This window comes from Danio rerio, chromosome 21, assembly GCF_049306965.1.
Source record: "Danio rerio strain Tuebingen ecotype United States chromosome 21, GRCz12tu, whole genome shotgun sequence".
Classification (NCBI taxonomy): Eukaryota; Metazoa; Chordata; class Actinopteri; order Cypriniformes; family Danionidae; genus Danio; species Danio rerio.
In genome coordinates this window covers 26,793,344-27,026,571 of record NC_133196.1, presented here as the reverse complement: position 1 = coordinate 27,026,571, position 233,228 = coordinate 26,793,344, and the positions used below count along the sequence as shown (strand labels likewise).

General features: G+C 35.1%; 10 protein-coding genes and 1 long non-coding RNA gene across 19 annotated transcripts; 6 read left to right on the top strand and 5 right to left on the bottom strand.

Moving 5' to 3' along the window:
• Positions 1-14,163: 14,163 nt before the first annotated feature.
• LOC141379875 (uncharacterized) lies at positions 14,164-18,334 on the bottom strand. Its single transcript, XR_012396807.1, has 7 exons — positions 17,643-18,334; positions 17,292-17,347; positions 16,837-16,896; positions 16,612-16,733; positions 16,116-16,230; positions 15,349-15,460; positions 14,164-14,403 (listed from the first exon to the last, which is right to left on the bottom strand). It is a non-coding gene; the product is annotated as an uncharacterized lncRNA (long non-coding RNA).
• Positions 18,335-19,607: 1,273 nt separating this feature from the next.
• On the top strand, positions 19,608-24,103 carry npas4b (neuronal PAS domain protein 4b). Its single transcript, NM_001423854.1, is given in 8 exon segments — positions 19,608-20,233; positions 20,811-20,965; positions 21,044-21,146; positions 21,350-21,641; positions 21,727-21,836; positions 21,967-22,102; positions 22,289-23,643; positions 23,741-24,103. Coding segments are annotated over 8 exon segments (2,535 nt in total). The 5' UTR covers positions 19,608-19,875; the 3' UTR covers positions 23,767-24,103.
• A 3,469-nt stretch (positions 24,104-27,572) lies between these two features.
• On the top strand, positions 27,573-31,193 carry mrps12 (mitochondrial ribosomal protein S12). Its single transcript, NM_001386273.1, is given in 3 exon segments — positions 27,573-27,759; positions 27,874-27,933; positions 30,671-31,193. Coding segments are annotated over 2 exon segments (432 nt in total). The 5' UTR covers positions 27,573-27,759; positions 27,874-27,884; the 3' UTR covers positions 31,054-31,193.
• Positions 31,194-34,131: 2,938 nt separating this feature from the next.
• On the top strand, positions 34,132-48,640 carry si:dkey-17e16.9. Of its 5 annotated transcripts, XM_073935400.1 has the most exons (16): positions 34,132-34,283; positions 37,105-37,258; positions 37,374-37,578; positions 38,758-38,839; positions 38,933-39,055; positions 40,227-40,330; positions 40,434-40,606; positions 40,690-40,833; positions 42,161-42,358; positions 42,448-42,534; positions 42,598-42,767; positions 44,497-44,618; positions 44,714-44,814; positions 47,215-47,385; positions 47,481-47,703; positions 48,229-48,634. In XM_073935400.1, the coding sequence occupies exons 2-15, from the start codon at positions 37,109-37,111 to the stop codon at positions 47,658-47,660; spliced, it is 2,010 nt and encodes a 669-aa protein (XP_073791501.1). In that variant the 5' UTR covers positions 34,132-34,283; positions 37,105-37,108; the 3' UTR covers positions 47,661-47,703; positions 48,229-48,634. The 5 variants fall into 5 exon arrangements, 3 of the variants coding, with proteins under 3 accessions (XP_073791501.1, XP_073791500.1, XP_017208558.3); XM_073935399.1 differs by having other exon boundaries at positions 47,481-48,640; XR_012396805.1 differs by lacking the exon at positions 34,132-34,283 and having other exon boundaries at positions 35,895-37,258; positions 42,686-42,767; positions 47,481-48,634.
• Positions 48,641-50,090: 1,450 nt separating this feature from the next.
• Positions 50,091-59,592, bottom strand: nlrc3l1 (NLR family, CARD domain containing 3-like 1). The gene is made up of 7 exons (XM_009295431.4): positions 59,332-59,592; positions 58,492-58,681; positions 57,038-57,139; positions 56,357-56,452; positions 54,268-54,397; positions 53,925-54,165; positions 50,091-51,910 (listed from the first exon to the last, which is right to left on the bottom strand). The coding sequence occupies exons 2-7, from the start codon at positions 58,635-58,637 to the stop codon at positions 50,340-50,342; spliced, it is 2,286 nt and encodes a 761-aa protein (XP_009293706.1). The 5' UTR covers positions 58,638-58,681; positions 59,332-59,592; the 3' UTR covers positions 50,091-50,339.
• On the top strand, positions 58,587-161,533 carry cnksr2b (connector enhancer of kinase suppressor of Ras 2b). 5 transcript variants are annotated; one of them, XM_073935397.1, is made up of 22 exons: positions 58,587-59,027; positions 96,919-97,082; positions 106,617-106,819; positions 114,222-114,309; positions 120,669-120,710; positions 124,691-124,810; positions 127,271-127,330; positions 127,513-127,581; positions 129,555-129,701; positions 131,036-131,169; positions 131,360-131,550; positions 134,494-134,583; positions 137,672-137,871; positions 137,954-138,005; positions 139,187-139,362; positions 139,438-139,511; positions 140,681-140,752; positions 143,096-143,163; positions 145,207-145,310; positions 149,899-150,421; positions 157,561-157,760; positions 160,614-161,533. In XM_073935397.1, exons 4-22 carry the CDS (start codon positions 114,253-114,255, stop codon positions 160,662-160,664), a joined length of 2,430 nt encoding a protein of 809 aa, XP_073791498.1. In that variant the 5' UTR covers positions 58,587-59,027; positions 96,919-97,082; positions 106,617-106,819; positions 114,222-114,252; the 3' UTR covers positions 160,665-161,533. The 5 variants fall into 5 exon arrangements, 4 of the variants coding, with proteins under 4 accessions (XP_073791498.1, XP_073791499.1, XP_687193.3 ...); XM_073935398.1 differs by having other exon boundaries at positions 114,204-114,309; XM_682101.9 differs by lacking the exon at positions 58,587-59,027 and adding an exon at positions 66,216-66,709.
• Positions 161,534-170,488: 8,955 nt separating this feature from the next.
• sms (spermine synthase) lies at positions 170,489-187,868 on the top strand. Its single transcript, NM_131756.1, is given in 11 exon segments — positions 170,489-170,639; positions 174,969-175,089; positions 175,686-175,773; positions 178,486-178,550; positions 179,348-179,523; positions 179,611-179,765; positions 179,852-179,941; positions 183,178-183,292; positions 183,635-183,714; positions 183,797-183,912; positions 187,056-187,868. Coding segments are annotated over 11 exon segments (1,083 nt in total). The 5' UTR covers positions 170,489-170,593; the 3' UTR covers positions 187,087-187,868.
• Positions 187,869-191,820: 3,952 nt separating this feature from the next.
• On the top strand, positions 191,821-205,156 carry ppme1 (protein phosphatase methylesterase 1). Its single transcript, NM_199937.1, is given in 14 exon segments — positions 191,821-192,019; positions 195,395-195,494; positions 195,599-195,691; positions 198,160-198,217; positions 198,379-198,430; positions 198,512-198,666; positions 198,782-198,872; positions 201,237-201,302; positions 201,411-201,537; positions 201,794-201,923; positions 202,000-202,044; positions 202,135-202,199; positions 202,295-202,362; positions 204,752-205,156. Coding segments are annotated over 14 exon segments (1,134 nt in total). The 5' UTR covers positions 191,821-191,936; the 3' UTR covers positions 204,753-205,156.
• Positions 205,157-209,476: 4,320 nt separating this feature from the next.
• On the bottom strand, positions 209,477-210,741 carry or92a7 (odorant receptor, family 92, subfamily A, member 7). Its single transcript, NM_001386277.1, is given in 2 exon segments — positions 209,477-210,536; positions 210,663-210,741. A coding segment is annotated over 1 exon segment (969 nt). The 5' UTR covers positions 210,534-210,536; positions 210,663-210,741; the 3' UTR covers positions 209,477-209,564.
• A 2,344-nt stretch (positions 210,742-213,085) lies between these two features.
• or92a3 (odorant receptor, family 92, subfamily A, member 3) lies at positions 213,086-217,615 on the bottom strand. The gene has a single exon (XM_073935396.1). It carries the CDS (start codon positions 215,981-215,983, stop codon positions 215,015-215,017), a length of 969 nt encoding a protein of 322 aa, XP_073791497.1. The 5' UTR covers positions 215,984-217,615; the 3' UTR covers positions 213,086-215,014.
• Positions 217,616-225,177: 7,562 nt separating this feature from the next.
• Positions 225,178-226,146, bottom strand: or92a2 (odorant receptor, family 92, subfamily A, member 2). Its single transcript, NM_001128393.1, is given in 1 exon segment — positions 225,178-226,146. A coding segment is annotated over 1 exon segment (969 nt).
• Between the last annotated feature and the right edge of the window lie 7,082 nt (positions 226,147-233,228).

Sequence of the window (233,228 nt, the reverse complement as noted above, 5' to 3'; positions counted from 1 at the left end):
TCCTGCATTCTCTCATTGTGTACGGTATTCAATGATCTATGATCATTTTAATACAGCAATTAAATTTTTAAAAAGTGTATTCACTAAACTAGGTGATGTGGTGGCACAGTAGGCAGTGCCGTCGCCTCACAGCAAAAAGGTCGCTGGTTCGAGCCTCTGCTAGATCAGTTGGCATTTCTGTGTAGAGTTTGCATGTTCTTCCCGTGTTCTTGTGGGTTTCCTCCGGGTGCTCCGGTTTCCCCCACAAGTACAAAGACATGCAGTACAGGTGAATTGGGTAAGCTAAAATGGTCCGTAGTGAGAGTATATGGATGTTTCCCAGTGATAGGTTGCAGCTGGAAGGGCATCCGCTGTGTAAAACATAGGCTGGATAAGTTGGTGGTTCATTCCGCTGTGGGGACCCTTAATTAAATTGAATACAATTAAAAAAGACTGAGCTGAAAAGAAAATGAATGAATGAATGAATTAACTAAAATAAAAAGTAACCTGCAAAACATTTTTTTTAAAAGTAACTCGGATAATGTAAGGTTTATTTAGAAAAGTAATGCGTTACTTTCATTTTTACTTAAAGTATTATTACGTGACTCGTGTTACTTGTAATACATTACCCCAACACTGTTCATTGCTGGTAGACAACTCACTCAAGTGTTAAATAACTATCCCAGGCTTAATATTTCTGCAATGTCTTGCCTTAATATATACTATGTATTCAAAAACATAACAAATTTAAAAGATAAATAGCTTTAAATGCTAATTGAAGCGTAATAAAACAGAAGTGTTTTTGCAGGCAGTTGATTGTGGCAATCTCATCAATGGACTGGTCATTTCGCACTTGTTTTGTAACAATGGTGAAGAGAGTAGGAAGTTTAGTTTGACTCAGCGTCTGATCTGTGTGTGAAAGGATCTGCATGTTAATAATAACGGCATGTAGTGTATTATGAGCTGAGAAGTGTGAAGTGAAATGATGAGCTCATTGATGGTCAGTGTTGGCACAGAGGGCTGGTGGGCAGTGCAGCAGATGGATGTAGGTGTGATAGGAGTTGCTGAACTCACTGATGGTCAGATGAGATGCTGATGCTGTAATATCTTGTTACATAGCATGCACAACCTTAAAGAGTATACTTCACAGCCTTTTAGTTTATACTCTATTTTATGGTGTGCACTTGACGTATGTGCACTAGATTCCTTCCTGGAGTCTGTGCTTCGAGTTTGTAGAGATAAAAATGTCTTAGTGTTTAAGTTGATCAGTTCTAATCATTCATTGCCCTTATAGTCTATTATTTTTTGCCTTTCTCAGTAGTTTTCTATAGTTATAGTTCTTGTCATCTATTAGTTTTTGCCTTTTTCAGTAGTTTGTTATTGTTATAGTTCTTGTTTTTTTTTTGTTGTTGTTTTTTTTTTACTATTTTTGGCTTCTTCATTTTTTTGCCATTGTTATAGTCCTTGTCATCTATTAGTGTTTGCCTTTTTCAGTAGTTTGTTATTGTTATAGTTCTTGTTTTTTTTTTTTTTTTTTTTTTACTGTTTTTGGCTTCTTTAGTAGTTTGCTATTGTTATAGTTCTTGTCGTCTATTATTTTTTACCTTCTTCAGTAGTTTGTTATTGTTAGTTCTTGTTGTCTATTATTTTTGGATGTGGGAATTACAAATACTGTACATTGTGTATGTGTGTATGGAATGCCAAAAAGGTCAAAATAATTGCATTCAATGGATCACACTTAGATCCAGTCCACTGTATTTGATGAAACTAAGGCTGTCTTAAATGCCAACCTGACTCCAAAATCTGTAAATACCAGGCTTTTTTGTGCAACTAAACCTGTTTTTTGTCAACTGGCAAGCCAGGGGAACCAAATGAAAGCTGACTCAAATGCTGTAAATAACATTTTTTTAATTTATTTATTTATTAATAATTTTATCTGCATTAGAATGATCTCAAAGTAAAAACATGTGCTTTCAATTAAATTATTATCTTAATGGACCCTTGTCACGTTTCTGGGTTTGCAGAGGAAGTCATCTTAGTTAAGTAAACTTAGAGCGCAGTAAAAGGAAATATTTAAAATATTTTTATTTGTTCAAATAATATAAGAAAAACTCAGCAATAGTGTAATCATGACTTTTATAAAATGGAAAAAAGATTTGTGTGGTATTGATGTCTGAAAATGATTAACATGTGACATTTCTAAATAGTTCTGAAACCTACTCCTGTTAACATCAAGAGGTGTAGTGAATTTGAGTTAATTGTTGATGGGTCTGTCTTGTCATCATCTCCGCAGGTGCGTAATCTTGGTGTTCTCTTGGGCTTCCAGCCTAGTCTGAAGCCTCATTTTAAACATGTAACTAAAACAGCCTTTTATCATCTTCGAAATATAGCCCGCTTGCATTCTTTCCTCTCGAGGCTTGACGCTGAAAGACTTGTCCATGCTTTTATCACGTCTCGCTTATATTTTTGCAATTCTCTGTTTGGAGGGTTACCAGCTAATACTCTCAAGATTTTGCAATACATTCAAAATTCTGCAGCTTCACTGGCTGCTCGTCAAGTCTCGTATAGATTCTGCTTCTGGTTACATTTGTGACCTAATATCCATTTCCTCTACCTCTCGCTGTCTACGCTCTGCCTTTGGTCCTACGCTGTTTCAGCCTCGCTGCAAACTCAGCACCATGGGAAGTAGGGTGTTCGCTTTCGGTGCACCCAAACTGTGGAATGCTCTTCCCACTAACATTAGGAATGCGGGTTCATTGGACGGTTTTTTATAGCTACTTAAAACTAACTTTTTAGGACTGTTTTTAACTTGTGATACCTTTTATTCTTACTGTGTTCTTTACTGTATTTGTTTATTGTTTTACTGTGCTTTGTTGTTTTTACTTTCTTGTAAGCGCTTTGGGATTTAGAAAAGCGTGTTATAAATAAAATATATTATTATTATTATTTGTAGGAAAAGTTATTAAAATATATTCAGTTACATTAATAAAGTGATTAAAATAATTACACAACTGCTAATTACATTAGGGTAACTTGTAATTTGTAACTGAGCAAAATTGCCATGTTCACATAAGCCTAAACGATGATGCGCTGTTCAGTAGAGAAGCGCTCTCGCTCAGCACAGTGGAGATTTCTTTAGTTATATTGTTTAAGTCATTTGATATGCAGTGACATGCAGTAAAAAAGTTTGATGAAAAGATCAGCCACTTTTGACGCTATTGAAAAACAATCATAAAGTCCATGTGCTGCAGGAATTAGCAGGTTTGCTGAGGGTGCAGCTATCATGCAGTGAGGAGTTTGCGTCTTTAATAAACTATGACAGTTTGCGTTCATTGAACAGTAAGGATGACTTATAAATCCATATGAAGCTTGAAAAAATGCAGTGTTCCACACAATTCCTTCATGTTGTTCCAACACAAACCAATTACTTGTTTTTACAAATTTAAGTAAATTGAAACATAAAACAATCAAGTAGTCAATCAAGTAGTCCCCTTAAAAAAATTAAGATTTTGTATTGTGTTTGAACAAGCAGCAAAATATATATAATTTTTAAAACATATAGCATAGTTTTGAACCTCTTTGCATTCAATATGTTTGGTAAGAAAGAAATATGTTTCAAAATTAGCTTCACTTTCACCTTACCAAATACCATACTTTGGGCTTTACATAATATGAGCAGAATTATATTAATATATTCTGTTTTGCTGCTATGGTCCCCTTATATGGAAATCACGGTAATGGTATGTTAACTTCTAAATTTGAAATCAAAATGAAAATCGTTCATATGTATATAAATAGCTGAGTTTTGTCTCTAAATATAAACAAGGGTAGTTATTTTCCTCTGCAGGGAGAAAAATATGGCCTTTGCTGCTATTTTTGTTGCTTAGAATTGTAATGGTACATGGGTTATGAGGAGAGTAATTTTCCTGTCCACCCCCTCAAATCAAACGTCACAATCAGCCCATTAAAACATATTATTTCCTGATAGCTATGAATGACTAAAACAATAGATGTACACTCATTGTGTAATTTCAAATGTTGCCTTTTGCCTTTTTTTCCATCCCACTCAAATCAGCTCTACAACTACAAGATTAAATTTTACCTTTTAAATTATTTGATATGTCTGGCACCAACAACCATGTCACATTCAAAGTCACCTAAATCACCTTTCTTTGCCATTCTAATGGTCATTTTGAACTTCTTAACCTCGTCTAGATGGCAGGTGCATTGAGTTACTGCTGTGTGATTTAGATATTTGCATTATCATATACACTCATTGGCCACTTTATTAGGTACACCTGTCCAACTTCACGTTAACACAAATTTCTAATTAGCCAATGGGAATGGGGAAGAGAGGGGATTTTAGTGACTTTGAACGTGGCATGGTTGTTGGTGCCAGACAGGCTGTTTTGAGTATTTCAGAAACTGCTGATCTGATTCTCCTATAATTTTCATGCATAACCATCACTAGGGTTTACAGAGAATGGTCCGAAAAAGAGAAAATATCCAGTGAGCGGCAATTCTATGGGTGCAATCCATAGTCCTTGTTGATGCCAGAGGTCAGAAGACAATGGCCAAACTGGTTCCAACTGATAGAAAGGCAAAAGTCACTCAAATAACCACTCGTTACAACCGAGGTATGCAAAAGAGCATCTCTGAATGCACAATTAGTCCAACCTTGAGGCAGATGGCCTACAGCAGCAGAAGACCACACCGGGTGCCACTCCTGTCAGCTAAGAACCGGAAACTTTGGCTAAAATTCACACAGGCTCACCAAAATTGGACAATGCAAGATGGATAAACGTTGCCTGGTCTGACGAGTCTCGATTTCTGCTGCGACATTCAGATGGTAGGGTCAGAAATTGGCATAAACAACATGAAAGCTTGAATCCATCCTGCCTTGTATCAAAGGTTAAGGATGGTGGTGATGGTGTAATGATGTGGGGGGTATTTTCTTTGGACCCATTACTACCAATTGAGCATCGTGTCAATGTCACAGCTTACCCGAGTATTGTTGCTGACCTTGTCCATCCCTTTATGACCACAGTGTTATCCATCTTCTGATGGCTACTTTCAGCAGGATAACGAGCCATGTCATAAAGCACAAATCATCTCAGACTGGTTTCTTGAACATGACAATGAGTTCACTGTACTCAAATGGCCTTCACAGTCACCAGATCTCAATTCAATAGAGCACCTTTGGGATATGGTGGAATGGAAGATTCACATCGTGGATGTGTAGCTGAAAAATCTGCAGCTTATGCGTGATGCTAACATGTCAATATGAACCAAAATCTCTGAGGAAGATTTCCAGTACCTTGTTTAATCTATGCCACAAGGGATTGAGGGGGTCAAATTCGGTACTAGTAAGATGTACTTAATAAAGTGGACGGTGAGTTTGTATAGACAAAAAAGGACTCAAATTTTAAATCAGCGAGAAACAGTGTACACAAAATGCATATAGACTTACAGAATAACCATTTGTCACATGTGCATCATGTTAAAATCACGAATGTGAAACAAGTGAAGCACACATGAAACACAAAAGTCACTCATGAAACACAAGTGGAACACATAAAATGCATGAAACAAATGTGAAATACACAGTACACCTGAAATGCACAATACATACATTGAACTTGAAACATGGAACACGAGTAAAATTCATATTAAAATGTTTTAAAATCCCATTTTTGCATAATTTAAAAAATGTATTTATTGAATTATATTACATCTGCAGCCATATTAGATGTGTGGTCTTTCAGTAAGAGCATAAATATACTTTCAATCTCACAATAAAAAACCTTTGTAAGATTATATTCTAATGCTTAGCTTTAGGGTTATCACTTTTTGGAATCTAACAATCTTTTTCTAACCAAAAACCCTTAATTATCGCAGATATTCTTACATTTAATTCATGTCCAGAAGTTTTAGTTAAAAAAATAAATTATTAATCCGATACTGTTTATAACAGATTTTAAGCAAAATTTGGATCATGGTGAAACTTTAGAAATGCAAATATTTGAGCAGGCTTTATAGATGTTCTATTTCAGATCAATGAGACTTCACTGGGATGGGTTGAAGACTATGATATCTTTCTGTTGAACTTAAATTGATGTGCTTGAGAAGAACCATCAGTCGCATCTCTTGTAATGCGCAAATTTTGTTACTAAGATACTGCAGCTCTGTTGCCATGGGTGCAGAGATACAGAGATGGTCAAGTAACAGCTTATAGTATAAACCCTCAAACCAAAAAAGAAGAATAGTCAAGAAAATGAGACAAAGTCAAGGATATCTGCGAGAGAGCTGCATCAAGCATTTCATTACTGCAGTGACACTTCCATCGCAACAATAAGAATAAAGAAATGCAGATTTTATTTATTTATTTATTTTTTTGTGAGCCATGAGAAGCCAACAGAAGTCAATAATAACAGGTGGGCATCTGATCTGAATCAGGAAATTTCCTGGAAATGTAAAAGTAAGACAATTATCCAACTGTTCATCGGATTCTTCGAAAAATGACCAGAGTTCAATGCATATTAAAAAGACATGTGAACAGATTATGAGCATTACACATTTTCTCCAAGAAATCCCAGCCCCCATCTTTGTGATTTGAGCAGATGGCCGTGCCACCCACGTAATAAACAAAAGTGTCCAGTGGGAGCTCAGAGGTTACGGTGGCATCTCCATCTCTCTCCCAAGGGCCGATGTGCATCATCCAGCAAAACTTTTCATTAATATTGATAGCATATGTTCTGAGCGACGTCAAAAGCTGCGCCCCTCCAATTATGGCCATTACGGTTCAAAGGCTCGGAGATTTAGCTATTTGATCCGTAATAGCAATAATTGCAATGGTCATGAAAAAGATGCACGTAAAGGATGTAAGGTATTATAATCAGGATGTGTGAGTCAGGCTTATTTACTCTATGACATGGGAAGCGGTTGGATGGATGGATGGATGGATGGATACCAGATATGCTGAAGAAAAACACTAAAGGTGGCCTATTAATCTGAACACATGCACAAGTCGCCAAAGTACATAAAACACTTGCGAGTCTGTCCTTGAGATGTATATTTATAACCTTATAGAGAACTGAAATAATTGAGCACTGTTGCTGGGGGTTAAAAATAGCCTGAGCGACTAAGGAAAGAGAAAAGCAAGTGCAGTTACAAGGTTGCAGATTGAACAGGCTTCATCAGCAGGAGGAGGGGGATGTGTGTGTGTGGGCGAGAACTTTAGCTCTTGTACATTTGCTGGTCCAGGTTTGAAACTTCTGTTTACATGCAGAATGCATATGTGAACGTTTCTGCACTCTCATTGGGGTCATGACATGTTTTCTTTTATTATTTTTATATATAATTGTCCTCAAAGCTCGCTTTTAATATTTGCATTTAACCCTTAGGCAGAAGCTTTTAACCCAGACAAAATAAAGGCAATAGAAGCAATCAAAGGACATCCATATATACATTATTTGACAATTCCAAGTGTGAAAGAAATAATCATTTTTAACAAACATTGATGCCTATGAAATATTATATATAAAATATATGTACTCTGTTAAAATAGTTGGGTTAAAAATACCCCAACATACAACCCAACTATTGGGTATTATAGCACCTTCCCAACTTTGTTATTTTAATCCAGTCCATTGGGTTATATAATTTATCCCAATGCATTTGGTTATTTTGATCAAATGTTATTTTTTTTCCATTCTGGTATTACTATTACTAGTACTACTATTAATTTTATAATTATGGCTGTGTAAATAAATAAAAGTCCCCGCTAGGTCCTAAAGGTGAGAATGACGGCTGTATATCCCAAATATGTGTATCATTTCCTCCAAAAAAAAAAAAACTGTAGCGATGAACACGGGAGGCGTTCTATCCATTTATTATAGATCGACTATGAAGTGTGCGTTTGTGCCATCAATAATTTGTAAACGGATATTCAAACACGACACAGAGAGGTCATTTAATGAATAAAATTTCAACAATATTTTTGCATTAAAGCTTAAATAAACTTCATAACACAAAAATAAAATTACGCACGCATATTAATACAGCTTTTCTGTGTCCATTAAATCAGTTGACTGTTGAAATTCAAAATTTTACCCCAACTGGTTGAGTTATTATATAAATAACCATATAAAGGTTAAAAATAACCCAACAACGCACCAAATATGTTTAACTCAACCACTGAGTTAAATAAATAACTTAACGCTTTTTAGAGTGTAAAGAGGTGGAGAACATTCAAACTCCACACAGTAATGCCAACAGCCCCTACCGGGACTCAAACCAGTGACCTTCTTGCTGTGAGGCGATCTTGCTAACAATGTATTTGATATCTGATATATTTTGTTAATTTTTTTTGTCCTGTGTGGAAAAGTATAGCGGGTAATGTAACCTTGAAAAACTGATATAAGCAGGAGAAAGCCCTCCCTTCTTTGTCATACTCTGCAGCGGCCGGTGTTTCTGTATGACTGTCCAACCCTCTTGCAAGAGATAAAATCATCTTTAAAGGAGCAATAGGTGATCTGCCAAAATGCTAACCGGTTAGCAGAATATCTTTAAAACACAGGCCCTCCCCTACTGTCCAAAGCCACACCCCTAAAATCATGAACGCACACATTAAAGATTACAGAAGACAACTCACTAGATCATGTTATTCACCAGGTAGAAAACTTTATAGTACTTTATAAGACTACAATTCCGAATGAAAAACTGCATTATATCTAGCATGTTTACAGTTGTGTAGACAGCAAGTAAAACTTTAACTCATAATGTGCAGTATTTCATGCACGCAAGGATCACTGGTGACTAGTTGCTTTAGGACAGAGCGCATGAGAGAGTGAGACCAGTCTGGTCTCACTCTCTTATGCGCTTTGTCCTAAAGCAACTATTGTATGCTTAGTGGTTGGTCGGCAGGGTGCAGGAATTTGACTTATTACTGTCATACTTACATGGTATTTCAGATCGAACATTCAAAGTAGCATGGTGAACAATATAGGGAGCGTATCACAGGTTGTCATTGTTCAAAAATGAACCAATGTGGTAATAAAACCAACTTCAACTCAGTAAAGGAGGCAAGGTGGAATAGTGCTATTAACTGATGTTCAAAATCTTCATTATCAGTGCTGTAAAAGGTCCCTGATGAAATTAAAAATAGTCACATCAATCTATTGCCGGAAGATTTCAGTGGCTGAACAACACTTCTTTGCGCCCATTAGTAAAACAACACAATCTTTGCGTGACTAAAATAGTTTTAAAACATAACATTACTTGTCTAAGAGAAATACTTTAGCCATGGCAAAAAGCTTAAAATGACCAAGAGGCGACACTCAACAGGACTTTCCATTGCAACAGCGGCGCCAAGCAACAGTCCTGGATTCCGCTATTTTGGAGTGAAATTGATCGGCCGTCCATTGGATCTTATTGCTGTCACGATGGCAAGCAGCTGCTTTGTTTTTTATTTTTTATTAAAAGAGCGCATTAAAGTGGAGATCCCACCTGAAAGATGACAATACAACACTTACAATCACAATCATCAGCCCTTTTAATAGATTATTTTACAGACTTATAATATGCTGTTCTTTCCCAGAGATGGGTTGCAGCTGGAAGGGCACTCGACTCATTTACAATTATTCAGTACTCGTTACTACCAGAAAACATTTATTAAACCATCACACCTCCACCGTGACTTCTAAAGTCACTTTGTGTTTAGTCTCTTCCCAATTTGAGCTGATGTTTCCTATGATTTTGCTTTGAGCATTGTATTGAACTTTGGAGCAGTTCTCTGTCCACACAACATGCTTCTCAGCAAAGGTTAGTCTGGCCTTTTGATTCTTTCTTCTGATGAAGGTTTGGTCTCTGAGGAATGAGTTTTCAGTCTTAATTCTCTTAAATATTAAAAACACATACTGTATGTTAAGATACAGATCCTAATACCAGTTCATCACTGAACTGGTGATCAATTTAACCCCGACTCATTCTGAAATCGTAGTCCAGCGGACGTTTCTGGAGACAGAGAAATATGTCCCGGGGGTACATAAATTCGTGAGAGCCCACTGAGCACTTTTTCGCATCTCAAATGCCTCTCGTGAGTGCCATTCGTGCTTGACCCACCCTCCTCCTTATCTAATCCCAACCAATTTTACCGATTGACCCACCCGACCGCTTACTTCTCTAAACACAGCCGACGGAACATTACAAAAGCCAAAGAAAACGCCTCGTCTGATTTTTACCACATTTTCAGATTCGTTCTGATTTGTTCGTTTTATTTTTTGGATTTTGTTTTTGTCTTACTTGATTTCTGGAACTGCTCTTTCTCGGACTTGAACACAGTCTTCGTCGTGGTCAACTCCTCTTTGTGTCTCAAGTCCGCCAACGTACACCACCAGCTAACTGGACAAACTGGTTGCGGCAGGAAAGCCCTCCACACAGAGGTAAGCGATAAGCCGGTAATCCCTGCATACCGCCCCGTAGCGTTCGCTTAAAAAAAAAGAAATGAAGCCATACATACCTCCGGCTACATAATTCGCGGCCTCCAGAAACATCCGCGGTACAACGTTTTTAGAACGACCCTGTGTTGGATCAATTAAAGCTCTCATTTCCCAATAGATGTGACGAAATGTTAGCTCAAGCTCTAAAAAAGTTTCATGGATGATAAAAGATTTTACATGCTTTTAAAGAACTTTTATTTTTACGAGTTTATAATATGAATAAGCCTTCATTACAGCCAAATGCAAAAGACAATCAGTGTAATTGCATCTTGAATGAGTGAGAAGGGTCATGATGACACAGCTTGAATGATCAAAGCACATGCAGATGAAAATAGCAAGGACAATTTCACCACAGAGAGCTCTGAAGATCCAGTATATTGTTTTCAAGTGGTGTGAATCATGAGAAGGCACATGTACATGAGCAGACTCTCGTACATATGACTTTGGATAAACAAAGTTTGAGTTTGAACATCAGCTGATCATTGCTGTCCTCAGTCATGTCCTGATCAGAGCGTTGCCAGGCAACAGACGATCTTTTTCTTTAAAGTGAAAGAGCGGGGACCTTGATTCTTTTGGTTTTAAAATAAACATGAAGAGAAAGAAGTAGAAACTATTAAACCAGACAAGTGTCCATCAAACTGTTCATTCACTGATTACTTCGCTCTCACAACACATACACACACACACACACACACACACAATCAATCAGTGAATAAGAAACTATTTTCATGTTTTATTCACATCAAATTTGCTAAGATAGATAAATCATTTAGGAGTTTTAAAACTAAAATGTTATAATCTATTAATAATCAGTAAAATTAATCTGATTTCTTTGAATGTTAAGGCATATAGATACCTTTTTTTTTTTTACTTTATGAAGGTTTATTCAACACCCCACTGTGGTTCCTTTTATGAGAAAAAAGAAAACCCTTTAAAGCACATTATTCCCTCAATCTTTACCTGTTGATTGAATTTTTCCTTGTATTTAAATATAGTTTTTATTTTGTTGGATAAATTGTTAATACACATAATTTTGTGACAGTTCTGTTATTCATTCGTTCATTTTCTTTTTGGCTCAGTCCCTTTATTAATCTGGGATCACCACAGCGGAATGAACCACCAACCTATCCAGCACCTTTTAAGCAGCGGATGCCCTTCCAGCTGCAACCCATCATTGGAAAACACCCATACACTCTTGCATTTACATTCACATACACTATTAATTTAGCTTACCCAATTCACCTATATTACATGTCTTTGGACTGGTGGGGGAAACCGGAGCTAACCGGAGGTAACCCATGCCAACACAGGGAGAACATGCAAACTCCACACAAGTGCCTACTCAGCTTAATTTTTTGGTTAACATTTTAATTGCCTAACACTGTAATCCCTGCAGTTGTCATTACTAAAGATTTTAAGTCAATATAACTTGACAATAATTAAAATACCAAGTTTTGAAATCAAAACTTAAGCAGGCGTGTTTAACTTGTTCATTAGGCAGCAAAAAACTTTTAATTAATATTTGTATTTAATTAATATTTTTAATTTAGTATTCTCTGAACTTAAGATTTTAATTTCTTTAAATGATTTAAGATGTCTCTGTTAAAAATGATTGGTACCGCTTGGAATACTGCCTTGACTACCGCGCTGATTGGGTGATAAATGTTATATGACACAAGTTGGTCATTTTGCTTGTGATGCTGAATTTAGCTGAAGAGCAGCAGGACAGAGGCACTACCTCAACCCATTTGATGAAAGAGAAAAGTTAAATTAGTAAGTAGATATTTTATTGCTTTTATACATTTTCTTAATTGGTACACGCAGGGGCGACACAGTGGTGCAGTGGATATCGCTGTCGCCTCACAACAAGAAGGTCGCTGGTTCAAGACCCAACTGGGTCAGTTGGCATGTCTGTGTGGAGTTTGCATGTTCACCCCATGTAGCGTGGGTTCCCTCCGGGCGCTCCGGTTTCCCCCTCAAGTCCAAACACATGCACTATACAGTAGGTACTAACTAAACTGTCTGTAGTCTGTGTGTATCTCCTGGTCCTCCTGGTTGGGGGTTGAGCATTGAGCAAACGATCCCCCTTATAAAAATTAGATGTTTTGAAACACCATCATAGTGCGGCTAAAAATAAGTAAGATAAATTTGCAAGTTTAGTATCAGCCATTTTAAGTTATCTGTAATTAAACATTTAAGTTAATTGAATGAAGTGACCACATTTGGTCAACTCAATTTATTGAGTTGTCAATTTTCCATTACGCAAACAATCTGAGGGAATCACTTTCCTCAAATCATTTGAGTAGTCTCAGCTTGTTAGGGTTTACAGTATATAAATAAAAAAATAAGTCACCATAAAAGCAAGTTGTAATTTGCAGTCACATGTTTTTTATTTCAACTGCAATAAATGTAATTATATTATTGCTTATTTTTTATCAAGTTATTGTAAAAGTAAAAAAAAAGCACTGTATATATGTCAGAAGGGTCAAATGTCAACCATGTTATCATGATTTTCTGGAGATTATGAACTTATTGTGTAACTAACTACATTAATACATAACAATTTATTAATTCATTTTCTTTCCGGTTTAGTCCCTTTATTAATCTGGGGTCGTCACATCGGAATGAACCACCAACTTGTCCAGCTTATATTTGTTTTACGCAGTGGATGCCCTTCCAGCTGCAACCCATCACTGGGAAACATCCATATATACTCATCCACTATGGCCTCAATTCACCTATACCTCATGTCTTTGGACTGTAGGGGAAACCGGAGCACCAGAAGGAAACCTACGTGAATACGGAGAGAACATGCAAACTCCACACAGAAACGGCAATTGACCCAACCTATGGCTTTAACCAGCGACCTTCTTGCTGTGAGGCAAATGTGCTACCAACTGCACCACCGTGTAGCCCCATGATGATACATTTAAACCTAAAATGATATGAAAAAAATATGTATTTATATTTTGTTTTATGTGCCTTTCCAGAGACTTTGTGACTCATTGGTCACCAATATTAATACTAATAGATTGTATGTTTCCCTTTTTTTTCCTTACCTCCATCTATCTATTGACTTATTTACTTATATTGTTATTTTTAAGGATAACTATCATTTCTACAACCTATTGCACGTTTTTTGTAAAACTTGCCTTTGATTATGTCTGTAAAAGCACATTGTACATTTATTTTGATATCCTTAAATAAACGAAAAGAAAAATATATTAATAAAAGATGTAATGATGAATAAAGCAATATATATATATATACACTGTAAACGATTTCTTGTTAAATTAACAGTAAGTTACTGGCAACAATTATCCAGTAGCTGCTGTATTTCATAAAACAGTAACATTACTGTAATACTAATTACATTAGTATTACATTTACTGTAAAATGTAATACATCATTTTACTGTTTTCTTTTTATACTGTAACACCAATTACAGTAGTAATACACATACTGCAAAACTGAAAACAGTATTTTAATGTACATTTTTACCATGCAGAACTACGGTATTTTAACGTTACTTTCATTATTACTGTATAGTATTTTACAGTTATTAAATGTTATTTTATTGTATTTAACAGTGCTACTTTATAATGAGCAAAAAAGTTCAAAAATTGCACAAATGTTATTTTAACTGTTCAAGAAATACAAGAAAAATAAAGAAACTGAAACTTTAACTTCACAATAAAAGTTTATTGTGTAAACCCTACTGAAACAGTAGCAATTATTCAATATAACACAGCAACAGAACACTAATGAAAAATTGATCAGTAAAACCAGTCAACAATTAATGCATCAAAAAGTATTACAATTTTAAAAACAGATGAAAATACTGCTACAAGACACAAAATGATGAAGGCCAAATTATGTTGTGGAAAAGGGACAGTGAAAAAGGGCAGGAGCACTTCTGATGATCCTGCAAAAACGACAAGCAAAATCAATCACTGGAGTAAAAACTAATCATGCCTCAAATTATTTCATTCATTCAGAAAACAAACACCGCACTGCTGTTTTATATATATAAAACACTGTTTTTTATCGTTTTTGTTGGCAAAATACAGATTGTTGTCTATTTACAATTACACTAACGTTAATGGGGAAAAGATCAGTCAAGTCAACACTAGTCAAGTGTCCACACAGGTATGTAAAAAATAAAGTCTCATCTTAACTTAATGTCTGACTCTGTATAGCTTGAATATCTGATTCCATGACCAAACTAGCGCTTCCATGAATTTAAGAGGGGTGAACACAGTTAATTCTGACCTTAAGAGGCTACATATTAAAAATAAATAAATAAATAAAATAATCTAATTTAACGTGACTAATGTTAATCAAGTACTTTTAGGCTTTTAACATGTGAAAATCTACTTCTAACTTACAGACAAGATTACATTAGAGAACATGAAAGCCGTGGGTGATTTAAAAAAAAATAATGCTAATGATAAGTTACTGACATTTGGTTCGCATAAAACAAAGTAATCACTAAGCATTCATTTTTGGCAAAATCTGCCGAAAGGCACAGCAACACGATCAAATGTGTTAAAGTTGAGCAAAGAAATGAAGAGTAGTCAAGCAGTCTACTTCATGAAATGTTTGTGATAATATTTTGCGGTCAATTAGTATTACTGTATTTCAATATGCAGTGATGGCATGTCAGTGAGACAAATAAATATTATTACACCTCTCCAGTGACATTTCCTCAAATTAAATCATCATAACGTTACTGTGCACAGCATCAGTAAAACGTTAAGAATAATTTAAATACCAAATTTTAAAACAGTCACTGCTAATTACAAACTAAAATTAAAGATAGGCTTACAGAAATCCTGAATGCATGATAATATGAAGATTTATTACTCACTGATGTCGAAGCACTTCCAGGTTGTCAGAGATGTAGACAGGACAGAATATGTGCCATCAAATGAGCTCTTGTGCAGTCTTTGTTGGACATCAAGGTAGTATGTTCACCCACACTGTAAACAAAAAAAAAAATCTGTTATTTTACATGTTTTTTTCCCAGAAGCTAGGGTAATAGAGTCATTTAGTTAAGTGGTTTAAAATAATTTTATTTATTAAATACTTGCTTACCCATATATAGATGTAAAAGTAACCAAAATAAATAATTCATTAAAATGTGTGGGATACTAAGCATGTTTGGTCTACAGAGAGAAGTAAACATTTACTTTAAGCATTGATCCTAATGAATTTATTTCTGAACTACATCCAACCTCGCCTCTGAAACAGCATTTTTGAGCATTTAGATCAGGGGTGCTCAACCCTGTTCCTGGAGATCTACCTTTCCGCAGAGCTTACCTGCAACCTTGATCAAGAACACCTGTCTTTATTTACCAAGTGCTCCTTCAGATACTATTTAGTTTGTTTAGTTGCGTTTGATCAGGGTTGGAGCTAAACTCTGCAGAAAGGTCGATCTCCAGGAACAGGGTTGAGCACCCCTGTTTAAGACAATAAAAAATAAGACATCTAGATGATATTTTATATTCAATCATTTGTGAAATTTAAATGACTTATATTCAGTATATACATAACATAAAATTAGAATAAGAATAAAAAAATAATACTCTATGCCAAATAAAATACTTCAGATCTAAATAAAGCAGGTGTTTTTACCTAAAGGTTCCTTTCCTCCAGTTAGTTTAGTTGCAGATCCTTCCACATCTGTGCTTTATTTGGTTCTTGACTTAAGAGTAACTGGTGTCACATTCCAGGTCCATCACAATCTGAGCTAGAAAGACAATATGGCAAAAGACAAGACACATATAAATAAGTCTCAGAATAAAATATTTAAAATGATAGTTTACTTTTCTGCCACCATTACTCCATGTGTTTTAAATCCATTTAAATTTCTGTTGAACAATAAAGCAAATATTTTGAAGAATGTTAGAAACCAGTAACTATTGACATCCATATTTGAACCAAATTTCTTTAAAAAAAAATATGAGTTTGTGTTCAATGGAACAAAAAAATAATCTAACTATTTTGAAACAAGTGGAGGATGCCAAAGATGCCATTATTTTCATTTTTGGGTGAACTGTCCCTTCAATTCAAGTGTCACGCATTACTCATAAAAACTGATGTATCGCTTGAGGAAAACTAAATCAAGTACCTCCTGTGAGCAAGCAGAATCATTATGCCATTGTATTCAGCCAACTGACCCAGCCAAGGCTCGAACCAGCAACCTTCTTGCTGTGAGGTGACAGCACTACCTACTGTGCCACTGCGTCGCTTCTGGAAGAAGCAAAAGAGGTTGTACATGAAACTCCTCACAACAAATCTGTGAACAACTTGACATTTCAAAATCTAATCAAAATGAGGAAGACATCAACATTACCTTGAATAATCAAGTGAGGAGTGATTGGTAGCATCAGTTTTTCAGCATCAATTGCTGTAGCTGCAAAAAAGATAAATATAATAAAAGTAAAATAAGACTTAACATTTAATAATCTAAATCTATGGTACAACCATACAAATCTGTATGGGGTTCAAATAAATTTGTATACAAATCATTCCCTACACCTGAACACCAAAAATAAAATGTACAATTAATGACACAATAACGTTATACAATAAGCTCATTAACCAGTGAGAAATAGACAATTAATATGTATTATGTTAATATTAACGTTAGCTTAAAAGACATCAACTGAATTTTATTATCAGCTCAATTTAATAAAACAGTTTAGACTTGTTTCATTGTGAGTTTAGTGTGAATAACTAACTTACAGTTTACAAATCTAACCATAATGATAACTTGGTCATAATGACCACATGAAGACCAGAGCTTACCTTAACGTTAAACGTTTAACTTTTCATGGTGACTTTGCCTTCATCTCAGTGTTGTGCTGAAATAGAGAATTCATTAATGCAGTTAACCCCAAGTAAAAGTTACGTTTTTTTTCAGGTAACTTAACGTTACTATGGTCAAAAACTCACTCAAGATAAACTCACTGTAATTACCTTATCTAATACCTCGCAAACACTACAAACACGGTCTGGCGTCGAATAACGTGACATAAGTACCTAACTTACAGTACAACTAAAGTAACTTGGTTAATTATTTTAAATTACACACATACTACACGGAAATATACACAAAACAATCCTTTAACGAACAGAATTTGACTTTTAAACACTTACCGAGGATGAATTCACTGGAAGAAAAGGCGACAGGTGGATTTCAAATTAGAAGAGCCGTTGCTTGCCTGATGAAGGTCGAATCGAGTCGGCTCGGCTTTATGAATCGGCTCCTTAGAACAGTAAAGAGTCGAGTCCGCCTAAAACCGATTCCTTTTTGTATATTATTGTAAGACACAACCATGAATCATTACTATTTCGTTATACTGCCACACACATTTATACACATATTGCTGAATGTGCTTGTGAACACGTGTGATAAAATAATTCCCGAGCAAACGGTTCAATCCGATTCGGTGTCGTTTGTGTGCTGAACCGAACCAGTGCAAACGTGGTATTGATTAAATAGTAATATTGTTTTTTTCTTCTCACTTTACCAGCGAAAATATTACATATATCTGACTTTAACAATAAGAATAAGATTCGCTTGAAGTGTTTTGAGAATTAATATTTTTTTCTCCCAGGGTTCATTTCACACCAACAAGCAAATAATGGCGGATGAGAAAAGCCAGATCATATCATAAATATTGCGTTTAATATGTCACGAAATGAAGTTTTAACAGTTTTTCATGCGAGAATGTAGTTCTTCCAAACTCAAATCTGTGGTTTGTTTTTAGATATCATGTCTAATTCTAAGTGTGCTTTGCCGATAGGGGAGATTCTGACCTCCAGGGGTTGACGGCGCTCCATCACTCATGGATCCGGCAAACCTCATGCTTTAATCGGCTTAGACATTATTGAGACATGCCCTGTCTTCGATGACTAGATAATAAATGTGTTATGAAATAAAGTTTTAACCGTTTTTCATGCGAGAATGTAGTTGTTTTAAACTCAATTCTGTGGTTTATTTATTAAGATAGTGCGTATTTTAAAATGTTGTTTTGAAAATGCGGAGATATGTGACCTCTACGGTGGCCAATATGGGCGCCCAATATTCTTGAATCCGTCTAAAGCAGGTTGGTCACTCTGACATTTAAGCTGACTTTGAAATCATTTTGTGTGTTTAACAGTCTTTGGTTACGTGAATCAATTTATTTTTGTTCCAATTTACGTTTTGGTTTAGCACAAAGTTATGTTTATTAAATATTATTTAATATTTCCATGTTGCCTTATAAAGTGCACCCAAAAATGGAAAACCAGGGGACAGTTTAATGCACTGAACAGTCTGAAGAAACTGGTTAGGTTATTTACTTCACAAAATAATTTGTCTAAAAATAAATAAACATAATAATCATAATATATAGTGTGTGTGGAGTTGTTCTTGGTCATTTGCAGTACTGTATTTAGATGCACAGTAACGGATTTTTCCCCAAAATTCATTATAAAATCTACAGTAACATACTGTTAACCATGTTTACAGTATAGAAAAGTTGAAAATACATTATTATACTGTGAAAACAACAATATATACAGTAACACTGTGCACATCTTATACAGTAAAAAACTGTTGAGAAATGCAGTATAATACTGTGAAAACAACAGAAATCGTTTACAGTGTATATATATATATATATATATATATATATATATATATATATATATATATATATATATATATATATATATACATATATATATATATATATATATATATATATATATTTTTTTTTTTTTTTCCCTCATAAAATAGTACTTTATATAATACTTCTCAAACTTTTAAATACCAAACTGGGTCATTTCGGAATGGCTGTATATTGTCGTGATTCGTCAATTGCTTTAACTGTAAAATGCATTCGATTGAGCATGTCTAGTGCGGAGGAGGGGGTCTGTCGTGGGAAAAAAAACACTTATTTTTAAAATCGTGGTTATTGTTTGTTTTCTATTTTCATTGCATGGGTGGCATGATGTAACTGTTTGTGATTTAGCTGCCTCCAACTAATTGCGCTGATTAAGGAGCGCAACCACTGGTTCAATTAACATATCTCAAAAAATGTTAAATATAACTTCTTACTTCCAAAGCCGTCCTGTGTTTCCCTGAAGCCCAGCAGCGAGATTCAGTCATACATGCACCTGCTCCGAGCGCGCAACAGGGCGGAGAGTTTGGACCGCTGCCTACCTTTAGATTTGTCCAAATCTGGCTCTGCGCGCTGAAAGGGATCCCGTATTTATTCTACGTCACCATCACAGCAGCAAAACGAGAAATACTTGGAGATCTGATTCAAGTCCATCTTTTTGCGCGCGCCCCCTCCCATCAGTTCCTAAGGCGCGCGCTCTCTATATAAACGATCTGGAGGCAATGTTTTCATCAGAAAGCAGACCAACAGTAAAACTACCGGATAAATGGGCAAAGAAACGATGTTTTTTCCAATTGCTGAGTAGTTTATCCAAAACTTTAAAGAAGTTATGTTCGAGTAGCTCCCATTGTAGCGGTTTTCACTTGATTATTCGTCCGTTTCAACGATTCTTCGGACTCGAGAAAATGTACCGGTCCACTAAAGGAGCCTCGAAAGCTCGGAGGGATCAAATCAACGCGGAAATCCGCAGCTTGAAGGAACTTCTGCCCATCTCTGATGCTGACAAAGCTCGTCTTTCCTACCTTCACATCATGTCACTGGCCTGCATTTACACAAGGAAGTCCGTCTTTTTCTCTCAAGGTAAGGTTGAACTGACAACTTGTGGTTTTGTGTTGGTGGTAAATACTTTACAGTTGTGTTTTTAGATCTATGTCTTGATTTTTAGATTCTTTAAAGAATAATTTAGGACGTAAGAAACTACTTTCCTAAACTTATTTTACTTTTTAAAACGTATAAGATAAACTCCTAACATATTGTGTTGAAAATGTGGTCCTTATTTAAATAAAATATGTTCAATCCCTTATTAAAATCAACTTTAAAACCAAATGTTGTTTTTTTTTTAATTTTGACCTTAATTTGAGTTGAAAGAACCCTGTATTTGCCTAAATATAGTATGTTATACCTGTAGTGCAACAGCAACAATACTAAAAACATCAATATAAAGAATAATAAAATGTCTTTTTTCATTTTTTTACCATTTTAAATGTATATAAAAAAACAGTGTTCAGATGTTTGTCAAATAAAATAAGTTTTTCTTTCTGCATTGTGAGCAATCTCTGTCCAGAGTTCTGAAAGTTGCTCTGTCTATGGTGCTGAAATTGACCTGTCTGTATGGATGTTGCTTTAACATTATTCCTTTTCTTTCTATCCTCATCAGCTGCAGCAGGTCACGGTATGAGCGGAAGCCTCTTGTCTTTGCCAGAGCTCTCGGATCTCTTACACACACTCCCAGGATTTCTCCTAGTGCTGACAAGTGAAGGAAAACTTCTGTATCTGTCGGACAATGTCGCAGAGCACCTGGGTCATTCCATGGTGAGGAGCATCAGTGCATATTTAACATTAATTTTATTTATTAATTGTATGTGAAACTAAATATGTATGTTTCTTCAGGTGGATCTAGTGGCTCAGAGTGACAGCGTGTATGATATTATAGACCCGGCTGATCACTTCATCATGAGGGGCAACCTTGTGCCAATCACCACACCTGACACAGGTACTTTCAAATAGAACCACTAAGGATTATTGCATTCTTAAAATAGGTAGTGATCAGCAAGTAAAATTTACCTATGAAGAGTACTTGATTATTGTTTTGAAATGACCAAAACATTATATTGAATTATGCTACAAAGTAATGTCTAAAGTCATAACAATTCAGCATTTGATGTAAAAACACTTTTATTATTTGTTTTTGTCCAGACCGCCTCTTTCGCTGCCGGTTCAGCACTTCAAAGTTTGTAAGAAGGCAGGGATCTGGCAACAAACAGGCGATTGTTCGGGCTCGCTGTCTGCCACCTCCATACCATGCATCTCCCTACTGGACATCCAACCCAGTGTGGGTGTGTTTCTGCTCCCCATTGGAAGCTAGCATGCCTCAGCTATCAACATCCAGGAACCCTCTTCCGACTCCACCAGCGGAGCAGTCTTTCCTGCTGTCCTGTTTCCAGTCTCAGCACAGCCGAGACATGAGGATCCACACAGTTCAGGACAGGTACAGTATAGTCCCATCAAGCTGTTTGATGATAAGTGTGTGTGTTTGAGTGTGAAGAAATAATTGGTGTCTCTCTCTCTTACAGTGTAAGTGTTTATCTTGGCTATGACATCGAGACTCTGCGTTCCCGCTCGTGGTACAGTCTGATTCATCCTCGCGATCTCTCGCACGCCTCTGCACAACACTTCACCCTGTGTGAGTTTTTATTTATTTGTCTGTTTTAATTTTTACAGTGTTAGTTGAGAGTGTAAGATTTATACTGTGTATCAAAGGTCTGACTGTGGTGAATTTGGGTTATTGATTGGTCATTGATTTTGTTATTCAGTGCATAATGGAGGCGAGAGGCAGGTGGAGATGGTGGTCCAGGTGGAGGCAGCAGATCACTCTTGGATTTGGCTCTACATTGTTCTTCAGCTGGAGACTGGAGAATATCCCATCAACAGCCACAACTATGTCATAAGGTATAAATAAGGCCAATCTTTAAGCTTTATGATGTGAAATAAAAGCAGTTCCGTTTACTTTTGTAGTTAATTTTGATGTAATAATAATAATATTGAATACATGTTCAGATTTTAAACGATTATTATGTTTATTATTAATTATCTATTGAATGATCTTAACAATATGTTATTATTTTCCTTCCTCAGTGAGTCTGAAGCCTGGTCGGTACGTCAGCAGTTGCACTCAGAGCAGAACCAACTGGCTCTCCTGTACCAGGAGTCACGCCAGAGCTCTGACCCTCTGTCCAGCCCAGATCAGGTCTTCACGCCCAGCAGCAGTGGCCTGTCCTCCCAGTCCTTCGACTTCAGCTTCACCACTTCTGGACGAAGCTCCTCTGAAGAGCTCCCTGGTACCTCTGCCCCATCCAGCATGACATTCGACCCATTTGAGGGCGAAGAGATCCACCCACAGTCACACGGTGGTGGTCACCAGATGTGGCGATCAGCCATGACCATTGCCCCCGAACATCTAAGTAACATCAACCTTTCTACTGTTTCCCAATCCCAAGTTGCCCCTCCACCCCTTCCTCCATTCAAAGCTCCTCCAAAGCGCCAAAGATCAGAGGAGTTTATCTGCACCCCTCCTTACACCCCAAGACTCAGTGGGGGGAGTTTCATATTTGGTGATGAAACCTTAAGACCATCAGATCATAGCAAATCAGCTAAAATGAGGCAGTCTATAACCTCAGCCACCAACATTGGCCCTGCTCAACCCTGCCGCAAGCGTCTTTATGAAACTTTGCCTCCTACACCGGACAGCCCAGGCAGTGACGAATGCATTCTCATGGCGCTGCCGGAAATCAGAGGCCCTCTCTACGTAGATGTCCCCCATTTACCATTTCACGCTCCCCCAGAAGGCCTTCTAACCCCTGAGGCCTCACCCACCAAGAAGCCCTGTTTGAGTTTCTTCCCTCGGGAAGACGAAACTGAAAGAGAGCGAATGGAAATCTCGCTCCTGGCTCAGTACATCAGCACTTTAGCTGAAGGTTTCTGTCACAACCACCCACAAGGCGCATCAGCTCCCCCTCATCACGCCAACTCCTCTCTGGCTCACATTGATGTCTTAATGTTTGAGGAGAAAGCAGTGGATGACATCCCTTTGCCAAATCTGCCATCCACCTCTCCAGTGCCTCCCTCGCCTTACTCATCAGTGCCATCCTACTCCCAGTGCCGAAGCTCCCCTGTCCAGGAGGAGGCGGCGGTGACTCTGATTGGTGTTAACCACCTCTGTAGCGTCCAGTTGACGCACTGTAATCGCATGACCGAGGGTGGGCTGCAGGATGGCAAGAGACCCGACGAGGACATGGAGATGATGTCCTCCCAAAGGTCCAGTGAAGCTCCTGCCCTTACCCCTGCTCTGCCTTGTGCCCAGTCCCTCTTAGAGGAGCTGGTCACCATGGAACCTGTGTTTGGGGCAGCTGTCCCGATGACTCCTGCCGACAGGCAGCAAGATGAGTTGTATCAACTCCCTCATCAAGGCGGACCACAGATGTTCTACCAAGGTGAGTGAAGATCACCTTTTTGCGATTGATGTTCCAATAAGTCAAAGTTTTCATATCTAATCTCTGTGTTTGTCTTTTTTTGTCTCTTTTCCTCTAGATGGAACCGGTGATCACATGTTTTAACATAAGTCTGTGACTTAATCGATGAAGTATGGCATATTGTCATCTTTTACAAATCTATTTTTTTGGAATAATGTGTTAGAGCTGTATCAAAAGTGTATAAAGATTTATTTATGTTTAAATCTCAATATCATGAAGTCACATGAACATGCATCCTATTCATATTGGACTGTCACTTTGGGGGAAAGTACTTAAAGTAACATAAAGGCAATTGCCACTTTGTATTCACTTATAGTGAAGATTGTGCTGGAAGAATATGTTTATGAATAACAATTGTATCTTCGTAGAGTTCTACGGTCAAGTAGAGGATTGATTCCTACAGTACTTTTCATTGTGCCTGTGCATGAAAATCTTCATAATAAACTATATTGTTTATGATGTTTTGTCTTTTATGAGTTGTTTGGAGATCCAGAAGACAGGACTTCCTTAAACAGTTTACAATAAAGGTTATATTGTGCATTATGAACAAAGCTAGCCAAAAGGTAGCACTTCTGAAGTGAAACAGACATGATTTTGTCTGGCTAGTATGTTTTACTTTGTCTTTACGGTTTGGAAACACATTGATAGTCTAAAGCAAATTTCACCAAACCTATTCCTTGAGGTCCAGTGTGCTGCAGGGTTTAGCTCCAACTTGCCTCAACACACCTGCCTGGAAGCTTCAGGCATGCCTAGTAAGACCTTGATTAGATTGTTCAGGTGTGTTTATTTAGGGTTGGTGCTAAAATCTGCTGGACCCTCTAGGACCAAGTGTAGTTACCTCAGCTTAAAAAATTGCAGAAGTTCTTAAAAAGGAAAAGGGGATATTAATATTTTGCACGCTCATTGTTTGAGAAATCTGAAATGGTTCTTCTATGACATTTAAACACCCCCTCCGCCTTTACTTTTAATAGTGCATTAGCTGTACCACATTTCTACTCTCCATAAAGAATATCCTTGAATTCTATGCTCTCCTGTTTTCCAAATATGCATATGAGTGTCAATTAAATGCATCAAAGCAAGGTTCATCGTTGTTCGATCATTGTTGCTGCCCCCTCTATTGTTTCCTCCTCTCTCACACTTTCATTCACTGCTTTTTTAGAGTGTCACCATGGTTTCCTAGGACCGACTGACGCAGATGATGAGGTGCTATCTGTTTTTTTCTGACGTAGGCTCTTGACTCAGAGGCACAGTGGAGACAATCAGCCTCCTACACGCATATATGTCCGCTGAACACATGCTGTACAGTGAATAGTCAGCCCACACTTTCCCATTATACCTGCAAGCTCACGATAATACCCTATATGGCCTTTCCTCTCAATATCTGCTTCCATTTTTTCCTCTTGTTGCTGGGGGAAGCGAGATCTTCCTTTCGTAATCTCAACCTCTGGTGCCCCTAAACCATTGTTTGCTTGTCATTTACCCAGTTGTGCACCTTTTCAATGAGTCCAACGTCCGGTGCTGCACTGCTGACCCTCCCACATGTGACCATGGGCCAGACTTACCCCCCAGCGTCCAGAAATACACTCCATCCTATGAGTTTTATCTGAATAAAACCTCTCTCTCATGTCTTCTCTTCCTGTCCTTGTGCGAATGATGCTCTTTCAGCAAATGAAGAGGAATAAAAATAGACCGGATTGAAAGGAGGAGGAAAAAGAGGGAATGGGGAGCGCTTGGAAGGTGCACAAGGACTTTTAGGTACTTATTCATCCTGCTTTCCTCCCACTCCTCCAATCAGTTAGCTGAGTTTCTTTTCATCCTCCCTCTTTCACACATCTGTGCTTTCTCATTCATATGGTCCCATTCATTAGGACCCTCTCTCCTTATGACTCACCCTTACCTCTTTAACATCTCTCCCTTCTCTCGCTCTCCATCGTCCTCCAGATACGTCCATACAAACAGCCAGTGTCCACTTAAATGATAATGGAAATGCAAAAATTAAGATGCTCTCATCTTGTTTTCTGGAAAATATGATGAAAACAACCACCTACATTGTCTGTACTATTAAAAGATGTACAAAACATGTGCTTGTACTCGAATGGCATGGAGCGACATCAAAAGAACACTTAAATTATATTGGTAGAAATGAAGCAAAGTAAACAAAACAAAACAAAAGATTGAGAATAAGAATTTGGGCCTTATTAGACGGTGTTCTCAGCTCTCGTCTCTCACCATGGCCTGCATTGCACCAACTTTAATGGTTTGATTTAATATCTTCTTTCTGATTAGTCATCTAAGACTGCTCAATGCTGACGTTCAGTGGTCATTAATGAGAATTGTAGACAATGTAAAGATACATTGATGATAAAAACAAATACATTTATATTTATATTAATGATCTTTTACTATACAAAAAGTATATGATGTTATTATTACAGCCCATCTAAAAGACTAGTAAAAGTACGTAGAAGATGGCTCCATACTCCATTTATGTTGAAAAGATGAAGTATTTAATTAACTCATTACCTTCAACACGGAGTTTAAAACTGAAGTAGAATTAACTTTCATTAAATTTTAAGTTAACTACACTAATTTGATTTCATTTAATAAAGTTGACTGTTGGGTTTTACAGTGTGTCTACAAAATAATTTTTACAGTGCCTATAGAAAATCATCATATACCCCTTTGAAATAATTGCTTTTTCATACAACCTGAAATCAAATCACATTCTAAATAACTTTCCAGCCTTGGAAATGATTTCATAGCCTTCTGTCTTTCAACAACTTTATCCCAAAGATCAGGGTGTAATTTGAGTAAAAGTTATTACATTACCCATGCAATCCGAGTATCACCACATGCAAGCAACTTACCAAATCTTGATATAAGTGCAAACCCTTTGTGCAGTTTTAAAAGTTATGTTGTATATATGAGCTGACAAAGATATTTGTAGAATTTTATTTAAATTTTTTTAAAGAAACAGCAAATAAGCAATTCTATTTTTAATGCGTAAGGCTTTTCATCCCTGCAAAAACTCCAGATAGAATCCCTCATATAATTTGTAATGGTTGTAATGAAAACTGTAATGGTCTCTGTAGGTCACTAATTGTTACTTTCTATTGGTGCCATCTTAGAATCACTGAAAACTCATGAAATATGTCCCAAAATTGACTGAATTTAAAGATGAGGGGTTGTTGCTTTCAATGGAAGTAAAACAACCTATAACTATAACTATAACTTTTGTGATATAGTTTCCAGTTAATGCTTTTTTTCATCATGGCTTTCCATTTCTTTAATCTTTGTCTTCACAACTACAGGCCACTCCTAAGATGTAAAGTATACTCTCATAATCACAGTAAAATAATTATCAAAAATGTATATATAAGATCTAAATAGATCTTTTGAATATATTTTAATAGGTTTTTTTTTTGTCAGAGTGGTTCAAAAAGTGGTGAAAAGAGTGTTTTAGTGTTGTAAATCAGCCATTTTGGAGGAACAAAACATAAACAATGGCACACTAAACCAAACGAAACTCACATATTTAGCTGAATATTGCTGCTGAAAATGATCAGTTACTGTCATATTTTGCTCTTTATTAATTGGTCAAACCAGGAAAAAAACAATCACTGTAAAATTACTACCAAAAATGTTGGCTATATATAAGATCTAGATACACATATATTTTTTTTTATATATATATAATTTTTGTGACTTTTTCAGCAAGCAACTAAATGTTTTTTTTACAATTTAGAATAGTAGTCCCTCGCATGAGGAAGATCATGTGTTCATGAGGAGCTTATGTATTGTAAAAAATATTTATTTATAACCCCCTATAACTCGAATATGAACTCCATCCGCGAGATGGCAGTGTGATGCGGTTCAGGCTACAGCTCTTCAATTGTCAGGAATCCTCGAGGAAACATACTCCTCTTTCAGGGTCGCTGTGTTTTCAACATGGCGATGTTCATGTCACTAACATGACCGTCAGGGTGAACAAAATGTTCTGTTTTCTTATTAGCTAAAAAATAAAAAAGAATATTTAGCAAACGTGGGATTATTTATTTTACCGCACCATACATGCAGGTAGGTTAAAAAGAGCTCGGATAATTTAGCACTAGTCCAGTGTTTACTTCTACTTCTTATAAGTGAATGACAGGACACATGTTTTATGATTTGATTTTGCAATTGTTTCCGCAGATGTATTAATAATGGCTTTTCTTGGAAGTCTGAAACCAATGCTCTCATCAGCTCTGCAGGGTGAGTCTCAGTCATATACTTTTACATCGTGTTTTTGTAGTTAAACCACAGTTAGCACAAAGTGTCCATAGTTTAATCAATGTATTCATGATAATTCAAATGGTAATCAATGTGCCAGAAAACGATGCTTACTACTCCTTTTCTGTAAAAAGCTTTTTGTAAGGAATATCATGCAATAGAAGAAAATAACAAGACAGGACTAGATAGACAAAATATAAAAATATATTTAAGAAAGAAAAAACTAGGTAACATGCATTAATACAAAATGAGGTAAATGTCAACATATTGTAAAATGCTAAAAAAGCAAGGGTTTTAAATGTTAGTCATAATAAAATATTATAACAAAATAATTTAAAACCAAAACCAACAATAATAAATTGTAAGTTCAATATAAAAGTGGACATTTCCATCTAATCTGTTGGTGTATTTTCTGTATCAAGGATAAGCTGCCAAACTGTATAAAAAAGACAAAAAATATTACTTCACAAACTGTATTGTAAATAAGTCATATAAACAGCTTTATCTAAACACTGAATAAACATAAATTTACACTCATTTACAGAAGTAAGTGAATAGCCTCAGTGATGGGCTAAAAATCTGCAGAATTCTGTACGCGGAGATTCTGTGTGGGCTTAGCGATAATTAACAAAAGTTTAGTACGTTTTATCTCATTGCATTTTCAAGATTTTTGAAAATTACATACAAAGGAAATTCTCTATAGCAGTTGAATAAAATAAAACAACATGCCAGAACATGTAAACTAAAGCATGGGACCATGTAGAGTGTAAAAAGTTTTCCTAATACCACCAAAATAATAATAATAATTTATATATATATATATATATATATATATATATATATATATATATATATATATATATATATATATATATATATATGTGTATATATATATATATATATATATATATATTTTTTTTTTCTCCCTTGATGCTTTTGTCTTGTTTCAGTATTAAAACAAGAAGTATTTTCTGAGCAAGAAAATAATGTTTTCAGAAATAAGTGAGTGAGTTACATTAAAGCAAGCTGAATTATTCTCCAAGTAATCTTTATTCAAACCAAAAACAAGATTATTTTACTTCCCTGTTTATTTTGACTTATTATTTCTGAAAACAAGACAATTTTTTTTACTTGTCTTGAAAATGCATCTTGTTTTATGAATTTTCAGATATTTGGTATAGAGTGGAGGAACTATGACGTTAATTTGTATGCAAAAACCCGGAAGCAAGTTCCCTCGTCCCAAAGTCAATTGGTTTTTTCAATGGTATTTAGATTCAATCGCTTAAATAAGGTTGGTGGTTAACACAAACTCAAGATACTTTCACATTTTATTCTGCGAAATAAAACACATCAGTTGTATCTCACTCTTGATTTTTTAAATCGGTTGCTTCTTTAAAACGATGATTTATATCAAGTTGCTAAATGGGACTACAGGCGATGTCGGGCACAGTATGCGTCATCGAGCTGAAATGGTCTGGAACGCAGCCTGCTTGCGTTGAACATTTGGATTTGTCTGTTATTTAAGTATTTTCATAAATAGGACTTTATAATTTTAGTATTTTTCTAATTGGCAATTCATATTGAGTGTAGATAATGCCTTCATTTGTAGAGACCATCATGACAGATTAATTTGTTGATCATTTATTTTAATAAAAACATTTTATGACGATACAGCTGCAGCCTGTCCTTCCTGTCTTTCCTGCCCTCAGTAATGCAAATGTGTTGATAAATATGTAAAACGAGATAAATATTAACTGTCTTTTTATTGTGATCAATTGAATTTTTATCCTTTTTTTCTTAATCTGAACACACTTAACTCTATCATAACTGCAGTATTTACACTCCTCCTTAAAATGTAGCATGTGTGACTGTATGGGCTGCTTTTCGCTGTACTTCGTGACAAAAAATATTGTCCAAAAAGTCTATCCATGATGGGACCTGCCGGCATTTTATTGACTTGTCCCTCACTCCTCATTACTTTGGTAAGCGGGCTGTGTGCATGCACACGATACACATATTTAAATATGTCTTATGATAATACTATGTAGGCACATTTATAAAACATATAGTACGTGTTTTTAAATTTTTACAACAACTGTGAAGAAAACAAATGTATTTCCCACATAATAACTTACAAGGCATGTCAGTCTTTATACAAATGTGTTTTGGAGTATTTGTTTATAATATGTAGCAAGGATTATAATATAATAAATCGAGAGAGTATATCGTTGTCATGCACCATATTACTAAAACTAAGCTTGAAGAGTTGACTGTAGCAGGGTGGTGCTGACGTCACAGGCGAGCGCCTCGAAGGTACTGTAGACCGTCTATAGCCTATGTTAGCTTTTCAGTCCTTGTGTTTGCATTTAAGACCCAAAGGTGATAAAAGGTATATTATCGTGTGAGGATTATCCGGTTGGACAAAATGTGCAAGTGTATTGAATTATGTTTGAACACAGAGCTTATTATTTGCAATCTTCAAAAAGCCTATGGGAAAGTCCTCTAGGGATTTTATCAAGGGAAACAGTTTTATGCTAGCAGCAGATTGGCCTACATGGTGACATCATAGTTCCTCCTCTCTATAGAAACAGGGCAAAACCAAGTGGGAAAATAATTTTTCTAGTGCATGTTTGAAGCATCAGTCACCTCATTTTGATCATTTAAAAAATGAAAATACTGGAAATGAATGATGCCACTTTCCACTAAATCATTTCCGCAGCATCGCGCTCTGTATCTCTGTGGTCTGCACCGCTCTTCAGTAGAACTATGGCCACCCTCAATCAGATGCACCGCAAGGGCAAACCACCACCTCCTCGCCGAAAGATCAGTGCCACTTTTGGGCATCCTCAACTCAAAGCTGTAGTTCTGAAGACCATGATCAGAAAACCCAAGAAACCCAACTCTGCCAACCGCAAGTGTGCACAAGTGCGTCTCTCCAACGGTCAAGAAGCCGTCGTCTACATACCCGGTGAAGGACACAACCTGCAGGAGCACAACGTGGTGCTGGTGCAGGGAGGACGAACCCAGGACTTACCAGGGGTCAAACTTGCCGTGATCAGGGGCAAATATGACTGTGCACATGTTGTAAAGAAGAAGCAGTAATTATTGTGTCTAATCGTGTTGTTCTGTAAAAAGTTGGATGTCAGTAATAAATGAACTTGGTCGTGATGATCTGATTCTGTGGTCATAAAAATCTTGATCTTGCTTTTCCACAATTAAAAGCTTTTTATTTGAATGTAAAAGTTAAAATTCTATTGTAAGTCATTACATTGAATGCATTTCTTTTACAGTGTTGTGTTGTTGTTTTCAAATGCAAATGCTTAAACACCCGTAAAAGACAGTTCACACAAAAGAATTAAAATTACCTCAAACTTCACCCACACTCAAGTGCTTTTAGCTTTTATGAATTTCTTTGTTTTTCTGGTGAACACAAAATAGGATATTTTAAGGAATATTGGAAAAATATAATTTTAGGTTCGTAGTAAGAACAAAAAAAATTGTCAATAAGTTCATGGCATGTTTTTAGATGCAATATGCTTAAAACTATAACAAATATCTGTCATTAGGGTATGAAAATGTTTTTTTTTTTTTTTTTTTTTGCTAAATAGATTGAGTTAATTTAGTAGATAATTGTTCTTTTAATTTGTATACACCCTTTACATTTTCCTTTTAATCCCCAAAATATTAGATAATTTAAAAATGCTTTTCAAGTAAATATATGCTAATTTAAAAACCTTTGGCTATTTAAACTGAATATAATAAATATCATTTACTTATCTTTATGACTTTTCTATTTTAAGGACACAAAAGAAGATATTTTGAGGACCTGCTTGACCTCCAAGCTATGTTTTATGATGCATGAAATGTTTTTTTATATATATAAAGGTCAATGTCTACCAGTTTTCAAAAAAAAAAATATCCAGTAACACTTTACAAAAATAGCACATGAAAAATTATGTGTTAATATGTAAACTAAGCATTACTTTTTTAAAAATTAATGATGAGTTAAGGTTTGTGCTAATGTTGGAATATCAATCTTATTTCATGCGTGTTCAATAAGAAAAGGTCTGGAGAGGGTTTTTTTCAATGCCAAAAATATTAGTAAATTATTAGAGAAAAATGAATAATTCGATGACAGAGCTCTGGGTTACCTTATCCCAATGCAATACAAGAATTACATTCAAGAGGTTCGCAACTAAAATACATTTCCCGACTCCAGCATATACACAACTGATAATAACAGGTGGAGTTTTGCTGTATTGTCACTTATCAGTCATTCTGCAGTATTTTGGCTCTTGAACCCCAGATATATTTTCTGCAACCCATCTCTGCATACCAGAACTGAACAATTACGTGCATTTTCATCATATTTTTAACCACTTCTACAAGCATCATGCTCCTTGTGACATGTCTAGACTTTGTATTAAACAACAGTACGGAACAAGGGTCCCCACACTAAATGTATTCTTATTCTGTTATTTCTTTCTGGTCAGCAGTTCCTTATAAAAAGTATGCAGCACGGTAAAAAAACGAAGTGTGTCTGGTCAGGATGTGGTATCATACAAAAAAAAGATTGATTAATCTGTTGTTAGTCTAAACATTTTTCTAATAAAAAATAAAGACACAAAAGTAATACAAATAAATTCCTTTTGTCCACACTAATTATGAACTAACATTAACTACAACATAAGTCACAAGTGATCATCTGTGAGTAATGGCTATTATTACTTGTTAGTACATGTTGTTAATTAATGTATTAATTTACATTTTAGTTCAAGCTAAATGTTACCAACATTAAATCAGGAGCTGTTAATGTAGTTATGTTGTGACTATAGTAATAGGGGCATATTACTATTAACTCATTCTTAATTACTCATGAACTCCTGTGTTTAAACTGTTGATGTTACCAGAATTCCTATTGTTATTCAGTGTAAATGCACTGGACGGACGAGCATAAGGAGTTCATGAGTAATTGGCAATAAGTTTAAGATGACGTGCCCCTCCAAGTGAAGTCATGATATAATTATATTTTATCATATGATGAATTCATGATGGTTGAATTAAGCATAAACTAATGTGGTAATTAATACATTAATTAACAAACAATCATGTACTAACATGTACTAAAAGTGATTAACACACATCTCGTGTTGTAGTTAAAATTAGTTCATGATTAGCGTATGCATTAATTAATCATTAGTTTATACGAAATTAATGCTTTGCTTACATATTAACACATCATTATTTATGTACAAGTGTTACCAGATATCCAAAAATATATTTTGTGTTAAAAGAAAAAAATTAATAGTTTATATATTTTTTGAATCTTTTGAGAGCAAATAAATGGTGAGGCAGACATTCCAAGTCTCTCAGAAGTCTCTTGCATAGAGACTCCCTGATGCCACAAATTAGATATAATAATAATAATAATAATAATAATAGTAATAATAAATAGTAATAATAGTAATAATAATAATAGTCCATAGTAGTCTTGAACACCTTGATTATTTGGATCAGCTTAGTTTGATTGTGGTTGGAGCAAAACTGTGCAGAGCTGTGGCCCTCCATGAATCGAGTTAGAGACCTATGCCTTACACAGATATTATCTGATCTGATCCTACACTCTCAGAAATAACGGTACAGAAGCTGTCACTGGGGCAATACCTTTTCAAAAGAGATATATTTGTAGCCTAAGAGCCCACAGTGGTACCTCAAAGGTGCATATTAGTGCCCTTATACCAAAAAGTACCTTTGAGGTACCATTATGGACTCTTCAGCTACAGATATGTACCTTTTGAAAAGGTACTGTCCTAGTGACAGCTCCTGTACCTTTTATTTCTGAGTGTACACATCCAGCTTGCGGAAGTGGTATTTTGGTTGTGCTTCTTGTTTTGCATATAGATCATCACAATGACAATTTTTTAATTAAGTTTTTGTTACTACTACTTGAAGTGTTTCCTGGAGACATCTTAACAATGCCATCATTAACAAACTACAACAATCTGGTATAACATGCTATGTAAACAGAGCCAAAATGAATTCCAAGAACAGAAATGCCACAAGAGAGTGATCTGTCTTCATGCAAATAAATCAGTTCCTGCTGTTAAGATTTTGTAGCATTTTCAACCTTTGCTGCGCCTTGGTAACACCTACATTTAAATATCTTTTTAAATTTGTGATAAGTAGTGATTTTGTTGATTAAAAACACGCTTGCGTAATGGTCTGATCTTTTCACTATAGGAGTAGTCCAGTTAGACAGCGTCCTGCTGTTTCAGGTTTTCCTAATTTGATTTTCAACAATCTCTCGGACTGTGCTTGAACATCTACCTCAGGTATGTTTGTATTTTTTGCTGTACTTTCACACCAAACACGAGATTTATGCTGATAAAACACCTTTATGCCACTTATGTTCCGTTTGCGAGGTGCAACCAGTTTGGCAGAGTAAAGGTATGGCAAAGCCTTTGTAATAGGTGACATACTTGTGTCTCTTTCTATGCTGCTAATACTTATTTTTTAGTTACAGGCATCCTTTTCAGATGCGATTTGTTCATTAGCTACATTCAGTGGTGGAAAGAGTACTGAAAAAACATACTTAAGTAAAAGTAACATTACTTGCCTAATAATGTAGTGCAAGTTAAGTTAAAATATCTGTTTTAAATATTACTTAAAGTATGAGTAAAAAGTAGCCCTTTTAAAAGTACTCAAGAGTATTGTGTATTACGCTGTGAAAAGCTGATGCGTTTACATGTAATTTGTGCATGTGTGTGTAACATCCTGTTGTGCATCTAGTTATTACCCCATAGGCACATGTCATAAGACGTTAATATTAGGTTAGATTTAGGTTGTGATATCAGGTGACCAAAATTCAATGTCTAGCCAGTGTAAGGACGTTAATTTGATGTCCAATAACGACGTCAAATGATGTTGATATTTGGTTGATTTTAGGTTGGACATTGACATCGGCCTGAGGTTGAATTGTGATGTCAACCTGATTTTCATTTGCAAACAAAATGCAAAGGCCCCATGATGTTGGGGTAAAATGTCAATCTGATGTCATGTTGAGGTCTTGTGCCTGCTGGGTGTTTAAGGCCATTTTGGTCATCATACAGTAAACATCCGTCATCTTCTCATTAGTGACATGCATCTAAACAGTCTCTGGGTCAATGCGTGTAAAGATTTTGGACGTCTTCTTGGACACTTTTAATGCTTTCAAACAGTTTGCTGCAATTATAAAGCGCCCATATCTTGAGGTAGTTCATTATGATGTGATTTACCTTTGATTGGACCGGAATCACATAACTGATTTGTCTAATCCCCATAGACAAGAAAATACAGTAGTTACGGCAGGTTAAAAGAAAGTAGTTGAGTAAAAGTACCGATGTTGCACTAAACATGTACTCGAGAAAGTTAAAGTACACGTTTATAAAACTACTTAATAAATTACAATTCCTGAGAAAAACTACTCAATTACAGTAATTTGAGTATTTGTAATTAGTTCCTTTACACCACTGGCTACACTGTATTGTTTTGATAGCACTACCATTTGAATAAATACTATTACTTATTCATCACATACTACCTTACTGTAAAGCTAGAAGTACCATTAAAACATTACAAACCAGCACAAATTGACTATTATAATATTAGGATTAGTTGGTTATGTTAGATATAATTGGTTTTAAAATGCTACCAACAGAAGTTGCATACTGATCCAGTATCTATTAAAACCAATATACATGTACACTACCTGACAAAAGGCTCGTCTCCTATCCAAGTTTTAGGAACAACAAATAATAACTTGAATCTAGTTGATCATTTAATATCAGAAGTGGCTTATATGAAAGGCAAAGGCCTCTAGATTATGCTTATTTTACCAAAATAATATTGTTTTATGTCTTGATTATTAATTATTTAATTAGGAATGACAGGTTAGACTTTGCCATGACAAAACTCTTGTCATATCTTTAAAGGATTCACCCAATCACAAATGAGAGCATCACCTGTGAAAAATACAGCAATTATCACATTCCCAGGTGTATAAAAGAAGAACCCCAGCACACCCAACCTTCATTTGTTTCCTGACTTGCCACATGCCAAAGACTCAACCACAGACCAAAGTGCTGATCATCAAGAGCCTGAAGACCACGTTTCCTGCTGAGGTGGCAGACAACTTTAATGTATCTAAACGTTATGCGAAGAGGATAAAAACAGATTTGAAGAAACTGGTGAATTTCATGACAGGCCCAGGTCAGGCTGACCCAGTAAAACAACAGTTTGAGAGGACCGCTTGTTGGTTAGACAGTCCAAGGCCAACTCTTTTTCAACTGAAGCAAAGTTACACAGCAGTAGTCTACAGAAACCCCTATATCTACAAGATTTGTTGAATTGTCTCACGGAGTGGTCTCAATGGTCGAATAGAACACTCCATTACTCTTCCAAAACATCTCCAACAACCTCTCTATAGGCATGACTGTGGTCAAATGGCTAATGTTAAAAAACTGGAAATCTCCTTTACCTCCTTTCTTTTGAATCTGGTTAATGGATATGGCCTCTGTTATCCACTTGGAAAGGCTCAGATTTATAAGGTCCAATTCTAACTGAATATGCTTTGCTAGCTGGGAACCCTTTCTCGGATACTTAGACCTGAAATGTGCTCAATCCAAATCCAGCACCCCTAAAATTGATTGGCACACTACTGTACCTTATAAGGACTACATCCTGTAAAACTACTTTTTGTGTTTCTCCAGCAGCAGAACCCATATGTATGGCAGTTCATATTATATTTACCTGCAAAGCAGTATATTCTGATATTCTAAGACAATGTTGTTTGTTTGTTCTTTTGTACTTAAACCTTAAAATAAAATTATAAAATTATTAGAGCTATAGTTGTTTTAATAGATACGTGTAGGTTTTATGTTAAATTGTGAACTGTTAAATTAGGTTTGCATAAGAGAACTTAAGATAACCAATGAAACATTACAGTATACTATTATTATATGAGCATTTTTATTTTAAATTAAACAATCCCTTCCATGATTGTGAAATATTTTATAAAACTATTTATAAACATTACAGTTTTAAAATTCACCTGACTGACAATTGGCCATAAAAAAAATCAATGCTAAATAACAGAATCTCTATTTTAATTTTCAGAGCTATGGATGCTGTATATGAGGTAGAGGTGACCACAGGCTCTATGGCCCACGCGGGCACTTTTGACAATATTTTTATAACTCTGATTGGCACAGAAGGAGAGAGCGAGCGGAACAAGCTTGACACCTATGGAAGAGATTTTAATATAGGAATGGTGAGTATTTTTTTTTTTTTTTATTGTCAAAAATTCAAATGAACTCAGGAAATCTCTAACTGAAATGAGCCAGAAGCTTATTTTACTTAAGATTTTGTATGATTTTTATTTCCAGAAAGTGACGTACAAAGTGACGACCAGGTTGTCTCTTGGCACCTTGCTGCTGGTCAGGCTTGAGAAAGACAATTTCCTGTTCTTGCCAGAAAATGACTGGTTTTGCTCTTTGGTAAACATAAAAACTCCTGAAAAACATGTGATCAGTTTTCCATGTTATCGATGGATGACAAAGAGAGAAGTGATTGAGCTGAGAGAGGCCAAAGGTTTGCATATGTGAATCTATTATTGCATTATTATGTGAAAGTGTTAATCATTGCTGTAAGGAATCTAGACCAGGGTTATCTAAAGTTGTTCCTATAAAGGGCCGAAAAACAAACTGGATTGAGGGCTGTGGGCCAAATATTTACAAAACTGTATTACAGTAAATTTGCCCAGGAGAATTTTCTAAAAATGTTGCTTTAAATATTATTACCTAACACAGTATCATTTTTAACATTTTATAAGGAACTTATTAGGCTACAGTAAAAACGTAAACAATCTCATGTATAACATTTAAAAGGTTAACAACATTTAATTGTGTCATTTATTATCAGGTGGCTTTTTTGTGTAGCTTATTAATAAAACAAACAAACAAAAGGATACTTTAAGTTCTAAATGACGATCTCTGTCAAAGGCATTTTCCCCAACCACCTCCAAATCATTCTCCCTCTCTATTGATATGGGATGGCGGGGCAAATCAAAGGTTACCATGGGCCAACTTTGGCTCGTGGGCCCTACTTTGGGCATCTCTGATCTAGACGTTTTTAGTTAGATGTACAATCCCATTCAAATGTTTTTTCAATCAGTATCAGTATCATTAACGCGTTTTTAACATTTATAATTAAATAATAATAGTCATTTGTAATTATGAATTCTAATACAATTTATTGCAATGATGTTATCAAAATAATACAATTATAAATTGCCTTAAACAGTAATTAAATTATTAATTTTATTAATAAGTGTCAGTAAAGACATTTGTAATACTAAAAATAGTTTTATTTAAAACAAAAGGGGTTCTTGTGAACAGAAAATAAACTATGAAAATGTAAAAAAATGTAGTCTAATATTAAGCAGTTTTTTTTCTTTTTTCAAAATTGATTTAAAGAAAGGATTCTTAATTACCACATCAGTATGATTCCTGAAGAATGATGTGATATGAAAGACTGATGATGCTGAAAATTCAACATTACCATCACAAAAATAAATGAGGTTTTAAAATATATTCAAATAAAGACAAGCTACAGTATATTAAATTGTAATATTTTACAATATTAATGTAAAGTCTTAACGTTTAGACTTTAATCTTACCCACCCTAACATTTCAAACCACAGCGTACATCTATTTTATTTGGGGTGTTTCTGCTTAACATTGCTTCTGTCACTTTTATGTATTTTGACAGCTACAAAAATCTATGAAGAACAATATCCACAACTGAAAGAGCACAGACAAAACGAGCTAAAGCTGAACAAAGAAGTATACCGGTAAGTTTGCATCACTAAAAACTCAAGTGCAATCATTTCCATGTCTTCTTTATTGGTTTACTTTGTGTTTCTGTATCTTTTCTCTTCTTCAAGATGGACTGTGTTTAAAGCAGGTCTCCCACAACAGGCTGTTTTTCAAGATCCCTTGTCTGTTCCCTCAGTGGTTCGCTTCTCGTTCACTAAAGACATAGATTCAGCTTTCAGTCGCTCCACTGCGTAAGTAAAGCACACATTCTTATACACTGACCTGATGCTTTAGTGGATACACCTTCGTTATCTGCTTGCGGATGCAAACCTGTAACTTAGTGTATTTAGGCATGTAGATAATAGTCAATATGAACTGTCAAACTAAACCTCAGAAAGGGGAACATTCATTCATTCATTTTCTTTTCGGCTTAGTCCCTTTATTAATCCGGGGTCACCACAGCGGAATGAACTGCCAACTTATCCAGCACATGTTTTATGCAGCGGATGCCCTTCCAGCTGCAACCCATCACTGGGAAACATCCATACTCACCCATTCACACACATACACTGCAAACAATTTAGCCTACCCAATTCACCTATCTTTGGACTGTGGGGGAAAGCGGAGCACCCGGAGGAAACCCATGCCAAAACGGGGAGAACATAAAAACTCCACACAGAAACACCAACTGACCCAGCCGAGGCTTGAACCAGCGACCTTCTTGCTGTGAGGCAAACATTCTACCCACTGCGCCACCATGCAGCCGAAAGGAGACCAATTTGTCTTTAAAAAATACTATGGTTGTTGGTGCCAGACATGCTGGTCTGAGCATTTCAGAAACTGCTGATCTACTGGGACTTTAACACACAACTATCTCTAGGGTACACACACACACACACACACACACACACACACAAATCTAAATAAAAGAGAAAACATCAGTGCGCTGCAGTTCTGTGAGTAAAAATGCTGTGTTGATGCAGTAGGACAGAAGAGATTAACCAGACTTTATTGTCTACCGATTCCTCATGGTGTTTGGTGACCTAACATAAATAAAAAAAACACTTTGTTTAAATGCAGAAAAAATATTGGTCATGTTACTGGAATATGACTTTTGCTTTAAAAAATGTCATCATAATGGAAGACAATAGGGGCCACAAACATAATGAAAGGATAGCCATTTTGCCCTCAGTGTAAAATTTTTAAACATTTTCAAAGATTAATATGTGTCAAAATAAGATTTGTCACTAAATATCATTCCACTTGCTTAAACACAGAGAAAGTTGTGTCCAAATTAGGACTCAAAGTTCCCCCAGAGTGGATGAAAACAAGGGAATTCTGAAAGAGAAGCACAGTAAAGTCTACTTAATAAGTAAAAATTGAGCGTATGCTTGTTACACTAATGCTGAGTTTATCCTCCAGGCTTCGTGAGATCAAAATGAAGAAACTGGCGAAGAAAGCAGATCAGTGGCCTGCCATCAAACACATGAAGAGAGCATTTTGGCCATCCAAAACCACAATCTCAAGTAAAATAGCTGCTAAAGTGGAAATATATTGACGTCAGATGATATGCTTGATGTTAAACGCAGTAAATCAGTCATTAATCTTGTTGCAATCGTTTTATACCAGAATATGTGTATCTGCACTGGAAGGATGATGATTTTTTGGGGTATCAACTGTTAAACGGTCCCAATCCACTGATGCTCCACAGATGTTCAGAACTTCCTCTTAATTTTGCTGTTTCTGATGACATGCTTCTGCCTTTTTTGGAGAGCGGAACTTCTTTAAATGTGGAAATGAAGGTAGAGTTATGACAGATTTGCTTCTTCAAACTGAATATGGCTTTCAAGTAATGCCTCTAAAGTGTTTGGCTTGAACTCAACAGCAAGGAAACATCTTCTTATGTGACTACAAGCGACTGGCAGATTTACCGACTCAGGTCATCAATGGGAAGCAGCAGTTTGTCACGGCTCCTCTGTGTTTGTTGTATAAGAATCAAGAGGGAAAACTTCTGCCCATTGCTATTCAGGTACCTGTGCTGGATTTGACTGATATCAATACTGAAATGATGCTCTGGACCAAGTCTTAAAATGTAAAATATGAACATTCATCTTGGAGTTGTACATTGTGCAGTTTAATATTAGTAAAGTAAATTAGTTTTAAAATGACTATAGGTTATTAAGACTTGTTTTAGGGAGCAAATAAATAAACACAACAACTGAGCATTATTAAGCATAAATCTGTTTTATGCTTAACATATGCTAAACATATGAAGAATAACTAAGGAAAAATGTAATATTGATAAAACGATCAATTCATTTCATGTTTTACTTGACTTTATTTTAATAAAATATTTGCACAAGTAAAGGTAATCATATCTATTTTTGTATGTTTTTCTTAATATGATTAAAGTATTTTCCTCACAATAACCATTTTCTATCTAAAATATACATTTAACACGTCAAAATTACGACATTGGGTAAATAAACTAATATCAGATTTAATTAAATTTTTTTTATTAGTATTACTTTAGCCTAGGTTTTTAAAATTAAAATATAATTACAAAATTTTAATATTGTGCCAGAGAAATCGTTTTATGAAAAAAAATATTTCTTACTATTTAATCTCTTAATCTCGTAAGATATCTTACTAATATTTCTTACTAATTTAATCATTAAATAAATTAAACATAAAATGCATCACATTTTTAATTTAATTTAATTAGCAAAATATAAATATCATTACAAAATGTAAATATTTCCCATAGAAATCTTTTTATGAAAAAAATCTACATTTCTCACTAAATCATGAAATAAGTTAAATAAAATGTATCAAATTTTGTTGTATTTAATTTAATGTTGTTTATTTTAATTTCCAAAATATTTAATATGATCACAAAAATATATATATTACTTAAATATTGTATTTTTGAAAAAAACAATTTTCACAAAATCATGAAAAAAAAATTCATAAAAAATGTATTACCTTTGGTATTTACTTTAATTCATTTCCAAAACATTAATATGATTACAAAATTTAAATATTGCCTCATAGAAATTGTTTTATGAAGAAAAATTTCACTAAATCCTAAAATAAATTAAAAAAAAAAAGTATCCCATATAATTTAGTTCAATTTAAAACATTACCATGATTATTTTTATGCAAAAATAAGCAAATAAACAAATAATAAGTAAAATGTACAGGTAAACTACTTTTCAAATACTTAAAATAAAACCTTAAGAAAAAATGTAAAAAAGATGTTTATACTATGTTCATTATACTGTACACAGCTGATTTGCATGCAGTTATAGTGATGGTGTGTGTGTGTGTGTGTGTGTGTGTGTTTGCTGTATCAGCTGCAGCAGGAGGCATCAGAGCACAGTCCAGTCTTCCTGCCGAGCGACTCTGAGCTGGACTGGCTGACGGCTAAACTCTACGTGAGGAATGCAGACTGTCTGGAGCATCAGGCAGCTCTTCATTTGCGTTCACTGCTGGCAGAGACTTTCACACTGTCATTGCTGAGGAACCTGCCCACAGTTCACCCAATACACAAGGTACATCACCTGAGGAAACACACTGATATGAACACAGTGTTCAAAAAAACCCATATTCACTGTTTGTTTATTTTTAAATTGTCTTGCAGTTGTTAGTGCCACACATTCGTTATACCCTTCAGATGAACAGTCTGGTTCGGCACAGGCTGATTGGGCCTGATGGTGTCTTGTCTCAGGTATTAAGTGTGGGAATGTGTTTTGATTGGTTAAGGATTTTATGTGATGGATTTTTTGTTTAGTGTACTAGTATTGGGCATGAAGGGATGATGGCTTTGATGAGGAAAGCTCTGTCAGATCTGACCTACAGCTCTCTCTGTCTGCCTGAAGACATCAGTGGTCGCCAACTGGACTCTCTGCCAAACTTTTTCTACAGAGATGATGGACTGCGAGTCTGGGCCTTCATAAATGAGTAATGGGTTTTTATTTGTATTTGTGTGTGTGTGTGTGTGTGTGTGTGTGTGTGTGTGTGTGTGTGTGTGTGTGTGTGTGTGTGTGTGTGTGTGTGTGTGTGTGTGTTCGGTTTGATTAAATTTGTACTTTGTTTTGTGTTTAGATTTTTTAAAATTATTTTTTGTTTAATATAGTTTAATATTTTTTGATTAATTAAAAAAATCATTACTTTTTTTTACATTTTCATTCTAATTTCATCTAATTTTGTAATATTTTATTTTATTTTTCTATTTTTATTTTTAATAATAAAATAAATAATTATTACAAATATTATTTGACTTTATTTATTTAGTAGTATTATTTAGCTTTAATTTTGATTAAATTTTACTTTACTTTATAAAATTATAAATAAATGATTTTTTTTGGTTTAACTTATTAATTAAATTAACTTTTACTTAATTACATTTTATTGATATTAATTTAATAAATATTATTAAATTAATTGGTCATCAATTTTGGATCATTTGAATTTACTGCTTAATTAAATTGATTATTTCATTTTTTTTCACTATTTATTAAATTGTATTTAATTTTAATATTTTGCTTTATTTTGTTTATATTCTTTTAATATTTTTATTTATTATTGATTCATTTAATTATTTATTTTATTGTTTTATTTAATTTATTTATATTTTATATATTTTTTATTTGATATTTTTAATTTTAAAACAACATTTTAAATTTTGTATAATTAAAATTTCTTAGATTATATTTTTTATTTATTTATTAACAGTTTAGTTTAAATTAATTTGACATTTTTTTATTAATTTATTTCAGTTCACTTTTTTAAATTTTACTAAATTGTATTTGATTTTATCTTTTTTTTTCATTTTTATAAATGTAATATTATTTATTTATATTTTATCATATATTTTATATATACAGTTGAAGTCAGAATTATCAAACCCCCTGAATTATTATAATTTAAAATTATAATAATGATTTAAAATTATTATAATTTATAATTAAAAAATTTAAAACTGCTTTTATTTTAGTCTAAATAAAACAAGTGAGACTTTCTTTAGAAGAAAAAATATTATCAGACATACAAATTTCCTTGCTCTGTTAAACATCATTTGGGAGATATTTAAAAAAAAAATTTTTTAAAGAGGGTTTAATAATTCTGATTGCAACTCTCTCTCTCTCTATTTATTTTTATTATGTTATAAGCATATTATTTTTTATATTGTTATAATATTTTATACATTTTATTATATTTGTTATATTAAATAAAAAATATATTCATTTATGTGTATTATTAATAAATTTGATTAATTATTAATTTTATTGTATAATTTCATTTATTTGTTTTAAGTATTATTATTATTAAATTCATATTTTTTACTTTAAAAACTGCATTTTTCAAATTTAGTATAATTGTAATTTATTTGATATTTTTATTTAATTTTAATTGGTTTATTTTTTATTTTTTATTAATTTATTTTAAATAACTAATTTGAATTTCTCAAAATTTTTTTTCTTAATATTTCATTATTTATCTTTTTTATTTTTATATCTGTTGTATTCAATTTGATTTATCTTCAATTATTTCTTTAGTTTACCTTATGCTTTAACAATTATTCATTTACATTATTTCAATCCTGTTGCATTTTTTTCAAGCCATCTAATAACTTTTTATTTCAAAACAAATCAGATGAGTTTGTGAAGTTTTTGTTGTCTGTCTGTAGTTTTGTTCGGAGTGTAGTGGAATTTTTCTACCAGAATGACAGTGATGTGCAGAAGGACACTGAACTCCAGGACTGGATCAATGACATTTTCATTCATGGCTTTCTGGAGCAGAGCAGCTCTGGTGAGTTTAATTATGTGGTTTTGGTTCTGATATCAGTCTTTATTCTGATATAAGTCTTTATTTTTTATCATTATTTTTCATTTCTGCTGATTTAGGAATTCCTCAGAGTTTCAGCACAGTGGAGGAGCTCATTAAATTCCTAACCATGATGATCTTTACAGTTTCAGCTCAACATGCTGCTCTTAGAGCAGGACAGGCAAGTTTAAGCTACCAGAAACTTATTTAATATATGCATTAAATAAATACTCTAGAGCAGGGGTGGGCAAACTCAGTCCTGGAGGGCCGGTGTCCTGCACAGTTTAGCTCCAACCCTAATCAAACACACCTGCTTATAGATTTCTTGTGATCTTAAAGACACTAATTAGTGTTGGAACGAAACTCTGCAGGGACCCGGCCCTTGAGGATCAAGTTTGCCAATCCCTGCTCTAGAGGTCAAAGGTGTGAAATTATTAAGATTTGTAATTTGTCTCATTTTTGACCAAAGCTACTGTACACTGTAAAGAGATACTATTAAACATTTTCGGTACAATATTATTACAGTTTAAAATAGCTGTTCATTCTTAATATAATTTATAATGTCATTTTTATTTGCTGGCAATGCTGCATTTTCAGTATCATTATTCCAGCCTTTGGTGATCATTCTAATATGCTGATTTGGTGCTTAAAGAGATAGTTCACTCAAAAATGAAAATGTACTCCCTTTGTAATTACCATCAATTATTTTGAAAGCATTACGAGTTTCTTTCTTCTGCTGAAACATAAAGAAAGATATTTTGAAGAATGTTAACAGTAAACAATGACTTCCATAGAAGGAAAAACAAATACTGTGGAAGTCAATGGTTGCAGGTTTTCAGCATTTTTCTAATTATCTTTTTTTCATGTTCAACAAAAGAAAAAAAACTGGTTTGTGGAAATGAGGATAGAATTGCATTAGGGAATTTTACCCCTTAGTGAACTATCCCAACATTTTTTTTTGAGCTCACATTTGCATCTCAAAATATCAAACATTTAGAAATAGTTTTATTATAAAAACATGCTTTTACGTACCTCACAATGAAGAGCATAACTCCAGACCATTAACTCCAGATATTAATAACAGTATGCTCCTAAACATCAGCAAATGAACTTTAAAATACAAAACAGCAGGGAGTAACCCTTACACAAATTTGTCTTAGAGCTAAAAAACTTAAAAATAAATAAAGCTCCAAAAATGCAACTCTTTCACAGTTTTTCCCAAGCTCCTACTTTTTCCACTTTTAAAAGTTTCTGTGTGGGACTAGAGTAATAATACAAACCACTTTGATGCCAGACTTTGGCTGAGGGATTTTAGAATGACCAAAACAACATTTCAGATGTTTTATGATGTGTTCGATCTGCAGGTTGTCACATTGGCTGTGTCCGAAACCGCATAATTCCTTCCATATTATATAGTATGCTAAAAACAGTATGCGAGCAGAGTAGTATAATTCAGAGAATTCGAAAATCAGTATGCGATTGGATAAAAGATTTATCCTACTCTCGCACAAGTATTCTGTGCATCTTGATGTTTTCGTTAATAGTTTTGTCTGCAATTTTCCAAAATGTGCATGAAAATAGGTGGATGGAAACAGCTACTGATAATAAGAACCATTGTCAAATATAACCATATTATGTAACCGTATGAGACATTCTACTGAAAATTCATTCTTTCAAAAACATTAACTCATAACAAAAGGCTTAAAAAAACTTTCATTTTTTTTGGTCATTTTTGCCTTTTCAATATGTTTTGTACCCTCTGTGTTTGGCTGTTTCTTTCTTTGTTTTTAGTTACATTTTTTTCATTGTCAAAGATAACTATTTTGCCTATTTGTTGTTGTATGTATAATTATATTGTATACACTGTTTATGGGCTTACAAATTTAAGGAGTTTAAAACAGGGTTTCTGCAGGTTCACCAAATTAAATTTAAGACTTTTAAAGACAATTTTAAGACCATTATGAATGTTATTTTAGACTTGTACAGGGCTAAATGCTAAGGATTTTTTATATCCCAGTTGAAAAGGTTTTTCACTACCACTATCAAAAATTATTAAAAGTGATTAATTTTTTATATAAAAATAATGACAATAATGATATTATTATTATTATTATTATTTTCAAATATATCCATTCACAAACCCTATGACCCTTACCAAGAATAAAACAAAACATAGCTGTCACAGACTTCAGTCTACAATCAAATGATTTAATAACAGAAAATAGAGGTCTGGTAAGTTCCCTTAGCAGTAAACAAACTGAGAACTTTTAAGCAAATGTTACTGTAAGGAAAGAAATGAAACGCCATTTTTTAAACAATAAGTTAAAAGTTTCATTGAGATGCATTATTGGTTATTGTGTGGGTGTTAATGGCTAGATTGGTTGGCTATACACGAACAAATGAAAATTAAGACCTGTTAAGAAAGATTTAAGACCTACAACACAATATTTCAGTAGATTTGAGACTTTTTAAGGCCTAAAATTTAGCTTTGATATTCAATACATTTTAAGACCCCACAGATACCCTGTGAAAATAAGATTTAAATAAAGGGATTCTAATCTATTTGATCCTTTCTGCTTAGTTTGACTATGGCAGCTGGTTTCCCAACACTCCTGGCTCTCTGAAAAGCCCTCCTCCTGCATGTAAAGGAAGCTCAGATAAGAATACTGTTCTGCAGGCTCTGCCCGACATCAACACCTCTGCAAATCTAGCGTCTGTTTTTTGGCTCCTCAGCAAACCCTCAGCAGATTTAGTGAGTGTTTCATGCTCTGCTGATTACAGCATAGCATTTTTTGTTTGGTTTGTTTTTTCTAAATGCCCACAATTTCTTTCTAATGTTTCACACAGGTTCCGCTGGGTCAGTACCCTGAGGATTATTTCTGCCAGACTGCTGTGCAGAAGATGATGAGAGATTTTCAGGCAGAGCTTGCCTTCTTCAGTGAGTATGTTGAAGACAGAAACGCAGACCTGCTCGTGCCCTACAAATACATGACCCCTGAAAACATCTGCAACAGCGTCAGTGTTTGACATGCAGTATTATAGTGTTTGACACGCAGTATTATTTTTTAACATCGATTTACAGTTGAAATCAGAATTATTAAACTCCCTTCTTTTTTAAATATTTTCCAAATGATGTTTAACAGAGCAAAGAAATGTTCACAGTATTTCTGATAATATATTTTCTTCTGGAGAAAGTCTTATTTGTTTTATTTCAGCTAGAATAAAAGCAGTTTTTAATTTCTTTAAAAAACATTTTTAGGTCAAAATTATTAGCCCCTTTAAGCTATAATTTTTTCGATAGTCTACAGAACAAACCATCGTTATACAATAACTTTAATTACCCTAACCAGCCTAGTGAACCTAATTAAGCTTTTAAATGTCACTTTAAGCTGTATAGAAGTGTCTTGAAAAAGATCTAGTCAAATATTTACTGTCATCATGGCAAAGATAAAATAAATCAGTTATTAGAGATGAGTTATTAAAACTATTATGTTTAGAAATGTGTTGAAAAAAATCTTCTCTCAGTTAAACAAAAATTGGGGGAAAATAAACAAGGGGCGAATAATTCAGAAGGGCTAATAATTCTGATTTTAACTGTACATTTATAAATTAATTTAGAAACCTTTATAAAATGATGATGCAGATTTTCTTGCTATGAAATATACATAAATACATATTTATAATAGATTTATTCTCATTTTCAATACTTTTCATTTGATTAATGCATTGTGTTGAAATATGTAACATTTAAATTTGAAGACACTACAGTCTAAAACAGATTAGCTTTTATTTATTCACCATACGTCCACAATTGATTGATTACATTAGGAATTGCAAACAATTTTTTTTTTTGTATTTTATGTTTTATAAAATGTTATGTTGAAATATGCAAACGAGTTCTTATTTCCTTAAACACCTCAAAAGTGAAATAAAAAACAGTGTTTTTGTCTGCAGTCTCACCTTCCAAAGCCATATAAAAGTGACCATAATAAAGAAAAATCAAATATATCATGCATGTTTAGGCTTTCATATGGAATAATAAATTTAACAGCATTTAATACTGTCCACATTTAAAAAAAAGTTTGCAGTAACATTCTCCAAATGCAAGCACGCAGCAGTCCCAAATAAACAGGTAAAATATTCTTAGTGTTTAAACCAAAATTCTCTCTTTAAATCCACCAAAATGCCACTATAGTCATACAGCGAAGAGCTATAAAATGTTTATATACACAGAATTGATCGTACAGTGTGCGTGTACGTTAAATCCACATTATCTTTCAGAATTGGAAAATATTAATCCCATGCTTAGTTCTGAACATAAGAACACACTTTTCCTTGTGGCAAAGAATTCGTCATTTTACTAAGCAATCCTTGGCACTCACTATTCTCAAGAGTAAAGACTTTGGACATGACTGATGCTCTTTCATATGATTAACAGATTTATTGGTGGCATTGTTTAGGGCTGAAACCTGACACCATTCTGTACACTATTTCAAGATCATTTGCAAAAATTTCACATCTGAAGCATGTGTATTTTGTGCATGCATTCATTTCTCTGAATCACTTATAAGCACTATTGTGAAGTGGCTATATATTACATAAAGAATAGTTTCAAGGCAACGTTTTATAAATGAGGCCCCTGGGCTTTAATGAAGCATTATGAAGTCATTGGCAAGTCTTTTCAGACTTCAATTGTTCATTCTAGATGATGTTAAACCCAGCTAAATGGTTATTTTTAATGTTAACATAAACAGTCTGATAAATAATTTGGTTGATATATTAAAGCTGATAAATTATAACTGTACTTTATTTTTTGTAGAATGGAGTTAACAGACTATAAAGGTAAAAAAGAAACAGTGCTTTCTTTAGTTCACATAATTTCTGGTGAGGTGGTGAAGTTTAGAACAAATCTATGGTCCCAGACCAAAAAGAACCATGACTGTAAACTGTTGGCCCTTTAGCATCTAATCATATTATAGCTTTAGCAATAACAAAAGCAACCCTACACCACACAAAGGTTTCGTAATCCTCTAAATGATAAGTGTAAAACACTTCTTCACCCTTGATTAAAAGCAGTGTTCACAGCGATTTATGTACAGTGTGAAAAGCCCTAACGCTTTTGGGAGATGAACTTTTGGATGGTTGAAAACATTCATAGCTCATTTTTTCTACCACCACACACCTTTGGTATAACAACTTAAGCCCTGCTCACACTGTGATTTCAACCACGATTTGGTTATCTTAGTAAAATTTAGGAAATACTAAAAGATTCCTGTAATCCTAGACTCAAATCTGTGGACTTTGATCATTGGTTTGACATGTTTACTGACAGCCGCTTAACAGATGCGATCAAATTTTCCCTTAGGTTCTAGCATTTTTAGAAGATTTGAGATACGTTCACGTAGTGTGACTTTAGTTACAACAAGCATCAAAGCAACAACCAAGAGGAGTGCAGAATGAACGTTACACCTTCAAACCAGTGCTTTTTTTAATTTAATTATTGAGGCATGCTGTATGCAAAATTACTGCATTGTTGTTCAGTCTGAACTGAGATCTTAGAGTGTAACATCGGAGTCATTTTTGTGCAGTCTGTCATGCGGCAATCGTGTAGAATTATTAAAAATCAGACTGTGTGAGCCGTGCTTTAGGTTCATTTGGTTTAAGTTCATCATGGGACTCTTTTTACTCAACACTTCAGTGCTGCGGTTATGGGTTAAGTTCATCAATGCAGCGCATAAGGGTTTCATGTTTCTCCGCGTAGTGTCCTTCTTTGATTTTCTTCAAGATGAAGCGAGTGGTCTCATCGCGTGCGTGCTGGCTAGAGCTGCTGGAGATCTGCAGGAGGCTCTTGAGCACCTCCTGGTTGGCCTCTACAGACAAACCCAGCAAGAAGCGGAGAAAGATATCATAGTTGCTATTCTTGGTGTTTAAAACTTTGTCAACTGCGCTCTTAAGCAAGTCTGTCAAGGAAACCTTTAAGACCTTCAGCTTGCTCGGATCAAGGACGTTCTTTCCATGTTTCCTGTAGCAGTAGAAAACATGAAGAGCCGCAAGGTACTCCTGAATGGTCGGATGAGAGAAGCAGCTCACCTTCTCTGTGTAAATCATGTACTTCTCTCTGTAATACTCAGAGCAGAGGCCGGTGCAGACGATGGCAGGGTACGACTCCGGCAACTCGATCTCTTCCCAGTGCTCTTTCTCAATCTGAAACACGTTCTTCTCAAGCATCCCGTACGCCAGCTTTGCAAGCTTAAGGAGCAAAATCTCAGAAGTCAGACCACTGGTGTGTTTATTGGGGTTGTTCAGCAGTTTCTGATCACACATTTTAGTGTGAAGATGCAGCATGGTGGTGTACAGACCGGTCAGTGTTTTGGGCAGCTCTGCTGAAGATCTGACCAACTGACGCTGAAGCACTTTAGATGCCACCCAGCAAAAGAGCGGCGAGTAGCACATAATAAACAGCGTCTTTGAAGACTTGATGTGAGCAATCACCTTCTCGGCAAGCTCTCCGTCTGGGATGGTCTTTCTAAAATAGGCCTCTTTCTGATCATTATTGAAGCCACGAACCTCCATGAGCTGGTGGACGTGTTCTGGCGGGATCACATCTAGAGATCCTGCTCTAGAAGTGACCCATACGCTGGCGCTATACAGCAGGTTCCCTCTGATGAGATTGGTCATCAACACTTGCACATTCACAGGCTTGGTCAGATCACAGCAATATACTGTTCTCCGGAAATTAAAGAGGATTTGAGTGTCATCCAGTCCGTCACATATGAATAGTACAGGACAGCCTTCGAAATCTAGAGTGTCTATTTCCTTCATCTCTGGATAAAATGTGCTGACTAGAGTAAGGAGGGTGTACTCTCCTTCTAGCATCTGATTCAGCTCCTTGAATGGCAGAGGAAGGACAAAGTAAATATTTTCGTTGACTTTCCCATCCACCCAGTCGAGGATGAAGCGCTGCACAGCAAACGATTTACCACATCCTGGGACTCCTCTGGTTAACAATGACCTGACATGCCTTGACCTCTCATTACCAAGGGGAAAGATTTCCTCTCTTGCTATTGGTGTTCGGTTGACTTTGCCCGTCTCTTCGAGCTGTTCTATCTTAGATCTGAACTCGTGCTCGCTGTTCACTGATGCATTGATGCCATCTGTGATGTAAAGATCTGTATAGACCGACTCAAAGGGCACTGGTTGTCCTTGTTGACTTAACCCTTCGTATACCATCTCATACTTCCTCTTAAGTGACAATTTCAACTCGTAGCGCACTTCGTCTGCAAAACATTAAAAATGAAACTCATTAAAGACTAAAGGTATAATGTACTGTGGGTCTGTATACACTTAATACATTAAGTACATCCAAGGCAGATTACATTCAGATTGCACCAACCACTTCAGGAGTTATCCTGGTATCAGGAGTTATACCTGATATCACCATATTCTTAAAGGGTCACGAAACACATTTTTGGGATGTTGACAGTCATATATATGTGCCACATTGCTAAAAACACTTTTAGTAAAATGTATTATTTTTGCGTTGTTTAGAGAAAATCTGTCCGTCTGATTTGAAAAGAAAATTTTTTAAGCTATTTCATGGCCATGCGATCATTGTGTAAATTCCAGAGTGGAAATTGGCTGTATATACCGGCTGATACAAAGTGACGTCATTTTAGTTTTCAGCATGTCTGTTCATTAAATCATGAGAAAGACTTGGGTCGAACCAATCAGCATGCTCTATAATGAATGATGCAACTTATGCAACTTAATATGCATGATATAGCTTCTAAGACTACTTTTACCTGTTACTCTTCAGAGAGACGCTGCGTTATGTTGCCAATCGTAATTCAAACAAGTAGTAGAAGAATTGTTTGGAGACATTGATCGTCAGTGTTGCGTTTATAAACATGCTGCAATGAAGGTTTTGTTTCCATTTCTCCGCGATGAGAGCATCGCTCATGTGTGGATCCAAGACATTGGATTACAGTGGTCTGCTAACATCAGGGCTTAATTTGTGCTGGAACACACCGGATCTGCCACCTCTAAAATCTCATCCGGCTCCTCATTTTACCGATCCCCCTCCTCAACTGCCCTCCTCCCCATCTGCTGTTCACTTTCACTTTCTTCTGCAACTTCCCAACTCTTCACTTTCATGCGCGGCACCTTTCCATCCTCGGGTAACATGCCAGATCACTGACCCCAATGTGTTTCGGGACCTCACAATTTACCAATTCAGCACTGGCTAACATGCAAAAAAATATGTTTGTAAGGAACAGAGCTTTACGCATATAGAAATGGTGAAATCCAGATTTGCCACTCGTCTCCTTTTAAAAAAAAGACGCGGTTCCAGTTTGTGTTGATATTCCTGTCTCTACATATTGGATAAGTGTGTGATCATTGTTCTTTGTTTATGTTTATTCAGATGGCAAAGTTAGTTAGTATCGTCAGCAATACTCTTTCATTTTTTTTAAAGACATACCTTAGCCAAAATGATTTAGTTACTAAGTTTACAGTAATATCACTACAACATTATGGACTAAACATCCTCTACTTCCACACAGCTCTCAGATCTGCTCTCTGAATCACTGTCTATCTTCCTTGCACCTGTGTTTGTGTTGCTGGTGTGAAAATCAGCTGTTGTCCATGTAATAAACTCCCCTTTTCATGCAAACCCTACACTCTTTCGCCACTCGACACTCCCACCTGAACAAAACTGGACTCACCCCCTTTGCTGACTTTTTTTTCAAACTAGAGGTGTGAATAAGGTTTCATGGCCATTTAAACTTTATTCTTTGTCATGATCTCTTCCTTCCTGCAACCAATTGCTTCTTTCCAGTCCCGTTTAACCATTGGTTCTCCTTGAACCATCGAGGTTGCAGCTCACTAACAGTGGAATGTTTATTTCTTACAGCCATGAGGTCATCGCCCACATTGTTCTCTTGAGTCCATGGTGACGCCTGAAAATATTAGTTATATTTTGTTTTGGTTTATCTGCATGCTTTTATTTGTATCTTAAGAGTTTTATATTGTTGTTGTGTTAGATATGGTTTAATCTTGGGTACTATTTTTCCAGCACTGTGGTACAACACTTGTTGAATTTAAATGTGCTAGATAAATTAAAATTAACTTGGTGTTAAAATGCATTTTCAGTGATCCGGTCACAAGTGGTCAGCCATGACACATTACAGTTTCACAAGAGTGGTCAAAGAGCTTTTCTTTCTTCTCACTGGTAACAATTATGGTTATATTTCGGCTAAAGAATCAGATAATAAATTCAGTAACAGAACTTACTTCTTTTGCAAAGCCCTTGCAGATATTCAGACAGCTTCTTTAAGTTCAAAAAATGAAGGATTGCCAGCGTGATCTTCATAGACACCTCAATATCACAGAGCTCCAGCATCTTATCCACTAGATCCACAATATCAAGTCCGTCCAAGGGATCACGGAAGCGTTCTGGATATCGGTCCCACAGGAGTTTCTTGAAGACCTTTAATTCGTCCTGTGCCAGTTTCTTTAGGCAGATTGTGAGGGCCTGAGATAAAGCACAGAATGTTTTCGCAACTCTTCGTTAAAGGGATGCGTGAAAAACAGGATGTATGGCTTTAAATGGACTGTGAATGATTGTAAGCCTTACATTGAAAGCGAATGCCACAGTCATTGCAGGATGCCTCTTCTCATTTGGATCCACTTCCAACTCTGGTTTAACAGGAGGAGGTTGATTTTGTTGTTTCACAGTTGCTTCCCTCTTGCTCTTTTTCCGTACACTTAAAACAAAAAGTACAAATAAAAGATATTTAGGTGACAACAAATGAACACTGTCCTACTTAGTACAAACTAAGTTTGGGTGCTGCTGAGATTTTAAAATGTTTTTTAAGAGAAGTTTTATGCTCACCAAGGCTACATTTATTGATCAAAGCAGTAAAGTTAATTATATTTTCAAATAACCTTTTTCTATTTTATTATATTTTCATGTCATTTCTTTTCGAATTTTGGAAATCATTACTACAGTTTTCGATGTCACGTGATCAATCAAAAATCCCTCTTATGTTGATTTGATGAATTATTATTATAATTAAGAATTTCTGAAAACAGTTGTGCTGCTTAAAAGGTTCTGCCTGAGCAATTTATTTTGAGATTTTTTTAACATATTTTGTGTGTTACATGATAATACACAACATAAAAGCTCAAAATGATCATGTTTTATTTGTTCGCTAATTTCATCGTCTGGGTTTAAAATATTTTTTGGGGTGGGATCAAAATCGATGACGTAACACTGATCTGCCTGTCCAGTGGTGACGTGTTGGTTTCTCATTATTATTCATAGCGGAAAATTCTTATCCTATGAGAAGCCTGCTTCGTTGGCACCAATAGCCTACGGGTTAATGCGGTGACATATAGCACCATGGTGCTCATAGTGACCCGAGTTCAATTCCCGGCTTGAAGTCCTTTGACGACCCTTCCCCTCTCTCTGCTACCAACTATTTCCTAGCAATTCTCTGCACTATTCTATCCATTGTTAAAAACAAAGAAAAAGAAGAAGACCCTGCTTCTTAATTATTCACAGGGCTTAATTTGCGCTGGAACAAGCTGGATCCGGCATCTTTGAAATCTGATCCGGCACCACCCTGATCTGTTCAGGGACCTCGCAAATTACAAAAATAACCACTGAATATTCATGACTGCATGTGCTTTCCGTAGGCAAGGCAAACCTGCCAGGCAGTGAGACTGTGACTGAACACGGCACATAGTATTTAACTGTTTATGAAGGGTTGTATGTGTTTGTTTCCATGATTCACAGGGTTTGTTGCACGTTTTTCCCCGCAATTCTGTCAGGGCTGATACAGTAAAGCTGTATGTGTGGAGCAAGCACTTTTGTCAAGAGAGCTGTATGAGAATTAGAGAATGGCGGACTTTGTCTTTTATCAGTTAAGTTCCTTACCATTCAGACACATCACCTATATCTGTGCTGCTGTGTTCGCCTATGTTTAAAATCCTCCAGATTACTGGCAGGGCTAATGGTTGAAATAGACAAGAGATGTGCTGCACTGCTTTCCACTGTGTCTGCATTCAGACCCAGGGTTTATATTAACATGATTATATTTATAATGGTATAAATAAATTGTGGTTTGTATAGACCTATATGAAATTATGAATAACAAATGTAGCAGGACATTAAATTGCTGTATATTTCTTTGCATTTTAACTTTGTAAACTATAAAATCATGGGTCTCTTTAAGGTTTGTCTCTCATTTTGTGAGCCAACTGTTTGCTCCCCTATTTTCCCTGTTCTGCAGGCCATACCCACTCCTCCCTTTGCTCGCAGCACTCCACGCCCATAATAAAGCATTTGTTAAAAGCATTCTGAGGAAGACTTGAACCGAAAGAGGAGGGGTTCATTTTTATATTACTGACCCCAAACCTTTTATTGGCAATGTTAAAATTGTATTAACATTAAGGATGAAGTGAAAAATCTAAACATAAAAAAATCCTACTAAATGTATTTTTAAATTAAATAAATATAGATGAATGTTTCAAATGAATGAATATTAAATCAATAAACAATCCTCATATCCAAATGTTTAAAGGCATTAATCAGTATAAACAACATCTGCCAGTCTTAAAATGACTCAAAACATAATATAAGACCTTTGAATCGTAAACTAATAAGCATGGTTATGGCTCAACTCAAAACAGTAGAGATGCATCATGTGACTTTGGCTGACCTTTCTCCAGCTTCATCCTCCATATTCAAGTCTTCATCATCACTAATAAAGGAATCACTGCTAGAAGCAGATGAGTCCCGTCTGTATAGCTGAACCCTGTGGAAAAAGTTAAACTCTTATCTTGGCCAACCAGACATACGAGAATGACAACCTAAGCCACAAGCACACAGAGAACAAAGTCTCTGATCTCTCTCTAAAAAAACATTCTACAGTAGGTGTCATTTTAATTGACTGCATTTGCTACATATGCCACTGCTAAACCCTAAATCCTTTCTCTAAAATGCTGTTACACTTTATAATGAACATACAGTATTACCTGTGCCAGCTATAAAAAAAATCGAGAGATCAGGACTTGTTTCTTTAGATTTAAGATTTACTGTATGGTTATGCTGGAGTAAAACATAATAACATTTAGCTTTTTTTTCCTGTAAACTACAGATGACATTTCATCCAAATTCAAAATAAAGCAATGTCATTTTAGATGCATTTTCTGCCAGAATAAGCTGTAAATGATCATGCCCATTAAAGAATAAAATATATTTACATTTTACTCAAACCAATATATGTAATAAATCCAGAGAAACTGAATGTTCAAGTGGCCTCGAGATTTTTTCAATAGATGTAAATAAAACTGCCCCTGAGCTTATATCAAAACAGTGAATGTCGCTGATGAAATCTTACTGTGTGCGAGTCGGTCCATGCTCTTCTCTTGTTTCTGACCAGCTGTTACTTTCCATGGAGTTGTAACTGGATGCAGGCGACTCTGCTCTCTCCACATATTGTCTGGTGAAAAATACGAATTTTTGATTGTGTCATTTATTACACACAAGAGACTGTAAACTGTAAGTGAATGGGTTGCATCTAACTACACGTACATAAGGCAACACTAAACTTAGTAAATAGGTCAAAGACACAATGTCCCATTTTGGAGTATGCATCAAATTAAACTTAGAAAGAGATTTATACATAGAACGCATATTAAATGGAAGTGGAAATTTTTGGAAACTTTAGCAAAAATCTATTTTAATTGTTCTATCGTCATTTAGTGTAAATGTTATATTATGTATAGTAGTCAACATTTGAAGTGGATCAAAACATTTGAAAAACACCCATTCTTGTCTTAGGACAATTCAGATTTTTTTTTCAAATGTCGACTATATACACTATAATTTTTTTTTCTCCATGTTTTTATTTGTTGAGAAAATTATTCTTTTCATCAAGGTGGCATTTATTAAATGTTAAATTTAACAAAAAACTGTTAAATTGTTAAACATTTATTAAATATATATTACTTTAGTAGTTTATATTAAATTATTACTCCAGTCACTATTGCATTTATTACTATTGCCATTAATAATAGTAACAATCATTAATATTAGAATGATTTCTGAAGGATCATGTGACTCTGAAGACTGGAGTAATGAAGCTAAAAATTAATAATTAAAATGACCGGAATAAATGATTAAATTAAATTATAAACTACTTATGAACAGTTGTTTTAAAGTGCAATAACATTTATAAATTTGAATTGCATTTTTGATTAAATAAATGCAGCCTTGGTGAGCAGGAGAAGCTTATTTTAAAACAATATAAATCTTTCCGACCCCAAACCTTACGGTAGTGTGTATAGCAGAACCTGTATATATACAGAACCTGTTACATATATTATTGAATAATAAGCAACAATCAAAATATATATATATATGATAAATTATTAAAAACCTGAGAAATGGCCAAGACAGGTAGGTTAAAACTTAGTTGTTTTAAGGTTTAAGATAACATGTAATTATAGCTTTCTATAATTAATGAGTCTTTTACTGTTATCAAATAATTCCTGTCCTAAAATGCCTGACAGAATTTTTATACTACTGTTATACAATGCCAGTTAATTGGTTAAATGTGTTATAAAATTAAATGTTTAATTTCTAATATGTATGAGTTGTTTGTTCTTTAACACTAAAACAGAATATGGTATTGTACGTTTGTTTTTGTGTTTGAAAGCGGATTTATCTCACCAGCAGGTGTCGCACTTGAACCACAGAACATGCACGCGTCTAAAATGAACATCAACATGGACATCAACTGCTGAATCATACCACCCCACCAATATCATATTACCAAAAAAGCCATATTACCCCACAGGATCGGAGTATCCCAGAGAGAATGGAAGTGTCCTCTCAGGAAGGACGTCCTCTTCATCCCCATTTTCACTTCCGAATGCGGAAGCCCCGATTCCTAATGGCAGACTGTTGTCTGACGCCATGTCCACGTCGTCGTCCATGTTTTGCTATTTAATCTTCGTTTGTCACAAAACTGATGATTACCCTGTTAAGAGAGATGCGCAGATTACCCTCAATTGCCTTTTTGTGAATGGACCATGCCTCTTCTTGCAGGAGGACTGCAGTGCTGCGACGTGAGCATTAAAATCGAAGATGTTTGTTATATAGGGCTTAACCCTTTCTATACCACACACACAAGTAATGTTTTAGTCCCCTAATTTCTGATGCCAGTTGCAAAAATGGCAGTTTAGCAACCGACAGACAATCATGAACTGCCTGCTTATGTCTGGGCTTACTTATAAACGTACAGCAGAGCACTGTAACGTGCTGATTTACTTTTGGCGTCACGAGTTTTTAAGATGTTTCCAGCAGTGACAGAAACGCTGTTTGAGGTAAAGAGACTTTTTAACCTTAGTTGTTCTTGTTAACACAGGTTGGACCGGTTCAGTACTGTTTACTTCATAAATATGCAAAAAAATGGTACGTTAACATGCTAATTAATGTGCACAACAACAACAAAACTAGCTAGTTACGTTGAGAAAAGTCCATTTGTCCTAATATTTAAAGAAACTTTTTGTTCAGCAAACGTTAATCATATGGCCTTTTTGATGTCTTTTGGACACACAGTTTATGTTAATAAGAACTTTAAGCCTATATTAAAGTATAGCTATAGCAGCTGTCTATTAATAAACTTACCCGTGTTTGTTGTTTATGTCTTTAGCAGTGTTTCTGCCCTCTCCTGTCGATCAAGCTTAGTTCGCATAAAATTCCGGAAATCGACGCTAACCCGGTTGGTTAACTAGTGCATTTTTGATGATTTTTCCATAAACTGTTTTCTATTAGCATAAATTGTGGACTCGTATGATACTACAGACACGTGTATATTAAACTTTACTAGCGAACCTACTTCTACGCGCTGCTAATGTGTCTGATAAGAATCACTTTCGATTTGAAGTTGTTCACTTCCTGGTTTTCTTAAAGAAACTGCAGTCAAAATATTTAGTGACGTACAGTTAAAGTCAGAATATTTGTCCCCCGAATTATTTGCTCCCTTGTTTACCCCCCAATTTCTAGAGAGTAGATTTTGTCAGCACATTTCTAAACAAAATAGTTTTAATAACTCATTTCTAATAACTGATTTATTTTATCTTTGCCATGATGACAGTAAATAATATTTGACTAGATATTTTTCAAGACACTTCTATACAGCTTAAAGTGACATTTAAAGGCTTAACTAACTAGGCAGGTAAGACTAATTAGGCAAGTTATTGAATTAGGATAATTTTTTGTTCTGTAGACTCAAATGACAATACAGCTTAAAGAAGCTAATTGGACCTTCAAATGTTTTTTTTATTATATTTTTTTATTCAAGCCGCAATAATACAAATAAGACTTTCTCCAGAAGAAAAAAATATTGTCAGACTTACTGTGAAAATTTCCTTGCTCTGTTAAACATTATTTGGGAAATATTTAAAAAAAAATTAAAGGGGGGCTAATAATTCTGACTTCAACTGTAGATTTTGTAGTTAGCCTAGTAGCTTACAAACAGTATAGTCCTCTATTTTACTGGCAAAATGTTTTATACACAAATTTAAATTTGTGTCTATAAAGCTTGTTTCTAATTTTTTGTAAATATTTTAAATAATATTTGGAGACAATCTCTGCCTCCAGCAATGTTTTAAAATTGATACTGTAAATTTTATGTATCTTTTCTATAATATTCATATGACATTTTTATATGTGACCTTTTATACATCACTGCGATCGTGCTTTAAGATAACTTTAAAATGTTCTATTGAAATTTATATTACATCTGGCTTTATTGTTGTTTCTCTTTTTGTTTTGCTATGTTCTGCTTGTATTTTATTTTATTTTTTGTAGGATTTATCACTTTTCAGTATAAATTTGTACTCTTGTTGAAGGTTCTAATAAAAAAAAAAAAAAAAAAAAACAGTTTAGTACTCATAGCCGATGTTACATGCTAAGCAGATTTTTTTTTTAAAGTGAAATTATCATTAGTGCACTGGTTTTGTGTTTGGAAACGACTTTGTTTGTTCTTTATTCAGTACATAATTAAATGGTTATTTTTAGCCTGTATCCACAATCCTTATTTTTTTACAATGAAAAATAAAATCTGGTATTGAATTTATTCTTCAATGTCAAAGTGCGTCAGTTTTCACAATTGTTATAGAACTTCCCATTCAGTCCCTTATGGGAGAAATGACAAAAAGAGTAATAAATGACAGAAAACGGTCAAACCACTCGCTCTACAAACAAGTGTGTTCAAAATTACACACAAAAAGTAGAACAATATAATAATATATAAATAATAATATAATATAATAGTAATATAAAAATATCATTTTACAACATCAAGCTGCATAACTATCTTTTTTTAACATCTAAAAATCAATGGAAGTGAATGAGACCGGAAGTGTTGAGCCAAAAAGATTCCAATGGCTGCGCTCGCTCTTACATGATGATTACGGTCAGCAGGACATTATTAATTTTTTGGACATTTTTGTAAACATTATAGCTCAATGCAATGCAGCTTAACATTTCAAATACAGTATGGACCTTATTCTTTCATGTAAGATCAGGCACAGCCATTGGAACCTAACTAGAAAACTTTTCTGGTCTCATTTACTTCCATTGATTTTTAGATGTTAAAAACAGCTCATTAACTTGCTTGATATTGAAAGCTTGTATTTTCTTTTTCTTTTTTATGCATGGTCATAAACACAATTGTTTATGTGTTAATTGTTAACTGTAGAGCAGTTTTAACAGTTTACTGCTGTTTATTATTCTTAGTCTTTTGTCCTATAGGCAAATAAATCATAAGTTCTAAAACAATCACAGAAAAGAGCTTACCTCCCAATTGCACATAGACTGTTTATTTTTTTTATTGGACAGTATAAATAGTTTATAATTTTACTAGACTGTGTAAATTTATTGGATACTAAAGAGACCTGAAGCCTTGAATCAGAGATATATTGGTTAAGCTAAATTCCAACAAAATGCAGGTTTGAATATGTCATATAATCATTAACAACATGTAAAAATGTTACTCCTGATACCAATGGCTCATATTTGTACCATACTGTAAGAGTCATAAAACATAAAAAGCTCTTTGAGATTATTTGGATACTGGTTACTGGTAGTCACACCAAATTAATAAACGTGTGTATGTGTATGTATGCAGGTTTATGTGGTTTACAAGGACACACAATTGTGTAATAGATTGCATATCTTTTGATGCGGTTTATAAGAAAGTCTTCTTGTAATTCAAAACGCTTAAAATCATACTTAACAGTCTTTTAATATTTAGACTTTGCCACACGTTTCCAGGGTAGGGGTGGGGTACGACCCTTTAAAATGCGTTTGTTACTGTATCAAATACATTACGAGAGCCTTCGTAAACCACCAGCATGCATGTGTACATGTTTTTGTGACATATCAGGCTACAAGTTAGTATAATGACATGGGTATGACATACTGTAGTTATTACAAGCTCAAGTCAAGTCAACACAACTATACACTTAAAACAGGCAAAACAACATTTGAGCCAGAGTCGAACCAGCAACCTTAGGATTGCAGTCCTCTGCTCTACCAACTGAGCTATTGAAGGCTGACTAGTAAAGATGCTCCGATCGATCAGCCGAAGATCGGTATCAACCAATAATCACATTTAATGATTGGTACTCGCTGATCTGGCCGATCTCATGAACCGATCATAAGTGTTTGTGTTAGCTGGAGATGAGCAAAAATGTTTGAAAGGTCTTGCATGCATTTAAGCCTTTTTATAAATAACTGAAAGAACTTCTGAGTTTTTCACAAAATTTCAAGGTGACTAAAACCTGGCTGGAAAATTACATAAAACATATAACTTCTTGTTATACTCATTGCAAAAAAATATATAATCATTGCAAAAAATAGTTGTTTATACGCCTGTTTCCTTTTAGTAGAGAAGTATTAGATTTATAGGTGTGCATTTTAACTTATGCATAAAATATGCACTCCAAACTTTTTCTTGGTTTAGACATGTTGAATTCTTCTTCCATCATTTGCAGTGTTCCCAAATTGCATTTTTTTTGGTCATTTTTCTTGCCAATGTTTTATGTGCTTTATCTATTTTCTGTAAAGCTGCTTCTCACCATGACATGTTCACACCTAAATGGCCATAAGAGACACATTTAAGGAATTATATGCAACATCTCTAATTTGTTCTCTGAAGTAAGGAGAGATCTCTATTTAAGTATTATACTTAAGTATCATACTAAGTATTAGGGAAAATGAGCTTTATTCATTATAAAGCTTAAGCATCAGAATCGGTACTCAGTATTGGCCGATCACCATGACAAATATTCTACACTCGGTATCAGCTGCAAAAATCCTCAACGGAGCATCCTACTGCAAAACCCAATAGTCCACTTCCTCAAATTAAATGAGTGTAGTTAACTCAAAATTTACTGAAAGTTGATTCTACTCATTTGAAAAGAGTTTTGAGCTCAATGTTGAAGGTAATGAGTTATTTAAACACCTCATTACTTCAACTTAAATAGAGTAAGTTCACAGTACTCATATAGATTTGATTTTTTTTAACTCAAATGGTTTGTAGCAATCGGTTTACTCAAATGATTTAAGTTGCCTTAACTTATTGGGTTTGACAGTCCTCAGTTGGTTTGAGTTCTCTTCATGTATTGGATTTTACTTTGCTCAAATTGAGTTTTAAACTCATTGTTGAAGGTAATGACTTCATTAAATACCTCATTACTTCAGCTTAGATGGATTAAGGTTACAGTACTCATTAGGATTAGTTTTTGAACTTAAATAGTTTGTTGCAATCAGTTTCCTCAAATGGTTTGAGTTAGCTTAACTTAGGTTTTACAGTGCAGGAGGCAAATTATGAGAACATTTCCCACATCCCTGTTTTCTAAAATATGTTTTAATCTTTTTTTCATAAAGGACAAAAATGCACACAGTTTCTTGTAGCGTTGTGTAAGGTGACATAAAGTACAGTTTGTATAGTATAAGAATGTCCTCATAATTCACAAAAACAAATCTGTGTGTGTTCTTTATATTTTCTTTTTCTTCTTACTGGTGAATTGTATAACTTTGTTTTTTTTCCTCCCCTAAACAATGCAAAAATCAAATGCTATAATTAATAGGGGCCCTTTTTACAATTTCTAAGCACCACAGGGTCATTAGTCTAGAAAAAGGGTTGAAGAACCTTGACTTATGCTCCTTTTGACAGCGCTGTGCTGAAGGATCCTGATCCCTGTGTTGTTTCTGTTTCTGAAAGGACTGAATTCCCGCTGTGAAAGGCGCTGGTCTCATATGCTGTAGATTTGTTATAGTTGTTTAAGCCCCCGACTCTCACTGCAGATGGCGGGTCTTAATGGAGCAGCTCTTGAACCTTGAACCCTTCTCCTCCCCTTGTCCCTTAAAAGCCTCTTCTCAGTCTCTCCTCAATACCCCTGCAGGCTGCAAGAATCTCAACATCTGTCAGCAATGCTCCTTATGTTCCCACGAGAGGGGAAATTACTGTGAAATACGATCATGTTCTTTCATTTAGCTAATGATTGGATTGGATTGGATTGGTCATCAGTTTATCTATAAAGTGCTTTTTAAATTATTGTTGAAAATATTTTTTCCAATATTAATTCATTTATTTTCTTTCAGCTTGGTTTCTTTATTCATTAGGGGTCGCCACAGCGGAATGAACTGCCAACTAATCCAGCATATGTTTTACACAGCAGATGCCCTTCCAGCTACAACCCTAAACACCCATACACTCTCAAATACACACACACATACAACAGCAAATTTAGTTTAATCAACTTACCTATGTCTTGGGACTGAGGGGTAAACAGGAGCACCTGGAGGAAACTCACACAAACACGATAAGAACATGCAAACTCCACACATACATGCCAACTGAGCCAGCTTTGATTCGTACCAGTGACCTTTTTTTGATTCAAACCAGTGCTAACCACTGAGCCACCATATCACCCTGGACTCACTGTAAAAAAAAAATCTGTAATTTCACAGTTTATTTTCGGCTGCTGGGGTGCCGAAAATAAACCGTGAAATAATGGTTGTTAAATGACAGAAATTTATCATAAAATAACAGACATTAAATTACAGAAATTTTCTTAAAATTAAATTTCTGGTAAGTTTCTGTAATTCCACCTCTGTTATTTTACAGTAAATTTCTGTAATTTAACTGTCGTTATTTTACGGTTTACTTTCGGCACCCCATAGCTGCCGTAAATAAACCTATAAAGTTACTCTTTAAAAAAAAAAAACATTTATGTCAACATTGGCAACAAATGATGAAAAATACTTAAAGGGAGAAATCAAAATTGAAAGTTAATACACCAATTCTTGATTTATTTAAATCAGTTCGGGTGAATTTTTAGTTCACCCAGAAATAAAAAATTTGCAATAATTTTCAAAATATAATTTTCAAATATATTTTTCAAAATAAAACTCAAACTGCTTTGAAACAAGGATGAGCAAATGCTGGCAGAAGTTTCATTTATTGGTGAACCATGTCTTTAACTCCTGAAGCTGAAGTTAGAATATTGGTAATGTGTTGTCTTAAAATGACTACATCCCAAAAAATCTCTAAATGACAACATTTAAAATTTTGATGGTTTCATTTTTTACTGAATAATTCTGAAATGGCATTTTACTCAAATCACAGTAAATCCAAAGAACATCTTTAAATGGTTTCCTAATATAAAAGCTGCAATATATAGAGATGTGCTTACATTTATAGTTGCATGTCAGTGGTATTTTTGCTGGGCACTGTGTTTCTTTAAAGAAACAGGCTTAATTGGGACATGGTAGTGGCATGAAAGTCAGCCGAAGGCGCTGCATGTTTCCTCTTGAATGATCATGCACAAAGCCTTGACTATAGGTCATCTCAGTTCTGTGGATAGCAGGCATTTAAAACACCTTATCAAAAGCTCATTTTATGGAAACTTCATTTTTAAATCATGCATTTAATTGCATTCATATTATTTTAAATGCATACATATTATTACTATATTATATTGTGTGTTAATGTGTGTGCATCTAATCTATGCATGTTATATTAGGTTCTCTCAAGAATAGAAGCGATGCCATCAATTATCCAGCCTTATGTTGTTCAACACCCAATTTAATGTAATTTCTATAGAAGAAAATAGGATTTGAGACATTTTTAGGAAGTGGCAGTCTCAGTCATTCAGTTTTATTTCAAAATTTCCCCTGTATTCACCCTCTAATCTCCTTTTATGCATCAGAAAAGAACTACACTTCTCTGTGTCTTTAATCAACACATGATTGGTCATTAAATTGAAACGCATCTAATCTCTGAAATGAAAACGATGGGTTCGAAGTAAACAGTCGCTAATTTGATTATGCAAACACAATCAAATAATAGCGTTCGTCCCTCGGTGTTTATTTGTAAGCGTGTATTTAATACTGTGCTTTGCACACTGCTCAATTATGGAGATGTTTCCGCTGCTTGGCCCTCATGACGGCTCATTTGCCAGAGCCAACGACTGGCAAGAATGAACGAGGCGCGAGTCATACGAGTGTGCGCGAGGGGCGCGCGTGCAGACCACTGTTTACCGCGAACAGCTTGAGACGAGGCAAACAGCTGCGTGGATTCAGCCTTCTCTCTTATCTACGGCTCCACATATATACAAGACGAGGAATGGAAAATGTACAGACATCGCACCGTGAATGAATATGACAGAAATGAGGAAAAACCCTCACGCAAGACCCAGAGAAATCTAGCGTTTTCTTTCCTGACAGCTCGCTCACAAAAGACCAGAGCGAAGGAATGCAGAGCGATGCTTTGAACTTGAAAGACCACCAACGCTTCGTTTGCAAGAACCAAGGCAGAATTTGCAGGGTAAACATGCAGAGGATGAAAAACAGGCAGACATCCTTTTGAGTGTTTCTGAAGCGCTGCTTTCGCACCTTTATCTGGCACCGTCTGCAGAAACTTCCACAATGGCTCTGGTCATGGAACCTGTAAGCAGGTGGTCAACAAGCCAGGTGGTCGACTGGATGAAAGGTAAGCGTTTTAAATTCGTATGCATTTTGCTGTAGCAATGGATGAAATTACTGAGTATCAAACAAGGGTCGCCAGTGCACATTGTTTGTGCTTTATGGTAATGCATGTATTTACATTGTCCATGATTTGCGTATTGCGTGTTTGGGATTTAATTGAACTCGTTTTAAAATAACGTCACTGTGTATCAAGACGCGACATGGCGCGCGCGCTCGAGCTGTCATTCATTCAGTTGTATTATAGCCTACTGTGCCCATAGAAAAGGCTGTTATTAACTGATGCCAATGTCGACATAACACATGCAGGGTTTGATACATCAGAATTGGTTTATAAATCATGTTAATGAATGAAGCTGGTTGAATCTCACGTCATCTCGTCAAACAGAATGTAAAGTGACGGGTCACGTGGAGGCAGAGCGATCAGCTGGGGTCCCTCTGGCAGCCAAATGCTCAATGGCCCCTACATGGGCACTTAAAGTTAGAAAAATGGTTCTCTTCATGAGCAGTGGCTGATGAACACAGTGTTTTCCCACACTGACACAAAGCAACACCACGATACGAACATCATTTAATGCGAGGACAGAAATATTAAATAGGTGGACATGAGGAAATAGGATGAACCTCAGTGTACAGCGCTGGAAATTACGAGACCACTTCAGATGTATTCTTTGTTCTCTTAATTTGCCAGTAAAATGTATGTTTTGAGTAGGCTAAATGTTCATGTTTTATTTGAATTATTCACAATATCTTATATATGTATGTATGTATGTATGAATGTATGTATATATATATATATATATATATATATATATRTRTATATATATATATATATATATATATATATATATATATATATATATATATATATATATATATATATATGTATGTATGTGTATATATATATATATATATATATATATATATATATATATATATATATACATACATATACATATACATACATAACTATATGAATAGTTTATAACAGATGTAATACAAGTTGAAAGTTGCAATTATTGTTTTAATTATTATTGTTTTAATTAGAATTCACTCTTTACTCTATTATTTTGATTTTAGTTTTCTTTGTGATTTACATGCAAAAATGTTGTTTTTGCAGTATTTTGTTAGTTGAAATTGCACATATTGTCCTGTTTGTCAGTTATGTTTTTTATTTTCAGTAGCATACATTATGTAACATGTTTTAGCAATTAAAATCATATTTTTTTTACCATGATAAGTATGCTATATTGGTCCATTAGTTTATTTATTTTCATCTTAATGCCATATGGCTGAATTCATTGCAAGAACCAGTTAAACCATATGCTAGGCATGGGACTATAACCATTTTCAAGGTATACTGTGGTTTGGAAAAGTTAACGTTTTAAAACCTCTAAAATGTTCTGCTACACCGTTCCTAAGGTATGTATAAGATTTTTTTTATGTTTTAAGTTTTTTAGGACAACAGCATCTCCAGAGAAAAGATATTTAAAGATGCTGTTTTAAATTGTAAAGAAATCAATGTTTTTGAAAATAATGAAGACAGCAGAATCCATTTGATCCAAATGATTCGTTTGAATAATTTAGCCTGACATGTTTACTGCTCCAAAACATTATAAAAGTTACTCAAAATAAAATATATTGTGTTCAATGGGGAAAAAGTTTTAGTTTTTTACCCAGACATTTAAAAATAATATATTTTATTATACTGTAAATAACCATGATATTTTTATCATAAAGGCCCATGCCTACCATATACAGGTCTTAAGTCAGGGACAGTTTAGAATCTTCCAATCTCCTCACCAGCCTGTCTTTGGCCTGTGGGAGAAAATCAGAGTTAACCCACGCTAGGAAAAACATGCAAACTCCACACACAGAAAGGCCTGCTATCAGTCTATTTACTGTATACTGCAGCATTAAGGCATTAAAAATGCACATATTGAAAGTGACCATTGTACTGACATGCAAAGCAACCATCTACAATTGTTTTGTTTTATGTTCCATTTGCATAAAAAAGTTTTGCAGAGATGCCATTTAAGAACCATTTAATTAAAGAAACTTTAAGTAAACAATTCCATAGAACAGTGCTTTCCAAACTTCAGCCAGCGACCCCCAGAATAACAATTCCAGTGACTCGCGACCTCACTATCATCGGAGGTGGTTATAAACATACAGGTGTTGCAAACAACAGTGCACACACATTATAGGAACTATTTAAAAAAGGCTTATTGACAACACAAAAAAAGTGTAACAGCCTAACAACCAATAATTTTTTACAGTCATTATTTTTTAGTTGAATTTAATGTTAACCTCACTTAATGAGAATGGTGGCCAATGTTTACAGCACAAGACTGTAATTTTGGTTTAATTTTGGAGACCATCACCTGGAGATCATCCTCCATGTTCAGTCGTGGCCTTTATTTTTAATGTACGTGAGTGCAGTCAAGGTGTTAAAGTTTAACATTGTTCCGTAAAATCAATCTGCTGCAACTAACGCCATTGCTTTGTCATCAATAATGTAGCATAATAACCCCAGGCATCACTAATCCAATGCAGAAAAAATAAAAGGCTAATGGCTTTTTTTTGCATGTTGTTGTTTTTTTTATCTAACTAATAAATGCTGTTTTTGCTTCTGTGTGTTATGGATAAAATATGGTAATTCTAATAGTTTAATAACATATATGAGATTTTTTTTATTGTTTTCATAATACAAAGAACGAATACGAAGATTTTCCACTATAATCAATCTTTTGTGGACTGTATGGTACTGTAAAGACTCATTATGGATGTCTCAATGCTTATAAAGAGTGCTGACCAGCATAGAAGTCAGTTGAATGATTTGTTTGCAATAATGCTGTTAACAGAGACGCAATGAGGAAACTCTCATTATAGAACAGGACTATTACAACCTCGTAAATATATTCGCCGTTAGATAAGGTGAACCCTTACGAGGAAGATTATTTGGGTGTAATTGGCTGGTTTATTTTTTTTCAGGAGTTCTGGATAAAGCGAGAGAAGAGCCGAATGCAGTCATTTGTAATTCAAATGAGGAAAGTGTTCCACTTGGCTGAATGTTTCGCCTTTAAGTAATTATGTTCCGATAAAGTTAGATCAGCATCTCCATCTCGTTTTTCTCGCTTTGAGGAAACACAAAATAGGAATTAGGAATAATGTTGTTCGCGTTATGGTTTTGTTTAACACGCAACAATGTCCACTTGTGTGCCTGCATGTGTTAGTGTGTTTGTGTGGCCATCTTGGCTTGAGTTGTGTTTGTGTCAGATGGCGTATGATGTGTTAGAGTTGGTAAATAATGTAATGGCTCATATGGATAATAACAAACCGTGTGCACACATTTGATTTTGATGATGTGTATTATGTGGTAACACATGTAGGCAAAAAGCTAGAACTGTTTAAAGTCCAAACCTCCTCATATTCAAGCAAGTCTGAACTCTTTGGGAAGGATAAGCGAGATGCAAGATGAAAAGGCAGTGTAGGATTCATAAAGAATTATAGCGAGGCAATGTTCCTCCCTAAGGGAATGCCAGGGAGGCTTTCTTATGCTGTTTGCACACTAAAAGCATGCTCACGAGCGCGCACAGTCGCTCCGTGAGTTAACCTCTCCTGAGGGTCATAGAGAATTTTAAGAAGCTTCAGACATTTTCGTGACATGGCCAATGCTTCGCAGCTGAAAAGCTGGAGAATTTTTATCGGCATCTGTCTGTTATGTGCAGAAAAAAGCCCTGCAAGCTGCTGTATCAGCTGCTTAGACACAGTGAGGAGTGAAGGAGAATGTGTTTGTGTGCGTGTGTATCAGTGTAAGGCTGTGTCAAAGCCCCGTCGGGCTGATGGTGTCTGTTTGTATCTGTGTGATTGTTGTTAGAGCTTCTGATCAGCAGCAGGCAATAATGTGTTCACTGTTTGCACTCACAAAAGGGATAGTTTACTCTAAAAGGACATTTTGCTCTGCTGTTTTCCATATATATATATATATATATATATATATATATATATATATATATATATATATATATATATATATATATATATATATATATATATATATATGTTATTATACTTTTATGCTGATGTCATTTTTTTGAGCTTGACAGCACTTAGTCATCAATCACTTTCATTATATGCAAAGTAGATTAGAGGTTGTTTGTTTTTTACAGTACTGGAAGTAATATTTTTTGAAATGGTACCTGAACAATGAGCCACAAAACAATGTAGGATGGCATTAAAGCGCCCCTGTTATGCATTATTAAAGGCCATATTTTGGTTTAGGGGGGTCGCCTACAACAATCTGATAGGCATGCAAGGTCAAAAACACTTTGATTGTTTTATAATATGCATTTATTTTTACCTCATTATCCAAATGACTCCCATATGATTTGTTCAGTGATTCATTTGTTCCCAAACCCCTCCTTTGCGTGAGGATAATCTGCGCTGATTGGTCTGACGACCCAGTTTGTTGGGATTGGTCGACTGGGTTCAGCGTGAGAAATGCCCACCACGGCTATGAAGTAGCACAGAGTAAGTGTGAGCCCAATGCAGGAATGCAATAAATCACTGCAGTTAAACATCAGCATATTACTCTACTCTTAACCCTAACCCCAAGTAATAACAACGACACGTGTTCAGTATTAATACACACAATGGGAAATACACACAGTTTTAAAATTGACCACGCCGCATGTGAGGAACAGGTGATGGTGGCCATAGCAAAGGCAAACGGCAGAGGATCGCGAGTTCAAAAATGCATATAAATTGGTAATGAAAGGAAGCACGCGCCGCATTTTCAACGTGGTTTTGAATGCAATATGTGAATAACTTTATACAGATTTAACCTGAGAAATACAGTACAAGCACTGATCCATAACAGATACATGATTACAAGCAAAGCAAACAAGCACACTACATATAACATGGCAACAATTTTAATTACACTTATATTTTATGATCCGGAGGAAGAAGAAACTGGTCCATATGAACTGGAGCAGTTACTGACAAAGTCATTGTCAAAGTTTGACTAATTTCCATACATTATAGTCTCTGTGGCTCCTTCCTTCAAAGGCAAACGGCTGGCGAATCCCGTGCTGCAGCGTAGGTTATTGTATCAATCATTAGAAAAATGACAGGAACAAACACAGCACTAGGTTGGCTATACTTTGGTATTGAAAATGAACTTTAGCCCTTTAGCCACAGCCGAATCTCCATCTGTCAGTGTTCGTCATCTTCGTGTCATGATCAGTTTCATGATCCCCTGCACTCCGCTAGTGTCTGAAGGGAAAGGCGCATTCACGTTTTACCAGATCCGGCACTGCATATTTGGTGATGTACCGTGTCAACGTCCATGCGTTCAAGCAAAAGATCTGAATCCAACTCGATTCATTCGTTCGACTCTGAGTCGACTATTCCGTTAAAGAATCCATAGTTTTAATGTCGGTACACAATGTATGGAAGGTCAAACTCACAAGAGTGGCTCTTTGAAAAATTACTTTTTCTTAAAAAAATTATTTAAAAAAAAAATTATTTACAAATATATGCCATATTCAACACACTTGCATAATAAATGCACAATAAAACTTAAGCCACCTAACCTTACTACAGTAATTCAATCCTAAATACAAATTGCAGTACTTGCGGTATAATGTAAAAGTAGTTTGCTTTCCTGCTTTGCTACACAACCAAAAACAGATTTCAGCAATTCTATTGCAGAAATATGACAATATTTGACTTCAATGGAAAAAAAAAATCATCATTTTTATTAGTAAACATTATGGCTGCACAATATTGAAAAACTCTGACATTGTGACATTTTGTTTTGCTGCAATATACTGTATATTGTAATTTAAATATAATTTCAACAGATGAACCAAAAGCTCTATTTGAAAGACTTCATTCATTTAGATAGATTGGGATGATCAAGTCTTTTTCTATGCAGTGCATTTGCACAAATCATAATAAATTACAAGCAAATATACAGTACATTAATAGGACAGAAAATAAACAGCGCTTTATGGTTTTCTGAAGAGTCTAACAGTGTTCAAGTACAGAAATTGAACAATCAAACATAAAATTTCACAGCAAGAGGGTCACTGGTTCAAGCTCCGATTGGGCCAGTTGGCATTTCTGTGAGTAAAGTTTACATGTTCTCCCTGCGCTTGCGTAGGTTTCCTTCTGGTGCTCCGATTTCCCCCACAGTCCAAAGACATGCGTTATAGGTGAACAAAATAAACTAAATTGGCCGTAGTGTATGTGCATGAATGTGAGAGTGTATGGGTGTTTCCCAGCACGGAGTTGTGGCTGGAAGGGCATCCGCTGTGTCAAACATATGCTGGATAAGTTGGTGGTTAATTCCACTGTGGCGACCCCTGATAAAAAAGAGACTAAGCTGAAAGAAAAGGAGTGAATAAATGAATATCTTTAATAGATAATCTAATCCTGCAATGTGACTATTGCGGATACACAGATTGCAATATCAGTGCTCAAACCATATAATGTGCAGCCCTAGTACACAATTAATTTAAAGATTACATCTTGATAGAATCAGATAATTTATCATGAAATAACCTGCTGTACGTCTTCACAATAGCTAAGATTGATTCAAATGTCTTTGTACTCGTTAAAAATAGAGTCACTGATCAAATAGGAAACATCCATCTGAATTTCAGGACTGGAGGCTTCCCTTAGCACAGTGATATAAACAGTTGGTTTCACCATATCAATTTGAGACCTCATCCTTTGGAAATGCTGGCAAATTGGGTTTGCTTTTGCAGTGCAGAAAACTGTCTTCTTGACATGTCGACAACATGACTGAAACACTTCTAGGCCTCAGCTACATGTAAAACTAGTGTCTGAGCATCAGAGTAGATGCTGTTAATGAGCAGCCATGAATACCATAGACTGGCATGATGAAAATTGATTTCAAACCTACATAACTTTGTGCAGGAAGTAAAACCTTGTTTGAACAATTCAGAATTGGTTCTATCTTTATAAACAACGACAGCTTTTATCCCAGCAAGCATTTTTGTTTTTAAAAGATGTCTAACAGATGTCTAATGGATGTCCAAACATTGATTAAAAAACAAAGCTAAATTTGGGCTATGAATGAAAATCAAATAAACATCTAAGAAAAGCCCAAAACTAGGCTAGTCATCAAATACAAAAGGCTACAAGTGTAAATGTAAAGTGTAGGTGTCTATTAGATTTTCACTGACAGCCCAAATTTAGCCTCATTTTAGCCAAGTCATCTATGTTTACATGTCTATTAGACATCTATTAAACATAAAATTGTGTGGTGGAATCATGTATTATTTGAAACTCTTTGCAGATCTTTTACATTCACAAACAGCTATTTAGAGGTGGTTTAAGCTAGCACACCATAGCACGTAGCACACCTGTGATCAGCCTGCATGCTACAGTATATGCTGCCCACGTAGACTCACACAATGGCACTAATAGATTGACTAGAACTGCAATCATTTCACTTATGCAGGTCTCAGGATTATGTGCCGCTATATGTGAAAATGTCCTTAGAACACCTCTTAAGTGCTGTTTCCTCATCACTGGATTGTGTCTTCACAGCATAACTAGCAGCATACAGTATAATCATCATGTCTATGCTTGTTGTTGTTTGGTTATTTCAGTGTGGCTTGCGTTTTTGTCGTCCTTTGGGATTTCATAAAATGTTTAAAGGAACAGCTAGATTTTTTATTTGGACTTGCAATGGTTTGCAATTAAAAAGAAATGAACTGTTACTTGCAGCAAGTGTCACTGTCATGCACCTGACCCTGATAAACATGCTTGTGCCATTCCTTTCCTGCTTTAGGACCCAACCTGTAATCCTCTTTTACAATGGGAGTGTTTGAACAATTAGTGCAGCTAGTGGTAAAAAGTTCACACATGTATCAGGCATTACTGGAGGCATTATTGTAATTGTGTTTTGCAAATGCTGAACTGTCTGTTTTAGCTTGGACATGATAATAATGATCTGTTTTTGTATAGATTGACTGAAATGCAGAATTTTCAAAAAGGATATCTACAATCACTCTCTGACTGGTCTTATGGACTATTATAAACACTGAAACATTATTCATAGGATTTACTAAATTATTTTAAGGTGAGTGGTTGTAAACAATTTATATGGGCTGAATTTAAACAAACCAAAGTTGTAATGTTTTTGTAATGTTCAACTTAAAATGTTTGTTTAAATTTAGCCCATATACATATTTGAAATTGTTTACCTATAAAGAAAAAGTAAATCCAATAAATTTGACTTTGATTGGTCATATCTCTCTCATATGACCATTAAGCAATCTGTAGGCGCCAAGTACAAATGCTAGCAAACTTTACTCATGCCCAGTGAGCATGAACAGTCACATAGCATTTTTGTTTTTGTTGAAACCCTGTTTTAAAATGAAAACAGAAATGTAAACGCAGCCTGAAATGCAGTTAAAACACCAGTTTGGACGAGGAGGGTTTTTTTCAAATATCCTGTTTTAAAGTGAAGATGCACTAGTTTAAGCTTAAGCGATAGGATGGTGTGATATTATGATCTTCATATTACACTCACTGGCCACTTTATTAGGTACACCTGCCCAACTGCTTGTTAATGCAAATTACTAATCAGCCAATTACATGGCAGCAACTTAATGCATTTAGGCATGTAGACATGGTCAAGACGATCTTCTGCAGTTCAAACCAAGCATGAGAATAAGGAAGAAATGGGATTTTAATTGATTTTGAACGAAGCTTGGTTGTTGGTGCCAGACGAGCTGGTCTGAGTATTTTGGAAACTGCTGATCTGCTGGGATTTGTACGCACAACCATCTCTTGGGTTTACAGAGAATGGTCTGAAAAAGAGAAAATATCCAGCGAGCGGCTGTTTTGTGGACGCAAATGCCTTGTTGATGTTAGAGGTCAGAGGGGAATGGCAAGAAAGGTTCGAGCTGATAGAAAGGCAACAGTAACTTAAATAAGCACTCGTTACAACTAAGGTATGCAGAAGAGCTTCACTGCATGCACAACTCGTTGAACCTTGAAGGATGGGCTACAGCAGCAGAAAACCACACCGGGTGCCACTCCTGACAGCTAAAAACAGGAAACTGAGGCTACAATTCACACAGGCTCAAAATTGGACAATAGAAGATTGGAAAAACGTTGCCTGGTCTGATGAGTCTCAATTTCTGCTGCGACATTCGGATGGTCGGGTCAGAATTTGGCGTCAACAACATGAAAGCATGACTCCATCCTGCCTTGTATCAATGGTTCAGGCTGGTGTTGGTGGTGTAATGATGTGGGATATTTTCTTGGCACACTTTGGGCCCATTAGTACCAATTGAGCATCGTGTCAACACCACAGCTTACCTGAGTATTGTTGCTGACCATGTCCATCCCTTTATGACCACAGTGTTACCCATCTTCTGATGGCTACTTCCAGCAGGATAACGTGTCATGTCATAAAGTGAGAATCATCTCAGACTGTTTTTTTTTAACATGACAAGGAGTTCACTGTACTCAAATGGCCTCCACAGTCACCAGATCTCAGTCCAATAGAGCATCTTTGTAATGTGGTGGAACCAGAGATTTGCGTCATTGATGTGCACAAATTTGCAGCAATTGCAATATGAACCAAAATCATGTCAATATGAACCAAAATCACTGAGGAATAATTCCAGTATCTTGGAAATCTATGGCAGCAAGGAATAAGGCAGGTCTGAAGGCAAAAGGGGTATTATCCGGTATTAATAAGGTGTACCTAATAAAGTGGCCGGTGAGTGTATATTATAATTGTTATTTTAAAGATGTGTAAGTTTATATTTTCAAGTATATCCATTAATTTTACACAAGCTTAACATTTAAACTACAACTGAAAATTCATCCCCACCATGAGCGCTTGACTGCATCCACAAAATAAAATCACATTTTTCTCTCTACCTAAGCTCTTAGTTTTCTAAGCAATATTAGTACCATTAGCACTTCTTGTGTGTATTGCCTCTTGATTATGAGTCTCATTTGTTGGTCACTTTGGACAAAAGCGTCTGCTAAATGACTAATGTAAATGTACTTTAAAAAATGTCTTCAAAATCATTCCCTATGTAATGAATCTCTTTATGAGTTTTTATATTCTTAAGTTATGATTCAGTCTTAAATAATATGATAATAATATGCTATTTTCTTGAACATCAGTGCTCAATCAGAAATGTAATAGGGATTTTATACAAGGTTTATATTTATTGAGTTAAATTTTATATACTGTACAGTGTTGTCTGTTTTTTCTGTTTTGCCAATGAAAATTGTTCAAAAGAAAGTCGGATAGCACAACACTGCATGAGTTTTGAATGAATCATTAGAGTCAATGGTTCAGTGATTCACTCTTAAAGAGATAATTCTTAATCGGAAAGATGCATCCTAGGAAGGCTGTATGTTTAGGCTGCCACATTATCAAGTTCTATCGATGGATGTCTCAATTTGAAATATTATAAGTTCACTCAAAAAATGACATTTGTTATTTGTTTAAAAGCTGAAATAACACAATTGTTGGGGTTTTTATGGGGGACAACTTAATTGGTTTATGATTAATCCACTTCAATTTGTAAAAACTAATAGCTGAACATAATTCCTTCATTTTGTCCCAACACAAATTATTTGTGTGGAAGCCAGCATTTTTACAGTGTAGTATGTTTTCTTTTCATATACTTTATTTGGCCTATTTTGAAGTATGTGTCCTTTAATCACCTTCATTCATTCATTTATTCATTCATTTTCTTTTCGGCTTAGTCCCTTTATTAATCAGGGGTCGCCACAGCGGAATGCCCTTCCATCCGCAATCCAGCACTGGGAAACACCCACACACTCTTGCACACACTCACATATACTACGGCAAATATAGCTTATTCAATTTACCTGTACCCCATATCTAGACTGTGGGGGAAACCGTAGCACCCGGAGGAAACCCATGCAAACATGGGGAGAACATGCAAACTCCACTCAGAAATGCCAACTGACCAAGTCGGGACTCGAACCAGTGACCTTCTTGATTAAAGGTGATTGTGCTTCCCACTACGCCACCGCGATGCCCCCTTTAATCACCTATGCATAATAAAATAACTAGAAGAAAATTAATTTGTGCTGAGCTTTTTATCACATAAATAGAGATCTAATTATTTATGTAATAATTATTTTGGAAATTAAGGCTTTATGCTTTCTTTTTGGTTTGTGATAAAGAAATCACATAATGCTAAACAATGTAACCCACTGGGAGAAAAATGACCTGTATTTCAGCAACAGTCAATTCTAGGATTTGTTGCTAAGCAGGAATCTTGCATGGAAGACTTAAAAAGACTGGACTTAAAGCACACATCCTCACTTGGCTGAGAAGGTGTTAGTAGAGCTGAGGAGGAATCAAGAAGCACCCTTTAATTGTTTTTTTTTTTTTTTTTGTTTAACTGAGTCTGAGATATTTTTTTTATCACACACAGTATAGATGTGTTAGGGATATTATCAATGTGACTTACAGTATGTTGTACACTGAAAAAATGATGTCTGCAAAATTGTTGCAAACAATTTATTTGTGTTGAATTTAAACAAACAAATTAAATCTACTTAATTTGTTTATTTAAAATCAGCCAAAAAATGTTTACAACCCTTTAACTTAAATAAATTAGTAAATAAATTAGTGCTCTTTCTGTGGTGTTTTATGTAGTTGTTACGTGGTTATGTTTTGCTTTACTCCACATGCCCTGTGTTGCGTGTCTGTGTTGTGATCACATGTGTTGATTACCTAATGCCGAGTTGCTGTTCTGATCAACAGCTTCAGCTGTGCTTAATTCTGTTGTGCCTATATCTGAGCGGCAACCCTTTGCTTTGTTGTCACGTTATTGTTTGTTCATGGTGTTTCTGTGTTTTGTCAGGACTCTTGTTGGATTCTTTTTGATTAATGACCTTTGCTTCAATAAACACCTGCAATAGGATTCACCTTTGTTTTTTTTAGTTTTTTGTATAGTGTATATTTTTTGTATACATTTTGATTGAATAAATGACAAATAAAAACTATTTTTAATGTTTAATTTTTACTATAAACTGTAAATTACCATATTTTACAGTGATATTTAACATGATCAATTATACAGGTTTATTTTTTACTCATGATGTTTAAAAATCAGGATCTTCAGCAAGAAATAACCATATAAAGCATCTTTTTTGTAATTTTTTATTTGGATGGTACATATTTAGAGAAATCACTCGGGCCAAAAGGGCCTTACGGGATCAGGTCATGTTTTGGTTTGGATGCAAATCTTAAATCAGTCGTGCGAGTGCTTTGTCCCTAATGTGTCAACAGCACATGTGCCACTGCTGGAGCACAGCTCCAGTAAAATATTTCTTCCCATTAATCCAATGCTTACCATTTTAAACATTTCATAAATCCACAATGCAGTCAATGTTTCATGTCCCTATATTATGCAGCAGCTCCGGCATTAGCATACGGTTGGGTGCCGATGGCCCCAGGTGAAGCCTGTGAGGGCCAACAGAAGAGCCCTGTGACCTTCCCACAATGCTCTTTTTTTCCTGCCCCCCTCAGTGCTTCCTGTGACTCACTGCGAAGCCCCCCATCTGAGGGCATTCAGAGCACAATAATGGCTCTAAATCCAATAAAACTACACACAATGACGCTCAAATATAGCCTTGATGAAATGCGTGTTTTGCCGATCTATTTAACTGAGCAGTTCAACATGATTTCACACGTATCGACCAGACGCAGCCTGTTGTGCTGTTTGTTGATAGACGCTGTAAAATAACTGTGTGCTGCAGTGTGCAAATATCAGGCGGATCCTGCATAATGCCACATAGAAATAACATTATCACCTGAAAATGAAAAGTGTGTCATTGTTTATTCAGTCTCATGTAGTTTCAAACCTGCAGTGCTTTCTTTCACGCAGGGAAAAGTAGAGGTCATGAGAAAAGTAGAAATACGTGTTGTTGTTTTTCAGCCATTTGAATCAGTTTGAGTGATTAATTTGGAAATCATGATGGCTCTCGTTTTAATGTGCTTTACCACCTTATTTAATCTCCATTGCTGTGTCTTTCAGATGCTATTAGTACTTATCTTTAGTTGAAAGTAATGTTTATTTTTTATTCAAATTGTCTGATACACTATTGGATGATGACTATGAAAATACAAGTAGATTATACATTCTTCTGGATAGGACTGCACGATAATTATCCCAGGCTTTGATTACATACCCCTATATACATTTCTGGAGAGAGCAAAATACGTTCCAGGAGGTACATTTTTTGCAGTTTTAGTTTTTGCAAATCCACCTGAGGCTGCTTTTTTCAGATCTTAAATTTCTCTCGCGAGTGCCTTTCACACCTGCTGTTCTTGTGTAAATCCACCAGAGGTTGCTGTTGACTGACTGACTTACTGACTGACCAAACGACTGATCCACCCAGCCTCCCCCTTCCCTAAACCCAACCATTAGTGTTTTGAACAGCACAGATTGACCCATAACCATCTTTGAGTCTTTACCGGACTCAAACCCCATAATCGCGGTTAACTCCACTCTGCGTCTCTAGTCCACCGACATACATGTCGAGCTACCGGACAAACTGCTAACAGAGGGAAAGCCATCAATACGGAGGTAAGCGGTCAGTTGGTAAGCGAGAAAAGGAACTGTGTCATACCGCCCCGTAGCATTCATCGTAAAGATGACATACAGCCATATGTAGCTCTGGCTACATAATTCGAGATCTCCAGAAATGTATATAGGCCTACATTTTCAGAATGAGCCTATGTTGATGATATTGGGGAAATAACTGACATTGCAAACTTATTTTAAGGGTTAGGGGGACATTGCAATGTTTTGTTTTTTATATTAATATTTTGTTATTAATGTAATTTCTTAAGGAGCAGTGGGGTGCTTCTGTGGTTAGCACTGTTGCCTCACAGCAATAAGGTTGCTGGTTCGAGCCCTGGTTGGGCCAATTGACATTTCTGTGTGGAGGATTTTGCATGTTCTCCACGTGTAAGTGTGAGTTTCCTCTGGGTGCTCCGATTTCCCCCACAGTCCAAAGTGAATAAACTTAGTTGGCCATAGTATATAAGGTTGCAGCTGATGGGCATCCGCTATGTAAAACATATGCTGGATAAGTTGGTGGTTTATTCTTCTGGAAGTGTTTTCTTGATGATAATTTATATTATTTAAACCTTTGTACTGCATTTAAAAGTATAGTAATTGCCCCCTGAAGTCCTGAGAATAGTTTTATAAGTTTTGTAAAATGTATATATTTTTTATGTTATGTTATATTTAATTTTATGCATGAAATAAAATCCTCGTTTTTCAGAAATGATCCTTTTTGAGAAAAGAAAGAAAGGCATGAAAGTTTGGAATGAGTAAAGATGATGACAAAATGTTCATTTTTGAACGATTAATCCTTCTATATGAGGAAATTGCAATTAGTGACTAGTAAACTCTGCACTAAGCACAGAGAGTTACAAAACTCCCAATACATGCTTCATTTCTGGGCCACACCATTTGCCAACTGATGGATTCAGGGCAGTTTAGAGGTTTTCAGGTCACGCTTGAAGTGGACCGACCTCTAAGCCTCTTTATTGAACGTACTATAACACTTCGTCTTCAGTATTACTCACTCATTCCCTAACCTACTTACACTCAACATCTTCCTTGGTTTGCTGATGGCCGACCACCCGCCTCGCCTGACAGAGATTAATGGTCCCAGATGAACGCACTCGGCTCCTCTTTGTAGTATTTAACACAGCGGCTGCAATTAACAGCAGATTAATGTCCTCCTAATCAATGAGTTTACTGTTTGTGTACACTGACTCTGTGTAAGCTGGCCTTTCTCTCTCAGACACGGGAAGAAGCACTCGCTGCCGGGGCCAGTTCAAAATACACTTGCTTTTTGCTATTTCTGATCCCAAATTCAAGTTCTTGCCATTTTTGAGCTTTCATAATGGTATTCCTTTGATATTTCATTATTATTGCAATTAAATTACATAGTAATAAGCTAAAAGCACGGTTTTGCTGGAGTTGATGTTGTTCACTTTATTGTTGCATTTGTGAGTAGTTTTTATGTGCAGCCTTGAGAATTGATCCATAAGATATTTTATTATTTATTTTGAAATATACAATTTTCATTATTTATTTTATGGATTATATCTTTAATCATGTTTTTTGTGAACATATCATGATTCAGATCAGCGAACAAACAATGTAGCACAACAATGTAAACTCTGGGTCTAAAAGACAAAACATTCAGCCATTTTCTCCACAGGAAAATTGACTTTTAATAAGTACTGATAAACCTTTAAGGATGAACCTGTTGTGAGCATCAAGATTGTTAACATGCTGTATACATATGGTTTATGAATGCACAATATATTTTTTCAGCATCAATATCACAATATGCACATCTACAATAGTCATATCGCTAGATAGTCTGAAATATAGTTGACCAGGAGCCACAGAACACATGTGATTTGTTGAGTTTGCATGTCTTTTTAAAGTCTGTGACTGAACATTTCAAGATAGTTTTGAACATTTGTGCACAAAAAAGTATGCTTGGAGGTGTATTAATTTCTTTTATTTTTAATTATTAATTTTTTTAAGGGATTAATTTCTTTTTAGGTAAAAACAAAACAATATTTTTATCTAAGAATCTAAGAAGTATTTAAGAATTTTTAGATATTTGGACAAGAATTTTGTACCTAATTACTTTTAGACTCACCAGAAAACCACCCAATAGAGCTATTCTATTAGTTTATTATACTTATAAACTAAAGACATTTTTGACATTTAAGTTCAGATTACTGAACTAATATTTAGCTGCTTAGTCATTTTTTGGTGATGGTGAAATGCTAACTCCTCAGAAATATATTTCATATACAAGTCTATGCCTGGACAGAACAAACTTCGTTCTATTATTTCTATGTGTGATTTTGGGGGGTTTGTTTCATAATTTACATTTAAAATGTTACCCTAGGGGGACGCAGTGACGCAGCAGGTATTGCTGTTGCCTCACTGCAAGAAGGTCGCTGGTTCAAGCCTTGGCTGGGTCAGTTGGCGTTTCTGTGTGGAGTTTGCATGTTCTCCCTGCGTTCATGTGGGTTTCCTCTGGGTGCTCAGGTTTCCCCCACAGTCCAAAGACATGTGGTATAGGCTAAATTGTCCATAGTTTATGAGTGTGAATGAGTGTGTGTGTGGATGTTTCCCAGAGATGGGTTGCAGCTGGAAAGGCAACCGCTGCGTAAAAGCATGCTGAATAAGATAGCACTTCATTCGGCTGTGGCGACCCCAGATTGATAAAGGGATTAAGCCAAAAAGAAAATGAATGAATGAATGAATGTCACCCTGCAAGGTTTCAATAGGGTTGAGGTCAGCGAATTTAGCTGGGGTCTCAACAAATTTTATGGGCATTTCCTCTTTGGCATAGTGGAACATCACTTATAGTATATAGTATATAGATTCAGGTAAACAAAAAATAGGCCATTATGTAGAAACATCCCATACCATGATTTGGGACATTGAAAAAAAAAAATTAAAGAGGATTCCTTGGATTTTTACTTCAAGTGGATGTAAACTAGTTATTTAGGCTGAACTTAAACAAATTAAGTTGAACATTACTAAATTTAATTTGTTTAAATTCAGCACATTTAAATTGCAACAATTTTGCAGAAATATTTTTTTCAGTGTTTTCAGTGTTTTTTTTCATTTTTTGCACTACTTTATACTATTTACCTTTTTTTCAATTAACATTTTAACTTAAATTGTGTTGTTCTTCTGAACAGTGTTTGGAATGACTCATTTTATGTCAAAGAAAGTCAGAAAGAATTTTTTTATATTTTATATTTTTGTAAAAATGAAACGTCTCATGACACACTACTTTCTGTTCTGTGTGATTGCACCGAATAGCACATGTTCCTGGTTCAACATATGTAATCATCCTGGAAGATCATATTAGTCAGATTTAAGGAATAAGTTTAAGTTTAGAGTTTATGTTAAGGTTATGTGCTTCTACTGTACGTCATCAGACTGTTAATCCCTCCTGAGTTTGGTAATGATTTACATTTAGTGTTAGGTTTAGTGGTAGGGATTAGGTATGGATTAAATTTTCAAACAGGAATTATGTTGGATGGTCAGCATACATGTAGATATAAATCCAGGGACACATCCTACTTGGCAAAATCACACCTAAAAGGACTATTAAAGCTATGAATAAATCCTCATATTAAACTCCATAATGCTATTTTGAACACACTCCTTTCAACACATCAGCCAAAAATCTGTTGTTTTTCTATTACACAACCACACCTACATGTACTTTAAGTCATTTTCACTGCACAAATACTAGTTATTAATTCCATGAGGTTACTGATGCTGTACTGTAATTGTGTGTATTGTAGACATGTAACTTTCAGTTTTATTTCACTACTGATTACAAAGTGTATGGCTTTAAAAGAAATGTAACGTTAAATTATGCATTATGTATATATGTAACTCATTTTGTTGCACCACTATGCCACCTAATAGCTTAATTTAATTTTGGAATACTAATAAGGTACAGTTACACAAGCAGTCTATACTTTCAGAAATAAATGTACGTGAGCTGTCACTCATTTGTACTTAAAGGGTCGATATTGGTACCTAAAAAGTATATATTAGGACCTAAAAACTTAAGAGGAACACTTTTGTACTTTTTAAATACTAATATATACCCTTGAGCTATTTATATGGACCTTTTAGGTACAAATTTGTACCTTTGGAAAAGGTACCACCCGAGTGACAGTCATGTACCTTTATACCTGAGAATGTAGAATACCAAAAATAAATGACACCAAATGACTTTATTTTCCTCTGTGTATTATTTTTATTTATCAAGGTAAGAAGCATTATTGTTTTGTTTTTACTATGAAAGTAAATGGTTACAGGTTTTCATCTTTTCCTAAATATCTTCTTTTAGTGCTCAATAGAAAAAGTAAATAAATAAAATAGAGTAAATAGCAGAGTAAATAGTGAGTAATTTTTCATTTTTGGCTTGAACTCTCCCTTTAATAGTTGTCCTTCAATTGTCCCCAGTGCGAAACAAATGGATCTCAAAGTCATAGCAACTGTTGTTAATAGGATAAATGTTTTTTCAAAAGATATTAGAGAACAAAAGAATATGCAGAAGTGGCAGGATTTCTTTGAAAATCACTGAGCAGGGCTCACTGGACTCACTGTCACAAACATGTAAAAACAACCGTGGATCATTCAAGACAGTTAAGATTCAAACTTATTTAAGGTTTTAAAACAATAACAATAGTGGATCATTCAAGACAGTTAAGATTCAAACTTATTTAAGGTTTTAAATAGGCCAATTTTTATAGATCTGTTTACAGTTTTGTCTTGTGGAGTGTATGCAAACATCTGTGATTGAAGTACCTTAGAACAGTAAAAAAGAAATAGCATGCATTTTTTATGAAACCTCTTGTTTTATTTAAATTATTAAAGCCAGTGTGAACCATAAGTTCCCACTTCACTATAGTATTGTGCTGTATTTTGAGCTGAAATCTAATATTGAATAGAGTGTGGGGATTTATTTTCTCTACTTCAGCTCTAAGCTGTTTTTTTAAGGTGTGATTGTGTTGTGTGACATTTAGGTAAATTACAGCAATGTTATTTTTCCTAAAATATTTGTGTATGTCATATATATATTGAAAGGTTTTGGCTTAATATCCTCTGTAGGCTAGTAGGAATGAATGCCAACCTTTAGAATATGGAAAAAGGTTAATTACAGTATTTTGTTTTCTAAAATAAGTGTGTACTTGTGTGCTTATAAATCGAGCTATTGGGAAAAGCTCTTATTCAGTAATTCAGCTTGAGCACTAGGCATTTGCTGCAACCTTCTAAAAAGCTTATGTTTTTTATCCAAGTGTTGTTGAAGTTTTTTGCACTGTGCATGTAATTGGCAGATGGTTCCTAAAAGCACAGGGGAATGTCACAAATACAACTGAAATGGCCCTGTAGAGCCCTGAAGGGATGTATATTTATGAGCAGAACTGTAAGTTAAGATGCTTTAGTAGATTATGTTGAATCTTTGAAGCCGATAGAAGCTGGCACACATAGCCAGCACTGAATTATGATATTAAATCCTTTTTCAATAATTGAAATTCGAAAACAAAGTCCCTTTCATTTAAGTCTTAACTTTGTTTGCAAACTGCTTATTGAACAGGCTTCACACATTATTTTTTAGACTAAAAGAAATCACCAGTTATTTTTATGTTCAGTTCTAATTACAGTAACATGCAATAAATTACATCAAAATTAAATGTCACGTTGGTAATCTAAAATATTAAAATGTAGATGTAATTTAATCATTATTCACTTCAAATCTGTTGAAACAGAGTAACTTATATTTTATAAATGAAATACATAACTGAGTTGCAACTTGTATGAATTCCATTACTTCCAAAACCTATAGAAATGTGTTGGTTGAATCAGTTTGTTTAAATCATTTATTCATTCATATTCTTGTCGGCTCAATCCCTTTATTAATCCGGGGTCGCCACAGCATAATGAACCGCCAACTTATCCAGCAAGTTTTTACGCAGCGGATGCCCTTCCAGCCGCAACCCATCTCTGGGAAACATTTACACACACACATTCACACTCATACACTACGTACAATTTAGCCTACCCAATTCACCTGTACTGCATGTCTTTAGACTATGGGGGAAACCGGAGCGCCCGGGGAAAACCCACACAAAGGCAGGGAGAAATGCAAACTCCAAACAGAAACGCCAACTGAGCTGAGGTTCGTACCAGCAACCCGGCGACCTTCTTGCTGTGAGGCAACAGCACTACCTACTGCGCCACTGCCTCGGCTTTGTTTAAATCAATTAAACATATTTTAAAAACAATTACATACAGCGGGAAAAATAATTATTGAACATGTCACCATTTTTCTCAGAAAACATATTTTAAAGGTGTTGTTGACTTGAAAATTACCCCAGATGTTGGTAACAACCAAAGAAATTTATATATGCAAATGAAATAAATCTAATTATTTTACAAATTAAGTTATGCATAATAAAATGAAATGACACAGGAAAAGTACTGAACACATAAATAAAGGGAGGTGTAAAAAGGCAGTGAAAGCCCAGGCAGCAGCTAAAATCTCTCACTAGTTTTTCAGCAACCCTCTGCCCTTCGTCTATGTCAATTAATATTAGCTGGCTGTGCATTTTGGGAAAATATCTAATTGCGTTTTTTTTTTGTTTTTTTTAACAGCTATTGCGATTTCGAATAGATTTGTGATTTAATTTTGTAGCCAAGCTTAAGCTCAATATGCTGTATCATAGCTTTTTAATGGTAAAATGCAGTGAGTGTTAGTTAAAAAAGAAACTGAAAAAATATCAACTAACTCCAACTTTTATTCAAAATGTTTATAAAATATTCAGAAATTAAACACTAATTTTTCTCTAGAGCAAACAGTAGTGAATTATGGCGTTAGTTATATCATGGTGCCTTTGTGGTGTAACAGCAACAAACAAGTCTGAAATTGTACTTTGCTGTTGCTCGCTACCAGATTGTGTCACTGGCAGTACTTTTAGTTGACTTTTTTGCAAGATACTCCTCATAGAGCCGCCTGTGGTACTTTTTTAGGTGCTAGTTGTTGAATTTTCTTGTGCTGTGGCTACAGTTCTTACAAATGACCTGTTTTTGTTCAATGTCTGTGACTTTGAAACCAAAATATTCCCATATTATATTATGTTGTTTTTATTTGATATGAATTCATCTATTAATTCTTCTGAAGCGGCAGATGCCATCTTCCCACTTGTCCGCACTTTCCAGTTTGTTTTATTGTGGGCGTTCTGCATAGTTTGGTTGTGCAATTCTGATAGGGCAATTCTAACTCAATTGGCTAGTAAGACTGTCCTACACAGACAGCAGTCACAGATTTGCTCTGGGTGGAGGAAATTTTATAATACACTGTATATATTTCATATCGCAGCCTTTTACGATTAGCTAATCGCAACATTTCAAAACGCAATTGCAATAGGATTTCGATCAATCACACAGCCCTATTAGCTGCTAGTCCAGCATCTACAGCAGCATGACCAGGGTGGACATTTCAGCAAGACAATGATCCAAGCCTAGGAAACTCTCAAATGCATTTAGTGAAATAAAATCAAGCTGCAGAATGGCCCAGCCAATCACCTGACTTGAATCCAATAGAAAGTACAAAATAAAGCTCAGATTTGAAAGACGAGACCCACAGAACCTTAAAGATATTAACACTCTGTTGAAGTCTGTGAAAAACTGAGCAATGCGTGTGACTTCATTCTCCATATCGGATGTGTCTGTAAGCTGCTATCACCAAAAGAAAAGCTGTTGAATATGTTAGTTCAGTACTTTCTCCTCCTGTCATTTCATTTTTTTTACTCGTAACAATTTTTTTTTTCAGATTTCTTTTTTGTTTTGTTTTATTTTCATGTTTTTATTTTATTTTATATATATATATATATATATATATATATATATATATATATATATAAATATATATATATATATATATATATATATATATATATATATATATATATATATATATTATATATATATATATATATATATATATATATATATATATTTTTTTTTTTTTTTTTTACCAAAATATGGTTTAATTCCACATTAACAGCTCCTTTACAAATATTCCCAGAAAAAAAAACATGACATGTTCAATACTTATTTTCCCCACTGTATAAATGTACAGATACAACAACAAAAGCACATTAACCACAATGATTTACGGAAAATTCCCTCAAAACAGTTAAAATATATATTTAAGCTCCACCCACTTTCATGAATCACCTGTAATTAAATCTCAGTATTTTTAAAATACTTAAATATTCATATTATTTTTCTTAGTAAACACGTTACACGGTCAAAATCTTGTACTTTTGTCTGATTCCTCTTTTCTTGAAACAAAGTTTGTGATGTTATGATTGGTTGTTTTCTGTTGTGAATGTGTCCTGGTGAGACAAATCTGCTACTGGTACTCAGTTTAGCCATATAGAATTGTAAAATTACTATTTGATTCACATAACAATGTAAACACCATTTATATATGAAATCTCTGAACAGTATTTGATTCAAGTATTAGAAGCTTCTTTCTTTATTTGTTTGTCTATTCAAACATAAGTCTCAAATATAAGCTGCTGCTCATCTCTCTGGCAGTTTTGTCTTGGTAATGAGGTCCTTCTCAAACATTACACGTGACGATTCCTTCATTTGGAAGCAGTTTAGATCAGCCTGGTAAAGAAGCGGATTTGTTAAGCTCTCAAATTGCATGCAAAGCCGTGAAATGCTCGCTTTCAGCAGTTCTGAATCGTGCCGGTATCTGAACTTTCTCCTCACGGTCCATTAGATGTGTGCGACAGAGAGATGAATATCAGGGATTTGATGAAAGAGTCATTTTACATGCTCCGCAGCCTTGTCTTTTGTTGTGAAATGAGCATGCAGAAACTAATATAAAGGAGTCAGAGAGATCATGGAGGAGAAATGCAAGTCTGTGTGAGAATTGAAGGAGGAGGAAATGAATAGTGCAATGTGTACATGTGCTGATGTAAAGCTGCTGTCTTTTTTCGAAATCAGGTTCTGTCTTAAAAAATGAAAACTTTGTTTATTTACATATAAAATTTCCTGCTGAATTCCTGCCATATATAGGCTTTTTGATGTAGACTTTGTTTTGTTGGATGGTATCTTAAGTCAGTAAATTGGTTAGTTATTTTAGTAAAAGGACCACTTTCAGGCCTGAAGATCGACTGAATGGATTTTGAAATGGTTGAAGTCAACTGATTAATTTTCAAAACTAATTGATTTTCAAAAAAGTGGAGTGATTCTTGAACATGTAACTATAATATGTATGCAATACGCAAGGGTCGGTAAATGATTCTGAGATATGATAACCTTGGAAAAAAATATCACGGTTTGACAGTATTGTGATAACTGCTTTCTATGTACAGTTGAAGTCAGAATTATTAGCCCCCCTGAATTATTAGCCCTTGTTTTGTTTTGTTTTTTCCCCAATTTCTGTTTAACGGAGAGATGTTTTAACACATTTCTAAACAATATAGTTTTAATAACTCATTTCTAATAACAGATTTCTTTTATCTTCGCTATGATGACAGTAATTAATAATTGAGTAGATATTTTTAAGACACTTCTATACACCTTAAATTGACATTTAAAGGCTTAACTGGGTTAATTAGGTTAACTAGGCAGGTGAAGATAAATAGGCAAGTTATTGTATAATGATGGTTTGTTTTGTAGACTAGTCGAAGAAAATATTGCTTAAAGAGGCTAATAATTTTGTCCTTATAATGGTGTTTAAAAAATTAAAAGCTGCTTTTATTCTAGCCAAAATAAACCAAATAAGACTTTCTCCAGAAGAAAAAAACATTATCAGACATACTGTGAAAATTTTCCTGCTCTGTTAAACATCATTTGGGAAATATTTAAAAAATAAAAAATAAATTCAAATGGGTGCTAATAATTCCGACTTCAACTGTATATTCTTTTTAAATGTATTTTTCCCCACTTGAACAAAACATATTGTATTCTGAGAAACATTTAAAATATTTTGGACCAGTAAACATGTCAGGCTAAATAATTCAAATGGATCATTGACCTCTGCTGTCTTCATCAGTTTTTCAAACAGATTTCTTTACCATTTAAAATGGATCTTTGTATATATTTTCTGCTGGAGATACTGTACTAAAAGCAAAAAATAAATAAATAAATTTGTACACACTTTAGCACCTTACAATGGTATAGCAGAAAATGACTTTTCCAAACCGCGGTATACCATGAAAACGGTTAAAGTCCCATAGGATATATGCAAAAGTATGCAGAAGAACTTTCAGTAACCTGGGTCAAACACTTCCGGCAAACTGTATGCCATTACAAAATAGGTACATTTAAGGTCCGTTTTCTTAAAAAAAAATGACTGAAAAGAAGCACTGCCCTAAATTATATTTTTCCCCGCCATGTCTTAAAATAAGTTTATTTTACAACAGTATTTTTAATGGTGTTTCAGCGTTAGCCTGCTGATCCTGATAGACGCATGCGTGTAAAAGTCTTTTTGTCTCATTTTACGCTTGAACAACAAAATAAATGCTTCGGTCTATTTAACTGAATGTATTGTAATTACATTACAATGTCGATGCTGTAAAAGGAACCAGATAAAATTCACATTAATCGTTCACTCAAAGTTTATCGGTATGGGAAGAAACACTAGCTGTGCATATACCTAATAATACATATAATATAATTATAATGCATTAATTGATGTTAACTAATGACAGTTTATTGTAAATTCTGACCTACTATATTTTAGGTAGTTTTGCAATTTAATTAGTTGAGAACAGTGGCTTACTCTGAACATGTACTGTAAATACACTATTGCAATACACTAAGTATATTTGGCCTGTTATTATACCTGTTGAAGTATTTTTTTTTTGCAGCTATGGAGATTATAACTTATATTGTGATAAAAAAACATAAGCCATTTATTAAAACAAGATTATTTGATACCTGCAGAAGCTTACTTTGCAGCTTTGGAAAAGATTTTTTTTTTGTCTAAACCTTTACAACCAAATGGTTTCATTTAGAATTCCAGTCTGTCTAGTTTTTAATAACATGTATTTTAACAAGGACTGAAAACTTTTTGCCCTTTACAAATAAAATAAGATGCTTGTATCTTGGCAAGTAATATGTTTTTGGATAAACACTGTAAACACATTTTAGGAGGAGTTTCTCTTTTGCTTTCTGATGGATCATTACATGTAAATAGTAATACACACACACACACACATTTGAAAAGATAGGATACATGTAAAGAATTCCTGCTGAGTGAAAAATAAAAAAAGGAAATTAAAGATGCATTCAAATTTGTCAGGTTGACACAGAACCTGGAGTGATTGCTCTGTTAATGTAGTTAATTTTAAAAAGTGTGAACACTGTCATCTGAACCCCGGTGCACACCAAACAAGTGGACCAAGACCACTAAAAAGATGATGTTTGGTTCATTTCCAAATAGACTTTGAAAGAAATATGAATGCAAAATGGACTAGGATATAGTGTCACAATTTGCACCCACAAAAAAACAGAGTGCTCTAAGCATTTTTTAGTGCTGGACAAAGATTTATTGCGTTTATTCACATTCAAGATAAAACTTTGTTTTAATATAATATTTTGTTTGTACTGTGTACATGTACTGTATACTTAAATACACACATATATTTGAGAAAATGTTAATATTTAGATATAAAATATATATGTATGTGATACAATTTCTATATAGATTTTAATATCCATGTAAATATTTTTGTTTTGAAAAGTTGTTTTTATGTATGACTGTGTATTAAATATACAATGTAAATATATATAATACACACATATACAGTATATTATGTAAAATATATATTTTATTTTGGATGTGATTAATCATGATTTATCTTTGCCCAACACTATTTTTTCTTGCTACAGTCACAATATTTACCATTACAATTCAATAATGGCATAAAAGAGCTGTCTTGTTGCAGCACCAAAGTTCTTGATGGTGTTTTAAAGGTTCAAGAGACCCTGGAGCACCTTTTGAAGGTTTCAACAGATTTGGTGTGTGTTGAGCATCAGTTAAGACAAAGTTACACGTGTCAGCTTTGATTGTGGGGATAACTGGATAATTTGAAGCTTTTGTCAGCTAATTTCATCTTCAGGGTTTAAAAGAATTTTTGGGGCAGGGTCAAAACTGGTGACATATCGTGAATCTGCTAAGGGAGTGATGACGTGTCGGTTTCTCATTATTATTCATAGCTGAGTTTTCTTATCCTATGAGAAGTACCTGCTTCTTAATTATTCATGAGAGCATGTGCTTTCCGAAGGCAGGGCAGATCTGCCAAGCTGTGAGACCCAGTGACTGATTGAGACCACATCTGCGCACGGCATGAGTCATATGTGCTTGTTTCCATGATCCACAGGGTTTGTTGCATGTTTTTCCCTGCAATGCCAACAGGGCTGATACAGTAAAGCTGTTGGTTTGCAGCAAGCATTTTGTCAAGAAAGCTGTATAGAAATGGAGAATGGCAGGCTTTGTCTTTTGTCAGTTGAGTTCGTTACCATTAAGACACATCACCTATATCCGTGCTGCTGTGTTTGCCTAAGTTTAAAATCCTTCAGAATATCAGAACCATTAAAAATTGAGTCACCCCTGCAATAGAGTCCGCTTAGGACCCCAATTGATTGTCTGCGTTAATTGCCCGATCAAAAATGCTTTATAGTCAATTCTCAGTCTTGAGGTTTTGTCAAGACTTATCATATTAGTAACATTATTATTGATAACTACAAGTTAAAACACGCATAGTAAAAAAGTTGATACGTTTGTAAACATTTAATGATGTCTTTTTGATGTTTTTATGTATTTATATGTAACATTATATATTTACATAAGAAGCGGTAGCACATTGTATGCTATCGAAAATAAAAGCATGAAAGAGAAATTCTCCATGTCAACACATACCTTTAGTTGTACATCAGTATATGAAATACATAACTTGAAATAGTTTTATGTCAATATAAAGGTTTTAAATGACATAAATTTAAACAAGAAATCACCGCATTTATATATATATGAAATTTCGAATAACGAATGTAGCAGGACTTTAAATTACTTACTGTTTATTTCTTTGTAATACAATGTAATCATGGGTCTCTTCACTGTTTTGTCTCATTTTGTGAGCCAAATGACAGCAGTCGTTTGCGCCCCTCTTTTTCCCCTGCTCTGCCGGCCATGCCCACTTCTCCCTTTGCTCGCAGCACTCCACGTCCATATCAAAGTATAGACTTGAAGGTAGACTTGAATTGTAAGAGGGGGGTTTCATGACCCTTTAACAACATCACATGTATTTGTTAACAATGAGGGAGCAAAAAAGTGCTTTTCAAAGTGTAAATAGGCAGTAAATGAATATTTCAGTTCATTCAGGGGTTTTGTTAAACTTTTTAACTGACTCATTGAAAAAAAAAAACAGTTTATAAATAACATTTATTAATATGTTGCATGTTTCAAATATTTAACTATACTGTGAATTCAGTAATGTATTGGTTGTGAACCCAGTATGACTTACTGATTCAGTGAGTCACACAACTCATCAACAAACTAAATACTTTTATTTCAACAAAATTCTTTGTAATTGAGTCATCAAAAGGTTTTTTCTGCTTGAATCGGACATTATCGTTCTCACTACATTTTTTTGTTTATTAAGTGCACTGACAACAAATAAGATGAAAGAAAGCCAAACCACTTGTGATTTTTTTCTCCTCATGACAGGTTTTTATTGTTTTTGCCATTTTTTCACAAATTTCTCTTTTTTCATTGCTTTATGTGAAGTTTTTTCAAACCTGTATGACTTCCTATCTTCTCTCAAACAACAAATATTTTAAAGAATATTGCAAACCAGAGAGTTTACATTACCCATTAACTTACATAGTAAGAAAGAAATACTGCTGAAGTCAACGGTTGCCTTAAACAGTTTGAATTGGTTCCAATATTGAAAGAAATAAAACCATACAGTGTTAGCACGGTGGCCTCACAGCAAGGGTGTTACTGGTTTGAATCCTGGCTGGGTCATATGGCATTTCTGTGTGGAGTTTGCATGTTCACCCCTTGTTCTCGTGCTTTCTCTGGGTGCTCCAGTTTCCCCACACAGTTCAAAGACATGCAGTATAGGTGAAATGGATAAACTAAATTATGTGTAAATGAGTGTGTATGGGTGTTTCCCTGTACTGGTTTGCGGCTGGAAGGGCATCCACTTAGTAAAACATTTAATTTCATTCATGTTTATTTCTAAAGCGCTTTTACAATGTAGATTGTTAAAGCCGCTTAACATAGAAGTTCTAGTAAAATCCAGATTTCAGAGTTGACAATCAGTTTAGTTGAGTTCAGCGTAGTTTTAATTTCACTGATGAAAGTTCAAACACTGAAGAGCAAATTCGGTTGTTGAATAATTGGTGGTTCATTCCGCTGTGGCAACCTCTAAAATAGAGACTGAGCTGAAGTACCTTGAATGAAACCAAAAGAAGATGTATTTAAGAATGTGGGAAGCCAGAAACCTTTGACTTATTTTTTTCCCTAATGTGTAAGTCAGTGGTTACAGGTTTTTTTAACATTCTTCAAAATATCTTCTTTTGTGTTCAACAGAAAAAATAAATCTCAAAGTGGTTTTGAACAAGTCAAGGGTGAATAAATGATGGCAGAATTTTAATTTTGGGTGATCTATCCCTTTAAGTAAAAACTGAGACATGTTTCATTTTAAATGATCTTAACGCAGCATAATTCCTTTTGTTAATTAGAATGTTTGAAAGAAACAATGTGTGCCTTTTTGCTAAATATATAATGTTTTGCTTTGTGTGAATGTGTGGGAGAAGAAAACAGTTGCGAAGAATCAGTAGCCTCTAGATGAAGGGTAGGGGGCACGTGTTTCCCAGACAACCACTAGCTCTCGCCAAGCAGGTCTTCCCTTATTAGTGACAATAGTGCTTGAAGTCCACTGACGCTTGTTCATGGCAGCACAGCGCTTCAGAGTTGCTTGTCGAAGTCTGTGTCAGTCCCCAAAATGAGGTTTGTTTAAACAGCTGTGTGCCAAAACTTGGACAATCCCTCACTACTGTCCTAGAGAGCATATTTATGCCTGCTGTGCACACTGTTTTGACACACTGGCTCCCACACTCAGCTCTACATACAATAAGGCCACTTTATTAGGTACACCCTGGTAAAATCAGATTGAACCTAATTTTTGCCTTTATTCTCCATATTATAGATTCAACTGGGTGCTGGAAACTTTCCCTTAGAGATTTTGGTCTGTATTGTTATGAAAGCATTGCACGGTTGCTGCAGATTTGTTTGCTGCTCATCCATGATGTAAATCTCTCATTCCAGCACATACCAAAAGGTTCAGATCAGTGGAGCCATTTGAATATTGTTATCTCATTCTCATCTTCAAGAAACCAGTTTGAGGTGGTTTTAGATTTGGCACATGGAGTGTTATTCTGCTGGAAGTATCCATTGAGATTAGTTGAAAAGGTTTTTGTTTGATGGACCAACTGGACCAATGTGTGCTAATGGGTAATGATGTGTAGAAGTTATCCATTCTCCTCTGGCATTGGCCTGGGTGATATAACAAAAGTGTGATATCAAGATATGTCATTTTATATACTGATAACAATATATATCACAATGTAATATATTGTTTAGAAATTAAATAAGTTACTGACCACATAGAGAGGACTATTTTGTTTTGGCATTTTAAATTAAAAATGCTCAAATATGTACGCAATAATATGTCATTTTTGTCACTTTATTTATCATTTAAAGGCTAGTTTGATTAAGAATGTTTTAATATTAAATAAATATTGATGAAATATGAAACACTATTCTAAAACTAACTATTATATATATATATATATATATATATATATATATATATATATATATATATATATATATATATATATATATATATATATATATATATATGCTTCTCTTTTTAAGTTTCTTTTAAATATTTTTCCGTAACATAAATTTGGGGGGACTCAGTGTTATTGTTATAGTTATTTTGTCAGATTAGCTCCAATACTGACTCAACTAATGTATATTATGCACAAATATATTATTGTATAGCATCCAATAGAAAATATTAATTCCTAAAACAGATTTGTGAGGGGTGTACTTATATATGTTTAGCACTGTATATCATCATATTGCACAGTCCTACTCTGCCATCAACAAAGGATTTTTCACTCACTGCCACTCACTTGATATTTTCTCTTCTTTAGGCCGTACTTATTAAACTCTGCATGAAAATACAAGTAGATCAGCAGTTTCTGAAATACATGGACAAGCTTGTCTTACAACAACAACATGTGCACAGTCTTATCCATTCAGAGGCTCAGTCTGAAATTCAGAAGATCATCTTGACCGAATTTACACGCCTATATGCATTTATACCTATACACCTATATGCATTTTCATGATTAGCAGTTAAACAGCTGTTCCTAATAAAGTGGCCAATGAGTGAAATCAGTGAGTTTTGGTCAGATTTTATCATATTCTAACCTGATGGATGTCTTCATTTGTCTGTGTCTGTCTTTCTTTAAGGCTTAGATGACTGTCTGCAGCAGTACATTAAGAACTTTGAGCAGGAGAAGGTTGGCGGTGAGCAGCTGTTGAGAATCACGCATCAGGAGCTGGAGGACCTGGGCGTTTCTCGAATCGGCCACCAGGAGCTCATTCTGGAGGCCGTGGACCTGTTGTGTGCGCTGGTGAGCTCCTACACAAACACATACCAAAGACAAACTGAATCTACTTTGGGGAATTTTTTTTCTGTTTGGTACAATAATTAAAATGTTTTCTTCAAGGTTATACAGATTGAAGCTTCCTGAATATATAGGGATGTAAACAAAAACAATGGTCAGAACGTATTACATGTTTTACATTTTTAATGTCTATAGCTTCCAAGAATGCAAAAAGAGCCACATATTAATAAATAATATTATGATTGCTGTTTTAACATTAAGTTATGATTGAGTTGTCTCTTGTTACAGTCATGTGTCTATATGTGTAAAACATAAATATTTATTTAAGTATTGAAATCCTTTTATGTTGGAAAAATAAATAAAGTTACATGTGACAAATAATATTACAACATTTCATATATTTATATAGTTAAATTAGGGTTGTGCAATATGACGATATATTGTATAGAATAAATAAAAGTCTATTGGTTCATATTATGCTCTATTTTGTAAAGTCTTAAAATAAATTGTTTATGCTAATACTGTTTCTTGATTTATATGAGCGCATTATTAAATGCCTTTAGAGGGTGCAATCCGAAACATGAATATCAAGATTATGACAAAGTTTATGTTGGACATGTAATCATTAGTTTTTGAAAATTAATTGATCAATATTCATTTTGTATTTCTAAATTATTTTGACCAACAGTTTGCCCTGAAGTTGTTATCAAAGTGAAAAATATGATACATTTATGAGTATATACTTTAAATTGGAAAAAGAAATAATCTGTTACTTGTGATCAATATATTTAAATACATTTTTTAAATTATTAATTCATTTAATTTTTGCTTTTACAGAAATGGTACTGTATTTTGATATATATTATCAGGGTATGATATGACTTTTATTGTGATTATATTTGTTTTTTCATTTCATTCAGGCCTAGTTTAACTTAACAGAAATAACTAAAGCATAATAATAATAATAATAATAATAATAATAATAATAATAATAATAATAATAATAATTTTCTCAGAGATGGGTTGCAGCTGGAAGGGCATCCACTGCGAAAAACATATGCTGGATAATTTGGCGGTTCGTTCTGCTGTGGCAACCCCCTACTAATAAAGGGACTAAGGCGACAAGAAAATGAATGAATGATAATAATAATGTGATTTCCAAATTTGCTTTGATTTGTATTTTTTTGCAAACAATATGATCACAACATATTTCATGTATTGTCTGGTAAACTTAATTTTATTTGTAAATATACATCCTCTTCTGTCATTCAGACCTGTAACACATTCCAAAAAAAGTTGGGACAGGAGGAATTTCAGGCTAGTAATCAAGTAAACTGGTTAAATAATGATGTGATTTGCAACAGGTGATGCCAACTGGTGATTGTAATTATGATTTGATGGAAGCGTAGCATCCAAAGAAAGGTCTAGTCCTTTAGGAATAAAGATGGGATGAGGGTCGCTAGTTGGCCAACAAACACGTGAGGAAATTATTGAAATGTTTAAAAACAATGTTCCTCATAGAAAGACATTTGGATATTTTACCGTCAGCAGTGCATAACATCATTAAAAGATTCAATAATTCTGGAGAATTTTCAGTGCATAAAGGACGAGCTTACCCCTGCATCAAGAATCGTCATCCATCTAGAAGTGAAATCGCCACATGGCCTCAGGACTACTTTGGCAAAAATTTGTCAAGTACCATAATACATACACTGTAAAACCCAACAGTCCACTTTATCAACTGAATTGAGTGTAGTTAACTCAAAATTTACTTAAAGTTAATTCTACTCATTTGAAATGTGTTTTGAACTCAGTGTTGCAGGTAATTAGTTAATTAAATACCTTATTACTTCAACTTAAACAGAGTAAGTTCACATTACTCATATAGATTAGTTTTTTAACTCAAATGTTTTGATGCAGTCTGTTTCCTCAAATGGTTTGGGTTGCCTTAACTTATTGGTTTTTACAGTACTCAGTTGGTTTGAGTTCTCTTTATTTATTGGGTTTTACTGTGCTCAAATTGCTTCATTTACTGAAATGGATTAAGTTCACAGGACTCATTAGGGTTAGTTTTTGAACTTACGGTAAATGGTTTGTTGCAATTGATTTGCTCAAACAGTTATAGTTAACTCAACTTTTTGCGTTTTACCGTGTAGTTACATCCACAAATGCCAGCTAAAACTGTACTATGTCAAAAGGAAGCCGTATGTTAACAGTGTTCAGAAGTGTCGTCGACTTCTCTGGGCTCGGTGGCATCTAGGATGGCCTATCACACAGTGGAAACGTGTACTATGGTCAGATGAAGCAGTTAAGTTTTTTCAGGTTATGTAAATATAAAAAATCTAAATAGGTAAATATATGTTAAAAAGAATAAAAATAGCTGTACAAGATAAACTTTCTTCAGATCAACAAATAACTATACATACAGTTGAAGTCAGAATTATTAGCCCCCCTTAGATTTTTTTTCTTTTTTAAATATTTACCAAATGATGTTTAACAGAGCACGCAAATTTTCACAGTATGTCTGATAATATTTTGTCTTCTGGAGAAAGTCTTATTTGTTTTATTTTGGCTAGAATAAAAGCAGTTTTTAATGTTTTTATTTTAAGGTCAATATTATTAGCCCCTTTAAGCTATATATTTTTTAAAGTCTACAAAACAAATAATCATTACACAATAACTTGCCTAATTACCATAACCTTCCTAGTTAAAATAATTAATCCAGTTAAGCCTTTAAACGTTACTTTAAGCTGCAAAGAAGTGTCTAGAAAAATATCTAGTCAAATATTATTTACTGTAATCATGTCAAAGATAAAATATATCTAGAGATGAGCAATTAAAACTATTATGTGTAGAAATGTACAAGGGGGCTGATAATTCTGACTTCAATTACAAGTCAAGAAACAATCTGTTGAATAAATTTTCATGAAAAATGTATAAATATGTGCTAATTAGAACAGAAAATGTTTAGAAAATATATATTTTTTCTCATAATCTGAATACTTTAAATGTATAAAACTCCTACTGTAGGTTTTAGCCATTAAATTCAAGTTAAATCGGCCATAAAGCCATAAACAGTATGATCTTCCTGAAGCACCTGACCCTGTTTTTCCCATGCTGCCTGTATGTTTATAGTAATTGCATCCTGTGCAATTAATAATAGCCAAAACAAACACTTAAAATCCTCCAAAATCCTGCGGATTATCCCTTCATTTCCCACTGTCATTTTGCACACGATTTGCAGGCTGTCAAAGAGAAATAAGGACGCTGATGCAGGAGGAGGAGCGACTGAAAGACTGTGTAGGCAGAGTGGGTTGAAAACTGGCAGCAGTCGGGTGAGAGAAGGAGAACAAATTAAAACAGCACAGAAAAAAGGCTCAGAGGGAGAGAAGGAACTCAGTAGTCCTGAGCGGATGAAGGAAGAGGGCAGAAGAAGGAGGGTGAATAGGAGTGTGTTTGCAAACTGGCCCGCCGTGTTCCTCTTTTTTTATATGACCATTTGATTTACCATGTGCTTAAAGGGGGCATATCGTAAAATCTAAAAAAAAAATGTATTAATTAAACCTATACTTTGCCCAGAATGTGTCTGTGAAGTTTCAGCTCAAAATACCCCACAGATAATTCATTACAGTTTGTCAATTTTGCATTTATTTAGGCATGAGCAAAAACATTTGCTTTTTGTGTGTATCTCTTTAAATGCAAATGAGCTACTGCTGGGTGTAGTCTTAGCACACTGCAAAAATAGTTTTCTTACCTTCTAGTCCAAATATCTAAAAAAATCTTATACCAAGAAGCATTTTCTAGGCAAGCAAAACATATTGTCTTGTTTTCAGAAATAATATGCCAATATTAAGTGAGTTTTTCTTTAAAACAAGCAAAATAATCTGCCAATGGGGTAAGAAAAAGTAATGTTGTTTTCCCTTTTGCCATAAGATTATTTTTCTTACCCCATTGGCAGATCATTTTGCTTGCTTTAAGAGAAAACTCACTTAATTTTGACATATTATTTCTTAAAAAAGACAATATGATTTGCTTGTCTAAAAAATTCTTCTTGATTTAAGAATTTTTAGATATTTGGACTAGAAACAAGACAAAAAATCTCAGCAAGAAAATCATTTTTTGCAGTGATCACTATCCTCTTGTTAAGTGTGATGGATTCCGGGTCTAAGCTCTATATCTTACTGTATTGGGAGACTTAACAAATAGTAATAATACATTTTTACAAAGCGAATCACACTAATATGACTAAAAAGTGGTAATAAATGAAAATGTTCTCAATTCAAATGTGTAGTGGCTTGGACCTGGAAACAGTATTTCATATGTCTTGACTTAACAAGCGGATTCTGACTCTGCAGAAACAAGTAAATCTCATACAGTCAACATATCAGAAATGACCAGCAGTGGGTTAAAACTTTACATGTTGATGGAGATGTTACAACTTCTGACTGAACGCAAGCATTTCTGAATTTGTGATGTTTGGTTTTGAGGAAAATTGATTCAACTCATCTATTAACATGTTACTGCTCTGTTCTAAAGTACAAATAAACATTGCCATAGCACCATGAGCATGCCTAATCTAGACTAATCACAAAATGTGTGCAACCTGATTATAAAAGAGTATAAAAATGTACAGTAATGAATTTTTGGGATAAAGTAATGTCATAGCATTGGCCTCTGTCAATACATTCAGAGTCAATGGTATAACCACGTAAGCTGTACAGCAAGCAGATTCAGAAATAAAATTCGGAAATATTTTCAAAATGTGAAGTGACATACTTGTTTTGGATGTGAAGTTAGAACATGAAGAGATGATGTTGACCCATCCTTCAGAAATAGCTTTGACCTGCTTTAGTGAAGCAATTTGGTATATATATTTTGACAAAATATACAACACTTTACAGACGTATTACAGCACATTTGCTTTAAAAATTAAACTCAACCCCAATGTCCTCAGTTGTCTGATAGAGACTTTTTTGTTCGGTAGTTTATCCAACAACAAAACATTTATGTTTATTTGTGCTGCAAATATTGTAAATCTTCAGCTGTAATAGCAAGTAAAAAGAAATGGCAACTGCTGCAGTGGTTCTGGGGCTGGAAACATGCAGATTATTTATTCATTTTCTTTTCGGCTTAGTCCCTTTATTAATCCTGGGTCGCCACAGCGGAACTGCCAACTTATCCAGCACATGTTTTACGCATGGGATGCCCTTCCATCTGCAACCCATCACTGGGAAGCATCCATACACACTCATTCACACATACTTTACAAACAATTTAGCCTACCCAATTCACCTGTACAGCATGTCTTTGGACTTGTGGGGGGAACCGAAGCACTCAGAGGAAACCCATGCAAACACGGGGAGAACCTGCAAACTCCACACGGAAACGCCAACTGACCCAGCCAAGGCTCGAACCAGCAACCTTCTTGCTGTGAGGCGAACCTGCTACCCACTGTGCCACTGCTTCGCCCACATGCAGATTAAGTGAAGATTATTTAAAAACTAATTTCGAGAGGATCGCATGCTTTTGATTGATCACAGCTGGTCCCGCATTAGCTAATGCATGATTCACCAATCAGACTATTCCTAACCCACCATAAATAACCAGATGTCTCACCTGAGTTATCTTTTTCTTAAAGGGCCATGAAACCCCCTCGTTTCAGCAGGGTGTTTTCACACCTCTACTTTGGAAAAAGTCAGAAAAGTGGGCGTGTCCAGCTCTGTTTAGGGGGGAGTGTCGGAGGAACTAAAGTGGGAGGGTGTGGGAGTGTCTATTTGGGCACGCGCGAGTTTCAGTCAAAATACTCACACACAGGAGAAAGAGATGGTGTTTAACCTACATGGACATCTGTAGTGGAATTATTTGCCAAATTATTAAATGGTGGACTTTAACTGCAGTTTGGCTCTTTCATTCAGGGAATTCATTCATGTCCCTCGCGACAAACGAGATATTTGATTCGAGGATCTGCTCTAAGCGTGTATTTTTCATGCAATGTTTAATATCGCACGGCGAATGAGAGAAAAAAAACCTCCGCATTTTCCGGAAACTTAGATGCACACGGCAGGTAGTGTCAGAAAGCCGCGTGTGTTATTCTGGTCACTAAATGCGGTTAAAAACCCTACACGAGGTTAAAGTTTGGTTGTGGTCCTAACATGTTACGGTGCAATAGTTAACTTAGTTCGATACGAACAAACTGAATAAACAAAGAGCACTGGTCGCTCACTTACCAAAGCTATAGAGACAGGACAATCACCAGCAACTAGAACCGCGTCTTTATGAAGAGAATACTACAAGCGATTCCAGATTTCAGCGTTTGCAGATGAGAACAGCTCTCAAGTAAACAATAATCCTCCTTAGACACGTAAGTTATTGTTGTCGAGCGTCGCGTACACTGTTAATCCACACGTGAGACTGAGCTCTCACAGAGAGAAAAAGAAAACGAAACTTAACGGCAGCAAACTATAAAAGCAACACTTCACGCTTGTTTTGCCAACACAACGTGGCGTCTATGTCGTGTAAACACAGTAATGAATATTATTGAAGTTGCACAGTAGAGCGCGCTGATTGGTTTGAACCAAGCCTTACTCATGCATTAATGCAACACACTGTAAGACGTAATAAGACTTGGGCACAGACGCCCAGTCTGCAGGCTGGAATACAGGCTATTATGTCATGACCGTGACGCAGCTTCAAAAATTCGTTTCAAACAGGAAGTACGAATTTGCTTGAAATAACGCAAAAACAACCAATTTACACTTTTTAGTGAAATATAGGTGTCTTAATAGTGTTTTTAGCAGTGTGGGACACATATATGACTGTCAACAGCTCAAAAAATGTGTTTTGGTGTTTCGTGACCCTTTAAAGAATCCCCCCTTCCACCCATACTACTCCTCCCTTTTTCCTTGATAGGAAGGCACGGTGGCCCAGTGGTTAGCAGTGTTGCCTCACAGCACGAACGTTTCTGGTTCAAGATCTTAACAGGCCAGTCAAAGTTTCTGTGCAGAGTTTACAGGCTCTCCTTAGGCTTGCGTGGGTTTCCCCCAGGTTCCCCAGTTTCCTCCCACAGTCCACAGGAGTGAAATCTGAACGTCATGTTTCCCTCATGCCAACAGAGAAAGGTTTACCAAAACAAAGTTACTGGTTGTCTGTTTTACATGTTTTCTGAATTGGTAGATGCATTGGGGATCCAATCATTGTACTTATATGCAAAAGAAAATTTTCCTGTCATGTTTTTGGGATGTGTCTCCTTTAAGACCAGCTAGTGCCTGAAAACCTCTTATGTAACGCCTCTTTGGGTTTGTCCAGAGCAGAGGCCTTCTGCATTAAATATGATTACTCATCTGTCCTTCGTTCTGGGTTTGTTGCACCACTGAGTCCCACTGGCATTTGTGTGAAGCAAGTCATTCTAGGGTCATGTGACCGTGAGAGAGATCTGACTGTGATTCTCACACAGGGTTTGGTTCAGGGAGCCCCCGAAACCTTTCAGGCCAAAAGTATCTGTGGTCTGTGTATAATGCAGAGTGTAGTTATCCTCACTCACTAATGCTATTTTTATATTCAATGAGGAGCAAGTGAAATGGGAAAGATTGCAAAAGTAAATGTAATATCTCTTTAGTTGTAAGTTTTAGTTTCAATATTGTGTAGATAATATGTTTGAAATGTTAGGTGATTAGTAGTGTTATTTTGCTAAAACTAAAAAAATATCATGAACTGAAAAAAAATGTAATGCCTATGCAAAACTTTAATTTCTTTACATTTTTATTTAGTTTAAATTAAATTTAAATTCTATATAAAATAACTACAACTAAAATAAAAACAAATAAAAATAATTCACAAAAATATAACAAATAAATTAAAATAAAATTAAACTGTCACAATTACCAGCAATCTAAGCTTGCAGATTGCTGGTATACATGTGGATTGCTATAAGGACTAGAAATCCACCGGTACATGAACTACAAGTTCCAGTCATGCACCACACACTCACACCAGTTCCTGATCCTGACTGATTGCAAACACACAGTTGGAGGATTGTCAAAGACTGATTACAAGGACTTTAAGTACATCACACAAACACACACACAGCTGAGTCTTGCTATACTGTTTGTGAACATTATGACGTGTTTGCCTTGCTTTGCTGTATTTTTTGACCCTCACTTTGTTTGTTTATGTTGTCTGCTTCCTGCCTGTACTGACCACTCACCTGTATATTTGACTACGACTCTGGATTGTCTGCATACATCTGTTTGCTCCTGATTGTGACCGTTGCTTGTCTGACCATTCTCAATAAACCTGCATTTGGATCCGCACCTCCCTTGTCAGCGTCCACTTCACATTGCAGAAATTCATTCATTTTCTTTTCGGCTTTGTCCCTTTATTAATCCGGGGTCGCCACAGTGGAATGAACCGCCAACTTATCCAGCACATTTTTTTTTTTTACGCCACGGATGCCCTTCCAGTTGCAACCCATCTCTGGGAAACATCCATACACACTCATTCACACACATACACTACTGACAATTTAGCCTACCCAATTCACCTGTACTGCATGTCTTTGGACTGTGGGGGAAACCGGAGCACCCGGAGAAAACCCATGCAAACGCTGAGAGAACATGCAAACTCCACACAGAAATGCCAACTGACCCAGCCGAGGCTCAAACCAGCGACTGCACCAACGCGTGGCCCCACACATTACAGAAATAGACATAGAAAATATAGACATATAAATATAGTTTGACTTCAAGCTAAACAAAACAAATTACATTTTAAATCTGTTAAAATAAGTAGGTTTTAAAAATGTAAATAAATATAGCCTTAGTCAACATAAATGCTTTCAAGATAATTAAAATATATAAATACATTAAATGATTTGAATTATACTTTATCTGTATGTTTGCACAGTATATGGATATATATATATATATATATATATATATATATATATATATATATATATATATATATATATATATATATATATTTATTTATTTTTTTTTATTTTTTATAGCAAACTTATATGCAGTATTAAGTCTCACTTACTATAACAATGTGTTAACGTGCCGTGGGTTGTATGCCTCTGTGTGACCCTTTTCTCCTCCTCCATTTTCTTTCCTCCATTATTTAAAACCACTCAGAGGACTTTTTTTTTTTTTTTTGCTGAACTCATTCTGTGTCACAGAAAGCCTCTGACCTTCGCTTTACCTTCACTTCATAGCTCGCATTCCCAATCCCTTTTTGTCTCTCTCTCCGTTTCATTTACATTCACATCTATATTTAATTGTTCAGCAAATGCTTTTATCCAAAACGACTTAGAAAAAAGGGAACATCTCAAACGATTTGTCAAACAAGAGCCAAAAATATAAGCAGTACTGTGCCACCTCGCTGAAAAAGCTTGAGCTGAAGTGAAAAAATTCTGAAAAGATGCAGTTGATTAAAAAGATTGATTATAGGATGTGCACACTTTTTGTCATACTTTAGCTGTGCTTACACAGTGTTCTTTCTTGAAGACTGTATTGTTCAAAATGTGCCTCTCTTCTTCAGAACTATGGATTAGAGACGGAAAACCTGAAGACTTTGACCCATAAGCTGAACGCCTCAGCCAAGAACCTACAGAACTTCATAACAGGCCGGCGGAGGGGTGGACACTATGATGGCAGAGCCACCCGAAAACTTCCTAATGACTTCCTGACTTCTGTCGTGGACCTCATCGCTGCCGCCAAGAGCCTGCTGGCATGGCTGGATAGGTTAGTCTTGCAAAGAGACACAAATACACACTTAAACAGCCACAAACAGCCACAAATATAACAGCCCTAAGAATATACACCACTGTGTTCAGTAGTTGAAAATGAAACATAAAGTTAGGTCACATATAGAAATGTTGCAGTGGCAGCAAACTAAAATAGCACAAGTTTATATTAAAATACTAAAACAAATGTACTTAACCAATTTACTATACATGACAAATTATTGTGTGACTGGATTCCTGTTACAGTGCAGATGGGAGTAAAAAGTTCTGCAAGGGAACTCTGCTCAAATGAACTCTCATAAATCAACATCTACATATTATTTTAATAAAACTTTAAATCGATCAATATTTTTTTAAACCAAAACCATATTGTATCTAATTAACAACTTCCTCCGGTAAAATTAATTTACTGTACTACTTTCTTATGGAAAAATTGTTAATGATACATGAATGGGTTTTGTGTTTTACATAAAGTTGAAGTCAGAATTATTACCCCCACCCCCCCCCCCCCCCCCCGTTCTTTTTTTCCCAGGGGAGAATTTTTTTTTGTGCACATTTCTAAACAATAGTTTAGAATATATATATACAAATCTAAATACAGGAATATGACCTTTAAAGTTGTCCAAATTAAGTTTATAGCAATGCATATTTACTAATAAATGTTTTGGACTTTGACATATTTATGACATATTTTTGACATATTTATGATAGGAAATTGACAGAGCATGATGTTTACAGAAATATATGTTCAAATGATTTTTGGCATAAAATCGATAATTTTGACAGATTTTCGGCTATTCCCACAAATGTGTGTGTGTGTGTGTGTGTGTGTGTGTGTGTGTGTGTGTGTATTTACAGTTGAGGTCAGAATTATTAACCCCCTTTGAATTTTTTTCTTCTTTTTAAAAGATTTTCAGAATTATGTTTAACAGAGCAAGGAAACTTTCACTATATGTCTGATAATATTTTTTTCAAAGTCCTATTTGTTTTATTTAGGCTAGAATAAAAGCAGTTTTTAATGTTTTTAACATTATTTTAGGGACAATATTATTAGCCCCTATAAGCCATATTTTTTCTCGATAATCTACAGAACAAACCATCGTTAAACAACAACTTAACTAATTACCATAACCTGCCTAGTTAACCTAATTAACCTAAATAAGCCTTTAAACGTCACTTTAAGCTGTATGGAGGTGTCTTGAAAAATATCTAGGCAAATATTATTTACGGTCGACATGGCAAAGATAAAATAGATCAGTTTTTAGAAATAAGTTATTAAAACTATTATGTTTAGAAATGTGTTGAAAAAAATCTTCTTTCCGTTAAACAGAAATTGGAGAAAAAACAAACAAGCGGTTTACTAATTCAGGTTTCTGTTTATTTTTTTCCCCTATTTCTGTTTAACGAAGAGATTTTTTCAACACTTTTCTAAGCATAATAGTTTTAACAATACATACTGTATAAAGGATGAAATGTAGGGAAAGGACGTATGGGGACGTATGGGGGGGAAAAATGCTTATTTAAAAAGGCTTAAAAAGGCTGTCTGTCAATCATCAGAAGGCGATCTTTATGCCATCATTGGTTAATCATAAAAAAAAATTTGCATTCGATTTTTTTTTGACTGGTTTCTGATGATTGATAGACACCCTCTCATTTGCATGTTGATATGGAACTATGGTCAAGAATGAATGCACGCTTGAAAGGCGGCAAAAATAAACTTTCAGTGTAATTTATTTAATTATTTACCTGCCCACACTATAATTTTTTTATTCATGCATATATTTGGAGTTTTTATTAACATTTATTTATATATTTGCGTATTTATTTATTTATTTATTTATTGTTTGTGCAGGTTTTGTCCTCCATACAAATATGCCTGTGTAAGATTAAACATGGCTTTGTGGCCTTGTATGCAAGTGAAGCATGAAAATTTTTTTTTTTCATAAACGTTGATTCAAATTAGGACCAAAGTATTTAGAGACTTCATGAGAAATGAGGAACTCCACCTGTTCTACAACACACGTGAGATCTCCACACCTCCACTTTAAAGTAATTAAGGGTTCAAAAAAAGCAAAGTCACATGGCATAATTTGCTGGCAGATGCCACATGATTTGATAACTAGTCAAACACATTAAATCCATACATTTAAAGTGTCCAAGTGTTTTTTTAAGGGGCGCTGTGTTGATTTACCAGTTCAATCAAAGCACTCTCAGTAATCCGGCTTCTTCTTCTAAGCATGCGTACGGTCACATGACTCTGGTCTCGGCTAAAAGCCTTCATTGTTTGTAACTCATCAGTGAGGTCATGCAAGAGGCCACAGATGACACGATCACGCTGATTTCCTTATGTAACACCCATGAGCAATCAGCTGACAAACAAAAGATGAGTAAAGAGCTTACGTAAGTCTCTTCTGCTTCATGTGTGCGTGCGTTTATCTCTCGGAGAGAAGATTTTTTCAACACACTTCTAAACATAATAGTTTAAATAACTCACCTCTAATAACTGATTTATTTTATCTTTACCATGATGACAGTAAATAATATTTGACTAAATATTTTTCAAGACACTTCTATACAGCTTAAAGTGACGTTTAAAGGCTTGACTAGGTTAATTAGGTTAACTAGGCAGGTTAGGTAGGCAAGTTATTGTATTACTATGCTTTGTTGTGTAGACTATCAAAAAATATAGCTTAAAGGGGCTAATAACATTGAACTTAAAATGGTTTAAAAGAAATTAAAAAACTGCTTTTATTCTAGCCAAAATAAAACAAATAAGACTTTTTCCAGAAGAAAAAATATTATCAGACATACTGTGAAAATGTCCTTGCTTTGTTAAACATCATTTTGGAAAAAAAATCAAAGTGGATTTAATAATTCTGATTTCAGCTGTATTTTAATCTGAAAAATTGCATCAAAATTTTCAAAAATGCAAATGATTTAATTAAATATGCATTAATTTGCATACATTTTAGTAGGTTTCATTTTTTTGACACAATACAGTTGAAAGTTTTTACAGATGGGATTTAGGGATTTTTCTGAATTACTTAATAATTCATAATATACAGCCAGAATTGATTAATGCTATTTTTTAATGTTGTGTATTATCAAACGAATGATGTATGAACATCTCCCTCTTTAATAAAACCTTCCAAATGTAGATATAAATAAAACTGTTCAGTTTGCATGTCTGGAAGTGCTGCAGAAGTGGAGATTTATGACTTATATCATACTGTAAATGGAGATTTATAGCGACTTTTTCACAGGAGAAAAAGAAACTCATTTTGAGAAAACATGTAGTAATTAAACCCTACAGACAAAATTAATAATGTGCAACAAAAGAAACTCCAAATTGTGTTCTGTTTGTTCTCTTTATTTTAAATGTTTCATACGAAAACCCCAAAAGCCCAAAACACCTAAATGTACAGGTGTAGGAATGTTTCTCCTGCAGTTGAATCAGTGGTTTGGGTCACTCCTCCTCCTTGTTATTGCAGCGAGTTTAACTACTACACACACACACTCATAATTCCAGAGCACAATTAATCTACCGCTGCTGCGTCTCTCTAGATTATTCCAGGCCTCCGGGTCTCCCTCATTTATTCTCCCTAGACAGAATGACAGCAGGAGCCTTTCATTTGTTACAGTATTATTATTAAGTGTGAGATCAGAAGGCTGGAGTCAGATATCGTGCTCTCATTAAGATGCCCTTGTTCTTTCTTCTGTAGGATTTCTGCTTTATGGTTGGAACTTTCTACTTTACGAGATGATTCCTCCTGTGATATTTTAATTATTTTTAACAATATTTCCTTAGTGATGTTTAACATATTAATCACAGTCTTTCCTATTATATTTTTTTCTGATACATATATAAGATATCTTTGAAAAATTTAAAAGGTCAATATTATTTAGAATTGTATATTTTTTCTGTTGGCTACAGAAGCACAGTTATCCAATGACTTGCCTAATTAACAACTACACACAAAAAAAGTTGTTTTTCATATTCTGTGATTCATGTTTTTGTTTTGATTTTATTTTCTCTCATTTATTTGTACATTTGAATTGCATTTCAAGACCTTGGTCTTCTAACAATTTTTAACAATAAAAAGTTTGAAAAGGTGACTTAGAAGAAGACTTGGAGAAGTGTATTCATATTTTTCATAATTTAAAGTGAGATATCGTCTGGGTTGGTGTTGTACAGTTGAAGTCAGAATTATTACACCCCCTGAATTTTTAGCCCCCCTATTTTTTTCCCCGTTTCTGTTTAACGGAGAGAAGATTTTTGCAACACATTTCTAAACATAATTGTTTTAATAACTCATCTCTAATAACTGAATTTTATTTTATCTTTGCCATGATAACAGTAAATGATATTTTACTAGACATTTTAAGACACTTCTATACAGTTTAAAGTGTCATTTAAAGGCTTAACTAGGTTAATTAGGTTAACTAGGCAGGTTAGGATAATTAGGGAAGTTATTGTATAACAGTGGTTGGTTCTGGAGACTATCGAAAATATATAGCTTAAAAGGGGCTAAAAATTTTGACCTTAAAATGTTTTTATTTTTTAATTTTTATTAAAAACTCCTTTTATTCTAGCCGAAATAAAACAAATGACTTTCTCCAGAAAAAAAGACAATTATCATACATACTGTGAAAGTTTCTTTGCTCTGTTAAACATCATTTGGGCAATATTTAAAAAAAAAAAATCAAAGGGGGGGGGGGGGGGGGGGCTAATAATTCTGACTTCAACTGATATAACTGATCAACTGATAAAAGTCTTGTAATAAACTGCCAGTATTTTCTGTTATTTTACAGACTTGTTTCACTCTATATTATTTCTTATGTATTAATAATATTTCAAACTACTAAACTGTTAATAAAAGTCACTTTGTTAAACTGTAGAGTTGAATTTGCAACATCAAAATCTGACAGAGCAAAATTATAATATATTATTATATTAAAATTAAAATAATATAATATTATAAAATATAAAACCTTTTTTAGTTTTTAGTTTTTTTTTCTTTTAGACTGTGCTGCTTTCTTGCAGCAGTTAATAAATGCCAGAGTAAATGTCAATTTGCTATGAGCATATTATTATTACTGCATATCTTTTTTTCTGAAATTACTAAATATAAATGGTATTTATTATGCCTAATATGCAGGGTTTAGTGTAATGGACTAAAAAAATGCTGTTTTATACACACAGACAAAAAAATCATACGAGATTGATAAATTCAAATATAAAATAACTATTTTAACATTTTTAACATTTATTCCTATGATGGAAAGCTGATTATTTAGCATCATTATTGTGCTCAGTGTCAGTGATCTTTCAGAAATTAAGATGCTGACTGTACGCTTAAAACGTATTTGCATGCTGAATGTCTTTGTGGAAACCATGATAATGTTTCTTCGTTATTCCCAATTTATTGTGTCTTTTTCTTGTCTCGTATGATTTCTTTCATTTAAAACATCCCTATATATCTGTATATTTGGCATAATACATATCATATACATTTGAAGTCAAAATCATTCACCCTGCTTTAATTTTTCTTTCTTTTTTTTCAAACATTTTCCAAATATTATTTAAAAGAGCAAGAAAATTTCACAGTATGTCCTATTATATATTTTCTTCTGGAGAATGCCTTATTTGTTTTGTTTAGGCTAGAATATAAGCAGTTTTTAATAAAAACAATTAAGCTCAAAATTATTAGCCCCCTTAAGCAATATTCTTTTCTCAATTATCTACAGAACAAACCATCCTTATACAATGACTTGTCTAATTACCCTAACTTACCTAGTTAACCTAATCAACCTAGTTAAGCCTTTAAATGTAACTTTAGGCTCAATACTAACATCTTAAAAAAATCACAGTATAATAATAATAATAATAATAATAATAATAATAATAATAATAATAATAATAATAAAAATAATAATAATAAACAGGAACAATTTACATATTTTGTCATAGGGACTTCATTCATTATATACAATGATAATAATATATGAATTATTATTGTTATTATTATTATTATTATTATTATAAAAATAATATAAAATAGTAATATTAGTCTAATAATAATAATATGATTTTTTTAACAATTATATAAAATAGTAATATTAGTCTAATAAAAAAATTAAAAATAAATAATAATAATATTAATAATAACAATAATAATGACAACAACAATAATAATAATAAACAGGAACAATTTACATATTTTGTCATAGGGACTTCATTCATTATATACAATGATAATAATATATGAATAATAATGATAATATCAGACTAATATTATAATAATCATAATATTAATATAGAAATAGAGTAAAAACTGTTTTTATTTAAAAAAAAACTTTTAAGAAGTTTACAGAACTTTACAGAACAAGCCACTGTACTAAAATGATTTGCTTAATTGCCCTAACCTGCCTAGTTTACCTAATTAACCTAGTTAAGCTTTAAATGTCACTTTAAACTAAATGTTAATGTCTTGAAAAATTTCTAGTAAAATATTGTTTACTGTCATCCTGGTAAAAGATAAAAGAAGATAAAACGCAGTGGCGCAGGAGGTAGTGCTGTCACCTCACAGCAAGAAGGTCGCTGGGTTGCAGGTTCGAGCCTCGGCTGGGTCAGTTGGCGTTTCTGTGTGGAGTTTGCATGTTCTCCCTGCGTTCGCGTGTGTTTCCTCCGGGTTCTCCGTGTGTGTGTGTGTGTAAATGTTTCCCAGAGATGGATTGCGGCTGGAAGGGCATCCGCTGTGTAAAAATTCGCTGGATAAGTTGGCGGTTCATTCTGTGGCGACCCCAGATTAATAAAGGGACTAAGCCGACAAGAAAACGAATCAATGTTTACAAATGTGTTCTTTCCATTAAACATAAATTGGGAGAAAATAAAAAGAGCTAGTAATCCAGAAGGGCTAAGAATTCTGACTTCAACTGTATATTTAGTGTTTTCAGCGAAAATATATGCAGTAATAATAATGTGCTCCAAGCAAATTGACATTTACCCTGACATTTATTTATTGCTACAACAGAAGAAGGCAGCACAGTCTAAATGAAGCCTCTGTCGGTACTAGAAGGACATGTTTTCAGTGTGTATGCTGAAGCACGTGAGCAGATCTTCCTGCTGCTGCTCCAGCCTCAGTGAATCAGTGCATCGGAGCAAGAAATCCTCGCTTTCAGCTCTGTCTGTCTCTATTTGTTTCTCTTACTCTTTATATGCCTCTCTCTCCACATGTTTCTTGAGTCTCCTTCTCCTTCTCTATCTTCATCAGGGATGTCTTGAAGTAGACACAGTTTGGTGTCAACAGTGAAGCGAGACTGAGGAATAATTAGACACAGAAAGCGGTTGTGTTTAGAAGTGATCTAATGGTTAATGGCAGATGTTACTTCTTCATCAGGTCTCCGTTTGCTGCCGTAGCCGACTACTCCATGACCAGGAATAATGTGATTCAGCTGTGCCTGGAGCTCACCACAATAGTTCAGCAGGTATTAGCCTTTTAAAACTTTTACATATTACATTTATCCTCTTTTTTCCTACCCAGGAGTAGTTTACCCCAGAAGAAACATTTTGGCAATCATTCATTTCCACTTGGTTTTAAAGCAGATTTTCCCCTCTTGTTCTTGTGTCTAAATACACAAAACGAGCTGAACAACCTCCGGGTTGCAGAGTATGTTTTGGGTTGACCAAAACCAGTGCTTTATTTGTAAATGAATTATTCCTGAAGCAAAACCGGGAAATAAAAGTTACCATGACTGACGTCCGCCACACAATTTCAGATTTCCCAAAACATCAAATCATTAAATGGTGATAGCGCAAAAAAGAGCATCACATTTCTGAAAGGTCTTTAATTATTTGTACCATGTAATGTTAGAGGTCATTAATAAAAAATAAAAACATGTAGCTACAAACATAAATCGTATGAACAATCACTATTCAGTTCACTTCACTATTATGTGTGAATTGAAAAAAATAATTAAATGACTCACTCTGTCTTATTTTCAAGAAGAGCCCACAGTTACCACTCCTGTCATGTTTTGTGGCTGACTTGAGATCCCTTTGCTTCTGTCTCCTGCTATCCTGATCCATTCGCACAGTTTCATCTTCTTGAGATCTCTTTTGATCAGGCTCATAATCAGATTTACTTGTGGTTTTAAAAAATGAAAATATGATAATATTATATAATGAAAATATCTTTGCAATTTTAAAAATACAAATATTATTTAAACAGGACACGGGTTGTGTACGGTTCACCTTTATCAGGCTTGTGTTTCCACTGCTAAAGGGGTACCAATTTTGGTGGGCATGGTGTACGTCAGAAAGTTTCAGACGAGCTTTAGCACAAGCTTTACAGATGCACATAAATATTTCTGTGTGTTTATTACTAACTTTTCTATGATCATAATTTGATTATAACTGCAGATCAACGATAGTGTGAAATAGCCCACTGTAACATCCATAGTAGGTACCATAGTGATGAAACCCAGTCAAAACCTACCTTCTTGGGCCCAAACATTTGTTCAATATAAACTCGAACTTACCTGGGGAAAGCCTCAATCTGGCTTTGTCCAACAAAAAAGTTTTGATTTTTTTACATTTTATTTTCAAACCCAGTCCGTGTTCAGAATGGCTAATATTCACTGGACTAATAAAACAAATCCAGCACATTTTAGAATATTTTTTAAATAGTGAAGTTTGGGCTAAATAAATAAAAAAAATAATAAAATAAAAAATAAATAAATAAATAAAGTTCATAAGTAGACATAAGTAAGTACACGTAAGTAAGTAAGGAAGTAAGGAAGTAAATAAATAAATAAATAACACTGTAATAAAAAAAGCAAAGTTCCAAGTCTCCTTTAACCTGGTCTATTTTCTGTGTTCGCCCACACCAGTCTCATGCCACATTGGAGGGCTCTACGACTTATATCTCTTTTGAGGATGCTTGGAAAGCAGGGTAGAGATTCTAGGCCAGAAGGTTCTTTAGAAGGAGGCCACGGACGCTTTCTCTCCTCCTCAGTTTTCTGTCCTGGATTGAAATAGAGCTTCTCTGACTTAGGCCATTGAGGATGAGGACACACTGTCCCAGGTGTGAGAAAAGCAATGTGTCCCAGAGCACATGAAATACAAAAATAAAAAGGACACCTAATGACGCTTTCTGTAAAATGTGTGTGTGTGTGTGTGTGAAAATAACACAGCTTGCAAATCTTCCACTCTGAAGTGTATTTTACACATTCAAACTTTAAGTTCAAGATAAAGGGGTCGTATAACACAAATTTTCATAACATGTCAAATAAATCTCTGGTGTCTCCAGAATGGGTCTGTGAAATTTCATATATGAAGAAGTTACAACTTCTAGACTGATCCCAGTCATTTCTGAATTGTAAAAAACAAAACAAAAAGTCTGATATGAAGTTAGAGCATGACACATTGATATTAATCTATCAACCATATTAAACTGACCGTTGTTAGTGAAGCAGTTTGGTGTAAAATGTATTTACCAAAATATATAACACTTTACAGATGTTTTACAGCACATTTCCATTTCCAGTCCTCTGAGTTTATTGAGTCTTTTTCTTTATTGGTTCATCCCACAACAGAACATTGTTACAATCACCAGCAATCCACTCCTGGCAGATCACTGGTGAACTACACATCACATTCACGAACTACAAATTCCATGATGCCATTTCTCACACACCAGTTGCCGATCACTTCTGTTGTCACACACAGTTGAAACTTTTTATCGCTGATTATTCGGACTACTTTTACACCACTGATACACCACGTCATGTCTGAGTCAATAGCCCCTTTCGCACATTCAGGATCATGTGTGGGCCCTTTTTGAAAATACTGGTAAATTTCGTTCAGGCAATTTTCTGTAAAAAGCAGTTGTAACATTACCGCTAATTTGCCGGAATGCTGCGCTGTGTGAACGCAGAAGAAAAATTGCCGGAAAGAGCGCAATCACAATTAGAATGTGCTAATGTGAGACGTCTACTCCAGCTAATCAAAACATTCAGATGCTTTCACATCCAAGCTGTTTCTGAAAATAAAAGTCTTTGAATGTTTTTCCAGACACATTTAGCTGCTGGATGTTAGACAGATAATGCTTATTTGTTCCTTCTTAATGCCAACTAAATAGTTATACCTTTAATAGCTACCTTAACAGTTTACCTTCAAGCTCTGCTTCAGTTGCTTGACATGTGTTCACATGAAGCTATTGGTGAGCGCCAGCCCACAAACATATTATGTATTATCAACCATCAACAAAAGCCCGACCCCTTCTATGAGTACAAAAACAAGCGCAGCCATTTAGAGCTCATTTCTGGTTAATGATGTCAGAATTTACCGGTATTTTCGTGAATGTGTGAATTATGAGTGAATGATCTGGAAATTTCTGCAAAAATTCCAGAATGTCTTTGTCTGTGTGAACAGCCTTTTTTTCCCCTATTTTACCGGTAAAGTCGTTCCTGTGATTTTCTGGACATTTACTGGTATCACTGTGTGAAAGGGGCTATTGTTTGCTGTCGCTGTTGTAGTTTTTGTGTTGCTTTTTGTTTTGCCTGCCGTGTTTTTGACCGTAGCCTTGTTTATTGTTATATTCTGTATCGTGCCTGTTTGATGACTACTTGGATTACCTGTATGTTCCTGTTTTCTCCTGAATTGACCACTGCCTGCTTGCACAACTATTGCACTTGGATCCTTATTTTTGTTGTCCCTGGGCTCACTTGTACACTCGACAAACACCTAATATGAATATTGGTGCAGATATTGTAAATCTCCAGAATTCTGCTGCAGTGGTGCTGTGGGAGGAAATGTGCAGATTAAAGGGCGGTAACACATAATAAAACACTTTACTACGTCACTAGAGAAGCAAAATCTAAAGGGCACGTTTTTCCACATGCTTTAGAGAAATAAAGCTTTTTTTCTTCCTGTTATTTGGTTGGGTGGATGCACCGGGGACCTGATTATAAAACTTAAAAATGACAAAAAGTCAGATTGTCATGAAGTGTGGCTCTTAATTAAACACTTATGTATTAGCTCAATCTTTATTTACTCTCTTTTCAATCAGAATGAAATGTGTAGGTTGAGTGTTGAAGGAGATTCCCAGTATGTTTAGCATTAATCATGAGCGTGGCCAGTTGAGTCCCACAGGCTGTAAATCAGACTAGCATTAAGCGGCGTGATGGAGAGCGGAGGAAATGAGCAGATGAGAGGAGCGTTGCAGCAGGTTTTGGTGTGGGAGGATGACTCATCTCCTCCTCATCTGTCTGCTCAAGACAGAAAACGCTGCCTTTGGCTATTTCAGATAGGTGCAAGACTCTGTGTCAGCAAGCACATCTTCCTCTCCCTCAGCTTCTTATCGAAGGCATCCCAAAACTGAGCAGAGATGATATAATGTGTTTGTACCGCATAACTGCATGAAAAACATTTGATAACTTTAGTTGATATGGCATTGGCAAATGTATTAAATATGATATAATACTTCTGATGATTTGAATGTATATTAATCAAAGTTTCTTGGCATGAATGCACATTAACTGATATGCATTATATAAGGATCTGGCATTATGTAACACAACAGATAAATATTATTTATTTATTTTAAAAAAGAAAGAAAATAATACTCAAGTAGCATTTTATGTTTAAAGTTTATTCTTTTTAAAAGCATAGATCAAACTAAATTTAGTGTTATTTATGTTTAAAAACACCATTTCAAAAAATGCAAGAAAGCAAGTTTTATTCATATGTAAAATATATGCAATTAGTTTCTTCTTATTTCATTCTTGTTTTAAATATATACATTTTTTACTGAAGCACAAATTAAAATGCTGATTAAGGAAAGATATTTTCTTTGTCCTACAGTGTAAACTAAATGTGTTATAAAGGTATAATCATATGTGTTGTCAGTCATGACTAAAGCCCTGGTCAGATCACAGGATTTTGTCATGATTTTGGCACAAGTGTTATAGGGATTCATAAACGACAAATGGGCATCGTGACACAAGATTCAATCATTTTTTCTCGTGTAATAGTTCTTGACAACCGATACCATGTCTGCGACACCTCGCAACACCATCACAAATTCCATTACATTGGTGACACTGGGCAATAGGAGCAAAGAAATTCTCAGTTATATCTGCGGGTGCTTCTGTTAATCCACAGGTCAGGTAATCCAAAAATAGGCTGCATATTTTAATATGGATGGGTCTTGGGTGGATAAGATCAGTCATTGATTATCGAAACTTTAACTACTTTTTCTAAAATATTAAAGTGTTTAAAGCAATTTTATCTGACAGACTGGCACAAATATGCAGACATCTCTATTCTCACAACGAGTTTCTGAGTTTTCTCAGCCTTCCAACAGAGTTCATTCTTCTGTGGTAATTTGGAAACACATTTAGTGCTGCGAATACATTGAAAAAGCCTTGCTTATTCAAATAACTTCATTGAAATTTGAAACTGACCAGCGAATGGATGACTTTGTCATTAACAGTGAAAACTGTTTAATATAGGTTTTTCTGAAACTGTGAATATTTCACTTTAATTTTATTTAGGCTAGTTTATTTAACAAACCAGTTCGTGTTTTGTCACTGAAGCAAAAAGCAGACTGGTTTGAAGCACTTCACCTCAGATGATATTCCTTATTTATGTTTATCTAGTAGATAACTGACCAACAAAAAAATACATTAAAATTAAGATACAAATTATATAAAACCAAATTAGTTTTAAAAAAGATGTTTCCAAGAAATATTTAAAATTATAGCTCATTCACTATTCAACTGCAGGTGGAGGATTTGTTTTGCTCTGTGGAAAATAAGGACTTAATGAATGCTCTACTGTAATTGTTTTATCACAATCCTATTATATATTTGTTGTTTTTTAATATGTCATTATTTTGTCTTGAGCATCAGATTTTTCCTTGGTGCTGATGTGCTTTAAATTTTTCTGTCGCACTCGTGTCAAGTTCAGGCGGTGGAGTGTTTAATAAGCATCCTTGGCAGCAAAATATACATTTAGATTAAAAATAAAATGTAAAAAAAGATTGAAATAAGAAATAAAAGAGCATTGAAATTAGGATAAGAAATATTGTTATAGCAACACTTTTGACTGCTTTGGGAAATAACACTGGTCGTAGACGCCACGGGATGACTGATTGTAAAGAAATGTGTAGTCTGGCAAATTTGTTACCCATGACAAGTCAAGATTTTATCAAGACAAATCGCATAATCTGACATAGTGATTTTCATATCAACAATAAAAGTCATGTGATCTGACCTGGGCTTTAGTGTGATTTAATTAGAAACTGCACATTTTCACAATTCGAAAAAAAAATTTCTCAAAAATACACATGCAAACAAACATTTGTGACATGGTTGAAATTATTTTTAAGCATAACCCTTTATAGAGAATGTAAAAAAAAATAAACGTTTATTTATGAATGAATAATTAAATCTTAATCTTTAAAAAAACTAGTTTTTAGTTTTTAACCTTATAAGCAAATAAATAAAATTATTGATTGAGAAAATTATTTTCTGAGTGCATAAATGTGTTCATTTTTGTTCACGGTGCCTTTGGATTTAATTTGCCTTTGGACTTAAATTGCGCAACACAAAATTTTAAAACTAACATTAAATTGAAGAAACACTGTAGAAGTGTATTCTTTTCTTATGTTTAATAGTTATAATTAATATAAACAAATTAATCCTTGTTTCAAAGCATTAACAGGAAGTGTATTGTGAACGTTTAAGCCTTTCGTTAACGAGACTGACTGCGGTGGGATAAGCTGCAATCATTAAATTAGATGTAATAGTTGAAATGACATTTTTCTTTTCTTGCCTTTCAGGACGGCACAGTGTATGAGACCGAGAATAAGATACTGCATGTGGTAAGACTGACATTTATTTTCTCACACAATCTCAAGATTCATTTACATAAAACCCCTTATCTAGCTCCTCTGTTCAAAAATAGAAATCTGTGTCGAAGTGAGAAAAGAAGAGCGAGAGAGTGTGAGGTTGGTGAGAAAGAAACAGGTTCACTTTTGATTCATGGAGTCCAGCCCATACTGCAGTGTCAGTCAGGCTACAGCTGGCTCTCTGCTATAAATACCAGGACAGGGGCACATTTCATCTGAGACTGACATAGAGAGATAGAGCGTGAGAGCGAGAGAGAGAGAGTTTCTGTTTACAGCACCAGGAACAGCTTCACTGATTACTCACCCGCAGCAGACTGAGACAGAATCATGATTAGACAGATCAGTTGAGAGAAAGCTGCAAGATCATAGAGAATTATGCTTATGAGACCATCCTGGTCACATCGTAATATGGTGCATCCTGGCATCTCATGGGCTACATTTACAATAATGTGATTTCAGTTTGACTTTGGTGTGATATGAAAATGATTTCTGCTCATACTAGATGTTCAACTAAAAACCAATCTCCATCCATAATATGCTAAAAATAGCTGAAGAAAACTATAGTGCAAACTTGTAGCCTATATACAATTGTTAAATAAAACAAGTTATTAGAAAGTTTATTAGTAACAACTAGTTTTAATCTGCATTTAAAAAAAGAAGTCTTGTTTAAAGGGCCCATGAAGTGCTTTGAGGTGTAAATTCTTTTATTTTAAATCTAATGTTACCTCAACTGAAACACGAAGACATGGCGGGACATATAGTAGATCTTCCCCTTAATAAAAACTGTCAATTGGACTTTGTTTTTATCACAGCTCTGCTAGTGAGAGTGGTTGAGATCAAGCATTTCAAATGAAAAGCAGCATCTTGGAGGAGGCGGGGCATGTCAGATACTGTAGGGCAGAGGTGTCAAACTCAATTCCCGCAGGGCCGAAGCCCTGCACTGTTTGGTTCCAACCCTGCTCCAACACACTTACCTGTAGGTTTCAAACAAGCCTGAAGGACTCAATTAGTTTGATCAAGTGTGTTTAATTAGGGTTGGAACTAAACTGTGCAGAGCTGCGGCCCTTTTGGAACTGAGTTTGACACCTGTGCTGTAGAGTATTTGATTGGTCAGAAGATTTGATGAAAAAGTAAAGTATGTAGGTGAAGGTAAAAAAAATTGTTGATCCATTTAGGCTTGTGACAAACTGCAAGCTTTGGATGCTTATTAGGCTTACATTTTCTAAATACTGTTTTGGAGCACACTAGGTTGTAAATATATCTTTAACTAAGATCCTGATGCTAACGCCACCTTTCTACTGCACACGACATTTGGACATGACTATCGGAATACGCCTTCTTGTGGCAGTCGCACAGAATTTTCAGTTTTGTCGTGCACCATGGGAGAAAAGCTGTTCAAGCAGTGTCCAAAGTAAAGGAGTGCAAAAGCAAGAGCCTTTATTCCCTGTGCATTCACTATTGTTGAATGAATGAATGACTAGATACTAGAAACTCATAGAATGCTTAAAATTTTGGAAGGAAATGTGGAGACAACATAAAAATAAATATTTTTTACTTGTTTATGAATCGAAACGTTTTTTATGTAGACTTTTTTTCTGATTCTAAATATATTTAAAATACTACTGTTTCTCATCTTTGCGCACACGGACCTGCTTAGACAACACTGGAATACATCACATCCGCTCGGCCGGTCTCATGTGGTCTAGTCACAGGAGTACAAATATTTCAATGTATTTGCAGCTCAAATCAGATCCGAATTTTCCGCATAAGGAGCTGATCGGAACTCCACGCAACTGGAAATGAATGACTTCTGGTCTGTTGATTGTCATTTGTCATGTGACGGTCGGAGTACGCCCCCTTGAGGAGGTCATACTGAATTTTTAGTTTTGTCGTGCACTATGAGAGAGAAGCTGATTCTCCTGGTGCGCGAAATAAAGGAGTGCGAAAGCATTTATTCTCTATGCGTTCACCATGGTTAATTGAATGAAAACTAGAAACCCATAAACCGCAAAGAAATTTGGAGGGAATGTGGAGACTATATTAAAAAATATATATATTTTATTACTTATTTATAAATAGAATTTTTATTTTAATATAGACTTTTTCTGGAAAAAAAAATTTACAAAAAACTACTATTTCTCATCTTGCGCACATGGACCTGCTTGGACAACACTGGAATACATCACATCCGCTCACCCGTTCACATACTGTCACAGCAGTTCAAATATTTCAACGTATTTGCAGCTTAAATCGGAACTGAATTTTCCACGTACGGAGATGATTGGAATTCCACGCAGCTCTCAGACTACAGACAGGAAATGAATGACTTCTTTGTCGTATGCAGCGGAAAGGCGGCTTAAAATCTAAAAAGCTTGATTTAAATTTCTCGGGGCCTTGTGCTTTAAAATGTGCCCTTTTATTCTATGTTTGGTGTTAACTGAAGTGAAACATTAAGACAGGACATACAGTAGCCCCTTTTTAAAAACAGCCAATCTTGTACAGTCTATATTACATTTCTGGCATTCAGTCACATTCACAACAGTCAAAGTCTGCAAAAATTGCTTTTCTTAAATAGATTTTTTGTCTTGTTTGTAGTCTAAATATTTAAATATTCTTAAATCAAGAAGCATTTTCTAGAAAAACAACACTTATTGTCTTGATTTAAGAAATAATATGGCAAAATGAAGTGGGTTTTTCCTTAAAACAACCAAAATAATCTGCAAATGGGGTAAGCAAAATAATCTTATTTTAAATCAAAAACAAGATTATTTTTCTTACCCCATTGGCAGATTATTTTGCTTGGTTTAGGGAAAAGCTCTCTCAATTTTGACTTATTGTTTCTTGAAACAAGACAAGATTTTTTACTTGTCTAGAAAATGCTTCTTGATTTAAGAATATTTAGATATTCAGACTAAAAACAAGACAAAACATTTAGGTAAGAAAATTTGGCAGAACATTATAAACAGCAGAAAAGAAGAATAAAACACTAATTATGATAGTTTATTTATATAGTGCTTATGTCTGGTGGTAAATTGTGTTGACATCAGTTTGACAAACTCTTTTATCGTAACCTGAATTCAAAACAGAACAAATTGCAAATCTGAAAATATGTATAATGTATATTGAAACATTAGTTAATCGAATACAAATTACGTCTAAATCTTAAGCCAATAAATGGTTAGCTGAATTAAATGAACCTTTTCTCCTTTTTTACATGAATACAATTGATATCATAATAGTTTAGCACCAAATGTGACTCTGGAAATATACTTGGGTTGGACAATTAAACTGAAAAGGCTGATTTTAGACGATACTCATTATTATGGGGTAGGGCATCCTTTTGCAGCCAATACCACATCAATTCATTTTGGAAATTTGGCAGGACAGACTGTACAACTGACCAGAGCAGTGTAACTATTATTTGTGCATGCTGTGATATATTGTGTGCATTCAAGATGCTCAGAAATGATCAAAGATTCTCTGTCATTTTTGTTCATACAGATATTTAAGACATCGATACAAATATAAGGGGGGTTTAACAAATCAGGAAAGCATATACAATGATCAATAAAAAACAATGAGGGAACGAATATATGCAACCAAGCCTTCTTTTTAAAAAGTTTTTGTTCTTGTTCGTCAGCTCTGGAGCGCAACCCTGGAGTTTCAAACTGAATCAGGGTCTGCAACATTTTCTAAAATTCATCAAGAGTCTAAAACTCCAGAACAGTTTGAATGCCAGCTGTAACCTCAGCGAAATGTGTGCATTTTAAAATGAAAATGCTCTAGTGTAAACAGCCTCCGTCTCAGCACAGATGTTTTTTTTTAAGCGTTGCGTTGAACATGCAAGTAAAAGATCAGCATATTGTAGCTGAATATCAACTTCAGCCTTACCCGTTCTGGCCCTCAGGAGATCTTAAACATTTTACACGTTCACCTTTTCTCTTTCTCCTCAGTGTAAGACGCTTTCAGGAGTGTGTGACCACATCATTGCCCTCTCTTCGGACCCCATGGTGTCCCAGGCCGCACATCTAGAGGTGGTGCAGCTAGACAACATAAGGTCCACTGAGGGACTGGTGAGTAATCTGGTTTCATTATGAACATTAACAAATTAAAACATTGAAATTAACATAAACTAACATATTTGCTAATTGTTTGTCATTTTGACTGTACAAAAGGCTTGTTTATAGAAGATCAAAACTCATTTGAAATGATGAGAAATATATTATTAAAATGAATGGAATGCATCTATACAGTGGTTGAATGGATAGACCAACAGATAGATGTACTGTATGGAACAGGGGTGCCCAAATGTTTTCATATGAAGGGCCAAAAACCAAACTTGATTGAGGGTGGTGGGCCAAAGGTAAATATATTAAGCTCTATTGCATAAAAGTTGCCATGGTAATATCCTAATTTATTAATATTTTAAAAATTGTATAGTCATATTAATAATTATAATTTTCTTTTTACATTTTACAATGAATTTCTTACAATAAAAACATAATCCCATTGAGAACATAAATGTCTTGTGCATGGTTCTCTATCTGTCAAGTAAGAGTATTTACATTTTAACATTTAAATAAAAACTGATTCATTCACAGCATCTAATATAACATATCACCATATTGCTCCTCAATTTATTTATTGTTGCTTCAGTTATACTGCAGATTTGACTGCTGTTGAACTGTATTGCATTGTAGTTGAACTGTGTTTATACCTCATTATACTGCAATTTTGCTTTTTTGCAATTTTGCAGTTGCGTTTTTGCAAATAAACTCTTAAAATTCTAATTAGAAAATTACTTGAATCCAAAAAGCATCCCTGAAAAAAATACAAAATATTAATTGGAAGATGTTGAAGAACAAGCCCTCTGGAACAGAAGTGCAGAACAGTTCTTACCACACCATTGGCATATTAGACTACAGCAGCACAAGTGCAGTAAAGACAGAGTTTACTTGTTTTTACTTCAGTGTACTTCAAGTTATACTGCTGTTGACCTTTATTGTACTGCAGTTGATCTGTTTTTACACTTCATCGTATAGCAATTTTCCAATTGTACTTAATTTTACTGCAGTTATGCTTCTACATATTATACTGTTGTTCTGCAGTTTTACTTCAGTTTACTGCAGTTATTTTTTGTAAGGGTTCTCAGATTGGTTGCGAGCCAAATCAAAGGTTACCATGGGCCAACTTTGGCCCGCAGGCCCTAGTTTGGGCATCTCTGGTATAGACAGACAAATAGATGGATAAATAGGTGGATGGATAGCCAGACTGATGGATAGATGTTCAATAGGCAAACAGATGGACAGACAGACAGACAGACTGATAGATGATGGATGGATGGATATAAAGAGGGACTGACAAATGGATAAAAAGATAGAAGGATATACATAGACAGAAATATGGATACACAGACAGATAGTTAAACAGGCAGAAATTTAGATAGACATAGAGAAAGATAGATAGAAAGACAAACAGACAGACAGACAGACAGACAGACAGACAGACAGATGATGTATGGATGGATGGAAATAGGGACTGACAAATAAGATAAAGATAAAAGCATATACAGAGACAGAAAGATGGATAAACAGATAGACAGACCGATATATAGACAGACAGACATTTAGATAGACATACTGAAAGATAGACAGACAGACAGTAGATGGATGGATGGATGGATGGATAAATGGATGGAAAGAGGGACTGACAAATGAATAGAAAGATAGAAGGATATACAGAGACAGAAAGATGAACAGACACAGATAAATGGATAGACAGAAAGACAGACAGGCAGATAGTCAGACAGACAGACAGACAGAGAGACAGACACAGACAGACGATTAGATAAACATACATGAGGATAGATAGATAGATAGATAGATAGATAGATAGATAGATAGATAGATAGATAGATAGATAGATAGATAGATAGATAGATAGATAGATAGATAGATAGATAGATAGACAGACAGTGGATGGATGGATGGATGGATGGATGGATGGATGGATGGATGGATGGATGGATGGATGGATGGATAAATGGAAGGATAAATGGACAGATGGAAAGAGGTACTGACAAGTAGATAAAAAGATAAAATGATATACAGAGACAGAAAGATTGATAGACAGGCAGACATTTTTATATAGACATACTAAAAGACCGACAGGCAGACAGACAGACAGACAGACAGACAGGGATTGAAGTGTTGTGAGGATTATTCCAGAGACAGATTATGAGAAACCGCATTCACCACATCTGTGTTAAACGATGATTTCTTGCATGTGCTTCAGGCAGTAACATTTCTACAATCACATACACACTCCACACCGTCAGTATATCTGCTCAATAAAGCCTGAATAGAGACAGATGAAAATAAACATGCACTAGCAGCCCCTCTGTTTCTCTCTCTGTGTGTGTCAGAGGGGATTTGTGCTTGCATGTCATGTCATCAAGCCGCTTTCAGTGCTTTCTCAGCGTGTGTCCGATATTTTCAGGCAGTGGCTCTTAAGTATCTTTCTCCTTGCTTTAGGGCATGTACATCAAATCAACCTACGATGGCCTACATGTCATCACAGGCACTACGGAGGGTGTAAGTGGTCATTTTTTAATATTCGTTTCAGTACAGTCTCAGTATGACATTCTTTGGACATTTCAGCTGGCAAGTGATATTGGTATTACAAGTAATCCCAAAAACAGGTTGTGTGTTTTGCCCCCTGTAATCCAAAGGCTTCTCTCTCTCTCTCTCTCTCTCTCTCTCTCTCTCTCTGTCAGTCACTCGCTGACCGCTGTAAGAAAATCCATGCCGGTGATGAGGTCATACAGGTCAATCATCAGACAGTGGTGAGCACATCTACTGCACACAGTCATTTGACCCTTTAACTGATTAAAAAAAATCATCATTTGTACGAGTTTTTATTTTGTTTTAGTTTTAAAATAAGTTTTTTAAATGTATTTGTTTATTGTGGCAGCATAACCGATACAATATTTCAGCTTAAAAGGGGATACATTTTTTAATGCCAACCATTTAACTTGTTTTTATACAGTATAGAAAGTAAAAAAAATAAATAAACAATTTAAATTATAAGAATAATGATTAAACTGTAACGTAAGCGATTTTAATAACAAAATGTACACAATTCAGGGAGGGTCAAATATACACCTAATAGTCAAACTTTTAAATAATATTGAATCTTTGTTCTTAGTCTGAACAGGAGACTGTGAGAGCAAGCTTACTGGTTATTAATCTGGATAGAGTAACCCTACATATTCAGTCCATTTGGTCCAGATATTTCTAAATGTCCGCCTGTCAGTCTGTTCGTCGACCCAGAAATGTTTTATCATTGGACACTCCTAAAATATGTCTCCATATTTATTGTCCACTCCTGCAGTATATGTTTTTTTGTTTTGGCGTAATAAAAAATCTGAGAAGGTATTTCGACCCAAACTCCCACCACATATATGCATTAGTGCATTTTGATGTGAATTCACATACATCTAACCAGTCTTCATTCAAATTTACAATAAGTTTTATCCGACAAAATTCACTCTTGTTGAGATCAATCTCAGAAAGCTTTAAAACAGGATGACTGATAACAGAACTGAACAGGATTACCAAGAAAATGAAGGGACTTAAAGTTACATTAGAAGCTAAATTTATCCACTGCTCATATTAAACTGAAGGATCATGTGAGAAAACCTGAAAAGACTGGAGTTCAACCCCAGTAATAGATCATTTTTTTAAACTACTTTCAATAAGAAACAGACATCATTTTTCTTCAGAAATCATAATATGTTGGTTTGATGCACAAGAAGTAACATTTTTCATTATGTGTTTGTCATTTAAACAGTTTTGCAACTGTATGACCTATTTAAAATGTAAGTTGATTTCCTTTAAGAATTTTTAGATTCATCAAGATCAAATTAATTTGATCAAAAACAACACTGAAACAGTACAATATTTATTAGTTTTTATTAATAACACTATTTTATTAATCTTATATTATTATTATTATTATTATTATTATTATTATTATTATTATTATTGTTTTATTCGTGTTTTTTGCCCTAAATATAGTTTTTGATGCGAGAATTTATAATTGAAGAAGAAAATGTGAACTGAATTTGTTTTTGCTTTTTTTTTATTTGTTTGATTGTAATACTATTTCAGAACATTTTTTTACTGTACATTTTATACTGTGCATTTTACAGCATTTTACTGTAGTTTTTTTATTAAGTTCATTTTTACCAAAACTATATTTTTAGAATGTTTAATTCAATTTAAAACTCTGCATAGATTATATTTATTTAAGGTGAAACTGCGTAAGCAGTTTCCTCAGATATCTCCACTCTGTAAAAGGTGTAAAACAGCAGGAGGATCTCTAACCCACTTGATTACTTGTATTTATGCATTACCTGACCAGCTAAATTACATTTACAAATCTTCCGTGTGCATTTGTCCCTCTGTGTTCTGGTGCTTGGTTGTTCTGTCATAGGTTAGTGTTTCTATGTATTGTATTGTATATGTATTATTATTGTATGTAGTGTTTTTTCTTCTATATTTTGTTGTAGTTTTATAAAATGAAAAATGCACATAAATACACATTTAAAAAAAGCACACACACACACACACACACACACACACACACACACACACACACACACACACACACACACACACACACACACACACACACACACACACACACACACACACACACACACACACACACACACACACACACAAAAAAAATGCCTTGTGCTTTTTTCTCCCAATCTAAAGCAATGAGATGAACACATGTGTTTGTTTTGTGCAGGTGGGCTGGCAGCTGAAGAACCTGGTTAACTCTTTACGGAGCAACCCTGCGGGTGTGACCCTGACGCTGAAGAAGCGGCCCCAGAGCACATTGACGTCGGCCCCAGCCTTACTCAAGAACATGAGGTGGAAGCCCCTCGCTCTGCAGGTACTCCCTGGCAGGATGAAGTGGCGTGTGTGAATTGATGATATGCTGTGGCGGCGACCCTCAATCTGTGCATGTTCTTTTTTTAGCAGCATTAAGTGCACTTCTCCCCTCCCCGAAGGCTTTGACCAACTAGATTGCATGGCAAATCTTCACTGCACTCTTACCCATCCACCAACCTCCCATTTTTCCTCTTTCATCTTTTTACCTCTAATCTGGCGCTTATCCCTCCTCCTTCAATCTCCTCTCACTTCCACACTGAAGCTGTGCTCTATAAGGAAGCTTTACTGAGCCTGAGAGGGAAATGTGGAATGGCATTTTAGATGAGAATAACATTTCATTCATACAGTTTCATTGCTGTCCCTATTGCACTACATACAAAGAGGAAACCATGCTGATTTCCATTACAGCGGCAAAGCTGACAACACTAAGATGGCATTTATTTCCAAAAAGATAAGAAATAAACATTTCCATTACAGGACAATATTCATTTATTTTCTTTTCAGCTTTGTCTTTATTAATCCAGGGTCGCTACCGCGGAATGAACCGCCAACTTATCCAGCATATGTTTTATGCAGTAAATGCCCTTCCAGCTGCAACCCATCACTGAAAAACACCCATACACTCTCATTCCCATAACCTACGGACAATTTAGCTTACCCAATTCACCGAGTGCGTGTCTTTGGACTTGTGGGGGAAACGAGAGCACCTGGAAGAAACCAACGCTAACGCACGAAACACAAACTTCACACAGAAATGCCAACAGACCCAGCCGAGGCTTGAACCAGCGACCTTCTTAATGTGAGGCGACAGTGCTACCCACTGCACCACCATGCCGCCCAGGACAATATTTGCCCCTGGATTTGATTATGTCCCACAGGAAAAATGAGAGTTTTCTCAAATAGAAAGCAATTATTTTAAATTGCCTTCAGATTTCAGAATGTGTTTTTATAATTTTTTTATTAAATAAATGTAGAAAAACAAACAAATAAATAAATAAATAAAATAATCAATTAATTAATTAAGTTTATTTATAAACTAGTTTTGAGAGGATCACGTGCTTATGATTGCTTGCGGGGTCTTATAAGCTCAGGGCTCTCTCCCAGGACAGCATGCCAAATACGCTTTATAATCAATCATCAGCTAAGTGTGAACTCTTGAACCAATTCAATTCAAACACTTTTTATTTTAAACCATTAAATTATTTTAAACATTTTCTTAAGCTATTAAAAAGACTTCATGCTTTTGTGAATGGAGAGGCACTTTTATTTAAGTGGAAAAGTAAACAAGATCATAGGATATTTGAATTGCTAACACCAACTGTACTACTGTTTTAGCCCATCATCCCCCCAAGCCCCAGCAGCAGTGTGGCCACACCGTCCAGCACCCTGAGCACCCCATCCAGACGGGACAGCTGCGCTCTACAGGACCTCTACATCCCCCCTCCACCAGATGAACCATACACACCCAGGTACAGCGTTACATTCAAAGACAGAAATGAGAGCACACACTGGTGCACTTAAAAATCCTGAGCCACATCTAGAAATCAACCACTTAAAATCAAAGAAAAAACGTCTTCATAGCAAAACTGTGGCAGTGATTTTTGTATATTGATCATCTTTGTAATATATGATTATAATAGATTTCACTTCTCATTGCAGAGATGACGTAGGGAATCTGACTAGCAATTGTCAGCAGGCCGCCAAAGGATCGGATTCGCCCAACTCATTCCTGGACCAGGAGTGCCGGAGGCGGTTCCCCCTGCTGGATGAGGATGCGGTGCTGTACTGTTATGAGTATGATCAGACTCAGGGTCCTCCACCCGTACGCAGAGACAGCACTCCCACATATGGTACACACTTTCTTACATGATGATGTTTGGGCTCACAGGCTAGCTTCAGGGTCAGGAGAGATTGCTTTGAGTTTAGGATCTTGTCAGTAGAGCCCTGCACGAATCTTAAATCTAAGCCCTAGTCCATCTCTGGCCTGAGACACACAGGCTCTAGCCCTGCCCTTGTCCAACAGCTTACAGTATCAAACTTTTTGGCCAAACTAAGTCTAACCTAAAGTCTGGCCCTTTTTTTCAAATAGCTTATACTGTAACAGCCATTAAAATAGACCAGATTTATATTTTATCGAAAGTTGATGTTTATTTTATTTAATTTTTAATCAGAATAATTTAGACAACTTTTTTGTTGTTTTTATTAAATGTAAGTTTTTGTTTTTCAAGTGACATCGTCATCGAAGCGGTATGTGGTCCACAGTGAGTTTACTCAATTTACACTTACAAGTTATGCATTGTGCATCAGTTGGCTCATAATTTAAAGTTATCACTATTTGAAAAGTTGACCAGAAGTTTGCCTTTCCTCTTGCGTTTTTCACAGTTTTAAGTTTGCCATTGGCAATTTTTCTCTTTAAATTCTTTATTGTACATGGCTGGAAATCTCCATGCGCAAGGCATCACTGGCACTTATGGACTGCACACATTAGATCTCATTAAACTTTTTTGAAAAGTTTTTTTCTAAAGCAGGCCCAAAGCCCGATATGCATGCTAAAAATGTTGGACCCTGATGGGTTTGGGCTCAAATGCAGGACTCTACTTGTCAATGAGACAAAAGATTAGTCATTCAGGAGCCATTTTAGTTTTCCCTCAGAAATTTTCAGTAGACAGTTCTTAGAGGGCTCATATTTTATTCCTTTTACAAGTAGTATGATAAGTCTTTTGAGTCTCCAGAGTACATCAGTTTCAGCTCAAAATACCCATCAGATTATTTATTATAACCTTTTGAAAATGGCAGGTTTGCGGTCAGTGGAAATTGTTGCTGTTTTTGTTGCCTGTGTCTTTAAATACAAATGAGCTGGTTCTCTCCATATCATTCCAACATGACTTTGGACACACTATACATACACACATTTCAAAAGTTGATTTTGCCTGATAGCAGCTCTTAAAAAGAATATTGGTGTGAAGAATAGTTGTATAAAGTTCTGTAGATGTTCTGCAGATAAAGAGTCATATTTTTCTGCAACAATGAGTATAACACTTGCACTAGAGGTGTTATATTGACAATTTAAAAACATTGCTATCAGTGACACTAGTGGCCATTAAAGGGTTAGTTCACTCAAAAAAATACAAATCCTGTTATTAATTACTCACCCACATATCATTCCATTCCACTAAGACACAAATTAAGATATGTGTGTGAAATCCAAAAGCTCCCTTATAGACAGCAAGGGTCCTGAGACATTTACAGTTTAGAAAAGGAATGAAAACATTAATAAAATATCCCATGTCACTTCAGTGGTTCAACTGCTATCATATGTAGCTCAAAGAACACTTTTGTGTACCAAAAACTGTAAATATTCAATTTAATTCATGTTTATTTTTTAGCAACAATGTAGATTTTGTAAAAGCAGCTTAACACAAAAGTTCTAGTAAATTAAAACAGTGTCAGTCCAGTTTTTAGAGTTGAAGTTCAGTTTAGTGTGGTTTAAATTTCACTGCTGAAAGTCCAAACACTGAAGAGCAAATCCATTAATGCACAGCTTCACAAGTACAACTCCTATTTATTGAACTCTATATTGAAATGCAGTAAGTGATGTATTGCTTGAGCACAAATAATTTACAAGAGACCAAATTTGATTTAATGCTCATATATTCATGATAAATTTCTATTTTGTTCATTGGTTAGAAGTATAAAGGCCTTCAAAATGCCTTTTAAGCTATTTACTAATGTTGAACATCCAGAGGGCATCCACAAAGAGGAATTTTAAATGTGCTGTACACTTTTCTCTATAAAACAAAATAAACTTGCAACAAAAATGACTCATATTTTTAATATAAATGTTGCATTAAACATACTTTTAAAGTAAATTATGCTTTATCTGAATGACATACAGCATGAACTGCCAGTATTTTGCACTAACAAATTGTTAAATCCTTCAAATGTCTAATATCTGTTCTCGATATCTGTTCTGAAATTTACTTAGAATTGCACAGTTGGTATCAGAATGGCAAATTAAGTGGTTTTGATTTGTCAAAAAAAGAGTCTGCAGCAACACTAATGATGCCTAAAAGCACACCTCTTTTCTTTGAACTGACAGTTGTGCAACGTTATGTAAAGATTATCACATAGTGACACAGATATGTAAGGGAGAATTCACTTGAGCATTTCTGACAGGTCTGGATCAGCCTTTTCTTCTAAAAGAATTCGTTTGTGTGTGACTTTGTGTGAGATTTGTAACTCCTCGGATTTCATACATGGAAAAACAGTGGCATGACACACTAAAGAGAAAAAGGAAACTATGATCCTTTTAAGAAAGCCTCTGATCATAGTGGTATGTTTGCACATGCTCTACAATTTAACTGTCATCACATGGACAGACGAGGTCATTAAAATTATACTGTTGTGATAGTTTGATTATAAAGTATATTTGAGAGTAAAGACAATGTAGATCTGACTAGGCTGTGAATGAATCCCTTGCATACCACATTGTCATTACTGTACAGAATTATTTTGAGCAATACCCCTAACATTAAAAGCATTGGGTCAGTGTGTCAAAATAGAAGAGAGGCTCTCATAAACAGGCATACGCAGTACATCTTTTGAAATTTCCTGCCAAAAATGTCTTTCTCATAAAATGATATATGTCAATTTTTTCCCATTAGTAAATAAACTGACCCAAGTGGCCATAAGTCATTGGAGTAAACTTAACAATTGACATCTGTTCCCAGGATGTGTGGTAATTTATTAAATTCTTTTGATTTAGTTTGGATTTCTCTGTGCCTGTCTTTTAGGACGGCTGAGGCCCATATCCATGCCTGTGGAATATAACTGGGTAGGAGACTATGAAGATCCAGCCAAGCTGAAAAAAGAGATCAGAAGAGGTGTGTGTGTGTGTGTTTGTGTGTGGGTGGGTGAACATGGAGGAGCTATTGTTTTGATTTATTTTCCTCAGGTTAAAGCTAACAATTGATTTTGTCACTGTAGCCCTGGCACATTTTAAAGTCATGAGATTGTCCGCCGCCACAATATTTACCTCAGTTGTGCTGGAATCTGTCTGCCAAAATCTTGCTGGCTCTTTGTTTGAGATTTTAGGATTTTTTGGTTTCACATTGCCATGGTAACTCCAACACAGAGGTTTTGCCAAGATGCTGGCTTCTCATTGGCTCTGTTGCTGAAGGAGTGGGAGCAGAGAGAATTCTTTCTTTAGTAACGCTGGCAGAATTTATATCAAATTTGTACATGTGCAGCACACCATCTTTCAGCCTTGTTCTTTGATCATAAGACCTCTGGGTAATTTGATTTCAACTGTACATTATTACATTATTTAAAAAGCTGTTCTGTTACATTTTATGTGACCTTTTAATGCTTTTTTTAAGTATTACCTTTTGTATAATGCAGCTGTTTGTAAATGTAAAAGGTCTGTGAAGTTTCAAAGATCAAAGTGCGGAATATGTGGAGTTATTTTCTCCTAACAAAGCTAACTGATTCTGAAAATCTCTGAAAATAGTTGTCAGTAAACAATTTTGTTTGCTCCATTTATAAAAAAAATTGCTACATTTCAATCTATGTTCTTCATTGGCTGTCTAAAAATGTCTACTTTACCAATCAAGACTGCTTTGTACTGTATGCTTGTATGAGGGGTGTGCAGTTATGCGGCCCTGTCCTGCATAGCTTAGCTTTAACTTCCTCCAACACACCTGCCTGGATGTCTAGTATACCTGGAAAGAGCTTGATTAGCTGGTTCAGTTTGAAGTTTGGACACGACTGCTCTAATTTATACAGAAAAATCAAGAGTTTGTATTAATATTTGAGATTGGAAGTGCTGAGGAGAGCGGATTTCCCCACTCTGGTGATCACCCCCACTCGGGGGACTTTTTCGTTACCTATTAATCTAATAATCTATTGGACGTCTCCAATAGATTCGATTTTTCACCTAAAAACACAAAGTTAAGCTTTAAAGCTCTAATTACGTGCCAATTTCAATTAAATTTTTTCTGGAAATAAATTGCACAGCCCCTGATTTCTACCCCCTCCCAGGAGTAGATCACTTTAGCTAGCCAAACATAATAAAAGGTCTTGATCTCAGCCAGATGGCAAGGACTTTAACGCCCCCACAACAGTTACCTGTGGCGGGTCATCGTCTCGGATCTCACTTACAGTATATTAATTACGCCACTATCCCACAGAGACAGATCAACCAGTATAGTGATTTGGCTCAAGTTAAAAAAATTTTACAGCACAATCAGATACCTGAACAGGAATAAAATAAGAGACGAGTATAAAAAACTAAACTAAAATAATAGAAAAACAGATTAAAATGTGTTAACAGGTTATAAAGATGAAAAAGAAAAGAAAGACATAATAGTGTGATCTGTCAGACGTGGCACAGCGATCATTCAGTAAAAGAACAGCTCAACAGATGTGTTTTCAGTCTGGAGTTGAATGTACAGTTGAAGTCAGAATTATTAGCCCTCTTTGAATTAAAAAATAAATAAAAAAAATCCCAAATGATGTTTAACCGAGCAAGGAAACTTTCACAGTATGTCTGATAATATTTTTTTATTCTAGAGAAAGTCTTATTTGTTTTATTTTGACTAGAATAAAAGCAGTTTTTAATTTTTTTAAAGCAATTTTAAGGTCAAAATTATTAGCCCCTTTTTGCTTATTTTGTTTTTGATAGTCAACAGACAAATCATCGGTGAACAATAACTTGCCTAATTACCCTACCCTCCCTAGTTAACCTAATTAACCTAGTTAAGCCTTTAAATGTCACTTTAAGCTGTATAGAAGTGTCTTGAAAAACATCCAGTCAAATATTATTTACTGTGATCATGGTATAGATAAAATAAATCAGTTATTAGACATGAGTTATTAAAACTATTATGTTTAGAAATATGTTGAAAAAAATCTTCTCTCCATTAAACAGAAATTGGGGAAAAAATAAACAGGGGGGCTAATGATTCAGGGGGGCTAATAATTCTGACTTCAACTTTACCTAATGTTGGAGCACATCTGATCATTTTGAGAAGCTGATTCCAGCAGCAGGAGTTTACAACTCCCCTAGAATTAAACAGTTAAGTTTTACCATTTTTGGATTAATTCAGTTGATCTTCGGTTCTGGCAGGAGCACTTTTAGCTCAGCTTAACATACAGTAGATCGTTTAATCGGATTAGACTATTACTGTAGCATCTTGCTAAAGGGCAAAAAATTAAAAACTTGACACTTCTGTTTTAATATCTTGTACTAAGACTGTATAATATTCATCTCATAATATTTCATCTGTATACAAAACTGTATAATATGCTGTATAATATCATTGTGCCTGCTACAGCCAGGGAACGGCAGCAAAATGCTTCGATTATTACGACCGAATAAGAGTATAGTTCCTAGAAATATCAACCTAGATGGCAAATGGCAACTTTTCATTTTCTGTCAGTTTTAGTACACGATGCAACTACGGAAAAGTTAGGATTTAAATAAAAAAGATCAATACTCTTTGGTCATTTTTGAGTAGGTCTAATCTAATTTGATGATCTATGCTAAGCTAAGCTAAGCTAAGCTAAAAGTGCTTCTGTCAGTTGTAAAGACCAGCTGAATGAATTCAAAATTGGAAAAACTCAACTTTAGGAAACTTGTAAAACGAGCCTTTTGCAAAAAAAAAAAAAAAAGTGGAGTGTCTCTTAAAGCTGTAGACCAATCACAACAGACTTGGTCATCTGACCTACCTAGCGAGGCAGACTTTCGGAAAGGTGTAGTTTTGAGAGACTGGGTCCTTTATTGAAACATTTAAGGGATTGTGAAAAAAGAGATGATGCTAAAAGTGGTTTTGACCTTGGAAGAATGTAAACCTATTGTAGGAGACCACCAAAACAAAATGAGGCACCTTAAAATAACATTATAGGGCAAATTAAGAGTACAATTCAGAATACAGTTTGTTCAATTTCATAATCCCCCACGTTTCTAAACAGAAAATTCCCTGCTGCGGTATGTGAGTGAGGATAAGACGGAGGAGTTTCACACTGGACGTCGCAGCAGTCGCCGCAGTAGAAGAAAGAGTGAGAAAGGAGGAAGCCCTGCCCACTATGCTCTAGTCCCCACCCTTCAGATGGACATGCTGCCACCAGACTCGCTGGCCACGCCCACTTCTGAAACCTCATCTGTTTATCTCGTAAGACAAATGAATAATTATTCAAGATTTAGAAATTTAGCAGAAAATGGTTTACACACTATATTTACTGACTGTATTTCAGACATTCGATCGGTCGTCCGTGCTCTCCAGGTCAAAGAAAAACAAGTTAAGAGGTGAGATGTCAAATGTTAAATGTTTTTTTAATTCTTAAGTCATGTCTGCAGATGATTTCAAACCTGGTTCTCTCTGTAATTATTGCAATAAAATGCAAAAACATTTTGAAAACAATTTCTGACCAATTTTTTCCAGAAATTATATTTATTAATTTGGTAGCATTTTATTTTGATGGTCCATTTGAGTATTAGTAGACTGTCTACTTAATATCTGTTAATACTGCTGCTAAACAGACATCTAACTGACTATAAAAACTTTGCAAGTACATGTCAACTTACACTAACCCTAACCCCAACCTAACAGTCTACTTATAATTCAATGAGAATTAGTTGGCATGATGCAGCGTCCCTTAAGTTCAACAAACGGACCATCAAAATTAAGTGTGACTATTCATTTTTCATATAATATTTTATTTTTATTTTTATTTCATACAGTAGATTTAGCTTTTTAAAATCTTGTGCATGTATTGGGTTAACTAACTCAATGTTTTTTTTAAACAATTCATTTATAATTAATAAATAAGTGTACAATATTCTGTAATATACTTAAATTTAATAAACTTTATATTATAATAAACTTTATTATATTTACAGCTCAATATACTGTATATATAATATTTATAATACAATTATTTATGCATATAAAGAGTTCTAAGTAAAATTATTACGTTAGAATTAATGTTCTACATTTATTATTTAATATTGTGTTATTTTATATAGAATTTTTTTGCATATTATAAAATCATCCGTCATATAAGTAAATATTTTGTATACAAAAGCTTTACATGCAAACTGTATTTCTGCAAAATAAGTATATTTCAATTTTTCATGCAGAAATGTAAAAATATTAGGGTAGAATAAACAACATTTATCTGTAATAATTTAAAATTCTTATTAATCAAGTATTAAACTGAATAAAACTATTAGCAATACAATTAGTACAATTATTAATTCAAGCAGAAATCTACAACAAATAATTGTACATCTATTTTTTATTAATTCAATTATTATTAATATTAAAATAATAATTAAACAACATGAAGAAAGTCCCTGTTGTGACTGTGTTTTTGCCTGCGCTGACTCTCTCTCTCTCTCTCTCTCTCTCTCTTTCTCTCTCTCTCTCTCTCTCTCTCTCTCTCTCTCTCTCTCTCTCTCTCTCTGTGTGTGTTTGTGGCTCTCAGCTGGGTCTCTGCCCTCCATCAGTAAGAGGAGAATCTCCTGCAGGGATTTGGGTCAGGGAGACTGTGAAGGCTGGCTCTGGAAGAAAAAGGACGCCAAGAGCTACTTCTCTCAGAAGTGGAAGAAGTACTGGGTGGTGTTGAAAGACGCCTGCCTATACTGGTACACCAATGAAGAGGTGAGGAAAACTGCTGACGTGAACTCTGCTTACTGCCAGGGTTTCTCAGTCCTTCATTGCTCTGTTCTTCCACAGGATGAAAAGGCTGAGGGCTTCGTCAGCCTTCCAGAGTTCAACATTGATCAGGCCAGTGAATGTCGCAAGAAGTTGTGAGTATTATCAAAACTAAAGGGTAAAATGGTTAAAAATAAAACAAATGCAAAAACAGTATAATGTTTTGCATGCAGTGGCAGTTCATTCTGCAGAAATGGCAATGACGTTGTATATACATATATATACACACACATTTCACACAAGAGCTAATAAGTTTGCCTACACACACAAAATCAAAAGTCAAAAAATAATGACAAAATAATGGTTTAAAATAATAGTCAAATAATAGACAAAAAGTAAAAAATAATGAAATAATAAAATTAAATTTTAATTCTTTATTAAACATTTCCCAAGTGATGTTTAACAGAGCAAATAAATCTTCACACCATCTACTATTATATTTTTTCTTCTGAACAAAAGTCTTAATTCTTAGTTTAGCTGGTATAAAACATTTTTTGAAAATGTATATAATTTTAAGGTCAAAATGATTATTCCTCTTAAGGAATTATGTTTTTTTTCGATTAGCTACAGAGCAAACCACTGTTGTCCAATGGACTAATTAACCTAACTTGCCCAGTTAATCTAATCAACCGATTTAAGCCTTTAAAATGCACTTTAAACAGAATACTGCAGAATATTTGCAAAATAACTAGAAAAGTATTATCAGACCCCCTGGTTTTTCATGATTTTGCGATCCGCTGAATCCAACGCAATTTCAACACAAAAATTCGCAATTTTTGCGATCCTGCAAAATTCTTAATTTATACACAAGATAATCACAAAAATCTAAATAATCTCATAAAACATCCAATTCCAAACCATATAATTAAATTAGGTTTATTTCAGTTTGCAATTAATTGTTTTACATGACTTATAGACGTTGCATAGGCAGAGCATGTGATGTATTTGAGTGTCTCTCGAAAATAACATCTTACCTGCGCCGTCACAATCATTACATTACCTTATATGAGAGTGGGGGAATTTTTGCAGTCTGTGCAGTAAAAAGACACGGATGAAGCGTGAGTAATTTACATGTGAAGTCAATGCATAGATGCGGTTAGACATCTTCTTTCAAACTGATATTATTGAATCTGCCTCATGTGTCCAATTTTGTGCAGTCTTAAAAATATCAACTAGATATCAACAAACCAAACCAACAAAATAACTACTGTCAACATTAGCTTGCCCTGTTTTAATTAAGTCTGTTTCTCTTGCCTGCTTTCAGTGCTTTTAAGGCCTGCCATCCTAAAATCAAGAGCTTCTACTTCGCTGCAGACAACATCGAGGATATGAACAGGTAGGATGAAAGGAAACATTCCAGCATCCCTGTGGAAACAGAAAAAAAGACTCGTAATGTACTCTGAGGCACTGTCAATTTGTGATGAACGCTCTCACACAGGCTCCTGAATCTCATTTACTGTTCTCTCCGCTGATCAAAGATACTAATTTTAGAGGCGTCCCGAAAGAGTCTGTATTTGAGCAGTGTGAGGAGCTCCTCGGGTCACTGCAGAGTGTTTATAGTCAGTGTTAGATTTGACAGCAAAATTTGAGTAGTCTAAAGGTCTGAAGCCTGAAAATTTCATAGCCGTTTTTTTCGTATTCATATTTGAGAATTTCATCCAATGATTATTAATTAATCCATTCAGAAAAAAAAGAATTCAAGCAGTGATGCATTGTTCTCCTCTCTATTCTTCAAAATAGAAAGATGAATAAGCTACATATTTTATGCATTCAATACTGCACAGAGAGAATGGAGAGTTCAGCTCATTATCAAAGAGCTGCGCTGGATTATCCCCAAATGCAAAGTTCATTTCAGGAAATAAGTAGAATTCTTATACATTTTTTGTGATCATTCACACATTACACACACACACACACACACACACACACACACACACACACACACACACACACACACACACACACACACACACACACACACACACACCAAACAGCAGCAGGGGAGAATAAATGTGCAATAATAATAATAATAGTAATAACGAAGTGTGGTCAAAAAGTTATATTCAAACACACATCCTATTCTCATGCCCCATATGGTGATGCATACGTCTCCAAAACCTGACCGGTGGACAAAATCTAAACTTGTTTTATTTAAAGCAAATATAAATAAGCATATAATAAATAATACTGCTAATAACAATAATAACTTATATTGTCATGAATAAACTGAAAAAAGCCCCGACGTCAAGAAGGCATTAGTGGTTTTTATATTTATGTAGAAAATAATAACTTTAATCCTTTATTTTTTTCATATTTAAAGAAATTTGTGTATTGTTGTTCATCCTCTGCATGCTAAGCAACGTGTATGCATTTTGGACCTGCATAGGTGCATAACTAATGCACTTTGTGCTGGACTTTAGAGCAGCTTTCAGTTGTTCAGTTGTGCAGTCTATCTCAGTTCCTCAAAATAGCAATGCGCCAACAATGCGCCTTAACACACCTCCTTTCTAGACCAGAATACCCATGATTCCACAAAGTTGTTCAAATGGATTTGCTATTTAAACAACTTGGTGCAAAATGTGAAAATGACTGTTAAACACGTCTTGTGCATATGATTGTATATGATTGGCACAATGCGAGGTCGATTTTATTTTTTAACGAACAAAAAATTATAGATGAAATTTTCTGATTCAGTGTGCACCATGGCTGCACGATATTGAAAAAATCTTCATTGCGATATTAGAAATAATTTTCTGTGATAAATATTGCCATATGAATACAGTTCCATGAGATTGTTTGAGCTATTTGATTATTTTCTGGGAAGCCTAACAGTACTGTTCTGTAACAGTACAGAAAGTGAATTATCACAATTCAAAATATGATTCTCTTACTTTCCTTCGTCTTGTTTCTTGTCAAACTATCGAAAAATTCGTAGATCAGCTAAAAATATTGTTTTGTTTTCAACTTAAGAAGAAATCTGGAGTTTTTCATTAAAACAAGCAAAATTATCTGCTAGTCGGGTAAGCAACATAATCTTGTTTTCACATCGAAATGTAAATATCAATAAGACAAAACTTTGTTTGTTTTTTTTCATAAATTTCGTATAAATACAGTAATTAAAAAATGTAATTTTGTGACTCCTGTGGCAGTGTGACTATTGAGGATGCGCAAATTTCATTATCGATGCTGAAACGATATATTGTGCACCCTAGTGTGCACCTTTAGTCTTCTGACAAAAATGCCCTAAAATTAGTCATATTTTATTCATTTTTAACCTTAATTTCGTAACAGTTTATCTATAGCGGGTTAATCTTGATTAAACGCAAAGTTGACAGAAGCGAAATCAGCTAAACGGAGCATACACTAACCTACATATTATTCAGTCACTAGATGGTGCACAACAGTCAAAAACAGCAGCGTCACAGAATGTATTCATTGACAACCAATCTGATTCAAAGTATGCAGATGAAAGCGTGTTTGCGTTTTAGCTGTTGTTATCTGGCAATAACATACCTTGAAATGTCATGACTGACCAATCAGAATCAAGTATTCCAGACAGCTGTGTAATAATAGTTATTACTTATATATCATTTATTTTCCGTGACTGTGAAAAAAATGTTGTTGGCTAAGAATAAATCTTCAAGGAACTAAAGACAGTTTTCTGTACGTTTGCCGGCAGGTGGCTCAGCCTGATGAACATGGCAGCGGCGGCGCACTCAGAGCAGAAGAGGATTCGACAGGATCATGGTGAGATGATGCCTTCATGCTCCGCTGAGCCTGTCTGATCAATTATTCTCCCACTCCGACTCTGTGTGGTCTGCTCTCCACGTCCCATAAATATATGAATATAAAGAACGACATGTTGGATTTGTTTTTAGGGCGTTTAAGTTAAAATGAGGGAAGTAATTTTTTTTTTTTTTAATCTCAAATTAGTTTTCAGATCATTGTTAGAATGCTCTTGTCCATGAATTCATCCATGAATACATGCTATGACGATGACAAGAAAATGAAACAAGCATATGTTACATAAAGTACACAATCAAAATCAGAATCAGAAAGAGCTTCATTGCCAGGTATGTTCACACACTGTACGAGGAATTTGTTTTCGCGACAGATGCTTCTAAAGACAAAAAACTGTTAATAAATATATATAAAAATAGAAGTAAATAGTGAATGCAAATATACAAATTGACAAGGTATGTAGCGGTATATTACTATATACAACATTATATGTGCAGCTGTTATGTGCAAATTGGCATGTAAAGTGTGTTGTTAAATAAATAAGTGTTTATATGTATGAAAAGTAGTGATGTTTGTTTCACAATTCCTATTTTCGAGTGTTCATGAGATACAACATGTAAGTCCGATATAAAGTACATGTTTGTTGTGATAATGTTGATTTCTGTTGTTTATTAATTGAATGATTGGTTTTAAATAGTATTATTAATATTATTTTTTTGTTTTATTTTTATATTGTTGTTTAAATAATAATGGTAATGTTAATAAATGTTTGTAATATTTTGTAATAATTAATATAATTATTTTATTTAGTTTTTAATTGATTATAGATTATAAGATCTGCCTAATATTCAGTATATTTAAAACTAGTACTTCTATAAATAATTGTAATAGTAATAAAATGTATATTGTGGATTCTCCTTGAGAATATATTTTATTATATTTTACCCTTATACAGTTTAAAAACTACAAACCATTATGTTTTTGATTAAATACTAGTAGTATTATATAGTATTATTATATAGAATTATATAGAAGAGTTGTTGTTGTTGTTGTTATTATTGTTATTGTTATTGTTATTATTAGTGTTACAATTTTGTTACAATATTACATAATTTTATTTCAATCATTATAGTTCTGTATTATTATTATTATTTTTTTATTACAATATTACGTAATTTATTTCAATCATTTTAGTTCTGTATTATTATTATTATTATTATTATTACAATTTACAATATTACATAATTTATTTCAATCATTTTAGTTTTGCGTTATTATTATTATTATTATTATTATTACAATTTTATTATAATATTTCATAATTTATTTCAATCATTATAGTTCTGCATTATTATTATTATTATTATTATTATTATTATTATTACAATTTTATTAAAATATTACTTAATTTATTTCAATCATTAAAGTTACTTTTACAAGGTGCCTTTTCCCAATAATACATAATTTATTTCAATCATTATACTTCTGCAAAATTATTATTATTATTATTATTATTATTATTACAATTTAGTTTTATCACGTAATTGATTTTAATCATTGAAGTTACTTTTACCAGCTGCCTTCTCACAATATTGCATAATTTATTCCAATCATTATAGTTCTGCAATATTATTATTTTTATTTTTATTATTATTACAATTTTGTTACAATATTACTTAATTTATTTTAATTATTATAGTTCTGTAATATAATAATCATCATTATTACAATTGTGTTACAGTATTACGTAATTTATTTAAATTATTATAGTTCTGCTATATTATTTTTTATTATTCATTTTTTATATACTTGTATTTTCATTATTAATATTAATTATTATATTTTTTGCATCTTTTGTCAGAATAAATTAGTTTTTATTTTATTATCAAAACCTTCTTAGCCCTCATTTGATCAATAAATGCTGCAGCTATGACTACAAGTAGTACACAAACATCTTTTAAATGAAGTTACTTTTACCAGCTGCCTTCTCACTACAGTATTTATGGACTCTCTTGTGTGTTTAATGGATTTTCTCTGTCATTTCCTCAGACTACTGGAGCGAGAGCGATCATGAGGACGCCGATCACATCAGCTCAACAACCAAACAGGACAGTCCTCCACCTCCCTATGACACCTACCCCCATCCCACCTCAGTAAGTAACTTTTTATATAGATTGGGTCCCTGTACAAATTCTTGAGATTGACTTGTTTTTTTGTTTCTGGGGTTTCAGAATAGCAGGTAAAAGCTCCACCCTATTCTGGAAACATGCAGCTCATTTGCATTTAAAGAGACATGAACAAAAATTAGCTCACTCTCAAATGGGGAAATTTGACTATCTATATTAACTGATATGTTGGGTATTTTAAGCTAAAACGTCACACACACATTCTGAAGACACTGGAGATTTATTTATTCATTTATTCTTATGAAATGGGGCATGGTACATCTCCCTTAATGCATCCTTGCTGATTAATAGAATTCATTTTGATTAAAACAGTAGCATGTTTTGTGTAAATAATACTAAAACCGAAGGAAACAATTCAGGGAAAACAATGGAGAAAGACAAGACAAGGACAGAGAGATGGAGAGCAGGATGAAGAATGAGGTGCGAGAGAATGGAGATGAAGGACACATTAATTATTTAGACCCTGGGGATGATTGTGGCCGCTGTAAATTCAGTCAAAATGCACTTTTTTAAAGTCTCTCGCTCCAGCCCTCTGTAATCTTAATGAAGGAGACGCAAATCAGTCCCGTAATCCTAAGCGAGAGAATTGTGTGTGTGTGTGTGTGTGTGTGTGTGTGTGTGTGTGTGTGTGTGTGTGTGTGTGTGTGTGTGTTGCTGTCTCAAACTGTTACATCTTCGCAGAGCATAACTAAGGCTGACAGCGGTGAGCTTGTAAAAGAAGACAGCAGGGAAAATGGAAAACAGGGATATAAATGCCCCCCTTGTTATAGCTGTCCTTCGTTCTAGATTTATGTTACACCAACCTCATAAAGTACACCAACTTAGAGGGTGTTTATGCTTGTAGTTTGGTTCATTTGGTCTGGACCAAAAAAGATACATACATTTAATCCTGGATCATGCTATCATTTTTAAGACCAAACTTAATATTATGTTTGGTCTTAAAATCTTCACCATTTAAATTTGATAGAATTAAAGTTGTGGATTTACCATAACCGATGCTCTTCAACAAAACTTCTTTATTTTGTGGAAAACACAATCAAATTTAGAGAACTGCAATCATTGTATCTTGAAAACTAAACTTCCTGATGGTTTAAATCAGTGATAAAAAACTAGGAAGTGTACAAGTCCTAGCTTTGAATAACTTCAGCACTTTTGCATCAAAGCACATACTGTGACATTACTGTCTCACAGGACATCACTATTCTCACAAATACATCATTTATCTCTCACAGGACATCTCTAGTCTCTCACAGGACATCATTAGACTCTCAAAGACATCACTAGTCTCTCACAGACAAAATTCATATTTCCTTCATGTTTGTGTCTAATTTACATTGTAGTGTAAAATGGTAAAGAATTGTGAAGTTATGTTTAACTCAATATAATACTTTAATATTTTTTTAATAAAAATTTTAAAATAAATGCTACTGTTGTTTATCCGTGCCCTTTTGCCACTAAAAGTCTTCATGACATAATTAATTAATTAATTAACTTTTTCCAAAGACATATGATGCTCTATTTCAGAATATGAAATACATTTCTGGTTGCTTCAGAATGTGCATGTGAAGTTTCCACTCAAGATACCTCACAGATCGTTTGTTATAGCTTGTCAAATATTTGAGTGTGAGCAAAAGCACTAACATTTTGTGTGTATGCCTTTAAATGCAAATGAGCTGCTGCTCTCCAGAAGTGGGTGGAGCACACTATTCTGAGGAGCAAAGTATTTACTGGGTTGTCCTTTCATGTTTTTCATCTCGATATGCACTGGGGACACTATTATAGTATGTAAACATGGATATGTGAAAGGCCCATATGAATTTCTTCTTTGATCAAGAATGATATTGATGACAATAGCTATGTTTCCATCCAAAAATGTGAATAAACTTTATTCGCAAAACTGGATTATCGCATGAAAAACGTGCGAATAAAGCAGCTTTCCATCCAACGAATCAAAGCAAACAAAATCGTCATTTCCTGATTAACTGGCGCCAAATATCAACAGTAAAAACGGAATTTGCTGCGATAGGAAAAGCTGCGTCAATCTGTTTTTCGTCTAATAAATGACTTGCGCCTCAGAAGGCAATCCTGAAATACAGTGAACACGCGGTGGCGTTTGAAGGTGACAGACGCGGAGCACAGACGCTCTTGATTCTGAAGATCATTAATAATATAATAACACTAATACTGAAACGGTCAGGCATTTTATAATGACTAAAACAACATTTCAGATGTTTTACAATGTGCTCTGCCTGCTGGTTTGTCCATTCACACACATTTTTATCATCACATGATCTCTTTTAACAAAATCACATGACCTTTTTAATGTGCATGCTGGAATTTGTGTGTTAAAAGTGTTTCCATTGTAGTTTTTGCGCATCTTTTCTTATCGAATATTGAGTTTATCCTACTCAGTTATGCGCATATGATTTTTATGCACATTTTTTAAATTTATGCGTATTTATGCGCAGGACGTTTGCAGCAACCGTTTTTTTTTTTATGCGGATATGCAAAATGCACATAAAATAGGTGGATGGAAACATAGCTAATGACATCTAGATTGCATACCTACCAAGTAAAGACTATGCACGCTACCAGTGACTTGCGGCGACAAAGCAACAAGCCACCATTTATTTTAATGGAGAGTGAGCGACTTCCATCGATCAGTAAGCGACAGCAACTTTGCTGTACATGAGTTTCAGCGACCATTGGCAACAGATGTGGGCCTATCAAACAATAGCCGCGTTTCCACTATCGCGTCTAAAGCAAGCGACAAACTTGAGAATCCTTCAGCTTTATGCAAATGAATAGTGACTTGTGAGCAACATCCAATACAATCATCAGTAGAGCTCACGTGATCCACTTTCCTAGCTCCAGCACCAACTGGTTGTATTTTCCATGCTGTTGACCTACACAGACCAGCGGTTTCCATGAAAAAACAGCCGCAATGACAGAGCACATGTTTTTTTACTTATTACTCTATCTTTGTAATTAAGAGTTTTTGTACCAATTGGATATATATTTAGTATTTTCCCTATACAATTTTTATATTCACATTAACTGTCATTACCATTCCCTAAGCCAGTGGTTCCAGTGGTTTTTTTGCCTGAGACCTCCTTTTCCCCCAGAAAATATTGTAAGTCCCTCCTCCACATTATAAGTTTGCATTAATGATGACAAAAAAATTTGTTTTCAAACAAACGGTATGTTTATTACTATATTTAGAGATGTTTATGCACAAATAATAATGTAAAATATTAAAGCAAAACATCAGTAGGCCATTTAAAACAGAAAAATGTAAGCCTTTTGCCTTTAAATTTGCCCTATTTGAAATTCAATAACAAAAAGATCAGTATTCACACTGGTGTATAAGAAAAAAAAAGGCTATTACAATTTAATACTTGCATGTTATTTATTATGCTCTATCAATTAGTGTAAGGATTGCTGCAAGGCGAATCAGTGAGACTCTTGTCTTTTTTGTGAAGGAAGGATCGCAAATTTGTCTATTTTTGGTCAGCTAGGGCAGTGATCCTAAATCTTTTTATCACCACGCACTGGTCAACGATTGACAATTTTACCACAAACCCGGGGATGGGGTTCAGTGTTTTGTATGTTGCTGGGTGACCATCAACCATTTTCTCAGAGGATGACACACTGACAAAACATTGCTGTCACTCTGATACAAGTTTTATTTATAAAGAAAAATACAAAGCACTGCAGTGTTTTTGTGTTCTGTGTTTGTCTGAGAAAATTAGTCTTACCAAAATTCCATACAAGCTGAAGCTGATTGGTCAATTCTTGTCACACCATTTGTGCGCGCAAGCCGCACACCTCTATTGTAAACAACAAACTTGTGCAAACTCTAGAAAAGACGCGGTATGCGAACGGCCCCTAATAGGCCTCCGTCGTTTGTGATCTCCAGCAGTTGATCTTCATGCACAGCCATGCTGGATTCACCTGATTTGTAGACAAATGGGTTGCAAATCCATATCTTGTTAGTTGGTGGGTCATTCGCTGGGTCTTTTCCCCTTTAGCAAAGAAACTTTTTAAAGACGTCTGTTTCTTACTCATATTGCTGCTTGTGGGCTAAAGGTGTAAGCGAGAGAGTACGGCCATTTTTCAAAATGAAAGACTCTTCAAAACAAAAGATCTCAGATAATAAATAAAACAGAAATAATTAATGATTTCTTGAACACTCCGGTACCAATTGATCCACAGACCGGTGGTTGAGGACCACTTAGCTAGGGGATAAAATGAACTAAAATGAACTAAGGCAACATGATCATTCTCCTAACTGTCCACTGCTGTCCACCCCCCCCCCCCCCAACCCCCAATTACCATAGTAGGAATGCCCACTAGCGACTTCAATAACCACCCAGGGCAAAAGGCCTACAAAGTCACTGGTAGTGTAAATGAGGCTTAGGGATACTGTTGTCAGTGGAAACACATCAGGGTGACATCATTGGGTTTTGATCAGGGTGACCTGTACCAAATTGTACTGTGCTGTACTAAACTATATCATACTTCTCTACATAATGTCCCACCCTCTGTCTTTCAGGTGAGTCCGTTTCAGGACTCCCAGCACATCCGTCCACCATCCACAGAGACAGTCCAGTCTCGCTCTCCTCTCTCTGAGACACAAGGGGGCAGTGTGAGCAGTGCTAGCTCCCCGGGTCGCAAGTCTGCCAGCCAGCGACGTTCATGGCAGGACCTCATCGAGACGCCCCTCACCAGCTCTGGCCTCCATTTCCTGCAGACTCTGCCTCTGGACGACTCTGTGTTCGTGGACTCAAACAGAACCGTACCCGTCGAGCTCCGGCGCCAATCCACACTCCCTGCCCAACACGGGCTGCCCACTGAACACTTCATCCCACCCACTACACCCACCCAGCCCAGCCCAAAACCCATCCCTGCTTTAGGAAGAGGTGAAACCATGGACGGAGGTGGAATAGGGAGCAAACACCGCAGTTTTACACTGCCCCGGGACAGTGGTCTTCACGCTATCCTGGCTGCAAGCAGTGCGGCTGAACACGGAGATGCCCAGCGATACCATCTGGGCCACGTCCATTCCAGAGACACAGGTCAGAAACACTGGGAACATGTGGGATGGTTGTGTTCTACCTTTGCCTACACATGCAGAGGCTGGATGTGGGAGAGGTAGTGTGTGCATGTGTGTGTGTGGGCCAAGACCAGTGAGTAATTGTGGACTCATGATATATTAAAGGTGCTGTATGTAAGTTTTTGTCTCTTCTAAAGCATAGAAATACCATAACATGTTTTTAGATATTTTAGAAACATGCCAAGTTAACATTATTTATTTAAAAACAATGCTGAAGTCAGATATTCGGCTTTGAAAACGCAAGTTGTGTGCCGGAACAGCTGTCTTCTGATTCTTTTATCCCTCCCACTGCCACTTTAGCCAATTATATTTTAGCACTCTGGGTTACCTTGGTGGAAAACCATGTATTTCATACATTCAGTCAGAAAGGCTCTCAAAGTATGTGTCTGTGACCAAAATGCGACCTCCGGTGGACAGTAGCAGATTCCGAAATGAGACGCAGATTCTTAGTTTCACATGAGGTTATTACTTAGCAAATAATATAAATGTCACGAGCGTAAACATTAGGTAAGCAGGTTACATTGTAACCCGTGTCCTAACAACATGCTGCATAACAAGATTTGCAGTGATATGGTAAGGTTTTTAATATAATTAATACATATTTAACCTCTTTAACATTACTAAATGTAGATGCTGAATCACTGATATGTGCTGATTTGCACCGAGTCACAGTTCTAAAGTTCAATTTCAAAAGGTTTATTTTATTTTCAAGATCTGAGGTGAACTATCTGCTGCTGCTTTCAGTACTATGACAATAAATGTCAGATAAAATGGCATTCAAACTCACAGTATTAGCATTTAGCACTGAATAAAGCAGACAAGGTGTACATGAGCTGATCATTGTCAGTTTTCTGTTGTTCAGCTGCAAGAAATAGAAGCAGTTGCTAAAATATACATTTCAGGTGTTGGTTAGAACAAAAACTACTTTAAATTTGAAAATATTCCTTGAATCGCGTGTCGTTGCTTTTATGTAGAACATGATTTAAATCAGCCTTAAGGCTCAATCATCAGATTGGCTCCTGAATCTGGCAACCTGCGCTTGCATTTGTTTTTATCCAGGAATGCAATACCTAGTTCAACCACTGGGTGCTACACTTACATACTGCACCTTTAAGTGCATTTGTAAAGTGTTTTTTTATGCTGTTGTTGATTTGTATTTAATTTTCATAGGTTTTTAAATTGCATTCAGTTGATTTGCATTTTTAACATATTTTGTGAGAATAAAAGAAAATTAAGTATAAAATTATTGTTATTATTTGTAGTAGTAGGAGTAGTGAGTAGTATTATTATCAACTATTCATGATAATGATTTTATATACAACAACAGAAAGATTTATAATAATTGTTATTATGCATTATATTAATTCAAATTCCTAATAATAGTAATAGTAATAATAATAATAATAATAATAATAATAATAATAATAATAATAATAATAACCATATTATGGACTTTTCCATAAAACATTTTATACTGTGCAATAATGTCATGTAATACAATTTATGGTAACACTTTAAAAGGAATCGCCCATTAATTAATGTTTGTTAAATAAGACTAACCAACATTAACACAGATGAATAAATACAGTAATAAATGTATTACTAATTGTTAATGTTAGTAAATACATTAACTAGCATTAATTAATGGACTGTTATTTTAAAGTGTTACCCAATTTATCTAATTTACAATTTACTATACTTCCATTTTGATGTATTTTTGTGTTGTCATATTGTTTCACATTCCTTTAAAAAATGCATATAAATAATTTGAAAACATAAATATTGGTGAAAAATGTTAAATACAAACTATATACAGTTGAAATCAGAATTATTAGCCCCCCTGTTTATTTTTTCCCGCAACTTCTGTTTAACGGAGAGTAGATTTTTTCAGCTAATTTCTAAACATAATAGCTTTAATAACTCATTTCTAATAACTGATTTATTTTATCTTTGACATGATGACGGTACATAATATTTTACTAGATACTTTTTCCAGACACTTTTATACATCTTAAAGTGACATTTAACTGGGTTAATTATGTTAACTAGGCAGGTTAGGCAAGTTATTGTATATGGACGGTTTGTTCTGTAGACTATCGAAAGAAATGTAGCTTAAAGGGGCTAATAATTTTGACCTTAAAATGGATTTTAAAAATTCAAAACTGCTTTTATTCTAGCCAAAATAAAACAAATAAGACTTTACCCAGAAGAATAACATATTATCAGACATTCTGTGAAAATTTCCCTGCTCTGTTAAACATCATTTGGGAAATATTTAAAAAAGAAAAAAATCAAAAGAGGGTTTAATAATTCCGATTTCAACTGTAAAAGCAAATCATAAAATATTAACAGAAGGCTTTACAGTCAAACTGAGAATCTCAATTTTGCAGTTTTCAGTATGTATGTCTTGATAGCTAAGTGATGATATCTGCACTCTTTTATAACAGATTTGATAATATTTGACAGAAGGTGAGGATGAAGCATTCATTCTCTCAGTGCTCTGGTCATTAGTATTGTGGCCTGTAATCATGGCGCTGATTGAGAAGCGGTGTAGCTGTAAATGGTGTCTCTGTAGAGCTGCAGTGTTTGTAATGCAGCCTGACAGCTCTTGTCCTCCTCTCTCCTCCTTCATCCCTCGCTCTGATCCCTCCTTCGCCAGCGCTGAGAGCAGGAGAGCCTTCAGTCTCTGTTAATGTCCTCCAACCAGCATCTATGACTGCAGGCTCTCTCTGCATCTCACAGATACACAGATCATATTATGATGACCAAAATTATCCAATTCTATTGTGTTGTACTATAGCAAGGGTTTCCCCCGCTTAGATGAAGACGCACATAAAAGCATGTTATTGTTGTGATGATCATTTTATTGTCATTTTGATCAAAAACATTAACAATTTGATAATAATAATAATAATAATAATAATAATTATTATTATTATTATTATTATTATTAGAATACATACTGTAAAAAGGGGGGATGCGGTGGCACAGTAGGTAGTGCTGTCGCCTCACAGCAAGAAGGTCACTGGTTCGAGCCCCGACTGGGTCAGTTGGCGTTTCTGTGTGGAGTTCCCATGTTCTCTCCACGTTTGCATGGGTTTCCTCCAGTTGCTCCAGTTTCCCCCACAAGTCCAAAGACATGCGGTACAGGTGAATTGGGTAGGCTAAATTGTCCCTTAATGTGCATGTGAATGAGAGTGTATGGATGTTTCCCAGTGATGGGTTGCAGTTGGAAGGGCATCCTGTGTGTAAAATGTATGCTGGATAAGTTGACGGTTTATTCTGCTGTGGTGACCCCAGATAAATTAAAGGACTAAGCCAAAAAGAAAATGAATTAATGAATGAATGAATAATATATAAAAGATTAAATAATTGTTATTATCATTATTGTTATTATTACATCATTAATAATAATAATAATAATAATTTTACTGGTATAACTATTGTTATATAATCATCAACGTCATTTATTGTCATTTTGATCAAATAAATCTATTCAATATTCATGAATGGTATTTTATAAATATGCAATATGCAACCAAGTTAACCGAGTTAAGTTTATTTTAGCGAACTTAAATTAGTTACATAAAGGTAATGTAATGTTTAGTCCAATCAACATAACACTCATAATTTAGTTTTAATCTATTTAGTTATTTAAGTTCAATAATATCATCTTGTTGTGAATCTTCCTTCCTGTGTTGTTTTGAAACTGCGCATGTAGATATTATTCCACCTATTGACCTGAATGCGGCACTGCAGAAGCAACACAACTCCCTTTTATTCAATTTAATTAAGCAAACTGTTTAAATTTGAAAACTTACCTTTCCAATTTGTTTCCAACACAACTTTTTTGATTTCAAGAGATAAACATAAGTGAATTGTTCTATGTAAACATAGTTACATTATTTGGACCATCTAAAGCCATAATCCATTTTTGAGTGTGTATAATGTTAATAATTATATCATATGCATATATATTTGAAGTAATATAATAATAATACAGTGTATATAATAGTGCATGCAGAACTTATTTTTTATTAATTCAAGATAATCATTAAGTACATTTCAATAATTATAATAATAACTAGAATTGTACATTTCCTAAAGGAAATGTGAATGGGGTTTGCGTGGCAAATCGATGGGGTAAAATGCATCACCGTACTGGCCAAAAAGCAACAACATGCTAATCGAGGTTCTAGCAACATGCTAATATGATTAGTATGTAGCTAGCATGATACTAATAGTGTTAGCATCATGCTAGCAACATGCTAATCGAGTTGCTAGCATCATGCTAACATGATTAGAATGTAGCTAGCATGATGCTAATCGTGTTAGCATCATGCTAGCAACACTAATCGAGTCACTAGCATCATGCTAACATGATTAGCATGTAGCTAGCATGATGTTAATCGTGTTAGCATGATGCTAGCAACATGCTAATCGAGTTGCTAGCATCATGCTATCAACAGTGCTAGGGTGCCCTGAGTGGTTGCTAGGTGGTTGCTAAGGTGTTGATAGGTGGTTGCTAGGGTATTTTAAGTGGTTGCTAAGGTGTTGCTAAGTGGTTGCTAGGGTGTTCTAAGTGGTTGCTAGGTGGTTGCTATGGTGTTGCTAGGCGGTTGCTAGGGTGTTCTAAGTGGTTGCTAGGTGGTTGCTAAGGTGTTGCTAGGCGGTTGCTAAGGTGTCCTGAGTGGTTGCTAGGTGGTTGCTAAGGTGTTGCTAGGTGGTTGCTAGGGTGTCCTGAGTGGTTGCTAGGTGGTTGCTAAGGTGTTTCTAGGTGGTTGCTAGGGTGTTCTGAGTGGTTGCTAGGCGGTTGCTAAGGTGTCCTAAGTGGTTGCTAGGTAGTTGCTAAGGTGTTGCTAGGCAGTTACTAGGGTATTCTAAGTGGTTGCTAAGGCGTTGCTAGGCGTTTGCTATGGTGTTCTGAGTGGTTGCTAAGGCGTTGCTAGGCGGTTGCTAGGGTGTTCTGAGTGGTTGCTAAGTGGTTGCTAAGGTGTTGCTAGGCGGTTGCTAGGGTGTTCTGAGTGGTTGCTAAGGTGTTGCTAGGCGGTTGCTAAGGTGTCCTAAGTGGTTGCTAGGTGGTTGCTAAGGTGTTGCTAGTTGGTGGCTAGGTTATTGTAAGTAGTTGCTAAGGCGTTGCTAGGCGGTTGCTAGGGTGTCCTGAGTGGTCGCTAGGCCCTTACTAAGGCGTTACTAGGCGGTTGCTAGGTGGTTACTAGGCGGTTGCTAGGGTAATTTAGGTGGTTGCTAGGCAGTTGCTAGGGTACCCTGGGTGGTTACGAGGCAAGCCTCACATACATGCCTGATGAAATATTTATACTTAGTAAGCATTTCTAGCAAGTTACAGTACTTGGCTAGTCAATATTAGCATGTAGCTAGTCACTGCTAGCATGTGTAGCATATAGGAAGTTCCGTTTGCTAGCATGAGTCAAACGAGCCAATCCCTAAGTCTCTACGATGTTCTGATGCCGAGATATAGCTGTTGATGAATGGTTGCTAGGGTACTCTCTTTTGTTGCTATGGGCGAGGTTACAGAGTGAACTTGAATGTGGTTGGCTGTCCAAGTCAAATGAGCCAACCCCCAAGTCAACAGGACACTGCCAAGCAAAGATATACATGTAGGCCAGTTATAATGGCAGTCTATGGGATCAATTTGGGGGCGTGGCTTGTGAGATTCATTATCATATTGAGATGCTCATTGGTTGTCTGAGTCAGATGAGCCATCCCCCAAACCAATAGGACACTGCTAAGCAAAGATAAGCATGTAGGCCAGTTATAATGGCAGTCTATGGGACCAGTTTGGGGGCGTGGCTTGTGAGCTTCATTATCATATAGTGATGCTGATTGGTTGCCTGAGTCAAATGAGTCAAATGAATGGGAGTCAATGGGCAATGTAAAGTCAATGGGGACCCCTTTGGGACGTCCTAACACCCCAGGGGTACAACTTATACCCCATTTCGGGGTATGTTCTCATGTAGGCTGCAACCCCCTACAGATGTTGCAAATCCCATATTTCTACGAATTTCACACTTGGCGCTATAATCTGTCAAAGTTGGGCGTAATTTGAGTCAATGCGTTTTGGGGGGTGGATCCGCAGGGGCCCCAAAACCACCCACCCCTTATAAAAGTCATAGCACACCATTCCCGATAAAGCCGCACGATTTGAGCCCACTTTCAAGGTTCTGGGACGAAAGCTGCGGGACTAGTTACGCGCCGAAAAAGTGTACGGAAGAAGAAGAAGAAGAAGAAGAAGAAGAAGAAGGAAGAAGAATAATAAACCAGGCACAATAGTAAGAATGGACTTTGCCTAAGGCAAACCCCATTAATAATAAAATAATGTCTTTATGTATAAAGGTCATTTTGCTTAAACATAATGACTCTTAAAATTGATGAATCTCAATATGGTAATATAAATTTAATAATACACATTTATTATATTGTTACATAAGTTTCTTTTTTATAAATAATATTGTGTCATTTTGCTTAAATATAATGAATCTTACAATTAAATAATGCACATCATATTTTCTAATAATTTTTATATATAATATTGTGTCATTTTCCTTAAATACAATGGATTTTATAATTAAATAATGTACTTGTAAATAATTTAAATCTCATGAACATTTCCTGCTTTTTATAAAGCTATTTCATAACAGTAACAAGAGGAAATTCAGTGATAAGTTTACGTTAAAACACCTATCTAGATTATTTATTAATATTTTTTTTGGATTCTCGGACACTATGGAAATTAAAAATGTAAAACGGGAAATACGTTAGGACCATTGTTATTGTTTACATCCCTCAAAATGGTCTATAAAATGTGTGTATGTGTTCCTGGTTTTCATCACATTGTAGTGATTAAATGTCCCCACAAGTATAGCAATGCCAGTAAATTTTGGCCTTGTTTAAAAAGAAGTAATGTAGAACTGAATATCAGTTTGTGTGTGTGTGTGTGTGTGTGTGTGTGTTTGTGTGTGTGTGTGTCATGGTATTTCAACAAGACAATTGTTCAAATGTTTGTGTAAAATGCCTGTCATCTGTTTTTGTGCTCTGTGTATTTCTGCAGCTTCACACGTCTCTTGTGTTTGCCCTCTGCAGGTGGAGAGCGGGAGCGCAGGCATCAGGCCGACTCATTGGTGGATTTGTACAGAGCTCTGGAGAGGAGCAGTCTGTCACCGGTCAATGAGCACAGATCCTCTTCTCGACTAGAGTACAAGAGATCATTCGTCCGCCGCTGCAATGATCCTTTACTCAACGAGAAACTGCACCGCCTGCGCATCCTGCAAAACTCATTCAAGGTACAGTAAGCACATGCTGCAGACGGTCAACATTTACACACACACACACACATGCATAAAAACACTTAGTTCATAGTACAAGATAGTGTTAGTTTACTCTCTAGTTCACCACTTCAAATCCCACATTTAAATGCTTTTATAATTTAAATAATTTTTCAAATGCAAGGATGCATTTGTTGGATCCAATGGAATATGTAAATGAACTATTTCTACATTTTTTATTTCATATACTGTATATTTGATATCATTTTTTCCTACAATTAAAAGCAGATTTTTCCGCATCATTGCTTAAGTGTTTGATGTCACATGATAATTCAGAATGATTGGGGATAAAGAACGAGCCTCCTCCTTCCGGCCTCCTTACTTTCTCTTTACTTTACTTTTACTCTTTTCTCCTTTACTTTTGTAGACAAAGAAACGGTGAAAACTCACTCTACTGAAGACATCCATTAGCCTACATATTTGATTTGGTTTGTGAAGTGCAAAGATTTGTTTCAAAACTATTTCTGAATTCAGTTGTGATTTCCAGCAAACGAATAAATAAACAATAATAATGAAGTTTGGTCAAAAAAAGAGTTATATCCAAAAACACATCCTATGCCCCATATGGTCTAAACCCAACAGGTGAACAAGTATAGGCTTGTTTTTATTAAAACAAAGATAAATATGCATATAATAAATAATACTGCTAATGATAATAACATTATACAAATGCACATTTTCATGAATGAACTGAAAAGCCCCAAGATGAGGCATGGAGGCAGTGGCTTTTATATTTATGTAGAAAATAATATTTTTTGTAACATTTTATTCCTTTATTTTTTATATGTAAAGATATTTGTGTATTGCTGTTCATTCTGTGTGTATCAAGTGATGTGCAAGCGTTTGGACTCGCATAGGCACAGAACTAACGCTCCGGCCAAGACTTTAAACCAGTTTATAGTTGGTCAATAGCACAGTCTATTTAAGTTCCTCAAAATAGCAACGCACCAACAATGTGCCTTAACACGCCTCCTTTTTAGACCCGAACACCCATGAGTCACCCATGAGTGGTGCAAATGGATTTGCTATTTAAACAACGTGGTGCAAAATGAGAAAATTACTGTTGTGCTGCACATCTTGTGCCTTATTGCGCCGGGTGTATGATAGGGCCCTTACTATTATTATTTATTAATATTTTTTCTAATCCTATTTTTTTTTCAGGATTCTCTGATTAACAGGTTGAGCAGCTTTCATTCAGAAAAAAAAAGTTTGTAGCATTACTGTCTGTGTTAACTAGTTTAATTTATGCTTGCTGAATAAATGTACTACTTGATATATTCATTTTATGACCAGTATTTTTTGTAATGCTTTACAGTAAGATTAAATTCTTGATTATGAATACTCTAATTGAACAGCCAGTATTTTTTTTTCAAAAAGTTGCCAGCCAGCGCAGTTATTTTTGATCATTTTTATTTACCCACAATAAAGTTTGTATAGGACTATCGCAAACTAACAATACACAGAGAGCTGAAACAATATTACGAATACGAGAAACTGAACAAGACACAGGTGAACAAAATCAGCTTACCCCTACTAAACATAGACACATGAACTAACAAAGAAAATAAACACTTAAAAGTCCAAGAAACAAACCTAAACATGAAAATTGACTCTTTTTGCAAATTAAAGTGTTTTTACAATCAGTAACTTAACCTCGTATAATTTATTTGAACAAAAAAAACGAATATTGCCCTCTACAGAAACAACTTTATTTTTATACAATAAAACATTTTACAGTTCCCAGTGATGGGTTGCAGCTTGAAGGGCATCCGCTGCATAAAACATATGCTGGATAAGTTGGCGGTTCATTCCATTGTAGCAATCCCAGATTAATAAAAGGACTAAGCCGAAAAGGAAATGAATGAATGAAAACATTTTAAAGAACTAAACAGCGACAGCAGCAGCTATTAAAAAAAACAAAAAACTAAATAATAAAATAATGATAATAACAAGTAACACTACCAGTAGATTTTAATACATAAAAAGTACAAATCTGTATTTCATAGTACTTTAAAGGTACAAAAGTGTACCTTAAAGGTACTAATGTGCAGCTGTAAAGTACAAAAGTGTACTTTTTGAAAAGGTACCACCCCAGTGACAGCTTTTTTTCTGAGAGCGTTCATTTCTTCTATTTCTACCAGTCATTTATTTATGAACAACAAGCCAAGTTTTGTGTATTTAACGGGGTGGTATTTAACGCTTGGTTGTGTTTATAAAATGCTAAGCAATGTGTGCTCATGCTTCACTTGTAGAAAATGTGAAACGTTCACATATCTTTTGCGAATTTATTTAAAATGTGGAACGCATGGAAAGCAGCCGCATAGAGAGACACTGTGGCGCTGCTAAAGAGTGTGTGTTTTTACAGCAATTTGACTGATAAATATGAATTTGTAGCTAAATGGTTAGCGGTGCCAAACAGCATTTCCCGTTTACATCTTTGTGTAAGTCCTCGCTACAACATACGATTACACTACGAAACTGTGCCTGTAGTTGATCAATCCACAGCTTCGTCTGATTACAGCGCCTCTGGATACACCCCTTTGCTGTGCAAGGTGTGTGCCCGAGGTAAATCCACATAACCAGAAGCCCTTGTGATCTCAATAGCCCTGATGTATTTTTTGTAGTTCAAAACTTTGTTCGCTGTTCAGACATGTTGTTTAAGTTCACACAGCTACATTACACATCAACTAAAGTTTAAAATATGACATCGTAGTGGACCACCCCTTTAAAATATGAATAGTCTTTATGTCTCATAATCCTGTGTTGCATAATTTACTAGACATCATTAATGGTCATGTGTTGTTTTGACAGGACATTCCTCTTCAAGAGGCAGAGACTAAGATCATACACCGGGACGTTTAGCCAGAGACACAACAGAAAACAGCGGGACACAAGCACCAGTCATTTCAGCCATATTTACTAAAAAAAAAAAAGAAATCTCTCTTTCCCTGGAGGCTTCAGTCGCTTTATCAAACATCTCTTTGACTCTGTTGCAGCATTCATGAGTTTCCTCTTGTTGCTTTATGTTTTTGCACATGCTAATTCTTTTCTGTGTACAGTTATTTTCTTTTTTTGTATATTATTTGTTTGTAATAATGACTTCAGCCTCTATCTGCGGCCAAATAACTGCACTTCTGATGAACCCTTCCTACGTGACTGAATAAATGAATAAACATAGGTAACAGGGAAAGATTCAAACTACTGATATAGAAACTATTTTGTTTTAAATCTGATTTGCATGGCCGTCGTCTGGTTAATAGATTTTCTGTCTGTGCCGTGTCTTAACTGAGAGTGTTGATTCACTGAAACTAACATCTTTCAATGGTAAATGTTACGATCGACAGGATTGCATTGATTGTGTGCGTGCGTGCGTGTGTGTGTGTGTGTGTATGTGCTGGGATGTGTGTTGAAAGCCTCAGTTCGTTGTATATTATGTATGTTGTAATATTCTGACCGTTTGCACCCTAGCAGCAAGGTTCTTGCAATAATGTTGAACTAAAACGATTAATTAGTTTAACACTGTCTATTTTTGTAAGCATGATATTTATTGAGATGTTTGTACATTGTTTTGTATGCTCAACCATGTGTTATCTGAAGATAACTGCAAGTGTAAATCCCTTTTAATGTGTTCCTGAAAGATCTAACTTTTCATGTGGAAGCACCAGTGCCGTAGTATCTCAAAAAAAGTAATTTTATCAATAAATTGTTTGATGTTTTGACAGTATTTTAAACACCAGTGTCAACTGTTTATTATCTCATGTGATTGTTTTTTGGTTTAATGATATACTGAATAATTAATCGTTAAAGAATCACATTTTTTAAATTCCCAAATGAGCTAGCTATGTATATTAAATCTTTGAAAAGTGCGGTCACAATGGAGCTCCATGCATGCTGTTTTTGTTGTAAAAAGCACAATTATCCTAGAAGTAGTCATATAAAAGTGTATTGTTCGGATATAAACACTGATGTAAATGGTTAATGGTTAAAAAAAATGTACATGCCATGTGAATCATTCAAGAGATTAGACCAAAAATGCTGATTCATCCAGTCATGAAGCAAGTTATTATGAGGGAGTCACTGAATCATTCATTCAATCTTATGTTTTATAATAATACATTCAATTTGATTATTAAAAATTAAGATTGAACAGACTGCAGGAAATAACTTTCGTTTTTAGTTTTAAATTTAGTAAATTTATTTTTATTTAGTCATCTCATCACAGAATTCGATTTTAAAGGGTAATTTTCGATTTTATGATGAAAATCATCATTTGTAAGCTGTTAGGACAGAACTGTGTGGTGAGACCACAGTCATATTGGGGTGATAGAAACACAATAAGTCTGTTTTTTTTTTTTTTTTATTTCGTAATGATAAAATAGGATCCAAATCCCTCCCATTTTGAGGCCCATTGCAACATGATGTACAGTAGTAGTGCGGTTTCCCTGCCCACTGAATTGATTGACAGCTGCGTATTATGTCTACGTAGTAATGTGTATAATCATAATCAACAAGACAGGACATGCGCAAAGCAACTCGGATTAAAAGATCTGTTCAGCTCTCTGTGATCATCAATCATCATCAAATGGGATCAAGAATGAGTTTTACAAGTTTAAAATATTTTTAAAACAGTGCATGTAATGAATTCACGATACTACCGTCTTGCCAGCCAGATCTGACGAGAAAACGTAAGTATTTTATGTTTTGTCAGTTTAGTGGCTAATTCGTATGAGTTCATATGAGTTTAATCATATGAAAATGTATGATTTTAAAAAGGAGGTGTGGTGTTTTTACAACCAAACCCCGCCCCTCAACCTAACCATCATTGGGTGATGAGCAAATCATACAAAATTGTGCGAATTAGATCGTACAAGTTTAAACAAAAGAGCAACTAAATTAAAAAGTTAAGAATTGCCATGAGATTGCATTGGTCTTTCCTTTTCACCACAGCTGCATGATGCTTTCACAGATGCTTTGATCTTGGTTTGTGGACTTAAATCAGGTTTATTTTGTACATTAACATAACGGAGAACCATACAGAAGTGGGTATTAACATGTATCCTCCTGTCACAGCAAAAACAGTGCAAAGTTAAACACGTGCTGCATGTCTGTGCGTGCATTAACTTAATAAGGACATCGTGTGAGTCAGTCATCGTTGCAACTCCACAACAAATACATCAAACAATCACTGGGAAAGTTCTTACTTTAGTGTTTTCTTGTCTGTCACTGTGCTGTTTATCTGGCAAGGCAGAGGCTGAGATTGAAGCACACTCTGACAGGCACGTGGGAACAATGGGGAGGGAGAGCTAGCAATAAAGGTACAGGCAACAAAAACAGCTACAATGTGTTCAGAGCAGAGAATTCTAATGTTCTGAAAAGTGTAATAAATAATCTGATGGGTGTTTTGAGCTGAAACTTTACAGACACATTCTGGAGACACAAAATACTTGAAAAAAGGTGCCCTTTGAATAAAAAAGATTAAATTTTACATTTCAGAAAAAATACATTTTAGTTGCATAATCAGACCAATCAGATGAATTTAGTTTTATTATTTCTAAAATATTGACGACAACAGTTTGAAGATGATGTTTGGAACTGATCTGATATTTTAAATAATTGATAATAACCTGATTATGATAGCTGGGCTGTACAGTAACTGAGTATTATTTCCCATTGATTCAACTCTCTGGTGTTTTTCAGTCATTTTTGACTCAACAATCTTTTTTTATTTCCATTACCCTTTTTTTATTTCTATTTGGTATATATTAAAGGTTTGTGAACACACTCACACACAAAAGCAGTTTTATGAAGCATGTTTTTGAAATGTTTCTATTAAATTCGATTTCAAATCAAACTTGAACAATAAACTTTAACTTCTAATTTATAAACTTACAACAGTCTTCTGAAAAAGTCAGATCATAAATGATAAATGGATTATAGTTACATCATTATCATTTGGTACAATTAAACTACAAATTGTGTTGATAAAAGGGAAAAGAGATTATACCTAGATTATATACAGACACTAATCCAAATATTTAAACCCGATTGCGATAGCTAATCATTATAATATACCAATGAAGACACTGACAACTTGCTGGTTTTGACCGTTATACTTTCTTTTAAAATAATTATAATTAATTACACAATTTTGAAAGCAATAGCAAGACTACAACATGACCTAAATGCAACTTTAAATTTAAGAGATTTGTTCAAAGATGCTGATTCATTAAGTTATAGAACAAGTAAACTGTTATTATGAGTGAATCTTATGGATCAGATTAATCCAAATTAATAAAATATGTATGAACTTTAAACTGACAGCAGCTCGAATAAAAAAAAAAAAATCACAATATGATGTTCAGGATTTGCGAAGAAACACTGTAGTTAGCAAACTAAAAACAAATGTCAACTGAATGACAGTTTTTCACTAAGAAATTTTTATAAGTAATTAAATGCACTAATGTTTTGATTTTTCAAAATGAAAAGGGGATGCAGTTGAGTGGAAAGGCCCTTTATTCCTTTTAATATAATAATCTATATAATTTATTCATAAAAATATCATTTTCCACAATATGATGTGGCAACACTATTTTGATGGTCCATTTGAGTAATAGCAGACTGTCTGCTTAATATCTGTAGATACTGCTGCTAACGAGACATTTGACTGACTTTAAAAAACTTTGCAAGTACATGTCAACTTATAACCCTAACCCCAACCTAACACTTTACTTATAATCTAATGAGAATTAGTTGGCATAGATGCAATGTAACTTAAATTCAACAAACGGACCATCAAAAAAAGTGTGAGCCATGATGTTTATGATTTGCCACAGATGTCTTTATGCTGATAATGACAGATGTACATACCCTATATATTTCTTCTCTGACTAGATCTCACAGTCATCAGGCACTGTTCACTGCACATGCCCACAAACGTGCCAGCCCATCCAGTTCAGCTGGCAATTAAAATGCTTGGATTAAAGCCAGCATTATGAGAGGAATGAAATAAGGGCTAGATTAAGGGCACTCCTGTTGAGAGACTGCAGAGAGCTTTTCATTCAACTCTGACAAATGTCTGCCCTCACATGACATTTAAACCACACTTCTGGTGAAAGTACTGAGGGCAGTTTTAAACTACATAACCATGGTACTATCATGTTTTTGACCATCTATGATATTCTTTTAAATACTTTGCATTACAAAAACATAAAGCAACAAATTCTAAAATGCTTTCAGCTGTTTCAGTGTATGCATTTTTATCATGCGCCTCAAACTTGATTCCTGGAGGGCCGCAGCTCTGAACAGTTTTGCTCCAACACTAATCAAACTCAGTTGATCCAATCAAGGTGTTCAAGACTAGAGAATATTAAGCAGTTGTGAGTTGGAGGTGGTTGAAGCTAAACTGTGCAGAGCTGCAGCCCTTCAGGAATTGAGTTAAAGACCATTGATTTATATTCATTAAGAAGATTCAAGTACATACTTATAACTGTTTAATTCACCACAAAATAAAAATTGGAATACTTTCATCTCGTTTCTTATTTTATTGAGCACAAAAGAAGATATTTTGAAAAATGTTGGAAAACACTGCCATTTGACATTGGCGGTAGGAAAATATATACTATGAAAGTCATTCTTCTGAATACTTGATTGGTATTCAACAGAACTTTTCCATATTTCATAAAGGAAAACCTGGAATTATTTAAGGGAGCAAATGGTGACATAAATTTAAATTTTTAAGTTAACTTTTTGGGACAGGGGTTCTCAATCTCAGTCCTGAATGTCCGATGTCCTGCAGCTATTAGCTCCGACCCCAATCAGACACACCTAGTAAATCAAGCTCTTACTAGGCTTTTAAGAAACATCCTTGCAGGTGTGTTGAGGCAAGGTCACTGAAAACCCTAACAAGTTGACTCAACTAAATTAATTGAGTAAACTCATTGCCTCAATTTAACTGAGTAATGGAGTCTCCCTAAACTTGCATATTTAAGTTTATTTAACTTGCCGGGGGCCATGCAGTGGCACAGTAGGTAGTGCTCTTCCCTCACACCAAGAAGGTCGCTGGTTCGAGCCTCAGCTGGGCCAGTTGGCATTTCTGTGTGGAGTTTGCATGTTCTCCCTGCGTTCGCATGGGTTTCCTCCAGGTGCTCTGGTTTCGCCCACAGTCCAAAGACATGTGATACAGGTGAATTGGGTAGGCTAAATTGTCTGTAGTGAATGAGTTTGAATGAGTGTGTATGGAAGTTTCCCAGAGATGGGTTGTTCCTGGAAGGGCATCCGCTGAGTAAAACATGTGCTGGATAAGTTGGTGGTTCATTCCGCTGTAGCAATCCCAGATTAATAAAAGGACTAAGCCGAAAAGAAAATGAATGAATGAATGAATAACTTGCCGGTTTTGTAAACTATATTTTAATAGTTCAGTTCACCAAACTTAATACTACTCCATTACACAATTAAATTGAGGCAACAAGTTTACTCAATTACTTTAGTTCAGTCAACTTATTAGGGTTTTCATTGTTGAAGCTAAAATCTGCAGGACACTGGACCTCCAGGACCGAGTTTGAGAACCCCTGATTTATGGTGTAGATATAAGGAAAATGCTGATAATTCACTAATACCACTTAAAACATACAAAAGTCTAAATATCTGATAGCCTGCTACACCCTGCAATAAAATGAATAGTATGGTAATGGAGCAGTGAAAAAATATCTCCTTGAGCACTTGTTATTGAATGAATCTTTTAATTAAATGACTCGTTTGTGTTCAGTCATGCACAGAATCATATGCTGATGGCGTAATTACTCTGTCTGTGTTAGGTCTTGTTGTATTTGCTCATCTTATGCACATTATAATTGTTTTCAATTTAGATTCAGATACAGTACATTGGCAATACAAATGTACAATCGTTTATCATGCAAATAATGAAAGGCAGACAAACTGAAGTAAGTCAAGTTGCCTGAGGCTACATTATAAACAAGACATCTCATTCATGAATGAAATCAACTGTTCGTTTGATAAATTATAAGATAAAGGCACAATTTTGTTTACATACAGATGCAATTAAAAGTAAATAGGAGCATTATCCATCGTAAATTTTCATTAGAGTTTTGATAAACCTCGGTGCACCTATAAAAACATTACATCCTTGGAACATTACATCCTCTCCTTTAGTCATTAAGTCTTTTTGCATTTCATCATATGGTTGCCAACGGTCCAGAAGTGTTTTAACTCTTAACTTACACACTCTCCTGTTGCGCTATAAGAGTTGGTTTTCACAGTTTGTAAAGAAATTTCAACAAGTTGTTTCAGACATGGAACCAGTTGCATAACCATGCAGCCACTATCCTAAAACTGTCTTAAGATCTACTTTGACCAACTAGCACACAGAGTGAAAAGCCTTTGTAAAACCACTTTAAGCAAGCTGCCAGTTCTCATGAATTCTTAATTCTTTAACTAATTTCTAAAGATTATATTTCTAAACTTTTATAAATGTTGTTAATTCATATGAACATTTATTGTATTGTTAAAAAGACTCAAAGGCCTCTAGGATCACATTCAGTTACCACAAACAAAGTGTGTCTGTGTAATCAGATTAGTTGTGTTCAAAGTTTTAGTTCCTCTTTTGAAAACAGTGCAGAGCTTACAAAACTTCAGCTTTGCATCAATGGCACCCAGCTAAAAGAGATTCACCCTGGTTTTGATTAGCAGGACATACTAACAACATCGTTAAAAAAAGTTGACTCAACTTATAATTTTAAGGCAACAAACTTCATGAAATTTTTGAGTTTACTCAACTTTAATCGAGTAAAGTTAGATAATTGGGTTGAGTCAACTCAAAATGTCCTGAAGCTTGTTGTTTAAAATTTTAAGTTGAGTTTGAGTTAACTTTGCTTTGCTTTGATTTTTTAGTGAATGTTTGATTCCTAGAACGTCCTCTGATCAGTCCCACAGTTGCAAAAAACTTCTTTCTAAATATTTTAAATGTGCAATTGCTTAATTTGTATAAACGTATGTCCAAGGCAAAGCTAATAAGTTTCTTATGAGTACTGTATATGTACACTAGCAATGGAATTTACTGCGATGCGACGAGGTGCCACCTGAAATCTTGCAGGGCGCCAAATTGGTTAGGGCCATGCCTGCTCTGGTGTTTAGGTTTATTTATCTTTTTGATATAAATAGAATATTTCCCCTAGAAGAATGACATATTCTTTTTTAGGGTTCTCTTAATTGTAACAAAACATACATCTCTCATGTTAACCCAATTGAATGATTTGTTCACACAAAACATTCTAGCAATTAACTTCTAAGAAAAGGTCATGAAAGCAACCAGCACTCAACGTTATACAAGAGTGTTGTTTGACCCTAATTTTTAGAAATAAAAAAATCAAACTGCAACATTCTAATAACTTTCTATATTTGCACATAGTTTCTTCAATTTACAAAAACATTATAGAATGGTTCAAAAGAATCGATTATCTTAGATGAATCAGATTCATCACAGCACAGACAGACAGGGAAAGAGAGAGAAATGCCAAACAGTCCCTGAGAAAATACAGACTGACTGTAAAATGGTGGAAACTAAGGAGCATTACCCGCTGCACTGTGAACATTACCACAACATTAGATCCACATATTTCAACAAATTCCAGCAAATAACACCAACTCACATAACTCTCACATATTCAGAAAGGTTGAGGCATATCCTGGGAGATAACTCCAGCTTAATGTCACAAGCAGTAAAATAACACAAAAAGTCAGCCAGTGGACAAACGAGTGAGAGATATTACATATCATCTGAAAACATATAGGTTGTGTATACTAGTATTTTTCTTGTTTGTGTGTGTATTCAGACTAAGTTCTGATGTTTTTAATGTATGTTGTTTGATGTTTATGTAACATGCTGCTTTGTCAATGCAAGTCATGACGATAAATCTTTGAACTTATTTGATTTGATTTGACAAAGACAGAAAGGGACATTGTTACAAATCATCTGAATGAATGTATTGCACATTTTGTTTTATACTAAAATTATTTATCCCTCATTATCTTTTTTAAAATTCATATAGTCTTTTTCATATTGGTGTATGTGTTTATCAGGCCTGTAGCCAGGGGGGTTCGGGTGGTTCAAAAGACCCACCCCTCATTGACAAATGTCCAGAATTTGTCCCATACATGTGCTCACTTATTTTGACTGCTATGCCATCATAAACAGTGAAAATAACCCTTGGGAAAAAGGCTTTAAGACCAAGCAGAATCCTGGGTTGGCTGTTGCTTCTGTGAGACTTCAGCTAATCAGTTTTGGCTAATGCAAACAAACAATTATTTGCAACATGGGCTCAATCTGAAAACGTACCCCTATATACATTTAGAGATCACGAATTATGTAGAGCAACATATGGCTATTATTTTTTAAGAGTCCAACATTCAGCAGTGCAAGAAAACATACAATCTGACCTAAGTGAAGCCATCTTTCCCTACTGTATTGTTTTTAAATGGAGAAAACATTTTACCACTAACTTTTACTATAAATTTAAATACTAATTTTCAAATGTACTTTTTATAAGAGCGGCTAGAAAAATAGTGAAGATCTACATTATTATTATTATTATTATTATTATTATTATTATATTTATATTTTTTATCATTCAAATGACCAAATTCTGTCAGAGGACAGTCGAATGAGCTGGCCAGTTTGTTTTACCTAATAAATGACAATGTGGCTACAGTTTTTAGTGAAAAGCTTTAACAGATTTCTAATGTAATAAATTCCTTGTAATGTAATAATGTAATACTTTTTTATGTTAAAAATAAGTATTTATTTATATTTCTTTATTTTAAATCTTTGGGAAATATCTTTGGTACATCAAAAAGAGTGGTTATGATGACCATCTGACAAGCTAATTCACCTAAAAAAATTAAATAAATTGTGCTTAAAAATGACACAAAAATGTAGTATTTAAATCTCATAATAAAGTAGAAAACAATGCGAATAACTGCAAAAGGTCCAGTTTTTGAGAAAGAATAACCACCCCTTTGACCAGGCTGGCTACGAGCCTGTTTATCGAATTTTTAATTGTTTTTTGACACTACTTGACTAGTCATACCAGTAATTATTTGCATAGGAGAGTCAGAAACATGACAAAAATGAACAAATGTACAGTTATGTTTTTATTTCAAATTATTTTTTCCTTTCATAATCTTTTTAATAACCATAGTCTTTTTCTTATATGTGAATGTATTTATCAAATTTCTATCGAATTGAGAGAGGGGTATGAATAATATGATGTTGAATAATAATATGATATATTAAATAATAATATGATACATTGATTAAAATAATATTTCATTTTTATTTTCATTGAATTATTATATGTATATTATATGTATATATCTATATGTATCTGTATTTACTTTTTTAACTACTACTACCGTTTACTATGCTTTTTTTTGTGTTTATATGTACGTTCTTTCATTTTTATGTAAACTTTAGAACTACTTTGGCAATTCATTTGTAATATTTGTCATGCAAAAAAAGCAAATATTCAATTGAATTGAGAGAAAGAGAGAGAGAGAGAGAGAGAGAGAGAGAGAGAGAGAGAGAGAGAGAGAGAGAGAGAGAGAGAGAGAGAGAGAGCAACGCAACGCAACGCAACCCCAGCACAGCACGCACACACACAAACACACACACCTCCTCCTCCCGCCGGCGTGCTGCTTCTCTCTGACACCACCACAGACTCTCCACCGATTCACCTCCGGCTGCCTCATCCAGGCATGGCAGACGGCTTTACCCCATCATGGCAGTGCTACATTACACCCTCGACTTCAAGCTCCGCGCGCCAGGTAAATGTCCGCGAAATGAATGAACAGGGCTCGCAGAAGCAGAGAGGGGGCTCGTGTTGCTCTGCAGACACACGGGCCTCCCTCCTCGCAACTGCTCCGTAAGCGATTTATTGTCTCCCGTGGCCCCGCTGCTGCTGCATTGCGAGACGGCCGCGGGATGCCTGTTAGTCACTGCAATCGAGCTTAAAGCTGCTTTTGTCGTTCAAATTCTCCTGACGTTTGCTCTGATAAATGACCTTCTGGAGGGTAGCATAGCGGTGCTAGCAGAGGCTAACGTACAGTAGGTTGTCCTCAGGACTGGCTTCGGCTCGGACTCATACGTTTGAATGGAGCTCATATAAATAAATAATGTTCACTAGTTAGCCGCATTGCGTACCAAAACCTATAGTTCCTTGTATACTCCTGATAAGAGTGTTCCTACTACCCGTTATACCCGTTATAGCTAGCTAGTATGTGTATTTAAGACACATTTAGATTTGCTGTACGCTGACAGGCTTTGGAAGTCTCTTACCTTCATTTCCAATGCCTCTATTTCACTGGCTAATAATATCGCAAGCCTTACTTGTATTTGGAGCTATCATATTTTGTGACATTCAAATTGTGAGAAGCGTGACAGGTGTAGGTATCTTGTATTTTGATTTTTAGGACAAAATGTAGGTCAGCAGTTCTGACTGTTGCAGTGTAAAACGGACAGGAATCAATATGGATTGGCATGTTAGGGTTGATGTGTGTAACTAGGTTGAAATTGATTGTTTTGCAGCATATCCTGTTATTGTGGATAAATCCGAATGCCACAATTAAATTGTCATCATGTGAATGCACAAAAGCAGAGCATTCTTTGTGATTTGTGCATTTTTAAGGAACAGCTGACCCAAAAATGTGAATTATTTATTGGCTCTCATGCTGTTCAAAACCAGTTTGACTTTCCTGTCCTCCATTGAAAACAAAAGATGAAGTTAAGCATAATGACAGATGCAAACACAGTTAAAGGGATAGTTCATCCAAGAATGAAAATTTGCAGTTGTAGTTTACTTAATTTACAGGTTTTTCGAGATTTCTTTTCTGCAGTGGAAGATCTTCAGCTGAAACTGGACTTTGGTAATTTGCAAAATGCAACATAAAAAGCAGGGGTCTCAAACTCAATTTACCTGGGGGACGCTGGAGGCAGAGTCTGGGTGAGGCTGGGCCGCACAGGTTTTCCACAAGAAAAAAATCCAATCTTCTCATTATTTTTATTGTTTAACGCAAAATAATATATAAAAAAAATTAATGAGAAAATAAATCAATCGACAATAAATAGTTATAATAATAATAGTCAAAATAATAATAAATGAAAAAAAAATATTTAGGTTTACTGTGATTCACCGTGCTGTTGTTACACGAAAAAGAAGCAACACCAGTGTTGTCATTTGTTTTGATTACTTTTACATTACTTATAAAAATATGCAATGTTTATTGTTTGAGGCAATGCAAATACAATGCAAGTAGTGTGATGCAAATGACCCACAAATAACTGCAACCCTATAATTGGTCCGGATTACCAAGGACTCTGTTTGCCGATGAACAACTTAAAAAACTTTTTTTGAAGTGTTGTTAATGAACCTGGGATGAATGTCCTCATGTGCCCAATAGAAACGAGGCAGCCAGCCAGGCATGTAGGAAAACACTCCACGCTGCACTCATTTTAGACTTTCAAATTAAGCGTGTGTTGGCACGAGGCTGCAGGATGAGTGCCTTAGTGACCCACCAGTGCCGATATACAGCCACATCACACTGCTATGAGTGTGATATTGTGTTTATACAACAGTTTGATGGCACAATCGTGTTAATAAAAGAAAATCAAACATGGACAGTCTAAAAACCCTTTTTTATGTGGAACTACTTTCTTCTGCCATTCATTCAACATCTGCAGCTGACGTCAGAACAGCAGAAACCATTGCTAGTTCACACATGTCCCTTTAGAGCTAGTATTTAAATGATTCTCTAGTGTAATATCTAAACTGATGTCAAAACAGGTGAATTTGAGGACATTATAAGATTATAAGCCTAAACGGCATGAAATTACATCAGTCTAGAGATATTTCCCAGTATTTCTTTGTTACTGTCGGGATATCACAATAGTTAACCCCGAAAAAGGCAAAGCAGCGCAAACACTACCAGATTACTGTTGTGTTTTCTATAAGGAAAAGCACTAAACACAATTTCACCATATGACTTAAATAGCTTTATGTGGAAAGCCATTACTTTTATCTGATTGGATGATTTGTATGGGAGTAAAAATAAATATATGAAATTTATTATATAGAAATAATCAGGGCTGGAGTGGGACCCCTTTTCAGCCCTGGAGTTTCAAGCCTCAGACCGGCCCGCCTCAATTCACGACTGACTATATTAAAATAAGGACATTTCCAATGAAGTTTCTAATTACACTATCACGTCTTTTTTTGAGAAAACAGCTGCTTTAGAACTTCAAATGTTCAACAACCATAACAGTATTATGTCTTAACAATAAAAAAAATTATATATAAAAAAAAAACTATTCAGACGAGGATCAAACCCGGGTCCGCAGCGTCGTATCCTAATGTGCTAACAACCAGAAAATAGATAAAAAGAGCAGAGCTGCGGTAAAATAATGAATAAGACTGTGGTCAAGTAAAAAAAATAATTAATTTAAAAAGTGTGACTGCTGAGAGCAACAGATTCTGGAGCTAGGGACACCGGCCCTCGCGGCCAAAAAACGGACTGGCCCACCGGGAATTCTCCCGGTCCTCCCGATTAGCCAATCCTGGCCTGGAAATAATAAACAAACTACTGTCATAAATAAACACAATAGAGCAAATGTTTAAGTGGAATAAACAGTGATTAATAGTTTTCTGGGAAGTGTCTAACAGTATTCCGGGACAAAAGTTTAGGAATCAGATGTAAAAGGGCATTGCATAGTCTTCATCAATTAAATAATTCAATAAAATATATATATTTTACAACTTTTTTATGGTCTTTATGTTCTCTTAAAAGGTTCTCATGGACCTTAAAAACACATGAAAATTTTAAACTTTCACTCTTTAATGTTTAAATTCTGGAGTGTCTCCACAAATTTCATGTGTTTTTGCCTGTGGGTTCTGGTCATCTTTGTTCATAACTCAACATTGCATATCCTGCGATGTGACTAATGCAGACATGCACATTGCGATGATGATGCTCAAACGACATATTGTGCATCCCTAATATATATCATACATGCTGTCTAATAGAGCTGGCTGATTAATCAAAATGCGATTGCGCAAAGCTGTGATTCTCATGCACATCTTGTCAGAGAAGCATGGTTGGGTGGTCTGCAGGAAATCTGCGAAAGGGCGCTTTTGTGCAAAGAAGCCAAATAGCCAGGAAGAAGAAACTCCTATAGCCTTGCATTATAAACAGAAGATTTAACAACTTTATTTAGTTCTGCGTAGGACTGGGCGATATGGCAAAAATGCAATCTCTAATTATTTTCCATATTGAACTATAACGATACATATATATTCTGAAATAAGTTGTTAATGCTCCCAGATTTAAAAGAGTACCCCAACAATGACTGAAGCTACAAAAATGAGAGAGTTTACTATATAAATCTCCATTATTATCACACTTAGATTCCTGTTGTTGCACATGTCTGCTGTGCGATTGGCTTTTAGATCAATATAGAGTAAAAAAAGTTTAGAGCATGTCATTGTTATTGACATTAATTATTTTACGATTCGATATAATATCGTTTATCAGCCCAGCCCTAGTTCTGCGTGACTAATAATCACACAACTATGGAATCATCTCACTGAAGGATTATTTCAAACACTCGATTGAAGTGGGTTTGGATTGAAAACAAGTTATTAAGTGTGGTATTTTCACGTGAGGCATTTCCTACACAGAGCTGTAGAACTGTTATCTTGATTTCATTATCATCCAGTTGAATCAATATCCATGTTGAACTCAATTTCGCGTAGCTTTTCAGTGTATAAACGACTCTGTGTAGAACTAAATTGCTTTTATAGACAAAATGCGCCTGAAAATTACCTTTGATTAATCACCAGAAGACGCTTTGAGGCATTTGAAGCAAAACATTTGGTCTGTGCAAGAAACTGAGTGTATGTCTTTTTAATAATTAGGTCTCAATATCTGTTATTTGTCAATAAGTGATAACAGAAAAAGCTTTTTAGGTGCGAACTAATCCTTAAAATATCTTCCTAATATAGGAGCCTGATTGACTATAGGGCAATTAGTGTTTGGAAAGGGCTTTTAGGGCTTTTTAAGATGCCTATATAATCCTTCTGTTTTTTCCCTCTCTCTGTTTAGCTGATGTCTCTGCGACTGTGCGTGGCCTGCAGTCTATATTTCAAGAGCAGGAAATGACAGAGAATGTCCACGACTCTGAGGGACACGGATATCTGGCCACCTTCATCGGCAAGAATAGCAGGTTAGCAAAATGCCTTTCGTAGTACATCAGAGTCCTTCACAGCATGCAAATCAGGTTTTGTTTTGCTTACAATGGGAGGGACCTGAATTTGAATTATGGATGATGATGCTGTAACTGCCCTTTCATTATGGCTAATTTGTTTGCCATGACTCATGCTGGAATTCTGTAGGAAAGAGACACGCTCTCTCCCCTCCATTGGGCCATTCCATGGAGTGTTTTCATTTTGTCTCTGTAACAGCTAAGCATAATGTTGAAGCTAACTGACAATACTGATGACTGACCACTGAAAACACCAGGTGTGCTCCTGCGTCCAGACTCTCTTTAGGATGACCATTGATTGGCCAGTTAAGTGCATCCTCTGCGCAACAAAGGGCAGCATTTAGAAGAGCGTGGGGTCATTTGGGTGGCTTTGTGCATCTGATCTAAAGGCTTTGGTAGTCACTTCCTGTTTTGTGTGTGGCTTGCTGTAAACACAGCTGTTGGGGCTTTGTTTAAGCTTAAGCTGGGATGAATCTGGCTGCATATGACTTTTTGGTGCATTTCTTTTGACTAGTTGTGTGGTTTTAATTGAGTTTTGTGTATTTTTTTTGTATCAGGTTTGCCATCTTACGAATGCACTCCCATGGTCTGGTGACCTTTGACCTGCAGTGTCTTGAAGGAGACGATGCAGCGCAAGTGGACAATGTGAGTTAATGGAATGCAGTAGGCCAGTGTTTACCAACACTGTTCCTGGAGGCTCATCAACAGTACATATTTTGGATGTCTCCTTTATCTGATCCTTTCATCTCAGGTGTGTTTGATTAGGGAGAGGTTGAAAATGTGTACTGTTGTTGTGCCTTTAGGAACAGGGTTGGGAAACACTGCAGTTGGCAATAGTAGTATATGAATTTTTTTTTTTTCCACAGAGAGTTAAACTTCAAAAACGCTAATAATTTTATGAAACCAATCTTTACAGACCCCCAGTTGTTCATGATTTTTTTTTGCGATTAAAAATGACTGAATTTGTGTTGTTAGTTCCATAAATTTGCAGACTATTTTGAGATGAAAAATGATGAATAAACATAAAATACTCTGTTAGTTGTGCAATCATAAAAATAAAGTTCTTTATTTTGGTCTCTTGTCAAGACAAGATGTAAAATTGTAGAGATTAAGCCAAAGGAAGGTTGTATAACTCTTATCTACAATCTTTCAATCCCTGGAGCATCTGACATCATGTACCTCACTCAGGACATGCGTCAGGGCTTCCCCTACTGTAATACACCTAAACACAGATTGCCATAAAACTCGTCAATGGCAGGAAAGCGTTTTCTCTTGTCAGTGGCAGGAAAAGAGTTAAGCAAAATCATTTATCGATTTGATGCACATCGTAATAGGCTACCAGCTATACATAAATAAAACACAAATAAGGTCCTTCAATTCGGTCACATCCAGCGGCCATCATCCATCCGTCAATCAATCTCCATCTTTGTAAGCTGTTTTTCTGTCTGTTCCGTTGCTTTGTTTGTTAGATGTTTGCTCCCACTTTTCTTTTGCTTTCTGAAGTGCATCAAACGCACAAATCACCCAATTTGCGCTATGTTATTCACTCAATTTGTGTCAAAGGATGTCTGATCACATCTTTGCATTAACTTCACATGTAGATCACTCATGATTCATCCACGTCTGCTTACTGCTTAGGCTGCTAAACATTTACCCCCACTCTCATGTAATGTTAGGACTGTAAGGGCGCAGGTGACACGTCATTTTTCGAGAGACTTAATACGCTTGCGCATGCAATGTCTGTAAGTCATGTAAAACAATAAATTGCAAACTGAAATTAATCTAATTTGATTATATGCTTTAGAACTAAATGTTATATGAAATTCTTTACTTTTTTGTGATTGTTTTGCAGTTAAATTAAGAATTTTGCATGATCCAAAAAAAAATTCAGCTTTTTGTTAATTTTGCGTTGGATTCAGCACAACCTCAAACTAGGCTGTCTGTCTTTAGCAGTCCTCAACTGAATATACATATTTCATGATCCTCAAAAATGATTAAACGTCCTGTATTATGCATGTATGCACTGTATGGTTCTGTAATCCATTCAATTTAGACTGAACATGTAATATGAATGTGCATGTAATATCACAACATTGTGAGTTTGCAGCATAGTTTTTGTAGTGGCTCCTAAAACACCACTGTCGTATACAGTAAATTTCAGATATAAACCAGCGTTGTAGCCAGGGGCAGTTAGGGTGGTTTGAAAGACCCACCCCGACTGAAAAAGTCCAGAATTATTCCATACATGAGGTTATTTGTCCAATTTTTGACTGCTATGTCCAGAGTTTAAGACAAATTATTCAAATGGAAAAATTCTGACTGAGGAAAGTTGAATGAGCTGGCCAGTTTGTGATTTGCCTATAGGCTACAATTTTTAATTTTTATACAAGTTTTAACAGATTGCTAATTGTTTTTTATTTTTTAATAATAGATAAAAATAAGCATTTTAAAAATGTTTTTTTCATATTTATTTATATTTTTTTATTTAAAATGCTAATCTCAAAACATTATTTATAAAATGGTAACTGTAATAACTGACAGTTTAAATGCATATTTGTAAATGTATAATTTATAGTAAAATAGTATTGTAAGAACGGATGCTCTGATCAGGATTTTTGCAGCCGATACCAAGTACCGATTCCTTGTCATGATGATCGGCCGATACAGAGTACAGATTCAAAATTTATAATGCATGAAGCACATTTTTACTCTATGTATGTTCCTTAAGATAAGATCTCGCCTTACCTAAGATAATAAATTAAGGATGCTCCTTATAATACCTTAAACACGTCTTTTATAACCATTTAGGTGTGAACATGTCATGGCCAAAAGCAGCTTTACAGAAAACAATTAATTCGTTTTACTTTGGCTTGGGCTATGTGTAATATATGGGAGCGCTTGTGCATCTTTCTCTGCTTGTAAACTCATAAACAAACCCCTGCAATTGGTCCATGAGATCGGCCAGATTGGCGAGTACCGATCAGGTCATGAAATGTGATTATCGGCCGATACCGTTCTTCGGCCGATCGATTGAAGCATCCCTAATTCAGAGTTTATATGGTCATGGAAACCCTGGAAAAGTCAGTTTTGAGTTTTGACATGGCATTTTCCATGCCTGGAAAAGTTTTGGAAAAACAGAAAAACCCACAAAGTTTTGAAAAAGTCATGGAAAACAGATATTTGTTTACTTAAATATATGTTAGTTTACGTTTTGCAATTCAGACTTTATTTTTAGTTTGTCTTTCACATTTTTCTTTTTATATATGATATAAATATTATTGCTCTTGAATGTCCTTCCATCCTGTTTTTGTCCTGGTTCAGAAAGTAACGATTAAGATGTTTGTTTTTTCTTTGTAGCTACTGAATGCACTGGAGAAAAAATTAAAGGCTCTTCTAGATGGAAATATCCAAAGGATCAAGAGGTGAAGCTATCATCATTTTTACTGTGAATCGGTTTCCATAAAAACAATCTTCTCACATTTGGTAATTTATTCTTTTGCTGTGTTCACACCAGTCGCAACATGCGCAAATAAATCAGGCTATTCATGCGTACATAGATGCGTGAACATTTTGAGTTTACTCATATTATTCCCGCATCAAATTCAATTCATTCACATGTCAAATTCACTTCACAATAGATGCTGATTTGCATCATAAGCAGGGCTTCTGTTTGCCCGGTGACTCTAGCTTCGTTGCTAAATGGCTAACATGGATTTTTATTGAAATAATAGCTGTGCTTTAGGAAGGCTGAAAAACAAGTTATATTAGTTCAGCACCATGTCTTGAGTCCACTAGATTCTTTCAGAGTTGCACCCAACAAAGTTTATCAGCTCTTCCAGAAACAGCAGTACTTCAGACTAAGCCGAGTGCAATTTGGTGAACTGTTTTCCAGTGTTGGCAGGAGGATTTCCCCTCGGGACACCAACAACAAGCCCTACATCATAATCACTCCCTTACAAGAGCAAGCTCATGATTGGTCAACACGGCACAAATATCCGCTGGAGTTCAGATTTTCTAACTCAAGCGATACTGACATTAAGCATGTCAAACGCTGGAGAAACGTGCCGCAGGATGTCTATTCTTGTCTTTGCACAGACTTAACATGTCAATCACTCGAGCTTGACGCTTCATCCGCGTCTGGTGTGATTGCAGCATTATGCTTTTATATTGTGGTGACCAAATACCGAAATGGTTTGTTTAACTGAATAAATCTGTTCAGACTCCCTGCGCTGATTCGAGGCAGTGATGTGGATCGGTACTGGCCCACGGCTGACGGCAGGCTGATGGAGTACGACATTGATGAAGTTGTGTATGAAAAGGATTCTGCCTACCAGAACATCAAAATCTTGCACTCGCGACAGTTTGGCAATATGCTCATCCTTAACGGGGATGTCAGTAAGTTGGGCTTATTTACAACTTTCAGATTTTCAGGTTGTTGTATCACGTGTGTGTGTATAGTAATTGTTTGTGATCGAATGTTAGATCTGGCAGAGAGTGATCTGCCCTACACTCAGGCCATTATGGGCAGCGGCAAAGAGCACTATGCTGGAAAGGAGGTACTTATTCTGGGAGGAGGAGACGGTGGGATTCTCCACGAAGCGGTGAAGCTCAAACCAAAGATGATCACCATGGTTGAGATATCCTTTATGCTAAGCACCTAAAATAGTGAAGTACTTTATAAATGTCTGACTGCTTTTGGGTATTTCCTTAATTGAGTATTAACATTGATGAACTGGTGATTGATGGATGTCGGAAACACATGAGGAAGACCTGTGGGAATGTTTTAGATAACTTGAAGGGAGATTGTTACGAGGTAAGGATTGACTGAGGTGATTATTTGTGTTATTACATTATATTAAAAGAAGCTTTTATTTATGTCAGTTGTGGTTGCTAAACATTACCAGCTTAGTTTAAGGTCATAACTGTCCAGCCTAAATTTTGAAAAGCCATATTTTAACAGTATTTTTCCAGATGTTTTTTTCTGTAAGCTGAAACATGCTGTGGCTTTAATTCAAAAGTGATTATACCGATATCCCATAATTGAGTTTGAGACCACTGATCTAGATTTCTCTTTTTGCGGAATCATATACAAGTTTAAATTCTAAAGTCCTCTATTTTTTATGGTGAAGACTCCTACACTGCCAAAATTAGACATTTACTGCCCAATATTGATAACATTTTTGCAATTTTGGCCTTATGTACTTACATGGCTAACAAAACATCACAAAGAAAGTTAAATAGTTCAATTCAATGACTTGAAAGGGCTTGCAGTAATGCAGTTTGATGAGGTGCTGTACCGCAAAACTAATTTAGCCAAGCTAGCACAAAAAATAGCATTATTACAAGAATGCCAGAGCTTAAATAAAGCCTGTCCAATAGAGTGTGGGAAAGTACTTTCCTTTTTGTTATTTGCTTAGTCGTAAAAAATAAATAAATGCAGAAGCAGTGGTTTATTATTAGCGAACATCTCACGCTAATGAGGGCACTGTATGAAGAAATATGTGCTATACTCTTTCGTCTTACTAACAAAATAAACACAACCAAACTGACAGTGCTGGGAAAATAAGCAAGTCAGCATTCTAATCATGCATATAGTTTATACAATGGATCACTTTAAAGTTATACATTTTATGGCATTATACATGAAACACAGCATCATTGATGGTCTCAGTTTGAGTTACAACTTGATTTTCTGCCATAAATAAGCTTGACAGTGTGAAGCAAAGTAATGTTAAATCTTCATTTGTGAATGAAAAAAACAACACCCTGTAAGTATGAGGCGCTGTGTTGGATTTAAATCAAACTTTGCTTATCAACACATGCTTAAAACATGTGCATGTACTCCTATTAGTTACTCGCATATACATCTATACGATTGGAGGTTCAAAACAATATATAAAACTTGCAAATATACTGTACATATAAACTTGTTGCATGCATACACCCACATACACACACTAACATACATATAATGTCAATCCTTGCATAAACACCCACATTAACACATGCACATTCATATAAACTCACTGCGTGCAAACAAACCTATACACACTCGAATAAACATACAAACTTGATCCTTTCATAAACACCCACATTAACACACGCACAAACATATAAACTCGCTGCATGTAAACACACTCACATGTGAGTCATATGCAAGGAAACATATTTTTTACATTTAAAGAGATGGTTTAGTTTATACAGATTAAAGCTTGATTTAGCTCAACATAAAAAATTTAAGGAATGTTAAACGTTAAATAAATAAGAAAAATGTCTGAATATAAAACATCACTTATGGTGTCCTATCCTAGCAGGCACACAACGTCATAAGATGTTAATATTAGGTTAGATTTAGGTTGTGATGTCGGGTGACCAAAATTTAATGTCTAAGGACAACGTTATTTTAATGTTCATTAATGACGTCAAATGTTGTTGATATTTGGTTGATTTTAGATTGTGTTGGAAAATGACCAAAATCCAACATCGAGCCAACATCATAATTGACGTCAAATACTGACATTTATTTGTTAGGTATAGCAACTAAAATCCAACATCTGATAGACATCATAGTTGTAACATCCACACAGTGTCAAGCTGTAATATCATTAGACGGTAGCTAATGATTTTGCATATGCGCATAAAAAAATGGTTGATGGAAACGCCATGATGTGCATAAATTTTGAAAATGCACATAAAAACATTTGCACGTAACTGTAGGATAAACTTTATTTAATAAGAAAAGATGCACATAAACTGTGATGGAAACACTTTTACCGCACAAACTCCATTATGCGCATTAAAAAAAGGTCATGTGATTTTGTTATAAGAGATTATGTGATGATAAAAATGTGTGTAAAGGACAAACCAGCAGGCTGAGCACATTGTAAAACATCTGAAATATTGTTTTGGTCATTCCAAAACGCCTTATCGTTTAAGTGTTAGTGTTATTATATTATTAATGACCTTCAGAATTAAGAGCGTCTGTGCTCTACACCTTCAAACGCCACCGCGTGTTTACTGCGTGTCAGGATTGCCTTCTGTGGTGCAAGTCATTTATTAGATGAAGAAAAGATTGACGCAGCTTCTCCTATCGCAGCAATTTCAGTTTTTACTGGTGCCGGTTAATTTAAAAAGTGACGATTTTGTTCGCTTTAACTTGTTATATGGAAACACTGCTTTATTCGCACGTTTTTATGCGATAATCCGGTTTGGCGCATAAAGTTCATTCGCACTTTTGGGTGGAAACATAGCTAGTGATATTTTGATTGTTTTTAGTTTGGGTTAAAAAAATTGACCAAATGTTGGACACTGATGTCAGTTTGACATTGGGTTCTGACGTCAACGCGATTTTCATTTCCACCCAAAATGCTACGTTGGAGTGCAACATCAATCTGACATCATGTTGACGTCCTGTGCCTACAGAGATATCCAAATGGCCATGTTTCTCATGGTGTGAGGGCCAGCTAAAATACATGTTTATTTTTTGTTTTATTTAGGGCTTGTATCTTTTTTATTTTTTTCTCTCAACAATGCAATTCTACTGTGACTTATTTTCCCCAAAATGCATTACTCCAGTCTTTAATTTCACATGATCCTTCAGAAATCATTTTAATACGTCAATTTGCTGCTCAAACATTTCTGAGAATCGCTGTTGAAAACCAGTTTTGCTGCTTAATCTTTGCGTGGAATTTCAGGAAAAATGTAAAGGTCAGAATTAAAGAATGATTATGTAATGTGTCTTGCTATATGAAAGAATTATCTTCATGATCATTTCAACTGGCTGGGAACTTTTAAACAGCATAGTATATAACACTGTATCATACATTCACATTTCTTGGTCCTGTTTTGGCTCTTTGTCTTGTAATCAGTTACTTTTTTTTTAGCTTGATGTAACAATGCGGCCCCTTTCCTGCTTTTGAAACAAGTCCTATGCAGGCAGTTGAGGGAAATTACCCAAACTCTGGGCAACTGCCAGTTTTTTTGGCTAACAATACGATGCTTTGTTTCTCATGACGAATATCACCTTTATGTTTCCTCCTTTTCCTTCAGATTTTGGTGCAAGATTGTGTTCCTGTACTGAAAAAGTTTGCAGAGCAAGGGAGGACATTTGATTATGTCATCAATGACTTGACAGCAGTCCCTATTTCCACAGCACCTGAGGAGGGTTAGTGTGTATGTCTTTACAAGCCTCACACATTAACACACGTTTACTCACCATTTACTTTTCCTCAAGTGGTTCTTTTATTTCTATTGAACACAAAGATATTTTGAACAATGTTGGGAAGCTAAGAGCCATTAACTTTCATAGTATGAAAAACAAAGACTTTGGAAGTCAATGGTTACAGGTTCCCAGCATTCCTCACAATATCTTCCTTTGTGTTCTAAAGAAGAAATGAACTGAAACAGGTTTGGAAATAGATGGTGAGTAAATAATGAGAGAGTTTCCCTTTTTAGGATGCACTGTCCCTTTAAATCAGTTAAATTGTTGACTTGTTTGCTTCTGTAGATTCAACATGGGAGTTCCTGAGACTCATCCTTGACCTCTCGATCAGAGTTTTGCGGCCAGGTGGGAAGTATTTCACACAGGTGAGAGGGTCATTTTATATTTGTTTGGAAATGCTGGGATTGTATATTTCTATATTGTGTTCATGATGTTTTCTGCCTGCAGGGTAATTGTGTGAACCTGACTGATGCGCTCAGCGAATATGAAAAGCTTTTGGGGAGACTTTCATGCAAAGTCGACTTTTCCAAAGAGGTGGTGTGTGTTCCCTCCTATATGGAGCTGTATCCTTTTTAAAATTATTCTCTAATAGAGAAATAGTTATTTTGGAAGAAATATGACAGTGTAAGCATAAATAGCTTTTTTTAGCTTATTTTAAATGTTCTTTTTTTAAGTATATATACTGTAAGTTTGACCGCGCTGCTGTCACCATAAAATATATTTTATTAGAATGTGAAAGTAACATTAGACAAGATTATTGTAATAAGAACACTTAGATGTTTTTATAAAGGTATCATCAGGAAGAATTTGAACAAAAAAAATCTTATTTATCTTATAATATAATTTTTTGTGAAATTTGTTACCTTTTTATTTATTTATTTGTTTGTGCGTCAACTCTTATTGAAATATGAAGTTGTTCTTATATAATGTTTTTATGTGTATTTATCTTGCCATGAAATAGCTATTAGTTGCTGATGTGGCAGTAAATAAATAAACAAACAAAAAATTATTTTGACACTGTACTTTAATATATTTATATTTATACATATATTTTTATATGGATACATCCATCTATACTTGTATTGTTTGTTAATCCTAAATTTACACACCCCAAGAAAGCCATACTTTAGTAAACAATTTCTGGAAAAATGATTTATTAAAAGTAAAATAAGTTCAGGGTGTCCGCAGGATCTTCAAGTCTAGAAAATGTTTTTAATTTCAAAAGCTAAAATTCAGGCCATAAAAAGAATTAAATTCAGAGAAATATTTTCTTGTAGGTCTTAAACTATTTTAAACGGGTCTTAATTTTCCCTTCTTAATGTAAAGCTACCCAATCGATTCAACACGCATCCAATCACCAACAATATTAAATCTTAATAAACCTTTTAGCAAAACTCTTTTTACAGTATAATTAATACTATAACAGTTTGTCGTGCATACATTTAGTTTAAGTTTCATGTTTAAAGAGTTTTTTTTGTCAATATGTTTAGAACTAGCGTCTGCTTGTTTTGACACGTTATTTTAAATATGTGACTAAGATTTTTGATGTGGTAAAGTAAATTAAAAGTAAAAAAAAAAAATCTTAAAGTAAAATTTAAAAAAAAATCCTCAGCATTAAGACCTATATAAGTCTAAAATTAAATTCTTGATCATCTTAAAGAGCCCCTATTATGCATTAAAAAGGTCATATTTTGGTTTTGGGGGCTCCAACAACAGGCTGATATGCATGTAAGGTCAAAAATTTCCACTTCACTTCCTAATCTGCAATTGCCTCTCTGGATATACCACTAACTGTACTCAAAAAAAAAATAAAATAAATAAATAAATAAATAAAAATTTACTTAAAAAAAAAAAAAAAAAAAAAAAAAAAAAAAAACTAAAATATTACTAATACTTTCCTTCTTAGACTGTACAGACCTGAAACTTGCCTATAGCACTTTTTCATTGTTGCTCTTATAGTTGTGTAAATTGCTTCCTTGTCCTCATTTGTAAGTCGCTTTGGATAAAAGCGTCAGCTAAATGACTAAATGTAAATGTAAAAAAATTGGAGTGGATAGCGAGCTTACAAGCGCATTTAAACCCGTAAAAGAGCGGCACGCGGCACATTTTCAAAGTGGATTTAGAAGCGATATGAGAATATAAAGAGTTAATCAGGTACACTACAAGCAGTTACAAGTAACAAAACACAATAAAATACATAATTTGCAAGCTAGAGAAAACAAGGAGGCAACCATTTTAATCACATTTACTTACACTTGTGAAATAGGAAGGAACTGATCCGTGAACTGTGTTATAAGTGTGTAGATTGCTGAAGCACTTGTCAGAAAAATTACGGGAACACAGCACAAGGCTGGGGCTATAATGTTGAGGTTTTTTTGCAAAAATAAACTTCAACTACTTACTCTTCACAGCCTCATGTTTGGGTTAGGGAATATAACATTAACTTTTCTCTCACGCTAAAGACTCGTTACCGCTGTGATTAATTCAAACCACTATGAGTTGACTCCTATAGATGAATCAATAGTTTTAAACACAGTGCACTTTCAGATTTAAGCCTTAGCTGGATATTTCACTTCACTTAGAGCTGTTACACACTGCATGGATGCTCATATTCAAAAACCCATAATAGGAGGTCTTTAAAAAGTCTTCCATTTGACTTGTTGATACCTGCAGATACCCTGAAGTTACAATTACCTAGAGCTTTGTTTGATTAGTCACATTGATTAGTCACATTAAATAGTTAATAGTAGGGCTGCACGATGTTGATAAAATCTGTTATTGCGATTTTTTTCTTTTTCTTTTTCTTCTTTTTCTTTCTACGATAAATATTGTGCAATAATATATTGTGCAGACCTAGTTAATAGTTTAATTAAATATAAACAAACAAAACGAACAAATATGTTGTTATATATTGTGAAATATAATGACTATAATTGTCAAGGAAATACGAAAATACTCATAACCACCACACCATAAGTAATTATTTTAACGTAAAACAGTGTCGAATTTTATGTTTATATGAAGTGCATTGATTATTGTTGTTTAAAATGATTATAAAATTCATTATTTTGTTTTGTTTTTTGATTTTGTAAACATTTATTTGTTTGTTTTGTTTAAATTCTAACACTTATAACGTTTATTATAATCATATAACAAGCCATAATGTAATAAACACTTGCTAGAGAATTATAAAATAATTAATAGCAGCTAGTTTTCCCCCACATGTCAACAGTTTGATCTTCATTCATTCATTCATTTTTTTGTCGGCTTAGTTCTTTTATTAATCCGGGATCGCCACAATTTATCCAGCACGTTTTTACGCAGCGGATGCCCTTCCAGCCGCAACCCATCTCTGGGAAACATCCACACACTCATTCACACACACAAACTCATACACTATGGACAATTTAGCTTACCTAATTCACCTATACCGCAAAACTTTGGACTGTGGGGGAAACCGGAGCAACCGGAGGAAACCCACGCGAACGCAGAGAGAACATGCAAACTCCATACAGAAACGCCATCTGAGCCAAGGCTCGAACCAGCGGCCTTCTTGCTGTGAGGTGACAGCACATTACCTACTGCGCCACTGCATCGCCCAGTTTTGATCTTACATAAAATTAAAATATATGAATTGTCTTTTGTCCACTGAAATCTGAACTGACCTCACATAAAGGAACATCCTCTCCTTAACCTGCTGCCTCAGATGGGTGTTTTACACCATCTGGAAGAAGTAATGTCTCTTCCTCCTGCCGCAATGTGAAGACCCCCTGATGCACTGAGGGGAGACGTGCACATATCTCTCCGTTTCTGCTGTCCCTCCACGTCCACAAATCAGCCTTCCCTTCGTTCGGCTCTTTGTATTGTTGTGTTTGAAGTTTCCTTAGCTCTCAGTTTTGTTGGTCTGATGTTGTTTTGCGTGGGCTCCTCCAGAGAGCGCTGTGGTGCCGTGTGTGATGATACTGAAGCCTGGAGGACGGCGAAGCATCCAGACGCATTTTCTGACTCCGGCCTTTGAGGATTTGCTGTTATGATTCAGATTTTACATTGCTCTTTGTGTTTTAGTGTAGCTCCGCAGCTTTTTTTTTTTGCATCATATTGTAACTGTGGCTTGAGAGTGATTTGATTTATGGTGCTTCACAGGGAGTTCATTGGCAGTGTTGCATTCTGGAAGTTCACCGAATAGTCTATAATTGAAGCCCCCAAATATGTCTTAAAAGGGAAAACAAAGTCCTTGCTGTGGAAATTTTCATTTTTGTTTTATTTTTCGCTGAACTGTGAATGTTAACTTCTTTTTATAATTAGGTCCAAAGTAGGTTTCCCTGCTTGATGTTTTTGCATCATTTTTTTATATATATATAAATATAAAGAAAGAAGGTTTTACTGAATGTAGGCCACTTAGATTCATGCCTTTTATTCATTTTGTGGTGCTTCGTTGATATTATTTATTTGATTTTATTTCACCTTATGCCATTGATCCTGCCCTGAAAAGTAACTCCTGTTAATGAGAGTGAGAATCATCTATTAAAGCATACGAAGAGAAAATGATCTAATCTCTATGTTTGGTCTTGTATCTGATATTGTTCTATAAAAATACTGTACACCATTATTATTATTGTTAGGGGCCAAGCACTAAAAGTAGTCTTTATTTTTTCCCTCTCTTGAAGTCTATGGCAGCCCAGTAGACTGTACGGTAATAAGATGTGAATTTTGCCCCACAGAATAACCACAACATTTACATTTAATGGCCACTTTATTAGGTGATCTGCTGATCGACTGGGATTTTGACACACAACCATCTCTAAGTTTTACAAAAAGTGGTCAGAAAAAGAGAAAATATTCAGTGAGCGGCAGTTCTGTGGGTGCAAATGTCTTGTTGATGCCAGAGGTCAGAAGAGAATGGCCAGACTGGTTCGAGCTGATAAAAAGGCAACAGTAACACAAATAACCACTCTTTAAAAACAAGGTCCGCAGAAGAGCATCTCTGAACACCCAACACGTCCAACCTTGAGGCGGATGAGCTACAGCAGCAGAAGACGACACCGGGTGCCACTCCTGTCAGCTAAGAGCAGGAAACTGAGACTACAAACCAAAAACAATAGAAGATTAGAAAAACATTGCCTGGTCTGATAAGTCTCAATTTCTGCTGCGACATTTGGATAGTCGGGGCAAAATTTGGCGTCAACAACATAAAAGCATGGATTCATCCTGCCTTTTATCAACCCTCAGGCTGGTGGTGTAATGGGGTGGGGGGAAGGGGTAATGCGTCATGTTATAAAGCGTGAATCTTCTCAGACTGGTTTCTTGAACATGACAATGAGTTTACTGTATTCAAATGGCCTCCACAGTCACCAGATTTCAATCCAAATCTGCAGCAACTGTGTGATGTTATCATGTCAATATAGACCAAAATCTCTGGGGAAACATTTCCAGCACCTTGTTGAATGTATGCCATGAGGAAGGATTAAGGCAGTTCTGAATGCAAAAAGGGGACCAACATGGTACTTGTAAAGTTTACCTAATATAGTGGCCGGTGAGTGTATTATCTAGTAACTACCCCAACGGTGCCACCACCTGTCCAAATATGTATTCATGTTTATGCTAATAATAATTATTGAACTGCAAAAGCTAAATGATTGCTCTGGATTGCTATGTACTGTTTGCACCAAATTAATTATTTGCATTATTGAAATGTTCAGCCATTTTGAAGCACTTGACTTGTATTTTACTATTCTTTGAACTGTTTTAGATTCCGGATTGAGTAACGCTCAAATTAATTTAACAAAAAAGCTTGCTGAAGTGAAATATACACTTGTGTATTCAGAACATGGGTGTGTGCCGTGATTATGTTTATGTTACACTGTGTACACTGAGAAACCACAAGACTGGTGTGAGGGCCAGTATACATCTGGTTAACGTTGGTTAATATCTCATTTTCACCCATTTTGATGATTGCTGTGGAATACTATATTTTTCAAACACATTGACGTATCGCTACAGAACTTAAACACCATGCCCTGAAGATACAGTAACTTTCGGGCAGTAACTCCTTGTTAAATTATAACAATTTTTAAAAACATGCTTATTATGTTTGTTTAGTTTTGTCTTTTATCATAAAACTGGTCTTGTTTTCCTTGAACATTGATACAAATAATGCCATCATTGACTTAAGTTTCTAACTTAACCAAATTTGCTAAGATTGTCATCCAGCATAATGTTATGAACTTACTGTTGATGGGTGAGTTTATGTTTACCATATTGACCAATTTGATACCTGAACTCCATCTCAGGTTGTATCTCTTTAAATCATCCAACTTGTCCATCATCATCATCTCAACAAATCAGTTTGGTAACAGCGTCCCCTATTGGTCATTTGGGAATGTATTGATGCATTGATGTTACTTGCATCTTCACACACTGGCCACTTTATTAGGTGCACCTTACAAGTACCGGGTTGGACCCCTTTTACCTTCAGAACTGTCTTTATCCTTCATGGCATAGATTCAACAATGTACTGGAAATATTCCTCAGAAATTTTGGTTTATAGTGACTTGATAGAATCACGCAGTTGCTGCAGATTTGTCGACTGCACATCTATGATGCAAAGGTGCTCTATTGGATTGAGATTTGGTAACTGTGAAGGCCATTTGAGTACAGTAAACTTATTGTCATGTTCAAGAAACCAGTCTGAGATGATTTGCCCTTTATGACATGACGCGTTACGCTGCTGGATGTAGCCATCAAAAGTTGCTGCCATGGCTAACTAGAAATTTTCATTATTGAGTGGTTGGACAGGTGTACTATAAAGTGGCTGGTGAGTGTGTATTCATTATTTGTCTTCAAAAACAAAAATACTTTCAGATTATAAATGAGTGCACCCCCGTTTCAGTTTATATATTATATATGTAATACATATATAATGCATATTTGGTGTGTTTTTGTGACCAATACAGTTTAATTAAAGAGTTTATCCATTTAATATATGAATATATAATCCAGCAATAAAGATACTACATTTATCTACACATATCTACTATCTGTCTCTTTCTCTCTGAACTCGTTTTGATTGTATTGTAATGATGTGTAAAAATGCTTTGGAATGATAATTATAAATTAGAGCATTATATAAATAAAATTGAAAATAATAACTATAAAATGTTAACTTTGAAATAAAATATAAATTTATATTATTATTATCAGGCAGTACTGAGTAGCTATAAGTTGGAATTTATATTTTTATTAATTATGAAATATATTAGTGATATAATTTTTTTATTGTTTTTTATTTGTTTTTTTTTTTTACTTATTTGTATTTACATAAGTTTAAGTTAAATAAGTTTAATACAACACACTTTCTTAGCAACTTGCTGAAACAAAAAGTAACAGCATTATTTTAAAAACAGCACCTCACGCACCCCGTTTTATTTTTTCCCAATTTTTGTTTAATGGAGAGCAGATTTTTTCAACACATTTCTAAACATAATAATTTTAATAACTCATTTCTAAAAACTAAATTATTTTATCTTTGACATGATGACAGTAAATAATATTTGACTAGATATTTTTCAAGACACTTCTATACAGCTTGAAGTGACATTTAAAGGCTTAACTAGGTTAATAAGGTTAACTAGGCAGGTTAGAGTAATTAGGCAAGTTATTGTATAAAGACGATTTGTTCTGTGGACTACTGAAAAAATGAATAGCTTAAAGCGCTAATCATTTTGAACTTAAAATGTTATATATATATCTTTATTCTAGCCAAAATAAAACAATTTAAACTTTCTTCAGAAGAAAAACTATTATCAGATATACTGTGAAAATGTCCTTGCTCTGTTAAACATCATTTGGGAAATATTCAAAAAAGGAAAAAAAAAAGAAAAAAAAATCAAAGGGGGGCTAATAATTCTGACATCAGCTATATATATATATATATATATATATATATATATATATATATATATATATATATATATATATATATATATATATATATATATATATGATAAAGAATATGGAATTAGGTTAAAAACTATGAATTTATTATTAACTAATTATCATTAATAGATTCATTAATATATGTGGTCAAAGGTTTTTGTGAAGGCTGTGCATATTAATTTGTATTATTAAATAAGCGGAAACTTACGATAATATTTTTTTTGTTTGTTTTGCAATAGAAAAATTATAAGAACAATAAATTAGACACATTTAGACACTCAGGAGACTGATGATAATCAATCCATCATCCTTTGTATTGCATTACGTCATAGTTTTCAGGCTGGTTTACGTGCCGAGGAGCCCAAACTGGTGTTTGCTGTTAGTTGTAGTTCTTTCCATGCACTGTGACGTCAGCGCCAGCAGTAAAATCCAGTTACATGACTACACTTACCATAATGCACTCCGGGCAAAAGTGCTGGTGGGTGGAGACTACTGGTGCGAACATAGATTTCTGTACCTGTCTGCTGAGCTAGTCCGATTTATCGTTCATTTCTCTTAAGTGTGCAGTTGCAGTGTGTATAGAAGGCGACTCGTATGGTGCAAAGAAAGCTAGACGTTTTAGGCGCTCAAAGGGTTTGGTTTTCCTCACATCATGGAGAAACAGTTGCATTTGAATTTGCTAGCCTCTAAGCCCCCAATGGCAGGTTTGCAGTCGGGATCTAAAATAAGAATGGGGTGAGTTTACACTTTAATATCATGTTTAGCCATCGTGTAATGCTTACATACTAGACAGGGTGTTAGAGCAACCCTTTATCGCTGATGGCCGATTGCTGTCACGATCTACATTCGTGAGTCACGAGTCGTAACAATTCTCGAGATCTGTTGAATATTTTCACGTGTAACTGCTTTGAAATCTCTCAAACCTGTCTTAGTTTAGCTAACAGCAGTATGTGGTTTAATTCTGCCCCTCTGATCTGTGTGACTCCTGCGTCTTGTGTCTCATCCAAGCAGCACGATCACGACTCACTCGATAGCGATGATCGAGTCATTCTCCCGAATCGGATCATTTCTCCTGCTCGTTTGGTACTAACTAGTGTGTTCTAGTATTAATGCTATTTGGAAGTATGTTTGCTGCGTTGTGATTGTCACGTGACCTGCTAGCGTCAGTTGCGTCGCTTATTTAGCCATTCACAAATCCTGTCCCATGACCTCCCAGCAAGCTTTTTTTGTTTTTAAAAGATGTCTAATAGACGTCTTAACAGTCGTCTTGGCTAAAACAAGGCTACATTTGGGCTTTCAGTGAAAATCTAATATACGTCTTAGAATAGGCCAAAACTAGACTAAACATCAAATACACAGAATTAAATGACTACAGATATAAAGTCTGTCTAATCTGTCTATTTTGGGCTATTTTTTAGATCGCTATTAGATTTTCACTGACATTTTTTACGAGTTTAGCCTTGTTTTAGCCAAGCTGTCTTTGATTAGATGTCTATTAGACGTCCATTAAACACCAAATTGTTTGCTGGGCTCAAGGTAAAGTATGCCCACTTTAGTATCCCACTGAAAGTAGTGCATTCTTTGAGTACTCTAGTCATTTATGAGTACTTTGAATTCAGACTAAAGGTGCAGACTTAACCAATAAGTGAGGTAAGCAGTCGCTTAGGGGCCCCCAACCAATGCACAGAGACCTATATTAATCATATAGCTTTTTTATTAATTTTCTATAATATGTTGTAAAATCTGGCGATGCAGTGGCTCGGTAGGTAGTGCTGTCATCTCACAGCAAGAGGGTCGCTGGTTCGAGCCTCGGCTCAGTTGGCAATTTTGTGTCGAGTTTGCATGTTCTCCCTTCGTTCATGTGGATTTCCTCTGGATGCTCTGGTTTCCCCCACAGTACAAAGACATGCGGTACAGGTGAATTGGGTAGGCTAAATTGTCCATAGTGTATGAATGTGTGTGGATGTTTCCCAGAGATAGGTTGTGGCTGGAAGGGCATCTGCTGTGTAAAAACGTGTTGGATAAGTTGGCGGTTCATTCCGCTGTGGCGACCCTGGATTAATAAAGGGACTAAACCGACAAGAAAATGAATGAATGTTGTAAAATCTGTCTATAACTATTAAGATTTTAACGTTATTAGCCTACTACTCTTCAAAAGTGGAACATTCTTTTCTTACTGCACGTGCAAGTATTAAAATCTAATCACAAATATGACTTATTAACTGTACATAATGTTTTATTTGTGAATTTATTGTGTTTAATTTGACATTAAGAAGATAAAAGTTCCACTTAAAATATATATTTTATCGTGTGGTTTATTTACAAAAAAAAATCTGTAAAGGGGCAGCAAAGTGGCACAGTAGCACAATCGCTTCACAGCAAGAAGGTTGCTGGGTTAAGCCTCAACTGGGTCAGTTGGCATTTCTGTGAGGAGTTTGCATGTTCTCCTCGTGATCGTGTGTTTCCACCTGGTCCTCCGGTTTCCCCCACAAGTCCAAGATCATGTGGTATTGGTGAATTGGGTAAGCTAAGGTTGTTTGTAGTGTATGAGTGTGTATGGATGTTTCCCAGTGATGGGTTGCAGCTGGAAGGGCATCCGCTGCGTAAAACATAAGCTGGATAAGTTGGCGGTTCATTCCGCTGCAGCGACCCCAAGGGATTAAGCCGAGAAGAAAATGAATGAATGAAAATCTTTAAAGAAAATTTATATCTATAGAAAGAATGTTTTGAGTTTCAATGCTAGGGCCCCATACCTGCAATTGTTTAAGACCCCCAAATCATGAAGTCTGCCCCTGTTCTTAAGTCTGATGACATTTTGTCTTTTGTAAAACATCTGAAATGTTGTTTTGGTCATTCTAAAACATCTGAACTGTTTCTGTATTAGTGTTAATTTCTAAAAATTTCAGTTATACCGTTCCTACGGTATGTGTAGTTTTTTTTTTTATACATTTTTTATTTATTGTTTTTTTTTAGGAGAACAATATCTCTAGCAGAAAAGATATATCATGTTTACTGTTCCAAAACATTTTATATGTTTCTTAAAATAAAATATATTGGCCGTGTCTGAAATCGCCTTCCACTCAGTTGGTACTGCATTTGAATTTGAATTTATTACTTGACCGATAGAAAAGTCTGTTCTATACACTATGAATGTGAGTAGTATGAGTGAGCTCAGAAGTACAACAGATGTCATTTTTTTCATCATCACGTGACCTACCCACTTCACACCCATTCATGAATGCTCTCGCAGTGCATCATGGGATAGCATAGTGTCCATCGGATGCACACTTTAGAATCTCACCAGAAGTTGTAGGTCATCTGGATACTTCTCGCATACTATTTTTCGAATTCTACGAATTCAGACATACTACTCGGCTCGCATACTGTTTTTAGCTTACTGTATAGTATGTAAGTAATTTCGGAGGTAGCCGTTGTGTTCAAAGCAAAAAAAGGTTGTTGTTTTTTACCCTGAATTTTTAAAAGAATATATTTTAGAGCAGTTATCACAATACCGTAAAACTGTGATGTTTTTATCCAAGGTTATCATACCGTTAAAATCTCATATACTGTACATGTGACCAAATAAAGGTGTCTCTAAAAATGTTTATGTTGTTAATATTTTAACATCGATACATAATAATAGGCGTTTCGTTGATCTGCTGATTGATGTCAATATCACAGTGTTGTTACACCTCTAATACTTGACCAAGATAGTTACATCATGATGCAAAATGTTAGATTAATCAGTTTAACACAAACTGTATGGGAAAAGGTTTAATTTAAAGATTCCCTGTTGTTAATGTAAAGCCAACATCTACCTATTATATTATAACCACAGACTATTGGGAGTAAGAAGTTTATTCACCTGCTAAAGCAAATACTTCAGAAAAAAAAATTGCAATGTCAAGTTGTATCAAACTCCTGAAAACAACTTGTCATCTTCATGTAGGCTATATTTTGTTTAAAATTGCTTCTCCAATTTGTTCTTCGATTTTGTTGTGCTTTATATCCAGTTGGTCAGACATTTAAACTGCAACGATATAAGGATATACAGTACATATAATATCCACAAGAACACTCAGATGTTAATGACGTGATTTTTTTATGCAGACCAGGAAGAAAGCGAGATTTCTCTCCCCTTCCATGGAGTCATTACTTTGAAACTATTGAGGACGTGGAGGTGGAGGTGGAAAATGACAACAGCAAAGACATATCCTTTGTTTTACTGTGGAGCAGACTGTTGGCCAATTATGCTATTTTTTTATTCAGAGGTTTCCATCTTGTTTTGTGAAGCATCCTTTAACTCCTGTGTACACATTCAGAATTTACAGCAGTGGCTCTCATGGTCCCGTCCTGCTGCTTCTGCATGGAGGAGGTCACTCTGCTCTGTCCTGGGCCGTCTTTACTGTGAGTTTAATATATCTCTCAAAGCCACACATGAATACAAGCATAATATACAGTTGAAGTAAGAAATATTAGCCCTTCTGAATTATTAGCCTACCTGCATATATTTTTCCAAAATTTCTGTTTAATAGTAAGAATTTTTTCAACACTTTTCTAAACATAATAGTTGTAATAGATCATGTCTTATAACTGATTTATTTTATCTTTGTCATGTTGACAGAAAATAATATTTTACTTGATATTTTCCAAAACACTAGTTTTCAGCTTAAAGTGACATTTAAAGGCTTAACTAGGTTAATTAAGTTAACTAGGCAGGTCAGGGTAATTAGACAAATCATTGTATAATTATGTTGACAATCAAAAAATATATATTGCTTAAGGGGCTAATAATAATGACCTTAAAAGGTTTTTAAAAACTAAAAACTGCTTTTACTCTAGCCAAAATATAACAAATTAGACTTTCTCCAGAAGAAAAAATATTATCAGACAAACTGTAAATTATATGTTACTCTGATAAGTGAAGTTTATTCATAAACTAATTTCGAGAGGAGCACGTGATTATGATTGAACACGGCTGGTTCTGCATTAGCATGCTTGATCCACCAATCAGGCCATTCCTAACCACTATAAAGAGCCAGGGTTTTCTCACTACAATTATCTTCGATTTGAAGAATCCCCCCTTCCACCCCTACCTTTTCACCTTTCCCTCCATAGGGCAGCACGGTGGCTCAGTGACTAGCACTGTCGCCTCACAGCAAGAACGTCACCGGTTCTAGTTCCTTAACAGGCCGGTGGTCGTTTCTGTGTGTAGTTTGCATGTTCTTCCCGTGCTTGCGTGGGTTTTCCCCGGGTTCTCCGGTTTCCTCCCACATTCCAAAAACATGTACAACAAGTTAATCGTTAAATCTAAATTTCAATACAGGTAATCTAATAATGCAGCATATCTTTTAATAGCCTTCAATCTTAATCTTTAGCTATTATAAAAAGGGGAGTTGTCGAGATCTACCTGAGCTCGAGGCTCCCCTCTCTTCCTCCAAACGGGAGGGAGCCCAGGGCTCAAGAACCTTCGAGCTCAGGGCTCTCTCCCGGGACAGCATGCCAAACTTGCTTATAATCAATCATCAGCTAAGTGTAAACTCTTGAAACAGTGTTTGCGTAATATTTGAAAAAGAAAACAAAATTCACAGGAGGGCTAATAATTTTGACTTTCACTGTATATTGTTGTTTACATTTTTTAAAATCAGTTGTTTTTGATTATAACATTTTATTATTTACTTTTTAAAATGTTATTTAGCTATGATGTATTAAAAGTTCATCAAATGAGAGAGCAAAGAAAACAAAAAGTGATTAATCTGCTAGTTTCCACAAAACTATGAAGCAGCGATTCAGTATAATCAGGATAATTGAATGGCATCTAAAGGATCAAGTGACATTGAAGATCAAAGTAATGATGCTAAACATTCAGTTTTTTTTTTTTTGCAGGAGATAAAATAAATAAAATATTATATGAGTAATAAAAATATAATAACAGTAAATACAGTTTTTGCTTTTTTATTAAATAAAGGATGCCATGGTGTTTATTTGCATGTGCATATAAGTACAGTTGAAGTCAGAATTATTAGCCTCCCTTTGAATTTATTTTTTCTTTTTTAAATATTTCCCAAATTATGTTTAACAGAGCAAGGACATTTTCACAGCATGTCTGATAATGTTTTTTTTCTTCTGGAGAAAGTCTTATTTGTTTTATTTTGGCTAAAAAAAAGCAGTTTTTAATTTTTTTAAACATTTTAAAGTCAAAATTATTGGCCCCTTAAAGCGATATATTTTTTCGATAGTTGACAGAACAAATCATCGTTATACAATAACTTGCCTAATTACCCTAACCTGCCTAGTTAACCCAATTAACCTAGTTAAGCCTTTAATTGTCACTTTAAGCTGTATAGAATTGTCTTGAAAAATAAAAGATGAAATAAATCAGTTTTTAAGAGATGAGTTATTAAAACTATTATGTTTAGAAATGTGTTGAAAATATCTTCTCTCTTTTAAACAGAAAATGAAGAAAAAAATAAACAAGGGGCTATCAGTTCAGGGGGTTTAATAATTCTGACTTCAACTGTATATGCAACGTGTTTTGAGTTGAATCAAGTGATAAAATTAATGTTAATCTATGCTTAAAAAAACATCAAAATCTAAAGCATTTTATACTGGGAAAGATATATTTCTAGGTCATTTTCTGTGTTCAATATGTAATGTCTGTAAACATTTAACCTTTTGTTATTGAAATTTGGTAGACACATTATTCATGTTTTATAAATTAAAACGCAAACGCATGTTTTAAATCCAGAAAAGTAACAATAATCTGAATGTAGTCTCTTCATAATTTTCAGAGCCATATAATAATATTACTATTTCACTCCTACAATTGATGCTAGTTTTTGGTGTCTAATATTGTGCAATTTTTGTATTTTCAGTCTGTTATTTGCAGCCGGATCACCTGCAGAGTTGTAGCGATGGACCTCAGAGGACATGGTAACTGATTTATTAATTGTGTTAATTTCAGAAATCTTCCTTTAATTAGCTGAAAAAAAAATAAGGAATATAGATTTTAAAATCATATTTCAACATCATTCTTATAATATAGCTAAATATACCAACTTTCAAATGTCACATTTTCCTATTGAATTCTTCAGGTGATAGTAAAGTAAAGAACCCGGACGACCTCTCTGCTGAAACAATGGCCAAGTGAGTACATACACCTTTTGAAAGTCTGCATAATAGAGATTTTATTTTTAGCATTTAATATAAATGTTACCTTTTCTTCAGGGATATTGGAAAAGTGGTGGAGGCACTTTATGGTGAAAACCCACCTCCAATCATGATTATTGGACACAGCATGGGCGGAGCTATAGCAGTTCACACAGCTGCAGCCAATCATGTGCCATCTCTGCTTGGTCTTTGTGTTATCGATGTAGTGGAAGGTACGTTTTTCTGCTATCAACAGTGTATGCTTGTCACTGATTTCCATTGAGTTTGAACATATGCGACTGTTGGTTATTTGTATGCATCTATTGATGTTTATTGCTCATTTTTCAGGCACAGCAATGGATGCCTTGAACAGCATGCAGAACTTTCTGAGAAGTCGACCAAAAACATTTAAATCAGTGGAGAATGCAATTGAATGGAGGTACACAGAGCTAAGCGTTTTGTTGACAATAATATCTAGGGGCATCTTTAAAAAATGTGTTTGGTTACCTCACAGATGTGTTTACTTCTTTATCTCTTAAATAATAATAATAATTAATTAAAATATTTTCACTATCACAGGGCGCCCGTGTCCCCACCAATATCCATCAACTATTGAAATGTCCCCACCATTCATGTTTTTCACTTAAAAAATCTTGCTGTCAATAATAACCTAGGCATGCAGAAAGGGTTAAATCTCTTAAAAGTGACGTCGTATCTTTAGTTTTATCTCAGGCATGCTTTGCACTCGCGCTGCAAGCGTACCGCGCCAAAGCCCAACCGAACAGCACTCTGGCACACCTCTTCCCAGGCCAGAAGCAGCCAACTGAATCGCGGCCGGGGCACGGTTCGATACACTCACACTTGTCAAACAAATCAGGAAATGCTCCCGCGTACGGTTCGGATAGCCTAGTGTGAGTACACCCTTAAATGCTATTTTACTTGGTATTAAATTTTGTATTTTTTTTGATTCTGCAATGTATAGTTGTATACTAAAACTTGCTAGGACTTAATCTGCGAATATTGACATGCTGTGTAGTTTATGAAATCGATAATTTCCTGTTAGATTTGACATCACGTTGCCTTGGTTACTGCAGTAACCAAGGCAACACCATTATTCCTGCTGTTCTATCCGCTTAAGTTGTGATGTATTGGTGATATATAAAATACTGTTTACGGGTTTAAGCCGCTACTCATTTGAATCTAAAAAATAATAATTTAGGACCACTTTTGAGTCATGTCACACATTAAAGTGAACTTAATCGAATATCATGGTGTAGACAAAAGTCTTTAGACTTGCTGCATCACAGACGTTAATATTTTAACAATTGTTAAAAAATGAATAATTTTCTGGCCATCTGATATTAGGCATGGATATTGCGATCATGATTTTTGAAAGTATTACATTGCTTTGTAAACATTCATTATTATCATTTGTCGAGTCTTCCCATACAGTTTGATATTGTGCTTGGACCCGGAAGCTGCTTTGCTTGACGTCACACTTAACAATCGGATAGGCGCCACCTGCTGGATTAGCATTTATATTCATTTATTCATTCGTTCATTTTTTTCTCAGTCCCTTTATTCATCAGGGATCGCCACAGTGGAATGAACCACCAATTTTTTCATCATATGTTTTACACAGCGGATGCCCTTTCACCTGCAATACAGTACTGGGAATCATTCATATACACTCATTCACACACATACACTATGCCCAATTTAGTTTATTTAATTTACCTATAGCGCATGTGTTTGGACTGTTGGGGAAACCGGAGCACCCGGAGTATGCCCACGACAACATAGGAAAAACATGCACACACAACTCAACATAGATTTCTTACAATCAGTACTTAGTAAATATGCTGTAAGTTAAAATGTCTCTAATATTACAGGTAACACCTAAAGTAGCAATGAGGTCTTTAAATTCAATTCCATCTTTATTTGTATAGCACTTTTACAATGTAGACTGTGTCAAAGCAGCTTCACATAGAAGATCATAGTGAATTGAAACAGAGTATAAGTTCAGTTCAGTTCAGTTTAGGTCAGTTCAGTTCATTGTGTTTTAATATTCACTGCTGAGAGTCCAAACACTAAATAGCAAATCCATCGATGCGTAGCTCTACAAGTCTACAAGTTTAAATGTATTGGACGGAGTTTTAAAAAAGGTCTTAAGAACTATTGAATTTCTCTCTCCAATTCCTGTATATAGCCTCCATAAGTAAATCACAAGATCAGTAATTGTATCCATACAAAATTACCAAGCTAATCAGCATGCTTTTTTTTCATTAAATAATTTATGAATGCTTGCAGAACATCAGAAATATTGTAATGTACGTTAACTTAATACTATAAGTAATCAATTTGTTAAAACTTTAACGCACAGGTGTCAAACTCGGTTCCAAAAGGGCCGCAGCTCTGCACAGCTTAGTTCCAACCCTAATTAAACACACCTGATCAAACTAATTGAGTCCTTCAGGCTTGTTTGAATCCTACAGGTAAGTGTGTTGGAGCAGGGTTGGAACTAAACTGTTCAGGGCTTCGGCCCTCCAGGAATTGAGTTTGACACCCCTTCGTTTAACGCATCCACTTTGTTCAACTTTAAGCTGGAACAATTAATCACTGAAATCACTGTCATTTTTTTGCAGCCATAAAATTCATTAATTAATTTTCTTTCAGCTTAGTCCTTTTATTTATCAGGCATCGCCACAGCGGAATGAACCGCCAAGCTGTAAAATTCAAATAATTCAATTAAGACCAAAATCTATCTATATCTCTAAATGTATATATTTTTTCATTTTAACAGTGTGAAAAGTGGCCAGATCAGGAATGTTGAATCTGCACGAGTGTCTATGGTTGGACAGGTGAAAAAGTAAGTCTGCCACCCTCTTAGTTTACCTAAAGCAACCAACACAAGGACATGCAGAAGTGTTTGACTGTTGTGCATATATTACATGATCGCACATGTTTGGATGTATAGATGCGAGGAGCCACTGAGTAGTCCAGGGGTTTCCAAGAGCATCAGTGAAGGCATCATTGAAGAAGAAGAGGAGGATGAAGAAGGAGGAGAATCCAACCATAAAAGGAAGAAAGAAGATGACCAAGAGGTGATGCTGACAGTACAGTACAGTACAGTACTGTTTAAAAGCTTGATGTCATTTACATTTATTTAGTTTGAAAGACATATCAGCAAAGTTTGAAAGACATAATCAGCAAAGACATATTAAATTGTTCAAAGGTGGAAGTAAATACATTGACTAGCTTGTATCTTTTTAATACAAAATTCCTTACATTTTCACACACATTTTAAGGAGAACAACTTTTTTATGTACAGATGTTTGTTGATTTTGTTTCATGTGGCAGATAAAGAAGGAATCTCTGTACACCTGGCGTATTGAACTCTCAAAGACAGAGAAATACTGGGAGGGCTGGTTTAAAGGACTGTCTTCCCTCTTTCTCAGCTGTTCTGTGCCAAAACTTCTTCTGCTGGCTGGTATGAATGTTTAGACATTTTGTTTAAAGTCTTATTGTGAAAAACAGCTCCTTATATTTAATATATCACCCCATAGGTATTGACAGGCTTGACAAAGATCTTACCATTGGGCAAATGCAAGGTTAGGTGTTGATATTCCTGCTATTCAACGCAGACTTTATAGAGGGTACATCATACATTTATTCATTTATCTCCTTTTATTTCTGTACAGGGAAGTTCCAGATGCAGGTTCTGCCACAATGTGGCCATGCCGTTCATGAAGATGCCCCAGAAAAAGTGTGTTTATTATCTATGACACTTTCAATAAAGCTTGTACATTATCCAGTATGATGTATTTGTTTCTGATCACCTATATTTACATTTTTTTTCAGGTAGCTGATGCTTTAGCCACTTTCATGGTTCGTCACAGGTTCACTGAATTAAAGGAAGGGTTCCCCTGGTGAGAAATGGACATTTTGGCACATTCAAATAACTTTTAATATTTGGAAACTATTATAACTGATATAGAGGCTGATAAATGCACATTTTGATATGAAATTATCTGAGCCTGATTACAAAAAAAGACAAAAAATATTCCAGTGGAGATCAATTTAATTTAAAAACCCTAAAGGGATATTTCAGGCAGCACAGTGGCGCAGTAAGTAGCGCTGTTGCCTCACAGCTAGAAGATCGCTGGTTCGAGCAATTAATTGAGGAGTTTGCATGTTCTCCCGTGTTTGTGGGGGTTTCCTCCAGGTACTCTGGTTTCCCCCATAGTCCAAAGACTTGAGCTATTGACCTTATTCCAAATCCTAAATGCGAAAGTGTGCCCATTTTTGCGATTTGTTTTAGAACTTCTGAATTAGAAGAAGAGAAATAATTTGGAATAATAAGCGCAAGATGGTCTGACTTAAAAAGGTCTGACTACTTGCTCTACAGACAAAACAGAATAATAAAATAACAAAATATCAGTTTGCAACATTAAGCAGCGTAACGAGCTGTTTTTAGTGTCTAAAAATGAATGGAAGTGAACGAGACCGGAAGTCTCAAGCCAAAAAGATTCACATGGCTGCGCCCACTCGAAAGCGAAGAATAGGTGAATTGGGTAAGCTAAATTGTCCTTAGTGTATGTCCTGGTCCTCCATGTTGGGGTTGAGCATTGAACTAATGACCCACCTCGTAAAAAATTAGAGGTTACGAAACACCAACATGTTGCGGCTAAATATCAACTTCGATATAAATGGCCCTAAGAGTAAGTAAAGGAATTGTTCACCCAAAACTGTCATCATTTACTCACTCTTTAGTTGTCCCACACCTGTTTGACTTTTTTTTCTTTTTAGCTGAAAAGAAGATATTTTAAAGAAAGCTGAAAATCTGTAACCATTGACTTATTTATTTTTTTACTACGGAACTCAGGTTGGTTACAGGTCTTCTGCTTTCTTCAAAATATCTTCTTTAGTGTCGAACAGAAGAAAGACACTCAAGATTTACGTGAGCGAGAGAGTAAACAAGTGAGTAATTTTTCATTTTTAGGTGAACTGTCCCTTATACTGCAATAAAACATCTGAAAAATTTAAATTAAATTTTTAAGTTGTTTTTCCTCCCATGATTAGTTTGTCCTCTAGTATAAAGCAGGTTTAATTATATCAACCCAATTTTAATTTAATAGCAGTAAATATAAGCATTGTAGGTCCATTAAAAATGCTTTTTATCTGGATATTTTTAAATGTGGATCCATAAAAAATTGTAGAGTTTTTATCAAAAGGAAATTAAACACAAATTTTTATATTTTAAAAGTTTTGTATTCTATGTTATTATTGTGTGGTTAGCACAGTCACCTCACAGCAAGAAGGTCACTGGTTCGAGTACCGGCTCGGCGAGTTAACATTTCTGTGTAGAGTTTGCATGTTCTCTCCGTGTTCATGTGGGTTTCTCAAAACCAAAACTTTGAAATTCCGCCCCCTAGACAAATCTGGGCCATTGCAATACGAGTTTTGTAAAGGCAACACTATAAAAAATATTTAGCATATATATATATATATATATATATATATATATATATATATATATATATATATATATATATATATATATATATATATATATATATATATATATATATATATATATATATATATATATATATATATATATATTCCGCCCCCTAGACAAATCTGGGCCATTGCAATTGATACGAGTTTTGTAAAGGCAACACTATAAAAATATTTAGCATATATATATATATATATATATATATATATATATATATATATATATATATATATATATATATATATATATGTTTTTCTTTTTTTTTTCCGTACTTTTTTTTTGCAAATTTTATTTTTATTTCTCAAAAATTTATTTTCGCTTTGCAATTTTTGGAGATTTGCATTATTTAATTTATTTTTTGCTTAATACTTAATTTTTTCTCTGCAAACCTTTACATTTTGCAAGTATATATATATATGGCCCTAGATTGACTCCATACTTTTTTCCTCCACAGTCCAAACATGCGCTATAGGTGATTTGAATAAACTAAAGTTGGCTGTAGTGTGTGTGTGTATGGGTGTTTCCCAGTACTAGATTGCAGCTGAAAGAGCATCTGCTGTGTAAAACATATGCTGGATAAGTTGGCGGTTCATTCCACTGTGGTGACCCCAAATTAATAAAGGAACCAAGTCGAAGGAAAATGAATGACTATTGTTATTGATGTCTTTTTATTGTTATGAATCTTTTTTATAAACGTGTTATTATATTTGATCTGTTTTGCCGTGAAATTGAGGCTTATATAACCCCTGATATCTAATGTTGCTTTTTTGTTTGTCTTTATGTATTTGTTTGACCAGACAATGTGTAGCCTCCACTCGTAGTCTTCATCCAGCGCTGTCATCCCTCTCTGCTCTCCACCAGAGACTACAATACAACCAAAACCATGATGACGCCTTCTGCCAAACTCATTCTTAGCACTTCATTCTTAAATTATATTCAGTTTTGTATGACTTTATGTATGTTTACTGTAGTCATCACAAGTCATATGGCTATTTTGGCAGGAAATAATTAATTCAATAATACTCATGATTTCAAATTGTTATGTATATTTAAATTTTTATTTTCCCCTGAATTGGTTTCTTTTGCATTTCTTTCGATGCCTTTGCTTGTTTGTTGTTGTAATTAGGATGATTGCATTATGTTGTGTTTAAAGTGTTGGTCGTTGCTGATTTCAAGGGAAATAATAAAGTGAGGTTTAAGCAGTCTGCATTCATTCATTCTGTTCTGTTTTAACATGGTCTTAATATAAATCTTTTTCTCTGTTTACGGAAAATAACCATCGTTTTAGTTTTACACAGCAACCATGTTTTATGCACATTGATTGCTCTTTGTATTGACAGGTTTACTACAAACAATAGGGGTAATGTAGCAAAAAACACAATTTACAATTAATTGTTTTATTTATTCTACCATGATATATATATATATATATATATATATATATATATATATATATATATATATATATATATATATATATATATATATATATATATATATATATATATATATATATATATATATATATATATATATACATGCATACATATATCTTTTTATATTGTACCCTATTTTCACCAAATGTGACTTTTAAAGTCTTTTTAAGTAACCCCAAAATGAAAATTCACATATATTCTCACCCTTCGTTTGTACAAAACCTATTTGTGTTTCTTTTTATTGTTAAACACAAAAGAAGATATTTTTAAAAATGTTGGAAGCTGGCAACCACTGATGTATTTTTTTTTCTCCTTGTAAACCCGCTGATCTTACACCATCCAACCCGTCCTGAGCTGGGATCGAATCAGTGACACTTCGTATGGGAGTCTGTTGCTCTAACAAGGAGGCTAAAGTCTATGGCCACTAGTGTCTTTTGCTAGAGCACATTTTTAGAGATCAGAAGAGTGAACTTTACCTGCACAGCACTTCACTAGCTGGCCTTTGCTTTACTCATACCCCTAAACCTCACTCCCATCCGGGTCACAGCACTAATATAACCCTGCTGGTCCTTCACCACTTAACCCGCTCCGAGCTTTGATTGAACCAGCGATTTTCCACATGGAAGTCGGTTGCTCTACCAAGGAGGCTACAGACCATGGCCCCTTGTGTCTGTCACTAGAGCACCCTTTTAGAGGTCAAAGGAGTGAGGTTTACCTGCATAACACTTTAGGGTAAAGTCTAGATCGGATACGCGGCCGACCAGATCTGTGATATGCACATCAATATAGCAGCATTTTATATGACTCTGTGTAACAATAATTAATATTTTTACAGTACTGTGACGGTTTGGTTTAGGGTTGGGGTGGGGGTAGGCATTAAAATACTATTTATTGGTTAATTTAATATAGGCCTATAGCCTATAAATAATACTCGATACTACTGTTTTTATGTAAACGGTTGGCTTTAGGGTTGGGGGTAGATGTTAATAAATTAAAATTAAAGGGAAATTTAATAAAGAATTCTTGCTAACATTCATCCGCAACCATATCCGATATAGCAACAACCCTTTACCTCTGCTACATATGGGTCCCAGCAACCAGCTTTCTTCAATATATCTTTTGAGTGTGTGTTTTTCAAGAGAAAAAAGAAACTCAAAGGTTTAAAACCACATGACATGAGGGAGAGTAAATGATGATGGTTACATGTTCTTCTCAATTAAATTGTGTTCAACAGAAAGAGGAAACTCATACAGGTATAGCCTCCATAGGCTATATGGAATCATGTGGTGAGTAAATGGTCATTTGTAATAACCACATGACCCGACCTCTCTGTTTTCGAAATGGGTTTTAAACTAATATAAATGATTTAGCAAATAACTTGTCTATCGAGGTGCCTGCTGGTGGTTTTACTCAAGTACTTAAGATCATGTATAATTTTATATTTGCCACCAGAGGGCGCTGGGAGCCACGCTGATTCTTTGGTTTAACCGTTTAACGCCTTGGCTCTGACATCAAAACACACCTGCTCAGCTGGTTTCAAGGTAGTCGCATACTAACTATTCTTGTTTTAAATGAAGTCATTCTGTTAGAATTTGCAATTTAACAGTGACTGAACAATGTAAGAGATGTGTTTTTCACTCAGGTGGTTTTCTAGGTTTTCTAAACTCATCAAAATCATGCCTGAGATTTGGTAGCCTACAGTCAAGTAAACAAGACCTTAACATGTTCATTAGCATTAGCTAAAATTTGGCTTTGACATAAATCAGGCCCGTAGCCAGCCTAGTGGGTGGTTCTTTGTTCTTTCAAAAATGTGGACTTTTTTTCAAGAGTTTTTTAAATGAAGTTTAAATACTGCTTTTAGTGACATTTTAAGCGCACCATCATAACCACACTTTCTGTTATACCAAAACATATTTCATAAAGATTTATACTGAAAATACAAATTTATCAGCCTAAGAGTTCACTTGCTCTTGATCCCCAATTTAGACTCTTTCATAATTTAAATCCAAACTCAAACACATCTGTTTAGAACAGCTTATTCACTTTAACCCGACTTCATTTTTAAAGTTTCTATTGTTTTGTTTTTGCTATTGCTATTATTTTTATTGTGTTTTTATTTGAACTGATTGTTCTAGCTGTCCTGTATGGTAACCTTGAGTGTCATGAAAGGCGCCTTTAAAAAAAATGAATTATTATTATTATTACATCATATATCATTTGTAAAAAATAAGAATCTGTTAAAAGTTTTAAATTAAACTAGCATTTATTGGGTTAATAACAAACTGCCCAGTACGTTCAACTTTCCTCCGTCAGAATTTGTCCATTTGAATAATAAAAAATTAAATAATAATGATAATAATGCAGATTATTATATACTATATTATATACAAGATTCCGAATAAAAGTTATTTGTAAAATGTTTTCAATATTTAACAATACAGTAGGTCAGTAGTGAAAGATGACTTTACTTGCATCAGATTGGACTTATGAAAAACTATTGTTTTCATTGGCAGGCATCACAGTGTGCAGTGGGTAACATGATCGCCTCACTGCAAGAAGCTCACTGGTTCGAGCCTCAGCTGGGTCAGTTGGCATTTCTGTGTGGAGTTTGCATGTTAGCATGGGTTTCCTCCAGGTGCTCCGGTTTCCCCCACAGTCCAAAGACATGCTGTATAGGTGAGTTGAATAGGCTAAATTAGTGTATGTGTGTGAAAGAGTTTGTATGTGTGTTTCCCAGTGTTGGGTTGCAGCTGGAAGGGTATCCGCTGCGTAAAACATATGCTTGATAAGTTGGTGGTTCATTCTGCTGTGGCGACCCCTAACTAATAAAGGGAATAAGCCAAAAAGAAAATGAATGAATGTTTGCATTGGCCAAAATTGATTACCTGAAGTCATGCCGTAGCAACAGCCAACAGATGATTCCGCTGTGGTTTAAAACCTTCTTTGATGGGTAATTTTTCACAATTTAGGATGACAAAGCAGTCAAAACTGGACAAATGAGCACATGAATGGGACAAATTCTGCACCTTTGTCAGTGGGTGGTGGGCGTCCTATAAATGTGAGATTTTCAACTTTAAGGATGTTTAAAGTTAACAGCTGACATATTTTGTTAATTGTCTATTTTCACCAATTTTATCTTTGTATTTTGATCTGTATTTTTTACATCTTTTGAGTGCAAAATAAAAATCATACACTGATATTGACAGTTAACCCAAAAGTAATGTCTTTCATTATATATTTCACTAAGGAACCAGATGATTCCAATGGCAATTCTAGTTCTTTTTGGCTTGGCGATGGTGCAGTGTCTCAGAGGGAGGCAGATTGCCACGTACCGCTCCAGAGACATCAGTGTTAAAGTCAGAGGAGGGTTATTGAATGCAAAGGTTGAGATGAAGACTAAAAGAGTGCACCGGTTCTGGTTACTTGAAGGTAAAATGATGCTGTTAAAATGCATACATGTAGTTGTTAGCAACATAAGTACATTCATAAGTATAGAACCAAAAAGGATACACTGCAGTGTCTCATAAAATATGTGTTTGCTTTTTAGAGCAAACATAATCACTGCAATTTTAGTGTTGATTCAGCATCCATGTCCACCTTGAATAAATTAAAGACACATTCTGAGCTGTCTATTAGAGCCCAGCCATAAGCTGATGGAAAAGGAACAGAGAAATAGTACTGAAGAGCCTAAATTTTAAATCAAGCAGTAAATTTGAGTGGGATCATTACACAGAGATAGAAGATCATTCTAAAATGCAACATCACACACAATGACCTGAGATCAGCAATGAAAGTGCATTTCACTCTGGGATATTAACTGTGCGTAAACATATACAGTACAACAGCAATGTAATTCCTTCATTATGCTGCTACAAAGTTTTTCATTTTTCCTTATATGGGAGGAGCAGTTTAATTTCTTATTAATATATACATCTAATAATAAAAGAAACGGGTCATAAATAAAAAAGAAATATACATTGAAATGAGCATTAATAGACATTGCACAGGTTTGATTAGAGAACATATTATAAGCTGTAACAGTTTTTAATATTTTGCTTGGGAATAAATTGATCAAAATTCTGTAAACAAGTTGAAACATTTTATTGTTATAGTTTACACTGTGTTTCCACCTCTCCCGACTTACTAGCCACAATATTATTAAACAACCATAAAGTTAATGCACATTAACAGAGGGCTTTACTTTGCCTGAGCGATAGCAGAAGAAATATTTGAACAAGGGCCACACGGCTTCATCTCTCATGCCGTAGATCAGAGGACTCAAACAACGTGGCAGAATAAGAACAATAATATAATTTAAATATCTCAGATTGATGAAGAGAGAAGAGTCACTTCCAGTCATCATGTATAGTGTTCTCTCTATTGTGACATATAGAAAAGAGGTGAGACACAGTCCCAGCTGAATCAAGTGCAACATCACTGTTTTCAGGGCTTTTTTAGCAGAATCTTTATCAGAGGAAACAGACCTGGCTGTGATCATAATCATGATATATGTGAATATAATGATCAATGCAACAGACGCAAAATAGATCACATCAAACCATTGATTTTTATCTATCTGCCACTTGAATACAAACAATTTTTCTAAGGTGCAAAATATAAAGTCTGCAAAATTGGGGTTTAAAATTAAAGCCAAAATAATATCTGTTATAATATTGATAGTACTTAGAAACCAGATGATTCCAATGGCGATTCCAGTCCTTTTTGGCGTGGCGATAGTGCAGTGTCTCAGAGGGAAGCAGACTGCCACGTATCGCTCCAGAGACATCAGTGCTAGAGTCAGAGGAGCGTTACGGAAAGTGCAGTGAGATATGAAGACTAACAGAGTACATATGGATTTAGGTATTGGAAGGAAACACAGAGCCACTACATACATGACAGTTGTGACCAGCAAAAGCACAGAGTCGTTCATTAACATGTGACCAAAAAGTATATATCGCGGGGTCTCAAAGAACAGGTGCTTGCTTTTTAGAGCAAAGAACATCACGCAGTTTACAAAAAAGAAAAACAGAGATGTTAACACAGCCACTGCAGTTTTCGTGCTGGTGACAAGATCCATGTCTAATTTAAAGATTTGCTGATAAGTGAAAGATGAGTCCTCTGCTGTGCCATTGGATCCTGCCATAAGCTGAAAGACAAGAAACAAGACAGATTTGAGCAATATGTTACAAAAAACATACCCAGTTTGATCTTACGCTGTTTTTTCATTAGATGAAGTAAAGATTAATAAAAGTTTGCATAAGACAGAACAGACCTATTTTCACAAAGCATCGACATTCAAAAGTGAATAAGTCAAGACATCAGCTTTTTGTATTCTCCAGCTGCAGTAATCCACAAATCATTCTGCTCCTGAGCTTTTATAACAAATACACTGGCTGACAAAACCACGTACTTGCATCATGTGCGTCACTCGGTGGGTGGGTGCTTCTTTTCATTTACTCCTATATCGTTGCTTTTTTTGGGCTCTTTGATTAGAAGTAAATGGAATCTCACTGCTGAGAGGAACATTTAGATAAATATGGGTGGTTATGATAATTAGTATTGACATTAATTAAAAATCAGTAAATGGTTAAACATTGTTTTGTATTCCATGGACCTCTTATTATAAAATCTATTATAAAAACTGTCTTATGGTGGGACTGTCTCAAGCATTTTTAATATAGCATGTTTAATAGAGCAAGGACATTTTCACAGTAGGTCTGATAATATTTTTCTTCTGGAGAAAGTCTTGTTTTATTTTGGCTAGAATAAAAGTAGTTTTTAATTTTTTTAAAACCATTTTAAGGTCAATTATTATCCCCTTTAAGCAATTTTTTATACCGTCTACAGAACAAACCATCGTTATACAATAACTAGCCTAATTACCCTAATCTGCCTTGTTAACCTACTTAACCTAGTTAAGCATTTATTTGTCACTTTAAGCTGTATAGAAGTGTCTTGAAAAATATCTAGTTAAATATTATTTACTGTCATCATGGTAAAGATAAAAAAATCAGTTATTAGAAATGAGTTATTAAAACTATTATGCTTAGACATGTGATGAAAAAAATCTTCTTTAAACAGAAATTTTGTAAAAAAAATATTTAATAATTCTGACTTCAACTGTATATCTATATAGTTATATATATGTCTATATACAGTAAATACAGTAGTGTGAAAAAGTGTTTGCCCCTTACTAATTTCTTTTCTTTGTCACACTTTAATGTTTCAGATCATCAAACAAATTAAGATATTAGTCAACAATTAGACAATTGAACACATCATGCAGTTTTGTAATGAAGGTTTTTATCATGAAGGGAAAACAAAATACGACACTATAGAGCCCTGTGTGGAAAAGTGTTTCCCTCTGCCCCTAATAATTGGTTGGGCCGATAGCAGCAACAACTGCAATCAAGTGTTTTCAGTAACCTTTGGGACTTTTTTGGGATTTTGGCCCACTCATCTTTGTAGAATTGCTGTAATTTAGTCACATTGGAGGGTACAGCTTCTCAATTAGATTCAGGTCAGGACTTTGACTAGTACATTCCATTTTGTTTTTCTTCAGCCATTTATAAGTAGACTTGTGGTGTGCTTTGGATCATTGTCCTGCAGAACCAAGTTCGCTTCAGCTTGAGGTCAGTAACAGAGGGCTGGACATTCTACTTGAGAATATTTTGGTGCATAAAGAATTGATGGTTCCATATATCACAGCAAGTCTTCCAGCTCCTGTAGCAGTAAAAAAAAGCCTCAGACCATTACACTACTGCCACCACATTTTACTTTTGGTGCTGGTGTTCTTTTTCTGAAATGTTGTGTTACCTTTATTTTACACAGAATGAGACATACACCTTCCAAAATTTTCTATGTTGGTTTTGTCAGTCCACAGTGTATTTTTCAAAAGATCATCGAGTTGTTTTCTGGCTAAACTGGGATGAGTATTTATGTTATTTTTGCTCAGCAGAGGTTTTCATCTTGAAACTGCCATGCAAACAATTTTTGCACAGTCTCTTTTTTTATGGTAGAATCCTAAACACTCACCTTAATGGAGACTTTTGAAGTCTATATTTTGAGGATCATTTGTCTACTTCACTTTGTCAGGCAGGTCTATTTAAGTGACTTCTTGATTGCGAACAGGTGTGACCATAATTAGGTCCCAGCCCTAGAGAAATTATACTCGGGTGTAATAAACCAAAGATTTACATACACCTGGCAAAATGTTCTGTCTTTCGGCATATTGTTTATACTTATATATGTTGTCATTCTCTATATTAAGTTGTGAATCTTCTTGTATATTCAATTTAAAAATAAATAAAAGAAAAGACACACCAAACTTTCCTACAGATAGTAGCTATCATAGGACACATTCCAAGGGTCTTTTCAAAATGGCCAATTTTGAGCACTATGGTTTGGAGCAAGACTTAATTTGGCTGTCATGATTTTTTCTTACTATGAAGTGCCCTTCGGAGGACGATATATCCTGTTTGGAAAGCTCCACGTATGTCAAGATACAGATCTTTACCCTGCTTAAACTGGTGACGGGGTGATCAATTCCAACTGCAGCGTTAAACTGATTGAGATAATCCACTGTTGCTATGACATTTTTCTCACTTGTTATAACTCAAGCATGCAATGTCTGATCTGCCTCAAAGTCTACGTTTAATAACAGTCCTGACCTGAACACGTTTACATGTCAATATCCAGTTACAGTTATAATAACGTCACTTACTGGCAACAGAAAATGACAAGTTACAGTGTAACAAACTCTTCCTAGACATTTTTCATATTGATACCAAGTTTTGTCCGTATAATCCATCTATAAGATGTGAAATTGTGAGTTTTTGCCGAAGGGTGTTTCCGTGGCAGACTGACAAAGGTCAGTGTATCACCATGGAGGAGGAAGTATTTATAACACAATGTCCGATCTGCCTGAAAATTCAAAGGCTTGATGAAATTCCTCTCCTGAAGGCATCTACATGCCATATTCAGTCACAGTCATAGCGCCACCTGCTGACAGAAGTAAGATTGACATAAATCTGTCATTTATTCTGTTTTTTATATACAGTTGAGTTATTAGCCGCTATGAATTATTAGCCCCCTTATTTTTTTTCCCCAATTTCTGTTTAACAGAGAGAAGATTTTTTCAGCAAATTTTTTTACATAATAATAATAAATAATTTTAATAACTGATTTCTAATAACTGATTTATTTTTTGTTCGCTATGATGACAGTAAATAACATTTTACTAGATATTTTTAAGACACTTCTATACAGCTTAAAGTGACATTTAAAGGCTTAACTAGGTTAATTAGGTTAACTAGGCAGGTTAGGGTAATTAGGCAAGTTATTGTATAATGATGGTTTATTTTGTTGAATATATAAATAAATATAGCTTAGGGGCTAATGATTTTGACCTTTTAAATGGTTGAAAAAAAAACTGTTTTTATTCTAGCTGAAGTAAAACAAATAAGACTTTCTCCAAAAGAAAAAAAATATTATCAGACATACTGTGAAATTTTCCTTGCTCTGCCAAACATAATTTGGGAAATATTTAAACAAGAAAAATTCAAAGGGGGGCTAATAATTCTGACTTCAACTGTATATCAGCTCAAATTATTATTGTCCACTGTTCTATGTCATCCTAAGGCCACCGGGAGGCGGTTAGCTCGGATGCGAGGTCTCTTTCATTGCTGCTTGCAGCTTTAAATTATTATTGAATATTTAAGTGCTTTTGATTTTTTTGCAATTGGGATGGTAGAGAGGACGAGCAGTTTTTTTGCACTTGATTTTCTCATGTTTATGCTAGTAAGGGTGTTAGACTTACAGATTTGCAGTATTTGTATAATATAAATCAAATAGTATTTATAATAATACAAATAATACTTGCCTGTCAAATTATTAATTCAAACACTTTCATACTATACAGTTAATACATGGTGTACATTAGAAGACTCAGACAAGATGGTAGAATAAAAACAACAAAATAATTATTAAAATGATTTATTAAGAGAGGAGAAGTGCTTCCAATCACCTTATAGTTTTCTTTTTATTGTTGCAAACAAAAATTTGAAACAAAGTCGCAGCTGAATCAAAGCCACCGTTCTTAGAGTTTTTTTTTTAGCAGATTCTTTATCAGAGGAATCAGACCTGGCTGTGATCATAATGATGATATATTTGAATATAATGATCAAAATATAACAGCAATCTCTTAACTGCCATTTGTAGGGACAATATTTTATTTTAGCAGCCGGGGAATATGGTTTTTTTATCAGCCTATATATTATACAAAACAAAAAAATAGAAATAAGACATGAAAAGTAAACATATGGCCCTTTCAACAATTTAAACAAATATTTCTGGCAGAGAATACTGAATGCTTTCAAACACTTTCTTAAGGGCTTTACAGGTTTAAGATTGAACAAACTACAGATAACTCAAAACCTGTTTAAAACCACATTTAAAATTTACTCAAAGGCTTAATTAATTGTTTACATAATAATTTGATATATAGTCATATACTCATACATTTTAAATGTCAAATAATACTTTACATACAGTTACATAATAGTAACATAAAGTATATGTAATTTTATTTGACACTATTATATCAAATCCCATCAGACCATGCGATTAATGCACATTAACAAAAGGCTTTACTTTGCCTGAACGATAGCAAAAGTAATATTTGAACAAGGGCCACACGGCTTCATCTCTCATGCCATAGATCAGAGGACTCAAGCAACGTGGCAGAATAAGAACAACAAAATAATTTAAATATCTCAGATTTATAAAGAGAGGCGATGTGCTTCCAATCACCATGTATAATATTAACTCTATTGTTGCATACAAAAAAGAGGTGAGACACAGTCCCAGCTGAATTAAGTGCAACATCACTGTTCTTAGAGCTTTTTTAGCAGAATCTTTATCAGATGAAACGGACCTGGCTGTGATCATAATCATGATATATGTGAATATAATGATAACTGCAACTGACACAAAATAAAGCACATCAAACCACTGAGCTTTGTCCACCTGCCATTTGCCTATATACAATTTCTGTAGCGTGCAAAATTCAACTTCTGCTAAAACATAGGGGTTATTAACTAAAGCAATAATTATATCTATGATAACATTTATAGAACTCAGAAACCAGATGATTCCAATGGCGATTCCAGTTCTTTTAGGTGTGGCGATGGTGCAGTGTCTCAGAGGGAAGCAGATTGCCACGTACCGCTCCAGAGACATCAGTGCTAGAGTCAGAGGAGCGTTACGGAAAGTGGAGTGAGTAATGAAGACTAACAGAGTGCATATGGATTTATGTATTGGATAAACACACAGAGCCAACATGAACATGACAGTTGTTAGCAGCAAAAGCACAGAGTCATTCATAAGCATGTGGCCAAAAAGAATATAGCGTGGCGTCTCAAAGAATATGTGCTTGCTTTTTAGAGCAAAGAACATCACACAGTTGACAAGAAAGAAAAAAAGAGATGTTAACACAGCCAATATAGTTTCACTAATGGTGAGAGGATCCCGATCCAGCTGAAAGACTTGCTGATAAAGGAAAGGCACATCACCACTTGTGCCATTGGAGTCCATAAGCTGAAAAACAAGAAACAGACAAATAAGACAGTAATAAATAAAGCAGTTATACTGATGATCCTGCCTAAAGAAATGTTTCTGCCTAGCCTTGTTTTTTAGTTGGACATTGTAAGATTTGTGCAGCAAGTCTTTTTTTGCTGGGAGTTCTGCTCCACATTTTCGCTTTATATAGCTGTGAGTGTCTGAGAGGGATTGAGTAAAAATGGGGTCTCAAGGGTTCTCAAGTCTGATAGTCTTAAGAGGAGGAGAGAGTGCACTACAGGCCCAGTCCGCAAGTGTCACAATATTCCTGTTGTTCCAATAAACTAATACTGTATGTAAGGCTGCCCTACAAGAGTCAACCAGTAGTCTTTCATTAAAGACATTAGTCGACTGATCACCCATTTATTATTTTAATGTAATTCAATAGAAAACACATTTTGAGTTTAGAAGCTGAGAGAATGTTGTTTGTAAAATTGTTTTACGGAAATTGTTGTACGGAAATACTAAATAATAATAACATGGGTTAAAACTGCACCAACAAATGATATGATTATGAATGTGTTTGAAACAAAAATGGCATACATTTTTTTTAAAGGGTCATGAAACACCAAAACACATTTTTTGAGCTGTTGACAGTCGTATATGTGTCCCACACTGCTAAAAACACTATTAGGACACCTATATTTCACTAAAAAGTGTAAATAGGTTGTTTTTACGTTACTTCAAGCAAATTCGTACTTCCGGTTTGAAACTAATTTTTGAAGCTGCGTCACGGTCATGACATAATAGCGTGTATTCCAGCGTGTAGACTGGACGTCTGTGCCAGAGTGTGTCTTATTACGTCTTACAGTGTGATGCATTAATGCATGAGTAAGGCTTGGTTCAAACCAATCAGCGCGCTCTATTGTGCAACTTCATTAATATTCATTACTCTCACAGTGTTTAGACGACACTCACACCACGTTGTATTGGCAAAACAGGCGTGAAGTGTTGCTTTTATAGTTTGCTGCAGTTAAGTTTCGTTTTCATTTTCTCTCTGTAAGAGCTCAGTCTCACGTATGGATTAACAGTGTACGTGACGCTCGACAACAATAACTTACGTGTCTAAGGAGGAACATTGTTTACCTGAGAGCTGTTCTCATCTGCAAACGCTGAGATCAGGATTCGCTTGTAGTATTCTCTTCATAAAGACGCGGCTCTAGTTGCTGGTGATTGTCCTGTTTCTATAGCTTTGGTAAGTGAGCGACCAGTGCTCTTTGTTTATTCAGTTTGTTCGTATCGAACTAAGTTAACCATTGCACCGAGTGTAAACATGTTAGCACCACAACCAAACTTTAACCTCGTGTAGGGTTTTTACCGCATATAGTGACCGGAATAACACACGCGGCTTTCTGACACTACCTGCCGTGTGCATCTAAGTTTCCGGGAAATGCGGAGGTTTTTTTCTCTCATTCGCCGTGCGGTATCAAACATTGCATGAAAAATACACGCTTAGAGCAGATCCTCGATCCTCAAATCCTCAAATATCTCGTTTGTCGTGAGGGGCATGAATGAATTCCCTGAATGAAAGAGCCAAACTGCAGTTAAAGTCCACCATTTAATAATTTGGCAAATAATTCGACTACAGATGTCCATGTAGGTTAAACACCATCACTTTCTACTGTGTGTGTGTGTGTGTGTGTGTGTGTGTGTGTGTGTGTGTGTGTGCGTGTGCGTGTGTGTGTGTGTGTGTGTGTGTGTGTGTGTGTGTGTGTGTGTGTGTGTGTGTGTGTGTATTTTGACTCTGAAACTCGCGCATGCCCAAATAGACACTCCCACACCATCCCACTTTTCTTCCTCAGACGCTCCCCCCTAAACAGAGCTGGACACGCCCACTTTTCTGACTTTTTCCAAAGTAGAGGTGTGAAAACACCCTGCTGAAACGAGGGGGTTTCATGGCCTTTTAAACCCAAACAATATAAATCAAGAGGAACACATTAAATAATGTTTGTTGTATTGTCTGTGAGGAAATACAAATAAAAGTAAATGTAGAAATTATTATTTCCTTTTTTTATTTGGGCTTTCCATACTGTCCCAACTTTTTCTGATTTGAGGTTGTATATTGACCCTGTGGAGCTAAAATCTGGGTCATCAGCACATCCCTTTCAGACAGCTTTCTCTTGCATCCACAGATACACCAGTTGGATGTGGGTTATCCTTTTTGGTAGTATGCTGATATTACCCTGGCAGATAGCATAGCTCTTGATACATCACAAAGACTTGAAGTCTTGATCACAGATGCTTCAGCGAGATGCACACGAACAATTCATCCTCTTTTGAACTCTGATATGCCACCCATAATGTTTTTTGCATTGCAATATTTTAAGCAAAACTGTGCTATTACTCTGCTAGTTAAACATTCACACTCTGCTCTTACTGCTGGGATGTGCAATCAATGAAGATTGGCCTCCAGGCTGGTCAAATTTAGCCATAAATCGGTTGACACTAAATTCAATTAAATTCATTTTATTTTTTATTTCTATCGCACTTTTACAATGTAGATTGTGTCAAAGCAGCTTAACATAGAAGTTCTAGTAAATTGAAACTGTCAGTCCAGTTTTAAGTTTAGCTCAGTGTGGTTTAATTGTCACTGCTGAAAGTCTAAACACTGAAGAGCAAATCCATTGATGCACAGCTCCACAAGTCTCAACCAAGCAAGCCAGTGGTGACAGTGGCGAGAAACAAATCTTCACCAATTGACAAAAGTGAAGGAAAAATCCCTGAGAGAAACCAATCTCAGTCGGGCACGACCATTTCTCCTCTGGCCAAACTTTCTGTGCGGAGCTGCAGTCTAGGTGCCTGAGGCTGGAAAACACTGGACGTCCATCGTGGACAACTGGAAGTGTTAGGTCACTGGCGGGTGATCAGGCTGGCCCATGGGATCAATGCAAAGAGTCGTATGTCAATGTGGTGTCATGCTCTCTGCACCTCCATGACCGCCGCAGCATCAGCTCAGGATATGGCCTGGTTTAGGATTATAGATACTTTGGCATAATTTCTTCACAAGTCTTAAATCGCATCAATCATTAATTGTAACCCTGGTGGAAATAGAGAATAAAGAAAATAATTAGCGTAGCTGCTGTTCATAGTTTATTAAACACGAGATGTAAAATGAAGTGCTGTAAATGAAAATAGTAGTTCTAAACAGACATAGAAACAGACATAGAAACAAACCAATAAAGCATATGAGTGTTTCTAGCAAAATGTCAGGTGCATTAAGACAGGAGGAGTGTGTCCTACAGGTAGTTTGTCAAGCCCACTCACCTGTGTGGAGCACACTCATGCATCATACCTTTATGTGAAGCATTGTATTTATGCTTTACTAAAAAGATCTTTAATCTAGTTTTGAACTGAGAGAGTGTGCTTTAACCTCGGACATTATCAGGAAGAATATTCCAGAGTTTAGGAGCCAAAAATGAGAAGGCTCAACCTTCTTTAGTAGACTTTGCTATTCTGGGTACTGCCAGAAGCCCTGAGTTTTGAGATCCTAAAGAGCGGGTTGGATTGTAGCAAGCAGAAGATTGGAGGAACAGGAGCAAGACTATTTACAGCTTTATAGGTAAAAAGCAATATTTTATTATCAATACGGACCTTAACAGATAGCCAGTGTAAGGAGGATAAAATTATGGTGATATGATCTTATTTTCTAGACCTGGTAAGAATTCTGGTTGCTGTAATTTGCACAAACTGAAGTTTATTAGTGGAAGATGCTGGGCAACCAGCAAACAGAGCATTACAATAATCCAGCCTACAAGTCATAAATGCATGAACTAGCTTTTCTTTATCTGAGATGAATAGCATACTTCGTAACGTAGCAATATTTCTCATATGAAAGAAAGCAGTTTTTGCGACATGGGAGATACGAATTTCAAAAGTTAGGTTGCTGTCTAATAGACTGATTTCACGTGGCCGCCTTTTTCAAAAGCGAAATCGAGGCTGTGTTGGGAAGAAACCCGGAAGTATCATTGGGAGTTACATAGGAATGTTGTGTAGCTGGCTATATATCTTATCAGCGAAGAGAAAGTGACACAAATTTATCATTTCACTGCCTTCCGGGTGACCCGAAGGTCCGTTCTAAATGAATGGTGAATATAAAAAGAGATATCAGAGCTTATTTTCAGCTAAGGGAAATAGCACTAGTTAGCTAACCTTGTCTTTCCCAAACACATGTTTTAGATGCCATTTATCAAACTGGAGTTAATAAACGGATTATTTCAATATATTAGACTTGTCACGATACTGAATTAAAAGAAAAAACATCAATTTCCGTTAACATTTAAGGCACTGTTGATGGCTTTCTTAAAACAGCGCTGATTTGCCATGGTGTTCACGTGTTTAACAGAAATAATTGTGATTGGCCGAGAAGGTCATCAGTTCACCCTCTGCTGTTTACCGAGCACAAACACAGACGAGCGATCCGCTTAATGACTCAACTGATCTTCAAGGCTGCTTTGCGCTCCAGCCTCTGTGTATCTGTGTTTGCACTGGGTGAAGAGCAGTAAACTGAGTGCAAACCAATCACAGATACACGGAGACTGAAGCGCGAAGCAGCCGTGAAGATCAGTCGAGTCATAAGCGCTCAGCAGCGCTTCCATGTTAGGGGGAAATAACGTTAGCTGGTTTTAAAACTTCAGTACCGGGAAAACACTATTACAGACAACACAAGGGCGCGCTACAGAAGACTGCAGTGTTTTATCATTCACTGGGTTACATAGGCTGAAGCAGAAAAGCGTCCTCACAGTGTTTAACTAGTGCCATGAACTGAAGCCTAGGAGGACACTTACGCATATCACAGAGATTGTGATGTTGTTTGATGCTAAATTACTTTTAGTTGTTTAAAATAAACTTACTGAATGATATTAAAGTGATGTTTACACCATTTCTGCATTTTGAAATCTCAGCAACAGCTGGTGATTTGTAGTACACAGCATGTTACTGCAATGTTTACAGTGCTGATCCTATATTTCCACGTTTCTTCCCTCCGCAGCCTCGCTTTGGTTCTTCAAAATGGCGGCCGCATGAAATAAGCGTATCTAACACCCAGATCTTTTACAGTAGAGCTAATACTAACTGTGCGTTCCTCTAATTGCAGAAGTTGTGAGATCTGCAGTGTACAGGATTTAGGCCTAATAAGTAATAATTCTGTTTTGTCTGAGTTTAAGGCCGTACTCACACTAGGTACAGTTACCTCGAATAGGGCCAAAGCACGCTTGTCCCCCCTCCCGTCTCCCCCGACGGCCCGCACTTACACCACAAACGGGCCTCGGCACGCTTACGTCATCGCTGCTGCGCTGTTCAGTGGGAAATGCTCTCTCACTCAGCAGCACGGTGGAGATTTCTCTAGTTATATCGTTTCAGTTGTTTGTTATGCAGTGACATGCAGTTAAATATTTCGCCAAACAGTCCTTAGGGATGCGGTGACACACAGTCTGATATTTCGCTGAACAGATCCGCCACTTTTTTTTGCTCATAAACAATTATAAAGCTCTCATGCTGCAGGAATGAGGAGGTTTGCTGAAGCCACGCAGCTGTCGTGCAGTGAGGGGTTTGTGTCTTTAATAAACTACGGCAGTTTGCGTTCACTGAACAGTAAGAATGATTAATAAATCCATATGAAACAGTCCCTTTAAAGTCACGTCTCGCTTTCAGTTTCGGGCTTTGGCGCGTTTTGCACTCACACACAAGCGTACCGTGCCAAAGCCCAAGTGAACTGCGCTCAGGCACACCTCTTCCAACCGGGCCAGGTGCCTGTCTTTGGACACCTGTAGAGTTTAAGCAATCTATAAGGGCAGTGTTTAGTTTTATTGTACCACCCCTGTATGAAAAGGGAAGAGAAAGAAAACAAGTGTGTCTACACTGTTGGGAACAAGTGAGTTCGATGTGTTATTCACAGTTATCCTGGCCTCAGAGAAATAATGCTTCAAAGAAGTAAATGTAGAAAGGATGGAGTGCTGGTGCTTAGCTATTCTAAAAAGCTTGAGTTCTGCACCTCAATTTTTTTTTTTTTGCCATCATGTCAGCAGCCGAATTAGGTTTTGATATGTATATTGATAGCACATTTTCATTTCATCCTTCTTTATGCTACTTTCCGTCAGTTTTCAGTGTCTGCTTTGTCCTTTTTTTCATTTTTGGTGCGGGCTCACTTTCCTCTGTAGGTATTTAATGGCAGAGTCAATTTCTGGAACAACAAATACAGATAAACTTTCTGCCAGATCCAAAACCATTGCTGTATTTCTGCACAGAGGAATGACAAACTCTTAAAACATGGATGTAAAACAGCAGCGTGGGTATATATGCTGGTCGCAAATTTTCCCATCAATTTCCAATTGTCAATTTCTAATGCTAGTTTACTTTTTAGTGTTTTAGTGTTTTTGCTGAGTCAGGGTCGGTGAGATGTTAAAGCTAATGATGCATCATCTTAGTTTTAACATTAAACATTTATCAAAAGTGTTAACATAAGAATTTTACTCACTGTGTACAAATACTTGGATACACCTCCAGCATACTGGCGCAAATTATGCTACTATTGACATGCCTACGTAAACATAAGTGGCTAACTGTAAGCTGTTCTACTTATTCTGAAGATTATTCAGTCCTAAATAATAAGTCATGTTCAGTGTCGACGAATGGTGTAGTTATTTTTTCATGTGTTAATGTGTGATGTTTAAATGATTTGCCAGGTCTGCTTAGCAACCTCTCACTGACTGTGCCACTTCCTGTGGATTTTTTTCCTCGCTATCAATCGTCCAATGAATTTAGTTGACAAAGCTTATTCTGGTTAACTACCAGTTGATCAACTATTAGGGGCCGCCTTATGAATATGCAGTGGTGTAAAATAACCAATTACAAACACTCAAATTACTGTAATTGAGTAGTTTTTCTCAGGAGTTGTAATTTACTAAGTAGTTTAAAAATTTCTATTTTTACTTTCCCTTGAGTACATTTTCAGTGCTGTTTAGGTACTTTTACTCTACTACTTTCCTTTACATTGCAGTCACTACTTTATTTTTTCCTGTCTATGGGGATTAGAAATATCAGTCCAATAAAATCGCACTTAGAAAGTAAGTACATTAAAACATGCAGCAAACTGTTTGGAAGCATTAATAGTGTCCAAGAAAATAACAGGGGTTCCCAAACTCAGTCCTAGAGGGCCATTGTCCTTCAGAGTTTAGCTCCAACATGCTCTTGCTAGAAGCTTTGTTGGGTAAAAGCATGATTAGTTGGTTCAGGTGTGTCTAATTGTGGATGGAGCTAAAATCTGTAGGACACTGGCCCTCCAGGATCTAGTTTGGGCACCCCTGCTTCACACGCAATGACCCAGAGACTGTTTAGATTGCATGTCACTGATGAGAAGATGGCAGATGTTGACTGTATGATGACTTAAATGGCCTTAAACAATAACTAATTGCACTACAGAATGTTACGTTTACACATTCATCCACAAATGACATGTAAACGCATCAACCTTTCCCAGCATAATACTCACTACTCAATACTCTTGAGCTCTTTTTAAAGGGCTACTTTTTACTCATACTTTGAGTAATATTTACAACAGATACTTTAACTGTACTTGCACTACATATTTCGGAAAGTAATGATACTTTTACTTGAGTATGATTTTTCAGTACTCTTTCCACCCCTCCTAATTTGTGAATAATAATATGTAATAATAGTGAATCATTTTCATTTTCCTACACAAATTGATTGTTTCGATTCACAAGACACAGCTATCGATTTGAACTTGTTGTATGTGTTTATTTTAGCTAAATAGTAAAATTATTTTTACCATATGCCACTTACTGCCGCATAATTTATAAAAGATCACATATTCAGCCAAAAAATATTATTTAATGTTCTACTGAAGAAAAAAAGTCACATATAGTGTATGTTGGATGACCTGAGGGTGAGTATATGAACAGGATATTTTAATATTTGGGTTATCTATCCTTTTAATAAAGCTGCATTTTGATCTTCAGGCCTATTGTCATGCCTCATCTGTAACACATATAATGTTTTGAGGTGTTAACAGATTCGGGGATAGAACTATTTAATGGATATTCATTTACAGTATATTGGCTCAATGAATAGTTTCAGCACTAAGGAAATGCAAAAAAAAATTAATAACAGATTCTATATTATAAAATAAAAACACAATTATATCAAATCAAAAATAAACTATATTTTCAAAGACATTCTTCTGGGCCTTCACAAGTTTAAGACACAACAGATATTAAACCTGAACAATAACCTTGTGCTAAAGTCATTCAGGGCAAATGCCTGTACACTTATTATTTATTTTTGTTTATAATCATTCTTCATACAACAGGCTATCATGTGGACTTAGGGGTGCATGCATACTATAAAATAGTAGGAAACAAGATCATTTTAGTAAATCCACAGGGGTGAAGATAACCATCCAATAAGTATAAGCAATAGCAGATAATGAGCAGAGCAAACTAAGTTAGTTAACATGAAAATTAACTAGTGGCAGAACACAGAACAAAAGAACATTACGTCTAACACAAAGCAGAGTGAATAAGACGCACATAAGGACAGTGTGTAATATTAGGCAGCTCATTGTTCTGAGGGCTATTTTATTTTGGGCCTTTTTTCTGTAATCGTAATGTTGATATATGTGAATATAATGATCAGCAATCTGACATTTGGCTAATGTACTTATATAGAGACAAGATGTTATTTTAGCAGCAAGGCAATTTTATTTTTTTTAAGTAGCAGCTTTTATATTATACAAGACAAAATTAGAAATACAGACATGAAAAGTAAACAAACCAAATTAAAATATAAATAAAATAATGTACGCAATTATTTGCATATGTGTATATCACTGGCTTTTTTTTCAGCAATTGAAACTAATAGTTTGGCAGAGAATACTGTATGCTTTCAAATACTTTCTTGAGGGCCTTACAGGTTTAAGACAAAAAATAAATTGAGCCTGAAAAACAATTGTGATATTTATGAACTCCAGATAACTCAAAATCTGTTTAAAACCACATTCAAAATTAAAATATTAACATAAGTTAACAATGAAAGTTTTTGAAGACTTAATTAATAATTTACATCAAACTTAATATTAAATGCCAAATAATACTTAGTTACATAAAGTGCATTTTATTTGACATTATTATTTCTAATCCTCTCAGACCATGTGATTAATGCACATTAACAGAGGGCTTTACTTTGCCTGAGCGATAGCAGAAGTAATATTTGAACAAGGGCCACACGGCTTCATCTCTCATGCCATAGATCAGAGGACTCATACAACGTGGTATAATAAGAACAACAAAAAAATTTAAATATCTCAGATTAATAAAGAGAGGTGATGTGCCTCCTATCATCTTGTATATTATTATCTCTATTGTGGCAAATAAAAAAGAGGTGAGACACAGTCCCAGCTGAATCAAGTGCAACATCACTGTTTTGAGGGCTTTTTTAGCAGAATCTTTATCAGATGAAACAGACCTGGCTGTGATCATAATCATGATATATGTGAATACAATGATCACTGCAACTGACACAAAATAAAGCACATCAAACCACTGAGCTTTGTCCACCTGCCATTTGGCTATATACAATTTCTCTAGCGTGCAAAATGCAACTTCTGCTAAAACATAGGGGTTATTAACTAAAGCAATAATAATATCTATGATAACATTTACAGAACTTAGAAACCAGATGATTCCAATGGCGATTCCAGTTCTTTTAGGTGTGGCGATGGTGCAGTGTCTCAGAGGGAAGCAGATTGCCACATAACGCTCTAGAGACATCAGTGCTAGAGTCAGAGGAGCATTACGGAAAGCGCAGTGAGTAATGAAGACTAACAGAGTACATATGGATTTTTGTATTGGATAAAAACACAGAGCCAACATGAATGTGACAGTTGTTAGCAGCAAAAGCACAGAGTCATTCATAAGCATGTGGCCAAAAAGAATATAGCGTGGCGTCTCAAAGAATATGTGCTTGCTTTTTAAAGCATAGAACATCACGCAGTTGACAAAGACGAAAAATAGAGATGTTAACACAGCCAACATAGTTTTACTAATGGTGAGAAAATCCCAATCCAGCTGAAATACTTGCTGGTGAAGGAAGGACGCATCACCACTTGTGCCATTGGAGTCCATTAGCTGAAAAACAAGAAACAGACAAACAAGACAGAAAAAAATGAAGCAGTTATACTGATGATCCTGCCTAAAGAAATGTTTCTGCTTCACAGTTTAGATATTAATGTGACATTTGTGCAGTACGTCTTTCTGCTGTGAATTCTACTCCAGATTCTCTCTTTATATAGCTGGGAGAGAGATGAAAAATGGGGTCTCAAGGGTTCTCAAGCCTGATAGTCAAAAGAGGAGGAGAGAGTGCACTGTAGGCCCCGTCCCCAAGCGTCACGTTGCACATTATTCCTCTTTTTTCAATATATTAATTTGTAGGGCTGCCCCAGATTTAGAATTTTCCTAGTCAACCAGTATTCTTTCAGTTTATTATTTTATCTTAAGTATGTCATCTCCATCTCACACCTGCTTAATAGTTTCTAGTAGTCTTGAACACCTTGAATAGTTAGATTATCAGTGTTTGATTAGGGTTGGAGCAAAATTGCCCTCCGGGAATACAGTTTGAGACCTATGACCTACGCAAATACGGGAAAAAAACTGTTTGAGTTTAAGAACCAAGAAAGAATGTTTTGTTTAACGCGTGTTTTACACCGCAAGCGAAAGCAGTGCATGAGCAGTGCGTATGGAGAGCAGAAGCAGCACGCAGGCGTTTGCCTTTCACACCAGCTGCGTCTGCAATGCGCAGCTCTTCGGCAGCTGCTGCAGAGATCAATCTATCTCTGTCTATTCTATCTCTCTCACTCTCTCTCTCTCTCGCTCTCTTTCTCTCTCTCTCTCTCTCTCTCTCTCTCTATATATATATATATATATATACATATATATATATATATATATATATATATATATATATATATATATATATATATATATATATATATATATATATATATATATATATATATATATAATGCACAAATACACCTTAAAAAAAAAAAAAAACTTTTTATCTGCACTAAGGCCCACGGCAACCTCCTCCTATGCTGTTTCTTTAACCTGCAAGTTTTTATTTTAGGAAAAATATAGATCACACAGTACTGTCTGCTTCTCATGCTCTATGAGAAGCGTCATTCATGTCTGCTGCTCTCAGAAGACAATCGCCTGTGACAACATGTCATTTGGTTTTTGATTATCAGGATGTTTTAGGCCTAGTTATAATAATATGTATACAATATAGTTATAATGATATTTATACATTATCAAACTAGTGTTACTTTCTCCCCTTCAGTAATGTCCAGCAGCAGAGTAACAGCTACTTTTTTTTAAACTTATTTTAGTGTTGTCAGGTTCACAGAGCAAACAGCTCCCGTGTGGAATAACTTGAGTGAACATAAAACAAAGCCAAATAAAACTTTCTTCCTCTGCTTCAGCTGCACAGCACACAGTGAGCTCACATCATCCAGCATGCGTGTCGAACTACACTACCGACAATACACTTCACTATGAACTACAACTCCTGTAATTATTCTATTTCCCCTCTCCTGCAACATTAGCTTGCAACTTAAGCAAAACTGATACTAAAATTGTTTTACATTTGGTTTTGTAGTTCGGGTCCAAATAAATGTTGTTGCAGTTTTGAATCATTTAAGTTCATTTGATTGACTATATACAAGTCAGTTGATATTATTAACAAATTTATTGGGTAAAATTGCAACTTTTTTCTGTCATTCAATGTGTTTTGGTCATTATCAATGCACTGTCACTTTAATTGAGCGTGAGCAGCGCGGCAAAAATAGACCCAGCGCCAAAACTATCGCAGCACTGCTGCTTCAGCGACGCTCACACCTCGCTCTCACGCGCTGCTGCTGCGTGTGTTATAAAAGCTCTTATCTGTTAACATGGACGCCGAAAAACACACACTGCTCACGCGCTGCTGATAGTTGCAGTGTGAAACAGGTTTAACATTATTTTGTACAGAAATAATCATAATAATAAAGGTTCAAAAAGTCACTATAAGAGCTTGCGCATGAATAAAACAATTGATATGAATGTGAATGTGTTGAATGTGAAAAACAGGATGGAATTTTTCAGAATATTAATAAACTATAAATGATTACACACAAATCACAAGTTACAAACTTGATAACAATAAAAACACAGTTTGGTAAATCAACTAAAAGAAATAAATAAAAAGTGTAATTCTTATAGTGGGCCAACATGCAAATTCCCATAAAAACCTTTTGTTAAAACAAAGCAAACAAAATAAAAAATTTAACACAGCAAATATTAATCAAACTGTAAAGGCGTAAGAGAAATGTTGAAAAGGTTTTCCCTCCGATCATATCATGAGAGTTTATAGGATCATGGTGGCGCAATGGGTAGTACGATCGCCTCGCAGCAAGAAGGTGGCTGGTTCGAGCCTCAGCTGAGTCAGTTGGCATATCTGTGTGGAGTTTGCATGTTTTCCCTGTGTTCATGTGGGTTTCCTCCGGGTGCTCTGGTTTTCCCTAACAATCCAAAGACATGCGGTATAGGTGAATTGGGTAAAATTGTCCGTAGTGTGTGTGTGAATGAGTGTGTATGGATGTTTCCCAGTGATGGGTTGCAGCTGAAAATGAATGAATGAGTTTGTCCACATTATTGGGAATGCAAGTTTGTCTACTCTCCTGATTTATGTCAGTGGCCATCAATATGGATATGTTCACCTGCTTTTCCATTTTTTCCCTTTTTATGTGGTCTCGGTTTCCTTTGTAGGCTTACTAATGACAAAATCATTTTTTGGTACAGCATCTGCTGAAAAAAACTTAACTCAAACCATTTAAGTTCAAAAACTAATCCTAATAAGTATGGTTAACTTAATCCATTTGAGTAAACAAAGCTATTTGAGCACAGTAAAACCCAATAAATGAAGAGAACTTAAACCAACTGAGTACTGTAAAACTCAATAGGTTAAGGCAACCCAAACCGTTTGAGAAAACCCATTGATTCTTTTAATGAGTTATGGGTGTGTTTTGAGAATAAGGGCCCTACACCTGGCACAATGTGGCGCAAGGCGCGGTGCAATACTTGTTTGCTAGTTTCAGCTTGGCGCAAGAGTCGTTTTGAGGCGTTGCGCTACGCTGTTTAATTAGCAAATGCATTAGCGCTCATATGTGCGTACATTGACATTCTGGTCTAAAAAGGAAGGCGTTCTGAGGCGCACTGCTGGCGCGTTGCTATTTTGAGAAACTAAAATAGATTTTTCATTAGACCAAAGCAAACCCGGTCTAGACTCCGGCGCAGAGTTGTGCCTCGCTTACACACTGCTTAATACGCACAAGAGAGCAATAGGCAAATATCTTTACATATGAAAAAAAATCAATATTAAAGATATATATAGTATATAATAAGAATAGATATAGGATATAAATGTAAAGCATAAAAATAATAAAATAAGATAATTTGATGTGTACGATAACACTAATGTGGTCAGCATTGGCTGTTCTCTAAATCCTACAAATAAAGGGGTGTGCTTAGAATGTTTATTTTAGTGCATCTCATCATCAGCTGCTAAAAATCAATCCAAATAATGCAGAACTAGAGAAAGAGGTGTATGGTGCTTGCAGAGCAGATGCGCACTAGAGCAGTGGTCCCCAACCCTCGGGCCACAGAGCGGCATTTGTCTGTAGATCAATTGGTACCAGGCCGCACAAAAAAATAATTATTTCCGTTTTATTCATTATCTGAGTCTGAACAATAATTTTTTATTTTATAATCTTTTATTTTGAAAAATGATCATATTCACTTGTTACATCTCGGTCACTTGAGTACCAAAATTTAACCCATGAGGTAATTTAAAAATGAGGTAAGATCTGCAGCATGACACTTTTGCATATTCCAGGTGTCCCCAGTTGAAAATATCCTACCTTTACAGAATGCCGTCACGTCATATTTTGTATGGAATATAATTTCCTTAGACTCATTATCTCAGACAAACATAGAACACCTCAACACTGCAGTGCTTTTTAACTTTCTCCAAAAAATAAAACTTTTATCAGAGTGCAGTAATGTTTTGTCAACTTGACATCCTCTGAGAAAAACAGGTTCCCTACCAATCTACATACAAGATAATGTTTAGATTTCTAAAGGTTTTACAAATATTCCATATGTACATGCATTATATATTTCAAAATGTTTTAAAAATTGCATAAATATGAATATGACTCTGTTTTCGAACTGTGCAGTCCTGTAGCTGCTTAATCAGGCCTACTACACTACTGTATTTCAATTCTGGTCATTATGGTGGTACTTGGTGTAAAAAAAGTTTGAGAACTACTGCTCTAAAGGATTGTTAGTCTGCAGTTCTCAACCTATTTCACTTCGGGGCCCACCTCCTTCTCCGAAAATTATTTGAAGGCCACATCTGACATTTTTTCTTAAACTGATTGTCTAGAGAAAATGCTTATTTTAAACCTTTATTTTTTAGCAAAATCATTTTTTATGCTTTTAGCAAAATTATTTATGCTTTAAAAAGCATTTATTTTGATTATACTATTATTATCTTATTTTTCTACAGCATTTTATAAAAATATATATTTAATAATAAATATTTTATTTATTTTTTAAAACACATAAAGTTTCAAAGCTCCTGCAGTAATTTTTTTTTTTTACAACTGTAGAGTATCTGGGCCTTTTCTTTAATAAATGAACCTGTACAGGAAAACATGACAAAAAGGCTGCTTTTTTTAATTTTACTGACTACTATTCATCTATTGATCATATCCATTAAAAATAAACAAAAAAAGTAAAATACAGTAAACACACTCTTAAGTCTGTTAAAACACATGGATATGAAGGTGGTTGGGTTTTAGGAAATTATTGGAGTTTGTTGACAGTAGTGAACAACTGTTCTCTTAGACATCACTGAGTCTCGCTAGATCTTCCTGTATGGGTGTGCGTCCATTATAAAACACTAATTTGGACAACTATGCTGATATTTTAAAGAGTTTACTCAAAGAGAGCATGCATAGTTTTAATAAACGAAGATATGTGACTGTGAAAAAAGTCGCAGACGTGAGGCACGCGCAAACTGGTTATAACTCTTATCATCGTTACCTTTGCATGACGGTTTGCTCTATACAGCATGTAGTCCTAGTTGACGTGTAACAGTTAGAAGTGCAGCCACGGTTGAGTTTGTGTTTTACAGTGACTCCAAAGTAATCAATAACAGAAAATGGGAAATGCCATTACATTAATCATTTTTATATAAAACATATTTAATGATGAAATCAAATAATTATAGTACAATAATTAAGTTAATTTTAAGCTATCTCACAGCCCACCTGCAGGATCGCTGAGGCCCACTAGTGGATCGTGGCCCACTGGTTGAGAATTCCTGATTTAGAGCAACTGGAGCTGGGAACACAACCCAAAATACATTATGTTAGTCTTTTTTTTATTATTCTTGAGGTTTCCATAATCCTGAACCAGGCTGCATTCTGAGCAGCTGTTGTGGTGGTCATGGAGGAATGGAGAGCATGAGATAGATTCCTGTAAGACCCCAATGACAGACAAGTCTTCGCATTAATCTTGAAGGGCCAGCCTGTACACCAACCAATGTCCTCTCCCACCTGTAGCTCCTCCACAATGAATGTCCAGCTTTCTCCAGCATCCGTTTCCTAGACTGCAGCTCTGAACAAGAAGTTTAGCCATATGAGAAATGGTCGTGCCCAACTGAGCCTGGTTTCTCTTAAGGTTTAAGGTCTGATTTCTCTTAAGGTTTTGTCCCTTCAGCTTCGCAAATTAGTGAAGTTAATCGCATTTAAAATACTGAAACTTGTAATTTTGGCTATTCAAATGTAAAATTAATGTAAACGCTAGACAAAAACTATTTAAATTCAAAATATAATTGTTTATTAGAATTTTTGTTTAACTTGTAACACAGATTTCTTCATGTAAACAACATACCCACAATAAACCATCAAGATCCTGGCTTGACAGCCATATTTTTAAAGAAATTAAAACACAGGCATGTTAATGACATTTAAATTTCAAAACAATCAATGCCAATAAAGAAAACATTGATTTCAATGTTGGATTCTAAGTGGACTGCAAAAATATGCCAAAATACAGGAATTGTAGATATGCAAAATGAAAAATTATAATAATAAACTATAGAATCAAACAGTTGCACTCATTGTAAAGTTTTTTTGCTGTGAGTTGAGAAAATTAGTTATAGAGTAGAAACAATTTTGCTTAATCCTCCTTTACATTCATCCAGTTGCTAAGACTAGGAGTATCCTACAAGTGCACAGAGACTCCCAAATGCCCGCAAATGAATGATAATTTCTCGCAAACCGGTCATTAAATACATTGCACACCCCTCTCCCCCCGCATCCCTCCTAGCTCTTCAGGTAGCCTATGTCGCGCGCAACTCACCCCCACCGTCCTTCAGGTATGTCTCGCGCGCACACGCCCCTACTCAGATACGTCGCTCACTCCACCCCTGACAACCCTCAATTTGCCTGACACAGACACACTCACAACGCGCTGCAAACGTTTTGGCCCCAACGGCCTTCCATACTGGAGTGACTCCCCTCAGATTCAACACGCATGATCACGTTCATCAAATTTGCTTAAATTAAGCATCCTAAAGTATTACTGTATTTCACAAGGATTCTGACACAACAACGCGAAGCAGACACTTTCATTGCGTTTAATGAGGAAACACGCTAAACTTAGAGGGCTCATGCTGAAAGCCAGAGTAATGCTCGGGACTTCACCAGAGACTTTCTGAGTACATTCACATAAGACACCAATACTCCGATTTTGATATGATTAAGATTATACTCTTATTAAAATTCGACCATGTAGCCTAAGCAGTAATTTTATTACCTTAAAGGAACACTGAGTCACGAAATGCGGAGGATTTTCTTTCTGTTTGCCATGCGGTATCAACTTTCAACAGAAGTCGAAAGTTAAAAATTAAACACCCAAAATTACATTAAACTTTGGAGAGCCTGGTGATGCGACTAATTGTTTTATACTGAAACTTGCCTTCAAAAAGTGCTTCCTTGGTCTTATCCACATTTCTTGCATGTTAAACACACGTCCACCACAACAGGAAGTTAAAAAAAATATTAATTAATTGATTATTAATTGATTATTAAATAATATTA

Excerpts from the sequence above, each read along its gene's own strand:
- nlrc3l1 (XM_009295431.4), bottom strand. The coding sequence starts at position 58,637 with ATGGACGACGACGTGGACATGGCGTCAGACAACAGTCTGCCATTAGGA. Across the intron at positions 57,140-58,491 it reads GGATACTCCGATCCTGTGGG|ACAATATGTGGAGAGAGCAG; the intron begins GTAATATGGCTT and ends ATTTTTCACCAG. Across the intron at positions 56,453-57,037 it reads CATGGACCGACTCGCACACA|GGTTCAGCTATACAGACGGG; the intron begins GTAAGATTTCAT and ends CTTTTTCCACAG.
- si:dkey-17e16.9 (XM_017353069.4), top strand. The coding sequence starts at position 37,070 with ATGCTAAATAACAGAATCTCTATTTTAATTTTCAGAGCTATGGATGCT. Across the intron at positions 42,359-42,447 it reads CAGTTCACCCAATACACAAG|TTGTTAGTGCCACACATTCG; the intron begins GTACATCACCTG and ends ATTGTCTTGCAG. Across the intron at positions 42,535-42,597 it reads CTGATGGTGTCTTGTCTCAG|TGTACTAGTATTGGGCATGA; the intron begins GTATTAAGTGTG and ends TTTTTTGTTTAG.
- cnksr2b (XM_009295430.5), top strand. The coding sequence starts at position 66,646 with ATGGCTCTGGTCATGGAACCTGTAAGCAGGTGGTCAACAAGCCAGGTG. Across the intron at positions 131,551-134,493 it reads AGACAGCACTCCCACATATG|GACGGCTGAGGCCCATATCC; the intron begins GTACACACTTTC and ends CCTGTCTTTTAG. Across the intron at positions 137,872-137,953 it reads AAACCTCATCTGTTTATCTC|ACATTCGATCGGTCGTCCGT; the intron begins GTAAGACAAATG and ends ACTGTATTTCAG.
- or92a3 (XM_073935396.1), bottom strand. The coding sequence starts at position 215,983 with ATGGACTCCAATGGCACAAGTGGTGATGTGCCTTTCCTTTATCAGCAA.